At 53.9% G+C, this 284,075-nt stretch overlaps 1 protein-coding gene across 1 annotated transcript; it reads right to left on the bottom strand.

Moving 5' to 3' along the window:
• Window positions 1-72,713: 72,713 nt before the first annotated feature.
• On the bottom strand, window positions 72,714-193,386 carry LOC309684175 (acrosin-like; the record flags this gene model as incomplete). Its single annotated transcript, XM_082500121.1, has 4 exons — window positions 72,714-73,070; window positions 73,544-73,689; window positions 73,956-74,153; window positions 193,377-193,386. 4 exons carry the CDS (start codon window positions 193,384-193,386, stop codon window positions 72,714-72,716), a joined length of 711 nt encoding a protein of 236 aa, XP_082356247.1.
• Window positions 193,387-284,075: the final 90,689 nt, after the last annotated feature.

Below are 284,075 nucleotides of genomic sequence, written 5' to 3' on the forward strand. Positions count from 1 at the left end.
AGCGCCCTGTGATCCCGGGTAGCAACCCCAGACTCCTCCAGGGAAGATACCCGAGATGATTTTTCTCTTTGGACAGTGCTCCATCCTCTGGGATGCATCTGAGATTCCTCCCAGGCGTCTCCCGCAGACATTTTTCCTGTGGTTTGGTTCCCTGTAATCCCGGGTAGCAACCCCAGACTCCTCCAGGGAAGATACCCGAGATGATTTTTCTCCTTGGACAATGCTCCATCTTCTGGGATACATCTGAGATTCCTCCCAGGCGTCTCCCGCAGACATTTTTCCTGTGGTTTGGGTCCCTGTAATCCCGGGTAGCAACCCCAGATTCCTCCAGGGAAGATACCCGAGATGATTTTTCTCCTTGGACAATGCTCCATCTTCTGGGATGCATCTGAGATTCCTCCCAGGCGTCTCCCGCAAACATTTTTCCTGTGGTTTGGGTCCTGTAATCCCGGGTAGCAACCCCAGACTCCTCCAGGGAAGATACCCAAGATGATTTTTCTCCTTGGACAAAGCTCCATCCTCTGGGATGCATCCGAGACTTGTGGCAGCTATGTCCCTGAGTCTTTTTCTCACGGTTTATGTTTCTGTCATCCCAGGTAGCAACCCCAGACTCCTCCAGGGAAGACACCCAAGATGATTTTTCTCTCTTGACAGTGGTCCATCCTGCGGGATCTACCCAGAATTCCTCCCAGGCGTTTCCCGCAGAGTTTTCTCCAGTGCTTTAGGGCCCTGTGATCCCGGGTAGCAACCCCAGACTACTCTAGGGAAGATACCCGAGATAATTTTTCTCCTTGGACAATGCTCCATCCTCTGGGAAGCATCCGAAACTCCTTGCAGGTATGTCCCTGAGTTTTTATTCCGGTGTTTTGGGGCCCTGTGATCCCGGGTAGCAACCCCAGACTCCTCCAGGGAAGATACCCGAGATGATTTTTCTCCTTGGACAATGCTCCATCTTCTGGGATGCATCTGAGATTCCTCCCAGGCGTCTCCCGCAGACATTTTTCCTGTGGTTTGGTTCCCTGTAATCCCGGGTAGCAACCCCAGACTCCTCCAGGGAAGATACCCGAGATGAATTTTCTCCTTGGACAAAGCTCCATCCTCTGGGAAGCATCCGAGACTCCTTGCACGTATGTCCCTGAGTATTTATTCTGGTGTTTTGGGGCCCTGTGATCCCGGGTAGCAACACCAGACTCCTCCAGGGAAGATACCCGAGATGATTTTTCTCCTGGGACAAAGCTCCATCTTCTGGGATGCATCTGAGATTCCTCCCAGGCATCTCCCAGACATTTTTCCTGTGTTTTGGGTCCCTGTAATCCCGGGTAGCAACCCCAGACTCCTCCAGGGAAGATACCCGAGATGATTTTTCTCCTTGGACAAAGCTCCATCCTCTGGGAAGCGTCCGAGACTTGTGGCAGCTATGTCCCTGAGTCTTTTTCTCACGGTTTATGGTTCTGTCATCCCAGGTAGCAACCCCAGACTCCTCCAGGGAAGACACCCAATATGATTTTTCTCTCTTGACAGTGGTCCATCCTGCGGGATCTACCCAGAATTCCTCCCAGGCGTCTCCCGCAGAGTTTTCTCCAGTGCTTTAGGGCCCTGTAATCCCGGGTAGCAACCCCAGACTCCTCCAGGGAAGATACCCGAGATGATTTTTCTCCTTGGACAATGCTCCATCCTCTGGGAAGCATCCGAGACTCCTTGCAGGTATGTCCCTGATTGTTTATTCCGGTGTTCTGGGGCCCTGTGATCCCGGGTAGCAACCCCAGACTCTTCCAGGGTAGATACCCGAGATGATTTTTCTCCTTGGACAATGCTCCATCTTCTGGGATGCATCTGAGATTCCTCCCAGGCGTCTCCCGCAAGCATTTTTCCTGTGGTTTGGGTCCCTGTAATCCCGGGTAGCAACCCCAAACTCCTCCAGGAAAGATATCCGGGATCATTTTTCTCCTTGGACAATGCTCCATCCTCTGGGATGCATCCGAGACTTGTCGCAGCTATGTCCCTGAGTCTTTTTCTCACGGTTTATGGTTCTGTCATTCCAGGTAGCAACCCCAGACTCCTCCAGGGAAGACACCCAATATGATTTTTCTCCATTACAATGCTCCATTCTCTGGGAAGCATCCGAGACTCCTTGCCGGTATGTCCTTGAGTGTTTATTCCGGTGCTTTTGGGCCCTGTCATCCCGGGTAGCAACCCCAGACTCCTCCGTGGAAGATACCCGAGATGATTTTTCTCCTTGGACAATGATCCATCCTGCGGGATGCACCCGAGACTCCTCCCAGCTCTGTTTCTGAGTGTTTTCTTCCTGGGGTTTAGGGCCCTGTGATCCCGGGTAGCAACCCCAGACTCCTCCAGGGAAGATACCCGAGATGATTTTTCTCTTTGGACAATGCTCCATCCTCTGGGATGCATCTGAGATTCCTCCCAGGCGTCTCCCGCAGACATTTTTCCTGTGGTTTGGTTCCCTGTAACCCCGGGTAGCAACCCCAGACTCCTCCAGGGAAGATACCCGAGATGATTTTTCTCCTTAGACAATGCTCCATTCTCTGGGAAGCATCCGAGACTCATTGCAGGTATGTCCCTGAGTGTTTATTCTGGTGTTTTGGGGCCCTGTGATCCCGGGTAGAAACCCCAGACTCCTCCAGGGAAGATACCCGAGATGATTTTTCTCCTTGGACAATGCTCCAACTTCTGGGATGCATCTGAGATTCCTCCCAGGCGTCTCCCGCAAACATTTTTCCTGTGATTTTGTCCCTGTAATCCCGGGTAGAAACCCCAGACTCCTCCAGGGAAGATACCCGAGATGATTTTTCTCCTTGGACAAAGCTCCATCCTCTGGGAAGCATCCGAGACTCCTTGCAGGTATGTCCCTAAGTATTTATTCTGGTGTTTTGGGGCCCTGTGTTCCCGGGTAGCAACACCAGACTCCTCCGGGGAAGATACCCGAGATGATTTTTCTCCTGGGACAAAGCTCCATCTTCTGGGATGCATCTGAGATTCCTCCCAGGCATCTCCCAGACATTTTTCCTGTGTTTTGGGTCCCTGTAATCCCGGGTAGCAACCCCAGACTCCTCCAGGGAAGATACCCGAGATGATTTTTCTCCTTGGACAAAGCTCCATCCTCTGGGAAGCGTCCGAGACTTGTGGCAGCTATGTCCCTGAGTCTTTTTCTCACGGTTTATGGTTCTGTCATCCCAGGTAGCAACCCCAGACTCCTCCAGGGAAGACACCCAATATGATTTTTCTCTCTTGACAGTGGTCCATCCTGCGGGATCTACCCAGAATTCCTCCCAGGCGTCTCCCGCAGAGTTTTCTCCAGTGCTTTAGGGCCCTGTGATCCCGGGTAGCAACCCCAGACTCCTCCAGGGAAGATACCCGAGATGATTTTTCTCCTTGGACAATGCTCCATCCTCTGGGAAGCATCCGAGACTCCTTGCAGGTATGTCCCTTAGTGTTTATTCCGGTGTTTTGGGGCCCTGTGATCCCGGGTAGCAACCCCAGACTCCTCCAGGGTAGATACCCGAGATGATTTTTCTCCTTGGACAATGCTCCATCTTCTGGGATGCATCTGAGATTCCTCCCAGGCGTGTCCCGCAAACATTTTTCCTGTGGCTTGGGTCCCTGTAATCCCGGGTAGCAACCCCAGACTCCTCCAGGGAAGATACCCGAGATGATTTTTCTCCTTGGACAATGCTCCATTTTCTGGGATGCATCTGAGATTCCTCCCAGGCGTCTCCCGCAGATATTTTTCCTGTGGTTTGGGTCCCTGTAAACCCGGGTAGCAACCCCAGGCTCCTCCAGGAAAGATATCCGGGATGATTTTTCTCCTTAGACAATGCTCCATTCTCTGGGAAGCATCCGAGACTCCTTGCAGGTATGTCCCTGAGTGTTTATTCCGGTGTTTTGGGGCCCTGTGATCCCGGGTAGCAACCCCAGACTCCTCCGTGGAAGATACCCAAGTTGATTTTTCTCCTTGGAATATTGTCCATCCTGCGGGATGCACCCGAGACTCCTCCCAGCTCTGTTTCTGAGTGTTTTCTTCCTGGGGTTTAGGGCCCTGTGATCCCGGGTAGCAACCCCAGACTCCTCCAGGGAAGATACCCGAGATGATTTTTCTCCTTGGACAAAGCTCCATCCTCTGGGAAGCATCCGAAACTCCTTGCAGGTATGTCCCTGAGTGTTTATTCCGGTGTTTTGGGGCCCTGTGATCCCGGGTAGCAACCCCAGACTCCTCCAGGGAAGATACCCGAGATGATTTTTCTCCTTGGACAATGCTCCATCTTCTGGGATGCATCTGAGATTCCTCCCAGGTGTCTCCCGCAAACATTTTTCCTGTGGTTTGGGTCCCTGTAATCCCGGGTAGCAACCCCAGACTCCTCCAGGGAAGATACCCGAGATGATTTTTCTCCTTGGACAAAGCTCCATCCTCTGGGAAGCATCCGAGACTCCTTGCAGGTATGTCCCTGAGTCTTTATTCCGGTGGTTTAGCGCCCTGTCATCCTGGGTAGCAATCCCAGACTCCTCCAGGGAAGATACCCGAGATGAATTTTCTCCTTGGACAAAGCTCCATCCTCTGGGAAGCATCCGAGACTCCTTGCAGGTATGTCCCTGAGTGTTTATTCCGGTGTTTTGGGGCCCTGTGATCCCGGGTAGCAACCCCAGACTCCTCCAGGGAAGATACCCGAGATGATTTTTCTCCTTGGACAATGCTCCATCCTCTGGGAAGCATCCGGGACTCCTTGCAGCTTTTTCCCTGAGTGTTTATTCCGGTGCTTTTGGGCCCTGTCATCCCGGGTAGCAACCCCCGACTCCTCCGTGGAAGATACCCAAATTGATTTTTCTCCTTGGAGTATTGTCCATCCTGCGGGATGCACCCGAGACTCCTCCCAGCTCTGTTTCTGAGTGTTTTCTTCCTGGGGTTTAGGGCCCTGTGATCCGGGTAGCAACCCCAGACTCCTCCAGGGAAGATACCCGAGATGATTTTTCTCTTTGGACAATGCTCCATCCTCTGGGATGCATCTGAGATTCCTCCCAGGCGTCTCCTGCAGACATTTTTCCTGTGGTTTGGTTCCCTGTAATCCCGGGTAGCAACCCCAGACTCCTCCAGGAAAGATACCCGAGATGATTTTTGTCCTTGGACAATGCTCCATGTTCTGGGATGCATCTGAGATTCCTCCCAGGCGTCTCCCGCAGACATTTTTCCAGTGTTTTGGGTCCCTGTGATCCCGGGTAGCAACCCCAGACTCCTCCAGGGAAGATACCCGAGATGATTTTTCTCCTTGGACAAAGCTCCATCCTCTGAGAAGCATCCGAGACTCCTTGCAGGTTATGTCCCTGATAGTTTATTCCGGTGTTTTGGGGCCCTGTGATCCCGGGTAGCAACCCCAGACTCCTCCAGGGAAGATACCCGAGATGATTTTTCTCCTTGGACAATGCTCCATCTTCTGGGATGCATCTGAGATTCCTCCCAGGCGTCTCCCGCAAACATTTTTCCTGTGGTTTGGGTCCCTGTAATCCCGGGTAGCAACCCCAGACTCCTCCAGGGAAGATACCCGAGATGATTTTTCTCCTTGGACAAAGCTCCATCCTCTGGGAAGCATCCGAGACTCCTTGCAGGTATGTCCCTGAGTCTTTATTCCGGTGGTTTAGCGCCCTGTCATCCTGGGTAGCAATCCCAGACTCCTCCAGGGAAGATACCCGAGATGATTTTTCTCCTTGGACAAAGCTCCATCCTCTGGGAAGCATCCGAGACTCCTTGCAGGTATGTCCCTGAGTCTTTATTCCTGTGTTTTGGGGCCCTGTGATCCCGGGTAGCAACCCCAGACTCCTCCAGGGAAGATACCCGAGATGATTTTTCTCCTGGGACAAAGCTCCATCTTCTGGGATGCATATGAGATTCCTCCCAAGCATTTCCCAGACATTTTTCCTGTGGTTTGGTTCCCTGTAATCCCGGGTAGCAACCCCAGACTCCTCCAGGGAAGATACCCGAGATGATTTTTCTCCTTGGACAAAGCTCCATCCGCTGGGATGCATCCGAGACTTGTGGCAGCTATGTCCCTGAGTCTTTTTTCTCACGGTTTAGGGTTCTGTCATCCCAGGTAGCAACCCCAGACTCCTCCAGGGAAGACACCCAATATGATTTTTCTCTCTTGACAGTGGTCCATCCTGCGGGATCTACCCAGAATTCCTCCCAGGCGTCTCCCGCAGAGTTTTCTCCAGTGCTTTAGGGCCCTGTGATCCCGGGTAGCAACCCCAGACTCCTCCAGGGAAGATACCCGAGATGATTTTTCTCCTTGGACAATGCTCCATCTTCTGGGATGCATCTGAGATTCCTCCCAGGCGTCTCCCGCAGACATTTTTCCTGTGGTTTGGGTCCCTGTAAACCCGGGTAGCAACCCCAGACTCCTCCAGGAAAGATATCCGGGATGATTTTTCTCCTTGGACAATGCTCCATCCTCTGGGAAGCATCCGAAACTCCTTGCAGGTATGTCCCTGAGTCTTTATTCCGGTGTTTTGGGGCCCTGTGATCCCGGGTAGCAACCCCAGACTCCTCCAGGGAAGATACCCGAGATGATTTTTCTCCTTGGACAAAGCTCCATCCGCTGGGATGCATCCGAGACTTGTGGCAGCTATGTCCCTGAGTCTTTTTTCTCACGGTTTAGGGTTCTGTCATCCCAGGTAGCAACCCCAGACTCCTCCAGGGAAGACACCCAATATGATTTTTCTCTCTTGACAGTGGTCCATCCTGCGGGATCTACCCAGAATTCCTGCCTGGCCTCTCCCGCAGAGTTTTCTCCAGTGCTTTAGGGCCCTGTGATCCCGGGTAGCAACCCCAGACTCCTCCAGGGAAGATACCCGAGATGATTTTTCTCCTTGGACAATGCTCCATCTTCTGGGATACATCTGAGATTCCTCCCAGGCGTCTCCCGCAGACATTTTTCCTGTGGTTTGGGTCCTTGTGATCCCGGGTAGCAACCCCAGACTCCTCCAGGGAAGATACCCGAGATGGTTTTTCTCCTTGGACAATGCTCCATCTTCTGGGATGCATCTGAGATTCCTCCCAGGTGTCTCCCGCAAACATTTTTCCTGTGGTTTGGGTCCCTGTAATCCCAGGTAGCAACCCCAGACTCCTCCAGGGAAGATACCCGAGATGATTTTTCTCCTTGGACAAAGCTCCATCCTCTGGGAAGCATCCGAAACTCCTTGCAGGTATGTCCCTGAGTGTTTATTCCGGTGTTTTGGGGCCCTGTGATCCCGGGTAGCAACCCCAGACTCCTCCAGGGAAGATACCCGAGATGATTTTTCTCCTTGGACAATGCTCCATCTTCTGGGATGCATCTGAGATTCCTCCCAGGTGTCTCCCGCAAACATTTTTCCTGTGGTTTGGGTCCCTGTAATCCCGGGTAGCAACCCCAGACTCCTCCAGGGAAGATACCCGAGATGATTTTTCTCCTTGGACAAAGCTCCATCCTCTGGGAAGCATCCGAGACTCCTTGCAGGTATGTCCCTGAGTCTTTATTCCGGTGGTTTAGCGCCCTGTCATCCTGGGTAGCAATCCCAGACTCCTCCAGGGAAGATACCCGAGATGAATTTTCTCCTTGGACAAAGCTCCATCCTCTGGGAAGCATCCGAGACTCCTTGCAGGTATGTCCCTGAGTGTTTATTCCGGTGTTTTGGGGCCCTGTGATCCCGGGTAGCAACCCCAGACTCCTCCAGGGAAGATACCCGAGATGATTTTTCTCCTTGGACAATGCTCCATCCTCTGGGAAGCATCCGGGACTCCTTGCAGCTTTTTCCCTGAGTGTTTATTCCGGTGCTTTTGGGCCCTGTCATCCCGGGTAGCAACCCCCGACTCCTCCGTGGAAGATACCCAAATTGATTTTTCTCCTTGGAGTATTGTCCATCCTGCGGGATGCACCCGAGACTCCTCCCAGCTCTGTTTCTGAGTGTTTTCTTCCTGGGGTTTAGGGCCCTGTGATCCGGGTAGCAACCCCAGACTCCTCCAGGGAAGATACCCGAGATGATTTTTCTCTTTGGACAATGCTCCATCCTCTGGGATGCATCTGAGATTCCTCCCAGGCGTCTCCTGCAGACATTTTTCCTGTGGTTTGGTTCCCTGTAATCCCGGGTAGCAACCCCAGACTCCTCCAGGAAAGATACCCGAGATGATTTTTGTCCTTGGACAATGCTCCATGTTCTGGGATGCATCTGAGATTCCTCCCAGGCGTCTCCCGCAGACATTTTTCCAGTGTTTTGGGTCCCTGTGATCCCGGGTAGCAACCCCAGACTCCTCCAGGGAAGATACCCGAGATGATTTTTCTCCTTGGACAAAGCTCCATCCTCTGAGAAGCATCCGAGACTCCTTGCAGGTATGTCCCTGATTGTTTATTCCGGTGTTTTGGGGCCCTGTGATCCCGGGTAGCAACCCCAGACTCCTCCAGGGAAGATACCCGAGATGATTTTTCTCCTTGGACAATGCTCCATCTTCTGGGATGCATCTGAGATTCCTCCCAGGCGTCTCCCGCAAACATTTTTCCTGTGGTTTGGGTCCCTGTAATCCCGGGTAGCAACCCCAGACTCCTCCAGGGAAGATACCCGAGATGATTTTTCTCCTTGTACAAAGCTCCATCCTCTGGGAAGCATCCGAGACTCCTTGCAGGTATGTCCCTGAGTCTTTATTCCGGTGGTTTAGCGCCCTGTCATCCTGGGTAGCAATCCCAGACTCCTCCAGGGAAGATACCCGAGATGAATTTTCTCCTTGGACAAAGCTCCATCCTCTGGGAAGCATCCGAGACTCCTTGCAGGTATGTCCCTGAGTCTTTATTCCTGTGTTTTGGGGCCCTGTGATCCCGGGTAGCAACCCCAGACTCCTCCAGGGAAGATACCCGAGATGATTTTTCTCCTGGGACAAAGCTCCATCTTCTGGGATGCATATGAGATTCCTCCCAAGCATTTCCCAGACATTTTTCCTGTGGTTTGGTTCCCTGTAATCCCGGGTAGCAACCCCAGACTCCTCCAGGGAAGATACCCGAGATGATTTTTCTCCTTGGACAAAGCTCCATCCGCTGGGATGCATCCGAGACTTGTGGCAGCTATGTCCCTGAGTCTTTTTTCTCACGGTTTAGGGTTCTGTCATCCCAGGTAGCAACCCCAGACTCCTCCAGGGAAGACACCCAATATGATTTTTCTCTCTTGACAGTGGTCCATCCTGCGGGATCTACCCAGAATTCCTCCCAGGCGTCTCCCGCAGAGTTTTCTCCAGTGCTTTAGGGCCCTGTGATCCCGGGTAGCAACCCCAGACTCCTCCAGGGAAGATACCCGAGATGATTTTTCTCCTTGGACAATGCTCCATCTTCTGGGATGCATCTGAGATTCCTCCCAGGCGTCTCCCGCAGACATTTTTCCTGTGGTTTGGGTCCCTGTAAACCCGGGTAGCAACCCCAGACTCCTCCAGGAAAGATATCCGGGATGATTTTTCTCCTTGGACAATGCTCCATCCTCTGGGAAGCATCCGAAACTCCTTGCAGGTATGTCCCTGAGTCTTTATTCCGGTGTTTTGGGGCCCTGTGATCCCGGGTAGCAACCCCAGACTCCTCCAGGGAAGATACCCGAGATGATTTTTCTCCTTGGACAAAGCTCCATCCGCTGGGATGCATCCGAGACTTGTGGCAGCTATGTCCCTGAGTCTTTTTTCTCACGGTTTAGGGTTCTGTCATCCCAGGTAGCAACCCCAGACTCCTCCAGGGAAGACACCCAATATGATTTTTCTCTCTTGACAGTGGTCCATCCTGCGGGATCTACCCAGAATTCCTGCCTGGCCTCTCCCGCAGAGTTTTCTCCAGTGCTTTAGGGCCCTGTGATCCCGGGTAGCAACCCCAGACTCCTCCAGGGAAGATACCCGAGATGATTTTTCTCCTTGGACAATGCTCCATCTTCTGGGATACATCTGAGATTCCTCCCAGGCGTCTCCCGCAGACATTTTTCCTGTGGTTTGGGTCCTTGTGATCCCGGGTAGCAACCCCAGACTCCTCCAGGGAAGATACCCGAGATGGTTTTTCTCCTTGGACAATGCTCCATCTTCTGGGATGCATCTGAGATTCCTCCCAGGTGTCTCCCGCAAACATTTTTCCTGTGGTTTGGGTCCCTGTAATCCCAGGTAGCAACCCCAGACTCCTCCAGGGAAGATACCCGAGATGATTTTTCTCCTTGGACAAAGCTCCATCCTCTGGGAAGCATCCGAGACTCCTTGCAGGTATGTCCCTGAGTCTTTATTCCGGTGGTTTAGCGCCCTGTCATCCTGGGTAGCAATCCCAGACTCCTCCAGGGAAGATACCCGAGATGATTTTTCTCCTTGGACAAAGCTCCATCCTCTGGGAAGCATCCGAGACTCCTTGCAGGTATGTCCCTGAGTGTTTATTCCGGTGTTTTGGGGCCCTGTGATCCCGGGTAGCAACCCCAGACTCCTCCAGGGAAGATACCCGAGATGATTTTTCTCCTGGGACAAAGCTCCATCTTCTGGGATGCATATGAGATTCCTCCCAGGCATCTCCCGCAGACATTTTTCCTGTGGTTTGGGTCCCTGTAATCCCGGGTAGCAACCCCAGACTCCTCCAGGGAAGATACCCGAGATGATTTTTCTCCTTGGACAAAGCTCCATCCTCTGGGAAGCATCCGAGACTTGTGGCATCTATGTCCCTGAGTCTTTTTCTCACGGTTTATGGTTCTGTCATCCCAGGTAGCAACCCCAGACTCCTCCAGGGAAGACACCCAATATGATTTTTCTCTCTTGACAGTGGTCCATCCTGCGGGATCTACCCAGAATTCCTCCCAGGCGTCTCCCGCAGAGTTTTCTCCAGCGCTTTAGGGCCCTGTGATCCCGGGTAGCAACCCCAGACTCCTCCAGGGAAGACACCCGAGATGATTTTTCTCCTTGGACAATGCTCCATCTTCTGGGATGCATCTGATATTCCTCCCAGGCGTCTCCCGCAGACATTTTTCCCGTGGTTTGGGTCCCTTTAATCCTGGGTAGCAACCCCAGACTCCTCCAGGAAAGATATCCGGGATCATTTTTCTCCTTGGACAATGCTCCATCCTCTGGGATGCATCCGAGACTTGTCGCAGCTATGTCCCTGAGTCTTTTTCTCACGGTTTATGGTTCTGTCATCCCAGGTAGCAACACCAGACTCCTCCAGGGAAGACACCCAATATGATTTTTCTCTCTTGACAGTGGTCCATCCTGCGGGATCTACCCAGAATTCCTCCCAGGCGTCTCCCGCAGAGTTTTCTCCAGTGCTTTAGGGCCCTGTGATCCCGGGTAGCAACCCCAGACACCTCTAGGGAAGATACCCGAGATAATTTTTCTCCTTGGACAATGCTCCATCTTCTGGGAAGCATCCGAGACTCCTTGCAGCTTTTTCCCTGAGTGTTTATTCCGGTGCTTTTGGGCCCTGTGATCCCGGGCAGCAACCCCAGACTCCTCCGTGGAAGATACCCAAGTTGATTCTTCTCCTTGGACTATTCTCCATCCTGCGGGATGCACCCGAGACTCCTCCCAGCTCTGTTTCTGAGTGTTTTCTTCCTGGGGTTTAGGGCCCTGTGATCCCGGGTAGCAACCCCAGACTCCTCCAGGGAAGATACCCGAGATGATTTTTCTCCTTGGACAAAGCTCCATCCTCTGGGATGCATCCGAGACTTGTCGCAGCTATGTCCCTGAGTCTTTTTTCTCACGGTTTATGGTTCTGTCATCCCAGGTAGCAACCCCAGACTCCTCCAGGGAAGACACCCAATATGATTTTTCTCCATTACAATGCTCCATTCTCTGGGAAGCATCCGAGACTCCTTGCAGGTATGTCCCTGAGTCTTTATTCCGGTGCTTTTGGGCCCTGTCATCCCGGGTAGCAACCCCAGACTCCTCCGTGGAAGATACCCGAGATGATTTTTCTCCTTGGACAATGCTCCATCCTGCGGGATCTACCCAGAATTCCTCCCAGGCGTCTCCCGCAGAGTTTTCTCCAGTGCTTTAGGGCCCTGTGATCCCGGGTAGCAACCCCAGACTCCTCCAGGGAAGATAGCCGAGATGATTTTTTTCCTTGGACAAAGCTCCATCCTCTGGGAAGCATCCGAGACTCCTTGCAGCTTTGTCCCTGAGTGTTTATTCCAGTGCTTTAGGGCCCTGTGATCACGGGTAGCAACCCCAGCCTCCTCCAGGGAAGATACCCGAGATGATTTTTCTCCTTGGACAAAGCTCCATCTTCTGGGATGCATATGAGATTCCTCCCAGGCATCTCCCACAGACATTTTTCCTGTGGGTAGGGTCCCTGTTATCCCGGGTAGCAACCCCAGACTCCTCCAGGGAAGATACCCGAGATGATTTTTCTCCTTGGACAAAGCTCCATCCTCTGGGAAGCATCCGAGACTCCTTGCAGGTATGTCCCTGACTGTTTATTCCGGTGTTTTGGGGCCCTGTGATCCCGGGTAGCAACCCCAGACTCCTCCAGGGAAGATACCCGAGATGATTTTTCTCCTTGGACAAAGCTCCATCCTCTGGGAAGCATCCGAGACTCCTTGCAGGTATGTCCCTGAGTCTTTATTCCGGTGGTTTAGCGCCCTGTCATCCTGGGTAGCAATCCCAGACTCCTCCAGGGAAGATACCCGAGACGATTTTTCTCCTTGGACAAAGCTCCATCCTCTGGGAAGCATCCGAGACTCCTTGCAGGTATGTCCCTGAGTGTTTATTCCGGTGTTTTGGGGCCCTGTGATCCCGGGTAGCAACCCCAGACTCCTCCGTGGAAGATACCCAAGTTGATTTTTCTCCTTGGACTATTGTCCATCCTGAGGGATGCACCCGAGACTCCTCCCAGCTCTGTTTCTGAGTGTTTTCTTCCTGGGGTTTAGGGCCCTGTGATCCCGGGTAGCAACCCCAGACTCCTCCAGGGAAGATACCCGAGATGATTTTTCTCCTTGGACAATGCTCCATCTTCTGGGATGCATCTGAGATTCCTCCCAGGCGTCTCCCGCAAACATTTTTCCTGTGGTTTGGTTCCCTGTATTCCCGGGTAGCAACCCCAGACTCCTCCAGGAAAGATACCCGAGATGATTTTTCTCCTTGGACAATGCTCCATCTTCGGGGATGCATCTGAGATTCCTCCCAGGCGTCTCCCGCAGACATTTTTCCTGTGGTTTGGGTCCCTGTAATCCCGGGTAGCAACCCCAGACTCCTCCAGGAAAGATACCCGGGATGATTTTTCTCCTTAGACAATGCTCCATTCTCTGGGAAGCATCCGAGACTCCTTGCAGGTATGTCCCTGAGTGTTTATTCCGGTGTTTTGGGGCCCTGTGATCCCGGGTAACAACCCCAGACTCCTCCAGGGAAGATACCCGAGATGATTTTTCTCCTTGGACAAAGCTCCATCCTCTGCGAAGCATCCGAGACTTGTCGCAGCTATGTCCCTGAGTCTTTTTCTCACGGTTTATGGTTCTGTCATCCCAGGTAGCAACCCCAGACTCCTCCAGGGAAGACACCCAATATGATTTTTCTCTCTTGACAGTGGTCCATCCTGCGGGATCTACCCAGAATTCCTCCCAGGCGTCTCCCGCAGAGTTTTCTCCAGTGCTTTAGGGCCCTGTGATCCCGGGTAGCAACCCCAGACTCCTCCAGGGAAGATACCCGAGATGATTTTTTTCCTTGGACAAAGCTCCATCCTCTGGGAAGCATCCGAGACTCCTTGCAGCTTTGTCCCTGAGTGTTTATTCCAGTGCTTTAGGGCCCTGTGATCCCGGGTAGCAACCCCAGACTCCTCCAGGGAAGATACCCGAGATGATTTTTCTCCTTGGACAAAGCTCCATCTTCTGGGATGCATATGAGATTCCTCCCAGGCATCTCCCACAGACATTTTTCCTGTGGGTAGGGTCCCTGTTATCCCGGGTAGCAACCCCAGACTCCTCCAGGGAAGATACCCGAGATGATTTTTCTCCTTGGACAAAGCTCCATCCTCTGGGAAGCATCCAAGACTCCTTGCAGGTATGTCCCTGAGTGTTTATTCTGGTGTTTTGGGGCCCTGTCATCCCGGGTAGCAACCCCAGACTCCTCCAGGGAAGATACCGAAGTTGATTTTTCTCCTTGGACTATTGTCCATCCAGCGGGATGCACCCGAGACTCCTCCCAGCTCTGTTTCTGAGTGTTTTCCTCCTGGGGTTTACGGCCCTGTGATCCCGGGTAGCAACCCCAGACTCCTCCAGGGAAGACACCCAATATGGTTTTTCTCTCTTGACAGTGGTCCATCCTGCGGGATCTACCCAGAACTCCTCCCAGGCGTCTCCCGCAGAGTTTTCTCCAGTGCTTTAGGGCCCTGTGATCCCGGGTAGCAACCCCAGACTCCTCCAGGGAAGATACCCGAGATGATTTTTCTCCTTGGACAATGCTCCATCCTGCGGGATGCATCAGAGATTCCTCCCAGGCGTCTCCCGCAAACATTTTTCCTGTGGTTTGGGTCCCTGTAATCCCGGGTAGCAACCCCAGACTCCTCCAGGGAAGATACCCGAGATGATTTTTCTGCTTGGACGAAGCTCCATTCTCTGGGAATCATCCGAGACTCCTTGCAGGTATGTCCCTGAGTGTTTATTCCGGTGTTTTGGGGCCCTGTGATCCCGGGTAGCAACCCCAGACTCCTCCAGGGAAGATACCCGAGATGATTTTTCTCCTTGGACAAAGCTCCATCCTCTGGGAAGCATCCGAGACTCCTTGCAGGTATGTCCCTGAGTCTTTATTCCGGTGGTTTAGCGCCCTGTCATCCTGGGTAGCAATCCCAGACTCCTCCAGGGAAGATACCCGAGATGAATTTTCTCCTTGGACAAAGCTCCATCCTCTGGGAAGCATCCGAGACTCCTTGCAGGTATGTCCCTGAGTGTTTATTCCGGTGTTTTGGGGCCCTGTGATCCCGGGTAGCAACCCCAGACTCCTCCAGGGAAGATACCCGAGATGATTTTTCTCCTTGGACAATGCTCCATCCTCTGGGAAGCATCCGGGACTCCTTGCAGCTTTTTCCCTGAGTGTTTATTCCGGTGCTTTTGGGCCCTGTCATCCCGGGTAGCAACCCCCGACTCCTCCGTGGAAGATACCCAAATTGATTTTTCTCCTTGGAGTATTGTCCATCCTGCGGGATGCACCCGAGACTCCTCCCAGCTCTGTTTCTGAGTGTTTTCTTCCTGGGGTTTAGGGCCCTGTGATCCGGGTAGCAACCCCAGACTCCTCCAGGGAAGATACCCGAGATGATTTTTCTCTTTGGACAATGCTCCATCCTCTGGGATGCATCTGAGATTCCTCCCAGGCGTCTCCTGCAGACATTTTTCCTGTGGTTTGGTTCCCTGTAATCCCGGGTAGCAACCCCAGACTCCTCCAGGAAAGATACCCGAGATGATTTTTGTCCTTGGACAATGCTCCATGTTCTGGGATGCATCTGAGATTCCTCCCAGGCGTCTCCCGCAGACATTTTTCCAGTGTTTTGGGTCCCTGTGATCCCGGGTAGCAACCCCAGACTCCTCCAGGGAAGATACCCGAGATGATTTTTCTCCTTGGACAAAGCTCCATCCTCTGAGAAGCATCCGAGACTCCTTGCAGCTTTGTCCCTGATTGTTTATTCCGGTGTTTTGGGGCCCTGTGATCCCGGGTAGCAACCCCAGACTCCTCCAGGGAAGATACCCGAGATGATTTTTCTCCTTGGACAATGCTCCATCTTCTGGGATGCATCTGAGATTCCTCCCAGGCGTCTCCCGCAAACATTTTTCCTGTGGTTTGGGTCCCTGTAATCCCGGGTAGCAACCCCAGACTCCTCCAGGGAAGATACCCGAGATGATTTTTCTCCTTGGACAAAGCTCCATCCTCTGGGAAGCATCCGAGACTCCTTGCAGGTATGTCCCTGAGTCTTTATTCCTGTGGTTTAGCGCCCTGTCATCCTGGGTAGCAATCCCAGACTCCTCCAGGGAAGATACCTGAGATGAATTTTCTCCTTGGACAAAGCTCCATCCTCTGGGAAGCATCCGAGACTCCTTGCAGGTATGTCCCTGAGTCTTTATTCCGGTGTTTTGGGGCCCTGTGATCCCGGGTAGCAACCCCAGACTCCTCCAGGGAAGATACCCGAGATGATTTTTCTCCTGGGACAAAGCTCCATCTTCTGGGATGCATATGAGATTCCTCCCAGGCATTTCCCAGACATTTTTCCTGTGGTTTGGTTCCCTGTAATCCCGGGTAGCAACCCCAGACTCCTCCAGGGAAGATACCCGAGATGATTTTTCTCCTTGGACAAAGCTCCATCCGCTGGGATGCATCCGAGACTTGTGGCAGCTATGTCCCTGAGTCTTTTTTCTCACGGTTTAGGGTTCTGTCATCCCAGGTAGCAACCCCAGACTCCTCCAGGGAAGACACCCAATATGATTTTTCTCTCTTGACAGTGGTCCATCCTGCGGGATCTACCCAGAATTCCTCCCAGGCGTCTCCCGCAGAGTTTTCTCCAGTGCTTTAGGGCCCTGTGATCCCGGGTAGCAACCCCAGACTCCTCCAGGGAAGATACCCGAGATGATTTTTCTCCTTGGACAATGCTCCATCTTCTGGGATGCATCTGAGATTCCTCCCAGGCGTCTCCCGCAGACATTTTTCCTGTGGTTTGGGTCCCTGTAAACCCGGGTAGCAACCCCAGACTCCTCCAGGAAAGATATCCGGGATGATTTTTCTCCTTGGACAATGCTCCATCCTCTGGGAAGCATCCGAAACTCCTTGCAGGTATGTCCCTGAGTCTTTATTCCGGTGTTTTGGGGCCCTGTGATCCCGGGTAGCAACCCCAGACTCCTCCAGGGAAGATACCCGAGATGATTTTTCTCCTTGGACAAAGCTCCATCCGCTGGGATGCATCCGAGACTTGTGGCAGCTATGTCCCTGAGTCTTTTTTCTCACGGTTTAGGGTTCTGTCATCCCAGGTAGCAACCCCAGACTCCTCCAGGGAAGACACCCAATATGATTTTTCTCTCTTGACAGTGGTCCATCCTGCGGGATCTACCCAGAATTCCTGCCTGGCCTCTCCCGCAGAGTTTTCTCCAGTGCTTTAGGGCCCTGTGATCCCGGGTAGCAACCCCAGACTCCTCCAGGGAAGATACCCGAGATGATTTTTCTCCTTGGACAATGCTCCATCTTCTGGGATACATCTGAGATTCCTCCCAGGCGTCTCCCGCAGACATTTTTCCTGTGGTTTGGGTCCTTGTGATCCCGGGTAGCAACCCCAGACTCCTCCAGGGAAGATACCCGAGATGGTTTTTCTCCTTGGACAATGCTCCATCTTCTGGGATGCATCTGAGATTCCTCCCAGGTGTCTCCCGCAAACATTTTTCCTGTGGTTTGGGTCCCTGTAATCCCAGGTAGCAACCCCAGACTCCTCCAGGGAAGATACCCGAGATGATTTTTCTCCTTGGACAAAGCTCCATCCTCTGGGAAGCATCCGAGACTCCTTGCAGGTATGTCCCTGAGTCTTTATTCCGGTGGTTTAGCGCCCTGTCATCCTGGGTAGCAACCCCAGACTCCTCCAGGGAAGATACCCGAGATGATTTTTCTCCTGGGACAAAGCTCCATCTTTTGGGATGCATATGAGATTCCTCCCAGGCATCTCCCGCAGACATTTTTCCTGTGGTTTGGGTCCCTGTAATCCCGGGTAGCAACCCCAGACTCCTCCAGGGAAGATACCCGAGATGATTTTTCTCCTTGGACAAAGCTCCATCCTCTGGGAAGCATCCGAGACTTGTGGCATCTATGTCCCTGAGTCTTTTTCTCACGGTTTATGGTTCTGTCATCCCAGGTAGCAACCCCAGACTCCTCCAGGGAAGACACCCAATATGATTTTTCTCTCTTGACAGTGGTCCATCCTGCGGGATCTACCCAGAATTCCTCCCAGGCGTCTCCCGCATAGTTTTCTCCAGTGCTTTAGGGCCCTGTGATCCCGGGTAGCAACCCCAGACTCCTCCATGGAAGACACCCGAGATGATTTTTCTCCTTGGACAATGCTCCATCTTCTGGGATGCATCTGATATTCCTCCCAGGCGTCTCCCGCAGACATTTTTCCCGTGGTTTGGGTCCCTTTAATCCTGGGTAGCAACCCCAGACTCCTCCAGGAAAGATATCCGGGATCATTTTTCTCCTTGGACAATGCTCCATCCTCTGGGATGCATCCGAGACTTGTCGCAGCTATGTCCCTGAGTCTTTTTCTCACGGTTTATGGTTCTGTCATCCCAGGTAGCAACACCAGACTCCTCCAGGGAAGACACCCAATATGATTTTTCTCTCTTGACAGTGGTCCATCCTGCGGGATCTACCCAGAATTCCTCCCAGGCGTCTCCCGCAGAGTTTTCTCCAGTGCTTTAGGGCCCTGTGATCCCGGGTAGCAACCCCAGACACCTCTAGGGAAGATACCCGAGATAATTTTTCTCCTTGGACAATGCTCCATCTTCTGGGAAGCATCCGAGACTCCTTGCAGCTTTTTCCCTGAGTGTTTATTCCGGTGCTTTTGGGCCCTGTGATCCCGGGCAGCAACCCCAGACTCCTCCGTGGAAGATACCCAAGTTGATTCTTCTCCTTGGACTATTGTCCATCCTGCGGGATGCACCCGAGACTCCTCCCAGCTCTGTTTCTGAGTGTTTTCTTCCTGGGGTTTAGGGCCCTGTGATCCCGGGTAGCAACCCCAGACTCCTCCAGGGAAGATACCCGAGATGATTTTTCTCCTTGGACAAAGCTCCATCCTCTGGGATGCATCCGAGACTTGTCGCAGCTATGTCCCTGAGTCTTTTTTCTCACGGTTTATGGTTCTGTCATCCCAGGTAGCAACCCCAGACTCCTCCAGGGAAGACACCCAATATGATTTTTCTCCTTTACAATGCTCCATTCTCTGGGAAGCATCCGAGACTCCTTGCAGGTATGTCCCTGAGTCTTTATTCCGGTGCTTTTGGGCCCTGTCATCCCGGGTAGCAACCCCAGACTCCTCCGTGGAAGATACCCGAGATGATTTTTCTCCTTGGACAATGCTCCATCCTGCGGGATCTACCCAGAATTCCTCCCAGGCGTCTCCCGCAGAGTTTTCTCCAGTGCTTTAGGGCCCTGTGATCCCGGGTAGCAACCCCAGACTCCTCCAGGGAAGATACCCGAGATGATTTTTCTCCTTGGACAAAGCTCCATCCTCTGGGAAGCATCCGAGACTCCTTGCAGGTATGTCCCTGAGTGTTTATTCCGGTGTTTTGGGGCCCTGTGATCCCGGGTAGCAACCCCAGACTCCTCCAGGGAAGATACCCGAGATGATTTTTCTCCTTGGACAAAGCTCCATCCTCTGGGAAGCATCCGAGACTCCTTGCAGGTATGTCCCTGAGTCTTTATTCCGGTGGTTTAGCGCCCTGTCATCCTGGGTAGCAATCCCAGACTCCTCCAGGGAAGATACCCGAGACGATTTTTCTCCTTGGACAAAGCTCCATCCTCTGGGAAGCATCCGAGACTCCTTGCAGGTATGTCCCTGAGTGTTTATTCCGGTGTTTTGGGGCCCTGTGATCCCGGGTAGCAACCCCAGACTCCTCCAGGGAAGATACCCGAGATGATTTTTCTCCTTGGACAATGCTCCGTCCTCTGGGATGCATCCGAGACTCCTTGCAGCTTTTTCCCTGAGTGTTTATTCCGGTGCTTTTGGGCCCTGTCATCCCGGGTAGCAACCCCAGACTCCTCCGTGGAAGATACCCAAGTTGATTTTTCTCCTTGGACTATTGTCCATCCTGAGGGATGCACCCGAGACTCCTCCCAGCTCTGTTTCTGAGTGTTTTCTTCCTGGGGTTTAGGGCCCTGTGATCCCGGGTAGCAACCCCAGACTCCTCCAGGGAAGATACCCGAGATGATTTTTCTCCTTGGACAATGCTCCATCTTCTGGGATGCATCTGAGATTCCTCCCAGGCGTCTCCCGCAAACATTTTTCCTGTGGTTTGGTTCCCTGTAATCCCGGGTAGCAACCCCAGACTCCTCCAGGAAAGATACCCGAGATGATTTTTCTCCTTGGACAATGCTCCATCTTCGGGGATGCATCTGAGATTCCTCCCAGGCGTCTCCCGCAGACATTTTTCCTGTGGTTTGGGTCCCTGTAATCCCGGGTAGCAACCCCAGACTCCTCCAGGAAAGATACCCGGGATGATTTTTCTCCTTAGACAATGCTCCATTCTCTGGGAAGCATCCGAGACTCCTTGCAGGTATGTCCCTGAGTGTTTATTCCGGTGTTTTGGGGCCCTGTGATCCCGGGTAACAACCCCAGACTCCTCCAGGGAAGATACCCGAGATGATTTTTCTCCTTGGACAAATCTCCATCCTCTGCGAAGCATCCGAGACTTGTCGCAGCTATGTCCCTGAGTCTTTTTCTCACGGTTTATGGTTCTGTCATCCCAGGTAGCAACCCCAGACTCCTCCAGGGAAGACACCCAATATGATTTTTCTCTCTTGACAGTGGTCCATCCTGCGGGATCTACCCAGAATTCCTCCCAGGCGTCTCCCGCAGAGTTTTCTCCAGTGCTTTAGGGCCCTGTGATCCCGGGTAGCAACCCCAGACTCCTCCAGGGAAGATACCCGAGATGATTTTTTTCCTTGGACAAAGCTCCATCCTCTGGGAAGCATCCGAGACTCCTTGCAGCTTTGTCCCTGAGTGTTTATTCCAGTGCTTTAGGGCCCTGTGATCCCGGGTAGCAACCCCAGACTCCTCCAGGGAAGATACCCGAGATGATTTTTCTCCTTGGACAAAGCTCCATCTTCTGGGATGCATATGAGATTCCTCCCAGGCATCTCCCACAGACATTTTTCCTGTGGGTAGGGTCCCTGTTATCCCGGGTAGCAACCCCAGACTCCTCCAGGGAAGATACCCGAGATGATTTTTCTCCTTGGACAAAGCTCCATCCTCTGGGAAGCATCCAAGACTCCTTGCAGGTATGTCCCTGAGTGTTTATTCTGGTGTTTTGGGGCCCTGTCATCCCGGGTAGCAACCCCAGACTCCTCCAGGGAAGATACCGAAGTTGATTTTTCTCCTTGGACTATTGTCCATCCAGCGGGATGCACCCGAGACTCCTCCCAGCTCTGTTTCTGAGTGTTTTCCTCCTGGGGTTTACGGCCCTGTGATCCCGGGTAGCAACCCCAGACTCCTCCAGGGAAGACACCCAATATGGTTTTTCTCTCTTGACAGTGGTCCATCCTGCGGGATCTACCCAGAACTCCTCCCAGGCGTCTCCCGCAGAGTTTTCTCCAGTGCTTTAGGGCCCTGTGATCCCGGGTAGCAACCCCAGACTCCTCCAGGGAAGATACCCGAGATGATTTTTCTCCTTGGACAATGCTCCATCCTGCGGGATGCATCAGAGATTCCTCCCAGGCGTCTCCCGCAAACATTTTTCCTGTGGTTTGGGTCCCTGTAATCCCGGGTAGCAACCCCAGACTCCTCCAGGGAAGATACCCGAGATGATTTTTCTGCTTGGAGGAAGCTCCATTCTCTGGGAATCATCCGAGACTCCTTGCAGGTATGTCCCTGAGTGTTTATTCCGGTGTTTTGGGGCCCTGTGATCCCGGGTAGCAACCCCAGACTCCTCCAGGGAAGATACCCGAGATGATTTTTCTCCTGGGACAAAGCTCCATCTTCTGGGATGCATATGAGATTCCTCCCAGGCATCTCCCAGACATTTTTCCTGTGGTTTGGTTCCCTGTAATCCCGGGTAGCAACCCCAGACTCCTCCAGGGAAGATACCCGAGATGATTTTTCTCCTTGGACAATGCTCCATCCTCTGGGAAGCATCCGAGACTCCTTGCAGGTATGTCCCTGGGTATTTATTCCGGTGTTTTGGGGCCCTGTGATCCCCAGTAGCAACCCCAGACTCCTCCAGGGAAGATACCCGAGATGATTTTTCTCCTTGGACAATGCTCCATCCTCTGGGAAGCATCCGAGACTCCTTGCAGCTTTGTCCCTGAGTGTTTATTCCGGTGCTTTTGGGGCCCTTTCATCCCAGGTAGCAACCCCAGACTCCTCCAGGGAAGACACCCAATATGATTTTTCTCTCTTGACAGTGGTCCATCCTGCGGGATCTATCCAGAATTCCTCCCAGGCGTCTCCCGCAGAGTTTTCTCCAGTGCTTTAGGGCCCTGTGATTCCGGGTAGCAACCCCAGACTCCTCCAGGGAAGATACCCGAGATGATTTTTTTCCTTGGACAAAGCTCCATCCTCTGGGAACCATCCGAGACTCCTTGCAGCTTTGTCCCTGAGTGTTTATTCCAGTGCTTTAGGGCCCTGTGATCCCGGGTAGCAACCCAAGACTCCTCCAGGGAAGATAACCCGAAATGATTTTTCTCCTTGGACAATGCTCCATCCTCTGGGAAGCATCCGAGACTCCTTGCAGCTTTTTCCCTGAGTGTTTATTCCGGTGCTTTTGGGCCCTGTGATCCCGGGTAGCAACCCCAGACTCCTCCGTGGAAGATACCGAAGTTGATTTTTCTCCTTGGACTATTCTCCATCCTGCGGGATGCACCCGAGACTCCTCCCAGCTCTGTTTCTGAGTGTTTTCTTCCTGGGGTTTAGGGCCCTGTGATCCCTGGTAGCAACCCCAGACTCCTCCAGGGAAGATACCCGAGATGATTTTTCTCTTTGGACAATGCTCCATCCTCTGGGATGCATCTGAGATTCCTCCCAGGCGTCTCCCGCAGACATTTTTCCTGTAGTTTCGGTCCCTGTAAACCTGGGTAGCAACCCCAGACTCCTCCAGGGAAGATACCCGAGATGATTTTTCTCCTGGGAACAATGCTACATCCTCTGGGAAGCATCCGAGACTCCTTGCAGCTTTGTCCCTGAGTGTTTATTCCGGTGTTTTGGGGCCCTGTGATCCCGGGTAGAAACCCCAGACTCCTCCAGGGAAGATACCCCAGATGATTTTTCTCCTTGGACAATGCTCCATCTTCTGGGATGCATCTGAGATTCCTCCCAGGCGTCTCCCGCAGACATTTTTCCTGTGGTTTGGGTCTCTTTAATCCCGGGTAGCAACCCCAGACTCCTCCAGGAAAGATATCCGGGATCATTTTTCTCCTTGGACAATGCTCCATCCTCTGGGATGCATCCGAGACTTGTCGCAGCTATGTCCCTGAGTCTTTTTTCTCACGGTTTATGGTTCTGTCATCCCAGGTAGCAACCCCAGACTCCTCCAGGGAAGACACCCAATATGATTTTTCTCTCTTGACAGTGGTCCATCCTGCGGGATCTACCCAGAATTCCTCCCAGGCGTCTCCCGCAGATTTTTCTCCAGTGCTTTAGGGCCCTGTGATCCCGGGTAGCAACCCCAGACTCCTCTAGGGAAGATACCCGAGATAATTTTTCTCCTTGGACAATGCTCCATCCTCTGGGAAGCATCTGAAACTCCTTGCAGGTATGTCCCTTAGGTTTTATTCCGGTGTTTTGGGGCCCTGTGATCCCGGGTAGCAACCCCAGACTCCTCCAGGGAAGATACCCGAGATGATTTTTCTCCTTGGGAAGAGCTCCATCCTCTGGGAAGCATCCGAGACTCCTTGCAGCTTTTTCCCTGAGTGTTTATTCCGGTGCTTTTGGGCCCTGTCATGCCGGATAGCAACCCCAGACTCCTCCGTGAAAGATACCCAAGTTGATTTTTCTCCTTGGACTATTGTCCATCCTGCGGGATGCACCCGAGACTCCTCCCAGCTCTGTTTCTGAGTGTTTTCTTCCTGGGGTTTAGCGCCCTGTGATCCCGGGTAGCAACCCCAGACTCCTCCAGGGAAGATACCCGAGATGATTTTTCTCTTTGGACAATGCTCCATCCTCTGGGATGCATCTGAGATTCCTCCCAGGCGTCTCCCGCAGACATTTTTCCTGTGGTTTGGTTCCCTGTAATCCCGGGTAGCAACCCCAGACTCCTCCAGGGAAGATACCCGAGATGATTTTTCTCCTTGGACAATGCTCCATCTTCTGGGATACATCTGAGATTCCTCCCAGGCGTCTCCCGCAGACATTTTTCCTGTGGTTTGGGTCCCTGTAATCCCGGGTAGCAACCCCAGATTCCTCCAGGGAAGATACCCGAGATGATTTTTCTCCTTGGACAATGCTCCATGTTCTGGGATGCATCTGAGATTCCTCCCAGGCGTCTCCCGCAAACATTTTTCCTGTGGTTTGGGTCCTGTAATCCCGGGTAGCAACCCCAGACTCCTCCAGGGAAGATACCCAAGATGATTTTTCTCCTTGGACAAAGCTCCATCCTCTGGGATGCATCCGAGACTTGTGGCAGCTATGTCCCTGAGTCTTTTTCTCACGGTTTATGTTTCTGTCATCCCAGGTAGCAACCCCAGACTCCTCCAGGGAAGACACCCAAGATGATTTTTCTCTCTTGACAGTGGTCCATCCTGCGGGATCTACCCAGAATTCCTCCCAGGCGTTTCCCGCAGAGTTTTCTCCAGTGTTTTGGGGCCCTGTGATCCCGGGTAGCAACCCCAGACTCCTCCAGGGAAGATACCCGAGATGATTTTTCTCCTTGGACAATGCTCCATCTTCTGGGATGCATCTGAGATTCCTCCCAGGCGTCTCCCGCAGACATTTTTCCTGTGGTTTGGTTCCCTGTAATCCCGGGTAGCAACCCCAGACTCCTCCAGGGAAGATACCCGAGATGAATTTTCTCCTTGGACAAAGCTCCATCCTCTGGGAAGCATCCGAGACTCCTTGCACGTATGTCCCTGAGTATTTATTCTGGTGTTTTGGGGCCCTGTGATCCCGGGTAGCAACACCAGACTCCTCCAGGGAAGATACCCGAGATGATTTTTCTCCTGGGACAAAGCTCCATCTTCTGGGATGCATCTGAGATTCCTCCCAGGCATCTCCCAGACATTTTTCCTGTGTTTTGGGTCCCTGTAATCCCGGGTAGCAACCCCAGACTCCTCCAGGGAAGATATCCGGGATGATTTTTCTCCTTGGACAAAGCTCCATCCTCTGGGAAGCGTCCGAGACTTGTGGCAGCTATGTCCCTGAGTCTTTTTCTCACGGTTTATGGTTCTGTCATCCCAGGTAGCAACCCCAGACTCCTCCAGGGAAGACACCCAATATGATTTTTCTCTCTTGACAGTGGTCCATCCTGCGGGATCTACCCAGAATTCCTCCCAGGCGTCTCCCGCAGAGTTTTCTCCAGTGCTTTAGGGCCCTGTAATCCCGGGTAGCAACCCCAGACTCCTCCAGGGAAGATACCCGAGATGATTTTTCTCCTTGGACAATGCTCCATCCTCTGGGAAGCATCCGAGACTCCTTGCAGGTATGTCCCTGATTGTTTATTCCGGTGTTCTGGGGCCCTGTGATCCCGGGTAGCAACCCCAGACTCTTCCAGGGTAGATACCCGAGATGATTTTTCTCCTTGGACAATGCTCCATCTTCTGGGATGCATCTGAGATTCCTCCCAGGCGTCTCCCGCAAGCATTTTTCCTGTGGTTTGGGTCCCTGTAATCCCGGGTAGCAACCCCAAACTCCTCCAGGAAAGATATCCGGGATCATTTTTCTCCTTGGACAATGCTCCATCCTCTGGGATGCATCCAAGACTTGTCGCAGCTATGTCCCTGAGTCTTTTTCTCACGGTTTATGGTTCTGTCATTCCAGGTAGCAACCCCAGACTCCTCCAGGGAAGACACCCAATATGATTTTTCTCCATTACAATGCTCCATTCTCTGGGAAGCATCCGAGACTCCTTGCCGGTATGTCCTTGAGTGTTTATTCCGGTGCTTTTGGGCCCTGTCATCCCGGGTAGCAACCCCAGACTCCTCCGTGGAAGATACCCGAGATGATTTTTCTCCTTGGACAATGCTCCATACTGCGGGATCTACCCAGAATTCCTCCCAGGCGTCTCCCGCAGAGTTTTCTCCAGTGCTTTAGGGCCCTGTGATCCCGGGTAGCAACCCCAGACTCCTCCAGGGAAGATACCCGAGATGATTTTTCTCCTTGGACAATGCTCCATCCTCTGGGAAGCATCCGAGACTCCTTGCAGCTTTGTCCCTGAGTGTTTATTCCAGTGCTTTAGGGCCCTGTGATCCCGGGTAGCAACCCCAGACTCCTCCAGGGAAGACACCCGAGATGATTTTTCTCCTTGGACAATGCTCCAACTTCTGGGATGCATCTGAGATTCCTCCCAGGCGTCTCCCGCAAGCATTTTTCCTGTGGTTTGGGTCCCGGTAATCCCGGGTAGCAACCCCAGACTCCTCCAGGGAAGATACCCGAGATGATTTTTCTCCTTGGACAAAGCTCCATCCTCTGGGATGCATCCGAGACTTGTCGCAGCTATGTCCCTGAGTCTTTTTCTCACGGTTTATGGTTCTGTCATCCCAGGTAGCAACCCCAGACTCCTCCAGGGAAGACACCCAATATGATTTTTCTCTCTTGACAGTGGTCCATCCTGCGGGATCTACCCAGAATTCCTCCCAGGCGTCTCCCGCAGAGTTTTCTCCAGTGCTTTAGGGCCCTGTGATCCCGGGTAGCAACCCCAGACTCCTCCAGGGAAGATACCCGAGATGATTTTTCTCCTTGGACAATGCTCCATCTTCTGGGATGCATCTGAGATTCCTCCCAGGCGTCTCCCGCAAACATTTTTCCTGTGGTTTGGGTCCCTGTAATCCCGGGTAGCAACCCCAGACTCCTCCAGGGAAGATACCCGAGATGATTTTTCTCCTTGGACAAAGCTCCATCCTCTGGGAAGCATCCGAGACTCCTTCCAGGTATGTCCCTGAGTCTTCATTCCGGTAGTTTAGCGCCCTGTCATCCTGGGTAGCAATCCCAGACTCCTCCAGGGAAGATACCCGAGATGATTTTTCTCCTTGGACAAAGCTCCATCCTCTGGGAAGCATCCGAGACTCCTTGCAGGTATGTCCCTGAGTGTTTATTCCGGTGTTTTGGGGCCCTGTGATCCCGGGTAGCAACCCCAGACTCCTCCAGGGAAGATACCCGAGATGATTTTTCTCCTTGGACAATGCTCCATCCTCCGGGATGCACCCGAGACTCCTCCCAGCTCTGTTTCTGAGTGTTTTCTTCCTGGGGTTTAGGGCCCTGTCATCCCGGGTAGCAACCCCAGACTCCTCCGTGGAAGATACCCGAGATGATTTTTCTCCTTGGACAATGCTCCATACTGCGGGATCTACCCAGAATTCCTCCCAGGCGTCTCCCGCAGAGTTTTCTCCAGTGCTTTAGGGCCCTGTGATCCCGGGTAGCAACCCCAGACTCCTCCAGGGAAGATACCCGAGATGATTTTTCTCCTTGGACAATGCTCCATCCTCTGGGAAGCATCCGAGACTCCTTGCAGCTTTGTCCCTGAGTGTTTATTCCAGTGCTTTAGGGCCCTGTGATCCCGGGTAGCAACCCCAGACTCCTCCAGGGAAGACACCCGAGATGATTTTTCTCCTTGGACAATGCTCCAACTTCTGGGATGCATCTGAGATTCCTCCCAGGCGTCTCCCGCAAGCATTTTTCCTGTGGTTTGGGTCCCGGTAATCCCGGGTAGCAACCCCAGACTCCTCCAGGGAAGATACCCGAGATGATTTTTCTCCTTGGACAAAGCTCCATCCTCTGGGATGCATCCGAGACTTGTCGCAGCTATGTCCCTGAGTCTTTTTCTCACGGTTTATGGTTCTGTCATCCCAGGTAGCAACCCCAGACTCCTCCAGGGAAGACACCCAATATGATTTTTCTCTCTTGACAGTGGTCCATCCTGCGGGATCTACCCAGAATTCCTCCCAGGCGTCTCCCGCAGAGTTTTCTCCAGTGCTTTAGGGCCCTGTGATCCCGGGTAGCAACCCCAGACTCCTCCAGGGAAGATACCCGAGATGATTTTTCTCCTTGGACAATGCTCCATCTTCTGGGATGCATCTGAGATTCCTCCCAGGCGTCTCCCGCAAACATTTTTCCTGTGGTTTGGGTCCCTGTAATCCCGGGTAGCAACCCCAGACTCCTCCAGGGAAGATACCCGAGATGATTTTTCTCCTTGGACAAAGCTCCATCCTCTGGGAAGCATCCGAGACTCCTTGCAGGTATGTCCCTGAGTGTTTATTCCGGTGTTTTGGGGCCCTGTGATCCCGGGTAGCAACCCCAGACTCCTCCAGGGAAGATACCCGAGATGATTTTTCTCCTTGGACAATGCTCCATCCTCCGGGATGCACCCGAGACTCCTCCCAGCTCTGTTTCTGAGTGTTTTCTTCCTGGGGTTTAGGGCCCTGTGATCCCGGGTAGCAACCCCAGACTCCTCCAGGGAAGATACCCGAGATGATTTTTCTCCTTGGACAATGCTCCATCTTCTGGGAGGCATCTGAGATTCCTCCCAGGCGTCTCCCGCAAACATTTTTCCTGTGGCTTGGATCCCTGTAATCCCGGGTAGCAACCCCAGACTCCTCCAGGGAAGATACCCGAGATGATTTTTCTCCTTGGACAAAGCTCCATCCTCTGGGAAGCATCCGAGACTCCTTGCAGGTATGTCCCTGAGTGTTTATTCCGGTGTTTTGGGTCCCTGTGATCCCGGGTAGCAACCCCAGACTCCTCCAGGGAAGATACCCGAGATGATTTTTCTCCTTGGACAAAGCTCCATCCTCTGGGATGCATCCGAGACTTGTGGCAGCTATGTCCCTGACTCTTTTTCTCACGGTTTATGATTCTGTCATCCCAGGTAGCAACCCCAGACTCCTCCAGGGAAGACACCCAATATGATTTTTCTCTCTTGACAGTGGTCCATCCTGCGGGATCTACCCAGAATTCCTCCCAGGCGTCTCCCGCAGAGTTTTCTCCGGTGTTTTGGGGCCCTGTGATCCCGGGTAGCAACCCCAGACTCCTCCAGGGTAGATACCCGAGATGATTTTTCTCCTTGGACAATGCTCCATCTTCTGGGATGCATCTGAGATTCCTCCCAGGCGTGTCCCGCAGACATTTTTCCTGTGGTTTGGGTCCCTGTAAACCCGGGTAGCAACCCCAGACTCCTCCAGGAAAGATATCCGGGATGATTTTTCTCCTTGGACAATGCTCCATCCTCTGGGAAGCATCTTAGACTCCTTGCAGGTATGTCCCTGAGTATTTATTCCGGTGTTTTGGGGCCCTGTGATCCCGGGTAGCAACCCCAGACTCCTCCAGGGAAGATACCCGAGACGATTTTTCTCTTTGGACAATGCTCCATCCTCTGGGATGCATCTGAGATTCCTCCCAGGCGTCTCCCGCAGACATTTTTCCTGTGGTTTGGTTCCCTGTAATCCCGGGTAGCAACCCTAGACTCCTCCAGGGAAGATACCCGAGATGATTTTTCTTCTTAGACAATGCTCCATTCTCTGGGAAGCATCCAAGACTCCTTGCAGGTATGTCCCTGAGTGTTTATTCCGGTGTTTTGGGGCCCTGTGATCCCGGGTAGCAACCCCAGACTCCTCCGTGGAAGATACCCAAGTTGATTTTTCTCCTTGGAATATTGTCCATCCTGCGGGATGCACCCGAGACTCCTCCCAGCTCTGTTTCTGAGTGTTTTCTTCCTGGGGTTTAGGGCCCTGTGATCCCGGGTAGCAACCCCAGACTCCTCCAGGGAAGATACCCGAGATGATTTTTCTCCTTGGACAAAGCTCCATCCTCTGGGAAGCATCCGAGACTCCTTGCAGGTATGTCACTGAGTGTTTATTCCGGTGCTTTTGGGCCCTGTCATCCTGGGTAGCCACCCCATACTCCTCCAGGGAAGATACCCGAGATGATTTTTCTCCTTGGACAATGTTCCATCCTCTGGGTTTCACCCGAGACTCCTTCCAGGCTTCTGTTGTTGTCTTTTGTCATGTATTTTAGGGACCTCAGATCCCTGTAGGACCTCCAGACTCTCCAATGGGAGATAACTGTGATGGTTTTTTCTCACTGGGAAGTAACCTATCATGTTTTTTCTCTTTTAGGCAAAGCTTTTTACCCCGCAATAAACCCATGGCTCCTTCCAGGCATCTCCCAGAGACTTTTGATCTCTAGTTGAGGGACCTGATATCACAGGTAGCTACCAAGACTCCTCCAAGGAAGCTTCCTTCTGTTTTGCCAATAGGTCTCTGTTCCTGGATCCATCCAACCCTCCCATTAGGGTTAGGTTAGGGTGTGCGTTCTGTATGAGAATCCCACAGCTCCAGGGACACGTGGCTGGAAAAGGTATGTCGAGGAGGGAACGGCATTGCACCAACATCACTCCCTTGACACTCTGATGGTGTGCTCCCCCTCCCCGCCTTCCAACCTGACCTTTATCTCCCGTGACCCTGCCCAAGCACTAACACCCGTGGTGGTCACAATGGGCACGTGTACATGTGATGGCTGTCCCCGGCTCGATGTGGTTTCGGGGAAACACATAACACCACAGTAGCCAAGGGCTAACTTGAGCAGTGCTGGTACTGTGGCCAATATGCAGATATGACTATAGGTCAATCATCTCACCCACATCAATAGTGAACAGCCCAAGAGCCCTTTGAGCTCCCCTGCACGCCAGGATCTCCCCATGAGCGGGGACGCCTCTCAAGGTTACTCCTCGAGCTTCACAGATTCTTTGCCGCAACAGATCCTCGGTCAGTGACTAATAGCACGCGAAACTGTGAAATCTTAGCTAAGTGATAGAAAGGATTGATTGCACATATATAATCCCTTAGACATAAACCGTTGACCCAGTCCGGGACCAGGATTGGATCCAGCCGCACCCAGACTCCTCTCTGAGAAGGAGGTTAGAAAGCAAGGGGCTCCTTTCCGAACCTCAGCCCAACAGGAGGGTCTCCCTGGCAGTTCTGCCTGACCCTGTCCTCCATGCAGGAAATAACCAAGTGTACCTTGCCATCGAATCCTGCTAAAGCACTGTCGCATTTACTCTCAAACTTTGTTAAATCCCTGTTTTGTATCAATAAACGTGTCGCTGCTTCTCTCTACGAGTGAAGTGCATCACTCCATCCGCAACAGACACCTCTCTCCTCTGGGCCACCCGTGCTGCTGGGGACCTCAGCCTCAGCCCACGCTGCCATTAGCTGCCTGTCAGAGCGCTGCTACGGGATGGTGAAGGCAGGAACAGCTTTCCATCCTTGCTCCTTTTGTGTAGGAGCAGTCGCTGGATGTTTCCCATTTTGGAGTGGGGCTCTGGCGAGTGTGGGAGAGAGTGTTGGGAGTGTTACGGTGCAAGGAAAGCGCAGAGCCCCAGTGTTGGTCGGGCTGTGAAAGTGCTGCCAAGGGATAGTGAGGGCAAGCAGTCTAATATGACCGAATTGAATGAAACAATCCAGGAATTCTTTACTTACAGAATCTCACTTGGCTACAGCCCACGCTAAGGGATGCTGGACTAAAGTCACACTCCTTTTCTTTGGAGGAATTCTGAAAGGAAAAGGAACCAAAGAACTGTTACACAATGTAAAATTCTATTGTACAGGAGAAGTTTATTTGTTTGCTTGCTTTAAGAACTAAAGGTGGTTTCAAACCCTAAAAATGCAAGATAACCAAAGTACAGAACGAGATACCCGAGCTAAACAAAAGACATCTCTCTCGTCTGTGCTATCGCCTAGCAGCCAACTACTCCCCTCGATAAATATCACCGTCAGGAGGAGCCCAATTTGACCTCTCCCTGAATGGCAGCTGGACTGCACGCCAGGCGACTCTCCCCGTGGGCAGGGGCGACTCTCAAGGTTAGAGATTCCTTACCTGAGACTGAGAGCCTTCCTCACCCAAGGGGAGAGATGCCTTAGCTGCGGCAGATCCTCAGTAAGTGACTGAGAGCATGCTGAATTAGTACTAATGAGATGTTACTAATCCATGCAGCTACTCAATATTATTGCAAACATTGTATAGATAATTCCGTTAGACATAAGCTGTTCTCCAAGTCTGAGACCTGGGCTCCATAAGGAGTTTAAAAGGCAAGGGGATCCACTCTGAACCTCGTGACTCAATGGGAGGGTCTTCCTTACTCTTTGCGTCTCCAGTCCCCGTGTGAATCAGCCTAACTTGATTCTAACTCAGTTTTCCTTTGTATGTTTCTTCCAAGCGGTAATTAATCATAGAATGGTCTGGGTCATCTTCAATTGGATCTGGTTGCTCAGAGCCCCATCCAACCTGACCTGGAATGTTTCCAGGTATGGGCCATCTCCCACCTCTTTGGGCAACCTGGGCCAGTGTCTCCCCACCCTCATCATCAAAAAACATAATCTTCCCAGATGCCCCATCCCTGCTCATTGCAGGGGGTTGGACTCAACAACCTCTAAAGGTCCCTTCCAACCCAAATGATTCTATGACACTGTGATTTCACTGATGTTTCCCTGTTGGCTTCTGTTCCGTCAGAAGCCCCTGGCTCATCTCCATAAGACTCCGAGTATGCTGCACCCAGCACGTCTCAGACCAACAGGCTGAGGGTCCTCGCTGGCGCCCCGTCCCCCTGACCTTAGCATGTTCCCGCAGCTTGTCATGGGCAAGCCTGATCCTGTCCCTGACCCCTTCAAGCCTGATCCTATCCCTGACCCCTTCAAGTCTAGTTTAAAGCTCTGCCAATGAGCCCCACTGGCTCCTGAGCAAAGACCCTCTTCCCCCTTTCAGAAAGCTCAATCCCATCTGACCCCAGCAGGCCTGGCACCATGGAGGCCACCCTATTTGTGAAAAAGAAAAAAAAAAAAACCAAAAAACAAAAAACCACCCCCCCCCAAAAAAAAAAAAAAAAAAAAACAAACCCCAAAAACCAAAAAAACCCCAAAAAACCCCACCCAACAAAATTGTGGTGGTGACAGCAGCCACAGAACCATGTATTAAAAGACCGGGTCCGTCTGTTCCTTCCAGTGTCGCTGCGCATAACTGGAAGGAGAGAGGAAAAATAGCCGGCGCTCCAGATTCCCTTACCACCCATCCCAAGGCCCTGAAGTCTCTCCGGATCGCCCTCGGACTACGCATTGTGGCTTCGTGGCCACCCACAGGGAAGAGCAGCGCTGGGCAATAGTCCGAGGGCCGCACCAGGCCGGGAAGTTTCCTAGTGACACCCTTAACCCGGGCCCAGGGGGGCAGCAGACTTCCCCAAGAGGAGGGTCTGCCCGGCAGATCGGGTCCTCTGTTCCCGTCCCCGTCTCCGGGAGGGCAGAGCGTGGCTCCAGCGGCCCCTCTCTCTCTCGCTCCCACTCCCGGCTGCTCCTCAGCCTTTCTCCTTCCTCCCGCGGCTCTGCCGCCAGGCCGAGCGCACCGTCCCCCTGCTCCCCCCTCACGGCTGCTCTCCCCGCTGCCGCCCCTCAGCAGGGACAGGCCCCGCCTCGCCCTGCGGCCTGGCCGGCTGCGGGTTCTCCTGGGAGCTCCGCCTGGGCCGCCACATCCATCCTGCCGAGCGCAGCGGACACGGCTTTCTGCCGGCGGATGCCACAGCCGAGCTCCTTCCCGGAGGGCGACGGCCACCGACCGAGCTCACCTCTTGAGCCGGCAGGGCGGCTACGCTGCCCTGGCTCCGCTCTGGCTGCCCGCTCCGCTGGCGGCGCTGCTGCTCGCTGGCGCTCCCCAGGCTGCTCGGTACAGGGCCGGGGGTGGCCGCGGCCCCGCGGGACGACACCCGCCGCTGCGCTGCGCTGCTCTCCGCCGCGGAGCGGGCCGGCCCCGGAGCGGCTCCCTCAGCCACCGGCCGCTCCCTCCGCTGCGGCGCGTTTGAGCCTCCCGCCGTTGCCCGGGCAACGCCCAGGTCTCGCCAGCGGCTGTGGCGAGAGGTACCGGCTGCCGCTCGGCTCCGCTCGGCAACACTCGGCCCCGCTCGGATCGGCTCGTCATCTCGCGGCCCCTCTCGGCCGGTCAGGGCCGTCCCCGAGCGCGGCGGCGGGGCCGGGCTGGCGCAGGGCGGGCAGAGGAGCGGCGGGCGGAGGGGCCGAGCCGCCCCGGGAGGCGGCCGCGGGGCGCTCCCCTCCTGCGCTGCCCCGAGGTCCCGGCCGGTCCGGGGCAGCCGCTCGGTGTCCCTCGGGTCCCCGCTGTCCGGGCGTCGGGGCAGCCCCGGGGCTGGGCTGGGCTGGGGCCGGCTCCGTCCCGGCGGCCATCCCCCCCTCCTGCCTGCCCCGGGCCCCGCCGCACGGGCTCTGTGCCGCACACACCGTCCCGTCCGTACCCGCCCTCTCCCCCGCTGGGAGGGCGGTGGGGCCACCGCGGGGCGGGCAGAGCCCTGTGGGGCTGCGCCCGGGAGTCACCGAGCGCCGCAGGTTGCCCGATGCGGAGCGAAAGGAGCCCGAGGGGCCGCCCAGAGCAGCCCCCGCAGCGCAGCGCAGCGGCACAGGCAGCGGCAGGAGGGGCAGCCCCCGGCCGGGGGAGCCCCCGTCGGGGCGGGTAAGTAGCACAGCCACGTCTGCGCAAGAGGAGCAACGCAGAAGCCTTTTCCCGCCCCGACTGCTCCCGCCAGCGAGCTCGGGGCCGGTGGCACTGACGGCGGCAGCCAGGAGCATCGGGCCCCGAGTCACCGGTGCCGACAGCACAGGCGCCGCTGGAGGCGTCCGCCTCTTCCCGCCCCGACGGGATGCCGAGGGCAAGAGCGGGAAGAGGCCCCCAGGCGCAGCCCCGCTGCCTTGCTGCGGCTCCTCTGCTTCCACTACCTTTCCCTTTCCTTCCACAAGGCCGCCGTATCTTCACCAATCTTGACTTTTTTCATGCTGGGAAGCAGAGGCCCGGCTCATACTAGAAACCTCTGCTGCTTCTTGGAGGGAATGAGTGTTTTCTGCCGGGGTAAGACTGATTAAAGACTGATTAAAATAACACCAAGTTCCAAGTTGCTGCTTCTTTTATTAGAGTCCCATAGAACAGTTTTTCAAAGGCACATTGCCACTTTGTGACAAGCAAGGATCAAAATCTTAAAGCTTGTTGCTCTTTTCCCCAAAACTCTAGGTTGTGCAGAAAAACACATTCCAACCCAACACCTTCAGTACATCAATTTGGAAACATAAACAAAGTAGCATTTCACTTAAAGCATTCACTAGCTGAGACAAGCCATGTGAAAAGCAGAGTTACACAAGAAACAATACCACCAAACAGTCACACTACAAGTTTACCTTTCCACAACAATCAGTGCTTCCAGGTCAGTTCTTTCCACCAAAAAGATGCTGGAGTGGCAAAAAGATGATGCTGGGGAAACAACAACAAGCACGTTACACTGCCAGTCCTTCTCTGAGAATTGTAATGACAAGGCCATTTCTGGCCACCAGAAAGACAAAACCCCAGCACAAAACAGACAGGGAAAGACTGAAAAAATAGAGACAACATAAAGAATAACTGGTGCACGGTGATGTTAATTTCAGTTTGCAATGGTGTCTTCAGGAGTGTTATGGTTTGAGAGACCCATAACAATTTGTTGTCATTTAGACAATCATTCTATCACCCGATGACCCCTCCCCACCTGGGAAAGGGAAATTGGGAAAAACAAGAAAACCCGAGAGGTGAAGTATAAACAGATTTAATAGAATAAGATTAGATAATTAACATTAACAGCACTAAAGAACTGATATTGATCCCGACACCAACACAGAATATGCAAAGATTATACTCGGCCAATTCTATCAGTAGGAAGCTGTGCACTCCCAGCAGTGGACAGCAAATGTGGGACACTGCGAGCGCTACGGCTTCAGGAGGAAGGGAAGGCCTCAGGGCTCCGGCACCAGGGCACGAAGTTCTCAGGATGGCAGCCATCAAGGGAGAGAGAGCACTTCGCAGCAAACTTTCTAATTTATAATGAGTGTGACGCTGATGGTATGAAATAATCCTGTTGGCAGCTTGGGTCAAGTGCCCGCGTCTCGCTCCTCCTCATCCCTGCACCTGGCGAGCTCGAAAACACTGAGACCTTGAGACCCACACACCATAGCTGGCTGTAAAGTAAATATTTTCACAAATTCAGACACTGGAGTCTTCTGAAAGTGCAGTTTTCCCAAGTGTTAGAAGAGAAATTAGTCCTGTGTCTCTCAAACCAGGACACCCGCCTACTTGTTTTTCGGCACATGGGAACAGCCTGCTCCTGTGCCTTTAAGACTTCTTTCTTGAAGTATGTCCATCCTTCCTGGACTCCTGTATCCATCAGGGCATCCTCCCAAGGGATTCTGTCTAGCAGTCTTCTGAATAGATTAAAATTTGCCCTCCAGAAATCTAAGGTGGCAGTTTTGTTAACCTTTCTCCTATATAATAGAGTAGATATTTTTTTTAGAGTAGGTTTTTATTTTGAACTCCTTCGATATACATAAATGAATGCTCATTTATCAACATAGATTAAAATAAAGGCTTTTTCTCCATTTCAGTGCCTCACACCCACATTCACAGGTTTTAATGGTATTTAATCCCCCCATGAACTTCCAGACATTTGGGGGCTGTGACCCACCTCTTTTGGAGCGACCCCCGCGTGACCCTCCCCATCCCCCACTCACCTGCTCCTCCACCGCAGCACTGCCCCCCACCCCCCACCCCCGGTGGCCTTGGGCTGCCCCAAATGACACCATCGCCCACTCTGACACACACAGAGCCCCACTCGCAGCCTCGAGTGCGGTTTCGGCCGGCTGGCGGCGCGGGGCACGCGGGAGTTGTAGTCCCCGTGCCATTCCCTTGGGGTGCGCATCCGCACAACGCCTCACGCCGTCCCCGCTGTAACGCGCTGCCCGGGGCAGAGCCGCTAGGGCTCGGGAGCGGAACGGGCGGAGTGTGGTGCTGGTGCGTGTTCGTGCGGTGTCTGTGGACGCAGAAACTCCCCCGTGCACCAGGGACCATTGTGCAACAGAAGCATTGGTGCTCACGGAACCCCCACCCTGCACCAGGGGCGATTGTGCAACACAACGGCGGGTGTGCACAGAGGCGCCCCGTGTACCAGGAACACTCGTGTGAGCCTGACTCCGGCACCGCTGCACGGGACAACGCGGATCCACCGTGCAACTCGCACGTGCACAGAGCCCCGTGCTGGGCAGGGGGCAGATCTGGAGTAGGTTCCCCCCCAAAAAAAACATGCAGAGGAAGGGTGGGGATCTGCAGAAACACCTTTTTTTTTTTTTTAAAATAGGGAGAATACACCTCCCCACATGCTTCCAACCCCCCTGCCACCACAGAGGCACTGGGGACAAGGATGCTTTGGGGGTCACCAGCCACCCAGGGGGGGCCACTCATCCTGTAGCAGCGGGTCAGGGTGTCCCCATGACCCTTTTCCGGTCCGTCAGGGGGGTGACACCCATCGCAGGACCCCATCACAGCTCACGGGTGGTGTCGGCATCAGCTTGTCCGGCAGTGCAGAGCTCAGCATTGTGGCAGCTGAGGGCAAAGAGGCGGCCAACAGCCAGCAGTGCGACAGCTGCGCAGACACCGAACATGCTCCTGGTGCCTGTCTGATGGTTGCTGTCATGGAGAGCCAGTAGATCCAGACAGGCCAGTAAGTTCAAGGGGAGGCAAAACCAGTTCATCACCCCCAGGTCATCCTTCTCAGGCACCACTTTCCATCAGAGCAAACCAATGGCCGGGAAGTAGAGCCCACATTAGAGTTCAATAAGGAGGAAGTTGAGGAAGGACTCAGCAGGGCTCCTGGCTGGGCTTGGTGGAGAAGGCAAGCATGAAAAGGCAGAAGACCAGGAGGCTGGCAAGGGAGAGGAGGTGGACAGGCTGGAGGTGGTACCTCTGGGAGATGGCCAGGTGATACAGTGGGAAGCTGATGCCCAAGGGAGTGCCATGGGGATCCAGGACAGGGGTCCAGAGGAAGATGAAGATGTAGATAACACTTTCAAAAGGAGTCTGGATGGCACCCAGGAGAAGGATGCGCCAGTTGGAGAGGAGGCACTTCAAACCATTGCCACAGGTTTTGGAGATAGCTCATTAATTCCCATAGCTTTCATCCCAATTTTTCATGGCAAAGACCCTTGACAGCACCGGGAGAGGGATGGAGACCATGAATAGAGCCACCAGGCTCAACCTACATGTCCTGCAGGAACGCTGGCACACCTCCAGGAGCCGGACAGGAGCAATGCTGGGGGACAAGGCCCAGGGTGGTGGCACCCCGAGCTGCTGAAGGCACCCAGGTCTGAGCTCTGCAGAGGCCGCTGGCACCGAGCTGTGCAGGAGGCGTTGGTTCAGGCCTCCCAGGGCCTCTCTGAGGGCAGAGCAGGGGCTGACCCATGCCGGGCATGGCCACCTCGGAGCCATGGCACAACCAGTCCCAGCTGGTCCCAGCCGGTCACGGGCATGGGCATCACCACGGCGACTGCCAGCGCTTTGTGACGGGGTCACCGCATCATGCCCAGCGGCCATTGTAACACGGGTGGCCACGGTGACCGTGGGGTATAGAAGGGGCCAGAGCCCTGGGGTGCCCACTCCCAGGAGAGCACCTGCCTCAGGAGGCAGCATCTTCCCTGGGTGCCCACAGCGGCTCTACGGCACAGGACGCCGAAGACGCCCATGGACAGAGAGGCGAACACGCCATCTCAGCCCAACAAGGGGCTGCCGAGCCTGCAGAAGAGGCACCAGGTGAGGGATAGGGCAGGAGGGAGAGGCTGCTGGTGGGACGGGGCCGCACCGAGCTGCCTTGGTGCCGAGGCCGGGCTGGATGGCACTCTGGGGGCCACTGTGCCAAGGCAGCCACCTCCATCCCATGCCTTCTTCTTCTTCTGCCCGCAGGTGGGCCAGAGGCCACCAATGCCAGCGCCACAGGGCAGGCAGAGCCCGGCCTTGTCCCTCCACGGGGTCAGGCTGCCAGACCTGCACTGCCCAGAGAGCTTGCAGGCTGCTGGGAGTCGCCACGCACAGGTAGGGAACCTGCGAGAGACGGGGCTGAATGTTTTCCCGACCCTGGGGAGCTGCCAACGGGCAGGTGGGAGGTGCAGGAGAGGACAGGCGGGCTCGGCCCCTGTAGCAAGCTGGACCCCCTGTGCCATGCCCAGCAGGCTGCCTGGGCATGCCGGGGATGCTCCTGCAGGGACCATCCCTCTCCCAGCCGGCTGTGGGAACAGGGCGGCAGCTGCCTGTGGGGCTGAGCGCTGCCCTGGGGGCTGGCGGGGGAGCCCGGCCACAGGAGCTCTTCCAGCTGTTACAAGGGGGGCAAGGGCCACCGTCTCACAGCCTCTCTCCTCAGCTTCTTTTGCAGACAGACAGCGTAGCACACATGGAGGCACTGCCCTGCAACCAGATGGTACTGCCCAGCATCGTGGAGAAACTGGAGACTCTGCCCGGGCGGGCAGCGGCACCCAGATACGCACCCGCAGCTCGGCTACCAGCAGCTGACAGCACCCGCTGCAGGCTGCCTGCTCTGCCAGCAGCACCCGCTGCACCTTCTGCCGGGGCATGGGACACGGCCAGCAGCAGTGCAGCCATCAGACACCGACAGCCAGTCCCACCTCCTTGGGGCACCTGCGGTGAGCAGGGCAGACCTGCGAGGGTCAGGAGATTCAGGCCTGCCACGCAGAGCCCTGCGGCCTATACACCAGCTGTGAAGGGGACAGCTCCGTGCCTCACCAGTGAGGTCCCAGGCAAGGCTTTCCGTGGGAGCTGGAGTCACAGCCAGCAGGCAGTGGCACCGTGGGACTGGGCACGTAACAGGGCCCTGTCAATAACAGCAAGAACAGACGAGGTCCAGGTGTCAATGGGAGCAAGGCTCCTGCAGCTCAGCTCTCGCCTGATCCCCATGCATGGGGGGGACACTGATGCTGCCCTCAGGGGCCCTGCACCAGCTGCCCGGGGACAGCATATGAGGCCGGGGTGCTGGGGACACGCAGCGGAGCACAACCCAGCAATGTGGGCGATGTGGATCAGGTGCGACCTCTACAAGAGATCACCGGGGGTGCACCACCAGGCTTCCGCAGAGCATGTGGACATCCTATCCATCAAGATGCAGGCTCCGGAGGAGCTGGGGAGGAGCTTCCTGGCCCGCACCGGGCACAGTCTGGCCCAGCTCAGGAATGCCAGCCTGCAGTGTCAGCGGGACTGCCCAGAGGAAAAGGCCTTGGCCGAGGAGGAGTGTCAGAACGACAGTGACAAAGAGCTGACCCAGGGGGAAGACATCAACATCCCCAGCATCTGTGTCAACAACTCCTTGGTCCAGGAGCTCTTCCAGGATGCCCACTCTAGTCCCCAGGAGGGGCCTGGCTGGCCCAGCAGCATGGACACAGAGGGGACCGGAGACAGAGCTGGGGATCTGCAAAGTCCCAGCTATGGTCCCAGGGACATTGAACCAACAGCTTCTGGCTTGGCCGGAGCTCATGAGGAAGAGGGGCAGCGCACACCACTCGCTCCTGTGGCACAAGAGGAGGCAGAGGAGCCAGCTTCTGCTTTTGGCGAGCAGGCCCCAGCAGCAGAGGCAAAGAGCCGGGCAGCTGCCCCACACAACCCCACAGGCTATGAGGCAGCACTGCAGGACACAGCCTGGTGCATTGTGAGGGAGGTTGTGGCCAGCGCTGTGCTTGTATTCCAACAAGAACAGGCAGCAAGAACACCGGCAGTACCTCAGGGCACCGAGGGTCCGGTGATCGCAGAGGCTCATGGAGAGGACAGCACAGCTGTTGTCTCCCCGGCAGCGCAGGAGGATGAAGTGGCTGCTTCAGTGCTCCAAAACGCTCTGGCAGATGCTGGTGCACCTCACTTTGCCCCAGCAGAAGAGGCAGAGAGCCAGGCACCTGCCCCGCACAGCCCCACAGCATATGAGGAGGCTCTGCAGGACGTTGCCTGGCACACTGTGCAGGAGGCCGTGGCCGGTGCTGTGCTTGTGATCCAGCAGGAGCAGGCACAGAGCGCGGATGCAGAGATGGCTGCGAGAACACCTGCAGCACACCAAGACACCGAGCGTCTCTTGGCTGCAGAGCCTCACATAGAGGCCAGCACAACCCCTCTCGCCCCAGCTGCAGACGACCAGGGAGGTGCAGCAGCTTCTCCCGTGGCTCGGGAACCTCAGCACCAGGTGAGCCAGGCGCACGTGGCCAGCACCGGGCATCCTGAGTTGCCGAAGGCAGGTGCAGCGCCCGGGCTGTGTGTAGCAGGGAGATGCCTGGTGTCCTCCAGGTCTCCCGCTGACATCCCCTCCCTCCCCTACCTCTGCTCTTGCTCTTCCCCTGCAGGCGCTCTCCGAGCATCCAGGCAGCGCACAGCCCTCCTGCGGCTGCAGGGACGTGCCGGAGGATGTCCCAGGTAGGTCCCTGAGTCGAGGGCAGGCCTGGCTGGGTGCTGCTCATCCCGGCGAGCGGCACCCAGGGCAGGTCGGCAGCACTGCACACACGGGGACTGGCCGTGCTGTGGCCACCCCTCCCTGGGGAACCGCCTCGGTGGCAGGGGGCTGGCAGCGGCTTGCCCGTTGCCTGCCCAGCCCCTCACCTACAGCTCTCTGTTCCCCGCAGGCATCGTGGCCCTGCCACACACCCCGGCTCGACAGCGACGGCCCTCCTTCTTCAGGAGGGCGCTCAGGGCTCTGCGCAGGGCTTTCCGCTGTACCTGCATAGCGGGACAGAAAGAACAGTAGTGTCCTGCTGCCAGTGCCAGGAGGGTCCCCAGAGATGGCATCTGGCCCTGAGCCTGCACAGCATCCAGGCAACCGAAGGATGGGTGCATGGACAGCGCCCCAGACATTCATCTGCCCTGAGGACATCGTGCTGCCAGCCTCCGCTCGGCTATGGAGGCTTTCTGAGGCCAATAAAAGATGACAATTTTCCCCCAATGCTTGTCTGTGCCTGGCCCATCTCAGGAGAAAGATGGCTATTGACCAACACACCCAGGTCCCTTTCTGCCAGGCAGCTTTCCAGCCACACTTCCCCAAGCCCGTAGCACTGCACGGGGTTGTCACCCAAGTGCAAGACCTGACACTTGGCCTTGTTGAAACTCATACCATTGTCTGCAGCCCAGCCAGCCAGCCTGTCCAGATCCCTCTGTAGAGCCTTCCTACCCACCACTAGATCAACATTCTCACCCAACTTGGTGTCCTCTACAAACTTAGCGAGGCTGCACTCGATCCCCTCCTCCACATCGTTGATAAAGACATTAAACAGAACCGGCCCCAGCACCGAGCCCTGGGGAGCTAGGAGAGCACCCACCCGCCTTATGCCCGCGCAGCCTTACTTTGCCAATAACGAAGATGTTGGAGAGCCTGGTAGCAAAGCTATTGCCATTGGCATCCTTCACGTGACCCACGTCGAATGACCCGGGGTGTCTCTCCCGGTTGGTGATCACTCCAGTATGGCCCAAGTTGGCACGGAATACAGGTGTGAGAAGAGCTGGCACCAGGAGCCGTGGTGAAGGCCTTCCGCTTGGCTCCTTGAGGAGCACCACTGGAGAAGGGCAGCGACAGGGCCACACTGGCCCACGGAGCGGCCACCAGAGCACCTGGGGACACCTGCATGTCCCACAGGAACACTGGCACACTTCGAGGAGCCAAAGAGCTCTCTGGTCCCAAGACTCAAGCAACTCCTCCACCAGCTCATTGCTTTTACCTGGTGCCTGCTTGCTTTTGGAATCCCTCCAAGTCCCTATGCCAAGCGCCTCCTACACGGGAGGAAACCCTGCTCCAGGTGGTTTCTTGGGAAACCACCCCTTTCCCAAGACTGCCACCACTGCTTCTTTATTTTAGAGAAAAGCTGTTTGGCATTTGTACTTAACTCCTGTACTGCTCTCCACAGTGGGGAACTGCCACATGGGGTGCAAGACCCACCTGTGTCAAACTTGATGAAATCTGTGATCTTGCCTGTCTCCAGGTCAGTCTGGACCGTATCATTCACCTTGATGAGGGGGTCTGGATAGCGGATGGTGCGGGCATTGTGGGTGACCAGATGAGGGATTCCTTTGGTGCCCACGAAGATCTTCCTCACTTTGCAAAGATTGTACTGCAAACAGAACCCAACGCTGCTTAGCTGAGGCAGTGCAGCACCATGGACCAGGGGACTCTTGTCCCCTGTGGGAAACCTCGGCTGGTCCGAGGGATCAGAATGCGAGTTTAACATTGACCTTGAGCAGATATCCGTGTACCCTTGAAGAGACTGGGGAGTCCTGAGAAGAGCTGAGTAAAAAGATAAGGGTTGGCAAACATCCTGGCTCTGACCAGAGCATGAACACGTGTGATGTGAGAGCGTATCGGGCAAAAGTAGAATGCTGAATATATGCATAGATAAGCACCTGGGTAAAACAATATAAAAAAGCACTGCTTGTTAAGTAAAGAAATTGGATTGCTGCAACTTGATGTCCAGTGTCGTGTCCGTCCCAACAACGACACCCCCTCATTTTGGGGAGGGCTGGGCTGGTTTCTTCGGCCTCGCAGTGCCCGGGGCGGAGGGAAGCGGTGGCGCGGGGCTGAGGGGCCCTCGTTCTCCTCGGCGCGGCCCCACCCCCCGCTGGGGGGCGTGGCCCGGGTCTGGCCCTCGGCGCATGCGCGGGTGGGCGGACGCGAAGGAGAACGTTTCCGGTGTGCGGCGGCGGTCGGTACCGGGGGAGACGGGGGGGCGGCGCGGAGGTGTCCAGGGCAGGTTCAGGGGGTTTGTGGGGTGGCGGGACCGGGCTGGGGGACTCGGGGGGTGGCCTGGGCCTGCTTGGGGCGGGCAGAGCCGAGCGGGGGGTCCCCGGGGAGAACAGGGCCGATTCAGGCTCCCCCGTCCCCCGCTGCCGCCCCCTCACCCCCCGCTCGCTCCCCTCAGGTGGCGGCAGCCCCGGCCGCAGCGCAGGGTGCCCGGGGCCGGCCTGGCCGGGCGCTTGGCTCCGCTCTGGGCTCCGCTCTCACCCCCCCCCGGCAGGTCAGCCCGGCCGTGCCCCCTTCGCCCGCCTCCAGCCCACGGCCGAGCCCCCCCAGGTACCCCCGAGATGGGTCGGGGGGTGTCAGCGCTGGGCCCCCTGAAGCGGGGGTGGGTGGTGGGCACGGGCATTGCTGGGAGCCCGTGGGCAGCCCTGGGACCCCCTTAAAGCCCACGGAGACCCCCCGGGGCCCCCTTGTCTCCCCCAGAGCCCACGGGGAGCCGTAGCTGTGGAGTCAGCTTAAGGAGTCTGCCCTAAGGACTGCTGCTTTTTGGAGCGTTGGGGGAGGGGGAGGGTTGTCGGTGTGGGGAGTGGAGGTGTGTGGGAGGAGTCCCGCGTCTTGAGGGAGCTTTGGGGATGTTGGGCAGATTTGGGGGAGTGGGGGAGGGGTCCCCTCCTTTGGAGCTCCCTGGTTCATTTCTTCTAAACTGTGGGAGGCAGCGGGCGAAGGGGGAAGGCAATTGAGTTGCTGTATTTCAGTCCTTGGTTGAGAGTCAGCGACTCTGCTCCCTTGCTGCTCAGCAGACTATTAGCTCCGTGGGGCTGTTTCTCCAGGCAGGCTACGACTACAGAAACGGCCCCACTTCCTCGGAAGAGTTGTTAGCAGTGACATCTGGGAACGTACTGCCTGACATTGGATAGACCTGGCACCACGCAGCAGCTCAGAGCCCCACAGCGTATGCTTCCACACTCAGTTCCGTCCCCTGCCTGGGAACCCACTCTTTCTCAGTCCCTGCTGGCAGCTCCTGTGGAGGCTCCTGGCTGAGGACCAGCCCCGGTTTCCCCACTGCCCCACCAGCAGCCATGGGAGAGTGGGGGTGTCCTGAGTGTGTGAGCACCACTGGCTCTGTTGCTGCACTGGGCCAGGGCTCCAGGAAGTGGTAGAAGGAGCTCTGGGAAGAGGAGCTGCTCCTCAACAGGCTGCTGCAGTCCTCCGAGTTGGCCAGCGAGCACAGGCTGCAGGGGCTCTTGCGGTGGCCCTCGGGGGGCCCAGGAGCCCGGGGGGTACCTGGACCAGAAGGAGCTGTCCCCACTGATAGGACCTATAGGTGGCAGAGGAGGGCAGGGGGACCTGTGGGCTTGGGGTGGGCAGGGGGTAGAGAGAAGCATCACTGCTCAGATGGTATATGGTTGGCAGGGAGCCCAGTGGGTCCTGCGGGGCCCAGTGCTCCCTCCTCACTGCCTCCTCGGTTGCCCTGCAGAAGAGGAGAGTGAAGAGAGCCCGCTGCACCCCGTCTCCTCCGTCGGGGCCTGCAGGCAGCACCCCTTCCTCAGCAGGCGGGCAGGGCTGCCCAGCACAGGCAGGGCAGGGCATGGGCTGAGGGTCTGGGGCAGGATCTGGGGGTCTCCCCCACACTCCCTGCTTCTCCTGTGTCGACTCTAGCTCCCATCCTTCATCCGCTAGCTGAGAAGCTGCTGAGGGAGGGGACGGAGTGAGCGGCCAGCAGCCCTGGGCACAGCCCCATCCCTTGTTTTGGCTTTTTCCAGTCCCTCTCCTGGACCCCGGGAGCTGGGTGAGTGGGAGCAGCTCCCCACCCCATGCCACAGCCCCCCACCCCACCCCACGCTGCGGCACTGTACGGTGCAGCAGTCGCCTACCTGGAGCCGCTTGGTCCGTAGCACAGAAGAGACCGCACTGAGCCCCATCAAAAGCATCATGAGCGGAGCCAGGTCAGCTGTGGGGGGGACGTTGGAGTCCCTCCTGGCACCAGCTGCGGTGCAGCCGCGCAACCCTGGGGTGCCCCCCATGGGAGACGTTAAAGAAATAAAATGTTGGTCTCTATCCCTGGTGCTGTGGTTCATCCTCCCATCCCGAGCTGGGGCTGTGCCCCCCTCAGTGCCCGACCCAGTGGTTGGCACTGCTGGCACCCAACAACCTGGGGGGTGGTAGTGCTGGGGGAGCTGGGTGGGCTGGAGAAAGGGAGGAAGCACCTCTTGAAACCAACTGGGCCCTCTCCAGCCACAAAACCCTCCCCAGAGGCACCAGAGGGGACCCCCAGATCCTTGAAGGGCTGCCCCAGACTCCCTCTGGCCTGCAAGACTCCCCCCCCCCTCCCCCAGGACCCCATAAGGGCCGCCCAGGACCCCTTACGGACACCCCAGTGGTATCCCAAATCTGAGTTCTTTACCTGCTGGGCAAGCCAGTAACACACTGTGTGGGAGCAGCCAGCCAAGCCGGTTTCAGAGCACCAGAGGTGAGAGGCAGGGAGCTGCCATCCCACTCAGCTCCATCCCCGCCGTGCCTTGGCTGTGCAGAGAGAACTTGGGGGGAGCTGCAAAACAGCTCAGCCCGGGCTTATCTCCAGATGGCACAGAACAACCAAAACCAAATGGCCCTTAACAATCAAAATGCCCCGAGTCCCATCCCACCACTCTTCCCGTGACGTTGAGCGCCGGACATCACAAATTGGCAACAGAGACTTCGCTATGGCACCACCAGAGGGAAATATCCCAGACAGTGTAATCCACTCGGGCATAATCCTGCACCCTCACCGAGTCAGGAAATATAAACCGCAGGGTCTGGGGAGACAAATGGGGAATCCTCCAAGGATACAGCTGGCCCCTAGGAGATCCGTTCCCCCCATCCAGGACGCTGTACAGGGTAACTTCCCCGGGATGGAGCGACCTCACCTGAGAGAGAGAGGGTAAGTGACTAAGAAACATCCGTACGGTATAGGGCATGCGATTGAGTTTGTGACTGGTGCACTCTTCTAAGGCATTAATATCTAGCGCCCTTGTGGTTTGTGTTGCTACTTGTCGGGGGCATTTGTAGCTCGCAATAGTGGATCCCGCTAATTGCTTCTGAACCGCAATAGTGTAATCGCCATCGCACACACAGAATTTGCAATAGTGACGTATTGGACCTGTAAGTGAAGTCCAAATCAATTGTTAATTTGAACCTCTCAGTGAAGTCCTTTTTCCCGTTTCGTCACGCTCCCCGAGCCACTGGGTAAAGCGACACCTGGCAAAAAACCCCACACCACCCTCAAAAACCCCACACCACATCCCCCACTCCCCACCCACCCCTTCTCCCCCCATCACAGCCATGGGGCAAACTCCCACCACCACCACCCCCCCACTCTCAGCTCGGCTACGACCCCCCCCCCCCGAGTCACTGGAGAGAAAGCAACGGAGAGCAAGCTCAGGCTCTTGTGAGCTGGAGAGATTTCTCTTTGTTTTTTGATGTTGTTGTCGTTGGGTGGGTTTTGGTTGTTTTTTTTCACAGAACACTTTGCAGTGTGGTGTCACAGCCCCTGGGGCCGGTGCCGCTGGCTCTCGTCCCTCCTCTTGCCGGACGGCTTTCACCACTTACCTTGCTTGGTTTTGTTAGGGTTTTTTTTCCTTTCTACCTTTCTTTTTTTATATTTGGGGTTGTTGTTTTTTTTTTTCCCCTTTTTTTTTTTCTTTTCCCCCCCTTTTTTCCTTTTCCCTTTTTTCTTCTTTCCCCTCGTTTTTTCTTTTATGTTTCTTTCTGTTTCTCTTTTTAAACATTTCTCAAGCTTTCTCTGAAGGAACGGCCCCTGGCTCTCAGCCAGCAGAAGGTGACTATGGAAGAGCTCTGGCACCCGTGGGATTGCTTTCCTTCTCCCGCCTCGCACTCAGTAGAGCGTGTTTTCCAATTCATTTTTTTTTTTATTAAGAAAATAAACAAAAATAATGCTCCAGCTATCAGTTTTGTAAGGCACACAAAATCTCTAAAAGGGAAACAGAAGCGCACGGTGCTGAGGTATGAAAACCTGAGATAGTTTCTGTGTGTGGTTGTGTGTGTGTCATCGGGGGTTGAGGGTTGTATGCGTTTTATTTTTGAAATTAAAAAAAAAAAATTATTTTGCTAGTGTTTTTTTTTTTTTTTTTTCCCCAGCCCTGGGCTGACAACCTCTTGGAAATCTGGCTTTCCCCCCCTGCCCCTCTTTCCCCCTTCTCTCCTTGCAACCGGGATCTTTCCCCAAAGGGTTTACAGCCGAGCATGGCCTTTCCTTTAACCTCTAGAAAAGCCGGCTTGTGCTAAAAAACAAACATCTCCCTCCCGCCCCCACCCCCTCTGAAATGAAATAAATAAATAAAGAATTAAAATCCTTACAAAACTTAAAAATCGCCGTTAGTTTCGTTATCATTACATTAATGCTAAAAACTGATGAGCCACTGCGCTGCGTGACGCAGCCCAACCTCCCCCCCTCAATGCTGGGTGAGCTCCTCTGGCCATGCCTGGGATGAAAACCGGGTGGCTTTTAGGAAATAAAAAATTAAAAAAAAAAGAATAATAAAAACTCTCTTTTTCTCTCTCTGCCTATGTTAGTCCAACTAAAGGGATAGCATCGGGAGGTGATGGAGAGAGCCCTCCCCGTACCCCTCAGCTGTGCATCCTCGCAGCGCCGCGGGGAATGGGGGGGGTGGGGGGGTCTTTGGTTTGCTCCCCTGACCTGCTGGGGGTGGGGGAGGAGGGTTTGGGAGGGGGGGGATGTCCGGCATTGGGGTTACATTCATCGGGCGGTGCTGGGCGGCACGGCGGGAGCCTCCCTTGCTGTGCTGCGAGGCCGGGGCTCCCGGAGCGTGTTTCTGCTCCTGCTGCTTCACCTGCTGGAGCATTTCCCTCATCTTGCGCTGTGCAGTCCTGGGGAGGAGAGGGGAAAAGCAAGAGGTGGGGGTCAGGGCACTGCTTCTCCCCCCACCAACCACTCCCGAGCCCCCACTGAGCATCTCGCCGCTCCCAACTTGTCACTGCAGACAAGCTGTAAGTAATTTTAAGGGTTTTTTGTTTTTGTTTTTTTTTTTTTTAAAAAACTTGTGCTTCCTCCATCGCTCCTCAAGAGCACCTGAATTTTTTGGGGGGTCGCCATGCCACCTAAGTGTACAGGAGACAAGGTTATGGAAGATGCACCCAGCTGCGATGCGCGTGGCTTTGCCCGCACCAAGGAGTCCATTCACACCCTGGGTGCCGCTCTGCACGGCATCCAAAACACCCATTTTTAGCTCAGTCGAGCCAATCTTCAATTTCAGCACTCCCACAGCCGGGGGAGCTACCGATACACCTTCAGTGCCTCTTGAGGGCACAGGGACCTCCCAAAAGAAGAGCGGCAGGACGCTTGGGTGGTGCTGGGCTCAGCACACACTGTGCCTTTCCTCGGTGGACGAAAGCAGCCGGGGAAGATCGGGTAAAGCCACGGCCAAACGGTACCTGACTGGCAAAGAAATGCCCAATGATTTTAATGATGACCTCCTCGTTCTCGTCCGGGGTTTGGTCTTGTGGCACAAGGATTTCCACACTGGTTAAGATTGGCAGTTCATTCACCTGGAGCGAACCACAAGAGGGTTTTGTTGTGGAAGAGCCAAAATCCTCCACTGCAGGTGTCACCACGGCACCAGGTACCCTGTGTGTCTCCCCCTTCCTTGGGACCAACGAGAACCACCACCAGGACATGGGTGCTGAGGGTCAAGACATCGCTGAAACCACTGTGCACCCGGGATTTGTCCCCCTGGGGTGGGCAGGGGTGATGGGTGATGCCCAACTCTGCGTCCCCGGGGCACCACCACCTACCATCTTGCCACCTTTGCCTATCACACGGCTAGCAGTGAAGGAAGGCACCTTGATGTGGGCTTCAAGCTTCACGTCTTTCGCGTTTTCCTCTTTCATCTCCCCAACATATTCACCCCTGGGCCTGGGGAGGAGACAGACGGGAAGGAAAACCATCAGGCAGCGCCCACTGTGCCTCTCCATCCCCAAAGCTGATGATGTCCCCATGTCCAGCAGCATCAAAACCACTGTACCCAGCAAAGAGCTCCCCTGGTGCTGAGGGAGGCCAAGGCAGGCTGGCAGCACAGTGGTGACCACAGGGACGCCCGCGACTTGGCCCTTACTGTCCCCCCCACCCACAACCCCCACCCAGCGCACCTTGAACTGAGCCTCGGGAAGCCCCGTGATGACCATCCGCTCGCTGGCCTCGGGACCTTCTGCCGGGGCGATCTGAGGAGGGATGAGGGAGAGGGAGCATGAGCGCAGCCCCAACTTCAGCAAGACCTTCCCTTGGTGGGATGTACCTCCCCAACGCAGGGCAACCCCCCCATGCAGGAGCATCCCCTCCCACCTGAGCTGGGCTGATAACCAGGGTGCTGCAGGCCTGGCCTTCTACTAATGACAGGCTGGAGAGGTGGGCACATGCCAACCTCATGAAGTTCAAGGAGGCCAAGTGCAAGGTCCTACACATGGGTCGGGGCAATCCCCAGCAAAAATCCAGGCTGGGCGGAGAATGGATGGAGAGCAACCCTGAGGAGAAGGACCTGGGGGTGCTGATTGATGAGAAGCTCAACATGAGATGGCAAGAGAAGCTGTAGCTGCCCCATTCCTGGAGGTGTTCAAGGCCAGGTTGGTCAGGGTTTGGAGCAACCTGGGCGGGTGGGAGGTGTCCCTGACCAGGGCAGCAGGGTGGACTGGATGGTCTTCAAGGTCTCTGTCAACCGAAACGATTCTATGATAATTTGGGGAGCAACACTGTAACCCGCAGACTCCCATTCCCTGCACTCGGCAGTGGGGAGGGGAAACTGAGGCACAAAACGCAGGACCAGCCCCGCGGCCCCTTCCTCACCTTGATGGAGGCACCCAAAAACCGCACCAGCTGCTTGATGTGCTGCCCCTTCTTCCCGATGATGGCCCCCACCGCCTGTGTCCCGATGAACAGGTTCACAAACTCTTTCTCCGGCAGCTGAAGGGGCACAGAAGAGCGAGAGGGTCAGGGGACCGGCCAGACAAGGGACAAGGGAGGTGGCTGTCCCTTGGCATCCCATGGTAGTAGCTGCTCACCCTCCCAAGGTGCCCAAGCGAAGATCTCCTGGAAAGGGGTACCAGGCACTTACTGGGTGCTGATGGCGGAAGGCACCGGCCGGGGGGGGCTCCATACACACCCAAGAGGTACATCGAGGAGCCCTATGGTTGGAGAGAAAACGATGCTCAGTGACAGCCCCAGCGTGCCAGACCCTTCCCGGCCACTCCCAGTCCCACGCAGAGCAGTGTGCCACCACCGTGAGCCCAGCAGGGACACGGGGACAACCCTTCAGGCCCTGAAACCCCCCCTCACAGAGCGTGGGTGCACCCGAGGGTGCATTGGGGTGAACTGCAGCCCCGACCCAGCGCGATGGGGCTGGGAGGCGCATGGGGGCTCCCAGTTACCCCATTCCCTCCCCGCTGCCACGTTTCCACCTGTGTCCTGCCTTTGTCGGGGAAAACCAGGACACAACTCTCTCCTGCTCTGCGTTCCAGCAACTGCAACCAGATGCTACCTGCAAGCCACCATTTCTCAGGGGGAGGAGGAGCAGACCCAGCTCCCCTGCCCAGGCTGGACGCCGCTCTCGCTCACAGCCCTCCATTTAAGAGCATCACATTGAAAAGCCCCCCTTGGAGCAAGGGCAGGGCGAGGCAGCGCCCCAAGAGCCAGCCAACCCCCCGCACACAGCTCAGCACTCACCACACGCTCGCCGGCCCCCGCAGCAGCGGCTCGAGCGGGGCTGCCCGCGGCCGACGGTTGGGCGCCGCTCCATCGCAGCCGCTCACCATGGTGGAACGCCGAACGCAGTCCGCGTCCTTCCAGTCGCGCCGCAGCCATGGCGCAGCCGGATGCGGCCACCGGAGCTCCGCGCCAGAGGGGCGCAAAGCGCCGTGCGAGCGCGCAGGAAAGGGCTCGGTAAGCCCGGGACTGGCATTCCCTCACCCACCGCGGGCAGAGGAGGCAGGAGGGGGCGCGCAAGAGCCCGCGCCGCCGGGCGGTGCCGCTCGCCTCAGTCCTGCGGGACGCCGAAAGGCTTCTCCGCTCTCGGGGGGGCCCCTCCGTCTCTGGAGGGCTTCTGGGGGGCCCCCTCCGGCCTCTGTGGGGGCCTCTCCCTGAGGGCCTCTTCCGCGCCTCCGGGCACCCCCCGCCTCCCGGCGCCCAGCTGCCAGCCGGGGCCCGGCTCGGGGCTTTCGGAGAAGGGCCAGCACCTGCCCCAGACACAGGAGGGCAGGGCGAGGCGGGACGGCGCCGGCCCGGCCCGGCCCCACCGCAGGGCAGGGCAGGGCAGGGCAGAAGCGGGCCGGGCGGCCCTTAACGGCCCCCTCAGGCAGAGCACAGACGCGGCGCGCCTGCGCGCACCCATCGCCCCGCCCCTCTCTCCCCCCTCAGCCGCCCCTGTACCGATGGCTGCGGGGGGCCCTCGGCGCCCTCCTCGCCGCCCTCGGCCCCGCCGCCGCGCAAGAGGCCGCCCCCCAGGGCAGCGAGCCGCCCCGCCGCCTCAGGGCCGCCCCCGGGCATCGCCCCGGCGCCCACTCCCCCCTCCGCCTGGGGCCTGCGGGACCCCCGGGGCTCCTTGGCGGGAGCCCGCCCGGCGCCTCGGCCGGGAGCGGCGTTAGTCGCTCTGTGGGCTCGGGTGCAGGGCGGGGTCTTGCTCTGGGGCTCCCCTGGCTCTGGCTGCCCTCCCCTGGGCTGGGCTCGGCCCCTCTGCCCGCCCAGAGCCCCCCCTCCGGGGCGGTGGGGCTCGTGGTGGGCCCCGGCAGCCCCGTGCCCCCCCCGCCCTCTCCCAGCCCGGCAGCCCCGTCCTTCCGGCCCTGTGCGGCGGCTGTGGCTCCTGCCGCTGTGGGCTCGCCCCGGGCCGCAGTCAGAGTCGTTCCCCTGTGATGCTGAGATGACTGTGGCTTCCAGATGTTCCCCCCAAATCCGTGGGCAAAGCCACCCCCTCGTTGGCTTTCCGTCTGCACAGCGGGGGCTTGAAAAGGGAAAAAGAGGGGGTGGAGACTTGGAGTGGTGAAGGAGCGGGGAGCAGCTTAGTACAACTTCCCAGGAGAGAATTCCTCTTTTCTCGCCCTCAAACTGATCCTAAACCTCCAAGTGGCTGGTAAAGTAAAAAAGGACAAAACAAGGCTCTCCCAGGTGCCGGGTGCTCTGGTAAAGCTGGAGAAAGCGGCATTTCTGTTCACAGGCAGTTGCCGTAAGTGCCGTCAGGTATTGAAACTGCGCTTCTCTCAGGACGTAGCCCTGAGCCTGGAGAGCAGCTCAGAAGGAGTTAGCTCCTGCGAACAATTGAGCAGGAGGATACAAAGATTTTGCCTTCTTTACTTTTGCCTTCTGAAGTATGAAATACGCTGAGTAAGAGTGCATCTTTATGGGAGGGTATTTGCCTCTAATGCCTACCCCACAATATTTTCTGCCTGACTTTAATAGCATAGGAATACCCAATACTTTTGACGTTGTATGAAAGGTGCTGTTAGGGACTTCTTTGTGCTCCTGATACAGAGAGAAGATAGTCCAGAAGCAATGATATCAGCAGGGTTCAGGGGCATAACAGTTTAAAAGAAATTCTTTTGTGTAAGAAAGACCAAAGAATTCTTCAAAGAATCCTTGCCGTCTGTCATGACATTTGGGGGGGCAAACAGAGGCAAAACCCCACCTAGGACCAACCTTTGTGCTCCATTCCCAAAGGAAAAAGTGATTGAAGTGGGTGTATGCACGAGTTGCTTTCCCACCTTTTATTTCCTGTCCTCCTTAGACTTTTCTTTGCAACTCAGTGTAGTGATTTACGAAATGAGATGGCGTAGTAATCTCTGGTGTGCTGCTTTCCCCGAGGAAAGAGGAGAGCTTTACATATGAACTTAAGTTTTTGGCGATAGGAACAAATGTAAAAAGTTAGGAAGCATTAACCGAATGAGAAAAAGAGGCCTAATATGCTCCAGCGGGATAATTAGCTCTCTGAGAGCGGTCGTTGGCTGGGAGAGGTTGGGGGGTGTTGAGGAGGGGTGCAGTTAGGTGTGTGTGTGCCTGAGATGATCCCAGGGGCACTTGGAGGGGGAGACCTTCGGGATAGGAAAGGTAACTTTGGAAGTTTGGGCACTGTGAAGGGAAGTCAGCCTGCTGGGAGCTTCCCTAGGGCTGCAAAACACTGTTGTGTGTGTTCTTTCCTCAGCGTTTGGATACCTGTGGACGATGGTGACGAGAGTCCGCCGAAAAAGAAAACATCAGGTATTGCACATTACAGAAGCATTGAATATGCCTGATTTTTCTGAGGTTTCGTGTCCCTTGGAAAAGTCTGGCTTTTGTGCTCTGGCATTGTTCCTGAAACTGTGGCTTTTCAAGCTGTTCTTTCCTTGTGGCTATCTATCCCTATAGCCAATGGCTTGAGGGTGTACGGTAGGGCTTAGCCCTCTGTATGACGTTATCTGCGGTGACTGTGGCAGGGCACAGTACTTTTACTGCCAGCAGGAGATAGCCCAGGTCTCTGGCGGTGAGCCCGCGCGTGTCAGCAGAAAGAGTATTTTAAATCAAAGCTGTGTGCTCCCTCCTGGCTGTATTCGTAATGTACCTCTGTTGGTTTTCTATCATGTTCTTACATGGCCTGTCTTTGTTTTTTAGATTATGCCATCTCTGAACAGAAAGAGAAACTTTCTGCTGTGGTGCAGTTGCCGACCAAGGCAACCAAACGCCCGGCGGCTTCTTTCAGCGAAGATGTTCCATTCCCAGAGTCTGCAGAAGAGGTTAGCGAGGGGTTTGAAATATTAGGATCTGTGCAAGGTGCGAGAGCAAGCGGCTCTCCCTAATGCATCTTGAGGTTGAGCCTGATCTGAGCCTGTACAGCTGTAAGTGGTTCTTTTCCATTTCTAGCAGGCAGCTCTAATGTGGGCTGGGTTTGCCTTACTCAAGTCTGCGTTATTCTCTTTCTCGAGTTTGTGGTTAAGGAATCAAAATACACTACCTTACAAGAAAAACTGCATACTTTCTGTGGATAAACCTATTTCTGCTCATTATCCAACAGTTCAGGAGAGGATTCCTGTAGGACTTTGGCTCTGTAAAAATGAGCCACCTACTGCTTGACTCCCTAGTTTGGTTCAAAGGTGTAGTGCTATTTTTCTTATTACCCCATGGGATTAGAGGGCTAAGAGACTGTCGGGCTCTAATTCTTCATTCCTGAGAGAGTCGTTAACTCTTATTTGTACAAAATATATTTTTCAAGGGCTGAATTATCACACTTTGGAATGTTTAGGAGCTGACTGCACGTATGAGAGCCTGTATTCAAAAATTAAAGCGTACCTGTCAAAGGTCCTGCAAAGATTGGCATTCTTCTGCAATCTGACCCAGCAAGTCATGGTCCCCAAGTCATAGCAGAGCTGACTAAGTCTCAGGAAGTGTGTTTGCTTGGTTTCTCATTCAGGTTATACTCACATTGGTACTTTTTTTTGTTTTCTTTTAAGACTCGGTCCACTTCTTTTGAGACTTCATCTAAAAGACCAAGATTTTCATCGCTCGATGTAGCAATGCTGCAAATTGGTAAGGCTGACATCAAGTTATACGACTTGTTTCATTTTCACCCTACCTTGTGTACCGTCCAAGCCTACCCCTGGGGTTCTGTACAGATTATTGCAGGCACAGGACGAGGCAGCATCTGGGAAGACTTGAGCGTGACCTCTGTTTCTTACCTGCATCCTTGCATTGCTTCTGGAGTGGGGCCGGGCATTTATCTTGTCATCTCAGTGCCAGAGCTGCCTTGGATGCAGTCCTTCCATTCTGATCCGTCCACTGTTAGCTTGCCAGAAGTAAATTGTTTTCAATACTCCTTTTATGTAGTAGATCCCGAGAAGCCTTTTGTATTTCAGGTTTCGGCTGGCAATACCTTGTGCGCACAACTTGCTGTAGTTGCCGGTGTGTGCTCGTTACTGTAAACTCATGAACCTCTTCAGTTCCCTTTCATAGTTCCTGATGCCTTACGCTCTTCTCTCGTAGGTCAAATGCCGTGTGGAACCCATGCTTACTTGACTAAGGAAACACTATCTCGTCCTCACAAGACAATTCCACGTCTGAGGTAAAAATCCTTCTGTTTTCTTCGACTTCTTCCCCAAAAGGTTTACTGCCTATGGTAAGGGAGGTCTCCAGCTGCTTCCCCCCAGAAGAACCAATTTTCAACATTTTCTTTAAACCCAGCTACTTAATTGACACAGGAGATTAGCTAGAGATTAAAGGTCTGCGGTAAGAGGAAGTGTTGAACTTGAGAGGAGGCTGAGGACACAATCAACAGCGTATCTTCAAGGCAGTTGTTGTGATTTTCACTTTCACTTCTCTGTAATTCCCCATTAGCCAGTTGAAGACATCAGGTCTTCATCTGAAAGTCATGAACATCTCGTGTCTGTCTCCATCGTCATCGGTGTACGTGCTTGACAAAGTAGTTGGTGGTGGAGGTGCATATTGGAATGTTCTCTGGATACCATTTCTTTTGCCGTTGATGTTTTCAGCACAAGCCGGAACGGCAAACAGAGCATCAAAGCTGCTCCAGACAGCTTCTTACCACTGAGGCCACCCATGAAGGAGCGCGCTGTGCCAGAATCCGCCACTTCAGATGAAAATCCATATCATGAAAATGATACAGAAAACAGTTTCTCATGTAATCTTAAGTGCGCTGGCAATAGCATTTGAGAGCGGGTCAAGACTCTGCTTTCGGCGTCTAATCTGCCAGTCGTTGCTTATTGTGGTTTGGCTCATATTTTGGAGCAGATCTGGAGCATGAGAAAGAGATTCCTTTCAGAGGAAGGTAAACCAGAGAAGGTTCCTGGGGAATGTGTCTAATGCACTCCAACTGCTACTGAGCATATAGTCCCTGAGGTCAGAGCAGGGCAGGTCTGAAGTAAAATGTCCCAGCAGTGTGGATGTTGTGGACATTGCCATTCTCACTGTCAGCATAATCTTTAACAAATAGATTGAGCAGAATTGGTCAAGGCTGGTTGAAATGAACGCTGTCTCGTCCCACAGAGTAAAGTGGCCTCCTCAGGTTGATGCAGATATTTGTCAGATGTGCAAAGAATATTTTTTTCTTTTCAAAGAAAAACCCCAAAAGCCACTGTGAATTGGTATACACTGATAACAAATGCCCCACATATAAAAATTGTGATTCTCCTCTGTTGTTTGTTTCCTGCCCCAAAGTGTTCAAGCCTCCTCCAAGGAACCAGTGGCGACTGTGAGTCACCTGGAAGAACCAAAATACGGAGGAGAGGTCTATCCACGTCCAACACTAAGGACCGGTGAGTATCCCCCTGATTCCAATCCGTTCCACTTTGTAGGTAGACTTCAAATCGGAATAGGGCATTTCTTATACACTGGCAGATGATGTTCAAAGCGCTTGCCAGAATTCAAACTTCGTGACCATACAGTCAGCATTCAAAGTTTTTCTTTTTTTTTTATTTATCACTCAGAAATGGAGAGCTATGTACATCCAATGGTGATTGAAAATCAACTTCTTGTTTTCTTACTACTTCTTTTCTGTGCAGGTGTCGAATGTATAGATGTTTGCTGCCCGCAGCGGTCGCAGAGAGGTGATACGATCAGGTAGAGTCTCTTTTACTGTAGTAATGAGTAGCTACCTTGCGGCTCCGGAATTGCTCGCAAGCCAGTTGCATCTCCAACACAGCTGCCGTGCGAGAGCCGTGCTGCGTGACAAAGAGGGTTGTGCTGGTGTGGTGTTTGCTGTGGGAAGAAAGCCAGTAAGGGTGCGAGTGGTGGCCGTCCCAAGTTGTCCTTGGATGTGCAGAATCCGTTTTTGTTTGTGAGTCATTCTGCCGAGCCATCAAGGAGCTGACATTTCATTTCTTTCACTTGGAAACTCGCATCCTGAGCATAAGGATGAGAGAGCTTGTAAAGCCTGGTGGGACTTGGGGCAGTTTTTGGGACTTAGAGGATGTGTGGGGTTTGCCTAGGAGGGGGAAAAAAGCAGCGTGCGGTTGGGTTTGAGAGGCCAGGAGCCTCTCTCAAAGGGGTCTTTTGGTGACAATGCGAATTCTTGTTTTTGAAGCAGGGACATATATCTGGACAACTTTAATGTCTGTGTATTTGTTTGCTCTTCAGAGTCTGCGTGGTTTGAATGACAATCCTCTCCAAATGGGGATAGTCACTCTCTTGACTGGCCTGTAGAAGGCAAGTAAACATCCTGTCGCTGTCCCATTTGGAATTCAATGTACTGGTCTTAGTTTCCCGAAGCTCACTCTGTTTGGATGCAAGTCTAGTTACAGATGTTCCTGTTACACCTTGCAGTAGAACACCCAGCGTGCAGTGTTTATCAGCAGTAGATCACAAAGCAGTCGATAGAGGAAGTGCTGGTTGCTTCTCTGTTTTCTAAATAATGCAACTGATGAAGAGAAGGAAAAGGAGTCTTGTACAAGTAAATGGGAAAAAAAAAATTGCAAAGCTCCCAGCTCTTCATTCTATCCCAGTCCTGCTGCTAAGAAAGAATGGTGCTGGACGTTGAGGCGATATTGTCATGTGTTGATGTGTGCAACCGGGGCTGTAGTCAGAATAAGCCTTGAAAAAGCCTTTCTTGTCCAGAAGGTGAATTCCTGAGAATTCCATGGGAGAGGACAGACACAAAGCTCACTTCTCTCTCTCCCTCTCCTGGCAGGTACTGCACACCAGAGGAAAACTCTGAGGAAGAGGAAGGAGCAGCAAAACAAACCATCGCAGGGGTAAGATTGTGTTATTCACAAGGAAAATAGAGCTATTTGTGATCAGAAACTTCAGCACTCTTCACATGACTTACTCAACAATATCTGTATTTGCCCAGGTTGTTTTTCCCCGGGAAAGCGGGAGCGTTATTTGATGAGTAGCGCTATGGCAAAGTGTTTTCCGCTACCGTTAATTTTGTTTCTGGACTATTAGGAGCACGCTACACTATAGCATTTTGATTCTTCCCCTTTCATGTGTTGGGTATAGCCTCAAAATCTTTACTGCACAGCCTTAGTTGACCTGCAAAGCTGGACTGGGGTGTCTTTAGTCTTATCTTGTTTGCTGGGATGGGAAGTACATCCCTGACTTCCATCTCTGGTCAGGATTGAGGTCAAAAATAAAATTTTAATCATGGAAATCATAAATAGTAGTCTCACTCTCAACTTAATACCTACACGTGGAGGCTTTGCTGGGGTTCTTAACGCTAGCCCAAGCCAAACGAGCTCTCTGCCTCTCTTGCCTCCAAGTGCAGCACTCCATGGGTGCACAGTTGGAATGCAGTCGTCAATAAAAAGTCACTTTGGGGTTTGCTGTTTGGATGTGTGTACAAAAACCCTTCCAGTTTCCTATATAAGCAAGATTTTCTGTCCTATTCCCAAGCAAACAAATCTGTGCTTGATTGCTAGCTTAACGTCCGTTTGTCTAACAGAGGCAGCGTGGCACTGAAATCTCAGAAGATGCAATATTCCGAGGACACCCAACACGTGTTCAGTCCAAAAAGTCAGCCAGCCTCAATGTGGAAGGAAAGAAAGTGCCAGGCTTGGGAAAAACAGCGGAACGCTTTCCTCCGCTCACAGAGGTACCACAGCCGACAGTCTGTTAGACAAAAGAGAAGGTTGTGACAGAGCTGCAGGGAACTCCTCTTCTTCTCGGTGGTTCTTAAGGCTCTTTGAAATCTGAAGAACTTGCATTGAACCTGTTAGCGAGTGTCTGCAGCTGTGACTTTGCAGTGCGAGGGTCAGCACTAAAGCTGGTTTGAAGGATTTCGTGTGCTCCCCGCGCTCCTTCAGTTGTGCTGACCTGAGGGTTTGTGGGCCTTCTGTTAGCAGGACAAAAAATGAGTCCAGGTTGAACACCAGTCTCCAGAGCAGTGCTAACCCGACTCATCCAGTTATATTGGATGTGCCTCTTGTCCTACAGTGGTGATAGAACCTGAAAGATCAGCTTGTGCTGGTCCGTGGTGCCGTCCACCGGGGAGTGGGAGTTCAGTTTCCCCTGCTTGTATGAATTTTGGCTGCTTTTATTCTTCGGAGTTGCAGTCTAATTGAGCTCCCCCCGCCTTTTCCTGCCTGTTGAGGATGGACTTGGAAAGGGCGAGCAAATGCAGAGTTTACAAAGTCTGCAGCGTTGATGCTGGGTACAAGGGAAACCGGGTGGTTTTCTTATTTTGCTCGCCCAGATTCAAGCAAGAAGATGCTATTGCAGATCAGAGTATTTTATACCACCATCCGTAGTGGTTTCTTTGCATTCCCTAGGCAGACTTAGATGGGAACGTGCAAATTGGGACCAGTTGCGTGCACAAGCTGGACTCCCCGTTGCCTGACTCCAGAGTAGCTGCCTCAGTTTCCCCCTTTGCCGTTCCCTTTGAAGTCCCCCACGTTCACACTCTTTCAGGCTCCTGACTTAGCTGCCTCGGTACGGAGGATGCCCGCTGGGGTTGGCTTAAACCTGGGTATTGCGAGGGCCGCAGGAGCACGTGGAAAAGGGGTTTGCCAGAGTTGTGTTCCATTTTCAGCTGCTTTAGCGCGTTTGCTGAGTTTACGGGTTTTATCCCAACGTCCTTGGTGAAAAGAAATGGCAGCAAGCCTGGGCTCTAAAGTCCAAAGTGCAGATGCTGAAACCAACCAAGCAAGGCAAAAGCGCTACCGCTCACTGAGCCAAGAAACCGTCGGAGGCAGTTGCTTTGTCACCTGCGCTGAATTTACAGGCCGTGTTTCAGTGGAAAGCTGCCCCCAGGTCAGTGTGCTCCATGCTCTGTTTCACAAGTCCTTCCCCATTGAATTGTTCCTTTCAGGCCATGGAGAGAGAGGTCAGTGCCGCATTTGGCAGAGGTGAGCCAGATGAGATCATGAGCAGTGCCTTCAAACTAAAGGTCACTCGTGAGGACATCCGCACGCTCAGGAACCTTTGCTGGCTAAACGATGAGGTAAAACCAGCTGCAGCACAGGGCTAGTCTCATTCGGCCTTTATTGAAAAATACCCCTCCACCGTGTACAGAAGTCGCGTCAACGTTCTTTGACGACCTCCGCGGCAGAGCCTAGAAATCTCTGTACAGGTCTTATTTGAGGTATTGAAGGGTCGATCGTTTCTGGAAGTTCCGTTACTTCTTGTATGACGCAGCTTCCCGGAGTTCGTCCGGGTTATTGGCGTGGGGGGCAGGTGTTTTGATCAAACTGCCGATGTAACCCCGTGTGAAATTCTGGGAACAAAAGCCTCCAGCTGAGGCTGGAGTTCTCTCCGCTGCATGCTTGAGGGTGGCCAGAACAGAGGTGGTGCTGTATTTTTGGTTGGGGAAGGCAGCGTCTTATTTTTACACCTCACGTTTCCTCTTTATGGTACAGGTCGTTAATTTCTACATGGGTCTGCTGACGGAAAGAGGCAAGAAGGAAGGCTATCCAGCGGTCCACGCGTTCAGTACTTTCTTTTATGCCAAACTAAGATCTGGGGGCTACGATGCAGTAAGAAGATGGACCAGAAGTGTGGATGTCTTCAAGCAGGACATCCTCTTCGTGCCTGTGAACTCGCGAGCACACTGGACACTAGCCGTGAGTCCCACGGGCTTTTTCTTTAGAATTGGACAGGGAGCAAAAACTGGCAAGAGAAGTCATTTAGGTGTTGGGGGTTGTGTGGCAGAAGGTTGTGCTTTGTCTAATGGTCACCTTTTAATAACAGGTCATAGATCTCAGGAAGAATACGATCACGTACTTGGACTCGCTGGGCCAGAAAGGGGACAAGATTTGTCAGACTTTGCTGTAAGTAACCGCTCCGTCACTGCTTTTATGGTGTGAATGAGGAGAGGGATTTTAGATTTAGTCCCTGTAAGGCGACTGCAAGTTTTCACATGGCTTGTAGATAACCAACCCGGAATCTTGGCGTTGCTTGCTGCGAGTTGTCTGGCATCGGCTGCTTATCTGGTGTCACAGCGACCCCTCCGCCCAGGGTCTGGGGTGCCTGGATTCTGCCACCTTCCCGTGATAGGCACAGCCAAATACGCCATAGCCCCGTGGCACACGTCTACCGGCTTTGTTAGTTGGATCCCAGGATGTGGGATGAAGGCACCCGGTGGAATTACGGCATTACAGTTCCTTGCTTGGTTTGTCTCTTGGTCCTCTGATAACATGTGATTTGGGGTTTTTTGACCTCTCCGAAGCAATGAACTTAGGTTTGTGTGGAAGCCTCTGTTGGAATTGTTGGTCTCATTCTTGACCATTAGCTCACAGCCTCTCAGCGTGTTTATAAATTGAAGATTGGGATTTTTCCTCCCAAATCAGCCTTAAATCAGCTGCTGTGAGGATCCTCTGACGTTTTCCCGTCCTGCCGTTCATCTTCCTGTGATCCTTCAGCCACTTTATTTTGTTGTTGGCCTAAATTACAGAGACGAAAAGGGATTTTTTTTTCCCCTTTTGTTTTAACCAGCCAATACCTGCAAAAAGAAAGCCGGGAAAAAAGAAACCTGGAGCTGAATGTTTCGGAGTGGACTCTTCACAGCATGGAGCCACGTGTACGTGAGCACCACTTGGGTTTGAAATGGGAACTGTCAGTGCTTCTTTGGGGCCCAGATCCTGGCACGTGACAAAGCAAAGGGTTGAGCTGATGTTTCTCGAGGAGTTGATAGTAAAAAGCAGTCCCTAAAGACTGGATTTAAGAAAGGTCACTTGAGAAAGATGCCGTGCGAACCTCGAGACACCTTGCAGGGAGGAGGGCTGCTGCCCCTTCTGGGCCTGCGAAGAATTTGGATTGTAGTGTCCGAGTCCAGGAGGCAGAGGGGAGGGATGGTGAGCAGTGAACTGGGTCTGTTCCTCATGGGCGGGAGTGGGTATTGGGGATTACGCAAGTAGGGTCAGGAGTGTGCGGTGAGCGCAGTGTCGGTGTGGGTAATGTGCGCTACTTCCGAGTTGCTTTTCTTTTGAGACAGAGGGAAATCCTCCATCTTCTTTGCATTCCTTAGGAGATCCCTCAGCAGCTGAACGGAAGCGACTGCGGTGTCTTTATGTGCAAATACGCAGATTACATCGCCAGAGAGAAACCGTTCAACTTTAGCCAGGTGAGTGAAGGTCATAAACCCCTCCAGCCCCTTTCGCGCAGGGACAGGAGCCAGGGAGGTTAGGCAGCAGCTCTTCATTGTGTCCGGGGCAGGGGCTGAGGTTTCGTGCCCCGTTTCGGTGCGTAGTTGCTGGGGTCAGAACTTCCAAGTGGCCTGGGCAGGGCAGAGCTGTGGTTCTCCATCCCCGCCTTTGGGAGCTGCTGCCGGTGAGATTCCTCTTGGGCAAGGTACTGCCGCCAGCGGGTTTGGCATATCTGGGCTCGGTATCTTTTGGAGAAATGGCTTCTACCCTTTGACCAGTCAAGACACTGCTTATTTTTATTGATTTTGTTTTATAGCATTTTGTTTGTTAGCGTGCTTGTAAGCTGTCGCGCAGTCAAGCCAATCTGGTTTTGTCGGGTTGTTGTGTCACCCTCTTAGGAACCACATGGGGTGTTGTACCCAAACGGTTGACAGTTCTTAAAAGGAACTTCCTATTAAGGACTCCGCTGGGCGTTTATGCCGCTTTGCCGCCTCTTTCTACCGTGATGTCATTATTTAATGGATTTCTCTTCTCTTTTCAGACTCACATGCCATAGTTCCGCAAGAAGATGGTGTGGGAGATAATCCACCAACAGCTGCTGTGACACGTGGACTATTAGAGTTCTTATTTTAATTACGTTTCTTAGACCTTAGTTACATTTCTTAGACCTTTAGTTACTTTTCTTAGACCTTTAGTTACATTTCTCAGACAAATTTTCCTCTTTAGGTTATGAAGTAGAAGTTAAGATGGTTTATTCCCCCCACCTCCCTTATTTTGGAGACAGTAACTCTGGGGTTTTGGGGTTTTTTTTTGCCAACACCACCAACAGCTGCTGTGAGATGTGCACTATTAGAACAACGCTGTGATCACCTCCAGGTGACTATTTGTTATTGTAGTTACATTTCTTAGACCTTATTTGGAACAGCAGCAGGCACACAAATTTTCCTCTTCAAGTTATGAAGTAGTGGGTTAAGACAGTTTATTTCCCCGCTCCCCCCCCCCCCCCCCTTATTTTGGAGACAGTAACTCTCTTTGAAATTAGCTAACGCACCTTAAGCGAGAGCCAGAAAGGTGGGTGTGACCTCGTTAAGGGCAGAGTGAAGAAGGAACGTCATCAACTTCCATGGCTGAGCCGCACGCTCGCGCCTCGCAGCGCACGCGACCACGTTACAGACAAATGGGAAACATCCGTGGTGGTGGTTACAGTCGTGTTTGCCCAACTTACCTTCCCAAGGACAACGTGCTGAACTACCGTCTCCTCAAAGAGAGTTTTCCTCTGTTTCTGGAATATCTACCGTCTACTTGATTCCTAAAACTGGATTTGTCATGACCACGGAAAGAAAGCGTTTACCATCTCTTGATTTCTCACCAAAGCCCCTGTCATTTGGGCTGGTTTGGGGTTGTTTGTTTTTTGCTGTCTCCTGGGAGTTATCCAATGTGAAAGGATAGGTATTTATTTCTTTATATAATTTAAATATTTATTTTAATAAAAAGAGCCTTAATGGAACGAAACTCTACCTCTGTCCTGGTTTGAGGTAAAACAGAACCAATTTTGTTCAGTAACTTCGCTTCTTAGCGGGGCCTCTTCTAACTACTGAAGTTAACTGCATATTGTGCAGACAGTGTTCACTCTCTCAGAGAGGTCAGACCAATGGTTACAGCTGATGCCCGGGCGTGGGATGCAGAGAGGCTCTGCTTATACTCATTGCTATAACCCCCACGGCCAAACAACTTTGTGATTTGCCCCGTTGGAGGGTCGGAAGCGGAAAAGCATAGTGGGGTCCCACCTGCAGAGAAGAGCAGACAGGACAGGTGACCCCAAACTGACCAACAGGGTATTCCACCCCATCTGCCTCATGCTCAGTATAAAAGCTGAGGGATCAAAGGTCAGCGCTCTTCCTTCAATGGCCGATGTCTGAGGAGGACTCTGTTTGTCTGCCTGTGATCCCCATCCTGAATGCAGATCCGGAATCCAGTCCCCGTCCGTCACTGAGTCCAGCCTGGGACTGCCCCAGTGCCAGCCGGTGACGTGATTGTCATCTCGGGAGCTTGAAACGGTTTTGTATATATTTTTCATTATTTCCTTTTATTTTATTATTAATATTTCATTAAAGTAGTTTAGTTCCTTCTAAACTCCTAAGTCTCTTTTTCCTCCTCTGCCTCTCTCTTTGAAGAGGGGTAGAGGGGAGCATCTGTCGGTCCCGTTTGGGGTCCCCCAGGTCCCCAGTGGTGGATTTGGCCTAAACCATGACAGATTAATTGGCGCCCAACGTGGGGCCCGAGCAGTGCTCCACCAGAGCTGTGATAAGTTGCCCGAATAGTTTGAATTCCAGTTTGCTCAGAGATTAGAACAGACAGCTTGCATCATGTCGTTCTTAGAGGAAATATTGTATCATGCCTTTAAACAGCTGTGTTGGACCTTAATGCAGTGAAGTTGGTCTAACCTGCCAAATGTGTTACAAAGTTCATTTATTCTCTGTCTTTTTATGCGAAGGTTTAAAGGTGCTGTTTTGGTGTGGTTCGCAATTCAGATGTATACCACGATGAGTTGGGTAACAGCTCTACCTGTATATCTCGGGCATCAGGTGATGGATTCTGTTATTAGTTACACTTTGGGTTCTACCTGGGGAATGTTTACTTCGCCCTTTGATAATTATGCTGATGTGACACCCTCAGAGCTGGGGCATGGCAACCTCCTGGGCTCTGAGGATAAGGACTGGTACCTTCTCAAGATCGTGATTTTGTTGTTGGGGCTCCTGAATGTGGTGCAGAGGTGGTTTCTTGTGAAACATCTGTGCAGGGGGAGCCGTAGGGTACCGTGCGCTGCCGCCACTCAGACCCGCGCAGCCGCTCGGCGATCTGCAGCGGCGCGAACCGCGGCCCCGCCCGGCCCGGCCGCAGCTGTCCCCCCCGGAGCAACGGCACCACCGGCAGCCGCCTCCCCCACGGCACCCCCGCCACCGGCAGCCGCCCCCCCCACCGCCACGGCACAGGCGCCTCCGCCGCCGCCTGCACCGGCACCGGCACCCGCACCACCGGCAGCCGCCCCCCCCACCGCAACAACACCGGCCCCTCCGCCGCCCGTCCCGGCACAAGCCGCGCCCCCCCCCGCAGCGGCACAAGCCACGCCGCCGCCTCTCCCGGCACAACCTACTGCAGCCACTACAACCAGTACCAAAACTACTCCAACTCCATCAAAATCGGTACAAGCCGCCCCGGGAACCAGGAGCAGGAAGAGGAGGTCAACTCCTTCCCCTGCCCCTTACCACAAAGACCACCTCAAGTCACATAGCTTGGGGGAGAGTTCTGAACAAGATCCAGGGGAGGGTCCTTCAAGACCACAGAAGGGAAAGAGACCTTTGAAAACAGACAAAGGCCAGAGTCCTTCTAGAGCAGATGCTGGAGAGGCCCCTTCTGGGGCAGCCTCACCACAGGAGGACTCAGATGTAGAGGGAGTTGTTCAATCCTTCTCCGTGAAAGATCTGAGAAGTATCAGGAAGGACTTTAGTCGTCATGAAGGCGAAACACTTGTCTCCTGGTTGCTCCGATGCTGGGATAGCGGGGCAGATACCGTAGATTGAGATGGCAGAGAAGCTAGGCAATTGGGAAACCTGGCCAAGGATGGAGGGATTGATAAAGAAATTGGGAGAAAGACAAGCACTCTCAGTCTCTGGAGGCGACTGGTGTCAGCCATAAAGCGCAGGTACCCCTTCAAGGACGATATCGAATGCCGTCCAAGTAAATGGACCAACATGGGAAAAGGTATGAAGTACCTGAGAGAACTGCCTGTGTGAGAGGTGATTTATAGTGATGGGCAAGCGACAGTAGACCCTGATGAAATGCCATGCAAACGATCTCTGCTCAAAAAGTTTGTACAAAGTGCACCATCAACATATTCCCACACATTGTCAACAATGGTCTGGGGAGGATCCGATACTGACACACCAACTGTAAATGAAGGGGTTAATAAGGTACGACAGTATGAAGACAGTCTCTCTCGTCCCTTCTCTGTGGCAGCTATGGAAAAGCTGACTGTGACCACCAAGAAAATGACTGAGAAAATAGAGCAAATGACCCAGAAACTAGTTGAGCAAACCGATAAACTGTTTGATAAACTAATCAAGGTGGAGGAAAAACTCCATTCTTTCCCTGCACAGACCCATGTTGCAGCTGCTAAGAAGAAACACCCTCCTGCTCAAGAGAAAAAAACCCCTCCTACTCTGGAGAAAAACCATGCTCCAACTCAAGACCAATCCAACCCGTTCCGAGATTTCCTGTGTCTTTGCCCCTGCAACTTTGGAGAGGACGTGAGGAAGCGGGATGGAGAACCTACCTCAGCCCTACAGGCACAGGTGCTTGAGTTGCTAAGTAAAGCAGAGAGAAGAAAGGGTTCTTAGAGGAGGAAGGCTGCTCTGACCTGCTGTGAGCAATCCTACAGAGCAGGTAGGAACCGATCTGCTAATTGCAGGTGCTGTGGTCAACAGTAGAGGTACCCTGCCTCCAGCCAGGAGGAGGAGAGGGACAACCGAATTTATTGGACTGTGTGGATTCGACGGCCTGGCACATGAGAGCCACAAAAGTATAAAGCCCTGGTGGACACTGGTGCACAGTGGTGTTGGTTTTTTTTTGCTGTCTCCAGGGAGTTATCTAATGTGAAAAGAGAAGTATTTATTTCTTTATATAATTTAAATATTTATTTTAATAAAAAGAGCCTTAATGGAATGAAACTCTACCTGGTAATGAGAGAGGGTGATTTATTCTTTTTTTTTATTTAACTGAAAAAAAGTTGGATGTAGCGATGTGGTTTTTCGCTCCCTCACAATCCCCCAGGAAGAGGATTGGAGCCAGGATGAGTATCGGAGCACAAAAGCCACGAAGCGATGGTCACAACGTGCTGAAGGGACAATCGGGGTGTCGTTCAGCGGCGAGATGAGCAAGCAGCATCCCGAAAATCCGCCCCTGGAGAGGGGTTAGTGGTGTACGGACGCTCTCTGTGTTCTGTAAACCCCCCGTGGGGAGCCCCTGCTGCCCCCTTGGCAGCGCCCGGGTGGCTGTGACTGCTGAAAGCTGGTTTGGTGCGTTGAGGTGTTAGGTGGGGTGGCACAGCCCCTGCCCGCCCCGGGAGGGGGGACACCACCTCTCCGGTGGCACTGGATGGGTGGGAGGGAGGGAGGGAGGGAGCACAGCTCTGGAAGCCATGGAGAAAGGCATGGGGGTGTCCCTCATCGTGGCAGCCCCCAGCAGCCCTACCCCGCCACCCGGCCACCCCAAGGACACCCAAGCCCCATCTTGGTCCTCTCCCCGTTGGGTGATGCCCTTCCACCCACCCCGGAGGTGCGCTCCTCTCCTGCAGGGGGGGACGCCCAGCGCTCGCCTGGCTAGAGAAGCACCGGGGGGGGGGGGGGGTGTGTGGGGGGGGTGTGACTGGGGGCATCTGAGCTTCCCAGTTACAAGGGCGTAATTAGTGCACCATTAATAACCACTTTGGTTCTGCTAACCAACTGCGGCGAGGCCCCCACCCCGCTTTAGCACAGGCTTCCTGATGCCAACACCTCCCCGAGCCACTGGGTAAAGCGACACCTGGCAAAAAACCACCACCACCCCAAAAAAACCCCCACCACATCCCCCACTCCCCACCCACCCCTTCTCCCCCCATCACAGCCATGGGGCAAACTCCCACCACCACCCCAATCTCAGCTCGGCCGTGACCCCCCCGAGACACTGGAAAGAGAGCAACGGAGAGCGAGCTCAGGCTCGTGTGAGCTGGAGAGATTTCTCTTTTTCTTGTGATGATGTTGTCGTTGGGTGGGGTTTGGTTGTTTTTTTTCACGGAACACTTTGCAGTAGAGGACAAAAATATGGTGTCACAGCCCCTGGGGCCACACTGGCACCGCCACCTCACACCCCCCACACCTCCCCCAGCTCCTGTCCCTCCTCTTCCCAGTGGCTTTCACCACTTTCCTTGCTTGGTTTTGTTTTGTGTTTTTTTGTTTTTTTTTTTTTTCCTTACAACCTTTTTTTATATTTGGGTTGGGTTTTTTTTCCCCTTTTTTTTCCGCCTTTCTTCCCCCCCTTTTTTCTCTTTATCCTTTTTTTTTCCTTTCTCCTTTTTTCTTTTGCTTTTTTTTCTTTTCTCCCTTTCTTTTTCTTTCCACCACTTTTTTTTCACCTTTTTTTTTTCTCCTTTTTAACATTTCTCAAGCTTTCTCCAAAGGAACAGCCCCTGGCTCTCAGCTAGCCAAAGGAGACTACGGAAGAGCATTGGCACCCGTGGGAGTGGTTTCCTTCTCCTGCTTCACACTCGGTCGAGATAGTTTTTTCCAACTCGTCTTTTTTTTTTTTTAACAAATTAAACAACAAAAAAAGCTCCAAGTATCAGTTTTACAAGGCACACAAAATCTCTAGAAGGGAAACACAAACACAAGGTGCTGAGGTATGAAAACCTGAGGTGTTTTTTTCTATGTGGATGTGTGTGTGTCATCTGGGGTTGGGGGTTGTGTGTGCTTTATTTTTTAAATTTAAAAAAAAATAATAATTTTGCTAGTTTTTGGTTTTTTTTTTCCCCAGCCCTGGGCTGACAACCTCTTGGAAATCCGGTGTTTCCCCCGTCGTGGTTTGGCCTCAGCCGGCAACAAAGAACCACGCGGCCGCTCGCTCCACTCCCGCAGCCGGGGGCAAAATCGGAAGAAAAAGGCAAAAAACTCGCGGGTTGAGATAAAGGCAGTTTAAGAGAAGAGCAACGGGAAGGGCAAACAATCCCAATAACAGCGGTAAAGGAATAGACGGACGCGATGACAGCGCCTCCGCGCACCGACCGGCCCCGCACCGCCGCAGCCCGCTCCCAGCCGCGACTTCCCGCCCCCTCCCCCGGCGAGCTCCCCCCAGCCCCGGGCATGGCTCACAGGGGATGGGATACCTGTGTCCCTGCCGGCTCCTCGGGGAAATTAACCCCATCCCTGCCGGAACCAGGACAGCCCCCGCCCCTCTTTCCCCCCTTCTCTCCTGCAACCCGCATCTTTCAGCCGCGTCGGGGCGGTGATGGAGAGCGAAGGGACAGAGGGACAGCCGGGACGGGGGGACGCAGCAGATGCCAACCCCAGTTTGGGACTCAGGGAAGCAAAGAGGAAAGGGCGCGTGAAAGAGAAATGCCTCTTTGAGGAGACGGGATCCCTTCTCTTGGCTCATACAGGCACTGCTCTTCTCAAAGCCCTTAAGAAATCGCTTTTTAACGCTCCTTTAATTATTATGGGGGGTTTCACCCGCTGCTGGCAATCCTACATCCCTGCTCTACTGGGCATTAGAGAACCACTGGACTAGTTCCTGTCCTTGAACCTCGAGAAAAGGCGGCTTTTGCTAAAAACCAAACATCCTCCTCCTTCCCCCACCCCCTCTGAAAAAAAAAAAAAATTAAAATCCTCACAAAACTGAAAAATCCTCCGGCTCCTCCGGCTGTGCCTGAGGTGAAAAACAGGTGGCTTTTAGTAAATTAAAAATAATAATAAAAAAAAATACTAAAAACTCTCTCTCTCTCTGCCTGTGTTAGTCCAACTAAAGGGATAGCGTCGGGAGGCGAGGGAGGAGGAAGGGGGAGGCTGTGGGATGGAGAGAGCCCTCCCCGTACCCCTCGGCTGTGCATCCTCGCAGCGCCGAGGGGAATGGGGGGCTGTGTGTTTGGGGGGTCTTTGGTTTGCTCCCCTGACTTGCTGGGGGTGGGGGAGGAGGGTTTGGGGAGGGGAGGGGTGGGATATCCGGCAGTGGGGTTACAGTCATCAGGCAGTGCTGTGCGGCATGGTGGGAGCCTCCCTTGCTGTGCTGCGAGGCCGGGGCTCCCGGAGCGTGTTTCTGCTCCTGCTGCTTCACCTGCTGGAGCATTTCCCTCATCTTGTGCTGTGCAGTCTTGGGGAGGAGAAGGGAAAAGCAAGAGGTGGGGGTCAGGGCACCGCTTCTCCCCCCACCACCCACTCCCGAGCCCCCACCGAGCATCTTGCTGCTCCCAACTTGTCACTCTGGACAATAATTAATTCGGGGGGTGGTTTTGGGTGTTGTTTTTTGTTTTGTTTTGTTTTTTTTTTTTAACTTGTGCTTCCTCCATCGCTCCTCGAGAGCACCTGAATTTTTCTGGGGGGCTGCGATCCTGCTCGAGTGGACAGGAGACAAGGTTATGGAAAACGCACCCAGGTGGGATGCGCGTGGCTTTGCCTGCACAGAGGAGTCCATTCACACCCTGGGTGCTGCTCTGCACGGCATTCAAAACACCCATTTTTAGCTCAATCGAGCCAATCTTCAATTTCAGTTCTCGCACAGCCAGGGGGAGCTACCGAAACACCTTCAGTGCATCTTGGGGACACAGGGACCTCCCAAAAGAAGAGTGGCAGGACGCTCGGGTGCTGCTGGGCTCAGCAAGCCCCGTGCCTTTCCTCGGTGGATGAAAGCGGCCGGGGAGGATCGGGTAAAGCCGCGGCCAAACCGTACCTGACTGGCAAAGAAATGCCCAATGATTTTAATGATGACCTCCTCGTTCTCGTCCGGGGTTTGGTCTCGTGGCACAAGGACTTCCGCGCTGGTTAAGTTTTACAGTTCGTTCACCTGGAGCGAACCACAAGAGGCTTCTGTTGTGGAAGAGCCAAAATCCTCCACTGCCGGTGTCACGACAGCACCAGGCACCCTGTGTGTCTCCCCCTTCCTTGAGACCAACGAGAACCACCACCAGAACATGGGGGCTGAGGAAGTAAGGTATTTAGAGCATTTAATTAGTGGAGGAAAAAGAGAAATCAATCCAGAACGAATTTCTGGGATTACAGCTTTAAGTGTCCCAAGAACAAAAAGAGAAATAAGGAAGATTTTTAGGGTTACTAGGGTACTGTAGACTATGGGTTGAGGGATACACTCAATTAGTAAAATTTCTGTATGACAAACTAGTAAAAGAAGGTCCACTACAGTGGACAGAAGACAAACAGGAGCCATTACAAAAACTGAAACAGAAGCTAATAAAAGCCCTGGTTTTAGCCCTCCCCTCCCTAGAAAAAAAAAAAAAAGAAACCAAAACCATTTCACCTTCTTGTAAACGTGGAAGAAGGGATAGCGCATGGAGTCCTAATGGAGGGATGGGGCGGAGAAAGGAAACCAGTGGCATACCTGTCCAAATTAATGGACCCAGTACGTGGGGGTGGCCCACATGCATGCAGGCAGTGGCGGGGACCGAGGCAGTCCCAGGCGACCGAGCTACCAGCACCTGAAACACCCCATCTCTTCAGCGATGGAGCAAACCTTCTTCTGTGGGTACTCTGCTATTCCAGCACCACGTTTGGCAGGTGGTCGAGGAGGAACGATGAGAGTGGCCACACTGCACAGACAACTGGAGGAATGGTTGGGGTCAGTGTGGGCAGAGGCATCTAGCAGGGCCAGCAGTGCCCAGGAAGCCGCATCAGTAATGCCATGGCGGTCCCAGGCGACCGAGCTACCAGCACCTGAAACGCCAAATCTCTTCAGCGATGGAGCAAACCTGGGAGGAGAGGAAGTGACCTGGGGTGGGTCCCTTGTTTGGGAGGAGAGACAAGGGAGGAGAAAGGGAGGAGTCAAGGAAGATGAGGGGGATGTTCAAGCAGGGAAAATGGAGACAAGGGGGGATCAATCCCCCATTAACTACCCCTGAAATCCGGCTCTTCCTTCTGGGACTGAGAGCCCTGTTGGCTTCTCACTCTTTGCTGTGGTCAGCAATTTCTCTTGTCACGCTCAGCAGTTTCACACCGTCTGTTCAATTAGCTACGGCTTACACTGGGCCCTAATCTCCAGCTGTGTGCCTTAATGCATACCCCCAAAGTCATCTGCAGGTCACATCACTGTTTCCTATCCTCCATATGCCAGTCTTCTCCGTCCCATGGTGGCTCTGAGCACCCTCCTCTCTGACCAGGCACCGTTTCAGCCCTTGGGAGTCACACTTTCCCTTCGTGCCCTGCTGTCTGCCTGCAGCCTCATTGGCAGGCGCCGGGCACGCAAGTCCTTGCCTTGCACCGGAGACTGAATTGGACTCAAGCACGCTCAGCTGTGAAAATCAGGAACTTTATTTCTACAACCGAGTCAACATCAGCCCTTCTGCGCTCAGAGGAGCGCGGGCAGGACAGAGCAGGCCTTGGCACTGAGGCTGCCTTTGGCTCAGCAGGCATTGCCCCAGAAGGAAATGGTCGTGGAACAGCGCAGCCTGCTCTGGAGCCTCTTCGTCACGCTGCTCGAGTCTTTTTCCCCCACAGGACCTGCAGCAGCTCCTGCAGCAGCTTAAAAAATTCCACCAGCTTCTGGCGTGGAAATGGACATGGTGCAAACCCGCCCGACTGTGTGGGTATTGGCCTTGGCCTCTGATAGGGGGTTGAAGTAAAGACTGGCTGTGGTGTTGTAGTAGCCGATGGTGCTGGGCGCAGTCCCATCTGGACCAGGATCCAGTCATAGAAGTGCTGGGTGGAGGTGTAGACTCCGGGCCGTTTGGCTCTGGCACAGCCTCTCCCCCAGCTGGTCACCCCAACAAGCCAGAAGTAGTCCGCGTTGTTGTCTTTGCACACCAGAGGACCACCGCTGTCACCCTGCAGGGGAGGAGAGAGGGTTGAGGTGGTGTTGGGTGGCTGCTGTCAGCGCTCTGGCCGGCTCCTTCTCTCTCCCAGCACCTGCCAGAGCTCTGCTCACTGCACACAACGGCGCTGCTCCGGCGCTGGAGCCTACAGAGCCTCATCTGGGAGGGGGTGGAGGGCCTGTAAGGTCGGGCGCTCTCTCATCTCTGCACAGTGCTCCCGGCTGTGTGGAAGGGGGATGCTTTGGGATCTGGACCTATGGGCTGCCGGGAGCACAGGATGGGCTTTCTGGGCAGCGTCCCCGGGCTCTGGGACAAGGCGGGCACTGGGCAAGGACCTGCAGCTGGGGAAGGGGAGGTGAGCACCAGCAGCGGTGGAGACCCAGCGGTGGCAGGGTGACTTGCCAGGCCAAGCACGTGCCGGGCGATGTTTGGGCGTTGCGAGAGGGCTGCCGGTGCTGCCGGGGCTTGACTTGCAGCATGTCCTACCTGGCAGGTGTCGATGCCACCCTGTGGATAGCCAGCACACAGGTTGTGGCTGTGGATGGCCCCTCTGTACCACCCGCTGCTGTTGCAGAGGTTGACATCAATGAGCTGGACCTTGGCCTCCTGCAGGACATCCGTTGACCCTGCAGCTGTGAGCACAGAAAGCAATGAAGCCCCAGCAGCTCCCCCCCTGCCTGGGTGAACCCCTTCCCTAGGGCTTGGCTTTGCGTCCTGAAGGCACTGTGCCCGTGTTTCCCCTCTGTCTGGCTTTGGGCGGTGGGTCAGCCCATTCTCCCCGGAGGCGTACGTCCCCGCAGCCTGACTCTGGCTTTCGCCTCCGCTCTTGGGAAGCCCAACCCCTCTCCCCAGTGTGCCGAGCTTGCACTCAGGACACCAGCACTTTTGGGGAACTCACATCTTGCAGTGGTGGCGCCCCAACCGCTGACGTAGCAGGTGTGCAGCTCTGACACTCTCAGTGAGGCGTTGGGCACACAGGCAAGCTGGGTGTAGTAGTTGCACTGGACAGGCTGGTCCAGCTCCAGCAGGGCGATGTCGTTCCTCTGCGTGATATTCCTGTAGTGCTCGTGAACCAGCAGCCGCTTAATATGGCGCACTTGGGCCTCGGGGCCCAGCCGAGTCAACTGGGTGGTCCCAATCACCACGCGCCACATGCTGATGTTCCTGGAAGGCAGATGGAGAGGGGGGTCAGAGGGAGCGGAGCCACGCGCTGCAGCAGCCCCGCCGTTCCCTGCCTTCTGCTTCCCAGGGCAGAGAGGAGAGCAGTGCCACGCAGGCTGCCACTGCCCTGGCTGGCCTTAGGCACGAGCCATGTGGCGCTGGAGGCTGCTAGGAAGCAGTGGCCCGAGCCCAGCCTTCTCCTCAGCAGTCTCTGGGCTGGGCTTGGCAGTGCCCAGGCACTGGGCGTACTGGCAGGAACGGGGATGGGAGTAGCAGGCGGTGCTGCACGCAGGGCACCCGCGAGGGTGGTGGGGACAGCCCCCTTCCCTGGCCCTCCTTACCTGGCCTCGATGAAGCAGTGTGCCGCCGTGAGGACCCACTGTGGGCTGATGAGGGACCCTCCGCAGATGTGCCCCGTGCCTGCTTCCCAGGGGTCCTGGATGCTGACGATCCAGGGCCAGGCTCCTGGACGGGCATCGGTGCCACCCACCACGCGCGACATGCCGTACTGGTAAGCCATGGGCCGGAGCCCGCAGGTCCCTCTGTAACCAGAAACTCATGACTGTCCTGCTCCACGGCGTGCTGCAGTTCAGGCTGAAGGTCAGCCCTCTTCCCTCCCCACAAGGCGCTGCACGGACAGCAGGGCCAGGGAACCCCCTGGGGCGGGCGTGCGTGCGCCCCTGTTTCTGCCTGAGCCCCGTAGAGGAGCTGTGCCAGCAGCCGGGGTGCTGGCCAGGATCTGAGGCTCCCAGGCGGGGTTGGGGAAGCTGTGGCCACGGGGGACAAGCGGGCTCCCTCCAGTGAACCCCATCAGGGTTGCCCAAGCTCCCCCCCAGAGCCTGGGGCCACTTACCCACAGCTGTCCCACGCGCCTTGCACAGGCCAGCACAGGGCCAGCAGGACGACGACGAGGAGCAGTTTCATTGCTGCCAGTGGCGGCACGTGGCACCTGCAAGAAGCGAACCGAGGGCCTGTCGCCACCAGTGCCGCAGCCGACGTAGTGCCCGCAGTGCTCACGCTGCCCACGGTGCTCTTGTTCCCGGGGCTGATGTCACAGAGTCGCTGGTTCCGGGCACCGGGCCCGGTGGCCTCTTGGCAGAAGGGGGGGCACCATGGGGGGTTCCCGGCAGGAGGAGAGGCAGAAGCCGGCATGGGACACCCCCGACAGACCCCCGCTGAACGCTCTGCCTGCGGGACGAGGCTGTGCAGGCCCCGCGGCAGGCAGCAGCGCCTGGCTGCGAGCGCTGCCTGCTGACAGCTGGCAGCAAAAAACCCCGTGTGGCATCGCGGCCTCTTGGGGAAGTTCACTGCCACCCCGCTCTCTGCAGCCCTTTGCCACCAGGGCCTTCCCAAAACACATACACCAGAGAACAGAACAGAACTGCTACAGGCAGCATGCACGGTTTTGGGTGTTGAGGGGCCCATCTGGCTACAGCCGCAGCAGGCAAGCAGTGATGTGCGAGCGGGACGAGTCCAGCACACCCACATGCTGCACTCCGTACCTATGCGCACGCCTGGGCGCACACACAGAATCACAGAATGGTTTAGGTTGGAAGGGACCTTGAACACCATCAAGTTCCAACCCCCCCAGCCTGGGCAGGGACACCTCCCACCAGCCCAGGTTGCCCAGAGCCCCGTCCAACCTGGCCTTGAACACTTCCAGGGATGGGGCAGCCACAGCTTCTCTGGGCAACCTGTGCTGGGGTCCAACACCCTCACAGTCAAGAATTTCTTCCTAAGATCTATTCTAAACCTCCCCTCTTCCAGTTTGAAGCCCTTCCCCCTCACCCTGTCACTACACGCCCTTGTAAAAAGTCCCTCCCCAGCTCTCCCGTCGGCCCTTCAGGGACTGGGAAATGCCGGCACGTCAGTTTGTGTGCTGCACTCTGTGTGTGCACGCATCGTGTGTGCCCTGTGTGTGGGTGCACTCGGTGTCTGGGTGCACTCCGTGTCCCGGTACCCACACGGTGGGTGCACACTGTTTACGTGCAGTGTGGTGTAGATGAGCGTGTGAGCGTGCGCACTGCAGGTATGCGTTCACTGGGTCGAGCGCGTGCCGTGTGTGCGGGCATTTTGTGCGTATGCTGGCAGGCTGTGTGCGCCCGCACTGTGTGTGTGTGTGCGTGCTGCGTGTGCATGCCTTCCACGCTCTGTGCATGACGTGCACGAGCACTGTGTGCATTACGTGGGGTGTTCCATGTGTGGTGGGGGCGTGTGTGGGGTGTTAGTGTGTCTTGGTCTGTAGTCAGTGTGTGTGTTCCTATGCAGTCGGGGGGTGTGTCAGTGTGTGTTGCTGTTGTAATAAGTAATTTAGCAAAAGAATTTTGCTTCAGCTAAAATAGATGTGTGCTCACTATGGCTTCAGCTAAGATGGGTCTGTGCTCGCTGTGTGTTTGGGAAAGGGATAGTGTTAGACAGGATACCAGACGAAAGCAACAGTTGGAAGGACAGAAACTTGCAGGGCAAAGGGTGGTGTCGTTAGCTAAGATAACCACAGGAGTGTAAAGAATGAAGAAGCCACAAGAAGGACATGGTGGTAAAGACTTCGAGCCTCCCTCCAATGACTATTAGGAAGACTCGTGAGGAAGCACAGCGCCTGCGCTGCTGGAAGGGAGGGGGCATGTTCAGGGGTGGGCTGCATTCCAAGAACTCATTGATTATGTATTTGGGGGTGGGTTGTGTTCCAAGAACTCAAAGAGGAATCGCCGATGGAACAGTTGAAGAGGCTCTGAAGGAATATTCAGCAGTTTTCTGGGACTGATCCAGAGACTTTTGCTGGCCAGGAATTATTAAAAAATAAATTTTGTCACCCATGCCTGGCCAGCTATTAGGAAAAAAATGGAAAAGATGGAAGACTGGCATGAGAGAGGAATCAATGAGCTGTTACGAGAAGCACAAAGAGTATATGTGAGGCGCGATGAGGAGAAGCAGAGGGCAAAAGCAAAACTAATGGTGGCGACTGTAAAAGAAATAACAAAGACTAAAGATAAAGGGCCCCAGAATCCGGGGCCAGGGATGAGAGCACACAAGATACAGGGAGCCCATCTGCTGCCGCTCAAAAAGCCCATGTGAATGAAATCAGGAGCCCCAGAGGGCGGAAAGTGCTACCATTGTGGGTAGGAAGAACATTTTAAAAGAGAGTGTCCCAGGCAAAAGAGAGATCAACGAGTGTTTAAAATCTGTCAACAGGAAGAATAAGGGTGTCAAGGGCTCTACCTCCTGGGGGAAGAAAGAATTAGTGAGCCCTTGATAAATTTAAAATCAGGCCCCCAGGAGGAAATTTACACCTTTTTAGTAGACTCAGGAGCTGAGAAGTCTTGTATTATGAAATTGCCTTTGAATGGGAAGATCCGGACACCGGGAAGAAGCAGCAACTCCGCTGGACCTCCCTGCCTCAAGGATTCACAAAATCCCCAAATCTATTTGAACAGACACTAGAGAAAATTTTAGAGGAGTTCCAGGCAGAACCCGGAGTAAGAATCTTGCAATATGGAAATGACCTGTTGGTATCAGGAGAGAGGGAGCAAAAAGTCAGAAGGAGACATCGATACGTTTGCTGAATGGTTTTTTTTGGAGAACAAGTGTTAAGAGTCTCAACGACACAACTGCAGTTGTACAAAAAGAAGTATTTAAGGCATCTAATTATCAATAGAAAAAGAAAAATCAATCCAGAACGAATTACAGCATTAAGTGTCCCAAGAACGAAATGAGAAATAAAGAAGATTTTAAGGTTACTAGAGTACTGTAAATTATGGGCTAAAGGATACACTCAATCAATAAAATTTCTGTATGACAAACTTGTAAAAGACAGTCCAATACAGCAGACAGAAGACAAACAAGAGCAATTTAATAATTAAAGCAGAAATTAATAGAAGCCCCGGGTTTAGCCCTCCCCTCCCTAGAAAAAAAAAAATCACCTTTTTATAAACACGGAAGAAGGGATAGCGCATGGAGTCATAATGCAGGAACGGGGCGGAGAAAGGAAACCGGTGGCATACCTATCCAAAATTAATGGACCCGGTATGTTGGAGGTGGCCCACATGCATACAGGCAGTAGTGGCCACAGCAATATTAGTAGAAAAAAGCCCCAAATTAACCTCTAGAAGAACCCTAATCGTACATACCCGCCCCCACTGTAAGAACTATATTATCTCAAAAGTCTGGCCAGTGGTTAACAGATTCCAGAACTTTGAAGTACGAAAACATTTTAATAGAAAAGAATGATTTGACCCTCGTAGTAGACGGAAACCTGAATCCTTCACAACTCCTGTAGGAACAGGCAAGTGGGGAGCCGCATCATGATTGATTAGATTTTATAAATTACCAAACCAGGGTAAGAGAAGAGCTAATAAACACACCAATGCCCTATGTAAAAAAAAAACCAAAAACCAAAACCAAAACCAAAACCAAAAAACTATCCAACAACTTTTTATAGACAGTTCCTCCTGATGTATAGATGAAAAGAGAGCAAGTAGTTATGTCATCATTTTGGGGGAAGAAAAAGCAGTAATTGAAGAAGGAGGATTACCAGCAAATTAGTCAGCCCAGAGTTGTGAACTATACGCTCTGAAGAGAGCTTTAGATTATCTCCAGGGAAAAGAAGGCATTATCTATACAGATTCAAAGTACGCATGTGGAAATTAACCATGAGAAGGAAGTCTCGTGTTTTTGCTTTGACAGGAAAAAGCCCTGGAGAGCCTTCAGAAGGCGCATAAGAGTCAGTGCTGCTGCATGAGAGCAACAGACAGCAAAAGCCTCGAAAGTGCCTTCGGAGTGGGGCAGCACCAAACCCCTTCGACCCTACTTTGCTTTGATTGTAATTGTTGCGTGTATCTACGGGTTAAGTGTAAGAATTGTAATAAGGTCATTTTAGGTCCCCGTGGCAGACGGGAGCAGTACCTCTCCCAAGTCTTTGATCTTTAGTGTATCCGATGTGAGTATACAACCCCAATAGATAAGTGTAAGTGGATTAGACATTATTGTCGCAGAACCCACAGAGAATTACGTAATGTGGACCGACCCAACCAGAATGTTCACATATCCTCGAAATATCAACTCCAATACGAGTTCTGGGACCGAAGAAAGGACCCTATTGTGCCACAAGAATCAGAGATACCGGACTAAAGAGGGTGGAGGGCAAGACCAGGTTGGCCTCTGGACTCGCTGCCAAGAAGAACTATTTCTCGGCTGTTGGAGGCACCCCAATAGGCACGAGAGGTAGGAGTATAAGCCATGCTGGACCTCAACTGCCAGTGGTATTATCACTAGTGGTATCTCTAGTATCTGGTGACGAATGCCGGAAGTGCTCTCAGACCTTCTCCTGGGGTAGGTTTTATACTATGACTGTGCACACGCATATCAATCACCAGTGTTATACCCGTGAGAGTTTAAAAGTGTGCAAATACGGCGGACAAGAATATTGGGTTGGACAGAATTTAGGAATAGGCGGAACAAGATTAGGAGTAGGGTGTCCTAAAAGGAAAAAATGGCTCTGCTTCACTAAGGCAGGTCACTGGGATATTCCAGACGGAGGGGGAGTACAAGAGATGGTGAAGGAAGAACTAGTGAAGAGCATGACAAAGGTCACAAAAGAGAGAGGAAAAAAATTAGAAGTACAAAACGAGAGCATATACCAGAAGCTGCAAAAACAGTTACAAAAAGAGTTAGGATTCCCCACTCTTGGGCAAAACTTGTTTTTAAATCTAGCAACAGACATAGCTAAAGAATTAAATGTGACTGACTGCTGAGTCTGTGGGGGAGCTTGAATGACTGAAGAGTGGCCGTGGAGAAGTGCAAGTTTGAGTCCGATTGAAATCCTGGAATGGAATTATACCCTCACCATGAGAAAAAAAAAAAAAAAAAGGAGGCCTAACAAGTGAGTGATAAGTTCCACAGTAATTGGAAAAGTCAGTTTGACCTGGGAGGAAGGGAACTTTTCAGATCAAATGGGGGAGACCCCATGTAAAAAAAAAAAAAAAAAAAAAAGTCTTAAAAATAGATTCAAATTTCACCCAAACTTGGTTTCCTTGAAAACCAAGGTCATACCTAACGTTTCAAAACGAAACCAAAAATTGTACCCGGTGTCCTGGTTTGGGGTAAACCAGAACCAATTTGGTTCAGTAACTTTGTTTCTTAATTAATGAAAACATTCTGTCGGTCCCATCTGGGGTCCGCCAGGTCCCCAGTAGCGGATTTTGGCCTAAACCACAACACCCGGGTACCAAAAAATAGTCTCTTTAAACGTAAGAAGGAGGGTATGAATCCATTCTCAGGAATGAAAAACAGCTCACAATATTAAGAAAATGTAGAAGATACAATGAAAGAGTTTTGGCAGGCACCGGATGAGTTGTTCTGGATATGTAAAAACTGGGCATTCCCAGAATTACCACCTCACTGAAGAAAGACCTGCACCTTGAGAGTAATTCAACCAGGACACACAAACCAGCCACATGGGCCCAAGACGGTAGCTGGGGATATAAACCCCCACCTATATGCTGAATCAAATTATAAGACTACAAGCAGTAGTTGAGCTGATCACTAACAAAACGGCTTCAGGACTAAAACTGTTAACCCACCAACAAACTCAGACAACGGCGGCAGTCAACCAGAATCGGCTCGCACTAGACTATCTGCGAGCAGTAAAAGGAGAGATGTGTAGAAAATTTAACATATCTGATTGTTGTTTAAAAATTGATGATAATGAAAAAGCAGTACGAGAAATCGCTGCTGATATAAAAAAAAAATAACATGTGCTGGTGCAAAAAAGAAATTAAATGGTAAACGCCAGTTGATGAAATGAATTACTGAAAATCGCTTGGTGGAAGAAATTAAGACTGATTCTGCTGTGTGCCTTTTGAAAGTTTCTTATTTCTGCCTTGTTTAAATACCCCGTTTCATAAGATTAATTCACAGTGTAGTCCAAAGACTGCAAGTGGCAGCCGCTCCTCAGAAAATCACGATCTTGAGAAAAGCCAAAAAAGAAGAAAACCTCGAAGAAGCCACTCAAATTCTTGCCAAAATAGAAGAATCCTGCGAGATAAATGTAAAACGCTTCAGCAAAATTAGATGATAAAAAGAAAAAGGGTGGAATTGTAATAAGTAATTTGGCAAAAGTTTTGCTTCAGCTAAAAATGAATGTGTGCTCGCTATGGCTTCAGCTAAGATGGGTCTGTGCTTGCTATGCCTTTGGAAAAGGGATAGTTTTAAATAGGATATCAGACAAAAGCAACAGTTAGAACTACCAAAAATTTGCAGAACAAAGGTTGGTGTCGTTAGCTAAGATAACCACAGGAGTGTAAAGAATGAAGAAGCCACAAGAAGGACATGGTGATAAAGACTTTGGCCCTCCCTCCATGGACTATCAGGAAGATCCCTGAAGAAGCATAGCGCCTGGGAGGGGGGCATGTTGCATTCCCAGAACTCATTGATTATGTATTTGGGGGTGGGTTGCATTCCCAGAACTCATTGTTTATGTATTTGGGGGTGGGTCGCGTTCCAAAAACTCATTGATTATGCAAACTATGTTCCAAGAAGAAACATAAATAATTATAAGGAATATGAAATAAAAACAAGCGGTTGTAAAGGGAAAAATGAGGCACAGGAGGATAAACCCCCTGTGTAACTCCCAGCGTTGTAATAAATATTCTTTGCTCCACCGAATTTGCCCCGGACTAAAATTCAATACAGTGAGCGCGTTTCTCACAAAGGGAGAAAAGGCAAAAAAAAAGGGAAAAAGAAGAAAAGGGGAAAAAGGGAAAAAAGGAGGGGGAAGCAAAAAACAAAAGGGAGAAAGAAGAAAACCCCCACATATTAAAAAAGAATGGTAGAAAGGAAAAACCAAACCAAACCAAGGAAGGAAAGTGGGAACAGCCGCCGGGCAGGAGGAGGGACAGGAGCCGGGGGAGGGGGGAGGGGGGGGGAGGGGGGGGGAGGTGGCGGTGCCAGCGCCGGCCCCGGGGACTGCGACACCACGTTTTTGTCCTCTGCTGCAAAGTGTTCTGTGAAAAACAACCAACCAAATCCCACCCACCGACAACATCAAAACCCAAAGAGAAATCTCTGCAGCTCACACGAGCCTGAGCTCGCTCTCCGTTGCTCTCTTTCCAGTGTCTCGGGGGGGTCATGGCCGAGCTGAGATTGGGGGGTGGTGGTGGGAGTTTGCCCCATGGCTGTGATGGGGGGAGAAGGGGTGGGTGGGGAGTGGGGGATGTGCTGTGGGGTTTTTTTGGGGTGGTGGTGGTTTTTTGCCAGGTGTCGCTTTACCCAGTGGCTCAGGGAGGCGTTGGCATCACAAAGCCTGTGCTAAAGCAGGGTGGGGGCCTCGCCGCAGTTGGTTAGCAGAGCCAAAGTGGTTACTAATGGTTATTAATGGTGCACTAATTACGCCCGTGTAACTGGGAAGCTCAGATGCCCCCTAACCACCCCCCCCCCCCCAGTGCTTCTCTAGCCAGGCGAGCGCTGGGCGTCCCCCCCGCAGGAGAGGAGCGCACCTCCAGGATGGGTAGAAGGGCGTCACCCAAGAGGGAGAGGACCAAGATGGGGCTTGGGTGTCCCTTGGGGTGGCCAGGTGGCGGGGTAGGGCTGCTGGAGGCTGCCACGATGAGGGACACCCCCACGCCTTTCTCCATGGCTTCCAGAGCTGTGCTCCCTCCCTCCCTCCCACCCATCCAGTGCCACCGGAGAGGTGGTGTCCCCCCTCCCGGGGTGGGCAGGGGCTGGTGCCACCCCATCTAACACCTCAACGGACCAAAGCACCTCACTGGGGGAGGGACCCTGTGCCTGGTAGCCCCGTGCTCCCCAGCACTGTAAGGATGGGGCTGAGCCCCCACCATGGCCACCCTGTGCAAACCAAAGACCCCCCCACCCCCATTCCCCGCGGCGCTGCGAGGATGCACAGCCGAGGGGTACGGGGAGGGCTCTCTCCATCCCACAGCCTCCCCCTTCCTCCTCCCTCGCCTCCCGACGCTATCCCTTTCGTTGGACTAACACAGGCAGAGAGAGAGAGAAAGAGAGGTTTTATTATTTTTTTTTTTTAATTTTTTATTTTTTATTTCCTAAAAGCCACCGGTTTTCATCCCAGGCATGGCCAGAGGAGCTCGCCCAGCGTTGAGGGGAGGAGGTTGGGCTGCGGCGCACAGCGCAGCGGCTCATCAGTTTTTAGAATTAACGATAACAAAACTAACGGCGATTTTTAAGTTTTGTAAGGATTTTATTTATTTATTTATTTATTTCATTTCAAAGGGGGTGGGGGCGGGAGGGGGATGTTTGTTTTTTAGCACAAGCCGGCTTTTCTAGAGGTTAAAGAAAGGCCGTGCTCGGCCGTAAACGCTTTGGGGAAAGATCCCAGTTGCAAGGAGAGAAGGTGGGAAAAGAGGGGCAGGGGGGAAAACAGATTTCCAAGAGGTTGTCAGCCCAGGGCTGGGGGAAAAAAAAAAAAAACAAAACACTAGCAAAATTATTTTTTTTTTTTTAATTTCAAAAATAAAACACACACAACCCCCAACCCCAAATGACACACACACATCCACACACAAAAACTACCTCAGGGTTTCATACCTCAGCACATTGCGCTTCTGTTCCTTTTAGAGATTTTGTGTGACTTGTAAAACTGATAGCTGGAGCATTATTTTTGTTTATTTTCTTAATAAAAAAAAAAATGAGTTGGAAAACACACTCTTACTGAGTGCGAGGCGGGAGAAGGAAAGCAATCCCACGGGTGCCAGAGCTCTTCCATAGTCTCCTTCCGCTGGCTGAGAGCCAGGGGCTGTTCCTTCGGAGAAAGCTTGAGAGATGTTTTAAAAGAGAAAAAGAAAAAAAACAAAAGAAAAAAATGGGGGGAGAAAAAAAAAGAGGGGAAAGAAGAACAAAGAGAAAAAGAGATAAAAGGGGGGAAGAAAAAAGGGGGAAACGGAAAAAAAGGGAAAAGGAAAAAAGGGGGGGGGAAGAGAAAAAAAAAGGAAAAGGAAACAAAACCCCCAAATATAAAAAAAAAAAGAAAGGTAGAAAGGAAAAAACAACCAACCAAACCAAGCAAGGAACGGGGTGAAAGCCGTCGGGCAAGAGTAGGGACGAGAGCCGGGGGTGAGGTGGCGGTGCCAGCGCCGGCCCCGGGGGCTGTGACACCACACTGCAAAGTGTTCTGTGAAAAAAACCCAACCAAACCCCACCCAACGACAACATCAAAAAACAAAGAAAAATCTCTCCAGCTCACAAGAGCCTGAGCTCGCTCTCCGTTGCTTTCGTGTGTGTCTCGGGGGGGTCACGGCCAACCTGAGATTGGGGGGGGGGGGGTGAGAGTTTGCCCCATGGCTGTGATGGGGGGAGAAGGGGTGGGTGGGGAGTGGGGGATGTGGTGTGGGTTTTTTTTTGGGGTGGTGGTGTTTTTTTTGCCAGGTGTGGCTTTACCCAGTGGCTCGGGGAGTGGGACGAAACAGGAAAAAGGGCTTCACTGAGAGGTTCAAATTAACAATTCCTTTGGACTTCGCTCACGGGTCCAATACGTCACTATTGCAAGTTCTGTGTGCGCGATGGCGATTACACTATTGCAGTTTAAAAGCAATTAGCGGGATGCACTATTGCGAGCTACAAATGCCCCCGACAAGTAGCAACACAAACCACGAGGGCGCTAGATATTAATGCCTTAGAAGAGTGCACCAGTCACAAACTCAATCGCATGCCCTATACCGTACGGATGTTTCTTAGTCACTTACCCTCTCTCTCTCAGGTGAGGTCGCTCCGTCCCTGGGAAGTTACCCTGTACAGCGTCCTGGATGGGGGGGACGGATCTCCTAGGGGCCAGCTGTATCCTTGGAGGATTCCCCATTTGTCTCCCCAGACCCTGCGGTTTATATTTCCTGACTCGGTGAGGGTGCAGGATTATGCCCGAGTGGATTACACTGTCTGGGATATTTCCCTCTGGTGGTGCCATAGCGAAGTCTCTGTTGCCAGTTTGTGATGTCCAGCGCTCAACGTCACGGGAAGAGTGGTGGGATGGGACTCGGGGCATTTTGATTGTTAAGGGCCATTTGGTTTTGGTTGTTCTGTGCCATCTGGAGATAAGCCCGGGCTGAGCTGTTTTGCAGCTCCCCCCAAGTTCTCTCTGCACAGCCAAGGCACGGCGGGGATGGAGCTGAGTGGGATGGCAGCTCCCTGCCTCTCACCTCTGGTGCTCTGAAACCGGCTTGGCTGGCTGCTCCCACACAGTGTGTTACTGGCTTGCCCAGCAGGTAAAGAACCCAGATTTGGGACGCCACTGGGGTGTCCATAAGGGGTCCTGGGCTGCCCTTATGGGGTCCTGGGTGGGGGAGTCTTGCAGGCCAGAGGGAGTCTGGGGCAGCCCTTCAAGGATCTGGGGGTCCCCTCTGGTGCCTCTGGGGAGGGTTTTGTGGCTGGAGAGGGCCGAGCTGGTTGCAAGAGGTGCTTCCTCCCTTTCTCCAGCCCACCCAGCTCCCCCGACACCACCACCCCCCCAGGTTGGTGGGTGCCCGCAGTGCCAGCCTGTCCCACTGGGTCGGGCACTGAGGGGGGCACAGCCCCAGCCGCGGGATGGGAGGATGAACCACAGCACCAGGGATAGAGACCAACATTTTATTTCTTTAACATTTCCCATGGGGGGCACCCCAGGGTTGTACGGCTGCACCGCAGCTGGTGCCAGGAGGGACTCCAACGTCCCCCCCACAGCTCACCTGGCTCCACTCGTGATGCTTTTGATGGGGCTCAGCGCGGTCACTTCTGTGCTACGGACCAAGCGGCTCCAGGTAGGCGACTGCTGCACCGCACTGTGCCGCAGCGTGGGGTGGTGTGGGGGGCTGCAGCGCGGGGCTGGGAGCTGCTCCCGTCTCACCCAGCTCCCGGGGTCCTGCAGAGGGACTGGAAGAAGCCAAAGCAAGGGACGACGGACGCGAGAGACCGCAAGGAGGAGCAGAGCAGTGAGTGGCTCCAGCACCGAGCACCGGGCAAACAGCACACACCCCACGGCAGCCCTGAGCTGGGGCTGTGCCGGGGGCTGCCGGCCGCTCACTCCGTCCCCTCCCTCAGCAGCTTCTCGGCTAGCGGATGAAGGATGGGAGCTCAAGTTGACACAGGAGAAGCAGGGAGTGTGGGGGAGACCCCCAGATCCTGCCCCAGACCCTCAGCCCGTGCCCTGCCCTGCCTGCGCTGGGCAGCCCTGCCCGCCTGCTGAGGAGGGGGTGCTGCCCGCGGGCCCCGATGGAGGAGACGGGGTGCAGCGGGTCTCTTCTCTCTCCTCCTCTGCAGGGCAACCGAGGAGGCAGCACCGGGCCCCGCAGGATCCACTGGGCTCCCTGCCAACCATATACCATCTGAGCAGTGATGCCTCTCTCTACCCCCTGACCCCCCCAAGCCCCCACATCCCCCTGCCCTCCTCTGCCGCCTATAGGTCCTATCAGTGGGGACAGCTCCTTCTGGTCCAGGGAACCCCCCGGGCTCCTGGGCCCCCCAAGGGCCACCGCAAGAGCCCCTGCAGCCTGTGCTCGCTGGCCAACTCGGAGGACTGCAGCAGCCTGTTGAGGAGCAGCTCCTCTTCCCAGAGCTCCCTCTACCACTTCCTGGAGCCCTGGCCCAGTGCAGCAACAGAGCCAGTGGTGCTCACACACTCAGGACACCCCCGCTCTCCCATGGCTGCTAGTGGAGCAGTGGGGAAACCGGGGCCGATCCTCGGCCAAGAGCCTCCACAGGAGCTGCCAGCAGGGACCGAGAAAGAGTGGGTTCCCAGGTAGGGGACGGAACTGAGTGTGGAAGCATACGCTGTGGGGCTCTGAGCTGCTGCGTGGTGCCAGGTCTATCCAACGTCAGGCAGTACGTTCCCAGGAGACGTCACTGCTAACAACTCTTCCGAGGAAGTGGGGCCGTTTCTGTAGTCGTAGCCTGCCTGGAGAAACAGCCCCACGGAGCTAATAGTCTGCTGAGCAGCAAGGGAGCAGAGTCGCTGACTCTCAACCCAGGACTGAAATACAGCAACTCACTCTATTGCCTTCCCCCTTCGCCCGCTGCCTCCCACAGTTTAGAAAAGAACCAGGGAGCTCCAAAGGAGGGGACCCCTCCCCCACATCTGCCCAACATCCCCAAAGCTCCCCAAACATACGGGACTCCTCCCACACACCTCCACTCCCCACACCGACAACCCTCCCCCTCCCCCAACGCTCCAAAAAGCAGCAGTCCTTAGGGCAGACTCCTTAAGCTGACTCCACAGCTACGGCTCCCCGTCGGCTCTGGGGGACACATGGGGGCCCCGGGGCTCTCCGTGGGCTTTAAGGGGGTCCCAGGGCTGCCCACGGGCTCCCAGCAATGCCCGTGCCCACCACCCACCCCCGCTTCAGGGGGCCCAGTGCTGACATCCCCCGACCCATCTCGGGGGTACCTGGGGGGGCTCGGCCGTGGGCTGGAGGCGGGCGAAGGGGGCACGGCCGGGCTGACCTGCCGGGGGGTGCTGAGAGCGGAGCCCAGAGCGGAGCCAAGCGCCCGGCCAGGCCGGCCCCGGGCACCCTGCGCTGCGGCCGGGGCTGCCGCCACCTGCGGGGAGCGAGCGGGGGGTGAGGGGGCGGCAGCGGGGGACGGGGGAGCCTGAATCGGCCCTGTCCTCCCCGGGGACCCCCCACTCGGCTCTGCCCCCCCCAAAAAGGCCCAGGCCGCCCCCCGCGCCCCCCAGCCCGGTCCCGACACCCCACAATCCCCCGAACTGTCCCTGGACACCTCCGCACCACCGCTCCTGCCGCCGCCGCCGCCCCGCCCGCCCACTCTCCTTCTCCCGCTCCTACTCTCCTTCTCCCGCTCCTGCTCTCCTCGGCCCCGGTCCCCCCCTCTCCCCCGGTACCGACCGCCGCAGCTCCCGACCGCCGACGCACACCGGAAACGTTCTCCTTCGCGTCCGCCCGACCGCCGACGCACACCGGAAACGTTCTCCTTCGCGTCCGCCCAACCGCGCACGCGCCGAAGGGCAAACCCGGGCCACGCCCCCCAGCGTCGCCGCGGCGAAAGCGGGCGAGAGGGGCGGGGCCGCGCCGAGGAGAACGAGGGGGCCGGGCCCCACCGCAGCCCCGCACCGGGCACTGCGAGTTCGAAACCATCCCTGCCCTCCCCAAAATCAGCCGGGACCGCCCGAAACCAGCCCAGCCTTCTCCAAAATGAGACGGACGTCCGCCTGCAGAGCTCCGCCAGCCCCCCCGACGGACATCACGGGGATGGGGGCAAAGAAAACAACCAGAAAGGTACTGAAAATAACGTGGAGACGGTGCTTAGAGATCCTTCCGAGAGGCAAAACACGGCCTTTGTTCTCATTTTTGAACACGGGGGTTCGCAGTGCTTCGCGGGCAGTGGTTATCCAGGGGCATCAGCTATCCCGGGAAGCGAACGTTCCCATCCCGTGTAGCAAAAGTCCACTCGCATGAATAACTTAGACAGAACCAGCCCACAAAAGGACAAGAGGCACCTTTGGTCACCCTTTGCTTGAAGCTTCGCTAAAACTGTATCCTCAGATTGGCCCTGTCCTGCAGTTTCTTTCCCAGAGTTTTGCCCCAAACCCACGCTTCTAGCCCCGCTCCCCAAGCCCTCCCTCGGGGCCCACCACCTTTCCCCAGCCCGGCCTGTCCTTAAAGCTTTTCTTTCCACACACAGCCCTTTCCACTCACCTCCCTCCGGGGCCTCCTCTCTCACAGGCACCTCACAGCCCTGCAAACCTCCCTCTCACGAAAAGCCATTCCCCCCTCGCTCCCCCCTCACGCAACACCTATTCCCCTCACACACTCGCTCCCACACCCCCCACCATCCTCTCTTCCTCTCTCCTCCCCCTCCCCCCATCTTTCGCCCCCCCTTCCCCTCTCCTCCCATTCAAAATGCCGCCGCCCTCCCCTTCCCTTCCCCTCTCGCCTTTTCCTGCCTCAGCCCCCGCCCCCCGCTCAGGTGACACCGCACACAGCCGCCATGAGGCGCGGCGGGGAGGGCCGGGGCTGTGAGAGGCGATGGCGGTGAGGGAATTTTCCTCTTTTTTCCTCTTCTTTTCATCTCCTCAGGCTTCGGGCAGCCCCGCGTGGGCGGCTGGAGATCCCCCCCTCCTCTTCCAGGAGTGGCCCCGGCCCTGGGGCGGCCCCCGCCTCCCTCCTCCCCACAGGCTCTCCTCAGGGAGAGCCCCCAAATCTGTCCCCTGGGCGGCTCCACAGCCTCCTGTGTGTCCGGGAATGGGGTTTCCCTCAGGGAGAGCCCCCAAATCCATCTCTGTCATTGCCCTACAGCCTCCTGCATGGCTGGGAGCAGTGATTCCCTCAGGGATAGATCCCCCCTCATCCCCAAACCTATCCCCAGGGTGGTCCCACAGCCTCCTGCATGGCTGGGAGCAGTGTTTCCCTCAGGGAGAGCCCCCAAATCCATCCCCAGGGTGGTCCCACAGCCGCCTGTGTGGCCAGGAACGGCGTTTCCCCCATGGATGGAGCCCTCTCCTTCCCCCTACCCCACTCCTGGGCAGCCTTTTCCTCCCTCCCACCTTCTCCCCACAGCTCTTCCAGGGCTGGGAAAACACTCCTGCCCTTTCTCTTCCTGCGGGTTTTGAGAAGAGCCCCCTGTCTTCCCAGCCCACACGTGGGGTGTGGGCAGCTCCACGCCTTGTGTTTGAAGCGGGAATTGGGATATTTCAGTTTTCTTCTGCGATCAATCATGGTTGTGAAAGGGCCAGTTGTAGTGGTTAGGGTTTGGTGGGTGAGTAACAGCAAATCTTATTGAACTTTTCCTTTTTTTCAGATTTTGTGTAGGGGGCTCGTTGTCCTCACGCCCGCGAGTTCTGCTCCAGGTCAAGCGAAGCCCCATGGAACTGGCCCTAAGGGCGGCGGCGGCCATGGACCAGCGCCCCTTTGGCGTCGAGAACGTGGTTTATTTTGAGGTGAATCTCCCTGTTTTTCTTGAAAAGCGGGGGGCTGGTTTGTAGTGAGGCTTAAAACCCCGGGTTGTGCCTAAGTGTGGGGCTGATTTCAACCTCAGGGGCTGCGACTCCGTCCTCAGGGGCTCCGACTCACAGCCCTGGCAGCACCGTCAGCGCGCTGGGCTCAGCGTTCTCTTGTATTTTGAAGGGTTTCTTACGGATCGGCAGCAGCCAGGGATATTTAGCAGCTGTGTATTGGTGGTGGAATCCGTGTGGTGAAAAGATCTTTGGGGTAAAGAGGTGAATAGGTGGTTTGTTTTTTTTTTTCACCTCGAGAATGTTTCTTGTTGCCTTGTACCTGTAAAAAGATGTTCAAATCGTTAAGGTGTTCAAATCGTTTCATAAAATTACCCCCTAGACAGGAATATGTTTTGTGGTTGGTTTGAGGTTTTTTTATGAGTCCTTTCAGCCTGCTCTCCAGGTGGAAATGGGCAATGCAAAGGCATTACAATGATAGATTTGCTAAATCTGTTGCCAAGGTGTATATTACTGGCTTTCCCTGAAGCGGGGAAAAGACGTCCTGTTTAATTCTTGTTTGCATTTCAAATTCTCTGTGAAATGGATTAAGCAGAGAGGGCTTCTTTTTGTGGGTCTGCCCTTGGGAGGAGAACGCCTTTAGGAAAAGGCTTTTCTGGAGGGGACAGAGAACTTAATTGCTGATGTCTCTAAAAGCACGCCCTGTTTGGGTGCTTTGAATTTTCCAGTGTGGGAAAAGCAGCAGAAGTGTGTATTTCTGTCCAGCTGCAGAGAAATGGGTAATACTGAGCCCTACAATAGCTTGGTTGTTTTTTTTCCCCTGTGTGATGACTGGTGTGGAGGGAGTTTGTACCAAAGAGTCAACTTCTGATTGTGGGCAGCCCCTGTTTTAGGAACTGTTGCGCAGATTGCTTATCGATGCAACTGCTGCCGCGACTCCCGCACTCCCTGCTGCTGTCAAGCTTTTATTACTTGTTCTGAAAAGCTCTCGAAATACGTGCTGAGCTGCGCGGCTCCCCCGAGCCAGGTGGCCACGGCCACTGCCTCCTCGGCTCCTGTTGGCCATGGCTGACTATTTTCAGTAGGATTCGAGTATGTCTGTGTGCTCCTCCTTCCTTTTTAGCCATCTGTTATTTGAGTTTGGGACTCGGAGGCCTTACTGTCTTCCTGCGCTCTGTTTTTTATCACTGTTGACAGTTCTGGATTCACCAATAACAGTACTCAGCACTTACATCTGGAACTCCCTGAAAACAATGAACTCATTGATCCAGGGCCAAAGGTTTAGAAATAAATGGAACAAGGTCAAGCCTTGGGATCTTTAGTAACGTGATTCAGAGCCTCTCACCTGGCTTCTTGGTGGAGCTGGCACAGAGGTCGGTGATAATCCAAAACTGCAGAGCGAGCTGGGTGCCCGTGGAAGGGGAACCGCACTCTCAAGTGGAAATACTTGGGGTCTCGTTGCCTGTGGGAGGGAAAGGGACGTCAAGAGTCAACCTAAAGGAACTTCTCACCTTCAGAGGTCGCGCTCTGGAGGTGATGGTTAATTGAGGGGAGTCGTGGAAGTGTGCCTTACTGAGCAACATGCTGCTGCTGGCCCGAGACTAAATGTCTCCAAAGTTTGGGATTGGTTTAAGTGCTTTTTGGTTATTAGCTGGATGTCACTCTTAGAAGCACCTCTTGCCCTGTCTGGAGGGGTTTGCTGCTGCCTCCTGCATTGGGCCAAGGGGACCGGCAGCCCTCAGGACAGGGACTTTCTCAGGCGTGGAGGTTAAACCTGGTGCGTGCTGCTTAAAAACTGCTCTGGGTGTTAGTGCAGCGGTCACGGTGAGAAATGTGTTGGCTTAGGGGAGCCTGAGATTTGCATTCCTCTTAACTGCGGGGGATTTTGGGGAGCCTGTGTGGTACAATCCCCTTCCTGCTCCCAGATTCCTGTCACTGACCCGTCAGCGGGGTGTTAGCAGAGCTGATGCCCGCAGCGGCTGAGGGTTGGCATGATCCCGGCATCGACAGAGCTCTGGAGCTGAGGAATGGGAGCGTGGCCCATTTCCATCACAGCTTGTGAGGGAAATAGTGCGGTTTGATATAGCCGGGGTGCGTAAACGGGGATTCCTCTTTGCACATGTGCTTACAGGGTGCACGCAGGTGTGTTACTTGGAGTGTTTCTTAATGCCTGCGAAGCTTTACGAGATTGGTTAATGAGCGTTGCTTTGCTGTGCAAGTGCAAAGTGTTATTTTCATGGAGAAACCAGCTCGGATGTTCCGTTTAGGCATTCTGCCTTTAAAAAAAGAAAAATATTTTAAAGCTTTCCTTGCAGGCAGAATAACATCTGCTTTTGAGGATTGTTTCTTTCCCTGCAGGGTGGGAAAATCTACAGCCTCGCTAAGGCCGCAGAGGAAGAAAACTTGTCAGTTTCCTGGAGCAAACTGCAGTTTGGAGAGGGGGGTGTTTTGCCAGAGCGCCTTTTAGCACCTCGTCGGGCACATTTCTTTTCCCTGGGGGCTGAGGTTTAACACGGCCTTTTCATTTGCCTAGCTTTTGGTTGTATGAATTAATGGGTGTTTCAATGGGAACCACAAGACCTAATTTCTCAGTCGCCATCTTAAAAATTGTGCAGGGACGGAAGTGGGACAGGGAGGTGACCGGAGTGAAACGCTGAAGGCTGTTAAGGCTGGAATAAGGAATGGCGGGGCTTGTTCTGGTCACACACTATGACAATAAAAGGCCACGAGTTCCTCGTGGAGGTAAAGAACCGACAATCTGGGAGGGCGTTCAGGGATTTGCCTCATCGAAGGGTTTCCAGGGGAATATGGGGGTCACTCTCCATCTCATTCCTGGTGAGCTGCCTGCCTGTTAAGACCATTATTACTTTATAATCACGGAGGGAGGCCCTGAATTCAGGTTTGGGAAGCCATTAGCTAATTTTGTGGTTAATGCTTTTTTTTTTTTCAGAGTGAGTCTGTGAATCGGTTCTCTGTGCTGAAGGTGAGACACGTCCTTCCCTCTGCTTTGGCAATGGCCGCTTTCCTTGGGCACAGGGACCACACAGCCCTCTGCACGTTTCTCGGTAAGTAAATTGTGGCTGTGCCGCCTTCCTGCCCGGCCTGGGGAGCTTGTCCTTTACTGAGTGAGAAAGCAAGTTTTTCCCTGGAAGAAATAAAGAGATTTAAAAATCTCTATCCTTCTGTGCAGCAGTGCCGTCCCAATGCGGCCTCGGGAGAGGCACCTTTCCTGCAGCGCTGGAACCATGGCAGGGAAGGGACCTGCTATATCGTTAGGTGGACGAATTTCATCGTTCTTTGGCAACAAACGAATGTGGTGACAATGGTGACCTGGTCCAGCCAGCCTTGGTGATCAGTCCGCTCCTCCCTTTCCCTGTGGGAAGGCTCCGAGGATCTCCTGGGCTGTAGGAAAGGGGAGGCAGTAAGGATGCTGTGCTGGGGAGCTTTGACTGCCTTTGCTGTCTTCCAGATGGAGAGATGGATCCGCAGCACTTGGGAGCTCCCCTTCCCCAAACGCTGAGTTTGCCATTTGTTATCCACAAACGACGTGTTTTTCCGTGCAGGAAATGGATTTTTCAGAAATTCCAGTACGTTATGGAAAGAAAACGCTCCTGGAGTTTTTAATGCAGGTCATTCTTTTTTGGTGTAGCGGTTAAAACGTGATGTCTGTAACTTTGAAATGAATATTTGTATGCATCTGTCAACGGGTACAATTCACATAGCCGCTCACAGGAGAAGGGATCTTAACCGCATTTCTGATTTTAGGCTGTATCGTGATAATGCCGGGGATTGATGTCGCGCTGGAGATTTTTCTCCAGTTTCCACCTTTTGCCACTAAATGAGCGGCAGAGATTTCCCAGCTAGACAGGCAGTGAGCTCTACGCAGGAATGTGAGCGCGGATCCAACGTTGACGGTAATTAAATTACGTTGTTCAGAGGTTCCTCCTTTTAATGAAAGTCTGGAAAAGTGAAAAAGGAGGTGCCTTTCTCCTTTGGGATTGCTGTTGTGGCAGAGGGGATGGAAACAACCCACGGGGGTTTTGCTCCGCTCCTGGCTTTGGCTTGGAAAAAGCCCTGAACGGTTTGATCCCTGTGGGGCCAACTCTGAGCAGGGTGAGGGGCAGCTGTGCCAGGAGATCCAGAGGGTCCATCTCCACAGCTTCCGTGTCCAGTGAGCAGTTTCCCCGAAAGGAGGGAAATTCTGGGAGAATGGGGAGCGGTGTGTGATGATGAGGGCGGTGAGGAAGGCTAAAGGATGATCTCAATGATTTTAACTTGTGCTGTTTTTTCTATACATCTTTTGGGCAGAATGGATGGGGACTTTGGGTTTAGCCGAAGAAGGATAACCCTAAAATCAGCGTTGGGCCGTGAGTTCCGGCCCAGCGGTCAGAATAACTGCAAACCCTGGGGAAAGGGGGCTGAGGAGCGAGTGCACGGTTGGTTCGGCACCGGGGCTCTGCCAGTCCTTGCTGTTGCTGTTGACCTGCTCCCCATGGCTTGGCCAGTTCTCCCACTGCCCCGCAGCGCTGCAGAGGGTAACAGAGGGGTTATTTTGGCTGGAGTATACCCCCGTGCTTGCCAGAAATGGCCAGTGCTAGCCCAGGCTGGGCTTGCCACTCAGGCTGACCTCATGATGCCGGTTGCCGGCCTCCCGCGTTCTACACAACATTCCAACGGTGGTCTTGGCCCACCGTCGCAGCTCTTCTGCTGCTGGCTGTCGGTCTCAGAGTGAACCTCGCCAGTTTGCTCAGGGTTTGAGGAAGGAAGTGGCAATTTTCTTGCCCGATGGGGCGCAAAAGGGCTCACGTGGTGGAACGGTAATGCTGTTGGTGGCAAGAAGGGGCTGTGGGAGTTGTTAGAGGGCAGTTGGTGACACTGTGCTGGGAAATAACTGCCGTACCTGACACGTCCCCTCCTTCGAAGCGGGTGCGTGCTAGCGTGCTGTTCCCAGCTCTCCTTCCTCACCTCCTCTGCCTTAACAATTTCAGACACGTCAACGTCGGCAGTGAATTTCAGGCCGAGATCCCAGACCTCCAGGACAGATCCCGTTTGGAAGAGGAGGAGGAGGGAGCGTCGCTAGTGTGGAAGCCTTGGGGAGACATCGCAACGAACCCGGAAACACAGGACAGAGGTTTCTCTTAACGCTTTTCTTCCCAGGTCCCCCCCGAGATACTAAGGGTCGAAAACTGCACGTTTTCACAGCAGCTGTTTGTCCGTTGGGACCCTCTCCCTCTTTTCCTTGACAGCATTCGTGGCTGGTAGCACCTGAGGGTGGCTCAGATCTGGTGGGACAGTGAACAGATAACAACCGGTGGTGCTCTGAGTCGCGTCCTCTGGGAGAGACGGTCAGGGGCGTTTGTAGCTGTCCCACGTCAGCTGCAGCGACCCCGGGAGAGGGGAGATCTGTCTCTGGAGCTACCGGTCCCAAAGCTGCTCTGAAGGGAGAGAGAGCGATACCGGATAACCTGCCTTTTTTTCGGTGCCTTTTCTGGGTCTCCAGTCTGTCTGCTCTGTTTGCCCTCTGCCTTGTATCACACTTTTTCTCCTTTCTTGATGAAAACTGACTTTCTGTTGGTTTTTGTTGCATTTCTAGTGACAAATCTGCTCAACTTCGCCTGCTCCAATGTCATGCCGGGGGGAAGAGCCAACCTGGAGCACGCCTTGCACCGCCTGCATGAAGCTCTGGTAAGAAGCAGCTCTTTTTGAATTCCTACTGGACTAGGAAATATTCTCATCAACTGCCGTGGGCGGAGGTGACCCCGATGCGCTGTTGCTGAGTGTCGACTGAGTACCATCTTCCCACAGTGGGCTGAAGAGTTGATCTTTTGGCCCCTGCTGAGGGGGAATCTAAGTCTTGTTCTCTGAACTCCCGCAGGAGGGTCTGGAGATGTTGCAGTCTGGGGCACCCCAGCGACCTGAATCCCATCCCCTGGCTGATTATCATTACGCAGGTAAAGTGGAAGCAGAGCTTGTTGCTTCTCCGGGAATGCGAGCGGGTACTGCCGTTCCCTTTGTTCTGATTGAAAGAAGTGATTTTTAGAAACGTGCGAGCAGTGGCTCTTGTTCTTTGGGGCAGGGAAGTAGTCTTTTTAATCTGTTCTGGGGGCCTTTTGGCACGGGGAATGCCTCGTCCCTGTGTTCTAGCCTGCTGCTGTCCCTTGCGGTGACACCCCACGCCGCCCAACGCTCCTCCTTTCCCTCGCGCCCCGGCTTTACTGCGTGCAGGGCTTGCTCTGCTGGCAGCCGTAACTGCTCGTGCTAACAAACTGCCTGCGGTGTTGGCTAACTGCTTTCCAAAGGAGGAGACATGTGGACGCGTGACGAATACATCGTGCGCGTTTCCGTGAGGTTGCAAGGGATCTAATCATTTGCACGTGGCTGTTTCTTCCCAGGCTCAGACACTTGGACGCCCCTCGAGGAGCAGTTGTTTAAAGAGGCTTTTTATGTGCATAAGAAGAATTTCCACCTGATCCAGAAGAAGGTAAAGCCGTTAGACCGAGGCGGGTCACTTGTTGGTAGCGTGGAGGGGAGTTTTAACCCAGAAAAGTCGTCTTTTGAATGGTGCGTTGGAATCCTGTCCTTGGGATGCTGCTTCATGCTAAAAAGATACCGGTACAAGACATAATTGGCTCTAATGTCTACCGAATTTGCCCGAATATCAAGCGAATATTTAATCTCTCCAGTACAAAATACAGGAAATACTAGAAGAAAATTGACACGTTCCTCTGACCATCGGCACGAAACGTACAGTTCTGCCCTCCCAAGGCTTCTTTACGGCCCTTTCAGAAGAAGGGGGCTCGTTTTCGGCCTGATCTCACCTGTGCGTTGCGCTGTGGGAACCGCAGACACAGGGGAGGACAAACAGTGCTGGATAGATCCGTCCTGGGTCTGTGCCTTCAGCGTTTTCCTGCGGTATTTCCCTCATCGATCGCTTCTGGTTTTCTCCCGACAGATTCAGACGAAGACCGTGGCCCAGTGCGTGGAATATTACTACACCTGGAAAAAACACGTCAGGTTTGGCGCCACCCGACCAGGATGGACAGCCAAAAGGCTGCAGCGAGGCACGGATGAGGTGGAGGAGGCTGAAGAGAAGGTAGGAAAACTGCCGGGGTGGGTGCGAGATGCTGCTCCTCCATGGACGCATTGTCCCGGGCTCTGGGAAACGATCCCCTTTGCGTTAAACTTGCTGCTGCTGATTTTTGGGGATGTTCTGTAACGTCCCAGTACTCCGTCAAAGGAACTGTTGGTGACCCACCTCTGCGCGGGTGTTGCCAAAACCTTCCTTGCCAGGAAATGGGACTTTGGCTCACAGAAACACATATTATTTAGGGTTTTTTTTGGTGGTAGACACCGGGTAACCATGTCCCTTCAGTGCTCAGTAATTCTACGTTTTAAACCCATTTTACAGACTTTTGTGGAGGAAAGTGCTGTTCCGCTGAGGACGGTAGAAATAATACGGTTTTTCTTTCACCATCTGTCTTTGCACCCCATCCTCCCTGTTGAGTTTCAGCATTTTTTGGGCTGTTTTAGTGTTCGGAGGAGCTCACTGGGGCAGGCTGGGGCAGATAGAACGCGTTCCACCCGGCACACAAATAGACCCCTCACTGCCTGGGCCGTCTGGGGATGTTTCCAGCCAGTTTTTCACTTTAGCTGTCCCCCTTGCTGAGGAGAAGGAGAAATGAGCACAGGCTGTCTGCTTTACAGGCTGGTTGCAGCCCGAAGAAGAGGCGCCGGCTCGGGCCCAATGAAAAGCTCACCAAGAAGCAGAAGAGCAGCGAAAAGACGCCCCGTGGCACAGGCAGTCCCTCCCGCCATCCCGGGGACGCTCCGTGCGGGGCTGGAGGCGCAGGCGATGTGGCTGGGTTTCCCTGCAGGCAGTGTGGAAGGTGAGCCGCTCGTTTTTTCTTCTCAAAACCCGCTGCTTTGGGCTCAAACCGATGGAGACTCGGCATTTCCATCCTCTTCCCATCTCCTCCGCACTCGGGGCTCCTCCGTCTCCCGCTGACTGCAGCCACAAGGGTCTCTCTCTCTCTCTCTCCCTTTGAAGGCCCTTTCCTCCCATTACAGGCCTGGGGCGGTTCATCTCCTCGGGCGAGAATCCCAGCGTTTCTCGTTTTTTTTGGCTGAGAAAAAGGTTCCACTGAAGTTCCTTCTTGTGGTTTGCGGCCCGAGGGCTCCCGCGCTGCAGTCGCTCGTGCCACGCAGAGCCACTTGAGTTTCAGTCTGACCCGATTTTAAGCCGTCTCGCCGTTACTTCTCTTATTTTAATCCCTAATGATCTGCCGTGTTTAACCACCGAGGTCCCACCCACCCGGGGGTACTGGCACAAGCTGTATGGCACCACGCAGCAAAACAGACCAGAAGCTCACAAAAGTAGAAATAATGAAATGTCATCTAATGATTTTTATTTTTTTTTTTTTTAAAAAAAAAAAAGGAATTCAAAATCCCTGTTTGTTTTCTCCCTTCCAGGGTGTTTGGGACAGTCAACGGGAGGAATGCGCACGTGAAATACCATCGCCTGCAGGAGGATCGGAAGGCCCCAGAGGAGTCTTTAAAGGGCGGCGAAGCCGGCAGAAGCCCAGAGGGTGACCGCCTCTAGTTGGCAACTGGGCAACTGCCGGTTCAGCCCGGCAACCAGGTCCCTTTCCTCCACTGGGAAAACCCACCCACCATCTCTCGCCTCCGGCAGCACCTGAGCTCTGCGGAGGGTCCACCACCACGAGGTCGCCCCCACTCACGAAAGACCCACAAGATGAGAATGGCAGAGAAAGAGTTATCATATTTAATAGTGTTTCCCCCTTAGGTAATAGTCCCGTGTAGGTTTTAGGTCTTAGCTAGCCATCCTTTAGGTCTTAGTTTTAGGCTTTAGTGTTCTTCTGATAGGAGTGAGGTTTGTTGTTCTGGTACGAGTCAGGATGTTTATCTTGTTATAGGAGTAAGTGGGGGGGGTTATGTGTTGTTCTCCTTAATTTATTACATTGGGTTGTTGAACGTTCCAGTCCTGGGGCTGCTCTTGCTGGGTTTGTGCTGTAAATAACTGAAGCCGTCAAAACCCGTTCCACACGGTTGATGGTGCAAAGTGAAGGAGAACCCGGGCCCGTGCCGTGTTGTGCTGTTCCTTGGTCGGTTTTCCCACCGGAGAGCGCCACGGCACCGCCGTGACAGAGCCGGCAGCAGGATTGGGGCCGGTAAAGGCATTGGATGGTCGTGAGGCCTCTGGGTTATCTGCCAGAGTCGGTGTTGGCCTTTCGTGCTGCGCTGTAGCGCCCATCGGTGTTTGATTGCACAAATAACGCGGCTTTCGGCAGTGAAAATGGCAGTTGGATTAGTCCAGGGAATGACATTGGAGTTTGCCCTGACCGGATGGCTGCAAAGGTTTTTGTCATCATAGTGAGTTTTGTTCGAATGTCTTAAGAGTCTCGTTATCAAGCAATTATCTCAATCTTATGTATTAGTGATACGGGATAGAAAATGAGGCTCATCCAAGTACAGAAAGACTTGGATAAGTCTCAAAGGGGGGAATTGTTGTAGTAAAACGGACATCAACTAGGAAAATTAAATGTCATTGAAGCAACAAAGGAAACCTGCTGCTGCTCAAGTCCTCTCTACTGCCCCAACGCCATTTCTTGACCTCATCTTCACATAGAGAAATAGTTACTGGACACGATTTATCTATGGTTCAGTTAAGGAACTGCCCAGCAGGCAATGGAGCACTGTTGAGAAGCAGGGGGTTCCTGTCGAGAGAGCCATGAACTGTAGGCCTGGTCAGCAAACCCCGAAAACCACTCGGAAGTGCCAAGATGAGAGGAAAAGCAGGTAAAAGGGAGTTCCGGCAGGGGGAGATGGTGACCACCCACTCATTGACCACCTCCCCAAACGGTACCACCTACTCAAAAGAAGGAAAAAAAAGACAGAGTCTGCGCACTCCTTTACATGGGAAGCAAAGAAATCTCGACCAGTCATTAGAGGGAATGACAGGGAATATGTATTAATTGTTCGAATATGTAATAATCAATGAATAAAAGTGGAGATTTTTGGAACTAAGGTGTGAGCGCTCCTGTTTTGGGACAAGCAGCCCATTTCTGCGCATTAACGGCATAAACTTAGAAATACCTCTGCTCTGTGTGTGTGACAAAACGGGAAAAAGGGCTTCACTGAGAGGTTCAAATTAATAATTTATTTGGACTTCACTCACAGGTCCAATACATCACTATTGCAAGTTCTGTGTGTGCGATGGCGATTACACTATTGCAGTTTAGAAGCAATTAGCGGGATCCACTATTGTGAGCTACAAATGCCCCCGACAAGTAGCAACACAAACCACAAGGGCGCTAGATATTAATGCCTTAGAAGAGTGCACCAGCCACAAACTCAATCGCATGCCCTATACCGTACGGATGTTTCTTAGTCACTTACCCTCTCTCTCTCAGGTGAGGTCGCTCCATCCCTGGGAAGTTACCCTGTACAGCGTCCTGGATGGGGGGGACGGATCTCCGAGGGGCCAGCTGTATCCTTGGGGGATTCCCCATTTGTCTCCCCAGACCCCGCGGTTTATATTTCCTGACTCGGTGAGGGTGCAGGATTATGCCCGAGTGGATTACACTGTCTGGGATATTTCCCTCTGGTGGTGCCATAGCGAAGTCTCTGTTGCCAGTTTGTGATGTCCGGCGCTCAAGGTCACGGGAAGAGTGGTGGGATGGGACTCGGGGCATTTTGATTGTTAAGGGCCATTTGGTTTTGGTTGTTCTGTGCCATCTGGAGATAAGCCCGGGCTGAGCTGTTTTGCAGCTCCCCCCAAGTTCTCTCTGCACAGCCAAGGCACGGCGGGGATGGAGCTGAGTGGGATGGCAGCTCCCTGCCTCTCACCTCTGGTGCTCTGCAACCGGCTTGGCTGGCTGCTCCCACACAGTGTGCTACTGGCTTGCCCAGCAGGTAAAGAACCCAGATTTGGGACACCACTGGGGTGTCCGTAAGGGGTCCTGGGCGGCCCTTATGGGGTCCTGGGTGGGGGAGTCTTGCAGGCCAGAGGGTGTCTGGGGCAGCCCTTCAAGGATCTGGGGGTCCCCTCTGGTGCCTCTGGGGAGGCTTTTGTGTCAGGAGAGAGCAGAGCTGGTTTCAAGAGGTGCTTCCTCCCTTTCTCCAGCCCACCCAGCTCCCCCGACACCACCACCCCCCCAGGTTGGTGGGTGCCCGCAGTGCCAGCCTGTCCCACTGGGTCGGGCACTGAGGGGGGCACAGCCCCAGCCGCGGGATGGCAGGATGAACCACAGCACCAGGGATAGAGACCAACATTTTATTTCTTTAACATTTCCCACGGCGGGCACCCCAGGGTTGCACGGCTGCACCCTGCAGCCTGTGCTTGCTGGCCAACTCAGAGGACTGCAGCAGCCTGTTGAGGAGCAGCTTCTCTTCTCAGAGCTCCCTCTACGACATCCTGGAGGCCTGGCCCAGTGCAGCAACAGAGCCAGTGGTGCTCACACACTCAGCACAACCCCGCTCTCCCATGGCTGCTAGTGGAGCAGTGGGGAAACCGGGGCCGGTCCTGGGCCAGGAGCCTCCACAGGAGCTGCCAGCAGGGACGGAGAAAGAGCGGGTTCCCAGGCAGGGGACGGGACTGAGTGTGGAAGCATACGCTGTGGAGCTCTGAGCTGCTGCGTGGTGCCAGGTCTATCCAACGTCAGGCAGTATGTTCCCAGGAGACGTCACCGCTGACAACTCTTCCGAGGAAGTGGGGCCGTTTCTGTAGTCGTAGCCTGCCTGGAGAAACAGCCCCACGGAGCCAATAGTCTGCTGAGCAGCAAGGGAGCAGAGTCGCTGACTCTCAACCCAGGACTGAAACACAGCAACCCACTCTATTGCCTTCCCCCTTCGCCCGCTGCCTCCCACAGTTTGGAAGAAACCAACCAGGGAGCTCCAAAGGAGGGGACCCCTCCCCCACTCCCCCAAATCTGCCCAACATCCCCAAAGCTCCCCAAACATACGGGACTCCTCCCACACACCTCCACTCCCCACACCGACAACCCCCCCCCTCCCCCAACGCTCCAAAAAGCAGCAGTCCTTAGGGCAGACTCCTTAAGCTGACTCCACAGCTACGGCTCCCCGTCGGCTCCGGGGGAGACAAGGGGGCCCCGGGGCTCTCCGTGGGCTTTAAGGGGGTCCCAGGGCTGCCCACGGGCTCCCAGCAATGCCCGTGCCCACCACCCACCCCTGCTTCAGGGGGCCCAGCGCTGACACCCCCCGACCCATCTCGGGGGTACCTGGGGGGACTCGGCCGTGGGCTGGAGGCGGGCCAAGGGGGCACGGCCGGGCTGACCTGCCGGGGGGAGGCTGAGAGCGGAGCCAAGCGCCCGGCCAGGCCGGCCCCGGGCACCCTGCGCTGCGGCCGGGGCTGCCGCCACCTGCGGGGAGCGAGCGGGGGGTGAGGGGGCGGCAGCGGGGGACGGGGGAGCCTGAATCGGCCCTGTCCTCCCCGGGGACCCCCCACTCGGCTCTGTCCCCCCCAAAGAGGCCCAGGCCGCCCCCCGAGCCCCCCAGCCCGGTCCCGCCACCCCACAATCCCCCGAACTGGCCCTGGACACCTCCGCACCACCGCTCCTGCCGCCGCCGCCGCGCCGCCCCGCCTGCCCGCCCACTCTCCCGCTCCCGCTCCCGCTCCCGCTCCCGCTCTCCTCGGCCCCGGTCCCCCCCGTCTCTCCCGGTACCGACCGTCGCAGCTCCCGACCGCCGACGCACACCGGAAACGTTCTCCTTCGCGTCCGCCCAACCGCGCATGCGCCGAAGGGCAAACCCGGGCCACGCCCCCCAGCGTCGCCGCGGCGAAAGTGGGCGAGAGGGGCGGGGCCGCGCCGAGGAGAACGAGGGGGCCGGGCCCCACCGCAGCCCCGCACCGGGCACTGCGAGTTCGAAACCATCCCTGCCCTCCCCAAAATCAGCCGGGACCGCCCGAAACCAGCCCAGCCTTCTCCAAAATGAGACGGACGTCCGCCTGCAGAGCTCCGCCAGCCCCCCCGACGGACATCACGGGGATTGGGGGAAAGAAAACAACCAGAAAGGTACTGAAAATAACGTGGAGACGGTGCTTAGAGATCCTTCCGAGAGGCAAAACCCGGCCTTTGTTCTCTTTTTTGAACACGGGGTTTCGCAGTGCTTCGCGGGCAGTGGTTATCCACGGGCATCAGCTATCCCGGGAAGCGAACGTTCCCATCCCGTGTGGCAAAAGTCCACTCGCATGAATAACTTAGACAGAACCCGCCCACAAAAGGACAAGAGGCACCTTTGGTCACCCTTTGCTTGAAGCTTCGCTAAAACTGTATCCTCAGATTGGCCCTGTCCTGCAGTTTCTTTCCCAGAGTTTTGCCCCAAACCCACGCTTCTAGCCCCGCTCCCCAAGCCCTCCCTCAGGGCCCACCACCTTTCCCCAGCCCAGCCTGTCCTTAAAGCTTTTCTTTCCACACACAGCCCTTTCCACTCACCTCCCTCCGGGGCCTCCTCTCTCACAGACACCTCACAGCCCTGCAAACCTCCCTCTCACGAAAAGCCATTCCCCCCTCACTCCCCCCTCACGCAACACCTCTTCCCCTCACACACTCGCTCCCACACCCCCCACCATCCTCTCTTCCTCTCTCCTCCCCCTCCCCCCATCTTTCGCCCCCCCTTCCCCTCTCCTCCCATTCAAAATGGCCCTTCCCTTCCCCTCTCGCCTTTTCCTGCCTCAGCCCCCGCCCCCCGCTCAGGTGACACCGCACACAGCCGCCATGAGGCGCGGCGGGGAGGGCCGGGGCTGTGAGAGGCGATGGCGGTGAGGGAATTTTTTTTCCTCTTCTTTTCATCTCCTCAGGCTTCGGGCAGCCCCGTGTGGGCGGCTGGAGATCCCCCCCTCCCCTTCCAGGAGTGGCCCCGGCCCTGGGGCGGCCCCCGCCTCCCTCCTCCCCACAGGCTCTCCTCAGGGAGAGCCCCCAAATCTGTCCCCTGGGCGGCCCCACAGCCTCCTGTGTGTCCGGGAATGGGGTTTCCCTCAGGGAGAGCCCCCAAATCCATCTCTGTCGTTGCCCTACAGCCTCCTGCATGGCTGGGAGCAGTGATTCCCTCAGTGATAGATCCCCCCTCATCCCCAAACCTATCCCCAGGGTGGTCCCACAGCCTCCTGCATGGCTGGGAGCAGTGATTCCCTCAGGCAGAGCCCCCAAATCCATCCCCAGGGTGGTCCCACAGCCGCCTGTGTGGCCAGGAACGGCGTTTCCCCCATGGATGGAGCCCTCTCCTTCCCCCTACCCCACTCCTGGGCAGCCTTTTCCTCCCTCCCACCTTCTCCCCACAGCTCTTCCAGGGCTGGGAAAACACTCCTGCCCTTTCTCTTCCTGCGGGTTTTGAGAAGAGCCCCCTGTCTTCCCAACCCACACGTGGGGTCTGGGCAGCTCCACGCCTTGTGTTTGAAGCGGGAATTGGGATATTTCAGTTTTCTTCTGCGATCAGGCCTGGTTGTGAAAGGGCCAGTTGTAGTGGTTAGGCTTTGGTGGGTGAGTAACAGCAAATCTTATTGAACTTTTCCTTTTTTTCAGATTTTGTGTAGGGGGCTCGTTGTCCTCACGCCCGCGAGTTCTGCTCCAGGTCAAGCGAAGCCCCATGGAACTGGCCCTAAGGGCGGCGGCGGCCATGGACCAGCGCCCCTTCGGCGTCGAGAACGTGGTTTATTTTGAGGTGAATCTCCCTGTTTTTCTTGAAAAGCGGGGGGCTGGTTTGTAGCGAGGCTTAAAACCCCGGGTTGTGCCTAAGTGTGGGGCTGATTTCAACCTCAGGGGCTGCGACTCCGTCCTCAGGGGCTCCGACTCACAGCCCTGGCAGCACCGTCAGCGCGCTGGGCTCAGCGTTCTCTTGTATTTTGAAGGGTTTCTTACGGATCGGCAGCAGCCGGGGATATTTAGCAGCTGTGTATTGGTGGTGGAATCTGTGTGGTGAAAAGATCTTTGGGGTAAAGAGGTGAATAGGTGGTTTGTTTTTTTTTCACCTCGAGAATGTTTCTTGTTGCCTTGTACCTGTAAAAAGATGTTCAAATCGTTAAGGTGTTCAAATCGTTTCATAAAATTACCCCCTAGACAGGAATATGTTTTTTGGTTGGTTTGAGGTTTTTTTATGAGTCCTTTCAGCCTGCTCTCCAGGTGGAAATGGGCAATGCAAAGGCATTACAATGATAGATTTGCTAAATATGTTGCCAAGGTCTATATTAGTGGCTTTCCCTGAAGCGGGGAAAAGACGTCCTGTTTAATTCTTGTTTGCATTTCAAATTCTCTGTGAAATGGATTAAGCAGAGAGGGCTTCTTTTTGTGGGTCTGCCCTTGGGAGGAGAACGCCTTTAGGAAAAGGCTTTTCTGGAGGGGACAGAGAACTTAATTGCTGATGTCTCTAAAAGCGTGCCCTGTTTGGGTGCTTTGAATTTTCCAGTGTGGGAAAAGCCGCAGAAGTGTGTATTTCTGTCCAGCTGCAGAGAAATGGGTAATACTGAGCCCTACAATAGCTTGGTTGTTTTTTTTTCCCCTGTGTGATGACTGGTGTGGAGGGAGTTTGTACCAAAGAGTCAACTTCTGATTGTGGGCAGCCCCTGTTTTAGGAACTGTTGCGCAGATTGCTTATCGATGCAACTGCTGCCGCGACTCCCGCACTCCCTGCTGCTGTCAAGCTTTTATTACTTGTTCTGAAAAGCTCTCGAAATACGTGCTGAGCTGCGCGGCTCCCCCGAGCCAGGTGTCCGTGGCCACTGCCTCCTCAGCTCCTGTTGGCCATGGCTGACTATTTTCAGCAGGATTCGAATATGTCTGTGTGCTCCTCCTTCCCTTTTAGCCATCTGTTATTTGAGTTTGGGACTCGGAGGCCTTACTGTCTTCCTGCGCTCTGTTTTTTATCACTGTTGACAGTTCTGGATTCACCAATAACAGTACTCAGCGCTTACATCTGGAACTCCCTGAAAACAATGAACTCATTAATCCAGGGCCAAAGGTTTAGAAATAAATGGAACAAGGTCAAGCCTTGGGATCTTTAGTAACGTGATTCGGAGCCTCTCACCTGGCTTCTTGGTGGAGCTGGCACAGAGGTCGGTGATAATCCAAAACTGCAGAGCGAGCTGGGTGCCCGTGGAAGGGGAACTGCACTCTCAAGTGGAAATACTTGGGGTCTCGTTGCCTGCGGGAGGGAAAGGGACGTCAAGAGTCAACCTAAAGGAACTTCTCACCTTCAGAGGTCGCGCTCTGGAGGTGATGGTTAATTGAGGGGAGTCGTGGAAGTGTGCCTTACTGAGCAACATGCTGCTGCTGGCCCGAGACTAAATGTCTCCAAAGTTTGGGGTTGGTTTAAGTGCTTTTTGGTTATTAGCTGGATGTCACTCTTAGAAGCACCTCTTGCCCTGTCTGGAGGGGTTTGCTGCTGCCTCCTGCATTGGGCCAAGGGGACCGGCAGCCCTCAGGACAGGGACTTTCTCAGGCGTGGAGGTTAAACCTGGTGCGTGCTGCTTAAAAACTGCTCTGGGTGTTAGTGCGGCGGTCACGGTGAGAAATGTGTTGGCTTAGGGGAGCCCGAGATTTGCATTCCTCTTAACTGCGGGGGATTTTGGGGAGCCTGTGTGGTACAATCCCCTTCCTGCTCCCAGATTCCTGTCACTGACCCGTCAGCGGGGTGTTAGCAGAGCTGATGCCCGCAGCGGCTGAGGGTTGGCATGATCCCGGCATCGCCGGAGCTCTGGAGCCAAGGAATGGGAGCGTGGCCCATTTCCATCACAGCTTGTGAGGGAAATAGTGCGGTTTGATATAGCCGGGGTGCGTAAACGGGGATTCCTCTTTGCACATGTGCTTACAGGGTGCACGCATGTGTGTTACGTGGAGTGTTTCTTAATGCCTGCGAAGCTTTACGAGATTGGTTAATGAGCGTTGCTTTGCTGTGCAAGTGCAAAGTGTTATTTTCATGGAGAAACCAGCTCGGATGTTCCGTTTAGGCATTCTGCCTTTAAAAAAATAAAAATATTTTAAAGCTTTCCTTGCAGGCAGAATGACATCTGCTTTTGAGGATTGTTTCTTTCCCTGCAGGGTGGGAAAATCTACAGCCTCGCTAAGGCCGCAGAGGAAGAAAACTTGTCAGTTTCCTGGAGCAAACTGCAGTTTGGAGAGGGGGGTGGTTTGCCAGAGCGCCTTTTAGCACCTCGTCGGGCACATTTCTTTTCCCTGGGGGCTGAGGTTTAACACGGCCTTTTCATTTGCCTAGCTTTTGGTTGTATGAATTAATGGGTGTTTCAATGGGAACCACAAGACCTAATTTCTCAGTCGCCATCCCAAAAATTGTGCAGGGACGGAAGTGGGACAGGGAGGTGACCGGAGTGAAACGCTGAAGGCTGTTAAGGCTGGAATAAGGAATGGCGGGGCTTGTTCTGGTCACACACTATGACAATAAAAGGCCACGAGTTCCTCGTGGAGGTAAAGAACCGACAATCTGGGAGGGCGTTCAGGGATTTGCCTCATCGAAGGGTTTCCAGGGGAATATGGGGGTCACTCTCCATCTCATTCCTGGTGAGCTGCCTGCCTGTTAAGACCATTATTACTTTATAACCACAGAGACAGGCCCTGAATTCAGGTTTGGGAAGCCATTAGCTAATTTTGTGGTTAATGCTTTTTTTTTTTTCAGAGTGAGTCTGTGAATCGGTTCTCTGTGCTGAAGGTGAGACACGTCCTTCCCTCTGCTTTGGCAATGGCCGCTTTCCTTGGGCACAGGGACCACACAGCCCTCTGCACGTTTCTCGGTAAGTAAATTGTGGCTGTGCCGCCTTCCTGCCCGGCCTGGGGAGCTTGTCCTTTACTGAGTGAGAAAGCAAGTTTTTCCCTGGAAGAAATAAAGAGATTTAAAAATCTCTGTCCTTCTGTGCAGCACTGCCGTCCCAATGCGGCCTCGGGAGAGGCACCTTTCCTCCAGCGCTGGAACCATGGCAGGGAAGGGACCTGCTATATCGTTAGGTGGACGAATTTCATCGTTCTTTGGCAACAAACGAATGTGGTGACAATGGTGACCTGGTCCAGCCAGCCTTGGTGATCAGTCCGCTCCTCCCTTTCCCTGTGGGAAGGCTCCGAGGATCTCCTGGGCTGTAGGAAAGGGGAGGCAGTAAGGATGCTGTGCTGGGGAGCTTTGACTGCCTTTGCTGTCTTCCAGATGGAGAGATGGATCCGCAGCACTTGGGAGCTCACCTTCCCCAAACGCTGAGTTTGCCATTTGTTATCCACAAACAACATGTTTTTCCGTGCAGGAAATGGATTTTTCAGAAATTCCAGCATGTTATGGAAAGAAAACGCTCCTGGAGTTTTTAATGCAGGTCATTCTTTTTTGGTGTAGCGGTTAAAACGTGATGTCTGTAACTTTGAAATGAATATTTGTATGCATCTGTCAACGGGTACAATTCACATAGCCGCTCACAGGAGAAGGGATCTTAACCGCATTTCTGATTTTAGGCTGTATCGTGATAATGCCGGGGATTGATGTCGCGCTGGAGATTTTTCTCCAGTTTCCACCTTTTGCCACTAAATGAGCGGCAGAGATTTCCCAGCTAGACAGGCAGTGAGCTCTACGCAGGAATGTGAGCGCGGATCCAACGTTGACGGTAATTAAATTACGTTGTTCAGAGGTTCCTCCTCTTAATGAAAGTCTGAAAAAGTGAAAAAGGAGGTGCCTTTCTCCTTTGGGATTGCTGATGGAAAAATGGCAGATTGTTTCCATCCCCTCTGCCTTTCTCCTTTGGGATTGTGGCAGAGGGGATGGAAACAACCCACGGGGGTTTTGCTCCGCTCCTGGCTTTGGCTTGGAAAAAGCCCTGAACGGTTTGATCCCTGTGGGGCCAACTCTGAGCAGGGTGAGGGGCAGCTGTGCCAGGAGATCCAGAGGGTCCATCTCCACAGCTTCCATGTCCAGTGAGCAGTTTCCCCGAAAGGAGGGAAATTCTGGGAGAATGGGGAGCGGTGTGTGATGATGAGGGCGGTGAGGAAGGCTAAAGGATGATCTCAATGATTTTAACTTGTGCTGTTTTTTCTATACATCTTTTGGGCAGAATGGATGGGGACTTTGGGTTTAGCCGAAGAAGGATAACCCTAAAATCAGTGTTGGGCCGTGAGCTCCGGCCCAGCGGTCAGAATAACTGCAAACCCTGGGGAAAGGGGGCTGAGGAGCGGGTGCACGGTTGGTTCGGCACCGGGGCTCTGCCAGTCCTTGCTGTTGCTGTTGACCTGCTCCCCATGGCTTGGCCAGTTCTCCCACTGCCCCGCAGCGCTGCAGAGGGTAACAGAGGGGTTATTTTGGCTGGAGTATACCCCCGTGCTTGCCAGAAATGGCCAGTGCTAGCCCAAGCTGGGCTTGCCACTCAGGCTGACCTCATGATGCCGGTTGCCGGCCTCCCGCGTTCTACACAACATTCCAACGGTGGTCTTGGCCCACCGTCGCAGCTCTTCTGCTGCTGGCTGTCGGTCTCAGAGTGAACCTCGCCAGTTTGCTCAGCGTTTGAGGAAGGAAGTGGCAATTTTCTTGCCTGATGGGGCGCAAAAGGGCTCACGTGGTGGAACGGTAATGCTGTTGGTGGCGAGAAGGGGCTGTGGGAGTTGTTAGAGGGCAGTTGGTGACGCTGTGCTGGGAAATAACTGCCGTACCTGACACGTCCCCTCCTTCGAAGCGGGTGCGTGCTAGCGTGCTGTTCCCAGCTCTCCTTCCTCACCTCCTCTGCCTTAACAATTTCAGACACGTCAACGTCGGCAGTGAATTTCAGGCCGAGATCCCAGACCTCCAGGACAGATCCCGGTTGGAGGAGGAGGAGGAGGGAGCGTCGCTAGTGTGGAAGCCCTGGGGAGACATCGCAACGAACCCGGAAACACAGGACAGAGGTTTCTCTTAACGCTTTTCTTCCCAGGTCCCCCCCGAGATACTAAGGGTTGAAAACTGCACGTTTTCACAGCAGCTGTTTGTCCGTTGGGACCATCTCCCTCTTTTCCTTGACAGCATTCGTGGCTGGTAGCACCCGAGGGTGGCTCAGATCTGGTGGGACAGTGAACAGATAACAACCGGTGGTGCTCTGAGTCGCGTCCTCTGGGAGAGACGGTCAGGGGCGTTTGTAGCTGTCCCACGTCAGCTGCAGCGACCTCGGGAGAGGGGAGATCTGTCTCTGGAGCTACCGGTCCCAAAGCTGCTCTGAAGGCAGAGAGAGCGATACCGGATAACCTGCCTTTTTTTTGGTGCCTTTTCTGGGTCTCCAGTCTGTCTGCTCTGTTTGCCCTCTGCCTTGTATCGCACTTTTTCTCCTTTCTTGACGAAAACTGACTTTCTGTTGGTTTTTGTTGCATTTCTAGTGACAAAGCTGCTCAACTTCGCCTGCTCCAATGTCATGCCGGGGGGAAGAGCCAACCTGGAGCACGCCTTGCACCGCCTGCATGAAGCTCTGGTAAGAAGCAGCTCTTTTCGAATTCCTACTGGACTAGGAAATATTCTCATCAACTGCCGTGGGCGGAGGTGACCCCGACACGCTGTTGCTGAGCGTCGACTGAGTACCATCTTCCCACAGTGGGCTGAAGAGTTGATCTTTTGGCCCCTGCTGAGGGGGAATCTAAGTCTTGTTCTCTGAACTCCCGCAGGAGGGTCTGGAGATGTTGCAGTCTGGGGCACCCCAGCGACCTGAATCCCATCCCCTGGCTGATTATCATTACGCAGGTAAAGTGGAAGCAGAGCTTGTTGCTTCTCCGGGAATGCGAGCGGGTACTGCCGTTCCCTTGGTTCTGATTGAAAGAAGTGATTTTTAGAAACGTGCGAGCAGCGGTTCGTGTTCTTTGGGGCAGGGAAGTAGTCTTTTTAATCTGTTCTGGGGGCCTTTTGGCGCGGGGAATGCCTCATCCCTGTGTTCTAGCCTGCTGCTGTCCCTTGCGGTGACACCCCACGCCGCCCAACGCTCCTCCTTTCCCTCGCACCCCGGCTTTACTGCGTGCAGGGCTTGCTCTGCTGGCAGCCATAACTGCTCGTGCTAACAAACTGCCTGCGGTGTTGGCTAATTGCTTTCCGAAGGAGGAGACATGTGGACGCGTGACGAATACTTCGTGCGCGTTTCCGTGAGGTTGCAAGGGGTCTAATCGTTTGCACGTGGCTGTTTCTTCCCAGGCTCAGACACTTGGACGCCCCTGGAGGAGCAGTTGTTTAAAGAGGCTTTTTATGTGCATAAGAAGAATTTCCACCTGATCCAGAAGAAGGTAAAGCCGTTAGACCGAGGCGGGTCACGGGTTGGTAGCGTGGAGGGGAGTTTTAACCCAGAAAAGTTGTCTTTTGAATGGTGCGTTGGAATCCTGTCCCTGGGATGCCGCTTCATGCTAAAAAGATACCGGTACAAGACATAATTGGCTCTAATGTTTACCGAATTTGCCCAAATATCAAGCGAATATTTAATCTCTCCAGTACAAAATACAGGAAATACTAGAAGAATACTGACACGTTCCGCTGACCATCGGCACGAAACGTACAGTTCTGCCCTCCCAAGGCTTCTTTACGGCCCTTTCAGAAGAAGGGGGCTCGTTTTCAGCCTGATCTCACCCGTGCGTTGCGCTGTGGGAACCGCAGACACAGGGGAGGACAAACAGCGCTGGATAGATCCGTCCTGGGTCTGTGCCTTCATTCTTTTCCTGCGGTATTTCCCTCATCAATCGCTTCTGGTTTTCTCCCGACAGATTCAGACGAAGACTGTGGCCCAGTGTGTGGAATATTACTACACCTGGAAAAAACACGTCAGGTTTGGCGCCACCCGACCAGGATGGACAGCCAAAAGGCTCCAGCGAGGCACGGATGAGGTGGAGGAGGCTGAAGAGAAGGTAGGAAAACCGCTGGGGGTGGGTGCGAGATGCCGCTCCTCCATGATCGCCTTCTCCCAGGCTCTGGGAAACGATCCACTTCGCGTTAAACTTGCTGCTGATGATTTTTGGGGATGTTCCGTAACGTCCCAGTGCTCCGTCAAAGGAACTGTTGGTGACCCACCTCTGCGCGGGTGTTGCCAAAACCTTCCTTGCCAGGAAATGGGACTTTGGCTCACAGAAACACATATTATTTAGGGGTTTTTTTGGTGGTAGACACCGGGTAACCATGTCCCTTCAGTGCTCAGTAATTCTATGTTTTAAACCCATTTTACAGACTTTTGTGGAGGAAAGTGCTGTTCTGCTGAGGACGGTAGAAATAATACGGTTTTTCTTTCACCATCTGTCTTTGCACCCCATCCTCCCCGTCGAGTTTCAGCATTTTTTGGGCTGTTTTAGCGTTCGGAGGAGCTCACCGGGGCAGGCTGGGGCTGATAGAATGTGTTCCACCTGGCACACAAATAGACCCCTCAGTGTCTGGGCCGTCTGGGGATGTTTCCAGCCAGTTTTTCGCTTTAGCTGTCCCCCTTGCTGAGGAGCAGGAGAAATGAGCACAGGCTGTCTGCTTTACAGGCTGGTTGCAGCCCGAAGAAGAGGCGCCGGCTCGGGCCCAATGAAAAGCTCACCAAGAAGCAGAAGAGCAGCGAAAAGACGCCCCGTGGAACAGGCAGTCCCTCCCGCCATTCCGGGGACGCTCCGTGCGGGGCTGGAGGCGCAGGCGATGTGGCTGGGTTTCCCTGCGGGCAGTGTGGAAGGTGAGCCGCTCGTTTTTTCTTCTCAAAACCCGCTGCTTTGGGCTCAAACCGATGGAGACTCGGCAGTTCCATCCTCCTCCCATCTTCTCCACACTCGGGGCTCCTCCGTCTCCCGCTGACTGCAGCCACAAGGGTCTCTCTCTCCCTTTGAAGGCCCTTTCCTCCCATTACAGGCCTGGGGCGGTTCATCTCCTCGGGCGAGAATCCCAGCGTTTCTCGGTTTTTTTGGCTGAGAAAAAGGTTCCACTGAAGTTCCTTCTTGCGGTTTGCGGCCCGAGGGCTCCTGTGCTGCAGTCGCTCGTGCCAAGCGACATCGCTCGTGCCACGCAGAGCCACTCGAGTTTCAGTGCGACCCGATTTTAAGCCGTCGCGCCATTAATTCTACTATTTTAATCCCTAATGATCTGCCATATTTAACCACCGAGGTCCCACACGGGGTGCTGGCAGAGACTCTGTGGCACCACGCAGCAAAACAGACCAGAAACTCACAAAATTAGAAATAATGAAGTGTCGTCTAACGAACTTTTTGGAAAAAAAAAAAAATCCCCCTTTCTTTTCTCCTGTCCAGGGTGTTTGTGACAGTCAACGGGAGGAATGCACATGTGAAATACCATCGCCCGTAGGAGGATTGGAAGGCCTCAGAGGAGTCTTTAAAGGGCGACGAAGCCGGCAGAAGCCCAGAGGGTGACCGCCTCTAGTTGGCAACTGGGCAACTGCCGGTTCAGCCCGGCAACCAGGTCCCTTTCCTCCACTGGGAAAACCCCACCCACCATCTCTCGCCTCCAGCAGCGCCTGAGCTCTGCGGAGGGTCCACCACCATGAGGTCGCCCCCACTCACGAAGGACCCACAAGATGAGAGTGGCAGAGTTATCATATTTAATAGTGTTTCCCCCCCAGGTGATAGTGACGTGTAGGTTTTAGGTCTTAGTTAGGCATCTTTTAGCTCTTAGTTTTAGGCTTTAGTGTTCTTCTGATAGGAGTAAGGTTTGTTGTTCTTTTGATAGGAGTAAGGGTTGGTTTATGTGTTTTTCTCCTTAATTTATTACATTGGGTTGTTGAACGTTCCATTCCTGGGGCTGCTCTTGCTGGGTTTGTGCTGTAAATAACTGAAGCCGTCAAAACCTGTTCCGCACAGCTGGTGGTGCGAAGCGAAGGAGAACCCGGGCCCACGCCGCGTTTTCCCACCAGAGAGCACTGTGGCACCACCGTGGCAGAGCCGGCAGCAGGATTGGGGCAGGTGAAGGCGTTGTATGGCCGCGAGGCCTCTCGGTTATTTGCCAGAGTCGGCGTTGGCCTTTCGTGCTGCGCTGTAGCGCCCATTGGTGTTTGCACAAATAATACGGCGTTTGGCAGTGACAATGGCAGTCAGGTTAGTTCAGGGAATGACATTGGAGTTTGCCCTGACCGGATGGCTGCAAAGGTTTTTGTCATCATAGTGAGTTTTGTTCGAATGTCTTAAGAGTCTCGTTATCAAGCAATTATCTCAATCTTATGTATTAGTGATACGGGATAGAAAATGAGGCTCATCCAAGTACAGAAAGACTTGGATAAGTCTCAAAGGGGGGAATTGTTGTAGTAAAACGGACATCAACTAGGAAAATTAAATGTCATTGAAGCAACAAAGGAAACCTGCTGCTGCTCAAGTCCTCTCTACTGCCCCAACGCCATTTCTTGACCTCATCTTCACATAGAGAAATAGTTACTGGACACGATTTATCTATGGTTCAGTTAAGGAACTGCCCAGCAGGCGATGGAGCACTGTTGAGAAGCAGGGGGTTCCTGTCGAGAGAGCCATGAACTGTAGGCCTGGTCAGCAAACCCCGAAAACCACTCGGAAGTGCCAAGATGAGAGGAAAAGCAGGTAAAAGGGAGTTCCGGCAGGGGGAGATGGTGACCACCCACTCATTGACCACCTCCCCAAACGGTACCACCTACTCAAAAGAAGGAAAAAAAAGACAGAGTCTGCGCACTCCTTTACGTGGGAAGCAAAGAAATCTTGACCAGTCATTAGAGGGAATGACAGGGAATATGTATTAATTGTTCGGATATGTAATAATCAATGAATAAAAGTGGAGATTTTTGGAACTAAGGTGTGAGCGCTCCTGTTTTGGGACAAGCAGCCCATTTCTGCACATTAATAGCATAAACTTAGAAATACCTCTGCTCTGTGTGTGTGACAAAACGGGAAAAAGGGCTTCACTGAGAGGTTCAAATTAATAATTTATTTGGACTTCACTCACAGGTCCAATACATCACTATTGCAAGTTCTGTGTGTGCGATGGCGATTACACTATTGCGGTTTAGAAGCAATTAGTGGGATCCACTATTGCGAGCTACAAATGCCCCCGACAAGTAGCAACACAAACCACAAGGGCGCTAGATATTAATGCCTTAGAAGAGTGCACCAGTCACAAACTCAATCGTATGCCCTATACCGTACGGATGTTTCTTAGTCACTTACCCTCTCTCTCTCAGGTGAGGTCGCTCCATCCCGGGGAAGTTACCCTGTACAGCGTCCTGGATGGGGGGGACGGATCTCCTAGGGGCCAGCTGTATCCTTGGAGGATTCCCCATTTGTCTCCCCAGACCCTGCGGTTTATATTTCCTGACTCGGTGAGGGTGCAGGATTATGCCTGAGTGGATTACACTGTCTGGGATATTTCCCTCTGGTGGTGCCATAGCGAAGTCTCTGTTGCCAATTTGTGATGTCCGGCGCTCAACGTCACGGGAAGAGTGGTGGGATGGGACTCGGGGCATTTTGATTGTTAAGGGCCATTTGGTTTTGGTTGTTCTGTGCCATCTGGAGATAAGCCCGGGCTGAGCTGTTTTGCAGCTCCCCCCAAGTTCTCTCTGCACAGCCAAGGCACGGCGGGGATGGAGCTGAGTGGGATGGCAGCTCCCTGCCTCTCACCTCTGGTGCTCTGAAACCGGCTTGGCTGGCTGCTCCCACACAGTGTGTTACTGGCTTGCCCAGCAGGTAAAGAACCCAGATTTGGGACACCACTGGGGTGTCCGTAAGGGGTCCTGGGCGGCCCTTATGGGGTCCTGGGGGGGGGGGGGAGTCTTGCAGGCCAGAGGGTGTCTGGGGCAGCCCTTCAAGGATCTGGGGGTCCCCTCTGGTGCCTCTGGGGAGGCTTTTGTGGCTTGAGAGGGCTGAGATGGTTTCAAGAGGTGCTTCCTCCCTTTCTCCAGCCCACCCAGCTCCCCCGACACCACCCCCCCCCCAGGTTGGTGGGTGCCCGCAGTGCCAGCCTGTCCCACTGGGTCGGGCACTGAGGGGGGCACAGCCCCAGCCGCGGGATGGCAGGATGAACCACAGCACCAGGGATAGAGACCAACATTTTATTTCTTTAACATTTCCCACGGCGGGCACCCCAGGGTTGCACGGCTGCACCCTGCAGCCTGTGCTTGCTGGCCAACTCGGAGGACTGCAGCAGCCTGTTGAGGAGCAGCTTCTCTTCTCAGAGCTCCCTCTACGACATCCTGGAGGCCTGGCCCAGTGCAGCAACAGAGCCAGTGGTGCTCACACACTCAGGACAACCCCACTCTCCCATGGCTGCTAGTGGAGCAGTGGGGAAACCGGGGCCGGTCCTGGGCCAGGAGCCTCCACAGGAGCTGCCAGCAGGGACGGAGAAAGAGTGGGTTCCCAGGCAGGGGACGGGACTGAGTGTGGAAGCATACGCTGTGGAGCTCTGAGCTGCTGCGTGGTGCCAGGTCTCTCCAACGTCAGGCAGTATGTTCCCAGGAGACGTCACCGCTGACAACTCTTCCGAGGAAGTGGGGCCGTTTCTGTAGTCGTAGCCTGCCTGGAGAAAGAGCCCCACGGAGCCAATAGTCTGCTGAGCAGCAAGGGAGCAGAGTCGCTGACTCTCAACCCAGGACTGAAATACAGCAACTCACTCTATTGCCTTCCCCCTTCGCCCGCTGCCTCCCACAGTTTAGAAAAGAACCAGGGAGCTCCAAAGGAGGGGACCCCTCCCCCACTCCCCCAAATCTGCCCAACACCCCCAAACCTCCCTCAAGACACGGGACTCCTCCCACACACCTCCACTCCCCACACCGACAACCCTCCCCCTCCCCCAACGCTCCAAAAAGCAGCAGTCCTTAGGGCAGACTCCTTAAGCTGACTCCACAGCTACGGCTCCCCGTCGGCTCTGGGGGACACAAGGGGGCCCCGGGGCTCTCCGTGGGCTTTAAGGGGGTCCCAGGGCTGCCCACGGGCTCCCAGCAATGCCCGTGCCCACCACCCACCCCCGCTTCAGGGGGCCCAGCGCTGACACCCCCCGACCCATCTCGGGGGTACCCGGGGGGACTCGGCCGTGGGCTGGAGGCGGGCGAAGGGGGCACGGCCGGGCTGACCTGCCGGGGGGGGCTGAGAGCGGAGCCAAGCGCCCGGACAGGCCGGCCCCGGGCACCCTGCGCTGCGGCCGGGGCTGCCGCCACCTACGGGGAGCGAGCGGGGGGTGAGGGGGCGGCAGCGGGGGACGGGGGAGCCTGAATCGGCCCTGTCCTCCCCGGGGACCCCCCACTCGGCTCTGCCCCCCCCAAAAAGGCCCAGGCCGCCCCCCGAGCCCCCCAGCCCGGTCCCGCCACCCCACAATCCCCCGAAATGGCCCTGGACACCTCCGCACCACCGCTCCTACCGCCGCCGCCCCGCCCCCCCGCCCACTCTCCCTCTCCCGCTCCCGCTCCCGCTCCCGCTCCCGCTCTCCTCGGCCCCGGTCTCCCCCGTCTCTCCCGGTACCGACCGTCACAGCTCCCGACCGCCGACGCACACCGGAAACGTTCTCCTTCGCGTCCGCCCAACCGCGCACGCGCCGAAGGGCAAACCCGGGCCACGCCCCCCAGCGTCGCCGCGGCGAAAGCGGGCGAGAGGGGCGGGGCCGCGCCGAGGAGAACGAGGGGGCCGGGCCCCACCGCAGCCCCGCACCGGGCACTGCGAGTTCGAAACCATCCCTGCCCTCCCCAAAATCAGCCGGGACCGCCCGAAACCAGCCCAGCCTTCTCCAAAAGGAGACGGACGTCCGCCTGCAGAGCTCCGCCAGCCCCCCCGACGGACATCGCGGGGATGGGGGGAAAGAAAACAACCAGAAAGGTACTGAAAATAACGTGGAGACGGTGCTTAGAGATCCTTCCGAGAGGCAAAACACGGCCTTTGTTCTCATTTTTGAACACGGGGTTTCGCAGTGCTTCGCGGGCAGTGCTTATCCAGGGGCATCAGCTATCCCGGGAAGCGAACGTTCCCAGTCCATGTGGCAAAATCCACTCGCATGAATAACTCAGACAAAACCAGCCCACAAAAGGACAAGAGGCACCTTTGGTCACCCTTTGCTTGAAGCTTCGCTAAAACTGTATACTCAGATTGGCCCTGTCCTGCAGTTTCTTTCCCAGAGTTTTGCCCCAAACCCACGCTTCTAGCCCCGCTCCCCAAGCCCTCCCTCGGGGCCCACCACCTTTCCCCAGCCCAGCCTGTCCTTAAAGCTTTTCTTTCCACACACAGCCCTTTCCACTCACCTCCCTCCGGGGCCTCCTCTCTCACAGGCACCTCACAGCCCTGCAAACCTCCTCTCCTTCGCCTCTCCCACTCACGAAAACCCATTCCCCCCTCACAAACACCCATTCCCCTCACTCCCCCCTCACACAGTCACTCCCACACCCCCCACCATCCTCTCTTCCTCTCTCGCCCCCCACTTTCCCTCTCCTCCCATTCAAAATGGCCCTTCCCTCCCCCTCCCCCTCCCCCTCCCGCCTTTTGTTGCTTCAATGACATAACTACTTACTCTCTTTCCATCTATACATCAGGAGGAACCGTCTATAAAAAGTTGTTGGATAGTTTTTTGGGTTTGGGTTTTTTGTTTTATTTTGGTTTGTTGTTTTTTTTTTTTTACATAGGGCATTGGTGTGTTTATTAGGTCTTCTCTTACCCTGGTTTGGTAATTTATAAAACCTAATCAATCATGGTGCGGCTCCCCACTTGCCTGTTCCTACAGGAGTTGTGAAGGATTCAGGTTTCTGTCTACTACGAGGGTCAAATCATTCTTTTCTATTAAAATGTTTTCGTACTTCAAAGTTCTGGAATCTGTTAACCACCGGCCAGACTTTTGAGATAATATAGTTCTTACAGTGTGGGGGGGGTATGTATGATTAGGGTTGGTGGTGTATCAGGTGGTGTATCACCAGAGCAAAGCAGAGTGACAGAACCCCATCCTTCGCCCTGCTGGCCACACTTCTGATGCAGGCTGGGATATGTGTGGTTTTCTGGGCTGTGATCACGCATTGCCATCTCATGTTGAGCTTCTCATCAGTCAGCACCCCCAGGTCCTTCTCCTCAGGGCTGTTCTCTATCCATTCTCCGCCCAGCCTGGATTTGTGCTTGGATTGCCCCGACCCAGGTGCAGGACCTTGCACTGGGCCTGGTTGAACTTCATGAGGTTGGCATGTGCCCACCTCTCCGGCCTGTTGTTAGTAGAAGGCCAGGCCTGCAGCACCCCGATTATCAACCCGGTTTGGGTGGGAGGGGATGCTCCTGTATGGGGGATTGCCCTGCGCTGAGGGGGGACATCCCACCAAGGGAAGGTCTTGCCGAAGTGGGGGCTGCGCTCATGCTCCCTCTCCCCCATCCCTCCCCAGATCGCCCCGTCAGAAGGTCCCGAGGGCAGTGAGCGGATGGTCATCATCATGGGGCCGCCCGAGGCTCAGCTCAAGGTGCGCTGGGTGGGGGCTGTGGGTGGGGGGGACAGTAAGGGACAAGTCGAGAGTATCCCTGTGGTCACCACTGTGCTGGCAGCCTGGCTTGGCCTCCCTCAGCACCAGGGGAGCTCTTTGCTGGGTACCGTGGTTTTGATGCTGCTGGACGTGGGGACATCATCAGCTTTGGGGATGGAGGGGCACAGCCGGCGCTGCCTGATGGTTTTCCTTCCTGTCCGTCTCCTCCCCAGGCCCAGGGGTGAATATTTGGGAAGCTGAAAGAGGATAACTTCTTTAACCTGAAAGAAGAAGTGAAGCTGAAGCCCACATCAAGGTGCCTTCCTTCGCCGCCGGCCACGTGACAGGCAAAGGTGGCAAAACGGTGGGGGGTGGTGCCCCGGGGATGCAAAGTTGGGCATCAGCCGTCACCCCTGCCCACCCCAGGGGGACAAATCCCGGGTGCTCAGTGGCCTCAGCGATGTCTTGACCCTCAGCCCCCATGTCCTGGTGGTGGTTCTTGTTGGTCCCAAGGAAAGGGGAGACACACAGGGTGCCTGGTGCCGTCGTGACACCGGCAGTGGAGGATTTTGGCTCTGCCACAACAGAAGCCTCTTGTGGTTCGCTCCAGGTGAACGAACTGTAAAACTTAACCAGCGCGGAAGTCCTTGTGCCACGAGACCAAACCCCGGACAAGAACGAGGAGGTCATCGTTAAAGTCATTGGGCATTTCTTTGCCAGTCAGGTACAGTTTGGCCGCGGCTTTACCAATCCTCCCCGGCCGCTTTCATCCACGGAGGAAAGGCGTGGGGCTTGCTGAGCCCAGCAGCACCCGAGCGTCCTGCCACTCTTCTTTTGGGAGGTCCCTGTGTCCCCAAGAGGCACTGAAGGTGTTTCGGTAGCTCCCCCGGCTGTGCGAGAACTGAAATTGAAGATTGGCTCGATTGAGCTAAAAATGGGTGTTTTGAATGCCGTGCAGAGCAGCACCCAGGGTGTGAATGGACTCCTCTGTGCAGGCAAAGCCATGCGCATCCAACCTGGGTGCATCTTCCATAACCTTGTCTCCTGTCCACTCGAGCAGGATCGCAGCCCCCCAGAAAAATTCAGGTGCTCTCCAGGAGTGATGGAGGAAGCACAATTTAAAAACAACTCTCTGGAGTGAAAAGTTGGGAGTGGCGAGATGCTCGGTGGTTGCTCAGGGGTGGGTGGTGGGGGGAGAAGCGGTGCCCTGACCCCCACCTCTTGCTTTTCCCCTCTCCTCCCCAAGACTGCACAGAGCAAGATGAGGGAACTGCTCCAGCAGGTGAAGCAGCAGGAGCAGAAACACGCTCCGGGAGCCCCGGCCTCGCAGCACAGCAAGGGAGGCTCCCGCCGTGCCGCCCAGCACCGCCCGATGAATGTAACCCCACTGCCGGATATCCCACCCCTCCCCTCCCCAAACCCTCCTCCCCCACCCCCAGCAGGTCAGGGGAGCAAACCAAAGACCCCCCCAAACACACAGCCCCCCATTCCCCGCGGCGCTGCGAGGATGCACAGCCGAGGGGTACGGGGAGGGCTCTCTCCATCCCACAGCCTCCCCCTTCCTCCTCCCTCGCCTCCCGACGCTCTCCCTTTAGTTGGACTAACAGAGGTGGAGAGAGAGAGAGTTTTTAGTATTTTTTTATTATTATTTTTAATTTACTAAAAGCCACCTGTTTTTCACCTCAGGCACAGCCGGAGGAGCCGGAGGATTTTTCACTTTTGTAAGGATTTTAATTTTTTTTTTTTTTTCAGAGGGGGTGGGTGCGGGAGGAGGATGTTTGGTTTTTAGCCAAAGCCGGCTTTTCTCGAGGTTCAAGGACAGGAACTAGTCCAGTGGTTCTCTAATGCCCGGTAGAGCAGGGATGTAGGATTGCCAGCAGGGGGTGAAACCCCCCATAATAATTAAAGGAGCGTTAAAAAGCGATTTCTTAAGGGCTTTGAGAAGAGCAGTGCCTGTATGAGCCAAGAGAAGGGATCCCGTCTCCTCAAAGAGGCATTTCTCTTTCACGCGCCCTTTCCTCTTTGCTTCCCTGAGTCCCAAACTGGGGTTGGCATCTGCTGTGTCCCCCTGTCCCGGCTGTCCCTCTGTCCCTTCGCTCTCCATCACCGCCCCGACGCGGCTGAAAGATGCGGGTTGCAGGAGAGAAGGGGGGAAAGAGGGGCGGGGGGTGTCCTGGTTCCGGCGGGGATGGGGTTAATTTCCCCGAGGAGCCGGCAGGGACACAGGTATCCCATCCCCTGTGAGCCATGCCCGGGGCTGGGGGGAGCTCGCCGGGGGAGGGGGCGGGAAGTCGCGGCTGGGAGCGGGCTGCGGCGGTGCGGGGCCGGTCGGTGCGCGGAGGCGCTGTCATCGCGTCCGTCTATTCCTTTACCGCTGTTATTGGGATTGTTTGCCCTTCCCGTTGCTCTTCTCTTAAACTGCCTTTATCTCAACCCGCGAGTTTTTTGCCTTTTTCTTCCGATTTTGCCCCCGGCTGCGGGAGTGGAGCGAGCGGCCGCGTGGTTCTTTGTTGCCGGCTGAGGCCAAACCACGACGGGGGAAACACCGGATTTCCAAGAGGTTGTCAGCCCAGGGCTGGGGAAAAAAAAAAAAAAAAAAAACCAACAAAAAACCTAGCAAAATTATTATTTTTTTTAAATTTCAAAAATAAAGCACACACAACCCCCAACCCCAGATGACACACACACATCCACACAGAAAAAAACACCTCAGGTTTTCATACCTCAGCACCTTGCGTTTGTGTTTCCCTTCTAGAGATTTTGTGTGCCTTGTAAAACTGATACTTGGAGCTTTTTTTTTTGTTTAATTTGTTAAAAAAAAAAAAAAGACGAGTTGGAAAAAACGATCTCGACCGAGTGTGAAGCAGGAGAAGGAAACCACTCCCACGGGTGCCAATGCTCTTCCGTAGTCTCCTTTGGCTAGCTGAGAGCCAGGGGCTGTTCCTTTGGAGAAAGCTTGAGAAATGTTAAAAAGGAGAAAAAAAAAAGGTGAAAAAAAAAAGTGGTGGAAAGAAAAAGAAAGGGGGAAAAGAAAAAAAAGCAAAAGAAAAAAGGAGAAAGGAAAAAAAAAGGATAAAGAGAAAAAAGGGGGGGAAGAAAGGCGGAAAAAAAAGGGAAAAAAAAACCCAACCCAAATATAAAAAAAGGTTGTAAGGAAAAAAAAAAAAAAAACAAACACAAAACAAAACCAAGCAAGGAAAGTGGTGAAAGCCGCTGGGAAGAGGAGGGACAGGAGCTGGGGGAGGTGTGGGGGGTGTGAGGTGGCGGTGCCAGTGTGGCCCCAGGGGCTGTGACACCATATTTTTGTCCTCTACTGCAAAGTGTTCCGTGAAAAAAAACAACCAAACCCCACCCAACGACAACATCATCACAAGAAAAAGAGAAATCTCTCCAGCTCACACGAGCCTGAGCTCGCTCTCCGTTGCTCTCTTTCCAGTGTCTCGGGGGGGTCATGGCTGAGCTGAGATTGGGGGGGAGTGGTGGTGGGAGTTTGCCCCATGGCTGTGATGGGGGGAGAAGGGGTGGGTGGGGAGTGGGGGATGTGGTGGGGTTTTTTTTGGGGTGGTGGTGGTTTTTTGCCAGGTGTCGCTTTACCCAGTGGCTCAGGGAGGTGTTGGCATCAGGAAGCCTGTGCTAAAGCGGGGTGGGGGCCTCGCCGCAGTTGGTTAGCAGAACCAAAGTGGTTATTAATGGTGCACTAATTACGCCCTTGTAACTGGGAAGTTCAGATGCCCCCAGTCACACACACCCCCCACCCCCATCCCCCCCCCCCCCAGTGCTTCTCTAGCCAGGCGAGCGCTGGGCGTCCCCCCCCGCAGGAGAGGAGCGCACCTCTGAGGTGGGTGGAAGGGCATCACCCAACGGGGAGAGGACCAAGATGGGGCTTGGGTGTCCCTTGGGGTGGCCGGGTGGCGGGGTAGGGCTGCTGGGGGCTGCCACGATGAGGGACACCCCCACACCTTTCTCCATGGCTCCCACAGCTCTGCTCCCTTCCTCCCTCCCACCCATCCAGTGCCACCAGAGAGGTGGTGTCCCCCCTCCCGGGGCGGGCAGGGGCTGTGCCACCCCATCTAACACCTCAACACACCAAACCAGCTTTCAGCAGTCACAGCCACCCGGGCACTGCCAAGGGGGCAGCAGGGGCTCCCCACAGGGGATTTACAGAACACAGAGAGTGTCCGTACACCACTAACCCCTCTCCAGGGGCGGATTTTCGGGATGCTGCTTGCTCATCTCATCACTGAACGACACCCCGATTGCCCCTGCAGCACTGTGTGACCATCGCTTCGCGGCTTCTGTGCTCCGATGCTCCTCCTGGCTCCAATCCTCTTCCTGGGGGATTGTGAGGGAGCGAAAAACCACATCGCTACATCCAACTTTTTTTCAGTTAAATAAAAAAAAAGAATAAATCACCCTCTCTCATTACCAGGTAGAGGTTCGTTCCCTTAAGGCTCTTTTTATGAAAATAAATATTTAAATTATATAAAGAAATAAATACTTCTCTTTTCACATTAGATAACTCCCTGGAGACAGCAAAAAAAAACCAACACCACTGTGCACAAGTGTCCACCAGGGCTTTATACTTTTGTGGCTCTCATGTGCCAGGCCGTCGAATCCACACAGTCCAATAAAGTCGGTTGTCCCTCTCCTCCTCCTGGCTGGAGGCAGGGCACCTCTAATGTTGACCACAGCACCTGCGATTAGCAGATCGGTTCCTACCTGCTCTGTAGGATTGCTCACAGCAGGTCAGAGCAGCCTTCCTCCTCTAAGAACCCTTTCTTCTCTCTGCTTTACTTAGCAACCCAAGCACCCATGCCTGTAGAGCTGAGGTAGGTTCTCCATCCCGCTTCCTCACGTCCTCTCCAAAGTTGCAGGGGCAAAGACACAGGAAATCTCGGAACGGGTTGGATTGGTCTTGAGTTGGAGCATGGTTTTTCTCCAGAGTAGGAGGGTTTTTTTTCTCTTGAGCAGGAGGGTGTTTCTTCTTAGCAGCTGCAACATGGGTCTGTGCAGGGAAAGAATGGAGTTTTTCCTCCACCTTGGTTAGTTTATCAAACAGTTTATCGGTTTGCTCAACTAGTTTCTGGGTCATTTGCTCTATTTTCTCAGTCATTTTCTTGGTGGTCACAGTCAGCTTTTCCATAGCTGCCACAGAGAAGGGACGAGAGAGACTGTCTTCATACTGCCGTACCTTATTAACCCCTTCATTTACAGTTGGTGTGTCAGTATCGGATCCTCCCCAGACCATTGTTGACAATGGGTGGGAATATGTCGATGGTGCACTTTGTACAAACTTTTTCAGCATAGACCGTTTGCACGACATTTCCTCAGGGTCTACTATCACTTGCCCATCACTATAAATCACCTCTCGCACAGCCAATTCTCTCAGGTACTTAATACCTTTTCCCATGTTGGTCCATTTACTTGGACGGCATTCGATATCGTCCTTAAAGGGATACCTGCGCTTTATGGCTGACACCAGTCGCCTCCAGAGACTGAGAGTGCTTGTCTTTCTCCCAATCTCTTTATCAATCCCTCCATCCTTGGCCAGGTTTCCCAATTGCCTAGCTTCTCTGCCATCTCAATCTACGGTATCTGCCCCACCATCCCAGCATCGGAGCAACCAGGAGACAAGTGCTTCACCTTCATGACGACTAAAGTCCTTCCTGATATTTCTCAGATCTTTCCTAGAGAAGGATTGAACAACTCCCTCTACATCTGAGTCCTCCTGTGGTGAGGCTGCCCCAGAAGGGGCCTCTCCAGCATCTGCTCTAGAAGGACTCTCACCTCTGTCTGTTTTCAAAGGTCTCTTTCCCTTCTGTGGTCTTCAAGGACCCTCCCCTGGATCTTCTTCAGAACTCTCCCCCAAGCTATGTGACTTGAGGTGGTCTTTGTGGTAAGGGGCAGGGGAAGGAGTTGACCTCCTCTTCTTCCTCCTGGTTACCGGGGCGGCTTGTACCGATTTTGATGGAGTTTGAGTAGTTTTGGTACTGGTTGTAGTGGCTGCAGTAGGTTGTGCCGGGAGAGGCGGCGGCGTGGCTTGTGCCGCTGCAGGGGGGGGCGCGGCTTGTGCCGGGACGGGCGGCGGAGGGGCCGGTGTTGTTGCGGTGGGGGGGGCGGCTGCCGGTGGTGCCGGTGCCGGTGCCGGTGCCGGTGCAGGCGGCGGCGGAGGCGCCTGTGCCGTTGCGGTGGGGGGGGGCGGCTGCCGGTGGCGCCGGTGCCGTGGGGGAGGCGGCTGCCGGTGGTGCCGTCGCTCCGGGGGGGGGGAGCTGCCGGTGGTGCCGTTGCTCCGGGGGGGACAGCTGCGGCCGGGCCGGGCGGGGCCGCGGTTCGCGCCGCTGCAGATCGCCGAGCGGCTGCGCGGGTCTGAGTGGCGGCAGCGCACGGTCCCCTCCAGCTCCCCCTGCACAGATGTTTCACATGAAACCACCTCTGCACCACATTCAGGAGCCCCAACAACAAAATCACGATCTTGAGAAGGTACCAGTCCTTATCCTCAGAGCCCAAAAGGCTTCCATGCCCCAGCTCTGATGGGGTCACATCAGCATAATTATCAAAGGGCGAAGTAAACATTCCCCAGGTAGAACCGAAAGTATAACTAATAACAGAACCCATCACCTGATGCCCGAGATATACAGGTAGAGCTGTTACCCAACTCATCGTTATACATCTGAATTGCGAACCACACCAAAACAGCACCTTTAAACCTTCGCATAAAAAGACAAAGAATAAATGAAATTTGCAACACCTTTGGCAGGTTAGACCAACTTCACTGCATTAAGGTCCAACACAGCTGTTTAAAGGCATGATACAATATTTCCTCTAAGAACGACATGATGCAAGCTGTCTGTTCTAATCTCTGAGCAAACTGGAATTCAAACTATTTGGACAATTTATCACAGCTCTGGTGGAGCACTGCTCGGGCCCCACGTTGGGCGCCAATTAATCTGTCCTGGTTTAGGCCAAATCCACCACTGGGGACCTGGGGGACCCCAAACGGGACTGACAGATGCTCCCCTCTACCCCTCTTCAAAGAGAGAGGCAGAGGAGGAAAAAGAGACTTAGAAGTTTAGAAGGAACTAAACTACTTTAATGAAATATTAATAATAAAATAAAAAGAAATAATGAAAAATATATACAAAACCGTATCAAGCTCCCGAGATGACAATCACGTCACCGGCTGGCACTGGGGCAGTCCCAGGCTGGACTCAGTGACGGATGGGAACTGGATTCCGGGTCTGGATTCAGGATTGGGATCACAGGCAGACAAACAGAGTCCCCCTCAGACATCGGCCATTGAAGGAAGAGCCCATGACCCTTTGATCCCTCAGCTTTTATACTGAGCATGAGGCAGATGGGATGGAATACCCTGTTGGTCAGTTTTGGGTCACCTGTCCTGTCCGCTCCTCCCTACAGGTGGGACCCCACTATGCTTTTCCGCTTCCGACCCTCCAACGGGGCAAATAACAAAGTCGTTTGGCCGTGGGGGTTATAGCAATGAGTATAAGCAGAGCCTCTCTGCATCCCACGCCCGGGCATCAGCTGTAAACATTGGTCTGACCTCTCTGAGAGAGTGAACACTGTCTGCACAATATGCAGTTAACTTCAGTAGTTAGAAGAGGCCCCGCTAAGAAGCAAAGTTACTGAACAAAATTGGTTCTGTTTTACCTCAAACCAGGACACAGGTAGAGTTTCGTTCCATTAAGGCTCTTTTTATTAAAATAAATATTTAAATTATATAAAGAAATAAATACCTATCCTTTCACATTGGATAACTCCCAGGAGGCAGCAAAAAAAGCCAACCCCAAACCAGCCCAAAGGACAGGGGCTTTGGTGAGAAATCAAGAGATGGTAAACGCTTTCTTTCCGTGGTCATGACAAATCCAGTTTTAGGAATCAAGTAGACGGTAGATATTCCAGAAACAGAGGAAAACTCTCTTTGAGGAGACGGTAGTTCAGCACGTTGTCCTTGGGAAGGTAAGTTGGGCAAACACGACTGTAACCACCACCACAGATGTTTCCCATTTGTCTGTAATGTGGTCGCGTGCGCTGCGAGGCGCGAGCGTGCGGCTCAGCCATGGAAGTTGACGACGTTCCTTCTTCACTCTGCCCTTAACGAGGTCACACCCACCTTTCTGGCTCTCGCTTAAGGTGCGTTAGCTAATTTCAAAGAGAGTTACTGTCTCCAAAATAAGGGGGGGGGAGGGGGAGCGGGGAAATAAACTGTCTTAACCCACTACTTCATAACTTGAAGAGGAAAATTTGTGTGCCTGCTGCTGTTCCAAATAAGGTCTAAGAAATGTAACTACAATAACAAATAGTCACCTGGAGGTGATCACAGCGTTGTTCTAATAGTGCACATCTCACAGCAGCTGTTGGTGGTGTTGGCAAAAAAAAACCCCAAAACCCCAGAGTTACTGTCTCCAAAATAAGGGAGGTGGGGGGAATAAACCATCTTAACTTCTACTTCATAACCTAAAGAGGAAAATTTGTCTGAGAAATGTAACTAAAGGTCTAAGAAAAGTAACTAAAGGTCTAAGAAATGTAACTAAGGTCTAAGAAACGTAATTAAAATAAGAACTCTAATAGTCCACGTGTCACAGCAGCTGTTGGTGGATTATCTCCCACACCATCTTCTTGCGGAAGTATGGCATGTGAGTCTGAAAAGAGAAGAGAAATCCATTAAATAATGACATCACGGTAGAAAGAGGCGGCAAAGCGGCATAAACGCCCAGCGGAGTCCTTAATAGGAAGTTCCTTTTAAGAACTGTCAACCGTTTGGGTACAACACCCCATGTGGTTCCTAAGAGGGTGACACAACAACCTGACAAAACCAGATTGGCTTGACTGCGCGACAGCTTACAAGCACGCTAACAAACAAAATGCTATAAAACAAAATCAATAAGCAGTGTCTTGACTGGTCAAAGGGTAGAAGCCATTTCTCCAAAAGATACCGAGCCCAGATATGCCAAACCCGCTGGCGGCAGTACCTTGCCCAAGAGGAATCTCACCGGCAGCAGCTCCCAAAGGCGGGGATGGAGAACCACAGCTCTGCCCTGCCCAGGCCACTTGGAAGTTCTGACCCCAGCAACTACGCACCAAAACGGGGCACGAAACCTCAGCCCCTGCCCCGGACACAATTAAGAGCTGCTGCGTAACCTCCCCGGCTCCTGTCCCTGCGCGAAAGGGGCTGGAGGGGTTTATGACCTTCACTCACCTGGCTAAAGTTGAACGGTTTCTCTCTGGCGATGTACTCGGCGTATTTGCACATAAAGACGCCGCAGTCGCTTCCGTTCAGCTGCTGAGGGATCTCCTAAGGAATGCAAAGAAGATGGAGGATTTCCCTCTGTCTCAAAAGAAAAGCAACTTGGAAGTAGCGCACATTCCCCACACCGCCACTGCGCTCACCGCACACTCCTGACCCTACTTGCGTAATCCCGAATACCCACTCCCGCCCACGAGGAACAGACCCAGTTCACTGTGCACCATCCCTCCCCTCTGCCTCCCGGACTCGGACACTACAATCCAAATTCTTGGCAGGCCCAGAAGGGGCAGCAGCCCTCCTCCCTGCGAGGCCTCTCGAGGTTCGCACCGCCTTTTTCTTAAGTGACCTTTCTTAAATCCAGTCTGTAGGGACTGCTTTTTACTATTAACTCCTTGAGAAACATCAGCTCAACCCTTTGCTTTGTCACGTGCCAGGATCTGGGCCCCAAAGAAGCACTGACAGTTCCCATTTCAAACCCAAGTGGTGCTCACGTACACGTGGCTCCATGCTGTGAAGAGACCACTCCGAAACATTCAGCTCCAGGTTTCTTTTTTCCCGGCTTTCTTTTTGCAGGTATTGGCTGGTTAAAACAAAAGGGAACAAAAAATCCCTTTTCATCTCTGTAATTTAGGCCAACAACAAAATAAAGCAGCTGAAGGATCACAGGAAGACGAACGGCAGGATGGGAAAACGTTAGAGGATCCTCACAGCAGCGGATTTAAGGCTGATTTGGGAGGAAAAATCCCAATCTGAAACTTACAAACACGGGGAGAGGCTGTGAGCTAATGGTCAAGAACGAGGCCAACGATTCCATTGCTTCGGAGAGGTCAAAAAGCCCCAAATCACATGTTATCAGAGGACAAAGAGACAAACCAAGCAAGGAACTGTAATGCCATAATTCCACCGTGTGCCTTCATCCCACATACTGGGATCCAACTAACAAAGCCGGCAGACGTGTGCCACGGGGCTATGGTGGATTTGGCTGTGCCTATCACGGGAAGGCGGCAGAATCCAGGCACCCCAGACCCTGGGCGGAGGGGACGCTGTGACACCAGATAAGCAGCCGATGCCAGACAAGTCGCAGCAAGCAACGCCAAGATTCCGGGTTGGTTATCTACAAGCCATGTGAAAACTTGCAGTCGCCCTACAGGGACTAAATCTAAAAACCCTCTCCTCATTCACACCATAAAAGCAGTGACGGAGTGGTTACTTACAGCAAAGTCTGACAAATCTTGTCCCCTTTCTGGCCCAGCGAGTCCAAGTACGTGATCGTATTCTTCCTGAGATCTATGACCTGTTATTAAAAGGTGACCATTAGACAAAGCATAACCTTGTGCCGCACACCCCCCAACACCTAAATGACTTCTCTTGCCAGTTTTTGCTCCCTGTCCAATTCTAAAGAAAAAGCCCGTGGGACTCACGGCTAGTGTCCAGTGCGCTTTCAAGTTTACAGGCACGAAGATGATGTCCTGCTTGAAGACATCCACACTTCTGGTCCATCTTCTTACTGCATCGTAGCCCCCAGATCTTAGTTTGGCATAAAAGAAAGTACTGAACGCGTGGACCACTGGATAGCCTTCCTTCTTCCCTCTTTCCATCAGCAGACCCATGTAGAAATTAACCACCTGTACCATAAAGAGGAAACGTGAGGTGTCAAAATAAGACGCTGCCTTCCCCAACCAAAAATATAGCACCACCTCTTTTCTGGCCACCCTTAAGCACGCAGCGGAGAGAACTCCAGCCTCAGCTGGAGGCTTTTGTTCCCAGAATTTCACATGGGGCTACATCATCAGTTTGATCAAAACACCTGCCCCCCACACCAAAAACCCGGACGAACTCCGGGAAGCTGCGTCATACAAGAAGTAACGGAACTTCCAGAAACGCTCGACCTTTCAATACCTCAAATAAGACTTGTACAGAGGTTTTTAGGCTCTGCCGCGGAGGTCGTCAGAGAACGTTGACGGGAATTCTGTACAGGGCGGAGGGGTATTTTTCAATAAAGGCTGAGTGAGACTGTCCCTGTGCTGCAGCTGGTTTTACCTCATCATTTAGCCAGCAAAGGTTCCTGAGCGTGCGGATGTCTTCGCGAGTGACCTTTAGTTTGAAGGCACTGCTCATGATCTCATCTGGCTCACCTTTGCCAAATGCGGCACTGACCTCTCTCTCCATGGCCTGAAAGGAACAATTAAATGGGGAAGGACTTGTGAAACAGAGCATGGAGCACGCTGACCTGGGGGCAGCTTTCCACTGAAACACGGCCTGTAAATTCAGCTCAGGTGACAGAGCAACTGCCTCCGACGGTTTCTTGGCTAAGTAAGCGATAGCGCTTTTGCCTTGCTTGGTTGGCTTCAGCATCCCAACTTTGAACTTTAGAGCCCAGGCTTGCTGCCATTTCTTTTCACCAAGGACGTTGGGATAAAACCTGTAAACTCAGCAGACACGCTAAAGCAGCTGAAGATGGAACACAACTCTCGCAAACCCCTTTCCCAGGTGCTGCTGCGGCCCTCGCAATACCCAGGTTTAAGCCAACCCCAGCGGGCATCCTCCGTACCGAGGCAGCTAAGTCAGGAGCCTGAAAGAGTGTGAAGGTGGGGGACTTCCAAGGGAACGGCAAAGGGGGAAACTGAGGCAGCTACACTGGAGTCAGGCAATGGGGAGTCCAGCTTGTGCACGCAACTGGTCCCAATTTGCACGTTCCCATCTAAGTCTGCCTAGGGAATGCAAAGAAACCACTACAAATGGTGGTATAAAATACTCTGATCTGCAAGAGCATCTCCTTCTTGCTTGAATCTGGGTGAGCAAAATAAGAAAACCACCCGGTTTCCCTTGTACCCAGCATCAACGCTGCAGACTTTGTAAACTCTGCATTTGCTCGCCCTTTCCGAGTCCATCCTCAACAGGCAGGAAAAGGTGGGGGGAGCTCAATTAGACTGCAACTCCAAAGAATAAAAGCAGCCAAAATTCATACAAGCAGGGGAAACTGAACTCCCACTCCCCGGTGGATGGCACCACGGACCAGCACAAGCTGATCTTTCAGGTTCTATCACCACAGTAGGACAAGAGGCACATCCAATATAACTGGATGAGTCGGGTTAGCACTGCTCTGGAGACTGGTGTTCAACCTGGACTCATTTTTTGTCCTGCTAACAGAAGGCCCACAAACCCTCAGGGCAGCACAACTGAAGGAGCGCTGGAGCACACGAAATCCTTCAAACCAGCTTTAGTGCTGACCCTCGCACTGTGAAGTCACAGCCGCAGACAGTCGCTAACAGGTTCAATGCAAGTTCTTCAGATTTCAAAAAGCCTCAAGAACCACCGAGAATAAGAGGAGTTCCTTGCAGCTCTGTCACAACCTTCTCTTTTGTCTAACAGACTGTCGGCTGTGGTACCTCTGTGAGCGGAGGAAAGCGTTCCGCTGTTTTTCCCAGGCTTGGCACTTTCTTTTCTTCCACATCGAGGCTGGCTGACTTTTTGGACCAAACACGTGCAGGATGTCCTCGGAATAACGCATCTTCTGAGATTTCAGTGCCACGCTGCCTCTGTTAGACAAACGGACATTAAGCTAGCAATCAAGCACAGATTTGTTTGCTCGGGGACAGGACAGAAAATCTTGCTTATATAGAAAACTGGAAGGGTTTATGCACACCCATCCAACCAGCAAACTCCAAAGTTACTTATTATTGACGACTGCGTTCCAACTGTGCACCCATGGAGTGCTGCACTCGGAGGCAAGAGAGGCAGAAAGCTCATTTGGCTTGGGCTAGCGTTAAGAACCCCAGCAAAGGGAAGAATCAAAATGCTATAGTGTAGTGTGCTCCTAATAGTCCAGAAACAAAATTAACGGCAGTGGAAAACACTTTGCCATAGCACTACTCATCTAATAATGCTCCCGCTTTCCCGGGGAAAAACACCCTGAGGAAATACAGATATTGTTGAGTAAGTCATGTGAAGTGAAGAGTGCTGAAGTTTCTGATCACAAATAGCTCTATTTTCCTTGTGAATAACACAAGCTTACCCCTGCGATGGTTTGTTTTGCTGCTCCTTCCTCTTCCTCAGAGTTTTCTTCTGGTGTGCAGTACCTGCCAGGAGAGGGAGAGAGAGAAGTGAGCTTTGTATCCGTCCTCTCCCATGGAATTCTCAGGAATTCACCTTCTGGACAAGAAAGGCTTTTTCAAGGCTTATGCTGACTACAGACCCGGTTGCACACATCAACATGTGACAATATCATCTCAACTTCCAGCACCGTTCTTTCTTAGCAGCAAGACTGGGATAGAATGAAGAGCTGGGAGCTTTGGAATTTATTTTTTTTTTCCCCAATAGCTTGTACAAGACTTCTTTTGTTTCTCTTCATCAGTTGCATTATTTAGAAAACAGAGAAGCAACCAGCACTTCCTCTATCGAGTGCTTTGTGATCTACTGCTGATAAACACTGCACGCTGGGTGTTCTACTGCAAGGTGTAACAGGAACATCTGCAACTAGACTTGCATCCAAACAGAGTGAGCTTCGGGAAACTAAGACCAGCACACTGAATTCCAAATGGGACAGCGACAGGATGTTTACTTGCCTTCTACAGGCTAGTCAAGAGAGTGACTATCCCCATTTGGAGAGGATTGTCATTCAAACCACGCAGACTCTGAAGAGCAAACAGATACACAGACATTAAAGTTGTCCAGATATATGTCCCTGCTTCAAAAACAAGAATTCGCATTGTCACCAAAAGACCCCTTTGAGAGAGGCTGCTGGCCTCTCAAACCCAACCGCACGCTGCTTTTTTCCCCCTCCTAGTCAAACCCCACGCATCCTCTAAGTCCCAAAAACTGCCTCAAGTCCCACCAGGCTTTACAAGCTGTCTAATCCTTCTGGTCAGGATGTGAGTTTCCAAGTGAAAGAAATGAAATGTCAGCTCCTTGATGGCTCGGCAGAACGACTCACAAACCAAAACGGATTCTGCACATCCAAGGACAACTTGGGACGGCCACCACTCGCACCCTTACTGGCTTTCTTCCCACAGCAAACACCACACCAGCACAACCCTCTTTGTCACACAGCACGGCTCTCGCATGGCAGCTGTGTTGGAGATGCAACTGGCTTGCGAGCAATTCCGGAGCCGCAAGGTAGCTACTCATTACTACATTAAAAGAGACTCTACCTGATCTTATCACCTCTCTGCGACCACTGCGGGCAGCAAACATCTATACATTCGACACCTGCACAGGAAAGCAGTAGTAAGAAAACAAGAAGTCAAATTTGAATCACCATCAGATATACAGAGCTCTCAATTTCAGGCTGATAAATAAAGAACCCCAAAACTTTTAATGATGACTGTATGGTCAGGAAGTTCGAATTCTGGCAAGCACTTTGAACTTTGAACATCATCTGTGAGTGTATAGGAAATGCCCTCTTCCGATTTGAAGTCTACCTACAAAGTGGAACGGATTGGAATCAGGGGGATACTCACCGGTCCTTAGTGTTGGACGTGGACAGACATCTCCTCTGTGTTTTGGTTCTTCTACGTGACTCACAGTCATCACTGGTTCCTTGGAGGAGGCTTGAACGCTTTGGGGCAGGAAAAAAACAACAGAGAAGAATCACAATTTTTATATGTGGGGCATTTGTTATCAGTGCGTACCAATTCATGGTGGCTTTTGGGGTTTTTCTTTAAAAAGAAAAAAATATTCTTTGCACATCCGACAAATATCTGCATCAACCTGAGGAGGCCACTTTACTCTGTGGGACAAGACAGCGTTCATTTCAACCAGCCTTGACCAATTCTTCTCCATCTATCAAGATTATGCTGACAGTGAGAATGGCAATGTCCACAACATCCACACTGCTGGGACATTTTACTTCAGACCTGCCCTGCTCTGACCTCAGGGACTATATGCTCTGTAGCAGTTGGAGTGCATTAGACACATTCCCCAGGAACCTTCTCTGGTTTACCTTCCTCTGAAAGGAATCTCTTTCTCATGCTCCAGATCTGCTCCAAAATATGAGCCAAACCACAATAAGCAACGACTGGCAGATTAGACGCCCAAAGCAGAGTCTTGACCCGCTCTCAAATGCTATTGCCAGCGCACTTAAGATTACATGAGATACTGTTTTCTGTATCATTTTCATGATATGGATTTTCATCTGAAGTGGCGGATTCTGGAGCAGCGCGCTCCTTCATGGGTGGCCTCAGTGGTAAGAAGCTGTCTGGAGCAGCTTTGATGCTCTGTTTGCCATTCCGGCTTGTGCTGAAAACATCAACGGCAAAAGAAATGGTATCCAGAGAACATTCCAATATGCACCTCCACCACCAACTACTTTGCCAAGCATGTACACCAATGACGAAGAAGACAGACACGAGATGTTCATGACTTTCAGATGAAGACCTGCTGTCTTCAACTGGCTAATGGGGAAGTACAGGGAAGTATAGGCAGTAAATCTCTCGGGGAAGAAGTCAAAGAAAACAGAAGGATTTTTACCTCAGACATGGAATTGTCTTGTGAGGATGGGATAGTGTTTGCTTAGTCAAGTGAGCACGGGTTCCACACGGCATTTGACCTACGAGAGAAGAGCATAAGGCATCAGGAACTCTAAAAGGAAACTGAAGAGGTTCATGAGTTTACAGTAACGAGCTTCACCAAAGATAACTTTTCATTTTCTCTCTCACATCATCAGGTTTCCACACCGGCAACTACAGCAAGTTGTGCGCACAAGGTATTGCCAGCCAAAACCTGAATACAAAAGTCTTCTTGGGATCTACTACCTAAAAGGAGCATTGAAAACAATTTACTTCTGGCAAGCTAACAGTGGACCTATCAGAACGGAAGGACTGCATCCAAGGCAGCTCTGGTACTGAGATGACAAGATAAACGCCCGGCTCCACTCCAGAAGCAATGCAAGGATGCAGGTAAGAAACAGAGGTACCGCTCAAGTCTTCCCAGATGCTGCCTCGTCCTGTGCCTGCAATAATCCGTACAGAACCCCAGGGGTAGGCTTGGACGGTACACAAGGTAGGGTGAAAATGAAACAAGTCGTATAACTTGATGTCAGCCTTACCAATTTGCAGCATTGCTACATCGAGCGATGAAAATCTTGGTCTTTTACTTGAAGGCTCAAAAGTGGACCAAGGCTTAAAAGAAAACAAAAAAAAGTACCAGTGTGAGTATAACCTGAATGTGAATCCAAGCAAACACACTTCCTGAGACTTAGTCAGCTCTACTGTGAATTGGGGACCATGACTTGCTGGGTCAGATTGCAGAAGAATGCAAATCTTTGCAGGATCTCTGACAGGTACGCTTTAATTTTTGAATACAGGCTCTCATACGTGCAGCAATTAAAAGAATACAAGCTTGTCACTCAGTAATCACTCAGTCAGCTCCTAAACATTCCGAAGTGTGATAGTTCAGCCCTTGAAAAATACATCTTGTACAAATAAGAGTTAACGACTCTCTCAGGAATGAAGAATTAGAGCCCGACAGTCTCTTAGCCCTCTTACCCCATGGGGCAATAAGAAAAAGAGCACTACACCTTTGAACCAAACTAGGCAGTCAAGCAGTCAGTGGCTCATTTTTACAGAGCCAAAGTCCTACAGGAATCCTCTCCTGGGCTGGTGGCTAATGAGCAGAAAGAGGTTTATCCACAGGAAGTATACAGTTTTTCTTGTAAGGTAGTGTATTTTGATTCCTTAACCACAAACTCGAGAAAGAGAATAACGCAGACTTGAGTAAGGCAAACCCAGCCCACATTATAGCTGCCTGCTAGAAATGGAAAAGAACCACCTACAGCTGTACAGGCTCAGAGCAGGCTCAACCTCAAGATGCAGTAGGGAGAGCTGCTTGCTCTCGCACCTTGCACAGATCCTAATATTTCAAACCCCTCGCTAACCTCTTCCGCACACTCTGTGAATGGAGCATCTTCACTGACGGAGGCCGCCGGGCGTTTGGTTGCCTTGGTCGGCAACTGCACCACAGCAGAAACTTTCTCTTTCTGCTCGGAGATGGAACAATCTAAAAAACAAAGACAGGCCATATAAGAACATGATAGAAAACCAACAGAGGTACATTGCGAATACAGCCAGGAGGGAGCACACAGCTTTGATTTAAAATACTCTTTCTGCTGACACGCTTGGGCTCACCGCCAGAGACCTGGGCTATCTCCTGCTGGCAGTAAAAGTACTGTGCCCTGCCACAGTCACCGCAGATAACGTCATACAGAGGGCTAAGCCCTATCGTACACCCTCAAGCCATTGGCTATAGGGATAGATAGCCACAAGGAAAGAACAGCTTGAAAAGCCACAGTTTCAGGAACAATGCCAGCACACAAAAGCCAGACTTTTCCAAGGGACACGAAACCTCAGGAAAATCAGGCATATTCAATACTTCTGTAATGTGCAATACCTGATGTTTTCTTTTTCGGCGGACTCTCGTCACCATCGTCCACAGGTATCCAAACGCTGAGGAAAGAACACACACAACAGTGTTTTGCAACCCTAGGGAAGCTCCCGACAGGCTGACTTCCCTTCACAGGGCCCAAACTTCCAAAGTTACTTTTCGTATCCCGAAGGTCTCCCCCTCCAAGTGCCCCTGGGATCATCTCAGGCACATACACCTAACTGCACCCCTCCTCAACACCCCCAACCTCTCCCAGCCAACGACCACTCTCAGAGAGCTAATTATCCCGCTGCAGCACATTAGGCCTCTTTTTCTCATTCTGTTAATGCTTCCCAACATTTTACATTTGTTCCTATCGCCAAAAAATTGAGTTTATATGTAATGTTTTCCTCTTTCATCAGGGAAAGCAGCACACCAGAGATTACTACGCCATCTCATTTCGTAAATCACTACACTGAGTTGCAAAGAAAGGTCTAAGGAGGACAGGAAATAAAAGGTGGGAAAGCAACTCGTGCATACACCCACTTCAATCACTTTTTCCTTTGGGAATGGAGCACAAAGGTTGGTCCTAGGTGGGTTTTTGCCTCTATTTGCCCCCCCAAATGTCATGACAGACAGCAAGGATTCCTTGAAGAATTCTATGGTCTTTCTTACACAAAGGAATTTCTTTTAAACTGTTATGCCCCGAAACCCTGATGATAGCATTGCTTCTGGACTATCTTCTCTCTGTATCAGGAGCACAAAGAAGTCCCTAACGGCACCTTTCATACAATGTCAAGAGTATTGGCTATTACTATGCTATTAAAGTCAGGCAGAAAATATTGGGGGGTAGGCATTAGAGGCAAATACCCTCCCATAAAGATGCACTCTTACTCAGCATATTTGATACTTCAGAAGGCAAAAGTAGAGAAGGCAAAATCTTTGTATCCTCCTGCTCAATTGTTCGCAGGAGCTAACTCCTTCTGAGCTGCTCTCCAGGCTCAAGGCTACGTCCTGAGAGAAGCGCAGTTTCAATACCTGACGGCACTTACGGCAACTGCCTGTGAACAGAAATGCCGCTTTCTCCAGCTTTACCAGAGCACCCGGCACCTGGGAGAGCCTCGTTTTGTCCTTTTTTACTTTACCAGCCGCTTGGAGGTTTAGGATCAGTTTGAGGGCGAGAAAAGAGGAATTCTCTCCTGGGAAGTTGTACTAAGCTGCTCCCCGCTCCTTCACCACTCCAAGTCTCCACCCCCTCTTTTTCCCTTTTCAAGCCCCCGCTGTGCAGACGGAAAGCCAACGAGGGGGTGGCTTTGCCCACGGATTTGGGGGGAACATCTGGAAGCCACAGTCATCTCAGCATCACAGGGGAACGACTCTGACTGCGGCCCGGGGCGAGCCCACAGCGGCAGGAGCCACAGCCGCCGCACAGGGCCGGAAGGACGGGGCTGCCGGGCTGGGAGAGGGCGGGGGGGGCACGGGGCTGCCGGGGCCCACCACGAGCCCCACCGCCCCGGAGGGGGGGCTCTGGGCGGGCAGAGGGGCCGAGGCCAGAGCCAGGGGAGCCCCAGAGCAAGACCCCGCCCTGCACCCGAGCCCACAGAGCGACTAACGCCGCTCCCGGCCGAGGCGCCGGGCGGGCTCCCGCCAAGGAGCCCCGGGGGTCCCGCAGGCCCCAGGCGGAGGGGGCGCCGGGGCGATGCCCGGGGGCGGCCCTGAGGCGGCGGGGCGGCTCGCTGCCCTGGGGGGCGGCCTCTTGCGCGGCGGCGGGGCCGGGGGCGGCGAGGAGGGCGCCGAGGGCCCCCCGCAGCCATCGGTACAGGGGCGGCTGAGGGGGGAGAGAGGGGCGGGGCGGTGGGTGCGCGCAGGCGCCGCCGTCTGTGCTCTGCCTGAGAGGGCCGTTAAGGGCCGCCCGGCCCGCTTCTGCCCTGCCCTGCGGTGGGGCCGGGCCGGCGCCGTCCCGCTTCGCCCTCCTGTGTCTGGGGGAGGCGCTGGCCCTTCTCCGGAAGCCCCGAGCCGGGCCCCGGCTGGCAGCTGGGCGCCGGGAGGCCGGGGAGTGCCCGGAGGAGGGGAAGAGGCCTGTCTGCCCTCGGGGAGAGGCCCCCCCAGAGGCCGGAGGGGGCCCCCCAGAAGCCCTCCAGAGGCGGAGGGGCCCCCCAGAAGCCCTCCAGAGGCGGAGGGGCCCCCCAGAAGCCTCCCAGAGAGCGGAGGGCCCCCCCCGAGAGCGGAGAAGCCTTTCGGCGTCCCGCAGGACTGAGGCGAGCGGCACCGCCCGGCGGCGCGGGCTCTTGCGCGCCCCCTCCTGCCTCCTCTGCCCGCGGTGGGTGAGGGAATGCCAATCCCGGGCTTACCGAGCCCTTTCCTCCGCGCTCGCACGGCGCTTTGCGCCCCTCTGGCGCGGAGCTCCGGTGGCCGCATCCGGCTGCGCCATGGCTGCGGCGCGACTGGAAGGACGCGGACTGCGTTCGGCGTTCCACCATGGTGAGCGGCTGCGATGGAGCGGCGCCCGACCGCCGGCCGCGGGCAGCCCCGCTCGAGCCGCTGCTGCGGGGGCCGGCGAGCGTGTGGTGAGCGCTGAGCTGTGTGCGGGGGGTTGGCTGGCTCTTGGGGCGCTGCCTCGCCCTGCCCTTGCTCCTAAGGGGGCTCTTCAATGTGATGCTCTTAAATGGAGGGCTGGGAGCGAGAGCGGCGTCCAGCCTGGGCAGGGGAGCTGGGTCTGCTCCTCCTCCCCCAGAGCAATGGTGGTTTGCAGGTAGCATCTGGTTGCAGTTGCTGGAACGCAGAGCAGGAGAGAGTTGTGTCCTGGTTTTCCCCTACAAATGCAGGACTCAGACGAAAACATGACAGTGGGGAGGGTGTGGGGGTAACTGGGAGCCCCTGTCTGCCTCCCAGCCCCATCGCGCTGGGTCGGGGCTGCAGCTCACCCCAATGCACCCTCGGGTGCACCCACGCTCTGTGAGGGGGGGTTTCAGGGCCTGAAGGGTTGTCCCCGTGTCCCTGCTGGGCTCACGGTGGTGGCACACTGGTCTGCGTGGGACTGGGAGTGGCCGGGAAGGGTCTGGCACGCTGGGGCTGTCACTGAGCATTGTTTTCTCTCCAACCATAGGGCTCCTCGATGTACCTCTTGGGTGTGTATGGAGCCCCCCCGGCCGGTGCCTTCCGCCATCAGCACCCAGTAAGTGCCTGGTACCCCTTTCCAGGAGATCTTCGCTTGGGCACCTTGGGAGGGTGAGCAGCTACTACCATGGGATGGTAGCATGGGGACAGCCACCTCCCTTGTCCCTTGTCCGGCCAGTCCCCTGACCCTCTCGCTCTTCTGTGCCCCTTCAGCTGCCGGAGCAAGAGTTTGTGAACCTGTTCATCGGGACGCAGGCGGGGGGGGCCATCATTGGGAAGAAGGGGCAGCACATCAAGCAGCTGGTGCGGTTTTTGGGTGCCTCCATCAAGGTGAGGAAGGGGCCGCGGGGCTGGTCCTGCGTTTTGTGCCTCAGTTTCCCCTCCCGAGTGCAGGGAATGGGAGTCTGCGGGTTACAGTGTTGCTCCCCAAATTATCATAGAATCGTTTCGGTTGACAGAGACCTTGAACACCATCCAGTCCACCCTGCTGCCCTGGTCAGGGACACCTCCCACCCGCCCAGGTTGCTCCAAACCCTGACCAACCTGGCCTTGAACACCTCCAGGAATGGGGCAGCTACAGCTTCTCTTGCCATCTCATGTTGAGCTTCTCATCAATCAGCACCCCCAGGTCCTTCTCCTCAGGGCTGCTCTCCATCCATTCTCCGCCCAGCCTGGATTTTTGCTAAGGATTTCCCCGACCCGTGTGTAGGACCTTGCACTTGGCCTCCTTGAACTTGATGAGGTTGGCATGTGCCCACCTCTCCAGCCTGTCATTAGTAGAAGGCCAGGCCTGCAGCACCCTGGTTATCAGCCCGGCTCGGGTGGGAGGGGATGCTCCTGCATGGGGGGGTTGCCCTGCGTTGGGGAGGTACATCCCACCAAGGGAAGGTCTTGCTGAAGTGGGGGCTGCGCTCATGCTCCCTCTCCCTCATCCCTCCTCAGATCGCCCTGGCAGAAGGTCCCGAGGCCAGCGAGCGGATGATCATCATCATGGGGCCGCCCGAGGCTCAGTTCAAGGTGCGCTGGGTGGGGGTTGTGGGTGGGGGGGACAGTAAGGGACAAGTCAAGGGCGTCCCTGTGGTCACCACTGTGCTGCCAGCCTGCCTTGGCCTCCCTCAGCACCAGGGGAGCTCTTTGCTGGGTACAGTGGTTTTGATGCTGCTGGACATGGGGACATCATCAGCTTTGGGGATGGAGAGGCACAGTGGGCGCTGCCTGATGGTTTTCCTTTCTGTCCATCTCCTCCCCAGGCCCAGGGGTGAATATGTTGGGGAGATGAAAGAGGAAAACGCGAAAGACGTGAAGCTTGAAGCCCACATCAAGGTGCCTTCCTTCGCTGCTAGCCGTGTGATAGGCAAAGGTGGCAAGATGGTAGGTGGTGGTGCCCCGGGGACGCAGAGTTGGGCATCAGCTGTCACCCCTGCCCACCCCAGGGGGACAAATCCCGGGTGCACAGTGGTTTCAGCGATGTCTTGACCCTCAGCACTCATGTCCTGGTGGTGGTTCTTGTTGGTCCCAAGGAAGGGGGAGACACACAGGGTGCCTGGTGCCGTGGTGACACTGGCAGTGGAGGATTTTGGTTCTTCCACAACAAAACCCTTTTGTGGTTCGCTCCAGGTGAATGAACTGCAAATCTTAACCAGTGTGGAAATCCTTGTGCCACGCGACCAAACCCCGGACGAGAACGAGGAGGTCATCATTAAAATCATTGGGCATTTCTTTGCCAGTCAGGTACAGTTTGGCCGTGGCTTTACCCAATCTTCCCCGGCTGCTTTCGTCCACCGAGGAAAGGCACAGTGTGTGCTGAGCCCAGCACCACCCAAGCGTCCTGCCGCTCTTCTTTTGGGAGGTCCCTGTGCCCTCAAGAGGCACTGAAGGTGTATCGGTAGCTCCCCCGGCTGTGCGAGTGCTGAAATTGAAGATTGGCTTGATTGAGCTAAAAACGGGTGCTTTGGATGCCGTGCAGAGCGGCACCCAGGGTGTGAATGGACTCCTCGGTGCGGGCAAAGCCACGTGCATCGCAGCTGGGTGCATCTTCCATAACTTTGTCTCCTGTACACTTAGGTGGCATGGCGACCCCCCAAAAAATTCAGGTGCTCTTGAGGAGCGATGGAGGAAGCACAAGTTTTTAAAAAAAAAAAAACAAACAAACAAACAAAAAAAAACAAACAAAAAAAACCACCAAAACAAAACCCTTGAAATTACTTACAGCTTGTCTGCAGTGACAAGTTGGGAGCGGCGAGATGCTCGGTGGGGGCTTGGTGGTGGGTGGTGGGGGGAGAAGCAGTGCCCTGACCCCCACCTCTTGCTTTTCCCCTCTCCTCCCCAGGACTGCACAGCGCAAGGTGAGGGAAATGCTCCAGCAGGTGAAGCAGCAGGAGCAGAAACACGCTCCGGGAGCCCCGGCCTCGCAGCACAGCAAGGGAGGCTCCCGCCGTGCCGCCCAGCACCGCCCAATGAATGTAACCCCACTGCCGGATATCCCACCCCCCCCCTCCCCAAACCCTCCTCCCCCACCCCCAGCAGGTCAGGGGAGCAAACCAAAGACCCCTCCCAAACACCCTCCACCGCCCCCATTCCCCGCGGCGCTGTGAGGATGCACAGCCGAGGGGTACGGGGAGGGCTCTCTCCATCACCTCCCGACGCTATCCCTTTAGTTGGACTAACATAGGCAGAGAGAGAGAAAGAGAGTTTTTATTATTCTTTTTTTTTTTTTAATTTTTTATTTCCTAAAAGCCACTTGGTTTTCATCCCAGGCATGGCCAGAGGAGCTCGCCCAGCGTTGAGGGGGGGAGATTGGGCTGCGTCACGCAGCGCAGTGGCTCATCAGTTTTTAGCATTAATGTAATGATAATGAAACTAACGGCAATTTTTAAGTTTTGTAAGGATTTTAATTCTTTATTTATTTATTTCATTTCAGAGGCGGTGGGGGCGGGAGGGGGATGTTTGTTTTTTAGCACAAGCCGGCTTTTCTAGAGGTTAAAGGAAAGGCCATGCTCTGCTGTAAACCCTTTGGGGAAAGATCCCGGTTGCAAGGAGAGAAGGGGGAAAGAGGGGCAGGGGGGGAAAGCCAGATTTCCAAGAGGTTGTCAGCCCAGGGCTGGGGGAAAAAAAAACACTAGCAAAATAATTTTTTTTTTTTTTTAATTTCAAAAATAAAACGCATACAACCCTCAACCCCCAATGACACACACACAACCACACACAAAAACTACCTCAGGTTTTCATACCTCAGCACCGTGCGCTTCTGTTTCCCTTTTAGAGATTTTGTGTGCCTTACAAAACCGATAGCTGGAGCATTATTTTTGTTTATTTTCTTAATTAAAAAAAAAAAATGAATTGGAAAACACGCTCTACTGAGTGCGAGGCGGGAGAAGGAAAGCGATCCCACGGGTGCCAGAGCTCTTCCATAGTCTCCTTCTGCTGGCTGAGAGCCAGGGGCCGTTCCTTCGGAGAAAGCTTGAGAAATGTTTAAAAAGAGAAAAAGAAAGAAACATAAAAGAAAAAACGAGGGGAAAGAAGAAAAAAGGGAAAAAGGGGGGAAAAGGAAAAAAAAACCAACAACCCCAAATATAAAAAAAGAAAGGTAGAAAGGAAAAAAAAACCCTAACAAAACCAAGCAAGGTAAGTGGTGAAAGCCGTCCGGCAAGAGGAGGGACGAGAGCCAGCGGCGCCGGCCCTGGTGGCTGTGACACCACACTGCCAAAGTGTTCTGTGAAAAAAACCAACCAAAACCCACCCAACGACAACAACATCAAAAAACAAAGAGAAATCTCTCCAGCTCACACGAGCCTGAGCTTGCTCTCCGTTGCTTTCTCTCCAGTGACTCGGGGGGGGGGGGGGGTCATAGCCGAGCTGAGAGTGGGGGGGGGGGTGGTGGTGGGAGTTTGCCCCATGGCTGTGATGGGGGGAGAAGGGGTGGGTGGGGAGTGGGGGATGTGGTGTGGGGTTTTTGAGGGTGGTGTGGGTTTTTTTGCCAGGTGTCGCTTTACCCAGTGGCTCGGGGAGCATGACAAAACGGGAAAAAGGACTTCACTGAGAGGTTCAAATTAACAATTTCTTTGGACTTCACTCACAGGTCCAATACATCACTATCACAAGTTCTGTGTGTGCGATGGCGATTGCACTATTGCAGTTTAGAAGCAATTAGCGGGATCCACTATTGCGAGCTACAAATGCCCCCGACAAGTAGCAACGCAAACCACAAGGGCGCTAGATATTAATGCCTTAGAAGAGCGCACCAGTCACAAACTCAATCGCATGCCCTATACCGTACGGATGTTTCTTAGTCACTTACCCTCTCTCTCTCAGGTGAGGTCGCTCCATCCCGGGGAAGTTACCCTGTACAGCGTCCTGGATGGGGGGGACGGATCTCCTAGGGGCCAGCTGTATCCTTGGAGGATTCCCCATTTGTCTCCCCAGACCCTGCGGTTTATATTTCCTGACTCGGTGAGGGTGCAGGATTATGCCCGAGTGGATTACACTGTCTGGGATATTTCCCTCTGGTGGTGCCATAGCGAAGTCTCTTTTGCCAGTTTGTGATGTCCGGCGCTCAGCGTCACGGGAAGAGTGGTGGGATGGGACTCGGGGCATTTTGTTTGTTAAGGGCCATTTGGTTTTGGTTGTTCTGTGCCATCTGGAGATAAGCCCGGGCTGAGCTGTTTTGCAGCTCCCCCCAAGTTCTCTCTGCACAGCCAAGGCACGGTGGAGATGGAGCTGAGTGGGATGGCAGCTCCCTGCCTCTCACCTCTGGTGCTCCGAAACCGGCTTGGCTGGCTGCTCCCACACAGGGAGGCGTGTGCATCAGGAAGCCTGCGCTAAAGCGGGGTGGGGGCAGTTGGTTAGCAAAGCCAAAGTGGTTATTCATGGTTGTGATAAGCTCAGCGCTGTTTGTTCACCAAACCTAGAAACTCGCATTGTCACATTGTTTTACAAAAAGGCAATTGCTGAACCGGATGTTGCAAGATAGCCAGCACAGCATCCTGTGAGCGGGCAAGGCTAAAACTGCAAAGGTCAGGTTATGCAAACAAAGTAGGATGTGAAAAAGACTTGGAGGAGGGGAGGGGGGCTCATGAAGACGAAGAGTACATGATGTGAGGAAGACATGAATCTTTCATTCCTGCGACAACCAGGAGGAAAAGGAAAGCAGAAAACAACCCCCTAGCAACAAGTCGTGTCGTGCAGATGCAGAGTACCTCTCTACTGGGAAAAGAAGAGTATAAAACCAGGGACTTTCGGGAAACGGGTGCGAGCCGTCGGCGGAGTGAGACTCCCGGGCCGCCCAGCGCTGTTTTGCTTGCTGCCGCTTGCTAAATAAATATTCCAAATTTTTAATTGACTCTGTCTTGCATCAATTTGTGGGATCAACTTATAACAATTTTGGTGCCGTGACTCGGATAGAGGCAATCTGGTGAGAAGCCCCATACGGGGAGGCGCCCCGCTGAAATTCAGCGGCCCTGGCTGGGTACTATCGCATCACATCCTCTACCGATGAACCCTAAATTCGGCAACAAGCAAAAGAAAGCCGGCAAACCCTGTAATCTTTGTGCACGAAGCCCCGAACGAAGACGCAGGAACGCGTGAGTATAGGCCGGTTATCCGTTCGGTTGGGGTTGGGTATCCCGGAGTGTGATAATGTGAGACGTCCACCGGACTTAGTAGTCCACCGGATGAAGCGAGTGCGGACCCCTTAGTAGTGCGGTTCCCATCTCCCGCGAGGGACTGGGCCACGAATAGGGGGAGCGTGTGTGTGTGTGTAAGAAGGCACTCCGGAAGATGGGACAGAGGAAGAGCAAGCCCTCTGATCCCATGGGTGGATTGGGACCTCATGTGAGACTTCCCCAAATACCACCAGACAGTCCGTTGAGTTTAATGATCAAATATTAGGATGATTACCCCTTCTAGGCGGGGTAAGGACAAAGTGAAATTGATTCACTATTGTATGGAAATATGGAGAGAAAGAAACAAATAAGAAAATGTTTATATTGGCCAATTTAGATTTGTGATCAGTCTGACTATCTTGGTGCAGATTAGTGGTAAACGGCAAATAGTTTAAGATTTAAGTTACACGTAACTAGCTATTGTTTTAATTAGAAAATCTTTTGGTGTGAGTGAGAAGTGTAATAGGCTCTTTTATATGACTGAGTGAGTGTTTGAGTGAGTGAGGTGCAGAGTTTGTGTGTTCGCCCTAAGCAAAAAAGAATTTTTATAATAGAGGAGAGTGAACATCGACATAGTCCAGGTGCAGACATTAAATGGCTACTACAGCGGCCAAACTGGACTAATCAAGACACTGAACATAAAACTCATATGGTGGATCTGCTCACCAGAGTTGATCAAAAAATTAAAGAATCTGTTCCTCAAAGACAGAATATAAATAAAACTCTTAGTGAATATCAAAGGAAAGATAACCCCCCCGACATTTATAAAAACATTGTTGAAAAGGAATATAAGACAAAAAGATTTTAATGAAGATTAGAGGGGTCAAAGTTTCTATTTACTGGGGACTCGTAAAGTCACCGAGCCCTAAATGAAGTTAAAATTGAGTCCCCAACACGAAGTGTCCGAGTTCCTTGTGAACTTGGGCGCCAAAAGATCAACCGTCCAAAGGTTACCATCTGGATGTGTTGAATCAAAGGAAAAACTCCGAGTAATTGGTGCAAAGAGGAAAACTTTTAAAGTGCCCCTGATAAAAAGTGTAACAATAGAAACTCCAAATAAATATGGAGTGAGAACATTTTTATTAGTTCCAGAAGCTGAATATAACTTTTTGAGACGAGACCTGATAGTAAAATAAGGAATTAATTTGAGAGTAGATCAGGAGAAACTAAAAGTAAAATTATGCTTATTAACTGCGGAACATGAAGCCAGAATTAATCCAGAAACCTGGTATAGCCCAGGATCGGTGAAAAAAAAAAAAAAAATTTAAAAAAAATATTAAACCGATCACAGTCTCCATAAGAGACCCAGACCAACCAATTAAGATAAAACAATATCCCATCTCCAGAGAAGGGAGAGAAGAGTTGCAACCAACAATCTAGAGATTTTTGACCCAAAGACTTTTAAAACCCTGTATGTCTCCTCACAATACTCCCATCCTGCCCGTAAAGCAGCCAGATGGGTCCTATCGTCTGGTCCAACACTATACTTAATCAATTAAGCCCAGATTACAAATGGTATAGTGTCATAAATTTAAAAGATGCCTTTTGGGCCTCCTCCTTAGAGGAAGATTGCAGGGATTATTTCGCCTTCAAATGGGAAAATCCCAAAACACATAGAAAACAGCAATTACGGTGGACCGTCTTGCCCCAGGGGTTTACAGAATCCCCAAATATGTTTGGACAAGCTTTAGAGCAATTATTAGAATCCTATGAATTAAATCAAGAGTTGATTCTGATACAATATGTAGATAACTTACTAATTGCTGGAAAAACTCAAGAAAATGTTAGAACTGAAAGCATTAAGTTGCTAAATTTTCTAAGTCTCCAAAGACTAAAAGTTTCAAGATCTAAATTACAGTTTACAGAAGAAGTAGTAAAATATCTAGAGCACTGGCTTACAAAGGGGCATTAGAAATTAAATCCCGAAAGAGTAAAAGGAATCTTGCCTCTAACAATACCTACTAATAAAAGGCAAATAAGACAATTAGAATTGTTAGAGTACTGTCGACAATGGATAAAAGATTATAGTAATAAAGTAAAATATTTATATGAATGAAATTAACTAAAAATGAACTAGTAAAGTAGACCTCTGAGGACAAGAGGCGTTGGAAAGAGATAAAAAGAAAATTGATAGAAGCACCTGTCCTCAACTTACCTGATATCCGTAAACCCTTTCAAATTTTCATCAATGTGGATAATAGAACAACATATGTGGATTTGACCCAGGGAGGGGCAGGGCAGAGAAAACCTGTAGGATATTATTCTAAAATCTTAGATCCTGTAAGCCAGGGGTGGACCACTTGCCTGCAAGTGGTAGTGACAACCGCATTATTAATAAAGGAGGTTGGAAAAGTCACCTTAGGAGGTGAACTGAAAGTATATACCCCCCATAACATCCGGGGAGTGTTGCTGCAACAACGAGCTGATAAATGGCTTACTGACAGTCGGTTGTTGAAGTATGAGAGAATTCTGATTAACTCCCCTAGATTAGAAATGGAAATGACTTCCATTCAAAATCCAGCCCAATTTTTATACGGAGAGCCCAAAGAAAGACTACTGTCTCCAGCTAATAAATCTACAGACCAAAATAAGAGAAGATTTAGAAGAAGAAGAATTAGATGAAAGAGAAAAATTCTTTGTGGACGGCTCCTCATGAGTAGTGGAAGGGAAACAAAAATCGGGATATGCCATCGTGGATAAGTACACTTTTCGAATAAGAGAATCGGGGCCATTGAATACGGCTGGGTCTGCAAAAGCCTGTGAATCATATGCTATGTTGAAAGCACCAAAAACTTTTAGAAAATAAAATTGGGACTATTTATATGGATTCCAAGTATGCCTTTGAGGTGGTACATACCTTTGGAAATCCTACCAAAAGAATTAGCCCGGGGCATACTTAACAAATTACACAGCAGAACCCATTGAGGAATTCAAGCCCTTGTAGATCAATTTGAAACTAACTATGCCTGTGTCGGGATATACGGTTTAGCAAAAAGGATCTTAGAAAGATGTTTAACCTGTCACAAACTGAATAAGAGACAACTTAAAGAAAAAGTACAAGAAGGGCGTGAATTGGCTAAAAGACCATTTGAAAAAAAAAAAAAAAACCAAAAAAAAACCAAGTAGATTTTACTGAATTACCGAAGGTTGAGAGATATCAGTATCTATTAGTCTTGGTTGATGATCTTTGTAGAAGCCTTCTCGGTGGTAAGAACTACGGCGAAAACAGTTATTAAAGTCCTCTTGGAAGAGAGGCCCACATTTTACCTCCAAAATAATCAAGAAGCAACTAAATTATTTGGAACAAAATGGGAATACCACCCTCCCTGGTATCCTCAAAGTTCTGGGAAAGTAGAAAGAATGAATGAGGAGATAAAGAAACATCTAACCAAACTAAAGGTAGAGACGAGAATGAATTGGGTTAAATGTTTGCCATTAGCCTTACTACATATTAGAACTCAACCAAGAACAGATACTGGTATATCCCCCTTTAAATTGTTGTATGGGATGCCTTACAATTTCAGAATATTAGTAAAACACCTGAAAGTCGAAGATGAAATCTTAACGGAGTATATTTTAGAACTCACTAAAAGAAGAGACCTCCCTTGAACATTTCCATACACCGAATCCAACCTGGAGATCAGGTGTTGACCAAAACCAGAAAAGAAACATCTTTAACGCCCCGCTGGGAGGGACCTTTTTGTTGTTTTACTTAACACAGATACAGCAGTACGGACAGCGGAGAAAGGATAGACCCACACTAGCAGAATAAAAGGACCTATCTTCCCAGAAAGGTGGACTATGACGTCGGAACCGAGAGACCTTTGAGTAAGATTAAGGAACGAGACTGGTAAATACACTTTTCCAGAAGAGAAGTAACGGATAGTTTAACCATGTATAAAGCACCATACTTCTGGATACCTATGTTACGTTGTTTGCAAGTGTGCAGTTTGGTAAGAAGTGGTCATGTGTCTCGTTTAACATGCAATCTTGCTGTATGAATTGTCGCAAAAATCTGACATATCAAGAATCAGAAAGTCAAGCAAAAATCTGTAAATTATTTTGGGGATGAGAACTATCAATATCTGAACCCTGGGAGGTATATGAAATGAACTGGTATTGAGCCTTAAGACAGTGTGCTGTAAGATTCCTCTGGAAACAGGTCCAGCAACAAAACAGGTGGAAATATATTTAAGAATTATTGATAAATTAACAGCAGAGTTACTAAAGTGAGAAAGGCGTGGTAAAAGAAAAGCCAGAAAATTCCCCTGAAGACTACCTGCTGCTGCCGAGAAGATGTTGATATCCCGTTGCTCTCTGCACGAGAGTAGACGAGGACAGGCAGAGAGGTATTAAACAGTGGGGCAATGAAAGCTGGTATCCTTTCACTACCACGGCCTCAAGAAATGAGCACCAACCCTTCAATTGGCACCACAGTTAACTACCTTAATTTCCACCCTGGCGGGGCCCCTCATAATACTGTGGTTAATTCTAACCTTCGGGCCTTGTTATTGTTAATAAATTTGTAGCTTTTGTTAAGAACAAGTTAAAAACAGTGCAACTAATGGTAATAAAGCAATCAAAACTAGAAATGAAGATTATACCAGATGAAAACTCTGAGTTAAATGCAGCTTGTGAAGTACTGTCCAGGTTTGATCAGCAAATTTCTTGTAAATAAAAGAAAAAGAGGGGAAGGATTGTAATAAGTAACAGAAGATCATTTGCTGATCCAACCAGTCGCTCAAGGACCGTCTGGACAGTAGGTTATCTCAAGCACAATAAAAGCTCAAGCACAAGCGCTTAAGCGGTTTGATGAACAAAATAATAAAAAGTAAAAGGGGGGAATTGTGATAAGCTCAGCGCTGTTTGTTCACCAAACCTAGAAACTCGCGTTGTCACATTGTTTTACAAAAAGGCAATTGCTGAACCTGCTGTTGCAAGATAGCCAGCATCCTGTGAGCGGGCAAGGCTAAAACTGCAAAGGTCAGGTTATGCAAACAAAGTAGGATGTGAAAAGACTTGGAGGAGGGGAGGGGGGCTCATGAAGACGAAGAGTACATGATGTGAGGAAGACATGAATCTTTCATCCCTGCGACAACCAAGAGGAAAAGGAAAGCAGAAAACGACCCCCTAGCAACAAGTCGTGTCGTGCAGATGCAGAGTACCTCTCTACCGGAAAAAGAAGAGTATAAAACCAAGGACTTTCGGGAAACGGGTGCGAGCCGTCGGCGGAGTGAGACTCCCGGGCCGCCCAGCGCTGTTTTGCTTGCTGCCGCTTGCTAAATAAATATTCCAAATTTTTAATTGACTCTGTCTTGCATCAATTTGTGGGATCAACTTATAACAATGGTTATTAATGGCACACTAATTACGCCCCTGTAATGCGGAAGCTCAGATGCCCCCTAACCACCCCACCCCCCTGGTGCTTCTCTAGCCACGCGAGCGCTGGGCGTCCCCCCCGCAGGAGAGGAGCGCACCTCCGGGGTGGGTGGAAGGGCGTCACCCTCTTGTTCGCTCCAGGTAAACGAACTGCAAAACTTAACCAGCGCGGCAGTCACTGTGCCACGAGACCAAACCCCAGACGAGAACGAGGAGGTCATCGTTAAAATCATTGGGCATTTCTTTGCCAGTCAGGTACGGTTTGGCCGTGGCGTTACCCGATATTCCCCGGCCGCTTTCATCCACCGAGGAAAGGCGTGGGGCTTGCTGAGCCCAGCACCACCCGAGCACCCTGCCACTCTTCTTTTGGGAGGTCCCTGTGTCCCCAAGAGGCACTGAAGGTGTTTCGGTAGCTCCCCCCGGCTGTGCGAGAACTGAAATTGAAGATTGGCTTGATTGAGCTAAAAATGTGTGTTTTGGATGCTGTGCAGAGCAGCACCCAGGGTGTGAATGGACTCCTTGGTGCGGGCAAATCCATGCGCATCCCACCTGGGTGCATCTTCCATAACCTTGTCTCCTGTCCACTTCGGCGGGATGGCGACCCCCCCAAAAATTCAGGCTCTCTCGAGGAGTGAAGCACAAGTTAAAAAAAAAAAAGAACAAAACAAAACAAAAAATTAACAAAAAAAAAACCAAACACACACCAGCACCACTCCCACGAAATTAATTACAGCTTGTCCAGAGTGAAAAGTTGGGAGTGGTGAGATGCTCAGTGGGGGCTCGGGAGTGGTTGGTGGGGGGAGAAGAGGTGCCCTGACCCCCACCTCTTGCTTTTCCCCTCTCCTCCCCAGGACTGCACAGCACAAGATGAGGGAAATGCTCCAGCAGGTGAAGCAGCAGGAGCAGAAACACGCTCCGGGAGCCCCGGCCTCGCAGCACAGCAAGGGAGGCTCCCGCCGTGCCGCCCAGCATCGCCCGATGAATGTAACCCTGCCGCCAGACATCCCCCCCCCTCTCCCACCCCTAGCAGGTCAGGGGAGCAAACCAAAGACCCCCCCAAACACACAGCCCCCCATTGCCCGCGGCGCTGCGAGGATGCACAGCCGAGGGGTACGGGGAGGGCTCTCTCCATCCCACAGCCTCCCCCTTCCTCCTCCGTCGCCTCCCGACGCTCTCGCTTTAGTTGGACTAACGTGGGCAGGTTTGGGTACCTCAGCACCTCACGCTTGTGTCTCCCTTTTAGAGATTTTGTGTGCCTTGGAAACCTGAGAGTTGGAGGGTTTTTTTATTAATTTTCTAATAAAAAAAGAACCGTGTTGGAAAAGCGATGGGGATAGGCAGCACTGTGGTCATTCTCTCCGGGGCGTTGTGGAGGAAGGCTGCCAGTCTTCCTCCCAGTGTACTTTTCCCCGTTGGCTCCAGACTGCTGCTGGGGCTGAGCTCTGAGCCGCCAGAGCGGTTCTCAGCAGACGGTCACTCGGCGCAGACAATGAGGCCCTGAATAGCCCTTCCTGTGCTCTTGATGGCTCCGGACGGCTCTGCTCCTCTGCTGCTTCTAAGGTGGGGCTGCCCCAGTGCCCTCACTCAGGAGCCCTTTGTCTGTGCAGGTCTCACTTGTGACAGGGGGTGGGGGTGTTGCCAAACTAACTGCTGTGTTGCGATGTGTGAGTGGGTGTTCCTGCCCGTGTCAGTGCCAGAGCTCTTCCGTAGGCTCCTTCTGCCAGCGGAGAGCCAGGGGCCGCTCCTTCGGGAGAGAGCTTGTTTAAAAAGAGAAGAAATAAAAAAAAAAAAGGGAGGGGGGGAAAGGGAAAAAAAAAAGTGGAAAAAAAAAGGGGGGGGAAAGAAAAAAGGGGAGAAAAGTAAAAAAAGAGAAAAGTGAAAACGGGGGAAAAGGGGGAAACAGAGAAAAAAGGGGGAAAAGGCAAAAAAAAAAGGGAAAAAACAAAGGGGAAAAAGAGGAAAACAGTAAAAAAAGAGAAAAAGTAAAACGGGGGGAACGGGAAACAGAAAAAGGGGGGAAAAGAAAAAAAAAAGGGAAAAAGGAAAAAGGGGAAAAGAGAAAAGGGGGAAAAGAAGTGAAAAAAAGGAGAAAAAAAATATGGGGAAAAGGGGAAACAGAAAAAAGGGGGAAAAAGCAAAAAAAAAGGGAAAAAGAAAAAAAGGGGAAAAAGAGAATAAAGGAGGGGGAAGCAAAAAACAAAAGGGAGAAAGAAGAAAACCCCCACATATTAAAAAAGAATGGTAGAAAGGAAAAACCAAACAAACCAAGGAAGGAAAGTGAGAACAGCCGCCGGGCAGGAGGAGGGACAGGAGCCGGGGGGTCGGGGCGTGGGGGGAGGTGGCGGTGCCAGCGCCGGCCCCGGGGGCTGCGACACCACGTTTTTGTCCTCTACTGCAAAGTGTTCTGTGAAAAACAACCAACCAAATCCCACCCAACGACAACATCAAAACCCAAAGAGAAATCTCTCCAGCTCACACGAGCCTGAGCTCGCTCTCCGTTGCTCTCTTTCCAGTGTCTCGGGGGGGTCATGGCCGAGCTGAGATTGGGGGGGTGGGGGTGGGAGTTTGCCCCATGGCTGTGATGGGGGGAGAAGGGGTGGGTGGGGAGTGGGGGATGTGGTGTGGGGGTTTTTTTGGGGGGTGGTGGTTTTTTGCCAGGCGTCGCTTTACCCAGTGGCTGTGGGAGGTGTTGGCATCAGGAAGCCTGTGCTAAAGCGGGGTGGGGGCCTCACCGCAGTTGGTTAGCAGAGCCAAAGTGGTTATTAATGGTTATTAACAGCACAGTAATTAGGCCCGTGTAATGGGGAAGCTCAGATGCCCCCTAACCAACCCCCCCCCGGTGCTTCTCTAGCCAGGCGAGCGCTGGGCGTCCCCCCCGCAGGAGAGGAGCGCACCTCCGGGGTGGGTGGAAGGGCGTCACCCAACGGGGAAAGGACCAAGATGGGGCTTGGGTGTCCCTTGGGGTGGCGGGTTAGGGCTGTTGGGGGCTGCCATGACGAGGGACACCCCCACGCCTTTCTCCATGGCTCCCACAGCTCTGATCCCTCCCACCCATCCAGTGCCACCAGAGAGGCGGTGTCCCCCCTCCCGGGGCGGGCAGGGGCTGTGCCACCCCATCTAACACCTCAATGCACCAAAGCACCTCACTGGGGGAGGGACCCTGTGCCTGGTAGCCCCGTGCGCCCCAGCACTGTAAGGATGGGGCTGAGCCCCCACCACGGCCACCCTGTGCAAACCAAAGACCCCCCAAACACACAGCCCCCCATTCCCCGCGGCGCTGCGAGGATGCACAGCCGAGGGGTACGGGGAGGGCTCTCTCCATCCCACAGCCTCCCCCTTCCTCCTCCCTCGCCTCCCGACGCTATCCCTTTCGTTGGACTAACACAGGCAGAGAGAGAGAGAAAGAGAGGTTTTATTATTCTTTTTTTTTTAATTTTTTATTTTTTATTTCCAAAAAGCCACCGGGTTTTCATCCCAGGCATGGCCAGAGGAGCTCGCCCAGCGTTGAGGGGGGGAGGTTGGGCTGCGGCGCACAGCGCAGCGGCTCATCAGTTTTTAGAATTAATATAACACTAACAAAACTAAGGGTGATTTTTAAGTTTTGTAAGGATTTTAATTATTTATTTATTTATTTCATTTCAGAGGGGGCCGGGGCGGGAGGGGAACATTTGTTTTTTAGCAAAAGCCGGCTTTTCTAGAGGTTAAAGGAAAGGCCGTGCTCAGATGTAAATGCTCCCCTCCAGCGTCCTGGATGGGGGGGACAGATCTCCGAGGGGCCAGCTGTATCCTTGGAGGATTCCCCGTTTGTCTCCCCAGACCCTGCGGTTTATATTTCCTGACTCGGTGAGGGTGCAGGATTATGCCCGAGTGGATTACACTGTCTGGGATATTTCCCTCTGGTGGTGCCATAGCGAAGTCTCTGTTGCCAATTTGTGACGTCCGGTGCTCAACGTCACGGGAAGAGTGGTGGGATGGGACTCGGGGCATTTTGATTGTTAAGGGCCATTTGGTTTTGGTTGTTCTGTGCCATCTGGAGACAAGCCCGGGCTGAGCTGTTTTGCAGCTCCCCCCAAGTTCTCTCTGCACAGCCAAGGCACGGCGGAGATGGAGCTGAGTGGGATGGCAGCTCCCTGCCTCTCACCTCTGGTGCTCTGAAACCGGCTTGGCTGGCTGCTCCCACACAGTGTGTTACTGGCTTGCCCAGCAGGTAAAGAACCCAGATTTGGGACGCCACTGGGGTGTCCATAAGGGGTCCTGGGGGGGGGGGGGGGGGGAGTCTTGCAGGCCAGAGGGAGTCTGGGGCAGCCCTTCAAGGATCTGGGGGTCCCCTCTGGTGCCTCTGGGGAGGGTTTTGTGGCTGGGGAGGGCCCAGCTGGTTTCAAGAGGTGCTTCCTCCCTTTCTCCAGCCCACCCAGCTCCCCCGACACCACCACCCCCCCAGGTTCTGTGCTACGGACCAAGCGGCTCCAGGTAGGCGACTGCTGCACCGCACTGTGCCGCAGCGTAGGGTGGTGTGGGGGGCTGCGGCACGGGGCTGGGAGCTGCTCCTGTCTCACCCAGCTCCCGGGGTCCTGCAGAGGGACTGGAAGAAGCCGAATCAAGGGATAACGGATGCAAGAGCCCACGCGCAGGAGCAGAGAGGTGAGTGGCCCTGGCACCGAGCACCGTGCAAACAGCCCACACCCCACGGCAGCCCTGAGCTGGGGCTGTGCTGGGGGCTGCCGGCCGCTCACTCCGTCCCCTCCCTCAGCAGCTTCTCGGCTAGCGGATGAAGGATGGGAGCTCAAGTCGACACAGGAGAAGCAGGGAGTGTGGGGGAGACCCCCAGATCCTGCCCCAGACCCTCAGCCCATGCCCTGCCCTGCCTGCGCTGGGCAGCCCTGCCCGCCTGCTGAGGAGGGGGTGCTGCCCACGGGCTCCAGCGGAGGAGACGGTGTGCAGCGGGTCTCTTCTCTCTCCTCCTCTGCAGGGCAACCGAGGAGGCAGCGAGGAGGGAGCACCAGGCCCCACAGGACCCACTGGGCTCCCTGCCAACCATATACCATCTGAGCAGTGATGCCTCTCTCTACCCCCTGCCCCCCCCCCCCAAGCCCCCAGGTCCCCCTGCCCTCCTCTGCCGCCTATAGGTCCTATCAGTGGGGACAGCTCCTTCTGGTCCAGGCACCCCCCGGGCTCCTGGGCCCCCCGAGGGCCACCGCAAGAGCCCCTGCAGCCTGTGCTCGCTGGCCAACTCGGAGGACTGCAGCAGCCTGTTGAGGAGCAGCTCCTCTTCCCACAGCTCCCTCTACCACTTCCTGGAGCCCTGGCCCAGTGCAGCAACAGAGCCAGTGGTGCTCACACACTCAGGACAACCCCGCTCTCCCATGGCTGCTGGTGGGGCAGTGGGGAAACGGGCTGGTCCTCAGCCAGGAGCTGCCAGCAGGGACCAAGAAAGAGTGGGTTCCCAGGTAGGGGATGGACAGGACACAGAGACCCATGGACAAGCACCTGTCCCCCGGAAGGCCCCCAGCCATGGACATGGACCAGGTGGAGCGGGTGCTGGAGATCACCCGCACTTTCCAGGCCTTGAAGGCAAAGACGGAGGAGTCCTGCAAGACCACGGGCAGGGAGTGTGGCCAGGCAGACCCAGGGCTGTGCAGGACAGGAAGGTGCCCGCGGCAGGGCTGCGCCTGGCTGTGGGGCTACTTGAAGGGCTGGTGGAGATGCCACTAGCCGTGTCTGCTTCTGCCAGCCCTGCAAGCGGTGACAGCGCCAGGCCCAGAAGACCAACAGTGCCCCGAATACTGAGCAGCTGTGGGGTGTGGGGCCAGGAACCCCTCTGGGGTACCCCCTATGTGAAACGTTAAAGAAATAAAATGTTTGTCTCTAGCCCTCGTGCTGTCCTTCCTCCTCCCGTCCCACGGCTGCGGGTGCTCCCCCGAGGGAGCAGGCTGCAATCAGCAAGCACTCTGTGTTGAGCTCCCCTGCTCACAGCCATGCTCCGCCTGAAGGCGGCGAGGCAGAAGCAGTCTCCAGCCAACTTGGGCGCAAAAAGGTTCATCTGACTCAGCGGGTGAGGAAGGGCCCGTTTCAACTCTGTACCTTTGGCATTCTCAGGTCGGAGGATTTGATGGAGCCAACTGAGAGCGGCAGCATACGCTGTGGGGCTCTGAGCTGCTGCGTGGTGCCAGGTCTATCCAACGTCAGGCAGTACGTTCCCAGGAGACTTCACTGCTAACAACTCTTCCGAGGAAGTGGGGCCGTTTCTGTTGTCGTAGCCTGCCTGGAGAAACAGCCCCACGGAGCTAAGAGTCTGCTGAGCAGCAAGGGAGCAGAGTCGCTGACTCTCAACCAAGGACTGAAGTACAGCAACTCACTCTATTGCCTTCCCCCTTCGCCCGCTGCCTCCCACAGTCTAGAAGAAAAGAACCAGGGAGCTCCAAAGGAGGGGACCCCTCCCCCACTCCCCCAAATCTGCCCAACATCCCCAAACCTCCCTCAAGACACGGGACTCCTCCCACACACCTCCACTCCCCACACCGCAACCCTCCCCCTCCCCCAACGCTCCAAAAAGCAGCAGTCCTTAGGGCAGACTCCTTAAGCTGACTCCACAGCTACAGCTCCCCGTCGGCTCCGGGGGAGACAAGGGGGCCCCGGGGCTCTCCGTGGGCTTTAAGGGGGTCCCAGGGCTGCCCACGGGCTCCCAGCAATGCCCGTGCCCACCACCCACCCCCGCTTCAGGGGGCCCAGCGCTTGACACCCCCCGACCCATCTCGGGGGTACCTGGGGGGACTCGGCCGTGGGCTGGAGGCGGGCGAAGGGGGCACGGCCGGGCTGACCTGCCGGGGGGGGCTGAGAGCGGAGCCCAGAGCGGAGCCAAGCGCCCGGCCAGGCCGGCCCCGGGCACCCTGCGCTGCGGCCGGGGCTGCCGCCACCTGCGGGGAGCGAGCGGGGGGTGAGGGGGCGGCAGCGGAGGACGGGGGGGGGGAGCTAAATCGGCCCTGTTCCCCCCGGGGACCCCCCACTCGGCTCTGCTCCCCCCCAAAAAGGCCCAGGCCGCCCCCCGAGCCCCCCAGCCCGGTCCCGACACCCCACAATCCCCCGAACTGGCCCTGGACACCTCCGCACCACCGCTCCTGCCGCTGCCGCCGCCCCGCCCGCCCACTCTCCTTCCCCCGCTCCTACTCTCCCGCTCCCGCTCCCGCTCCCGCTCCCGCTCCCGCTCTCCTCGGCCCCGGTCCCCCCGTCTCTCCCGGTACCGACCGCCGCAGCTCCCGACCGCCGACGCACACCGGAAACGTTCTCCTTCGCGTCCGCCCAACCGCGCATGCGCCGAAGGGCAAACCCAGGCTACGCCCCCCAGCGTCGCCGCGGCGAAAGCGGGCGAGAGGGGCGGGGCCGCGCCGAGGAGAACGAGGGGGCCGGGCCCCACCGCAGCCCCGCACCGGGCACTGCGAGTTCGAAACCATCCCTGCCCTCCCCAAAATCAGCCGGGACCGCCCGAAACCAGCCCAGCCTTCTCCAAAATGAGACGGACGTCCGCCTGCAGAGCTCCGCCAGCCCCCCCGACGGACATCGCGGGGATGGGGGCAAAGAAAACAACCAGAAAGGTACTGAAAATAACGTGGAGACGGTGCTTAGAGATCCTTCCGAGAGGCAAAACCCGGCCTTTGTTCTCATTTTTGAACACGGGGTTTCGCAGTGCTTCGCGGGCAGTGGTTATCCAGGGGCATCAGCTATCCCGGGAAGCGAACGTTCCCATCCCGTGTGGCAAAAGTCCACTCGCATGAATAACTTAGACAAAACCAGCCCACAAAAGGACAAGAGGCACCTTTGGTCACCCTTTGCTTGAAGCTTCGCTAAAACTGTATCCTCAGATTGGCCCTGTCCTGCAGTTTCTTTCCCAGAGTTTTGCCCCAAACCCACGCTTCTAGCCCCGGTCCCCAAGCCCTCCCTCGGGGCCCACCACCTTTCCCCAGCCCGGCCTGTCCTTAAAGCTTTTCTTTCCACACACAGCCCTTTCCACTCACCTCCCTCCGGGGCCTCCTCTCTCACAGGCACCTCACAGCCCTGCAAACCTCCCTCTCACGAAAACCCATTCCCCCCTCGCTCCCCCCTCACGCAACACCTCTTCCCCTCACACACTCGCTCCCACCCCCCCCACCATCCTCTCTTCCTCTCTCCTCCCCCTCCCCCCATCTTTCGCCCCCCCTTCCCCTCTCCTCCCATTCAAAATGGCCCTTCCCTCCCCCTCTCGCCTTTTCCTGCCTCAGCCCCCGCCCCCCGCTCAGGTGACACCGCACACAGCCGCCGTGAGGCGCGGCGGGGAGGGCCGGGGCTGTGAGAGGCGATGGCGGTGAGGGAATTTTTTTTTCTCTTCTTTTCATCTCCTCAGGCTTCGGGCAGCCCCGCGTGGGCGGCTGGAGATCCCCCCCTCCCCTTCCAGGAGTGGCCCCGGCCCTGGGGCGGCCCCCGCCTCCCTCCTCCCCACAGGCTCTCCTCAGGGAGAGCCCCCAAATCTGTCCCCCGGGCGGCCCCACAGCCTCCTGTGTGTCCGGGAATGGGGTTTCCTTCAGGGAGAGCCCCCAAATCCATCTCTGTCATTGCCCTACAGCCTCCTGCATGGCTGGGAGCAGTGATTCCCTCAGGGATAGATCCCCCCTCATCCCCAAACCTATCCCCAGGGTGGTCCCACAGCCTCCTGCATGGCTGGGAGCAGTGTTTCCCTCAGGGAGAGCCCCCAAATCCATCCCCAGGGTGTTCCCACAGCCGCCTGTGTGGCCAGGAACGGCGTTTCCCCCATGGATGGAGCCCTCTCCTTCCCCCAGCCCCACTCCTGGGCAGCCTTTTCCTCCCTCCCACCTTCTCCCCACAGCTCTTCCAGGGCTGGGAAAACACTCCTGCCCTTTCTCTTCCTGCGGGTTTTGAGAAGAGCCCCCTGTCTTCCCAGCCCACACGTGGGGTGTGGGCAGCTCCACGCCTTGTGTGTGAACCGGGAATTGGGATATTTCAGTTTTCTTCTGCGATCAGGAATGGTTGTGAAAGGGCCAGTTGTAGTGGTTAGGCTTTGGTGGGTGAGTAACAGCAAATCTTATTGAACTTTTCCTTTTTTTCAGATTTTGTGTAGGGGGCTCGTTGTCCTCACGCCCGCGAGTTCTGCTCCAGGTCAAGCGAAGCCCCATGGAACTGGCCCTAAGGGCGGCGGCGGCCATGGACCAGCGCCCCTTTGGCGTCGAGAACGTGGTTTATTTTGAGGTGAATCTCCCTGTTTTTCTTGAAAAGCGGGGGGCTGGTTTGTAGTGAGGCTTAAAACCCCGGGTTGTGCCTAAGTGTGGGGCTGATTTCAACCTCAGGGGCTGCGACTCCGTCCTCAGGGGCTCCGACTCACAGCCCTGGCAGCACCGTCAGCGCGCTGGGCTCAGCGTTCTCTTGTATTTTGAAGGGTTTCTTACGGATCGGCAGCAGCCGGGGATATTTAGCAGCTGTGTATTGGTGGTGGAATCCGTGTGGTGAAAAGATCTTTGGGGTAAAGAGGTGAATAGGTGGTTTGTTTTTTTTTCACCTCGAGAATGTTTCTTGTTGCCTTGTACCTGTAAAAAGATGTTCAAATCGTTAAGGTGTTCAAATCGTTTCATAAAATTACCCCCTAGACAGGAATATGTTTTGTGGTTGGTTTGAGGTTTTTTTATGAGTCCTTTCAGCCTGCTCTCCAGGTGGAAATGGGCAATGCAAAGGCATTACAATGATAGATTTGCTAAATCTGTTGCCAAGGTCTATATTAGTGGCTTTCCCTGAAGCGGGGAAAAGACGTCCTGTTTAATTCTTGTTTGCATTTCAAATTCTCTGTGAAATGGATTAAGCAGAGAGGGCTTCTTTTTGTGGGTCTGCCCTTGGGAGGAGAACGCCTTTAGGAAAAGGCTTTTCTGGAGGGGATGGAGAACTTAATTGCTGATGTCTCTAAAAGCGCGCCCTGTTTGGGTGCTTTGAATTTTCCAGTGTGGGAAAAGCCGCAGAAGTGTGTATTTCTGTCCAGCTGCAGAGAAATGGGTAATACTGAGCCCTACAATAGCTTGGTTGGTTTTTTTCCCCTGTGTGATGACTGGTGTGGAGGGAGTTTGTACCAAAGAGTCAACTTCTGATTGTGGGCAGCCCCTGTTTTAGGAACTGTTGCGCAGATTGCTTATCGATGCAACTGCTGCCGCAACTCCCGCACTCCCTGCTGCTGTCAAGCTTTTATTACTTGTTCTGAAAAGCTCTCGAAATACGTGCAGAGCTGCGCGGCTCCCCCGAGCCAGGTGTCCACGGCCACTGCCTCCTCGGCTCCTGTTGGCCATGGCTGACTATTTTCAGCAGGATTCGAATATGTCTGTGTGCTCCTCCTTCCTTTTTAGCCATCTGTTATTTGAGTTTGGGACTCGGAGGCCTTACTGTCTTCCTGCGCTCTGTTTTTTATCACTGTTGACAGTTCTGGATTCACCAATAACAGTACTCAGCGCTTACATCTGGAACTCCCTGAAAACAATGAACTCATTGATCCAGGGCCAAAGGTTTAGAAATAAATGGAACAAGGTCAAGCCTTGGGATCTTTAGTAACGTGATTCGGAGCCTCTCACCTGGCTTCTTGGTGGAGCTGGCACAGAGGTCGGTGATAATCCAAAACTGCAGAGCGAGCTGGGTGCCCGTGGAAGGGGAACCGCACTCTCAAGTGGAAATACTTGGGGTCTCGTTGCCTGTGGGAGGGAAAGGGACGTCAAGAGTCAACCTAAAGGAACTTCTCACCTTCAGAGGTCGCGCTCTGGAGGTGATGGTTAATTGAGGGGAGTCGTGGAAGTGTGCCTTACTGAGCAACATGCTGCTGCTGGCCCGAGACTAAATGTCTCCAAAGTTTGGGATTGGTTTAAGTGCTTTTTGGTTATTAGCTGGATGTCACTCTTAGAAGCACCTCTTGCCCTGTCTGGAGGGGTTTGCTGCTGCCTCCTGCATTGGGCCAAGGGGACCGGCAGCCCTCAGGACAGGGACTTTCTCAGGCGCGGAGGTTAAACCTGGTGCGTGCTGCTTAAAAACTGCTCTGGGTGTTAGTGCGGCGGTCACGGTGAGAAATGTGTTGGCTTAGGGGAGCCTGAGATTTGCATTCCTCTTAAGTGCGGGGGATTTTGGGGAGCCTGTGTGGTACAATCCCCTTCCTGCTCCCAGATTCCTGTCACTGACCCGTCAGCGGGGTGTTAGCAGAGCTGATGCCCGCAGCGGCTGAGGGTCGGCATGATCCCGGCATCGCCGGAGCTCTGGAGCCAAGGAATGGGAGCGTGGCCCATTTGCATCACAGCTTGTGAGGGAAATAGTGCGGTTTGATATAGCCGGGGTGCGTAAACGGGGATTCCTCTTTGCACATGTGCATGTGTGTTACGTGGAGTGTTTCTTAATGCCTGCGAAGATTTACGAGATTGGTTAATGAGCGTTGCTTTGCTGTGCAAGTGCAAAGTGTTATTTTCATGGAGAAACCAGCTCGGATGTTCCGTTTAGGCATTCTGCCTTTAAAAAAAGAAAAATATTTTAAAGCTTTCCTTGCAGGCAGAATAACATCTGCTTTTGAGGATTGTTTCTTTCCCTGCAGGGTGGGAAAATCTACAGCCTCGCTAAGGCCGCAGAGGAAGAAAACTTGTCAGTTTCCTGGAGCAAACTGCAGTTTGGAGAGGGGGGTGGTTTGCCAGAGCGCCTTTTAGCACCTCGTCGGGCACATTTCTTTTCCCTGGGGGCTGAGGTTTAACATGGCCTTTTCATTTGCCTAGCTTTTGGTTGTATGAATTAATGGGTGTTTCAATGGGAACCACAAGACCTAATTTCTCAGTCGCCATCCCAAAAATTGTGCAGGGACGGAAGTGGGACAGGGAGGTGACCGGAGTGAAACGCTGAAGGCTGTTAAGGCTGGAATAAGGAATGGCGGGGCTTGTTCTGGTCACACACTATGACAATAAAAGGCCACGAGTTCCCCGTGGAGGTAAAGAACCGACAATCTGGGAGGGCGTTCAGGGATTTGCCTCATCGAAGGGTTTCCAGGGGAATATGGGGGTCACTCTCCATCTCATTCCTGGTGAGCTGCCTGCCTGTTAAGACCATTATTACTTTATAATCACGGAGGGAGGCCCTGAATTCAGGTTTGGGAAGCCATTAGCTAATTTTGTGGTTAATGCTTTTTTTTTTTAGAGTGAGTCTGTGAATCGGTTCTCTGTGCTGAAGGTGAGACACGTCCTTCCCTCTGCTTTGGCAATGGCTGCTTTCCTTGGGCACAGGGACCGCACACCCCTCTGGTCCTTTCTCTGTAAGTAAATCGTGGCTGTGCCGCCTTCCTGCCCGGCCTGGGGACCTTGTCCTTTACTGAGTGAGAAAGCAAGTTTTTCCCTGGAAGAAATAAAGAGATTTAAAAATCTCTATCCTTCTGTGCAGCAGTGCCGTCCCAATGCGGCCTTGGGAGAGGCACCTTTCCTCCAGCGCTGGAACCATGGCAGGGAAGGGACCTGCTATATCGTTAGGTGGACGAATTTCATCGTTCTTTGGCAACAAACGAATGTGGTGACAATGGTGACCTGGTCCAGCCAGCCTTGGTGATCAGTCCGCTCCTCCCTTTCCCTGTGGGAAGGCTCCGAGGATCTCCTGGGCTGTAGGAAAGGGGAGGCAGTAAGGATGCTGTGCTGGGGAGCTTTGACTGCCTTTGCTGTCTTCCAGATGGAGAGATGGATCCGCAGCACTTGGGAGCTCACCTTCCCCAAACGCTGAGTTTGCCATTTGTTATCCACAAACGACGTGTTTTTCCGTGCAGGAAATGGATTTTTCAGAAATTCCAGCGTGTTATGGAAAGAAAACGCTCCTGGAGTTTTTAATGCAGGTCATTCTTTTTTGGTGTCGCGGTTAAAACGTGATGTCTGTAACTTTGAAACGAATATTTGTATGCATCTGTCAATGGGTACAATTCACGTAGCCGCTCAAAGGAGAAGGGATCTTAACCGCATTTCTGATTTTAGGCTGTATCCTGATAACGCCGGGGATTGATGTCGCGCTGGAGATTTTTCTCCAGTTTCCACCTTTTGCCACTAAATGAGCGGCAGAGATTTCCCAGCTAGACAGGCAGTGAGCTCTACGCAGGAATGTGAGCGCGGATCCAACGTTGACGGTAATTAAACTACGTTGTTCAGAGGTTCCTACCTTTTAATGAAAGTCTGGAAAAGTGAAAAAGGATGTGCCTTTCTCCTTTGGGATTGCTGTTGTGGCAGAGGGGATGGAAACAACCCACGGGGGTTTTGCTCCGCTCCTGGCTTTGGCTTGGAAAAAGCCCTGAACGGTTTGATCCCTGTGGGGCCAACTCTGAGCAGGGTGAGGGGCAGCTGTGCCAGGAGATCCAGAGGGTCCATCTCCACAGCTTCCGTGTCCAGTGAGCAGTTTCCCCGAAAGGAGGGAAATTCTGGGAGAATGGGGAGCGGTGTGTGATGATGAGGGCGGCGAGGAAGGCTAAAGGATGATCTCGATGATTTTAACTTGTGCTGTTTTTTCTATACATCTTTTGGGCAGAATGGATGGGGACTTTGGGTTTAGCCGAAGAAGGATAACCCTAAAATCAGCGTTGGGCCGTGAGTTCCGGCCCAGCGGTCAGAATAACCGCAAACCCTGGGGAAAGGGGGCTGAGGAGCGGGTGCACGGTTGGTTCGGCACCGGGGCTCTGCCAGTCCTTGCTGTTGCTGTTGACCTGCTCCCCATGGCTTGGCCAGTTCTCCCACTGCCCCGCAGCGCTGCAGAGGGTAACAGAGGGGTTATTTTGGCTGGAGTATACCCCCGTGCTTGCCAGAAATGGCCAGTGCTAGCCCAGGCTGGGCTTGCCACTCAGGCTGACCTCATGATGCCGGTTGCCGGCCTCCCGCGTTCTACACAACATTCCAACGGTGGTCTTGGCCCACCGTCGCAGCTCTTCTGCTGCTGGCTGTCGGTCTCAGAGTGAACCTCGCCAGTTTGCTCAGCGTTTGAGGAAGGAAGTGGCAATTTTCTTGCCCGATGGGGCGCAAAAGGGCTCACGTGGTGGAACGGTAATGCTGTTGGTGGCAAGAAGGGGCTGTGGGAGTTGTTAGAGGGCAGTTGGTGACGCTGTGCTGGGAAATAACTGCCGTACCTGACACGTCCCCTCCTTCGAAGCCGGTGCGTGCTATCGTGCTGTTCCCAGCTCTCCTTCCTCACCTCCTCTGCCTTAACAATTTCAGACACGTCAACATTGGCAGCGACTTTCAGGCAGAGATCCCAGACCTGCAGGAGAGATCCCGTTTGGAAGAGGAGGAAGAGGGAGCGTCGCTAGTGTGGAAGCCCTGGGGAGACATCGCAACAAACCCGGAAACACAGGACAGAGGTTTCTCTTAACGCTTTTCTTGTCAGTTCCCCCCCGAGATACTAAGGGTCGAAAACTGCACGTTTTCACAGCAGCTGTTTGTCCGTTGGGACCCTCTCCCTCTTTTGCTTGACCGCCTTCATGGCTGGTAGCACCCGAGGGTGGCTCAGATCTGGTGGGACAGTGAACAGATAACAACCGGTGGTGCTCTGAGTCGCGTCCTCTGGGAGAGACGGTCAGGGGCGTTTGTAGCTGTCCCACGTCAGCTGCAGCGACCTCGGGAGAGGGGAGATCTGTCTCTGGAGCTACCGGTCCCAAAGCTGCTCTGAAGGCAGAGAGAGCGATACCGGATAACCTGCCTTTTTTTCAGTGCCTTTTCTGGGTCTCCAGTCTGTCTGCTCTGTTTGCCCTCTGCCTTGTATCGCACTTTTTCTCCTTTCTTGACGAAAACTGACTTTCTGTTGGTTTTTGTTGCATTTCTAGTGACAAATCTGCTCAACTTCGCCTGCTCCAATGTCATGCCGGGGGGAAGAGCCAACCTGGAGCACGCCTTGCACCGCCTGCATGAAGCTCTGGTAAGAAGCAGCTCTTTTCGAATTCCTACTGGACTAGGAAATATTCTCATCAACTGCCGTGGGCGGAGGTGACCCCGACACGCTGTTGCTGAGCGTCGACTGAGTACCATCTTCCCACAGTGGGCTGAAGAGTTGATCTTTTGGCCCCTGCTGAGGGGGAATCTAAGTCTTGTTCTCTGAACTCCTGCAGGAGGGTCTGGAGATGTTGCAGTCTGGGGCACCCCAGCGACCTGAATCCCATCCCCTGGCTGATTATCATTACGCAGGTAAAGTGGAAGCAGAGCTTGTTGCTTCTCCGGGAATGCGAGCGGGTACTGCCGTTCCCTTTGTTCTGATTGAAAGAAGTGATTTTTAGAAACGTGCGAGCAGCGGTTTGTGTTCTTCGGGGCAGGGAAGTAGTCTTTTTAATCTGTTCTGGGGGCCTTTTGGCACGGGGAATGCCTCGTCCCTGTGTTCTAGCCTGCTGCTGTCCCTTGCGGTGACACCCCACGCCGCCCAACGCTCCTCCTTTCCCTCGCGCCCCGGCTTTACTGCGTGCAGGGCTTGCTCTGCTGGCAGCCATAACTGCTCGTGCTAACAAACTCCCTGCGGTGTTGGCTAATTGCTTTGCGAAGGAGGAGACATGTGGACGCGTGACAAATACATCGTGCGCGTTTCCGTGAGGTTGCAAGGGGTCTAATCGTTTGCACGTGGCTGTTTCTTCCCAGGCTCAGACACTTGGACGCCCCTGGAGGAGCAGTTGTTTAAAGAGGCTTTTTATGTGCATAAGAAGAATTTCCACCTGATCCAGAAGAAGGTAAAGCCGTTAGACCGAGGCGGGTCACGGGTTGGTAGCGTGGAGGGGAGTTTTAACCCAGAAAAGTCATCTTTTGAATGGTGCATTGTAATCCTGTCCTTGGGATGCCGCTTCATTCCAAAAAGGTACCGGTACAAGACATAATTGGCTCTAATGTCTACCGAATTTGCCCGAATATCAAGCGAATATTTAATCTCTCCAGTACAAAATACAGGAAATACTAGAAGAATACTGACACGTTCCGCTGACCATCGGCACGAAACGTACAGTTCTGCCCTCCCAAGGCTTCTTTACGGCCCTTTCAGAAGAAGGGGGCTCGTTTTCAGCCTGATCTCACCCGTGCGTTGCGCTGTGGGAACTGCAGACACAGGGGAGGACAAACAGTGCTGGATAGATCTGTCCTGGGTCTGTGCCTTCATTGTTTTCCTGTGGTATTTCCCTCATCGATCGCTTCTGGTTTTCTCCCGACAGATTCAGACGAAGACCGTGGCCCAGTGCGTGGAATATTACTACACCTGGAAAAAACACGTCAGGTTTGGCGCCACCCGACCAGGATGGACAGCCAAAAGGCTGCAGCGAGGCACGGATGAGGTGGAGGAGGCCGAAGAGAAGGTAGGAAAACTGCCGGGGGTGGGTGCGAGATGCCGCTCCTCCATGAACCCTTCGTCCCAGGCTCTGGGAAACGATCCACTTCGTGTTAAACCTGCTGATGATGATTTTTGGGGATGTTTCGTAACGTCCCAGTGCTCCGTCAAAGGAACTGTTGGTGACCCACCTCTGCGCGGGTGTTGCCAAAACCTTCCTTGCCAGGAAATGGGACTTTGGCTCACAGAAACACATATTATTTAGGTTTTTTTTTGGTGGTAGACACCGGGTAACCATGTCCCTTCAGTGCTCAGTAATTCTACGTTTTAAACCCATTTTACAGACTTTTGTGGAGGAAAGTGCTGTTCCGCTGAGGACGGTAGAAATAATACAGTTTTTCTTTCACCATCTGTCTTCGCACCCCATCCTCCCCGCCGAGTTTCAGCATTGTTTGGGCTGTTTTAGCGTTCGGAGGAGCTCACCGGGGCAGGCTGGGGCTGATAGAACACGTTCCACCCGGCACACAAATAGACCCCTCACTGCCTGGGCCATTTGGGGATGTTTCCAGCCAGTTTTTCGCTTTAGCTGTCCCCCTTGCTGAGGAGAAGGAGAAATGAGCACAGGCTGTCTGCTTTGCAGGCTGGTTGCAGCCCGAAGAAGAGGCGCCGGCTCGGGCCCAATGAAAAGCTCACCAAGAAGCAGAAGAGCAGCGAAAAGACGCCCCGTGGCACAGGTAGTCCCTCCCACCATTCTGGGGACGCTCCGTGCGGGGCTGGAGGCGCAGGCGATGTGGCTGGGTTTCCCTGCGGGCAGTGTGGAAGGTGAGCCGCTCGTTTTTTCTTCTCAAAACCCACTGCTTTGGGCTCAAACCGATGGAGACTCGGCATTTCCATCCTCTTCCCATCTCCTCCGCACTCGGGGCTCCTCCGTCTCCCGCTGACTGCAGCCACAAGGGTCTCTCTCTCCCTTTGAAGGCCCTTTCCTCCCATTACAGGCCTGGGGCGGTTCATCTCCTCGGGCGAGAATCCCAGCGTTTCTCGTTTTTTTTTTGGCTGAGAAAAAGGTTCCACTGAAGTTCCTTCTTGCGGTTTGCAGCCCGAGGGCTCCCGCACTACAGTCGCTTGTGCCACGCAGAGCCACTTGAGTTTGTCTGACCCGATTTTAAGCCGTCTCGCCGTTACTTCTCTTATTTTAATCCCTAATGATCTGCCGTGTTTAACCACCGAGGTCCCACCCACCCGGGGGTACTGGCACAAGCTGTATGGCACCACGCAGCAAAACAGACCAGAAGCTCACAAAAGTAGAAATAATGAAATGTCATCTAATGATTTTTTTTTTTTTTTTTTAAAAAAAAAGGAATTCAAAATCCCTGTTTGTTTTCTCCCTTCCAGGGTGTTTGGGACAGTCAACGGGAGGAATGCGCACGTGAAATACCATCGCCTGCAGGAGGATCGGAAGGCCCCAGAGGAGTCTTTAAAGGGCGGCGAAGCCGGCAGAAGCCCAGAGGGTGACCGCCTCTAGTTGGCAACTGGGCAACTGCCGGTTCAGCCCAGCAACCAGGTCCCTTTCCTCCACTGGGAAAACCCACCCACCATCTCTCGCCTCTGGCAGCACCTGAGCTCTGCGGAGGGTCCACCACCACGAGGTCGCCCCCACTCACGAAAGACCCACAAGATGAGAATGGCAGAGAAAGAGTTATATTTAATAGTGTTTCCCCCTTAGGTAATAGTCCCGTGTAGGTTTTAGGTCTTAGCTAGCCATCCTTTAGGTCTTAGTTTTAGGCTTTAGTGTTCTTCTGATAGGAGTGAGGTTTGTTGTTCTGGTACGAGTCAGGATGTTTATCTTGTTATAGGAGTAAGTGGGGGGGGTTATGTGTTGTTCTCCTTAATTTATTACATTGGGTTGTTGAACGTTCCAGTCCTGGGGCTGCTCTTGCTGGGTTTGTGCTGTAAATAACTGAAGCCGTCAAAACCCGTTCCACACGGTTGATGGTGCAAAGTGAAGGAGAACCTGGGTCCGCGCCGTGTGGTGCTGTTCCCTGGTTGGTTTTCCCACTGGAGAGCACCGTTGCACCACCGTGGCAGAGCCGGCAGCAGGATTGGGGCGGGTGAAGGCGTTGGATGGCTGCGAGGCCTCTCGGTTATCCGCCAGAGTCGGCGTTGGCCTTTCGTGCTGCACTGTAGCGCCCATCAGTGTTTGATTGCACAAATAACGCGGCTTTCGGCAGTGAAAATGGCAGTTGGATTAGTCCAGGGAATGACATTGGAGTTTTCCCTGACTGGATGGCTGCAAAGGTTTTTGTCATCATAGTGAGTTTTGTTCGAATGTCTTAAGAGTCTCGTTATCAAGCAATTATCTCAACCTTATGTATTAGTGATACGGGATAGAAAATGAGGCTCATCCAAGTACAGAAAGACTTGGATAAGTCTCAAAGGGGGGAATTGTTGTAGTAAAACGGACATCAACTAGGAAAATTAAATGTCATTGAAGCAACAAAGGAAACCTGCTGCTGCTCAAGTCCTCTCTACTGCCCCAACGCTATTTCTTGACCTCATCTTCACATAGAGAAATAGTTACTGGACACGATTTATCTATGGTTCAGTTAAGGAACTACCCAGCAGGCGATGGAGCACTGTTGAGAAGCAGGGGGTTCCTGTCGAGAGAGCCATGAACTGTAGGCTTGGTCAGCAAACCCCGAAAACCACTCGGAAGTGCCAAGATGAGAGGAAAAGCAGGTAAAAGGGAGTTCCGGCAGGGGGAGATGGTGACCACCCACTCATTGACCACCTCCCCAAACGGTACCACCTACTCAAAAGAAGGAAAAAAAAGACAGAGTCTGCGCACTCCTTTACGTGGGAAGCAAAGAAATCTCGACCAGTCATTAGAGGGAATGACAGGGAATATGTATTAATTGTTTGAATATGTAATAATCAATGAATAAAAGGGGAGATTTTTGGAACTAAGGTGTGAGCGCTCCTGTTTTGGGACAAGCAGCCCATTTCTGTGCATTAATGGCATAAACTTAGAAATACCTCTGCTCTGTGTGTGTGACAAAACGGGAAAAAGGGCTTCACTGAGAGGTTCAAATTGACAATTTCTTTGGACTTCCCTCACAGGCCCAATACGTCACTATTGCAAGTTCTGTGTGTGCGATGGCGATTACACTATTGCGGTTTAGAAGCAATTAGCGGGATCCACTATTGCGAGCTACAAATGCCCCCGACAAGTAGCAACGCAAACCACAAGGGCGCTAGATATTAATGCCTTAGAAGAGTGCACCAGTCACAAACTCAATCGCATGCCCTATACCGTACGGATGTTTCTTAGTCACTTACCCTCTCTCTCTCAGGTGAGGTCGCTCCATCCCTGGGAAGTTACCCTGTACAGCGTCCTGGATGGGGGGGACAGATCTCCGAGGGGCCAGCTGTATCCTTGGAGGATTCCCCATTTGTCTCCCCAGACCCGGCGGTTTATATTTCCTGACTCGGTGAGGGTGCAGGATTATGCCCGAGTGGATTACACTGTCTGGGATATTTCCCTCTGGTGGTGCCATAGCGAAGTCTCTGTCGCCAATTTGTGATGTCCAGCGCTCAACATCACAGGAAGAGTGGTGGGATGGGACTCGGGGCATTTTGTTTGTTAAGGGCCATTTGGTTTTGGTTGTTCTGTGCCATCTGGAGATAAGCCCGGGCTGAGCTGTTTTGCAGCTCCCCCAAGTTCTCTCTGCACAGCCAAGGCACGGCGGAGATGGAGCTGAGTGGGATGGCAGCTCCCTGCCTCTCACCTCTGGTGCTCTGAAACCGGCTTGGCTGGCTGCTCCCACACAGGGAGGCGTGTGCATCAGGAAGCCTGTGCTAAAGCGGGGTGGGGGCAGTTGGTTAGCAAAGCCAAAGTGGTTATTAATGGTGGTTAATGGCACACTAATTACGCCCGTGTAACGCGGAAGCTCAGATGCCCCCTAACCACCCCACCCCCCCGGTGCTTCTCTAGCCAGGGGAGCGCTGGGCGTCCCCCCCGCAGGAGAGGAGCCCACCTCCGGGGTGGGTGGAAGGGCATCACCCTCTTGTGGTTCGCTCCAGGTAAACGAACTGCAAAACTTAACCAGCGCGGCAGTCATTGTGCCACGAGACCAAATCCCAGATGAGAACGAGGAGGTCATCGTTAAAATCATTGGGCATTTCTTTGCCAGGCAGGTACGGTTTGGCCGTGGCGTTACCCGATATTCCCCGGCCGCTTTCATCCACCGAGGAAAGGCGTGGGGCTTGCTGAGCCCAGCACCACCCGAGCACCCTGCCACTCTTCTTTTGGGTGGTCCCTATGCCCCCAAGAGGCACTGAAGGTGTTTCGGTAGCTTCCCCCCGGCTGTGCAAGTGCTGAAATGGAAGATTGGCTCGATTGAGCTAAAAATGTGTGTTCTGGAGGCCGTGCAGAGCAGCGCCCAGGGTGTGAATGGACTCCTCTGTGCAGGCAAAGCCACCCGCATCCCACCTGGGTGCATCTTCCATAACTGCAGAGCGCAAGATGAGGGAAATGCTCCAGCAGGTGAAGCAGCAGGAGCAGAAACACGCTCCGGGAGCCCCGGCCTCGCAGCACAGCAAGGGAGGCTCCCGCCGTGCCGCCCAGCACCGCCCGATGACTGTAACCCCACCGCCAGACATCCCCCCCCCCCTCCCCCCCCCCCAGCAGGTCAGGGGAGCAAACCAAAGACCCCCCCAAACACACAGCCCCCCATTCCCCGCGGCGCTGCGAGGATGCACAGCTGAGGGGTACGGGGAGGGCTCTCTCCATCCCACAGCCTCCCCCTTCCTCCTCCCTCGCCTCCCGACGCTATCCCTTTCGTTGGACTAACGTGGGCAGGTTTGGGTACCTCAGCACCTCACGCTTGTGTCTCCCTTTTAGAGATTTTGTGTGCCTTGGAAACCTGAGAGTTGGAGGGTTTTTTATTAATTTTCTAATAAAAAAAGAACCGAGTTGGAAAAGCGATGGGGATAGGCAGCACTGTGGTCATTCTCTCTGGGGCGTTGTGGAGGAAGGCTGCCAGTCTTCCTCCCAGTGTACTTTTCCCCGTTGGCTCCAGACTGCTGCTGGGGCTGAGCTCTGAGCCGCCAGAGCGGTTCTCAGCAGACGGTCACTCGGCGCAGACAATGAGGCCCTGAATAGCCCTTCCTGTGCTCTTGATGGCTCCGGACGGCTCTGCTCCTCTGCTGCTTCTAAGGTGGGGCTGCCCCAGTGCCCTCACTCAGGAGCCTTTTGTCTGTGCAGGTCTCACTTGTGACAGGGGGTGGGGGTGTTGCCAAACTAACTGCTGTGTTGCGATGTGTGAGTGGGTGTTCCTGCCCGTGTCAGTGCCAGAGCTCTTCCGTAGGCTCCTTCTGCCAGCGGAGAGCCAGGGGCCGCTCCTTCGGGAGAGAGCTTGTTTAAAAAGAGAAAAAAAAAATGGGAGGGGGGGGGGGGAGAAAAAAAAAAGTGGGAAAAGAAAAAAGGGGAAATAGAAAAAAAGGGGGAAAAATGAAAAAGAAAAACAGGGGAAAAGGCGGGGGGAGAGAAAAAAACGGGGGGGGGGAAGGGGAAACAGAAAAAAGGGGGAAAAAGCAAAAAGGGGAACAAGAGGAAAAAGGAGGGGGAAGCAAAAAACAAAAGGGAGAAAAAAGAAAAAGGGAAAACGGAAAAAAAACCCCACATATTAAAAAACAAAGGTAGAAAAGGAAAAAAAAAAAAAAAAAAAAAACAAGGAAGGAAAGTGGGAACAGCCGCCGGGCAGGAGGAGGGACAGGAGCCGGGGGAGGGGGGGCCGTGGGGGGAGGTGGCGGTGCCAGCGCCGGCCCCGGGGGCTGCGACACCACGTTTTTGTCCTCTACTGCAAAGTGTTCTGTGAAAAACAACCAACCAAATCCCACCCACCGACAACATCAAAACCCAAAGAGAAATCTCTCCAGCTCACACGAGCCTGAGCTCGCTCTCCGTTGCTCTCTTTCCAGTGTCTCGGGGGGGTCACGGCCGAGCTGAGATTGGGGGGGGGTGGTGGTGGGAGTTTGCCCCATGGCTGTGATGGGGGGAGAAGGGTTGGGTGGGGAGTGGGGGATGTGCTGTGGGGTTTTTTTGGGGTGGTGGTGGTTTTTTGCCAGGTGTCGCTTTACCCAGTGGCTCGGGGAGGCGTTGGCATCAGGAAGCCTGTGCTAAAGCGGGGTGGGGGCCTCACCGCAGTTGGTTAGCAGAGCCAAAGTGGTTACTAATGGTTATTAATGGTGCACTAATTACGCCCGTGTAACTGGGAAGCTCAGATGCCCCCTAACCACCCCCCCCCGGTGCTTCTCTAGCCAGGCGAGCGCTGGGCGTCCCCCCCGCAGGAGAGGAGCGCACCTCCCGGGTGGGTGGAAGGGCGTCACCCAACGGGGAGAGGACCAAGATGGGGCTTGGGTGTCCCTTGGGGTGGCCGGGTGGCGGGGTAGGGCTGCCACGATGAGGGACACCCCCACGCCTTTCTCCATGGCTCCCACAGCTCTGCTCCCTCCCTCCCTCCCTCCCACCCATCCAGTGCCACCGGAGAGGTGGTGTCCCCCCTCCCAGGGTGGGCATGGGCTGGTGCCACCCCATCTAACACCTCAACGCACCAAAGCACCTCACTGGGGGAGGGACCCTGTGCCTGGTAGCCCCGTGCGCCCCAGCACTGTAAGGATGGGGCTGAGCCCCCACCACGGCCACCCTGTGCAAACCAAAGACCCCCACACAGACCCCCCCACCCCCATTCCCCGTGGCGCTGCGAGGATGCACAGCCGAGGGGTACGGGGAGGGCTCTCTCCATCCCACAGCCTCCCCCTTCCTCCTCCCTCGCCTCCCGACGCTATCCCTTCCGTTGGACTAACACAGGCAGAGAGAGAGAGAAAGAGAGGTTTTATTCTTCTTCTTTTTTTTTTAATTTTTTATTTCCTAAAAGCCACCGGTTTTTCATCCCAGGCATGGCCAGAGGAGCTCGCCCAGCATTGAGGGGGGGAGGTTGGGCTGCGGCACACAGCGCAGCGGCTCGTCAGTTTTTAGAATTAATGTAACGCTAACGAAACTAACGGCGATTTTTAAGTTTTGCAAGGATTTTAATTCTTTCTTTATTTATTTCTTTTCAGAGGGGGCCGGGGCAGGAGGGGAACATTTGTTTTTTAGCAAAAGCCGGCTTTTCTAGAGGTTAAAGGAAACGCCGTGCTCGGCTGTAAATGCTCCCCTCCAGCGTCCTGGATGGGGGGGACAGATCTCCGAGGGGCCAGCTGTATCCTTGGAGGATTCCCCATTTGTCTCCCCAGACCCCGCGGTTTATATTTCCTGACTCGGTGAGGGTGCAGGATTATGCCCAAGTGGATTACACTGTCTGGGATATTTCCCTCTGGTGGTGCCATAGAGAAGTCTCTGTTGCCAGTTTGTGATGTCCGGCGCTCAACGTCACGGGAAGAGTGGTGGGATGGGACTCGGGGCATTTTGTTTGTTAAGGGCCATTTGGTTTTGGTTGTTCTGTGCCATCTGGAGATAAGCCCGGGCTGAGCTGTTTTGCAGCTCCCCCCAAGTTCTCTCTGCACAGCCAAGGCACGGCGGGGATGGAGCTGAGTGGGATGGCAGCTCCCTGCCTCTCACCTCTTGTGCTCCGAAACCGGCTTGGCTGGCTGCTCCCACACAGTGTGTTACTGGCTTGCCCAGCAGGTAAAGAACCCAGATTTGGGACGCCACTGGGATGTCCGTAAGGGGTCCTGGGGGGGACTCTTGCAGGCCAGAGGGAGTCTGGGGCAGCCCTTCAAGGATCTGGGGGTCCCCTCTGGTGCCTCTGGGGAGGCTTTTGTGTCTGGAGAGGGCCGAGCTGGTTGCAAGAGGTGCTTCCTCCCTTTCTCCAGCCCACCCAGCTCCCCCGACACCACCACCCCCCCAGGTTGGTGGGTGCCAGCAGTGCCAGCCTGTCCCACTGGGTCGGGCACTGAGGGGGGCACAGCCCCAGCCGCGGGATGGGAGGATGAACCACAGCACCAGGGATAGAGACCAACATTTTATTTCTTTAACATTTCCCATGGGGGGCACCCCAGGGTTGCGCGGCTGCACCGCAGCTGGTGCCAGGAGGGACTCCAACGTCCCCCCCACAGCTCACCTGGCTCCGCGCGTGATGCTTTTGATGGGGCTCAGCGCGGTCTCTTCTGTGCTACGGACCAAGCGGCTCCAGGTAGGCGACTGCTGCACCGCACTGTGCCGCAGCGTGGGGTTGTGTGGGGGGCTGCGGCGCGGGGCTGGGAGCTGTTCCCGTCTCACCCAGCTCCCAGGGTCCTGCAGAGGGACTGGAAGAAGCCAAAGCAAGGGACGACGGACGCGAGAGCCCGCCCAGAGGAGCAGAGCAGTGAGTGGCCCCGGCACCGAGCACCGTGCAAACAGCCCACACCCCACGGCAGCCCTGAGCCGGGGCTGTGCCGGGGGCTGCCGGCCGCTCACTCCGTCCCCTCCCTCAGCAGCTTCTCGGCTAGCGGATGAAGGATGGGAGCTCAAGCAGACACAGGAGAAGCAGGGAGTGTGGGGGAGATCCCCAGATCCTGCCCCAGACCCTCAGCCCATGCCCTGCCCTGCCTGCGCTGGGCAGCCCTGCCCGCCTGCTGAGGAGGGGGTGCTGCCCGCGGGCTCCAGCAGAGGAGACGGTGTGCAGCGGGTCTCTTCTCTCTCCTCCCCTGCAGGGCAACCAAGGAGGCAGCGAGGAGGGAGGACTGGGCCCCGCAGGACCCACTGGGCTCCCTGCCAACCATATACCATCTGAGCAGTGATGCCTCTCTCTACCCCCTGCCCCCCCCCCCCAAGCCCCCAGGTCCCCCTGCCCTCCTCTGCCGCCTATAGGTCCTATCAGTGGGGACAGCTCCTTCTGGTCCAGGCACGCCCCGGGCTCCTGGGCCCCCCGAGGGCCACCGCAAGAGCCCCTGCAGCCTGTGCTCGCTGGCCAACTGGGAGGACTGCAGCAGCCTGTTGAGGAGCAGCTCCTCTTCCCACAGCTCCCTCTACCACTTCCTGGAGCCCTGGCCCAGTGCAGCAACAGAGCCAGTGGTGCTCACACACTCAGGACACCGCCGCTCTCCCACGGCTGCTGGTGGGGCAGTGGGGAAACCAGGGCTGGTCCTCAGCCAGGAGCTGCCAGCAGGGACCGAGAAAGAGTGGGTTCCCAGGTAGGGGATGGACAGGACACAGAGGCCCACGGACGAGCACCTGTCCCCCGGAAGGCCCCCAGCCATGGACATGGACAAGGTGGAGCGGGTGCAGGAGATCACCTGCACTTTCCAGGACTTGAAGGCAAAGACGGAGGAGTCCTGCAAGACCACGGGCAGGGAGTGTGGCCAGGCAGACCCAGGGCTGTGCAGGGCAGGAAGGTGCCCGCGGCAGGGCTGCGCCTGGCTGTGGGACTACCTGAAGGGCTGGTGGAGATGCCACTAGCCGTGTCTGCTTCTGCCAGCCCTGCAAGTGGTGACAGCGCCAGGCCCAGAAGACCAACAGTGCCCCAAATACCGAGCGGCTGTGGGGTGTGGGGCCAGGAACCCCTCTGGGGTACCCCCTATGTGAAACGTTAAAGAAATAAAATGTTTGTCTCTAGCCCTCGTGCTGTCCTTCCTCCTCCCATCCCACGGCTGCGGGTGCTCCCCCGAGGGAGCAGGCTGCAATCAGCAAGCACTCTGTGTTGAGCTCCCCTGCTCACAGCCATGCTCCGCCTGAAGGCGGTGAGTCAGGAGCAGCCCCCAGCTGACTTGGGCGCAAAAAGGTTCATCTGACTCAGCAGGTGAGGAACTGCCCGTTTCAACTCTGTACCTTTGGCATTCTCAGGTCGGAGGATTTGATGGAGCCAACTGAGAGCAGCAGCATACGCTGTGGGGCTCTGAGCTGCTGCATGGTGCCAGGTCTATCCAATGTCAGGCAGTACGTTCACAGGAGACATCACTGCTAAGAACTCTTCTGAGGAAGTGGGGCCGTTTCTGTAGTCGTAGCCTGCCTGGAGAAACAGCCCCACGGAGCTAAGAGTCTGCTGAGCAGCAAGGGAGCAGAGTCGCTGACTCTCAACCAAGGACTGAAATACAGCAACTCACTCTATTGCCTTCCCCCTTCGCCCGCTGCCTCCCACAGTTTGGAAGAAAACAACCAGGGAGCTCCAAAGGAAGGGACCCCTCCCCCACTCCCCCAAATCTGCCCAACATCCCCAAAGCTCCCCAAACATACGGGACTCCTCCCACACACCTCCACTCCCCACACCGACAACCCTCCCCCTCCCCCAACGCTCCAAAAAGCAGCAGTCCTTAGGGCAGACTCCTTAAGCTGACTCCACAGCTACGGCTCCCCGTCGGCTCTGGGGGAGACAAGGGGGCCCCGGGGGTCTCCGTGGGCTTTAAGGGGGTCCCAGGGCTGCCCACGGGCTCCCAGCAATGCCCGTGCCCAACACCCACCCCCGCTTCAGGGGGCCCAGCGCTGACACCCCCCGACCCATCTCGGGGGTACCTGGGGGGACTCGGCCGTGGGCTGGAGGCGGGCGAAGGGGGCACGGCCGGGCTGACCTGCCGGGGGGGGCTGAGAGCGGAGCCCAGAGCGGAGCCAAGCGCCCGGCCAGGCCGGCCCCGGGCACCCTGCGCTGCGGCCGGGGCTGCCGCCACCTGCGGGGAGCGAGCGGGGGGTGAGGGGGCGGCAGCGGGGGACGGGGGAGCCTGAATCGGCCCTGTTCTCCCCGGGGACCCCCCACTCGGCTCTGTCCCCCCCAAAGAGGCCCAGGCCGCCCCCCGAGCCCCCCAGCCCGGTCCCGCCACCCCACAATCCCCCGAACTGGCCCTGGACACCTCCGCACCACCGCTCCTGCCGCCGCCGCGCCGCCCGCCCGCCCGCCCACTCTCCCGCTCCCGCTCCCGCTCTCGCCCTCCTCGGCCCCGGTCCCCCCCGTCTCTCCCGGTACCGACCGTCGCAGCTCCCGACCGCCGACGCACATCGGAAACGTTCTCCTTCGCGTCCGCCCAACCGCGCACGCGCCGAAGGGCAAACCCGGGCCACGCCCCCCAGCGTCGCCGCGGCGAAAGCGGGCGAGAGGGGCGGGGCCGCGCCGAGGAGAACGAGGGGGCCGGGCCCCACCGCAGCCCCGCACCGGGCACTGCGAGTTCGAAACCGTCCCTGCCCTCCCCAAAATCAGCCGGGACCGACCGAAACCAGCCCAGCCTTCTCCAAAATGAGACGGACGTCCGCCTGCAGAGCTCCGCCAGCCCCCCCGACGGACATCACGGGGATGGGGGGAAAGAAAACAACCAGAAAGGTACTGAAAATAACGTGGAGACGGTGCTTAGAGATCCTTCCGAGAGGCAAAACACGGCCTTTGTTCTCATTTTTGAACACGGGGTTTCGCAGTGCTTCGCGGGCAGTGGTTATCCAGGGGCATCAGCTATCCCGGGAAGCGAACGTTCCCATCCCGTGTGGCAAAAATCCACTCGCATGAATAACTTAGACAAAACCCGCCCACAAAAGGGCAAGAGGCACCTTTGGTCACCTTTTGCTTGAAGCTTCGCTAAAACTGTATACTCAGATTAGCCCTGTCCTGCAGTTTCTTTCCCAGAGTTTTGCCCCAAACCCACGCTTCTAGCCCCGCTCCCCAAGCCCTCCCTCGGGGCCCACCACCTTTCCCCAGCCCGGCCTGTCCTTAAAGCTTTTCTTTCCACACACAGCCCTTTCCACTCACCTCCCTCCGGGGCCTCCTCTCTCACAGGCACCTCACAGCCCTGCAAACCTCCCTCTCCCGGAAACCCATTCCCCCCTCACTCCCCCCTCACGCAACACCTATTCCCCTCACACACTCGCTCCCACCCCCCCCACCATCCTCTCTTCCTCTCTCCTCCCCCTCCCCCCATCTTTCGCCCCCCCTTCCCCTCTCCTCCCATTCAAAATGCCGCCGCCCTCCCCTTCCCTTCCTCTCTCGCCTTTTCCTGCCTCAGCCCCCGCCCCCCGCTCAGGTGACACCGCACACAGCCGCCATGAGGCGCGGCGGGGAGGGCCGGGGCTGTGAGAGGCGATGGCGGGGAGGGAATTTTCCTCTTTTTTCCTCTTCTTTTCATCTCCTCAGGCTTCGGGCAGCCCCGCGTGGGCGGCTGGAGATCCCCCCCTCCCCTTCCAGGAGTGGCCCCGGCCCTGGGGCGGCCCCCGCCTCCCTCCTCCCCACAGGCTCTCCTCAGGGAGAGCCCCCAAATCTGTCCCCTGGGCGGCTCCACAGCCTCCTGTGTGTCCGGGAATGGGGTTTCCCTCAGGGAGAGCCCCCAAATCCATCTCTGTCATTGCCCTACAGCCTCCTGCATGGCTGGGAGCAGTGATTCCCTCAGGGATAGATCCCCCCTCATCCCCAAACCTATCCCCAGGGTGGTCCCACAGCCTTCTGCATGGCTGGGAGCAGTGTTTCCCTCAGGGAGAGCCCTCAAATCCATCCCCAGGGTGGTCCCACAGCCGCCTGTGTGGCCAGGAACGGCGTTTCCCCCATGGATGGAGCCCTCTCCTTCCCCCTACCCCACTCCTGGGCAGCCTTTTCCTCCCTCCCACCTTCTCCCCACAGCTCTTCCAGGGCTGGGAAAACACTCCTGCCCTTTCTCTTCCTGCGGGTTTTGAGAAGAGCCCCCTGTCTTCCCAGCCCACACGTGGGGTGTGGGCAGCTCCACGCCTTGTGTTTGAAGCGGGAATTGGGATATTTCAGTTTTCTTCTGCGATCAGGCATGGTTGTGAAAGGGCCAGTTGTAGTGGTTAGGCTTTGGTGGGTGAGTAACAGCAAATCTTATTGAACTTTTCCTTTTTTTCAGATTTTGTGTAGGGGGCTCGTTGTCCTCACGCCCGCGAGTTCTGCTCCAGGTCAAGCGAAGCCCCATGGAACTGGCCCTAAGGGCGGCGGCAGCCATGGACCAGCGCCCCTTTGGCGTCGAGAACGTGGTTTATTTTGAGGTGAATCTCCCTGTTTTTCTTGAAAAGCGGGGGGCTGGTTTGTAGTGAGGCTTAAAACCCCGGGTTGTGCCTAAGTGTGGGGCTGATTTCAACCTCAGGGGCTGCGACTCCGTCCTCAGGGGCTCCGACTCACAGCCCTGGCAGCACCGTCAGCGCGCTGGGCTCAGCGTTCTCTTGTATTTTGAAGGGTTTCTTACGGATCGGCAACAGCCGGGGATATTTAGCAGCTGTGTATTGGTGGTGGAATCCGTGTGGTGAAAAGATCTTTGGGGTAAAGAGGTGAATAGGTGGTTTGTTTTTTTTTCACCTCGAGAATGTTTCTTGTTGCCTTGTACCTGTAAAAAGATGTTCAAATCGTTAAGGTGTTCAAATCGTTTCATAAAATTACCCCCTAGACAGGAATATGTTTTGTGGTTGGTTTGAGGTTTTTTTATGAGTCCTTTCAGCCTGCTCTCCAGGTGGAAATGGGCAATGCAAAGGCATTACAATGACAGATTTGCTAAATCTGTTGCCAAGGTCTATATTAGTGGCTTTCCCTGAAGCGGGGAAAAGACGTCCTGTTTAATTCTTGTTTGCATTTCAAATTCTCTGTGAAATGGATTAAGCAGAGAGGGCTTCTTTTTGTGGGTCTGCCCTTGGGAGGAGAGCGCCTTTAGGAAAAGGCTTTTCTGGAGGGGACGGAGAACTTAATTGCTGATGGCTCTAAAAGCGCGCCCTGTTTGGGTGGCCTGAAAACAAAACCCGTGAAAATCCATGACTGAAAAATGAGACTTTCTCCTAATGATTGGGGCTGCTGTTTCTACTGATTCGCCAGTTAGTAACGGCTCGTTCCTTACTCGTGGCTGGGGACCCTTGAATTGTTTCCCAAAGCCTAATCCAGCGGGAAGTGCTGGGGTTGTCAAATTGCTGCAGATCAAATAAAACAGCGGTTTGGAGTTGTCTCGCTCCCTCTGTCTTTTCCCAAGAAAGAGGAGTGGAAAAATGGTAAAATGTTTTGCAGCAAAGTTCAAAATGGCAAAGGATGTACCGTGGGGGGGGTCGGATGTGGGTTTAGGTGTTGGTGGGGACCCCAGCAATAAACTGTAAGAGGTAGAGCAGCTTTGTGGGACTTTTGGGGCTTGTTTTTGTGTGGATATTTGCTCGTTGCAGACCACGGGCCGGAGCCCTCCAACAGAGGCGTTAGAAAAAGAAGTCTTTTTATTAGTACTAATGCTTTGAATTTTCCAGTGTGGGAAAAGCCTCAGAAGTGTGTATTTCTGTCCAGCTGCAGAGAAATGGGTAATACTGAGCCCTACAATAGCTTGGTTGTTTTTTTTCCCCTGTGTGATGACTGGTGTGGAGGGAGTTTGTATCAAAGAGTCAACTTCTGATTGTGGGCAGCCCCTGTTTTAGGAACTGTTGCACAGATTGCTTATCGATGCAACTGCTGCCGCGACTCCCGCACTCCCTGCTGCTGTCAAGCTTTTATTACTTGTTCTGAAAAGCTCTCGAAATACGTGCTGAGCTGCGCGGCTCCCCCGAGCCAGGTGGCCACGGCCACTGCCTCCTCGGCTCCTGTTGGCCATGGCTGACTATTTTCAGCAGGATTCGAGTATGTCTGTGTGCTCCTCCTTCCCTTTTAGCCATTTGTTATTTGAGTTTGGGACTCGGAGGCCTTACTGTCTTCCTGCACTCTGTTTTTTATCACTGTTGACAGTTCTGGATTCACCAATAACAGTACTCAGCGCTTACATCTGGAACTCCCTGAAAACAATGAACTCATTGATCCAGGGCCAAAGGTTTAGAAATAAATGGAACAAGGTCAAGCCTTGGGATCTTTAGTAACGTGATTCGGAGCCTCTCACCTGGCTTCTTGGTGGAGCTGGCACAGAGGTCGGTGATAATCCAAAACTGCAGAGCGAGCTGGGTGCCCGTGGAAGGGGAACCGCACTCTCAAGTGGAAATACTTGGGGTCTCGTTGCCTGTGGGAGGGAAAGGGACGTCAAGAGTCAACCTAAAGGAACTTCTCACCTTCAGAGATGGGGCTCTGGAGGTGACGGTTAATTGAGGGGAGTCGTGGAAGCGTGCCTTACTGAGCAACATGCTGCTGCTGGCCCGAGACTAAATGTCTCCAAAGTTTGGGGTTGGTTTAAGTGCTCTTTGGTTATTAGCTGGATGTCACTCTTACAAGCACCTCTTGCCCTGTCTGGAGGGGTTTGCTGCTGCCTCCTGCGTTGGGCCGAGGGGACCGGCAGCCCTCAGGACAGGGACTTTCTCAGGCGTGGAGGTTAAACCTGGTGCGTGCTGCTTAAAAACTGCTCTGGGTGTTAGTGCAGCGGTCACGGTGAGAAATGTGTTGGCTTAGGGGAGCCTGAGATTTGCATTCCTTTTAACTGCGGGGGATTTGGGGGAGCCTGGGTGGTACAATCCCCTTCCTGCTCTCAGATTCCTGTCACTGACCCGGCAGCGGGGTGTTAGCAGAGCTGATGCCCGTAGCAGCTGAGGGTCGGCATGATCCCGGCATCGCCGGAGCTCTGGAGCCGAGGAATGGGAGCGTGGCCCATTTCCATCACAGCTTGTGAGGGAAATAGTGCGGTTTGATATAGCCGGGGTGCGTAAACGGGGATTCCTCTTTGCACGTGTGCTTACAGGGTGCATGCAGGTGTGTTACTTGGAGTGTTTCTTAATGCCTGCGAAGCTTTACGAGATTGGTTAATGAGCGTTGCTTTGCTGTGCAAGTGCAAAGTGTTATTTTCATGGAGAAACCAGCTCGGATGTTCCGTTTTTTTTTCTTTTGTTAAAGGCAGAATGCCTATTTTAAAGCTTTCCTTGCAGGCAGAATGACATCTGCTTTTGAGGATTGTTTCTTTCCCTGCAGGGTGGAAAAATCTACAGCCTCGCTAAGGCCGCAGAGGAAGAAAACTTGTCAGTTTCCTGGAGCAAACTGCAGTTTGGAGAGGGGGGTGGTTTGCCAGAGCGCCTTTTAGCACCTCGTCGGGCACATTTCTTTTCCCTGGGGGCTGAGGTTTAACATCGCCTTTTCATTTGCCTAGCTTTTGGTTGTATGAATTAATGGGTGTTTCAATGGGAACCACAAGACCTAATTTCTGAGTCACTGTCTTAAAAATTGTGCAGGGACGGAAGTGGGACAGGGAGGTGACCGGAGTGAAACGCTGAAGGCTGTTAAGGATGGAATAAAGAATGGCGGGGCTTGTTCTGGTCACCCAATATGACAATAAAAGGCCACGAGTTCCCCGTGGAGGTAAAGAACCGACAATCTGGGAGGGCGTTCAGGGATTTGCCTCATTGGAAGGGTTTCCAAGGATACGGGGATCACTCTCCATCTCATTCCTGGTGAGCTGCCTGCCTGTAAAGACCATTATTGCATTATAATCACAGAGGCAGGCCCTGAATTGAGGTTTGGGAAGTCATTAGATAATTTTATGTTTGATTCTTTTTTTTTTCAGAGTGAGTCTCTGACTCGGATCTCTCTGCTGAAGATGAGACACGTCCTTCCCTCTGCTTTGGCAATGGCCGCTTTCCTTGGGCGCAGGGACCGCACACCCCTCTGGTCCTTTATCTGTAAGTAAATCGTGGCTGTGCCGCCTTCCTGCCCGCCCTGGGGAGCTTGTCCTTTACTGAGTGAGAAAGCAAGTTTTTCCCGGGAAGAAAACAAAAGAGATTTAAAAATCTCTGTCCTTCTGTGCAGCACTGCCATCCCAATGCGGCCTCGGGAGAGGCACCTTTCCTCTAGCGCTGGAACCATGGCAGGGAAGGGACCTGCTGTCTTGTTCAGATGGACGAATTTCATCATTCTTTGGCAAGAAATGAAAGTGGTGACAATCGTTACCTGGTCCAACCGGCCTTGGTGGTCTGCCCCCTCCTCCCTTTCCCTGTGGGAAGGCTCCGAGGATCTCCCGGGCTGTAGGAAAGGGGAGGCAGTAAGGATGCTGTGCTGGGAAGCTTTGACTGCCTTTGCTATCTTCCTCCTGCGGATGGAGAGATGGATCTGCAGCACTTTGGAGCTCACTTTGTCCAAACGCTGAGGTCGCCATTTGTTATACACAAACATTTTTCCATGCAGGAAATAAAATTTTTCTGAAATTCCAGCGCAGTACGGAAAGAAAACGCTTTTGGAGTTTTAATGCAGGTCATTCTTTTTTGGTGTCGTGGTTAAAAATTGACATCTGTAACTTTGAAACTAATATTGATTTCTATCTTAAGTGTTGTTTTATATATCTTTCAGGCAGAATGGACAGGGACTTTGGGTTTTGGGTTATGAAGGAAAACCCTAAAATCCGCATTGGGCCGTGAGTTCCGGCCCAGCGGTCAGAATAAACGCAACCCCTGGGGAAAGGGGGCTGAGGGGTGGGTGCGTGGTTGGTTTGGGGCTGGGGCTCTGCCGGTCCTTGATGTTGCTGTTGAGTTTCTCCCCATGGCTTGGCCAGTTCTCCCACTGCCCCGCAGCGCTGCTGAAGGTAATAAAGGGTTTTTTTTGGCCAAAGGATCCCCCCGTGCTGGCCAGAAATGGCCTGTGCTAGCCCAGGCTGGGCTTGCCACTCAGGCTGACCTCATAAAGAGAGTTGCCGGCCTCCCACGTTCTACAAAACATTCCGACACTCTTCTTGGCCTGCGGTCGCAGCTCTTCTGCTGCTGGCTGTCGGTCTTGGAGTGAACCTTGCCAATTTGATCGGGTTTTGAGGAAGAAATATCCAATTTTCTTGCCTGATGGGGCGCAAAAGGGCTCGAAGGGCAGCACGGTAATGCTGTTGGTGGCAAGAAGGGGCTGTGGGAGTTGTTAGAGGGCAGTTGGTGATGCTGTGCTGGGAAATAACTGCCGTACCTGACACGTCCCCTCCTTTGAAGCGGGTGCGTGCTATCGTGCTGTTCCCAGCTCTCCTTCCTCACCTCCTCTGCCTTAACGATTTCAGACACGTCAACATTGGCAGCGACTTTCAGGCAGAGATCCCAGACCTCCAGGACAGATCCCAGTTGGAAGAGGAGGAGGAGGAGGGAGCATCGCTAGTGTGGAAGCCCTGGGGAGATATCGCAACGAACCCGGAAACACAGGACAGAGGTTTCTCTTATTTCTTTGCTTCCCAGGTCCCCCCCGAGATACTAAGGGTCGAAAACTCTGCATTTTCACAGCAGCCTTTTTTCCGTTGGGATCCTCTCCCTCCTTTTCTTTACTGCCTTCACGCCTGGTAGTGCCCGAGGGTGCTCAGATGTGGTGGGACAGTGAAGAGATAACAACTGGTGGCGCAGTCAGTCGCGTACTCCGGGACAGACGGTCAGGGGCATTTGTAGCTGTCCCACCTCAACTGCGAGATCTGTCTCTGGAGCTACCGGTGCCAAAGCTGCTCTTAAGGCAGAGAGCGATACGGGATAACCTGCCCTTTTTTTGGTGCCTTTTCTGGGTCTCCAGTCTGTCTGCTCTGTTTGCATGCTGCCTTGGATTGCACCTTTTCTCCTTTCTTGATGGAAACTGACTTTCTGTTGGGTTTTGTTGCATTTCTAGTGACAAATCTGCTCAACTTCGCCTGCTCCGACATCGTGCAAGAGGAAAGACCCAACCTGGAGCACGCCTTGCACTGCCTGCATGACGCTCTGGTAAGAAGCAGTTATTTTTGAATTCCTACCAGACTAGGACAGCCTTTAGCGCTGGGGTGAGCTGAGAGTCGCTCCCAAGTTTTCTTTTCCGCAGGCTCGAATCCCTTTGCTAAAGGGGCAGAGTTCTTGTGTGCTGCCTGTTGGCCACCGTCTGCGTTAAGGTCTCGTGGGGTGACAGACCCTGTGTATCAATAAGAGCTTGTTTTGTCTCTTGTCATTTCTGTAACAATTTGGAGAAGTCCTCCTACCCCCAGTGCTGGGAATGAAGGAATATTAGCTAAAACCCGAGGTCTGCCCCGGAGAAACGTCCTGTGCTTGACAACTGCACCGTCCCTGGGCGCTCCTTGCTGAGCAAACGCCTCCAGCCCGACCCCGGTGAACCCCCGAGCGGGTCTGCTTTGTTCCCTCTTCTTTGAAGAAGGGCTTTCACACCGCTGACGTGCGGCAGAGGACTCGGCGTCTGCTGCGTCTGCACGAGGAGGCTCTGCCTGCAGCAGGGACGAGCCCAAAAGGACTCCAGCAGTGAGCAGTCTTCTCCCAGAGGTGGTGGCTGGTGGGGTGCCACAGCTTGGTTCCCAGAGATGTCCACAGGTTCTGGTTTCTTAAAACACATCAGTGTGGATTGAGGAAATATTCCCATCAGCTGCCGTGGGCGGAGGTGACCCCGACACGCTGTTGCTGAGCATCGACTGAGCGCCATCTTCCTCCAGTGGGCTGAAGAGTTGACCTTTTGACCCCTCCTGAGGGGGAATCTAAGTCTTGTTCTCTGAACTCCCACAGGAGGGTCTGGAGATGCTGCAGTCTGGGGCACCCCAGCGACCTGAATCCCATCCCCTGGCTGATTATCATTACGCAGGTAAAGTGGAAGCAGAGCTTGTTGCTTCTCCGGGAAAGAAGTGATTTTTAAAAACGTGTGAGCAATGGTTCGTGTTCGTTGGGGCAGGGAAAATAGTAATTTTAATCTGTTCTGGGGGTCTTTTGGCACAGGGAATGCCTCGACCCTGTGTTCCAGCCTGCCGCTGTCCCGTGCGGTGATGCCCCACGCCGCCCAATGCTCCTCCTTTCCCCCATATGCCAGTGTTACTGCGTGCAGGGCTTGCTCTGCTAGCAGCCATAACTGCTCGTGCTTACCAACTCCGTGCGGCGTTGGCTAATTGCTGTCTGAAAGAGGAGACATTTTAACGCGTGACGAAAAAATTGTGTGGGTTTCTGTGAGGCTGCAAGTGGTCTAATCGTTTCCATGTCTCTGTTTCTTCCCAGGCACAGACACTTGGACGCCTCTCGAGGAAGAGTTGTTTAAAGAGGCCTTTTCTGTACACCAGAAGAATTTTCACCTGATACAGAAGAAGGTAAAGCCGTTAGACTGAGGCGGGTCTCGGGTTGTTAGCGTGGAGGGGAGTTTTAACCCAGAAAAGTCATCTTTTGAATGGTGTGTTGGAATCCTGTTCTTGGGATGCCGCTTCACGCTAAAAAGACACCAGTACAAGACATAATTGGCCCTAATGTGTAATGACCACAGAATATTTCATCTCTCTGGTGCAAAATACCAGAAATACTAAAAGAATACTGACACGTTCCGCTGACCACTGGTGTGAAATGTACAATTCTGCCCTCCCAAGGCTTCTTTACAGCCCTTTCAGAAGAAGGAGGCTTGTTTTCTGCCTGATCTCTCCCATACGTTGTGCTGTGAGAACCAGAGACAAGGGGGGACAGACAAACAGCACTCGACAGATTTGTTGTGGGTCTGTGCCCTAAATGTTTTCCTGCAGTCTTTCCCTCATCAATCGCTTCTGTTTTTCTCCCAATAGATTCAGACGAAGACTGTGTCCCAGTGTGTAGAATACTACTACACCTGGAAAAAACGTGTCACATTTGCCAAAGGTCAAGCTGAAAGGACCAAAGAAAAGATGAAGGGAAACAAGGAGGAGGTGGAAGAGGCTGAAGAGAAGGTAGAAAAACTGCTGGGGGTTGGTGCGAGATGTCGCTCCTCGATGAACCTATCGTCCCGGGCTCTGGGAAATAATCCCCTTCGTGTTAAACTTGCTGCTGATGATTTTCAGGGATGTTCCGTAACATCCCAATGCTTCATAAAAGGAATTGCTGGTAACCCGGCTCTGCACGGGGGTTGCCGAAACGTTCCTTGCCGGGAAAAAGGAATTAGGTTCACAGAATTTATTTGTTTTCTGGTGGTAGAAATTGGGTAACCACGTCACTTCAGTGCTCTGTAATTCTGCACTTTAAACCCATTGTACAGACTTTTGTGGAGGAAAATGCTGTTCCACTGAGGACAGTAGGAATTATACGGTTTTTCTTTCAAGGTCTGTCTTTGCACCCCCTCCTCCCCATCGAATTTCAGTGTTTTTTTAACTGTTTAGTGTTCAGAGGAGTACAGCAGGGCAGGCTGATGCTGATAGAACACGTTACACCCAGCACAAAAAGAAACCCCTCACTGCCTGGGCCATTTGGGGATGTTTCCAGCTATTTTTTCGCTTTAGCTGTCCTCCTTGCTGAGGAGAAGGAGAAATGAGTAAAGGCTGTCTGCTTTACAGGCTGCTTGCAGCCCGAAGAAGAGGCGCCGGCTCGGGCCGAAGGAAAACACCAAGAAAAAGCAGAGTTGTGAAAAGACGCCCCGCAGCACAGGCAGTCCCTCCCGCCGTCCCCGTGAGTCTCCGTGCTGGGGTGGAGGCGCTGGCGATGTGGCTGTGTTTCCCTGCAGAGAGTGTGGAAGGTTAGCTGGTCGTTTTTCTTCTTGAAACCTGCTGCTTTGGGCTTAAACTGATTTTGAATTTATTTTTGAATTTGTTTAATATCCGCTTTTCCTCTGTGCTGATTGGAGCGACAATGCAATGGGGATTGTTTCTACTCATGCAGTTTCACCCTCCTCCCATCTAATCCACACTTGGGTCTCCTCTGTCTCCTGCTGACTTCAGCTGGAACAGTTTCTCTCTCTCTTTGAAGGCCCTTTCCTCGAATTACAGGCTTGCTCCGCTTCATCTGGTTGTGGAAGAATCCCAGTGTTTCTCTTTTTTCACTAAGAAGAGGTTCCACTAAAGTTCTTTTGTGCGGTTTGCAGCCCGAGGGCTTCCACGCTGCAGTCACTCGTGCCAAGCAACATCACTCATTCCCAGCAAAGCTGCTCAAGTTTCGATCCACCTTAAATTTAAGCAATCACACCGTTAATTCTCCTATTTTAATCCCCAACAATCTCTCTTGTTTAACCAGCAAGGCCCCACCCAGCCAGGGGTACCGGCAGAAACTCTGTAGTGCCACACAGCAAAACATAGCAGAAACTCACAAAATAAAACTAATGACATGTGATCTAAGAAATAAATAATAAAAAAAAAGTTATTAAAAATCCCCGTTTGTTTTCTCCCTTCCAGGGTGTTTGGGAAGGTCAATGGGAGGAACTCTCACATGAAATGCCATCGCCCGCGGGACGATCGGAAGATCCCGGCAGCATTGGCAGCTGGGCAACTCTCATGTCAGACCACCAACGAGGTCAATTTATTCTGTTTAGAAAACCCCACCGACCTCTAGCAGGGGGCAGCGCCTGAGCTCTGCAGAGGATCCACCACCACGAGGTCGCCCCCACTCCAGAAAGACCAAGAGGAAGAGAACAGCAGAGAAATAGTTATTGTATTTAATAGCGTTTCCCCCTTAGGTGATAGTTCCATGTAGGTTTTAGGTCTTCGTTAGCCATCTTTTAGGTCTTAGTTTTAGGCTTTAGTGTTCTTCTGATAGGAGTAAGGTGTGGTTTTATGTGTTTACTCTTTAACTTATTAAATTGGGTTGGTGAATGTAAAAGTTCTGGGACTGCTCTTGCTGTTTGTGCCGTAAATAATTTAAGCAATTAAAACTCGTTCCGCTTGGTTGGTGGTGCTGTGATGGTTGGAGAGACCCATAACAATTTATTGTCATTTAGGCAATCTTTCTATCACCCAATGAGCCCTCCCCACCCGGGAAACGGAATCGGGTAAAACAAGGAAACCCGGGAGCTGAAGTATAAACAGGTTTAGTAGAGTAAGATTAGGTAATTAACATTAACAGCACATTCTCCTTTTGCTCCTCATCACTTGTACGTAAAAAAAAATGAAAATCAAAGAAGCAGCGGTGTGTTCACACCTCCTCCCTAAGCCCGCTCCTCGTTGCGGGTGCTGCCAAAGGTGATGCCCAGAGGTGAGAGTTTGGGGAAAATACCCGGCACGGTATGGAAATGCAGGTCCAAAAGCCCCGCGGGTGGATTTAAACCACTGCTGCCCCACAGAAGGGTTCCACCTGCGGGTTCCTGCTGCGAGTCTTGCTGCTGTTCCGCACCGCTTCCAAAAAATCCAATTTCTGATGGAAGAAGAGAATGTGGTGCAGGTTCTCTGGCACCAGGACGGCGCGCCGATTCTCCAGGGCGCTTTCCCCGGCAGCAAAGGCCTGGTCTGGCAGGAGGGCAGTGGCGGGGATGGCGAGGTACTGCCGGCTCAGCCGCCCCGCAGCCGGGAAGCGATGCTCATTGCTCTGCCACCAGTGCAGGGGCTGGTGCTGCGCTTGCAGAGGGGCTCCAGGATGTAGTTTTCCAGTTGCTGGTGGATCTCGGGGTTCTCTCCATGGGGTCCTTCCCCAAAAGGATGTCATAGCTGCTCTGAGACGCGGAGCTGGCGCATGGGTCCTTGCGAGCAGGCAGCTGGCTGCTGGCATCTGCGCCTGTGGCTTTGGAATCCGAGTTTGGCACCCCAGACTGGGTGGCAGATGGGGACTGGTGGTTGCAAACCCGCAACAGCGTGGTTCTCACTGGCTGGTGCAGCTCACTTCTCAGGCTGGGGCTGAGAAACTGCATCTCCTGTAAGCGCGGTCCAAAAAAGAGGTGATAACTTCTGGGCTTTCGAGCACTTTCTCATCCTCTGCTAACCCCCAGCGCTCCCTCAGCTCTGATCTGACGTTGCCTACAAACATCTTGATGGCGGCACCGCCCTGGAGGCACTTACGGGGTCAAGGGGGGCCTCTTCGGGTCTGGGGTTCCCCTGATGGTGTCCTGGTTTGTGCTGGACGGGCCCTTGAGGACACTGCGTGTCCACTGCGGTGTCCTGCTGCTGTAGTAAAATCCCCAACATGGGTTCAATTACAGCATGTCTGCCTTTACCAAAGACAGCAAACTCTCCTTTGGAGCAGGGAATTTGAACCCTCGCTTTGAATTGGACCTTTGATACCTTCTTCATGAATGGAACTGGAAGATTAAGATTTAATTTGAAAAAGGAAAGGGGATTTGGATTAGGGAAATGGAAGGTTCTGGGGAATTGTAGGAAGTAACTTGAGATATGTATCTAGCATAACGCGCCTGACAGAAGCGGACAAGATGGAACTCGACCACAGGCCTTGGAAAAGTGCAAAAGAGCTGACCTGAGTTGTTAATCACCAATCAGAAACAAGGACAGCATGTCCTTGTTGGGACAGTTAGACAAAAACGGGATGCTTGTGATAAAGAAGAATGAGGGAGAAGCAGAGAAAAAGAGAAGAGTAAGCGTAACTGTTTGCCTGGCGACTAACCAATCGTGAGCCTAGCTTTTGCAATATGCATAAGGTAATTATGTGTTTAGACCAATCAGTAAAAGACACGACTAAGTATGACTGTATAAAAAACTATTGCTAAGAGCAATAAATCGGAACCTTGCTTGCATCAAGCTGTCTCCCCGTCTCTCAATCGCGGCAAATTGGTCACCCCGACGTGATTCCAGGGTGCAAGAACCACCTATCTGCGTGGCATGCTGCGAGTCCCACAGAATTTTGAATGAGCTGCTGAAAGGAAGCAGGAAGAGGCCTGAAATCCCTCCGGAGTAGAGAGGTGAGCTGTGGGCAATATGGGGAACCAGATGTCTCCCCCAGAGAGAGACGTATATGAGCTAATGAAAGCTCTTTTTAAGAAACATGGGAAAAATCTCTCGGGGCATAAGTGGGTGCAAGTGAAAATTCCCACTGTTACTGCCTCTACTATCTTTACGCGGGAGTTATGGGATAATGTTGGAGTGAAATTGTGGGATGCAGCGACTCGGGGGAATGCTGAAGCCCAACGCATGCTCCCGTGGAGGAGGAGTATATTTGAGACTTTAAAAGCACAAGAGAAAGGGAATAAAGAAGAGCCAGAGCAAGGAAAAATTCGCCCAAGTGACGACGATGTTCTAGCACCCCCACAAGCGGCTGCAGCCGGGTATCCCCCAGAGGACGATCCTTTTGATCCAGGACCAGTGGACCCTGACGCGGAACCACAGCTTTATCCCCCCGATCCCCACGATGTGTGGGCTAACATAAGACATCAAGCCCTAAAGGAGGGGGAGTTGGAGATTGCAAAAACAATAGTGGCCCCTGTTATCTATCAAGGATGGGGAGCTCAGTGGGAAGCATTATCTTTCCCAGTAGTAAAAGAATTGTGCCGTACCGTTACTGAACACGGTCTTTCTTCTCCGTATTTTGCAAGTTTGTTATCCTCTGTTTTTGATACTTATGTAATGACTCCACATGACTTAAAATCTCTCGCGCAGCTGTTGTTAACTCCAACACAATATACTCTGTGGGAATCGCATTGGAGGGGGGGCTCCAGCAGGAGCCCCGGGAGCCCTACATGCAGTTTATTGATCGGTTGAAACAAGCCTTGGAGCGACAGATAGATAACCCTGAAGCACGAGAGATTTTGTTGTTAAAATTGGCGGTTGAAAATGCTAATGCAGATTGCAAAAAACTTCTAAAATCTCTTCCAAATCAGAATCCCACGCTAGTAGAGATGATAGAGGCTTGTAATAGGATCGGCACGGTGGACCATAAGTTTGAAGCCATGGCTTCTGCCTTCGCTGCCATGCGTGGCCTCGCGGGGCCTGGAAATTGTTTCGGTTGTGGTAAACCCGGTCATCTGAAAAAGAATTGCTTAACCACTAATGCCGGAACCAGACCCCCAGCGCCTGGAATCTGTCCCAGATGCCGAAAAGGGCGTCATTATGCTAACCGATGTCGATCTAAGTATGACTTCCAGGGACAGCCGCTACAGGGAAACCGGTCGCGAAGCGCGGGACTGCGGCGCGCGCAGACACAAGTTCCGCAACCAACATTTCAACCCCCGCGGAGGGAAGCGGCAATGCCTCAAGTCTCTGCCCAGCAACAGCGGGGAGCGCCGGATTGGACTTGGCAACCGCCCACACAGTAACGTTACTTGATTCCTCTGTTCATTTATTGTCTACTGATATTTCGGGTCCCTTGCCCCCTAAGACGCAGGCATTATTATTAGGGAGATCATCTACAACCTTGACGGGACTTTTTGTGTTACCAGGTGTCATTGACGCTGATAGTATTGATGAAATTAAAATCATGGCATGGACCCCGTTTCCCCCCTGCACTGTGCCGAAAGGCAGCCGCATTGCACAATTAATATTGATTCCCAAGGAAATGAGTCCCTCTACCCTTCAACAGAGGCAAGGGAGTTTTGGATCTACCGGGAACCCACAAATTTTATAGGTACAATCTATCTCACAAAAACGACCTATATGTCAATGTACCCTTATTCGCGGGGCCAGCAAGTGGTATTAAGTGGAATTATTGACACAGGAGCCGATGTTACGGTTATGTCTCAGGCCAAATGGCCCCCACAGTGGCCCTTAGCTAAAGTCTCTCAAACATTAGCAGGGATCGGAGGAACCGGGACCAGTCACCAAAGCTTGGAGCTAATTCAGATACAGGGCCCAGAAGGCCATACAGCCTCCATTAAGCCCTTTGTGCTACCCGTTCCTATGATCTTGTGGGGGCGTGATGTGCTGTCCCAGTGGGGAATGTCTATTCAAACACATTTTTAGGTGGGGTCATTGAAGCGCACGACACCCTGAAATTAACCTGGAAAATCGATACCCCTGTTTGGGTTGATCAATGGCCCCTACCGCTAGAAAAGCTTCGCGCCCTCCAAGAATTAGTTATGGAACAGTTGTCAAAAGGACATATTGTACCCTCTGTTAGTCCCTGGAATTCACCTATCTTTGTAATTAAAAAACAATCTGGCAAGTGGCGCTTGCTCCATGACCTTAGAAAAATTAACGACGCTATGGAAGACATGGGGGCCCTACAACCAGGGCTCCCATCCCCTACTATGATCCCTCGAGATTGGCATTTGACTGTTATTGATCTCAAAGACTGTTTTTTTTAACGTTCCATTGCATCCAGACGATGCTCCTAAGTTTGCCTTTTCAGTTCCAAGCGTCAATATGCAAGCTCCATTGCAAAGATATCAGTGGGTTGTGCTGCCACAAGGAATGAAGAATAGCCCTACAATATGTCAATGGTATGTGGCTAAAGTACTTAGCCCGGTCAGAGTTGCGATGCCCGATGTCTTAGTGTGTCATTATATGGATGATATCTTAGTGGCTGCACAACAACACGAGATTATGGAGGAAGCTGTGGCCCTTGTCATGGCTGCTGTTAAATCGGCAGACCTCTGTATTGCACCAGAGAAAATTCAAAAAACACCACCATGGAAATATCTGGGATGGCGTATAAGGGCTCAAACCGTTGTTCCTCAGCCCCTGCAGATACAGGCGGATGTAAAAAACCTGCATGATGTACAAAAACTGCTAGGAACAATCAATTGGGTCCGCCCCTTGTTGGGGATTTCCAACGCGGACCTTAGTCCTTTGTTCGACCTACTTAAGGGAAGCTCTGACTTGTGTGCCCCTCGGAGCCTTACTCCAGAAGCTATCGACTCCTTACAAAAGGTTGCTACAGCGATCACTCACAGGCAAGCACATCGCTGGGCGCCTGAGTTACCCTTTCACTTAATCATTTTAAATCCTGTCCGACAACCTCATGCATTGATATTTCAGTGGGACTATCAAAAGTCAGACCCACTGTTAATTATTGAATGGGTCTTCTTGCCAAACCAACCTACAAAGACCATCTTAACACAACATGAAATGTTTGCCTCTTTAATTATTCGAGCTCGGCAGCGTTTGCTGACATTATCAGGAATGGATTTTTCCTGCATTTGTTTACCCATAGCCAGAATTTACTTACAGTGGCTCTACCAGCAGTCAGATGCCTTTAATATCGCAATAGCTGGATATGCAGGTCAGCTAATCTCTCATTCGCCTCCACATAAATTATTTAATGTTAACTTTCAAGTGATACCTAAGCCAAAAAAGAGTGATCAGCCGTTACAAGCCCTTACTGTGTTTACAGATGGGTCTGGAAAATCACACAAATCAGTCATCTTATGGTGGGATGATCAACGTAAACAATGGGACTCAGATATAGAAACTGTGCCAGGCTCTCCTCAAATAGTAGAACTAGCTGCAGTTGTTCGAGCTTTTCGAAAATGGTCTACACCTCTTAACATAATCACTGACTCAGCTTATGTTACAGGAATTCTTGAACGAGCTGAAGCCTCTGTATTGCGTGATGTTTCGCATTTTGAACTGTTTAACTTATTGCAGGAACTTATCTCTCTTTTAGATTCTCGCTCTCATCCTTATTTTATTATGCATGTTCGGTCTCACACTTCTTTACCTGGTTTTATTGCAGAAGGAAATCGACAGGCCGATATTCTTACATTACCAGTGCAAGTATTACCGGATCGCGTAGCACAAGCTAAACTCAGCCATTCCTTTTTTCACCAGAATGCCGGAGGCCTGAAACGACAATTTGGCCTCACCACTCAACAAGCAGCCAACATTATTGCCGTATGCCCCGATTGCCAAAAACACTCCTTTCCGACTGTAGCGGGAGGGGTCAATCCCAGAGGATTGCAAAGTTTGCAACTCTGGCAAACCGATGTTACCCATTTTTCAGAATTTGGCCACCTAAGATATATTCACTCTTCAATTGACACCTTTTCTGGTGCATTATTTGCCTCCTGCCATGCAGGAGAAAAGGCGCGCGATGTTCAAAAACACCTAATGCGTGCCTTTACCACTTTAGGCATCCCATTTCAAATTAAGACAGACAACGGCCCTGCTTATATCTCGGCTGTCATTAAAAAATTTTTTGATTCCTGGGGAATTAGTCATATCACTGGTATTCCTCATTCCCCTACAGGTCAGTCTCTAATTGGACGCTCTCATCAGTCTTTAAAACGTCTACTACAACAACAAAAAGGGGGAGTAGGAACCGCCACCCCCGAGGAACGCTTACAGAAAGCTCTATATGTTTTTAATTTTTTGAACTGTTCTTTGTTGGATGACAATCCTGCGATAGTCCGTCATTTTAATATGAATGCTTCACTCGAAATGCGAATTAAGCCACCAGTACTGGTCCGCGACCCAGAAACAGGTAAAGTTGTAGGACCCTATCCTCTTGTTACATGGGGCAGAGGCTATGCTTGTGTTTCCACAGAAAAAGGCCCTAGATGGATCCCGGCAAAGAACGTACGACCTTTCCGTGAATCCCTCCCACAACCACCTGGCGAAAACCCTGCCCACCCTTCAAACCAGCCCTTGGATCAGTCCCTCGACCAGACCCCTGGACAACAAACGGACCACGAGGAGATAAACACCTTAAGCGGAATAGACTTACATGAATAAGTATCAAGAACTGCTTGTTAAACAGATTACTTGTGTCTTATGCAAACATTGTGACCCTTGGGTTTTGTGTATGTGCTATGCTTGTGAAAAAGAGTGGTGGCGTCGGGCAACTCTTGCAGGACGCTGGTGCGATAGTTGTTTGGAAAGGGAGTTTGAGATAATCAGACTCTTGCTTGTTACGGAGCACAAGGCACAAGATTCTGATCGATATTTTTATTGCCGTACCGATTGGGTCAAGACTGTGACCGAACAGGCAAGAAAAATATTGGTTTGCAGCTTGGAATGTAGCAGGTCCAATTTAGTACCTGCCATCTGGTCAGTCCTTAACAAAGACTGGAACCAGACTAAAGAAAAGTGTAAGAAGCGGTTTGCTTGGAAATTAAGAAAGGGCCGATGAAAGTTGCTCTCAGAATAGTAATTGTCGCCTTAATTGTGTTGAATCATTAAGCATAATGTTGAAGCTTATTGTTATAATCAGCCTTATTGCTATAACCGTAGCCTTTATACCTGCATCACTTTTTGATCCTAGAGAAAATGTATGGGTAACCTTGAGTAGGTCTGTTAACACCACCACATTTTGTGCCAGTTTGTCAACCCCTAGTGCACCCTTTTTAACCTGTTTAGTAGGGGTACCGCTAAATGATACCGACTGGGACGCACTGAAGGCTTTTAACCAGTCTCTGCCACACTCGCGTTGTTCAGTAAACAGTACCAGGACCTTGTTTGAAAAATTAGAAACCTGTGCTGGCAGTCTCCCTATTAACCCTGGCATGCAAGAAATAGAACTCGTAGATTCTCTGAACGCCTCTTATTGCCTACACCTGAATACTAGCGAGTGTCGTAATCCTCTTTGTAATGCAACCGCTGATCTCTTTGTGTATCCAATTGGAAATCGATCTAGCTGGAAAAGGTGGTGTAACTACACACTTACAAATCAAACTCACCCTACAGAAGGAATAGTAACCCCTAGAAAACTACCTTCTGGTTTGGTTTTTATCTGTGGCAATAGAGCATGGAACGGAATTCCTCCTAAACCCACAGGTGGCCCATGTACGATTGGTCGCCTGAGTTTAGCCTTGCCACATCATCACCCCAAAAAAGCTAACCCAGTGAGATGGAAAAGAGACCTTACCCAAGTTCTTGGTAACAGCTGTGATGATAATGTTCAACTCTGGAACAAATGGGAAGTAGTCTTTGCCTCCTTTTTTACCCCAGGTGTTGCTGCTGCCCGAGCTCACAGAAACATAGAAACGCTTTCTTGCTGGATTGTCAAACAAGCTAACCTCACCAGTAGAGTCTTATCAGACTTAGCCGATAGTCTAAGCTCTGTTCAACATGCCGTATTGCAAAATCGTATGGCCATTGATTTTTTATTGTTAGCTCATGGGCATGGTTGTGAAGATTTTGACGGCATGTGTTCATGGATTTAGAAGATAACTCAAGTTCAATACACAAAGAAATACAGCAACTCATGGAGCATTCCCAGAAGATACAGAAAGATGTTGGGTTTTTTGGCCTGGAAGGCTTAGCAAACTGGCTTGGTATAGGAGGCTGGTTAAAAGGGTTGTTACAAAGTGCTTTGCTTGTATTAATTATTGTTATCATTGGATTAGTAGTTTTGGGTTGTGTTCTCTCTTGTATTAGAAAGCTGCTTACACGTGTAGCTGGTCAAGTTTTGTTAGTGCAAAAAGAAAAAGGGGGAGATGTAGGAAGTGACTTGAGATATGTATCTAGCATAACGCGCCTGACAGAAGCGGACAAGATGGAACTCGACCACAGGCCTTGGAAAAGTGCAAAAGAGCTGACCTGAGTTGTTAATCACCAATCAGAAACAAGGACAGCATGTCCTTGTTGGGACAGTTAGACAAAAACGGGATGCTTGTGATAAAGAAGAATGAGGGAGAAGCAGAGAAAAAGAGAAGAGTAAGCGTAACTGTTTGCCTGGCGACTAACCAATCGTGAGCCTAGCTTTTGCAATATGCATAAGGTAATTATGTGTTTAGACCAATCAGTAAAAGACACGACTAAGTATGACTGTATAAAAACTATCGCTAAGAGCAATAAATCGGAACCTTGCTTGCATCAAGCTGTCTCCCCGTCTCTCAATTGCGGCAGAGGTGCACGTCACAGTCAGTGGGAGTTTGGTGGTGTTCCGCCTCCGTGTGTTCGTGTGTGGGTTGTTGCCGCTTTGTAGCGGTAGAGGGACTGCTGCCGCTTCATCGTTCAGTGCTATTTTTTTAATATCTCACTCCTCCTCTTCTGTTTCTCTTTTTTTTTTTGTTCCCCCAAAATAAACTCTGAATGTTTCTGTTGTATGTGACACATTCTCCACTTTCTTCTTCATCGCGACCAGGTTCTCGGGTCTGGTTTGGGGTCCTGCCTTCAGTTCGCCCTCCTGTCTCTCCCTGGCAGGAGAGGGATGCCCTCCGTGGCGGGGCAGCGCGGAGCGCCCGAGCGGTTGGGCCGAGGCGAAGGAAAAGCATTTGCTCCCTGCGCTCCAGTTTTACATTGGAGTTTTATGGGAATTTTTGTTTGTTTGTTTGTTTGTTTTATGATAATTATTTTTCTTGTTTCGGCTCTGCCGTCAGCCTGGAAGCTGCAAAAGGCAGAAATGGCGCCTTCTCCTCCCCCGGCTGTTAAATTAATATAAGGCAGCGCTTCAGATCAAACCCCTCCAATCCGCCGGGTGGTGGCGGGAGCGGCCAGGCGAGACCTGGGGCTCTGTGTCCCCGGGCTGCCCCTCCGCTGTCCCTCTGCTTTCCTTCCTTTCCCTCCCTGGCTCTCTCTCTGTGGTGTTTTTTCCTCCTCCCCTCTCCTCACAAAGCCACGTCTCTCTCGCAGGGTGGGATGAGCCCGGAGGCAAGTGGGAAGGTGCCTTTTCCTCCTCCTTTTTCCTGCCCCTTTGCAGGAAGAAGCTGTTGAGCAGAGATGGTTCTCGTGCTCTCTTCCCATCTCGGGGGGGTCGTTGGGCTGCGGCGTGGGGCCGCGGAGCCCGGGAGGAGAGGACAACCCCGAAGAAAAGGTCCCCTTGCCACCCTCCACCAGCAGCGGTGGGATGGGTGCAGGGACCCTCCTGCCATCGGCTTATCCCGTCCCCCGCAGGAGCCTTTTTCTGCAGCAAACCGACCCAAAACGACAACGGCACGTTGGTGCTTCTTGCTAAATGGGGACGGGGGAGAAAAACAAATCATCTATCAGTTTGCTCTGTAAGGATGGAAGCGGCGCATCCCCAAACAGGGCCAAAATCAGGCGGCTTTTACGGGATGGGGTTTTGCAAAGCGGCTGGTGCCAGTGCCCCACGGTGACGGTCAGAGGGGGAAGAAACTGGTTGAGCCCTTAAAAAGAGGAAAAGAAAAAGGTTCGGAGGAAGGGAAAGGTGCAGCACCGGGGTTTCCTTGCTGCTGTTCCTCCGGGATGCCCGTGCGCGTCCCCTCCACGCTGCCCGCCGGGCAGAACCGTGCTCGCTGCTCCGGCTCTGCCTCCCCAGAGGGGAAAGGTCCCGGTGCAGGAGAGTCCCCGTCTCTCCCCCCTTCCCAAAAGAAACTTTAATTTAATCGTTACGCTGGTGACCCACAGTGGCTGTGGGGCTGGGGGGCTGTGGTACCAGCCCTGTTGCTGCCCTGCCCTTAAAATGGAATTATACACTTCTAATATAGGGCAATTTGGGTTTTTTTTTCCATTTTGTTTTCCTCCCTGTAAAAGGAGGGAGCGGGGCTGAGCTTCACTTCCTCCTGGCCGGGACCGGGGCCAGAGCCTGGGATGGTTTTCAGCATGTGCCAGGCATCACTCCAGCGGAGATGGAAAAGAAGAAAGTCACCCTGGAGGGAAAACGCGGCCGGTTTTGGGGCAGAGCGGGCTGAGTCCGGCTCTGCATCTCCCCCCTCCCCAGGGGCCACAAAACCTTGGCGGCTGCCTCCAAAAGTCCTTACTTAAAATCAAAGCAGATTCCCCCAGCGCGGCCCTCTCCTGCATTTGAAGCTCAGGGGTTTTTGCTGCTTACAGGGTGAGATTTTTTATTTATTTATATATTTATGTATTTATTTTTAATTAAATGAAAGCTGAGGTCTTGGTTAACAACGTGACTCTGAGCCACCTAAAAGGTGGCTGTGACCCCCCGGGCTGACTGTGGGACACAGTGCTGCGCCTGTCCCCCCCTTCGGGCCCCGTGATCCCACGGCCGGCTCCGTATTTTGGGAGGATTTAATATTTCCCTGTGCAGAGGGGAATTTTATGGGGAGGAGTCGGGAGGAAAAATCCCCCTCAAAGCTGCTGCTGTAGTTGCTTTAGGAATCAAATCCCACTGGACCCAAGCCTGGTTTCATCCCCCAAGGTCAGATCTGAAACTGGGGCCGTTCCCCACCAAGTGTCAAGGACCGGCGCAGGAAGTGCAATTCCTGGGGCTCTGGTGGATTAAAGAAGCTGCTTCAGTCCCTCAAGATACCCTAAAAAAAAACAGAACAGGGGCAGAATCCACCCAGTGTGAAGGAGTTACAGCAAGTTCTAGGAACTTTAAGCTGTTGGCATAAACACACCCCTGGCTTTTCCATCATTGCTCGCCCCTTGATGATTTGCTCAGGAAGGGAAAATCCTGGGAATGGACTGACCAACATACCAATGCCTTGGAATTGCTAATAAAGGAGCTGAGGTTATTCCAACAACTTGGTCCTATACATCCAACTGACCCTGTCCATGTAGAATGGGGGTTCAGTGAACGTGGTTCTCGCTGCACTTTGGCAGAAGGGACCCATACACCTCCACTCCCCACACCGCAACCCTCCCCCTCCCCCAACGCTCCAAAAAGCAGCAGTCCTTAGGGCAGACTCCTTAAGCTGACTCCACAGCTACGGCTCCCCGTGGGCTTTGGGGGAGACAAGGGGGCCCCGGGGCTCTCCGTGGGCTTTAAGGGGGTCCCAGGGCTGCCCACGGGCAGAGAGAGGGGTAGGAGAAGAAAAAAGTAGAAGAGGTGGGTCGAGGAGGGAGGGGAGAATGGTGGGGCGAATGGTTGGGGGTGTGGGAGTGAGCGTGTGAGGGGGGAGTGAGGGGAATGGGTGTTTGTGAGGGGGGAATGGGTTTTCGTGAGTGGGAGAGGCGAAGGAGAGGAGGTTTGCAGGGCTGTGAGGTGCCTGTGAGAGAGGAGGCCCCGGAGGGAGGTGAGTGGAAAGGGCTGTGTGTGGAAAGAAAAGCTTTAAGGACAGGCTGGGCTGGGGAAAGGTGGTGGGCCCCGAGGGAGGGCTTGGGGAGCGGGGCTAGAAGCGTGGGTTTGGGGCAAAACTCTGGGAAAGAAACTGCAGGACAGGGCCAATCTGAGTATACAGTTTTAGCGAAGCTTCAAGCAAAGGGTGACCAAAGGTGCCTCTTGCCCTTTTGTGGGCGGGTTTTGTCTAAGTTATTCATGCGAGTGGATTTTTGCCACACGGGATGGGAACGTTCGCTTCCCGGGATAGCTGATGCCCCTGGATAACCACTGCCCGCGAAGCACTGCGAAACCCCGTGTTCAAAAATGAGAACAAAGGCCGTGTTTTGCCTCTCGGAAGGATCTCTAAGCACCGTCTCCACGTTATTTTCAGTACCTTTCTGGTTGTTTTCTTTCCCCCCATCCCCGCGATGTCCGTCGGGGGGGCTGGCGGAGCTCTGCAGGCGGATGTGGGGCTCATTTTGGTGAGGGCTGAGCTGATTTCAGGGAGTCCCGGCTCATTTTGCGGAGGATTGGGCTGGTTTAGGGGGGTCCCGGCGCATTTGGGGGAGGGCTGCGCTGGTTTCGGCCTCGCAGTGCCCGGGGCGGAAAGAAGCGGTGGTGCGGGGCTGAGGAGGCCTCGTCGTCCTCGGCGCGGCCCCGCCCCTCTCGTCCGCCGTTGCCGCGGCGACGCTGGGGGGCGTGGCCCGGATCTGCCCCTCGGCGCATGCGCGGGTGGGCGGACGCAAAGGAGAACGTTTCCGTTGTGCGGCGGTGGTCGGGAGCTGCGGCGTTCGGTACCGGGAGAGATGGCGGGAGCGGGAGCGGGGTGGGGTGGGGTGGGGTGGGGTGGCGGCGGCAGCGGCAGGAGCGGTACGGAGGTCTCCGGGGCCAGTTCGGGGGATTGTGGGGTGGCGGGACCGGGCTGGGGGCCTCGGGGGGCGGCCTGGGCCTTTTTGGGGGGGGCAGAGCCGAGTGGGGGGTCCCCGGGGAGAACAGGGCCGATTCAGGCTCCCCCCGTTACCCACTGCCGCCCCCTCATCCCCCGCTCGCTCCCCGCAGGTGGCGGCAGCCCCGGCCGCAGCGCAGGGTGCCCGGGGCCGGCCTGGCCGGGCGCTTGGCTCCACTCTGGGCTCCGCTCTCAGCCCCCCCCGGCAGGTCAGCCCGGCCGTGCCCCCTTCGCCCGCCTCCAGCCCACGGCCGAGCCCCCCCAGGTACCCCCGAGATGGGTCGGGGGGTGTCAGCGCTGGGCCCCCTGAAGCGGGGGTGGGTGGTGGGCACGGGCATTGCTGGGAGCCCGTGGGCAGCCCTGGGACCCCCTTAAAGCCCACGGAGAGCCCCGGGGCCCCCTTGTGTCCCCCAGAGCCGACGGGGAGCCGTAGCTGTGGAGTCAGCTTAAGGAGTCTGCCCTAAGGACTGCTGCTTTTGGAGCGTTGGGGGAGGGGGAGGGTTGTCGGTGTGAGGAGTGGAGGTGTGTGGGAGGAGTCCCGTGTCTTTGGGGAGCTTTGGGGGTGTTGGGCAGATTTGGGGGAATGGGGGAGGGGTCCCCTCACTTGGAGCGCCCTGGTTGGTTTCTTCTAAACTTTGTGAGGCAGCGGGCGAAGTCAATAGAGTGAGTTGCTGTACTTCAGTCCTGGGTTGAGAGTCAGCGACTCTGCTCCCTTGCTGCTCAGCAGACTATTAGCTCCGTGGGGCTGTTTCTCCAGGCAGGCTACGACTACAGAAACGGACCGACTTCCTCGGAAGAGTTGTTAGCGGTGACATCTCCTGGGAACGTACTGCCTGACGTTGGATAGACCTGGCACCACACAGCAGCTCAGAGCCCCACAGCATATGCTTCCACACTCAGTTCCGTCTCCTGCCTGGGAACCCACTCTTTCTTGGTCCCTGCTGGCAGCTCCTGTGGAGGCTCCTGGCCGAGGACCGGCCCCAGTTTCCCCACTGGTCCACTAGCAGCCATGGAAGAGCGGGGTTGTCCTGAGTGTGTGAGCACCACTGGCTCTGTTGCTGCACTGGGCCAGGGCTCCAGGAAGTGGTAGAGGGAGCTCTGGGAAGAGGAGCTGCTCCTCAACAGGCTGCTGCAGTCCTCCCAGTTGGCCAGTGAGCACAGGCTGCAGGGGCTCTTGCGGTGGCCCTCGGGGGGCCCAGGAGCCCGGGGGGTGCCTGGACCAGAAGGAGCTGTCCCCACTGATAGGACCTATAGGCGGCAGAGGAGGGCAGGGGGACCTGTGGGCTTGGGGGGGACAGGGGGTAGAGAGAGGCATCTCTGCTCGGATGGTATATGGTTGGCAGGGAGCCCAGTGGGTCCTGTGGGGCCCGGTGCTCCCTCCTCGCTGCCTCCTCGGTTGCCCTGCAGAGGAGGAGAGAGAAGAGACCCGCTGCACACCGTCTCCTCCGCTGGAGCCTGCGGGCAGCACCCCCTCCTCAGCAGGCGGGCAGGGCTGCCCAGCGCAGGCAGGGCAGAGCACGGGCTGAGGGTCTGGGGCAGGATCTGGGGGTCTCCCCCACACTCCCTGCTTCTGTGTCGACTTGAGCTCCCATCCTTCATCCGCTAGCCGAGAAGCTGCTGAGGGAAGGGACGGAGTGAGCGGCCGGCAGCCCCTGGCACAGCCCCGGCTCAGGGCTGCCGTGGGGTGTGGGCTGTTTGCATGGTGCTCGGTGCCAGGGCCACTCACCACTCTGCTCCTCCGGGCGGGCTCTCGCGTCTGTCGTCCCTTGCTTTGGCTTCTTCCAGTCCCTCTGCAGGACCCCGGGAGCTGGGTGAGATGGGAGCAGCTCCCAGCCCCGCGCCGCAGCCCCCCACCCCTCCCCACGCTGCGGCACAGTGCGGTGCAGCAGTCGCCTACCTGGAGCCGCTTGGTCCGTAGCACAGAAGAGACCGCGCTGAGCCCCATCAAAAGCATCACGAGCGGAGCCAGGTGAGCTGCTGGGGGATGTTGGAGTCCCTCCTGGCACCAGCTGCGGTGCAGCCGTGCAACCCTGGGGTGCCCCCCATGGGAAATGTTAAAGAAATAAAATGTTGGTCTCTATCCCTGGTGCTGTGGTTCCTCCTCCCATCCCGCGGCTGGGGCTGTGCCCCCCTCAGTGCCCGACCCAGTGGGACAGGCTGGCACTGCGGGCACCCACCAACCTGGGGGGGTGGTGGTGTCGGGGGAGCTGGGTGGCCTGGAGAAAGGGAGGAAGCACCTCTTGAAACCATCTCCGCCCTCCCCAGCCACAAAACCCTCCCCAGAGGCACCAGAGGGGACCCCCAGATCCTTGAAGGGCTGCCCCAGACACCCTCTGGCCTGCAAGAGTTCCCCCCCAGGACCCCATAAGGGCTGTCCAGGACCCCTTACGGACACCCCAGTGGCGTCCCAAATCTGGGTTCTTTACCTGCTGGGCAAGCCAGTAACACACTGTGTGGGAGCAGCCAGCCAAGCCGGTTTCAGAGCACCAGAGGTGAGAGGCAGGGAGCTGCCATCCCACTCAGCTCCATCCCCGCCGTGCCTTGGCTGTGCAGAGAGAACTTGGGGGGAGCTGCAAAACAGCTCAGCCCGGGCTTATCTCCAGATGGCACAGAACAACCAAAACCAAATGGCCCTTAACAAACAAAATGCCCCGAGTCCCGTCCCACCACTATTCCCGTGACAGTGAGCGCCGGACATCACAAATTGGCAACAGAGACTTCGCTATGGCACCACCAGAGGGAAATATCCCAGACAGTGTAATCCACTCGGGCATAATCCTGCACCCTCACCGAGTCAGGAAATATAAACCGCAGGGTCTGGGGAGACAAATGGGGAATCCTCCAAGGATACAGCTGGCCCCTAGGAGATCTGCCCCCCCATCCAGGACGCTGTACAGGGTAACTTCCCCGGGATGGAGCGACCTCACCTGAGAGAGAGAGGTTAAGTGACTAAGAAACATCCGTACGGTATAGGGCATGCGATTGAGTTTGTGACTGGTGCACTCTTTTAAGGTATTGATATCTAGCGCCCTTGTGGTTTGTGTTGCTACTTGTCGGGGGCATTTGTAGCTCGCAATAGTGGATCCCGCTAATTGCTTCTAAACTGCAATAGTGTTATCACCATCGCACACACAGAACTTGTAATAGTGACGTATTGGGCCCGTGAGTGAAGTCCAAAGAAATTGTTAATTTGAACCTCTCAGTGAAGCCTTTTTTCCCGTTTCGTCACACTCCCCGAGCCACTGGGTAAAGCGACACCTGGCAAAAAAACACCACCACCCCAAAAAAACCCCACACCACATCCCCCACTCCCCACCCACCCCTTCTCCCCCCATCACAGCCATGGGGCAAACTCCCACCACCACCACCCCCCAATCTCAGCTCGGCTGTGACCCCCCCGAGACACTGGAAAGAGAGCAACAGAGAGCGAGCTCAGGCTCTTGTGAGCTGGAGAAATTTCTCTTTGTTTTTTGATGTTGTTGTCGTTGGGTGGGTTTTGGTTGGTTTTTTTTACAGAACACTTTGCAGTGTGGTGTCACAGCCCCCGGGGCCGGCGCTGGGGCCGCCACCTCACCCCCTGGCTCTCGTCCTTCCTCTTGCCCGGTGGCTTTCACCCCGTTCCTTGCTTGGTTTGGTTGTTTGCTTTTTCCTTTCTACCTTTCTTTTTTTATATTTGGCGGTTTTGTTTCCTTTTCCTTTTTTTTTCTCTTCCCCCCCTTTTTTTCCTTTTCCCTTTTTTTCCGTTTCCCCCTTTTTTCTTCCCCCCTTTTATCTCTTTTTCTCTTTGTTCTTCTTTCCCCTCTTTTTTTTTCTCCCCCCATTTTTTTCTTTTGTTTTTTTTTCTTTTTCTCTTTTTAAACATCTCTCAAGCTTTCTCCGAAGGAACGGCCCCTGGCTCTCAGCCAGCAGAAGGAGACTATGGAAGAGCTCTGGCACCCGTGGGATTGCTTTCCTTCTCCCGCCTCGCACTCAGTAGAGAGTGTGTTTTCCAACTCGTTTTTTTTTTCTTTTATTAAGAAAATAAACAAAAATAATGCTCCAGCTATCAGATTTACAAGGCACACAAAATTTCTAAAAGGGAAACAGAAGCGCCATGTGCTGAGGTACGAAAACCTGAGGTAGTTTTTGTGTGTGGATGTGTGTGTGTCACCTGGGGTTGGGGTTATGTGTGTGTTACTTCTGAAATTAAAAAAAAAAAAAATAATTTTGCTAGTGTGTTGTTTGTTTTTTTTTCCCCCAGCCCTGAGCTGACAACCTGTTGGAAATCTGGCTCTTCCCCCCTTCTCTCTTTGCAACCGGGATCTTTCCCCAAAGCATTTATATCCAAGCATGGCCTTTCCTTTAACCTCTAGAAAAGCCGGCTTCTGCTAAAAAACAAACACCCCCTCCGCCCCTGCCCCCTCTGAAATGAAATAAATAAATAAAGAATTAAAATCCTTACAAAACTTAAAAATCGCCATTAGTTTCGTTATCATTGCATTAATTCTAAAAACTGATGAGCCGCTGCGCTGCGCGACACAGCCCAACCTCCCCCCCTCAACGCTGGGCGAGCTCCTCTGGCCGTGCCTGGGATGAAAAACAGGTGGCTTTTAGGAAATAAAAAATAAAAAAATAATAATAAAAACTCTCTTTCTCTGTCTCTCTGCCTCTGTTAGTCCAACTAAAGGCATAGCGTCGGGAGGCGAGGGAGGAGGAAGGGGGAGGCTGTGGGATGGAGAGAGCCCTCCCCGTACCCCTCGGCTGTGCATCCTCGCAGCGCCGCGGGGAATGGGGGTGGGGGGGTCTTTGGTTTGCACAGGGTGGCCGTGGTGGGGGCTCAGCCCCATCCTTACAGTGCTGGGGCGCAGGGGGCTACCAGGCACAGGGTCCCTCCCCCAGTGAGGTGCTTTGGTGCGTTGAGGTGTTAGATGGGGTGGCACAGCCCCTGCCCACCCCGGGAGGGGGGACACCACCTCTCCGGCGGCACTGGATGGGTGGGAGGGAGGGAGGGAGCAGAGCTGTGGGAGCCATGGAGAAAGGCGTGGGGGTGTCCCTCATCGTGGCAGCCCCCAGCAGCCCTACCCCGCCACCCCAAGGGACACCCAAGCCCCATCTTGGTCCTCTCCCCGTTGGGTGACGCCCTTCTACCCATCCTGGAGGTGCGCTCCTCTCCTGTGGGGGGGATGCCCAGCGCTCGCCTGGCTAGAGAAGCACCGGTGGGGGGGGTGGTTAGGGGTCATCTGAGCTTCCCAGTTACACGGGCGTAATTAGTGCACCATTAATAACCATAAGTAACCACTTTGGCTCTGCTAACCAACTGTGGTGAGGCCCCCACCCCGCTTTAGCACAGGCTTCCTGATGCCAACGCCTCCCCGAGCCACTGGGTAAAGCGACACCTGGCAAAAAACCACCACCCCCCAAAAAACCCCCACACCACATCCCCCACTCCCCACCCACCCCTTCTCCCCCCATCACAGCCATGGGGCAAACTCCCACCACCACCACCCCCCAATCTCAGCTCGGCCGTGACCCCCCCGAGACACTGGAAAGAGAGCAACGGAGAGCGAGCTCAGGCTCGTGTGAGCTGGAGAGATTTCTCTTTGGGTTTTGATGTTGTCGTTGGGTGGGATTTGGTTGGTTGTTTTTCACAGAACACTTTGCAGTAGAGCACAAAGACGTGGTGTCGCAGCCCCCGGGGCCGGCGCTGGCAGCGCCACCTCCCCCCACGGCCCCCCCCCCTCCCCCGGCTCCTGTCCCTTCTCCCGCCCGGCGGCTGTTCCCACTTTCCTTCCTTGGTTTGTTTGGGTTTTTTTTTTTGTTTTTTTTTTGTTTTTTTCCCTTTCTACCTTTGTTTTTTAATATGTGGGGTTTTTTTCCGTTTTCCCTTTTTCTTTTTTCTCCCTTTTGTTTTTCGCTTCCCCCTCCTTTTTTCCCTTTTTCCCCTTTTTGCTTTTTCCCCCTTTTTTCTGTTTCCCCTTTCCCCCCCGTTTTTTTTTCTCTTTCCCCCCTTTTTTCCCGTTTTTCTTTTTCCCCTTTTTTCTTTTCCCCCATTTTTTTTTCTCCTTCCCCCCACCCCCCACTCCCTTTTTTTTTCCTCTTTTTAAACAAGCTCTCTCCCGAAGGAGCGGCCCCTGGCTCTCCGCTGGCAGAAGGAGCCTACGGAAGAGCTCTGGCACTGACACGGGCGGGAACACCCACTCACACATCGCAACACAGCAGTTAGTTTGGCAACACCCCCACCCCCTGTCACAAGTGAGACCCGCACAGACAAAAGGCTCCTGAGTGAGGGCACTGGGGCAGCCCCACCTTAGAAGCAGCAGAGGAGCAGAGCCATCCGGAGCCATCAAGAGCACAGGAAGGGCTATTCAGGGCCTCATTGTCTGCGCCGAGTGACCGTCTGCTGAGAACCGCTCTGGCGGCTCAGAGCTCAGCCCCAGCAGCAGTCTGGAGCCAACGGGGAAAAGTACACTGGGAGGAAGACTGGCAGCCTTCCTCCACAACGCCCCGGAGAGAATGACCACAGTGCTGCCTATCCCCATCGTTTTGTCCAACTCGTTTCTTTTTTTATTAGAAAATTAATAAAAAAACCCTGCAACTCTCAGGTTTCCAAGGCATACAAAATCTCTAAAAGGGAGACACAAGCGTGAGGTGCTGAGGTACCCAAACCTGCCCACGTTAGTCCAACGAAAGGGAGAGCGTCGGGAGGCGAGGGAGGAGGAAGGGGGAGGCTGTGGGATGGAGAGAGCCCTCCCCGTACCCCTCGGCTGTGCATCCTCGCAGCGCCGCGGGGAATGGGGGGCTGTGTGTTTGGGGGGGTCTTTGGTTTGCTCCCCTGACCTGCTGGGGGTGGGGGAGGAGGATTTGGGAGGGGGGGATGTCCGGCGGCGGGGTTACATTCATCGGGCGGTGCTGGGCGGCACGGTGGGAGCCTCCCTTGCTGTGCTGCGAGGCCGGGGCTCCCGGAGCGTGTTTCTGCTCCTGCTGCTTCACCTGCTGGAGCATTTCCCTCATCTTGCGCTGTGCAGTTATGGAAGATGCACCCAGGTGGGATGCGGGTGGCTTTGCCTGCACAGAGGAGTCCATTCACACCCTGGGCGCTGCTCTGCACGGCCTCCAGAACACACATTTTTAGCTCAATCGAGCCAATCTTCAATTTCAGCACTTGCACAGCTGGGGGGAAGCTACCGAAACACCTTCAGTGCCTCTTGGGGGCACAGAGACCACCCAAAAGAAGAGCAGCAGGTCGCTCGGGTGCTGCTGGGCTCAGCAAGCCCCACGCCTTTCCTCGGTGGATGAAAGCGGCCGGGGAATATCGGGTAACACCACGGCCAAACCGTACCTGACTGGCAAAGAAATGCCCAATGATTTTAACGATGACCTCCTCGTTCTCGTCTGGGGTTTGGTCTCGTGGCACAATGACTGCCGCGCTGGTTAAGTTTTGCAGTTCGTTTACCTGGAGCGAACCACAAGAGGGTGATGCCCTTCCACCCACCCCGGAGGTGCGCTCCTCTCCTGCGGGGGGGACGCCCAGCGCTCGCCTGGCTAGAGAAGCACCGGGGGGGTGGGGTGGTTAGGGGGCATCTGAGCTTCCGCATTACACGGGCGTAATTAGTGTGCCATTAACCACCATTAATAACCACTTTGGCTTTGCTAACCAACTGCCCCCACCCCGCTTTAGTGCGGGCTTCGTGATGCACACGCCTCCCTGTGTGGGAGCAGCCAGCCAAGCCGGTTTCGGAGCACAACAGGTGAGAGGCAGGGAGCTGCCATCCCACTCAGCTCCATCTCCGCCGTGCCTTGGCTGTGCAGAGAGAACTTGGGGGGAGCTGCAAAACAGCTCAGCCCGGGCTTATCTCAAGATGGCGCAGAACAACCAAAACCAAATGGCCCTTAACAATCAAAATGCCCCGAGTCCCATCCCACCACTCTTCCCGTGACGTTGAGCGCCGGACATCACAAACTGGCAACAGAGACTTCGCTATGGCACCACCAGAGGGAAATATCCCAGACAGTGTAATCCACTCGGGCATAATCCTGCACCCTCACCGAGTCAGGAAATATAAACCACGGGGTCTGGGGAGACAAATGGGGAATCCTCCAAGGATACAGCTGGCCCCTCGGAGATCCGTCCCCCCCATCCAGGACGCTGTGCAGGGTAACTTCCCCGGGATGGAGCGACCTCACCTGAGAGAGAGAGGGTAAGTGACTAAGAAACATCCGTACGGTATAGGGCATGCGATTGAGTTTGTGACTGGTGCACTCTTCTAAGGCATTAATATCTAGCGCCCTTGTGGTTTGTGTTGCTACTTGTCGGGGGCATTTGTAGCTCGCAATAGTGGATCCCGCTAGTTGCTTCTAAACCGCAATAGTGTAATCGCCATCGCACACACAGAACTTGCAATAGTGACGTATTGGACCTGTGAGAGAAGTCCAAAGAAATTGTTAATTTGAACCTCTCAGTGAAGCCCTTTTTCCCGTTTTGTCACACACACAGAGCAGAGGTATTTCTAAGTTTATGCCATTAATGCGCAGAAATGGGCTGCTTGTCCCAAAACAGGAGTGCTCACACCTTAGTTCCAAAAATCTCCACTTTCATTCATTGATTATTACATATTCGAACAATTAATACATATTCCCTGTCATTCCCTCTAATGACTGGTCGAGATTTCTTTGCTTCCCACGTAAAGGAGTGCGCAGACTCTGTCTTTTTTTTCCTTCTTTTGAGTAGGTGGTACCGTTTGGGGAGGTGGTCAATGAGTGGGTGGTCACCATCTCCCCCTGCCGGAACTCCCTTTTACCTGCTTTTCCTCTCATCTTGGCACTTCCGAGTGGTTTTCGGGGTTTGCTGACCAGGCCTACAGTTCATGGCTCTCTCGACAGGAACCCCCTGCTTCTCAACAGTGCTCCATCGCCTGCTGGGTAGTTCCTTAACTGAACCATAGATAAATCGTGTCCAGTAACTATTTCTCTATGTGAAGATGAGGTCAAGAAATAGCGTTGGGGCAGTAGAGAGGACTTGAGCAGCAGCAGGTTTCCTTTGTTGCTTCCATGACATTTAATTTTCCTAGTTGATGTCCGTTTTACTACAACAATTCCCCCCTTTGAGACTTATCCAAGTCTTTCTGTACTTGGATGAGCCTCATTTTCTATCCCGTATCACTAATACATAAGATTGAGATAATTGCTTGATAGCGAGACTCTTAAGACATTCGAACAAAACTCACTATGATGACAAAAACCTTTGCAGCCATCCGGTCAGGGAAAACTCAAATGTCGTTCCCTGAACTAACCCGACTGCCATTTTCACTGCCGAAAGCCGCGTTATTTGTGCAATCAAACACCGATGGGCGCTACAGTGCAGCACGAAAGGCCAACGCCGACTCTGACGGATAACCGAGAGGCCTCGCGGCCATCCAACGCCTTCACCCACCCCAATCCTGCTGCCAGCTCTGCCACGGTGGTGCAACGGTGCTCTCCAGTGGGAAAACCAACCAGGGAACAGCACCACGCGGCGCGGACCCAGGTTCTCCTTCACTTTGCACCACCAACCGTGTGGAACGGGTTTTGACGGCTTCAGTTATTTACAGCACAAACCCAGCAAGAGCAGCCCCAGGACTGGAACGTTCAACAACCCAATGTAATAAATTAAGGAGAACAACACATAACCCCCCCCCCACTTACTCCTATAACAAGATAAACATCCTGACTCGTACCAGAACAACAAACCTCACTCCTATCAGAAGAACACTAAAGCCTAAAACTAAGACCTAAAGGATGGCTAGCTAAGACCTAAAACCTACACGGGACTATTACCTAAGGGGGAAACACTACACTATTAAATATGATAACTCTTTCTCTGCCGTTCTCAACTTGTGGGTCTTTCGTGAGTGGGGGCGACCTCGTGGTGGTGGACCCTCCGCAGAGCTCAGGTGCTGCCGGAGGCGAGAGATGGTGGGTGGGTTTTCCCAGAGCAGGAAAGGGACCTGGTTGCTGGGCTGAACCGGCAGTTGCCCAGTTGCCAACTAGAGGCGGTCACCCTCTGGGCTTCTGCCGGCTTCGCCGCCCTTTAAAGACTCCTCTGGGGCCTTCCGATCCTCCTGCAGGCGATGGTATTTCACATGCGCATTCCTCCCGTTGACTGTCCCAAACACCCTGGAAGGGAGAAAACAAACAGGGATTTTGAATTCCTTTTTTTTTTTTTTTAAAAAAAAAATAATCATTAGATGACATTTCATTATTTCTACTTTTGTGAGCTTCTGGTCTGTTTTGCTGCGTGGTGCCATACAGCTTGTGCCAGTACCCCCGGGTGGGTGGGACCTCGGTGGTTAAACACGGCAGATCATTAGGGATTAAAATAAGAGAAGTAACGGCGAGACGGCTTAAAATCGGGTCAGACTGAAACTCAAGTGGCTCTGCGTGGCACAAGCGACTGTAGCGCGGGAGCCCTCGGGCCGCAAACCGCAAGAAGGAACTTCAGTGGAACCTTTTTCTCAGCCAAAAAAAACGAGAAACGCTGGGATTCTCGCCCGAGGAGATGAACCGCCCCAGGCCTGTAATGGGAGGAAAGGGCCTTCAAAGGGAGAGAGAGAGAGAGAGACCCTTGTGGCTGCAGTCAGCGGGAGACGGAGGAGCCCCGAGTGCGGAGGAGATGGGAAGAGGATGGAAATGCCGAGTCTCCATCGGTTTGAGCCCAAAGCAGCGGGTTTTGAGAAGAAAAAACGAGCGGCTCACCTTCCACACTGCCCGCAGGGAAACCCAGCCACATCGCCTGCGCCTCCAGCCCCGCACGGAGCGTCCCCGGAATGGCGGGAGGGACTGCCTGTGCCACGGGGTGTCTTTTCGCTGCTCTTCTGCTTCTTGGTGAGCTTTTCATTGGGCCCGAGCCGGCGCCTCTTCTTCGGGCTGCAACCAGCCTGTAAAGCAGACAGCCTGTGCTCATTTCTCCTTCTCCTCAGCAAGGGGGACAGCTAAAGCGAAAAACTGGCTGGAAACATCCCCAAATGGCCCAGGCAGTGAGGGGTTTATTTGTGTGCCGGGTGGAACGTGTTCTATCAGCCCCAGCCTGCCCCGGTGAGCTCCTCCGAACACTAAAACAGCCCAAAAAATGCTGAAACTCGGCGGGGAGGATGGGGTGCAAAGACAGATGGTGAAAGAAAAACTGTATTATTTCTACCGTCCTCAGCGGAACAGCACTTTCCTCCACAAAAGTCTGTAAAATGGGTTTAAAACGTAGAATTACTGAGCACTGAAGGGACATGGTTACCCGGTGTCTACCACCAAAAAAAACCCTAAATAATATGTGTTTCTGTGAGCCAAAGTCCCATTTCCTGGCAAGGAAGGTTTTGGCAACACCCGCGCAGAGGTGGGTCACCAACAGTTCCTTTGACGGAGCACTGGGACGTTACGAAACATCCCCAAAAATCATCATCAGCAGGTTTAACACGAAGTGGATCGTTTCCCAGAGCCTGGGACGAAGGGTTCATGGAGGAGCGGCATCTCGCACCCACCCCCGGCAGTTTTCCTACCTTCTCTTCGGCCTCCTCCACCTCATCCGTGCCTCGCTGCAGCCTTTTGGCTGTCCATCCTGGTCGGGTGGCGCCAAACCTGACGTGTTTTTTCCAGGTGTAGTAATATTCCACGCACTGGGCCACGGTCTTCGTCTGAATCTGTCGGGAGAAAACCAGAAGCGATCGATGAGGGAAATACCACAGGAAAACGCTGAAGGCACAGACCCAGGACGGATCTATCCAGCACTGTTTGTCCTCCCCTGTGTCTGCGGTTCCCACAGCGCAACGCACGGGTGAGATCAGGCTGAAAACGAGCCCCCTTCTTCTGAAAGGGCCGTAAAGAAGCCTTGGGAGGGCAGAACTGTACGTTTCGTGCCGATGGTCAGCGGAACGTGTCAGTATTCTTCTAGTATTTCCTGTATTTTGTACTGGAGAGATTAAATATTCGCTTGATATTCGGGCAAATTCGGTAGACATTAGAGCCAATTATGTCTTGTACCGGTATCTTTTTGGAATGAAGCGGCATCCCAAGGACAGGATTACAATGCACCATTCAAAAGACTACTTTTCTGGATTAAAACTCCCCTCCACGCTACCAACCCGTGACCCGCCTCGGTCTAACGGCTTTACCTTCTTCTGGATCAGGTGGAAATTCTTCTTATGCACATAAAAAGCCTCTTTAAACAACTGCTCCTCCAGGGGCGTCCAAGTGTCTGAGCCTGGGAAGAAACAGCCACGTGCAAACGATTAGACCCCTTGCAACCTCACGGAAACGCGCACGATGTATTTGTCACGCGTCCACATGTCTCCTCCTTCGCAAAGCAATTAGCCAACACCGCAGGCAGTTTTTAGCACGAGCAGTTATGGCTGCCAGCAGAGCAAGCCCTGCACGCAGTAAAGCCGGGGCGCGAGGGAAAGGAGGAGCGTTGGGCGGCGTGGGGTGTCACCGCAAGGGACAGCAGCAGGCTAGAACACAGGGACGAGGCATTCCCCGTGCCAAAAGGCCCCCAGAACAGATTAAAAAGACTACTTCCCTGCCCCAAAGAACACGAGCCACTGCTCGCACGTTTCTAAAAATCACTTCTTTCAATCAGAACAAAGGGAACGGCAGTACCCGCTCGCATTCCCGGAGAAGGAACAAGCTCTGCTTCCACTTTACCTGCATAATGATAATCAGCCAGGGGATGGGATTCAGGTCGCTGGGGTGCCCCAGACTGCAACATCTCCAGACCCTCCTGCGGGAGTTCAGAGAACAAGACTTAGATTCCCCCTCAGCAGGGGCCAAAAGATCAACTCTTCAGCCCACTGTGGGAAGATGGTACTCAGTCGACGCTCAGCAACAGCGTGTCGGGGTCACCTCCACCCACGGCAGTTGATGAGAATATTTCCTAGTCCAGTAGGAATTCGAAAAGAGCTGCTTCTTACCAGAGCTTCATGCAGGCGGTGCAAGGCGTGCTCCAGGTTGGCTCTTCCCCCCGGCATGACATTGGAGCAGGCGAAGTTGAGCAGATTTGTCACTAGAAATGCAACAAAAACCAACAGAAAGTCAGTTTTCGTCAAGAAAGGAGAAAAAGTGCGATACAAGGCAGAGGGCAAACAGAGCAGACAGACTGGAGACCCAGAAAAGGCACCGAAAAAAAGGCAGGTTATCCGGTATCACGCTCTCTCCCTTCAGAGCAGCTTTGGGACCGGTAGCTCCAGAGACAGATCTCCCCTCTCCCGAGGTCGCTGCAGCTGACGTGGGACAGCTACAAACGCCCCTGACCGTCTCTCCCAGAGGACGCGACTCAGAGCACCACCGGTTGTTATCTGTTCACTGTCCCACCAGATCTGAGCCACCCTCGGGTGCTACCAGCCACGAATGCTGTCAAGGAAAAGAGGGAGAGGGTCCCAACGGACAAACAGCTGCTGTGAAAACGTGCAGTTTTCGACCCTTAGTATCTCGGGGGGGACCTGGGAAGAAAAGCGTTAAGAGAAACCTCTGTCCTGTGTTTCCGGGTTCGTTGCGATGTCTCCCCAGGGCTTCCACACTAGCGATGCTCCCTCCTCCTCCTCCTCCAACCGGGATCTGTCCTGGAGGTCTGGGATCTCGGCCTGAAATTCACTGCCGACGTTGACGTGTCTGAAATTGTTAAGGCAGAGGAGGTGAGGAAGGAGAGCTGGGAACAGCACGATAGCACGCACCCGCTTCGAAGGAGGGGACGTGTCAGGTACGGCAGTTATTTCCCAGCACAGCGTCACCAACTGCCCTCTAACAACTCCCACAGCCCCTTCTCGCCACCAACAGCATTACCGTTCCACCACGTGAGCCCTTTTGCGCCCCATCGGGCAAGAAAATTGCCACTTCCTTCCTCAAACGCTGAGCAAACTGGCGAGGTTCACTCTGAGACCGACAGCCAGCAGCAGAAGAGCTGCGACGGTGGGCCAAGACCACCGTTGGAATGTTGTGTAGAACGTGGGAGGCCGGCAACCGGCATCATGAGGTCAGCCTGAGTGGCAAGCCCAGCCTGGGCTAGCACTGGCCATTTCTGGCAAGCACGGGGGTATACTCCAGCCAAAATAACCCCTCTGTTACCCTCTGCAGCGCTGCGGGGCAGTGGGAGAACTGGCCAAGCCACGGGGAGCAGGTCAACAGCAACAGCAAGGACTGGCAGAGCCCCGGTGCCGAACCAACCGTGCACCCGCTCCTCAGCCCCCTTTCCCCAGGGTTTGCGGTTATTCTGACCGCTGGGCCGGAACTCACGGCCCAACGCTGATTTTAGGGTTATCCTTCTTCGGCTAAACCCAAAGTCCCCATCCATTCTGCCCAAAAGATGTATAGAAAAAACAGCACAAGTTAAAATCATCGAGATCATCCTTTAGCCTTCCTCGCCGCCCTCATCATCACACACCGCTCCCCATTCTCCCAGAATTTCCCTCCTTTCGGGGAAACTGCTCACTGGACACGGAAGCTGTAGAGATGGACCCTCTGGATCTCCTGGCACAGCTGCCCCTCACCCTGCTCAGAGTTGGCCCCACAGGGATCAAACCGTTCAGGGCTTTTTCCAAGCCAAAGCCAGGAGCGGAGCAAAACCCCCGTGGGTTGTTTCCATCCCCTCTGCCACAACAGCAATCCCAAAGGAGAAAGGCACCTCCTTTTTCACTTTTCCAGGCTTTCATTAAAAGGAGGAACCTCTGAACAACGTAGTTTAATTCCCGTCAACGTTGGATCCGCGCTCACATTCCTGCGTAGAGCTCACTGCCTGTCTAGCTGGGAAATCTCTGCCGCTCATTTAGTGGCAAAAGGTGGGAACTGGAGAAAAATCTCCAGCGCGACATCAATCCCCGGCATTATCACGATACAGCCTAAAATCAGAAATGCGGTTAAGATCCCTTCTCCTGTGAGCGGCTACGTGAATTGTACCCATTGACAGATGCATACAAATATTCGTTTCAAAGTTACAGACGTCACATTTTAACCGCGACACCAAAAAAGAATGACCTGCATTAAAAACTCCAGGAGCGTTTTCTTTCCATAACGCACTGGAATTTCTGAAAAGTCCATTTCCTGCACGGAAAAACACGTCGTTTGTGGATAACAAATGGCAAACTCAGCGTTTGGGGAAGGTGAGCTCCCAAGTGCTGCGGATCCATCTCTCCATCTGGAAGACAGCAAAGGCAGTCAAAGCTCCCCAGCACAGCATCCTTACTGCCTCCCCTTTCCTACAGCCCAGGAGATCCTCGGAGCCTTGCCACAGGGAAAGGGAGGAGCGGACTGATCACCAAGGCTGGCTGGACCAGGTCACCATTGTCACCACATTCGTTTCTTGCCAAAGAACGATGAAATTCGTCCACCTAACGATATAGCAGGTCCCTTCCCTGCCATGGTTCCAGCGCTGGAGGAAAGGTGCCTCTCCCGAGGCCGCATTGGGACGGCACTGCTGCACAGAAGGATAGAGATTTTTAAATCTCTTTATTTCTTCCAGGGAAAAACTTGCTTTCTCACTCAGTAAAGGACAAGCTCCCCAGGCCGGGCAGGAAGGCGGCACAGCCACAATTTACTTACCGAGAAACGTGCAGAGGGCTGTGTGGTCCCTGTGCCCAAGGAAAGCGGCCATTGCCAAAGCAGAGGGAAGGACGTGTCTCACCTTCAGCACAGAGAACCGATTCACAGACTCACTCTGAAAAAAAAAAAAAGCATTAACCACAAAATTAGCTAATGGCTTCCCAAACCTGAATTCAGGGCCTCCCTCCGTGATTATAAAGTAATAATGGTCTTAACAGGCAGGCAGCTCACCAGGAATGAGATGGAGAGTGACCCCCATATTCCCCTGGAAACCCTTCGATGAGGCAAATCCCTGAACGCCCTCCCAGATTGTCGGTTCTTTACCTCCACGAGGAACTCGTGGCCTTTTATTGTCATAGTGTGTGACCAGAACAAGCCCCGCCATTCCTTATTCCAGCCTTAACAGCCTTCAGCGTTTCACTCCGGTCACCTCCCTGTCCCACTTCCGTCCCTGCACAATTTTTGGGATGGCGACTGAGAAATTAGGTCTTGTGGTTCCCATTGAAACACCCATTAATTCATACAACCAAAAGCTAGGCAAATGAAAAGGCCGTGTTAAACCTCAGCCCCCAGGGAAAAGAAATGTGCCCGACGAGGTGCTAAAAGGCGCTCTGGCAAACCACCCCCCTCTCCAAACTGCAGTTTGCTCCAGGAAACTGACAAGTTTTCTTCCTCTGCGGCCTTAGCGAGGCTGTAGATTTTCCCACCCTGCAGGGAAAGAAACAATCCTCAAAAGCAGATGTTATTCTGCCTGCAAGGAAAGCTTTAAAATATTTTTCTTTTTTTAAAGGCAGAATGCCTAAACGGAACATCCGAGCTGGTTTCTCCATGAAAATAACACTTTGCACTTGCACAGCAAAGCAACGCTCATTAACCAATCTCGTAAAGCTTCGCAGGCATTAAGAAACACTCCACGTAACACACATGCGTGCACCCTGTAAGCACACGTGCACAGAGGAATCCCCGTTTACGCACCCCGGCTATATCAAACCGCACTATTTCCCTCACAAGCTGTGATGGAAATGGGCCACGCTCCCATTCCTTGGCTCCAGAGCTCCGGCGATGCCGGGATCATGCCGACCCTCAGCCGCTGCGGGCATCAGCTCTGCTAACACCCCGCTGATGGGTCAGTGACAGGAATCTGGGAGCAGGAAGGGGATTGTACCACACAGGCTCCCCAAAATCCCCCGCAGTTAAGAGGAATGCAAATCTCAGGCTCCCCTAAGCCAACACATTTCTCACCGTGACCGCCGCACTAACACCCAGAGCAGTTTTTAAGCAGCACCCACCAGGTTTAACCTCCACGCCTGAGAAAGTCCCTGTCCTGAAGGCTGCCGGTCCCCTCGGCCCAACGCAGGAGGCAGCAGCAAACCCCTCCAGACAGGACAAGAGGTGCTTCTAAGAGTGACATCCAGCTAATAACCAAAGAGCACTTAAACCAACCCCAAACTTTGGAGACATTTAGTCTCGGGCCGGCAGCAGCATGTTGCTCAGTAAGGCACGCTTCCACGACTCCCCTCAATTAACCGTCACCTCCAGAGTGCGACCTCTGAAGGTGAGAAGTTCCTTTAGGTTGACTCTTGACGTCCCTTTCCCTCCCACAGGCAACGAGACCCCAAGTATTTCCACTTGAGAGTGCAGTTCCCCTTCCACGGGCACCCAGCTCGCTCTGCAGTTTTGGATTATCACCGACCTCTGTGCCAGCTCCACCAAGAAGCCAGGTGAGAGGCTCCGAATCACGTTACTAAAGATCCCAAGGCTTGACCTTGTTCCATTTATTTCTAAACCTTTGGCCCTGGACTAATGAGTTCATTGTTTTCAGGGAGTTCCAGATGTAAGCGCTGAGTACTGTTATTGGTGAATCCAGAACTGTCAACAGTGCTAAAAAACAGAGTGCAGGAAGACAGTAAGGCCTCCGAGTCCCAAACTCAAATAACAGATGGCTAAAAGGGAAGGAGGAGCACACAGACATACTCAAATCCTGCTGAAAATAGTCAGCCATGGCCAACAGGAGCCGAGGAGGCAGTGGCCATGGCCACCTGGCTCGGGGGAGCCGCGCAGCTCAGCACGTATTTCGAGAGCTTTTCAGAACAAGTAATAAAAGCTTGACAGCAGCAGGGAGTGCGGGAGTCACGGCAGCAGTTGCATCGATAAGCAATCTGTGCAACACTTCCTAAAACAGGGGCTGCCCACAATCAGAAGTTGACTCTTTGGTACAAACTCCCTCCACACCAGTCATCACACAGGGGAAAAAAAACCAACCAAGCTATTGTAGGGCTCAGTATTACCCATTTCTCTGCAGCTGGACAGAAATACACACTTCTGCGGCTTTTCCCACACTGGAAAATTCAAAGCACCCAAACAGGGCGCGCTTTTAGAGACATCAGCAATTAAGTTCTCTGTCCCCTCCAGAAAAGCCTTTTCCTAAAGGCGCTCTCCTCCCAAGGGCAGACCCACAAAAAGAAGCCCTCTCTGCTTAATCCATTTCACAGAGAATTTGAAATGCAAACAAGAATTAAACAGGACGTCTTTTCCCCGCTTCAGGAAAAGCCACTAATATAGACCTCGGCAACATATTTAGCAAATCTGTCATTGTAATGCCTTTGCATTGCCCATTTCCACCTGGAGAGCAGGCTGAAAGGACTCTTATAAAAAAACCCAAACCAACCACAAAACATATTCCTGTCTAGGGGGTAATTTTATGAAACGATTTGAACACCTTAACGATTTGAACATCTTTTTACAGGTACAAGGCAACAAGAAACATTCTCGAGGTGAAAAAAAAAACAAACCACCTATTCACCTCTTTACCCCAAAGATCTTTTCACCACACGGATTCCACCACCAATACACAGCTGCTAAATATCCCCGGCTGCTGCCGATCCGTAAGAAACCCTTCAAAATACAAGAGAACGCTGAGCCCAGCACGCTGACGGTGCTGCCAGGGCTGTGAGTCGGAGCCCCTGAGGACGGAGTCGCAGCCCCTGAGGTTGAAATCAGCCCCACACTCAGGCACAACCCGGGGTTTTAAGCCTCGCTACAAACCAGCCCCCCGCTTTTCAAGAAAAACAGGGAGATTCACCTCAAAATAAACCACGTTCTCGACGCCAAAGGGGCGCTGGTCCATGGCCGCCGCCGCCCTTAGGGCCAGTTCCATGGGGCTTCGCTTGACCTGGAGCAGAACTCGCGGGCGTGAGGACAACGAGCCCCCTACACAAAATCTGAAAAAAAGGAAAAGTTAAATAAGATTTGCTGTTACTCACCCACCAAAGCCTAACCACTACAACTGGCCCTTTCACAACCATGCCTGATGGCAGAAGAAAACTGAAATATCCCAATTCCTGCTTCAAACACAAGGCGTGGAGCTGCCCAGACCCTACGTGTGGGCTGGGCAGACAGGGGGCTCTACTCAAAACCCGCAGGAAGAGAAAGGGCAGGAGTGTTTTCCCAGCCCTGGAAGAGCTGTGGGGAGAAGGTGGGAGGGAGGAAAAGGCTGCCCAGGAGTGGGGTAGGGGGAAGGAGAGGGCTCCATCCATGGGGGAAACGCCCTTCCTGGCCACACAGGCGGCTGTGGGACCACCCTGGGGATGGATTTGGGGGCTCTCCCTGAGGGAAACACTGCTCCCAGCCATGCAGGAGGCTGTGGGACCACCCTGGGGATAGGTTTGGGGATGAGGGGGGATCTATCCCTGAGGGAATCACTGCTCCCAGCCATGCAGGAGGCTGTAGGGCAATGACAGAGATGGATTTGGGGGCTCTCCCTGAGGGAAACCCCATTCCCGGACACACAGGAGGCTGTGGGGCCGCCCGGGGGACAGATCTGAGGGCTCTCCCTGAGGAGAGCCTGTGGGGAGGAGGGAGGCGGGGGCCGCCCCAGGGCCGGGGCCACTCCTGGAAGGGGAGGGGGGGATCTCCAGCCGCCCACGCGGGGCTGCCCGAAGCCTGAGGAGATGAAAAGAAGAGGAAAAAAAATTCCCTCACCGCCATCGCCTCTCACAGCCCCGGCCCTCCCCGCCGCGCCTCATGGCGGCTGTGTGCGGTGTCACCTGAGCGGGGGGCGGGGGCTGAGGCAGGAAAAGGCGGGAGGGGGAGGGAAGGGCCATTTTGAATGGGAGGAGAGGGGAAGGGGGGGTGAAAGATGGGGGGAGGGGAGGAGAGAGGAAGAGAGGATGGTGGGGGGGGTGGGAGCGAGTGTGTGAGGGGAAGAGGTGTTGCGTGAGGGGGGAGTGAGGGGGGAATGGGTTTTCGGGAGAGGGAGGTTTGCAGGGCTGTGAGGTGCCTGTGAGAGAGGAGGCCCCGGAGGGAGGTGAGTGGAAAGGGCTGTGTGTGGAAAGAAAAGCTTTAAGGACAGGCTGGGCTGGGGAAAGGTGGTGGCCCTGAGGGAGGGCTTGGGGAGCGGGGCTAGAAGCGTGGGTTTGGGGCAAAACTCTGGGAAAGAAACTGCAGGACAGGGCCAATCTGAGGATACAGTTTTAGCGAAGCTTCAAGCAAAGGGTGACCAAAGGTGCCTCTTGTCCTTTTGTGGGCTGGTTTTGTCTGAGTTATTCATGCGAGTGGATTTTTGCCACACGGGATGGGAACGTTCGCTTCCCGGGATAGCTGATGCCCCTGGATAACCACTGCCCGCGAAGCACTGCGAAACCCCGTGTTCAAAAATGAGAACAAAGGCCGGGTTTTGCCTCTCGGAAGGATCTCTAAGCACTGTCTCCACGTTATTTTCAGTACCTTTCTGGTTGTTTTCTTTCCCCCCATCCCCGTGATGTCCGTCGCGGGGGCTGGCGGAGCTCTGCAGACGGCTGTCCGGCTCATTCTGGGGAAGGCTGGGCTGGTTTCGGGCGGTCCTGGCGCATTTGGGGAAGCGCTGGGCTGGTTTCGGCCTCGCACTGCCCGGGGCGGAAAGAAGCGGTGGTGCGGTGATGAGGGCGGGGGCGGTGCTGGGGTGCGTGGCCCGGGTTTGCCCTTCGGCGCATGCGCGGGTGGGCGGACGCAAAGGGGAGCACTTCCGGTGTGCGTCGGCGGTCGGGAGCTGCGATGGTCGGTACCGGGCGAGACGGTACCCGGTCGGACCGGGGCCGAGGGGAGCGGGAGCGGGAGCGGGAGCGGGAGCGGGAGCGGGAGCGGGAGCGAGCGCGGGCGGGGCGGCGGCGGCGGCGGCGGCCTCAGCGGCAGCGGCAAGAGCGGAGGTGTCCAGGGCCAGTTCGGGGGATTTGTGGGGTGGCGGGACCGGGCTGGGGGGCTCGGGGGGTGGGCTGGGCCTTTTGGGGGGGGCAGAGCTGACTGGGGGGTCCCCGGAGGGAACAGGGCCGATTCAGGCCCCCCGTCCCTCGCTGCCCCCCCTCACCCCCCGCTCGCTCCTCACAGGTGGCGGCAGCCCCGGCCGCAGCGCAGGGTGCCCGGGGCCGGCCTGGCCGGGCGCTTGGCTCCGCTCTGGGCTCCGCTCTCAGCTCCCCCCGGCAGGTCAGCCCGGCCGTGCCCCCTTCGCCCGCCTCCAGCCCACGGCCGAGTCCCCCCAGGTACCCCCGAGATGGGGTGGGGGGTGTCAGCGCTGGGCCCCCTGAAGCGGGGGTGGGTGGTGGGCACGGGCATTGCTGGGAGCCCGTGGGCAGCCCTGGGACCCCCTTAAAGCCCACGGAGAGCCCCGGGGCCCCGTTGTCTCCCCCAGAGCCGACGGGGAGCCGTAGCTGTGGAGTCAGCTTAAGGAGTCTGACCTAAGGACTGCTGCTTTTTGGAGCGTTGGGGGAGGGGGAGGGTTGTCGGTGTGGGGAGTGGAGATGTGTGGGAGGAGTCCCGTGTCTTTGGGGAGCTTTGGGGGTGTTGGGCAGATTTGGGGGAGTGGGGGAGGGGTCCCCTCACTTGGAGCTCCCTGGTGACTGTGGGAGGCAGCGGGCGAAGGGGGAAGGCAATAGAGTGGGTTGCTGTATTTCAGTCCTTGGTTGAGAGTCAGCGACTCTGCTCCCTTGCTGCTCAGCAGACTATTGGCTCCGTGGGGCTCTTTCTCCAGGCAGGCTACGACTACAGAAACGGCCCCACTTCCTCGGAAGAGTTGTTAGCGGTGACATCTCCTGGGAACATACTGCCTGACGTTGGATAGACCTGGCACCACGCAGCAGCTCAGAGCTCCACAGCGTATGCTTGCACGCTCAGTTCCGTTCCCTGCCTGGGAACCCACTCTTTCTCGGTCCCTGCTGGCAGCTCCTGTGGAGGCTCCTGGCTGAGGACCAGCCCCAGTTTCCCCACTGCCCCACCAGCAGCCATGGGAGAGCGGGGGTGTCCTGAGTGTGTGAGCACCACTGGCTCTGTTGCTGCACTGGGCCAGGGCTCCAGGAAGTGGTAGAGGGATCTCTGGGAAGAGAAGCTGCTCCTCAACAGGCTGCTGCAGTCCTCCGAGTTGGCCAGCGAGCACAGGCTGCAGGGGCTCTTGCGGTGGCCCTCGGGGGGCCCAGGAGCCCGGGGGGTGCCTGGACCAGAAGGAGCTGTCCCCACTGATAGGACCTATAGGTGGCAGAGGAGGGCAGGGGGACCTGGGGGCTTGGGGGGGGGGCAGGGGGTAGAGAGAGGCATCACTGCTTCGATGGTATATGGTTGGCAGGGAGCCCAGTGGGTCCTGCGGGGCCCGGTGCTGCCTCCTCGGTTGCCCTGCAGAGGAGGAGAGAGAAGAGAGCCCGCTATACCCTGTCTCCTCTATCGGGGCCCATGGGCAGCACCCCCTCCTCAGCAGGCGGGCAGGGCTGCCCAGCGCAGGCAGGGCAGGGCACAGGCTGAGGGTCTGGGGCAGGATCTGGGGGTCTCCCCCACACTCCCTGCTTCTCCTGTGTTGACTTGAGTTCCGTTCCTTCATCCGCTAGCCGAGAAGCTGCTGAGGGAGGGGACGGAGTCCTCCTCCCATCCCGCGGCTGGGGCTGTGCCCCCCTCAGTGCCCGACCCAGTGGGACAGGCTGGCACTGCTGGCACCCACCAACCTGGGGGGGTGGTGGTGTCGGGGGAGCTGGGTGGGCTGGAGAAAGGGAGGAAGCACCTCTTGAAACCAGCTCGGCCCTCTCCAGCCACAAAAGCCTCCCCAGAGGCACCAGAGGGGACCCCCAGATCCTTGAAGGGCTGCCCCAGACTCCCTCTGGCCTGCAAGAGTCCCCCCCAGGACCCCTTACGGACACCCCAGTGGTGTCCCAAATCTGGGTTCTTTACCTGCTGGGCAAGCCAGTAACACACTGTGTGGGAGCAGCCAGCCAAGCCGGTTTCAGAGCACAAGAGGTGAGAGGCAGGGAGCTGCCATCCCACTCAGCTCCATCTCCGCCATGCCTTGGCTGTGCAGAGAGAACGTGGGGGGAGCTGCAAAACAGCTCAGCCCGGGCTTATCTCAAGATGGCACAGAACAACCAAAACCAAATGGCCCTTAACAAACAAAATGCCCCGAGTCCCATCCCACCACTCTTCCCGTGACGTTGAGCACCGGACATCACAAATTGGCAACAGAGACTTCGCTATGGCACCACCAGAGGGAAATATCCCAGACAGTGTAATCCACTCGGGCATAATCCTGCACCCTCACCGAGTCAGGAAATATAAACCGCGGGGTCTGGGGAGACAAATGGGGAATCCTCCAAGGATACAGCTGGGCCCTAGGAGATCCACCCCCCCCATCCAGGACGCTGTACAGGGTAACTTCCCCGGGATGGAGCGACCTCACCTGAGAGAGAGAGGGTAAGTGACTAAGAAACATCCGAACGGTATAGGGCATGCGATTGAGTTTGTGACTGGTGCACTCTTCTAAGGTATTAATATCTAGCGCCCTTGTGGTTTGTGTTGCTACTTGTCGGGGGCATTTGTAGCTCGCAATAGTGGATCCCGCTAATTGCTTCTAAACCGCAATAGTGTAATCGCCATCGCGCACACAGAACTTGCAATAGTGACGTATTGGGCCCGTGACCGAAGTCCAAAGAAATTGTTAATTTGAACCTCTCAGTGAAGCCCTTTTTCCCGTTTCGTCACACTCCCCGAGCCACTGGGTAAAGCAACACCTGGCAAAAAAAACACCACCACCTCAAAAAAACCACCACCACCCCAAAAAAACCCCACACGACACCACCCACTCCCACCTACCCCTTCTCCCCCCATCACAGCCATGGGGCAAACTCCCACCACCACCACCCCCCAATCTCAGCTCGGCTGTGACCCCCCGAAGACACTGGAACGAGAGCAACGGAGAGCAAGCTCAGGCTCTTGTGAGTTTGGGTTTTGATGTTGTCGTTGGGTGGGTTTTGGTTGTTTTTTTTCACAGAACACTTTGCAGTGTGGTGTCACAGCCCCCGGGGCCGGCGCTGGCACCGCCACCTCACCCCCGGTTCTCGTCCCTCGTCTTGCCCGAGGGCTTTCACCCCTTTCCTTGCTTGGTTTGGTTGTTTTTTTTTTCCTTTCTACCTTTCCTTTTTTTTATATTTGGGGTTTTTGTTTCCTTTTCCTTTTTTTTTCTCTTCCCCCCCCTTTTTTCCTTTTCCCTTTTTTCTTTTTCCCCCTTTTTTCTTCCCCCCCTTTTATCTCTTTTTCTCTTTGTTCTTCTTTCCCCTCTTTTTTTTTCGCCCCCATTTTTTTCTTTTGGTTTTTTTCTTTTTCTCTCTTTAAGCATCTCTCAAGCTTTCTCCGAAGGAACGGCCCCTGGCTCTCAGCCAGCAGAAGGAGACTATGGAAGAGCTCTGGCACCCGTGGGATTGCTTTCCTTCTCCCGCCTCGCACTCAGTAGAGAGCGTGTTTTCCAACTCTTTTTTTTTTTTTATTATTAAGAAAATAAACAAAAATAATGCTCCAGCTATCAGTTTTGTAAGGCACAAAAAATCTCTAAAAGGAACAGAAGCGCAATGTGCTGAGGTATGAAAGCCTGAGGTAGTTTTTGTGTGTGGATGTGTGTGTGTCATCGGGGGTTGGGGGTTGTGTGTGTGTTACTTTTGAAACTAAAAAAAAAATTAATATTTTTGCTAGTGTTGGGTTTTTTTTTCCCCCAGCCCTGGGCTGACAACCTCTTGGAAATCTGTTTTTCCCCCCCTGCCCCTCTTTCCCCCCTTCTCTCCTTGCAACCGGGATCTTTCCGCAAAGCGTTTACGGCCGAGCACAGCCTTTCCTTTAACCTCTAGAAAAGCCGGCTTGTGCTAAAAAACAAACATCCCCCTCCCGCCCCCACCCCCTCTGAAATGAAATAAATAAATAAATAAAATAAAGTCCTTACAAAACTTAAAAATCACCATTTGTTTCGTTATCGTTACATTAATTCTAAAAACTGATGAGCCGCTGTGCTGTGCGCTGCAGCCCAACCTCCCCCCCTCAACGCTGGGCGAGCTCCTCTGGCCATGCCTGGGATGAAAACCGGTGGCTTTTAGGAAATAAAAAATTAAAAAAAAAAAAAAAGAATAATAAAACCTCTCTCTCTCTCTCTCTGCCTGTGTTAGTCCAACTAAAGGGATAGCGTCGGGAGGCGAGGGAGGAGGAAGGGGGAGGCTGTGGGATGGAGAGAGCCCTCCCCGTACCCCTCGGCTGTGCATCCTCGCAGTGCCACGGGGAATGGGGGTGGGGGGGTCTGTGGGGGGGTCTTTGGTTTGCACAGGGTGGCCGTGGTGGGGGCTCAGCCCCACCCTTACAGTGCTGGGGAGCACGGGGCTACCAGGCACAGGGTCCCTCCCCCAGTGAGGTGGTTTGGTGCGTTGAGGTGTTAGATGGGGTGGCACCAGCCCCTGCCCACCCCGGGAGGGGGGACACCGCCTCTCCGGTGGCACTGGATGGGTGGGAGGGAGGGAGGGAGCACAGCTCTGGGAGCCATGGAGAAAGGCGTGGGGGTGTCCCTCATCGTGGCAGCCCCCAGCAGCCCTACCCCGCGACCCGGCCACCCCAAGGGACACCCAAGCCCCATCTTGGTCCTCTCCCCGTTGGGTGACGCCCTTCCACCCACCCCGGAGGTGCGCTCCTCTCCTGCGGGGGGGACGCCCAGCGCTCGCCTGGCTAGAGAAGCACCGGGGGGGTGGGGTGGTTAGGGGGCATCTGAGCTTCCCCATTACACGGGCCTAATTACTGTGCTGTTGAAACCCCCACACCACATCCCCCACTCCCCACCCACCCCTTCTCCCCCCATCACAGCCATGGGGCAAACTCCCACCACCCCCCCCCCCAATCTCAGCTCGGCCGTGACCCCCCCGAGACACTGGAAAGAGAGCAACGGAGAGCGAGCTCAGGCTCGTGTGAGCTGGAGAGATTTCTCTTTGGGTTTTGATGTTGTCGTTGGGTGGGATTTGGTTGGGGTTTTTTCACAGAACACTTTGCAGTAGAGGACAAAAACGTGGTGTCGCAGCCCCCGGGGCCGGCGCTGGCACCGCCACCTCCCCCCACGGCCCCCCCCCCCCTCCCCCGGCTCCTGTCCCTCCTCCTGCCCCGCGGCTGTTCCCACTTTCCTTCCTTGGTTTGTTTGTTTTTTTTTCTTTTCTACCTTTGTTTTTTAATATGTGGGGGTTTTCTTCTTTCTCCCTTTTGTTTTTCGCTTCCCCCTCCTTTTTTCTCTTTTTTCCCTTTTTTTCTTTTTCCCTTTTTTTTGCCTTTTCCCCCTTTTTTCTGTTTCTCCTTTTCCCCGTTTTACTTTTTCTCTTTTTTTACTTTTTTCCTCTTTTTCCTCTTTGTTCTTTTTCCCTTTGTTTTTTTCCTTATCTCCCTTTTTTCTCTGTTTCTCCCTTTTCCCCCGTTTTCACTTTTCTTATTTTTTCACTTTTTTCCCCTTTTTTTCTCTTTTTTCCCCTTTTTTCTTTTCCCACTTCCCCCCCCCCCCCCCCCGCTTTTTTTTTTTCCTCTCTTTAAACAAGCTCTCTCCCGAAGGAGCAGCCCCTGGCTCTCCGCTGGCAGAAGGAGCCTACGGAAGAGCTCTGGCACTGACACGGGCAGGAACACCCACTCACACATCGCAACACAGCAGTTAGTTTGGCAACACCCCCACACCCTGTCACAAGTGAGACCTGCACAGACAAAAGGCTCCTGAGTGAGGGCACTGGGGCAGCCCCACCTTAGAAGCAGCAGAGGAGCAGAGCCATCCGGAGCCATCAAGAGCACAGGAAGGGCTATTCAGGGCCTCATTGTCTGCGCCGAGTGACCGTCTGCTGAGAACCGCTCTGGCGGCTCAGAGCTCAGCCCCAGCAGCAGTCTGGAGCCAACGGGGAAAAGTACACTGGGAGGAAGACTGGCAGCCTTCCTCCACAACGCCCCAGAGAGAATGACCACAGTGCTGCCTATTCCCATCGTTTTGTCCAACTCGTTTCTTTTTTTATTAGAAAATTAATAAAAAACCCTGCAACTCTCAGGTTTCCAAGGCATACAGAATCTCTAAAAGGGAGACACAAGCGTGAGGTGCTGAGGTACCCAAACCTGCCCACGTTAGTCCAACGAAAGGGATAGCGTCGGGAGGCGAGGGAGGAGGAAGGGGGAGGCTGTGGGATGGAGAGAGCCCTCCCCGTACCCCTCGGCTGTGCATCCTCGCAGCGCCGCGGGGAATGGGGGGCTGTGTGTTTGGGGGGGTCTTTGGTTTGCTCCCCTGACCTGCTGGGGGTGTGGGAGGGGGGCTGGGGAGGGGGGGAGGGAGATGTCCGGCGGCGGGGTTACATTCATCGGGCGGTGCTGGGCGGCACGACAGGAGCATCACTTGCTGTGCTGCGAGGCCGGGGCTCCCGGAGCGTGTTTCTGCTCCTGCTGCTTCACCTGCTGGAGCATTTCCCTCATCTTGCGCTGTGCAGTCTTGGGGAGGAGAAGGGAAAAGCAAGAGGTGGGGGTCAGGGCACCGCTTCTCCCCCCAACAACCACTCCCGAGCCCCCACTGAGCATCTTGCTGCTCCCAACTTGTCACTCTGGACAAGCTGTAATTAATTTCCGGTTGTTTGTTTTGTTTTTTTTTTTTTTAACTTGTGCTTCACTCCTCGAGAGAGCCTGAATTTTTGGGGGGGTCGCCATCCCGCCGAAGTGGACAGGAGACAAGGTTATGGAAGATGCACCCAGGTGGGATGCGCATGGATTTGCCCGCACCGGGGAGTCCATTCACACCCTGGGCGCTGCTCTGCACAGCATCCAAAACACACATTTTTAGCTCAATCAAGCCAATCTTCAATTTCAGTTCTCGCACAGCCAGGGGGAGCTACCGAAACACCTTCAGTGCCTCTTGGGGACACAGGGACCTCCCAAAAGAAGAGCAGCAGGTCGCTCGGGTGGTGCTGGGCTCAGCAAGCCCCACACCTTTCCTCGGTGGATGAAAGCGGCCGGGGAATATCGGGTAAAGCCACAGCCAAACAGTACCTGACTGGCAAAGAAATGCCCAATGATTTTAACGATGACCTCCTCGTTCTCGTCTGGGGTTTGGTCTCGTGGCACAATGACTTCTGCACTGGTTAAGTTTTGCAGTTCGTTCACCTGGAGGAACCACAAGAGGCTTCTGTTGTGGAAGAGCCAAAAACCTCCACTACCGGTGTCACGACGGCACCAGGCACCCTGTGTGTCTCCCCCTTCCTTGGGACCAACGAGAACCACCACCAGGACATGGGGGCTGAGGGTCAAGATGTCACTGAAACCACTGTGCACCCGGGATTTGTCCCCCTGGGGTGGGCAGGGGTGATGGGTGATGCCCAACTCTGCGTCCCCGGGGCACCACCACCTACCGTTTTGCCACCTTTGCCTATCACACGGCCAGCAGCGAAGGAAGGCACCTTGATGTGGGCTTCAAGCTTCACTTCTTTCGCGTTAAAGAAGTTTGCCTCTTTCAGCTTCCCAAATATTCACCCCTGGGCCTGGGGAGCAGACGGACGGGAAGGAAAACCATCAGGCAACGCCCGCTGTGCCTCTCCATCCCCAAAGCTGATAATGTCCCCACGTCCAGCAGCATCAAAACCACTGTACCCAGCAAAGAGCATCCCCTGGCGCTGAGGGAGGCCAAGCCAGGCTGGCAGCACAGTGGTGACCACAGGGACGCCCGCGACTTGTCCCTTACTGTCCCCCCCACCCACAGCCCCCACCCAGCGCACCCTGAACTGAGCCTCGGGCGGCCCTGTGATGATCACCATCCGCTCGCTGGCCTCGGGACCTTCTGCCGGGGCGATCTGGGGAGGGATGGGGGAGAGGGAGCATGAGCGCGGCCCCCACTTTGGCGAGACCTTCCCTCTGTGGCATTTCCCCCCCAGTGCAGGGCAACCCCCCCATGCAGGAGCATCCCCTCCCACCCAAGCCGGGCTGATAACCGGGGTGCTGCAGGCCTGGCCTTCTACTAATGACAGGCCGGAGAGGTGGGCACATGCCAACCTCATGAAGGTCAATGAGGCCCAGTGCAAGGTTCTGCACGTGGGTCGGGGCAATCCCAAGCCCAAATCCAGGCTGGGTGGAGAATGGACGGAGCGCAGCCCTGAGGAGAAGGACCTGGGGGTGCTGATTGATGAGAAGCTCAACATGAGCCGGCAACACATGATCGCAGCCCAGAAAGCCATCCATATCCCAGCCTGCATCAGAAGAAGTGGGCCAGCAGGGCAAGGGATGTGGTTCTGCCCCTCTGCTGCGTTCTGGTGAGACCCCACCTGGAGTACTGCGTCCAGCTCTGGAGCCCCCAACATAGGAAAGACATGGACCTGCTGGAGCGGGGCCAGAGGAGGCCATGGAGATGCTGGAAGGGCTGGAGCCCCTCTGCTGGGAGGACAGGCTGAGCGTTGGGGTTGTTCAGCCTGGAGCAGGCACCGGCCAGGGGGGCTCCATACAGACCCGAGAGGTACGCCCAGGAGCTCTATGGTGGGAGAGAAAACGAGGGTCAGTGACGGCCACAGCGTGCCAGACCTTTCTCCGCCACCCCCAGCCCGACGCAGAGCAGCGTGCCACCACCATGAGCCCGGCAGGGACACAGGGACAACCCTTCAGGCCCTGAAACCCCCCCTCACAGAGCACGGGGGCACCCGAGGGTGCATTGGGGTGAGCTGCGGCCCCGACCCAGCACAACGGGGCTGGGATGCGGATGGGGACACCCAGGTACCCCCAGTTCCTCCCCACTGCCATGTTTCTGCCTGTGTCCTGCCTTTGTAGGGGAAAACCGGCCCCAATGGCCTTTCAGAGCAGCCGTAACCCCGCAAAGCTGAAACCGTGCTGTGACCACCATCGGTCCCCTGCGCAGAAAGGAGGGGGTTGGCGAGAACTGAGGACCATGTCTGGTTTGGCTCTGATTTCCATCATCGTTTCACTTTTCCAGGTCCAAGAGAAGAGAAAGCCAAGGCTGAGGAAGATGTTCCCCCAAGACCTGGGCTGGGGACAGGGGGGAAGGCAGCAAGGGGTGCGTGCCAACACTCCAACCCAAGTCAACCCAACCCAAAGCCTCGTCAACTCTTCCATGTCTCAAATCCATCAGAAACTTCCCCTGGCAGTAGACACAACTCTCTCCTGCTCTGCGTTCCAGCAAGTGCAACCAGATGCTACCTGCAAACCACCATTTCTCACGTGGAGAAGGAGCAGACCCAACTCTTGCTCCCAGCCCTCTAGTTAAACCCGCTGCACCGAGGTTGTGCTCCCTCTCACACTGAGCCCACGCTCCCCGTGTCCACCCTCTGCTTCTGGCCACGGGCTGCTCCATGGCTCCTACACCAACATGTCCTCTCCTGCCCAGCCAGTCCTCAAGGCCAGCGTGGACACTGCACCTCCTCACTTCCCTCCCTTCACCAGGAGCCTCATTCCTTCTCCTCCATCCTTGCCAGGTCTCTCGAGCTCCACAGTTGAAGCTACAGCCACTGGCCCCAGGTCCTGCTGAGGATGCAGTCAGAAATGACCACTCCATGGTGTGAAACATAAATTACTTGGGTGGAAGGAGCAGAGGCCTCACCAGGGTGGCTTCAAAAAGGTCCCACAAAGCTTTGGGCTGAAGGGGGTCCCACCAAAGGCTGCCCTTTGGGACACCTGCCCAGCTCTTCTCCAGCACACCAACACTCAACCAGATGCTTCCCCAAGGCCGCGCTTGCTCGGGTGGTCGCCGCGGGCAGAGCATCCTCCCGCACAGCCGGACCAACTGACCCTTCTCAGTGCCCTCCGGGGCCACCGCGCACATCACACACACACGCCCCTCCGCACTACCAGCCTGGCACTCACCCTTCTCCTCCGACTGCTCTGCTGCTGTCGTTGCCAGGAGAAGAAAACAGCACACGTAAACTTCTGACAACAGCACAAGTGAACTTCAGAACTCAGCTTGGCCACTGCAGTTAAAGACAATAAGAGATTCTTTCAGTATATCAATAGAAGAAGGAAGACTAGGGAAAATGTAGGCCCACTGGTGAATGAGACAGGTGCCCTAGTGGTGGAAGACACAGAGAAGGCAGAGTTCCTGAATGCCGCCTTTTCTTCGGTCTTCACTGCTAAAGCTGTCCCTCACAAATCCCATACTCTGAAGGCAAAGGAGAAGGTCTGGAGAGAGGAAGATTTTCCCTCAGTTGAGGAGGACTGGGTCAGAGACCACTTGGCCAAGTTGGACATTCATAAGTCCATGGGCCCTGACGGGATGCACCCGCGAGTGCTGAGAGAGCTGGCAGATGTTATTGCTAGACCACTCTCCATCGTCTTTGAAAGGTCATGGAGAACAGGAGAGATGTCTGAGGACTGGAGGAAGGCTGACATCACTCCAATCTTCAAAAAAGGCAAGAAGGAGGACCCAGGGAACTACAGACCAGTTAGTCTCACCTCTGTCCCTGGGAAGGTAATGGAGCGACTCATTCTGGATGTCATCTCCAAACACGTTGAGGAACAGCAAGTTATTGGAAGTGGTCAACATGGATTTACCAAGGGTAAATCATGCTTGACCAATCTGATAGCTTTCTATGATGTTATGACTGGTTGGCTGGATGAGGGGAGAGTCGTAGATGTCATCTACCTTGACTTTAGCAAGGCTTTTGACACTGTCTCCCACAACATCCTCATTAGGAAGCTGAGGAAGTATGGGCTAGATGAGGTGACGTCGAGGTGGATTGAGAGTTGGCTGTGGGACAGAACTCAGAGGGTTGTGATCAGCGGCACAGAGTCTAGTTGGAGGCCTGTAATCAGTGGTGTCCTCCAAGGGTCAAGACTTGGTCCAATTTTGTTTAATATATTCATTAATGACCTGGATGAGGGGACAGAGTGTATCCTCAGCAAGTTTGCTGATGATACCAAACTGGGTGGGGTGGCTGACACCCCAGAGGGCCGTGCTGCCATCCAGCGTGACCTGGACAGGCTGGAGAGCTGGGCAGAGAAGAACCTAATGAGGTTCAACAAAAGCAAGTGCAAGGTCCTGCACCTGGGGAGGAAGAATGTAAAGTACCAGTATAGGTTAGGGGCAGACCTGCTGGGAAGTAGCTCTGAGGAGAAGGATCTGGGGGTCCTGGTAGACAGTAAATTATCCATGACCCAGCAATGTGCCCTTGTTGCCAAAAAGGCCAATGTAATCCTGGGCTGCATAGGGAAGAGTGTGGCCAGTAGGTCGAGGGAGGTCATTCTCCCCCTCTACTCTGCACTGGTGAGGCCACAACTGGAATACTGTGTCTAGTTTTGGGCTCCCCAGTTCAAGAGGGACAGAGAACTGCTGGAGCGAGTCCAGCGAAGGGCAACTAAGATGATGAAGGGATTGGAGCATCTCCCGTATGAGGAAAGGCTGAGAGAGCTGGGACTCTTTGGCGTGGAGAAGAGAAGGCTGAGGGGAGACCTTATTATGGCATATGAGTATCTAAAGGGTGGGTTGAAGGAGGATGGAGCCAGGCTCTTTTCAATGGTTCCCAGTGAAAGGACGAGGGGCAATGGGCTCAAGTTAGAACACACAAAGTTCCGTTCAAATACATGGAAACACTTCTTTACGGTGAGGGTGTCAGAGCACTGGAACAGGCTGCCCAGGGAGGTGGTGGAGACCCCTTCTCTGGAGATCTTCAAGACCCACCTGGATGCAGTCCTGAGTAATGTGCTCTGGGAAATCCTGCTTTGGCAGGGGAGTTGGGCTAGATGATCTCTAGAGGTCCCTTCCAACTCTGAAAACTCCATGATTCTGTGATTCCATAGTGGAAACTGCTAAAACAGCATTAACTGCACGAGAGTCCAGGAGATCGGGCATCTCAGACTGAGTTTGTGGTTAAGGAAAGTTCAGAGTTACGAGATTGCCCTGATCCAACAAAATCTAACGCAGATGCTTTAAAACTTAAGCGACAGCCTCACTCTGATTTGCCAGGATTTTATGAATCACCTACGAAGTCTAATACTGCAAGTTTCACAGGGGAAGGTACTATGTTAGCAGACTTTAATGAAGATGTCCCTTTTTGATATGATCCACTTGAAAAATGGAGGCAAATAAAGCAAAAGGCACTGGACAGTGGAGATACAGCATGTGGAAATGCAATAGCGTGTCCCGTCTGACGACGAACGGATCAGCCTAATGAGCACTCGCCTTTTCCTTATGGAGTAATTAAAGACTTGAGACAAACTGTTATGCAAAATGGGTTAAGTGCACCACATACTCAAAGTTTGCTACAAGGAATATTTGGGGGGAATGAGTTAACACCCTATGATATTTGGCAAATTACACGTTTAATACTTACTCCTACGCAAATGGTATTATTTGAGTCAACGTGGAAATCTGCTTGCCAAGTGGCAGCCCTTGCAAGCAGCGAATGCTGCTGCGAAAGAGTCTTTGTTAACGCAGCTTGTTGTGGGAAATGCTAATTATGAATGTCAGTGTATTTTGCGTTCGTTACAAAATCCGACGATAGTCCAAATGATTGAGGCATGTCAAAGAATCGGTTCTAACTCTCATAACATGGAGATGTTGGCGACAACTTTTGCTGCAGCGGTGAAAGTACGAGGAAGTTGGTTTTTGTGTGGGTCGGCTACAGCCCAGCGGTTACTTCGGTCTTTCACAAGTGTGTCGCGTGAATCTGTCAGATCATTCAGAATCTGTGCATAAAAGCATTCAAATGTTAAAGGAGGGGGTCAGAAAGTTGCAAGTAGACAATGAATGGAATTGGTTGAACGATTTGTTATCTGGTTGGGGAATTACAGGATGGATAGCTGCAATCATTAAGACAGGATTAATGATATTGATCATAATTTTTTTTATAGCATTAATTGTTCCATGTTTATACTCTTGTCTGCAAAGGGCCCTGCAGAAGATGATAAACTCGGCGTTTCTAATTGAAAAACAAAAAAGGGGGAGATGTGGGGACTGAGGCAAAAGAAGGGTTAAGTGGGGTAGAACTAATAGGGAGGAATAAGCAGCTGCAGCACTGTTCTGGCAGACGACGAAGTTGTGTGAAGCTCCTCCCGAGATAAGGAGGTGCTGCTCACAGGGAAGAGAGATTCCCTTTTCGGTGGGAACGTGGAGAACTCCACGTTTCGGTGGGAACTCCAATCTTTTGGAGTACGCGATGGTATAAACAAGCAAAGTAGGCAATTACTGGCCTTAGTAGGAGGTAGGAAAGTATGTAAAGAGCACGCTTGCTTAATACAGCGGATTCCGGTTTCGATCCTGCATATCGCAGTCCGCGCATTCCCACCGCCACACGCCCCCTCCCCCGCGGGCCGCCCCCCGGCCCCGGCAGCGCCCCGCTCCGCCCGCCCGCCCCCGCCCTGGGCAGGAGCTCCCCGAGCCCGCGCCGCCCCGCCGGAGCGCAGCGGGACGAGCAGCTGCAGCGCCCGGTGCCGCGGGGCCGGTTCCTGCGCGCCGTCACCCGCGGCGGGAGGAGCCGCACCGCGCCCGCAGGCACCGGCGGGGCTCGGCTCCGCTCGGATGGGGTGGGCTCCGCTCGGATGGGGTCGGCTCCGCTCGGATGGGGTCGGATGGGTTCGGCCCATCCATCCCCCAGTGGTGGGAGGGGAGAAGGGAACCCCCCCTCTTTGCCAGCACCGCCTCCTCCCCACAGTGTCCCCCAGAGAAGGCTCTGAACTCGGGACGATGCCAACGCGGGGGGGGACTGCAGTCTCTGCCCTCCCGCACCCACTCCGAGGGGATCTTCCGCTCTCTGACCATCTCCTGCTCCCGCTGCGGGGAGTTCCTGCTCTGGATGGATCCAGCCGGTTATGGAGGTACCGAGGGAAGTTGGACTCTCGCGTCCGCTACGGGGAGGTCAGAGCTGGGAAGCGCTCCGTACCCCGGCAGCAGCGGGGGGGGTTGAGCTGAGCAGGGAGGTGTTGGCCGGGCAGGAGGAACTGCTGCGCCGTCCCTGTCTCCCTCCAGAAGGACAGCGGCAAGAGAGGAGTGTGGGAGGAGGAGGTGGCGGGGGCAGAAGAGGAGGGGGAAGGGGAGCCGAACGCGGAGGAGCTGCGGGAGAAGAGCTGGACCATGGGGCTGTCCTGCCCCCCGCTGCCGGGCACGGGGGTCTGGGGGCACCGAGGGCTGGAGCTGTGCTCCGCAGGGCTGTGCTGGCCCCCAGGTGTGGTTTTAGTGTTGAATTTCTGTAAATGACTGGCTTGTAGAAGGCAGGTGTAGATTTGGGGAGGGGGGAAGCAGGAGCTGTGGCCGTGGGGGGGTGCATGCAGCTGAGGGGGTGGAGCTGTGACCTTGCTGGGCAGGAAGGACCACGGACCCGTCCGTGTCTGACCCCTGCAGCCCCCCCGGCTGTCCCCCTGCAGCTCTAGGGGAAGGGGCTGCCAGCGTCGGACAGGCGGGTCCTGCTCCTGCCCCCCTCCGGGGGAAACGGGTCACCGGGGCTGCGGGCAGAGCCCCTCCTGTGCTCCCCGGGGGCTCTCGGGACAACGCCAAGGTGCCGTCAGGGGCGACCTCCTCTTGCAGTAGCAGCGGGGGGGGGCAATGCCGCCCGAACCAAGGTGCCTGCCTGTGTCAGGTTCTGCAGGCAGCCTGTGGGCAGGGACGGTGCCCGGAGGGGGCTGGGGGCACCCCGCGCTCTTCCCACATGCCCGCAGCAGGGCAAGCAGCCCCAGGACCCTCCAGCTCCCCACGAGCGCTGGGGGATGTGCCTGTCCCCACCATGGCCCCGCTACGGGGAAACAACATCCAGTGAGACATTGCAACATGGCAAAATGCATAGCAAGAGTCGTAGCTGAGAGGCTCCTGAATGGTGACCCTGGGGCAGCTCTACCTTGGAAGTGGCAGAGAGCAGAGCCATCTGGAGCCATAGAGCAGCGGCTTTGGCAACCAGATAAGGACAGTTGACCAAAACAATACAGTGATTAAAAAGGAGTCAACGACTCCCAGAGGATTCTGAAGGACCACCGAGAGACTATAATGCGCATACCGGGGTGGGTAGTAGCTTATGGTAATGAGTTCCCGGAAAAGTAATGAACATGTTAATCATTTCCCCGAAACCTTGTGAATGTGTATATATGGCATGTCTATAAGGTGTATAACTAACCCTTTAGGGTGTGCGAGTTTGGAGGAGGGATCCCCCTTGCACCCAGCGCTGCAATAGACATAGCTGCTTTGTAACTCTGCGTGAGTTGTGGAGTTTGTTTCCGCACGTCAGCACTGCAGGGCTCAAGGATGGGGACAACCCCCCCCCCGTCCCCCATCCCCCGTCCCCTGTCCCCTCCATTCTGCCCGCAGGGAGCAGCCCCAGGCAGGGATGCTGAGCACGGGGGTTTCTTGACAGGCCTGGGGCTGGCAGCGGTGACATGTGGCTGTAGGACATGTCCCACCCAGGCAGGGGTGCAACTCCTTCTGGGGGCAGCATGTCACTGAGAGCTGGGGGGGACTTGGATGGTCTCGGGCAGAGCGAGTGTTACCCCAGCCTGCCACCATGGCCCTTTGCAGCTCCGGCGGTACCCGGGCAGGGACGGGACGGGCTGGCCTGAGGCTGGAGCACCCCAGGGTGATGCCCCCCCACCACAGAGCATCCTCAGACCAATGGGCGCTGTGGGGATGGTGGGGCAGGGCTGGATGAGGGATGCAGGGCAGCGGGGCCAGGGCAGGGCCAGGGCCATCACCTGTAGCTGTAGCCAAGGGGAAGCCGAAGTCCTTTTGGGGTGGAGGTGGTGGAAGGAGTAGCGAGGGCGGCACTCGCTGTCGGACAGGTCCAGGTTGCAGTTCCAGCTGATGGTCACACTGATCACCCAGTCCTGCAGCAGGGACCAGCAGACCTCGCACAGTGCCAGCACACTGCGCACACAGCATCCCAACGGGAACGGCACTACCAAGGTCACAGCATCTCCAGGGGCACGGCATCCCCATGGGTACAGCACCTACGTCCCTGCAGGCACAGAATCTCCACAGACATGGCAATCCCCCAGGCACAGCACCCCAATGGGCATGGCAACCCCCATGGGCATGGCATCCCTGCGGGCACAGCATGTCCACGGGTATGGCATCCCTGGGGGCATGCAGCATCCCCCCAACCCACACTGCTCCCGCCCGGCCATGAGCACAGCCCCATCCTCGCCTTCCCCAGCAGGACGGGGCTGGGTTGCCACAGGCGTTGGGCCACAGGCCCTTGCCAGGGACGCCGTTGGCACTGCCTGCTGGCCCAAGAGTGCCCGGGAAGGGGCTTCCCAGAGGAGCTGGCCGGGCAGCAAGGAGCAGGTCCCAAAGGACGGGAAGACGCTGGGGACGGGCAGGGGGGCAGAGAGCGGGGGAAGGATGGAACAGCGTGGAGTGCCTCTCCTGGGGGGGACTTGTCTGCTCCCGCAGGTGCAGAGGGCAGGGAGGGCCCTGCGGGGACGCTGCGCTGCTCGGCCACCCGCCCCCCATCCCCGGCAGAGGCGGGAGGGAGTCCCGGGGAGGCGGCACTGCCTCGCTCCGGCCGCGCCTGCCGCCTGCTCCCCCCGCCCGGCTCGGCCCGGCTCTGCCCGCACGGCTGGCTGGATCGGCTCGGCTCGTCTGGGCTCGGCTCGAGTGGGCTGCGGCCCTGCGGGCCCGGGCCGGGCCGTGCGGCGGGAGCCCCGGCGGAGCGGCGGGGCAGGTGTGGGCGCGGAGGGGGCCGGGGGTCCCGGTGGGTGCGTGCGGGGGCTGCGGGCAGGGGGCGTGTGGGCCTCGCTCCGCGGAGGCTGCGGAGGCCGCGGCGGGGCCCGAGGGCAGAAGCGCGGGGCCGGCGGGCCCGGGAGCGGGTCCCCGCGGGAGCGGGCAGCGGCGCAGCCGTCGGGCGTCCCCCGGGCGCGGCCCCGCCCCTGCCCGCTGCTGCCGGGGGTCTGGCGGGGCGGCCGTCGGCGGGCAGCGGGGGTGCGGAGAGGGGCCGGGCTGCGGCCGCTGGCTGCGCTCCCCCCGGTGCCGGCGGGGTCGGGGACGGGGACGGGGACGGGGACGGGGACGGGGACGGGGAGAGGCGGGCTGGCGGCGGGGCAGAGGCTGCGGGGCTCCCCCGGGGCACAGGGTCGGGCCCGGGCCGGTGGAGACGCTCTCGGGCTGCGGCCGGGACAGACGAGGCACAGCCGGCGGCTCTGGCAGAGGAGACGGAGGCTCCGCTTCGGTTGCCCGCTCCGTCCTGAGGCAGCATGGCGCCTGCAGCCTGTGCAAGCAGGCCGTGCCCGGCCCAGGGCAGAAGACCCCCGGGGGGCTCGTGCAGGGAGGTCCCGGAGGTGCCCCTGCCAAGCTGGCACAGGGAGGAGAGGCGGAGGGATGGAGGGCACTGCTGGACTCCCGCTCCTGCCAGGACAGGGAACCGCTGGCCACAACTGGCCCCGAGGAGCCCTGGCAAGGGGCCGTGCTCGGGGCTGCAGAGGAAGGTGAAAAACCCCCGGGGGGCCGTGCCAGTGTGCCCCGGGGGAAAAATTCCTTCCTGACCCCAAAACTGCGATCGCCTGTTCCCTGAGCACTCGAGCAAGACATTTTGCGTGACCTCCAGGGCAGCGGTGGCTCCAGGGGACACGTGCACTGCCCAACCCCTCCTCTACTTCCACTGGGGGCACCTCAGGGCCATCCCAGCATGGAAACCTGACATGGTATTCTCTACCAAAACACTCTTTTACTATGAAAATGTATCTTCCAGGGTCCACCCAAGACTCCTCCCAGGCAACTCCTGGAGCCATTTGATCATTGCTTTAGGGACCTGAGATCCCAGGAAGCAAGCCCAGACTCATACAGGGAAGATACCCAAGATGATTTTTCTCCTTGTACAATGCCCCATTCTCTGGGATGCACCCGACACCCCACCCAGGTATGGCCCTGAGTCTTTTTTTCCAGTGTTTTGGTGACCTGTCATCCCGGGTAGCAACCACAGACTCCTCCAGGAAAGATACCCCACATGCATTTTCTCCTTGGAAAATGCTCCTTCCTCTGGGATGCATCCGAGACTCCTCGCAATTATGTGTCTGAGAGTTTTTTCCGGTTGTTTAGGGCCCTGTCATCCCAGGTAGCAACCCCAGACTCCTCAAGGGAAGACACCCAAGATGATTTTACTCTCTTGACAGTACTCCATCCTGCAAGATCTACCCAGAACTCCTCCCAGGCGTCTCCCGCAAGTTTTCTCCAATGCTTTAGGACCCTGTGATCCCGGGTAGCAACCCCAGACTCCTCCAGGGAAGATACCAAAGATGATTTTCCTCCTTGGACTATTGTCTATCCTGTGGGATGCACCTGAGACTCCTCCAAGCTCTGTTTCTGAGTGTTTTCTTCCTGGGGTTTAGGGCCCTGTGATCCCAGGTAGCAACCCCAGACTCCTCCAGGGAAGATACCCGAGATGATTTTTCTCCTTGGACAATGCTCCATCTTCTGGGATGCATCTGAGATTCCTCCCAGGCGTCTCCCGCAGACATTTTTCCGGTGGTTTGGGTCCCTTTCATCCCGGGTAGCAACTCCAGACTCCTCCAGGGAAGACACCCAAGATGATTTTTCTCTCTTGACAGTGGTCCATCATGCGGGATCTATCCAGAACTCCTCCCAGGCGTCTCCCGCAGAGTTTTCTCCAGTGCTTTAGGGCCCTGCAATCCCGGGTAGCAACCGCAGACTCCTCCAGTGAAGATACCCGAGATGAATTTTCTCCTTGGACAATGCTCCATCCTCTGGGAAGCATCCGAGACTCCTTGCAGCTTTGTCCCTGAGTGTTTATTCCGGTGGTTTTGGGCCCTGTGATCCCAGGTAGAAACCCCAGACTCCTCCGTGGAAAATACCCAAGTTGATTTTTCACCTTGGACTATTGTCCATCCTGCGGGATGCACCTGAGACTCCTCCCAGCTCTGTTTCTGAGTGTTTTCTTCCGGGGGTTTAGGGCCCTGTGATCCCGGGTAGCAACCCCAGACTCCTCCGTGGAAGATGCCCGAGATGATTTTTCTCTTTGGACAATTCTTCAACCTCCGGGAAGCATCTGAGACTCCTTGCAGGTATGTCCCTGAGTCTTTATTCCGGTGGTTTAGCGCCCTGTCATCCTGGGTAGCAACCCCAGACTCCTCCAGGGAAGATACCCGAGATGATTTTTCTCCTTGGACAATGCTCCATCTTCTCGGATGCATCTGAGATTCCTCCCAGGTGTCTCCAGCAGACATTTTTCCGGTGGTTTGGGTCCCTGTAATCCCGGGTAGCAACTCCAGACTCCTCCAGGAAAGATACCCGAGATGATTTTTCTCCTTGGACAAAGCTCCATCCACTGGGATGCATCCAAGACTATCGCAGCTATGTCCCTGAGTCTTTTTTCTCGCGGTTTAGGGTTCTGTCATCCCAGGTAGCAACCCCAGACTCCTCCAGGGAAGACACCCAAGGTGATTTTTCTCTCTTGACAGTGGTCCATCCTGCGGGATCTACCCAGAACTCCTCCCAGGCGTCTCCCGCAGAGTTTTCTCCAGTGCTTTATGGCCATGTGATCCCGGGTAGCAACCCCAGACTCCTCCAGGGAAGATACCCGAGATGATTTTTCTTCTTGGACAATGCTCCATGTTCTGGGATGCATCTGAGATTCCTCCCAGGCGTCTCCGGCAGACATTTTTCCGGTGGTTTGGGTCCCTGTAATCCCGGGTAGCAACCCCAGACTCCTCCAGGGAAGATACGCGAGATGATTTTTCTCCTTGGACAAAGCTCCATCCTCTGGGATGCATCCGAGACTTGTCGCAGCTATGTCCCCGAGTCTTTTTTCTCGCCGTTTAGGGTTCTGTCATCCCAGGTAGCAACCCCAGACTCCTCCAGGGAAGACAGCCAAGATGATTTTTCTCTCTTGACAGTGGTCCATCATGCGGGATCTATCCAGAACTCCTCCCAGGCGTCTCCCGCAGAGTTTTCTCCAGTGCTTTAGGGCCCTGTGATCCCGGGTAGCAACCCCAGACTCCTCCAGGGAAGGTACCCGAGATGATTTTCCTCCTTGGACAATGCTCCATCTTCTGGGATGCATCTGAGATTCCTCCCAGGCGTCTCCCGCAGACATTTTTCCGGTGGTTTGGGTCCCTGTAATCCCGGGTAGCAACCCCAGACTCCTCCAGGGAAGATACCCGAGATGATTTTTCTCGTTGGACAAAGCTCCATCCTCTGGGATGCATCCGAGACTTGTCGCAGCTATGTCCCCGAGTCTTTTTTCTCGCCTTTTAGGGTTCTGTCATCCCAGGTAGCAACCCCAGACTCCTCCAGGGAAGACACCCAATATGATTTTTCTCTCTTGACAGTGGTCCATCATGCGGGATCTATCCAGAACTCCTCCCAGGCGTCTCCCGCAGAGTTTTCTCCAGTGCTTTAGGGCCCTGCAATCCCGGGTAGCAACCCCAGACTCCTCCAGGGAAGATACCCGAGATGATTTTTCTCCTTGGACAATGCTCCATCCTCTGGGAAGCATCCGAGACTCCTTGCAGCTTTGTCCCTGAGTGTTTATTCCGGTGGTTTTGGGCCCTGTGATCCCAGGTAGAAACCCCAGACTCCTCCGTGGAAAATACCCAAGTTGATTTTTCACCTTGGACTATTGTCCATCCTGCGGGATGCACCTGAGACTCCTCCCAGCTCTGTTTCTGAGTGTTTTCTTCCGGGGGTTTAGGGCCCTGTGATCCCGGGTAGCAACACTAGACTCCTCTGTGGAAGATGCCCGAGATGATTTTTCTCTTTGGACAATTCTTCATCCTCCGGGAAGCATCTGAGACTCCTTGCAGGTATGTCCCTGAGTCTTTATTCCGGTGGTTTAGGGCCCTGTCATCCTGGGTAGCAACCCCAGACTCCTCCAGGGAAGATACCCGAGATGATTTTTCTCCTTGGACAATGCTCCATCTTCTCGGATGCATCTGAGATTCCTCCCAGGTGTCTCCCGCAGACATTTTTCCGGTGGTTTGGGTCCCTGTAAACCCGGGTAGCAACGCCAGACTCCTCCAGGGAAGATACCCGAGATGATTTTGCTCCTTGGACAATGCTCCATCCTCTGGGATGCATCCGAGACTTGTCGCACTTATGTCCCTGAGTCTTTTTTCCTGGGGTTTATGGTTCTGTCAACCCCGGTAGCAACCCCAGACTCCTCCAGGGAAGACACCCAATATGATTTTTCTCTCTTGACAGTGGTCCATCCTGCAGGATCTACCCAGAATTCCTCCCAGGCGTCTCCCGCAGAGTTTTCTTCAGTGCTTTAGGGCCCTGTGATCCCGGGTAGCAACCCCAGACTCCTCTAGGGAAGATACCCGAGATGATTTTTCTCTTTGGAAAATGCTCCATCCTCTGGGAAGCATCCGAGACTCCTTGCAGGTATGTCCCTGAGTCTTCATTCCGGTGGTTTGGGTCCCTGTCATCCCGGGTAGCAACCCCAGACTCCTCCGTGGAAGATACCCAAGTTGATTTTTCTCGTTGGACTATTGTCCATCCTGCGGGATGCACCCGAGACTCCTCCCAGCTCTGTTTCTGAGTGTTTTCTTCCTGGTGTTTAGGGCCCTGTGATCCCCGGGTAGCAACCCCAGACTCCTCCAGGGAAGATACTCGAGATGATTTTTCTCCTTGGACAATGCTCCATCCTCTGGGAAACATCCGAGACTCCTTGCAGGTATGTCCCTGAGTGTTTATTCCGGTGTTTTGGGGCCCTGTGATCCCGGGTAGCAACCCCAGACTCCTCCAGGGAAGGTACCCGAGATGATTGTTCTTCTTGGACAATGCTCCATGTTCTGGGATGCATCTGAGATTCCTCCCAGGCGTCTCCCGCAGACATTTTTCCGGTGATTTTGGTCCCTGTAATCCCGGGTAGCAACCCCAGACTCCTCCAGGGAAGATACCCGAGATGATTTTTCTCGTTGGACAAAGCTCCATCCTCTGGGATGCATCCGAGACTTGTCGCAGCTATGTCCCCGAGTCTTTTTTCTCGCCTTTTAGGGTTCTGTCATCCCAGGTAGCAACCCCAGACTCCTCCAGGGAAGACACCCAATATGATTTTTCTCTCTTGACAGTGGTCCATCCTGCGGGATCTACCCAGAACTCCTCCCAGGCGTCTCCCGCAGAGTTTTCTCCAGTGCTTTAGGGCCCTGCAATCCCGGGTAGCAACCGCAGACTCCTCCAGTGAAGATACCCGAGATGAATTTCCTCCTTGGACAATGCTCCATCCTCTGGGAAGCATCCGAGACTCCTTGCAGCTTTGTCCCTGAGTGTTTATTCCGGTGTTTTGGGGCCCTGTGATCCCGGGTAGCAACCCCAGACTCCTCCAGGGAAGATACCCGAGATGATTTTTCTCCTTGGACAATGCTCCATCTTCTGGGATGCATCTGAGATTCCTCCCAGGCATCTCCCACAGACATTTTTCCTGTGGTTTGGGTCCCTGTAATCCCGGGTAGCAACCCCAGACTCCTCCAGGGAAGATACCCGAGATGATTTTTCTACTTGGACAAAGCTCCATCCTCTGGGAAGCATCCGAGACTCCTTGCAGGTATGTCCCTGAGTCTTTATTCCGGTGGTTTAGCGCCCTGTCATCCTGGGTAGCAATCCCAGACTCCTCCAGGGAAGATACCCGAGATGATTTTTCTCCTTGGACAAAGCTCCATCCTCTGGGAAGCATCCGAGACTCCTTGCAGGTATGTCCCTGAGTGTTTATTCCGGTGTTTTGGGGCCCTGTGATCCCGGGTAGCAACCCCAGACTCCTCCAGGGAAGATACCCGAGATGATTTTTCTCCTTGGACAAAGCTCCATCCTCTGGGCTGCATCCGAGACTTGTCGCAGGTATGTCCCTGAGTCTTTTTCTCACGGTTTATGGTTCTGTCATCCCAGGTAGCAACCCCAGACTCCTCCAGGGAAGACACCCAATATGATTTTTCTCTCTTGACAGTGGTCAGTCCTGCGGGATCTACCCAGAACTCCTCCCAGGCGTCTCCCGCAGAGTTTTCTCCAGTGCTTTAGGGCCCTGTGATCCCGGGTAGCAACCCCAGACTCCTCTAGGGAAGATACCCGAGATGATTTTTCTCGTTGGATAATGCTCCATCCTCTGGGAAACATCCGAGACTCCTTGCAGCTTTGTCCCTTAGTGTTTATTCCAGTGCTTTAGGGCCCTGAGATCCCAGGTAGCAACCGCAGACTCCTCCAGGGAAGATATCCGAGATGATTTTTCTCCTTGGACAATGCTCCATCCTCTGGGAAGCATCCGAGTCTCCTTGCAGCTTTGTCCCTGAGTGTTTATTCCAGTGCTTTAGGGCCCTGTAATCCCGGGTAGCAACCCCAGACTCCTCCAGGGAAGATACCCGAGATGATTTTTCTCCTTGGACAATGCTCCATCTTCTGGGATGCATCTGAGATTCCTCCCAGGCGTCTCCCGCAGAGTTTTCTCCAGTGCTTTAGGGCCCTGTGATCCCAGGTAGCAACCCCAGACTCCTCCAGGGAAGATACCCGAGATGATTTTTCTCCTTGGACAATGCTCCATCTTCTGGGATGCATCTGAGATTCCTCCCAGGCGTCTCCCGCAAACATTTTTCCTGTGGTTTGGGTCCCTGTAATCCCGGGTAGCAACCCCAGACTCCTCCAGGGAAGATACCCGAGACGATTTTTCTCCTTGGACAAAGCTCCATCCTCTGGGAAGCATCCGAGACTCCTTGCAGCTTTTTCCCTGAGTGTTTATTCTGGTGCTTTTGGGGCCCTGTGATCCCGGGTAGCAACCCCAGACTCCTCCAGGGAAGATACCCGAGATGATTTTTCTCCTTGGACAATGCTCCATCCTCTGGGAAGCATCCGAGACTCCTTGCAGCTTTGTCCCTGAGTGTTTATTCCAGTGCTTTAGGGCCCTGTAATCCCGGGTAGCAACCCGAGACTCCTCCAGGAAAGATACCCGAGATGATTTTTCTCCTTGGACAATGCTCCATCTTCTGGGATGCATCTGAGATTTCTCCCAGGCGTCTCCCGCAGACATTTTTCCTGTGGTTTGGGTCCCTGTAATCCCGGGTAGCAACCCCAGACTCCTCCAGGGAAGATTCCCGAGATGATTTTTCTCCTTAGACAATGCTCCATTCTCTGGGAAGCATCCGAGACTCCTTGCAGGTATGTCCCTGAGTCTTTTTTCTCGCGGTTTAGGGTTCTGTCATCCCAGGTAGCAACCCCAGACTCCTCCAGGGAAGACACCCAATATGATTTTTCTCTCTTGACAGTGGTCCATCCTGCGGGATCTACCCAGAATTCCTCCCAGGCGTCTCCCGCAGAGTTTTCTCCAGTGCTTTAGGGCCCTGTGATCCCGGGTAGCAACCCCAGACTCCTCCAGGGAAGATACCCGAGATGATTTTTCTCCTTGGACAATGCTCCATCCTCTGGGAAACATCCGAGACTCCTTGCAGCTTTGTCCCTGTGTGTTTATTCCAGTGCTTTAGGGCCCTGTAATCCCGGGTAGCAACCGCAGACTCCTCCAGTGAAGATACCCGAGATGAATTTCCTCCTTGGACAATGCTCCATCCTCTGGGAAGCATCCGAGACTCCTTGCAGCTTTGTCCCTGAGTGTTTATTCCGGTGTTTTGGGGCCCTGTGATCCCGGGTAGCAACCCCAGACTCCTCCAGGGAAGATACCCGAGATGATTTTTCTCCTTGGACAATGCTCCATCTTCTGGGATGCATCTGAGATTCCTCCCAGGCATCTCCCACAGACATTTTTCCTGTGGTTTGGGTCCCTGTAATCCCGGGTAGCAACCCCAGACTCCTCCAGGGAAGATACCCGAGATGATTTTTCTACTTGGACAAAGCTCCATCCTCTGGGAAGCATCCGAGACTCCTTGCAGGTATGTCCCTGAGTCTTTATTCCGGTGGTTTAGCGCCCTGTCATCCTGGGTAGCAATCCCAGACTCCTCCAGGGAAGATACCCGAGATGATTTTTCTCCTTGGACAAAGCTCCATCCTCTGGGAAGCATCCGAGACTCCTTGCAGGTATGTCCCTGAGTGTTTATTCCGGTGTTTTGGGGCCCTGTGATCCCGGGTAGCAACCCCAGACTCCTCCAGGGAAGATACCCGAGATGATTTTTCTCCTTGGACAAAGCTCCATCCTCTGGGCTGCATCCGAGACTTGTCGCAGGTATGTCCCTGAGTCTTTTTCTCACGGTTTATGGTTCTGTCATCCCAGGTAGCAACCCCAGACTCCTCCAGGGAAGACACCCAATATGATTTTTCTCTCTTGACAGTGGTCAGTCCTGCGGGATCTACCCAGAACTCCTCCCAGGCGTCTCCCGCAGAGTTTTCTCCAGTGCTTTAGGGCCCTGTGATCCCGGGTAGCAACCCCAGACTCCTCTAGGGAAGATACCCGAGATGATTTTTCTCGTTGGATAATGCTCCATCCTCTGGGAAACATCCGAGACTCCTTGCAGCTTTGTCCCTTAGTGTTTATTCCAGTGCTTTAGGGCCCTGAGATCCCAGGTAGCAACCGCAGACTCCTCCAGGGAAGATATCCGAGATGATTTTTCTCCTTGGACAATGCTCCATCCTCTGGGAAGCATCCGAGTCTCCTTGCAGCTTTGTCCCTGAGTGTTTATTCCAGTGCTTTAGGGCCCTGTAATCCCGGGTAGCAACCCCAGACTCCTCCAGGGAAGATACCCGAGATGATTTTTCTCCTTGGACAATGCTCCATCTTCTGGGATGCATCTGAGATTCCTCCCAGGCGTCTCCCGCAGAGTTTTCTCCAGTGCTTTAGGGCCCTGTGATCCCAGGTAGCAACCCCAGACTCCTCCAGGGAAGATACCCGAGATGATTTTTCTCCTTGGACAATGCTCCATCTTCTGGGATGCATCTGAGATTCCTCCCAGGCGTCTCCCGCAAACATTTTTCCTGTGGTTTGGGTCCCTGTAATCCCGGGTAGCAACCCCAGACTCCTCCAGGGAAGATACCCGAGACGATTTTTCTCCTTGGACAAAGCTCCATCCTCTGGGAAGCATCCGAGACTCCTTGCAGCTTTTTCCCTGAGTGTTTATTCTGGTGCTTTTGGGGCCCTGTGATCCCGGGTAGCAACCCCAGACTCCTCCAGGGAAGATACCCGAGATGATTTTTCTCCTTGGACAATGCTCCATCCTCTGGGAAGCATCCGAGACTCCTTGCAGCTTTGTCCCTGAGTGTTTATTCCAGTGCTTTAGGGCCCTGTAATCCCGGGTAGCAACCCGAGACTCCTCCAGGAAAGATACCCGAGATGATTTTTCTCCTTGGACAATGCTCCATCTTCTGGGATGCATCTGAGATTTCTCCCAGGCGTCTCCCGCAGACATTTTTCCTGTGGTTTGGGTCCCTGTAATCCCGGGTAGCAACCCCAGACTCCTCCAGGGAAGATTCCCGAGATGATTTTTCTCCTTAGACAATGCTCCATTCTCTGGGAAGCATCCGAGACTCCTTGCAGGTATGTCCCTGAGTCTTTTTTCTCGCGGTTTAGGGTTCTGTCATCCCAGGTAGCAACCCCAGACTCCTCCAGGGAAGACACCCAATATGATTTTTCTCTCTTGACAGTGGTCCATCCTGCGGGATCTACCCAGAATTCCTCCCAGGCGTCTCCCGCAGAGTTTTCTCCAGTGCTTTAGGGCCCTGTGATCCCGGGTAGCAACCCCAGACTCCTCCAGGGAAGATACCCGAGATGATTTTTCTCCTTGGACAATGCTCCATCCTCTGGGAAACATCCGAGACTCCTTGCAGCTTTGTCCCTGTGTGTTTATTCCAGTGCTTTAGGGCCCTGTAATCCCGGGTAGCAACCCCAGACTCCTCCAGGGAAGATACCCGAGATGATTTTTCTCCTTGGACAATGCTCCATCTTCTGGGATGCATCTGAGATTCCTCCCAGGCGTCTCCTGCAGAGTTTTCTCCAGTGCTTTAGGGCCCTGTGATCCCGGGTAGCAACCCCAGACTCCTCCAGGGAAGATACCCGAGATGATTTTTCTCTTTGGACAATGATCCATCCTCTGGGATGCATCTGAGATTCCTCCCAGGCGTCTCCCGCAGACATTTTTCCTGTGGTTTTGTTCCCTGTAATCCCGGGTAGCAACCCCAGACTCCTCCAGGGAAGATACCCGAGATGATTTTTCTCCTTGGACAAAGCTCCATCCTCTGGGAAGCATCCGAGACTCCTTCCAGGTATGTCCCTGAGTCTTTATTCCGGTGGTTGAGCGCCCTGTCATCCTGGGTAGCAATCCCAGACTCCTCCAGGGAAGATACCTGAGATGATTTTTCTCCTTGGACAAAGCTCCATCCTCTGGGAAGCATCCGAAACTCCTTGCAGGTATGTCCCTGAGTGTTTATTCCGGTGTTTTGGGGCCCTGTGATCCCGGGTAGCAACCCCAGACTCCTCCAGGGAAGATACCCGAGATGATTTTTCTCCTGGGACAAAGCTCCATCTTCTGGGATGCATATGAGATTCCTCGAAGGCATCTCCCAGACATTTTTCCTGTGGTTTGGGTCCCTGTCATCCCGGGTAGCAACCCCAGACTCCTCCAGGGAAGATACCCGAGATGATTTTTCTCCTTGGACAAAGCTCCATCCTCTGGGAAGCATCTTAGACTCCTTGCAGGTATGTACCTGAGTCTTTATTCCGGTGGTTTAGCGCCCTGTCATCCTGGGTAGCAACCCCAGACTCCTCCAGGGAAGATACCCGAGATGATTTTTCTCGTTGGACAATGCTCCATCCTCCTGGATGCATCCGAGACTTGTGGCAGCTATGTCCCTGAGTCTTTTTTCTCGCGGTTTAGGGTTCTGTCATCCCAGGTAGCAACCCCAGACTCCTCCAGGGAAGACACCCAATATGATTTTTCTCTCTTGACAGTGGACCATCCTGCGAGATCTACCCAGAATTCCTCCCAGGCGTCTCCCGCAGAGTTTTCTCCAGTGCTTTAGGGCCCTGTGATCCCGGGTAGCAACCCCAGACTCCTCCAGGGAAGATATCCGAGAAAATTTTTCTCCTTGGACAATGCTCCATCTTCTGGGAAGCATCCGAAACTCCTTCCAGGTATGTCCCTGAGTCTTTATTCCGGTGGTTTAGCGCCCTGTCATCCTGGGTAGCACTCCCAGACTCCTCCAGGGAAGATACCCGAGATGATTTTTCTCCTGGGAGAAAGCTCCATCTTCTGGGATGCATATGAGATTCCTCCCAGGCATCTCCCGCAGAGTTTTCTCCAGTGCTTTAGGGCCCTGTGATCCCGGGTAGCAACCCCAGACTCCTCCAGGGAAGATACCCGAGATGATTTTTCTCCTTGGATAATGCTCCATCTTCTGGGATGCATCTGAGATTCCTCCCAGGCGTCTCCTGCAGACATTTTTCCTGTGGTTTGGGTCCCTGTAATCCCGGGTAGCAACCCCAGACTCCTCCAGGGAAGATACCCGAGATGATTTTTCTCCTTAGACAATGCTCCATTCTCTGGGAAGCATCCGAGACTCCTTGCAGGTATGTCCCTGAGTGTTTATTCCGGTGTTTTGGGGCCCTGTGATCCCGGGTAGCAACCCCAGACTCCTCCAGGGAAGATACCCGAGATGATTTTTCTCCTTGGACAAAGCTCCATCCTCTGGGATGCATCCGAGACTTGTGGCAGCTATGTCCCTGAGTCTTTTTTCTCACGGTTTAGGGTTCTGTCATCCCAGGTAGCAACCCCAGACTCCTCCAGGGAAGACACCCAATATGATTTTTCTCTCTTGACAGTGGTCCATCCTGCGGGATCTACCCAGAATTCCTCCCAGGCGTCTCCCGCAGAGTTTTCTCCAGTGCTTTAGGGCCCTGTGATCCAGGGTAGCAACCCCAGACTCCTCCAGGGAAGATACCCGAGATGATTTTTCTCCTTGGACAATGCTCCATCCTCTTGGAAGCATCCGAGACTCCTTGCAGGTATGTCCCTGAGTATTTATTCCGGTGTTTTGGGGCCCTGTGATCCCGGGTAGCAACCCCAGACTCCTCCAGGGAAGATACCCAAGATGATTTTTCTCCTTGGATAATGCTCCATCTTCTGGGATGCATCTGAGATTCCTCCCAGGCGTCTCCCGCAGACATTTCTCCTGTGGTTTGGGTCCCTGTAAACCCGGGTAGCAACCCCAGACTCCTCCAGGGAAGATACCCGAGATGATTTTTCTCCTTGGACAATGCTCCATCTTCTGGGATGCATCTGAGATTCCTCCCAGGCGTCTCCCGCAGACATTTTTCCTGTGGTTTGGGTCCCTGTAATCCCGGGTAACAACCCCAGACTCCTCCAGGGAAGATACCCGAGATGATTTTTCTCCTTAGACAATGCTCCATTCTCTGGGAAGCATCCGAGACTCCTTGCAGGTATGTCCCTGAGTGTTTATTCCGGTGTTTTGGGGCCCTGTGATCCCGGGTAGCAACCCCAGACTCCTCCAGTGAAGATACCCGAGATGATTTTTCTCCTTGGACAAAGCTCCTTCCTCTGGGAAGCATCCGAGACTCCTTGCAGGTATGTCCCTGAGTCTTTATTTCGGTGGTTTAGCGCCCTGTCATCCTGGGTAGCAATCCCAGACTCCTCCAGGGAAGATACCCGAGATGAATTTTCTCCTTGGACAAAGCTCCATCCTCTGGGAAGCATCCGAGACTCCTTGCAGGTATGTCCCTGAGTGTTTATTCCGGTGTTTTGGGGCCCTGTGCTCCCGGGTAGCAACCCCAGACTCCTCCAGGGAAGATACCCGAGATGATTTTTCTCCTGGGACAAAGCTCCATCTTCTGGGATGCATATGAGATTCGTCCCAGGCATTTCCCAGACATTTTTCCTGTGGTTTGGTTCCCTGTAATCCCGGGTAGCAATCCCAGACTCCTCCAGGGAAGATACCCGAGATGATTTTTCTCCTTAGACAATGCTCCATTTTCTGGGAAGCATCCGAGACTCCTTGCAGGTATATCCCTGAGTGTTTATTCCGGTGTTTTGGGGCCCTGTGATCCCGGGTAGCAACCCCAGACTCCTCCAGGAAAGATATCCGGGATCATTTTTCTCCTTGGACAATGCTCCATCCTCTGGGATGTATCCGAGACTTGTCACAGCTATGTCCCTGAGTCTTTTTTTCTCACGGTTTAGGGTTCTGTCATCCCAGGTAGCAACCCCAGACTCCTCCAGGGAAGACACCCAATATGATTTTTCTCTCTTGACAGTGGTCCATCCTGCGGGATCTACCCAGAATTCCTCCCAGGCGTCTCCCGCAGAGTTTTCTCCAGTGCTTTAGGGCCCTGTGATCCCGGGTAGCAACCCCAGACTCCTCCAGGGAAGATACCCGAGATAATTTTTCTCCTTGGACAATGCTCCATCTTCTGGGATGCATCTGAGATTCCTCCCAGGCGTCTCCCGCAGACATTTTTCCTGTGGTTTGGGTCCCTGTAATCCCGGGTAGCAACCCCAGACTCCTCCAGGGAAGATACCCGAGATGATTTTTCTCCTTGGACAATTCTCCATCCTCTGGGAAGCATCCGAGACACCTTGCAGGTATGTCCCTGATTGTTTATTCCGGTGTTTTGGGGCCCTGTGATCCCGGGTAGCAACCCCAGACTCCTCCAGGGAAGATACCCGAGATAATTTTTCTCCTTGGACAATGCTCCATCCTCTGGGAAGCATCCGAAACTCCTTCCAGGTATGTCCCTGAGTCTTTATTCCGGTGGTGTAGCGCCCTGTCATCCTGGGTAGCAACCCCAGACTCCTCCAGGGAATATACCCGAGATGATTTTTCTCCTGGGACAAAGCTCAATCTTCTGGGATGCATATGAGATTCCTCCCAGGCATCTCCCAGACATTTTTCCTGTGGTTTGGGTCCCTGTAATCCCGGGTAGCAACCCCAGACTCCTCCAGGGAAGATACCCGAGATGATTTTTCTCCTTGGACAAAGCTCCATCCTCTGGGAAGCATCCGAGACTTGTGGCAGCTATGTCCCTGAGTCTTTTTCTCACGGTTTATGGTTCTGTCATCCCAGGTAGCAACCCCAGACTCCTCCAGGGAAGACACCCAATATGATTTTTCTCTCTTGACAGTGGTCCATCCTGCGAGATCTACCCAGAATTCCTCCCAGGCGTCTCCCGCAGAGTTTTCTCCAGTGCTTTAGGGCCCTGTGATCCCGCGTAGCAACCCCAGACTCCTCCGTGGAAGATACCCAAGTTGATTTTTCTCGTTGGACTATTGTCCATCCTGCGGGATGCACCCGAGACTCCTCCCAGCTCTGTTTCTGAGTGTTTTCTTCCAGGGGTTTACGGCCCTGTGATCCCGGGTAGCAACCCCAGACTCCTCCAGGGAAGATACCCGAGATGATTTTTCTCCTGGGACAAAGCTCCATCCTCTGGGAAGCATCCGAGACTCCTTGCAGGTATGTCCCTGAGTGTTTATTCCGGTGTTTTGGGGCCCTGTGATCCTGGGTAGCAACCCCAGACTCCTCCAGGGAAGATACCCGAGATGATTTTTCTCCTGGGACAAAGCTCCATCTTCTGGGATGCATATGAGATTCCTCCCAGGCATTTCCCAGACATTTTTCCTGTGGTTTGGTTCCCTGTAATCCCGGGTAGCAACCCCAGACTCCTCCAGGGAAGACACCCAATATGATTTTTCTCTCTTGACAGTGGTCCATCCTGCGGGATCTACCCAGAATTCCTCCCAGGCGTCTCCCGCAGAGTTTTCTCCAGTGCTTTAGGGCCCTGTGATCCCGGGTAGCAACCCCAGACTCCTCCAGGGAAGACACCCGAGATGATTTTTCTCCTTGGACAATGCTCCATCTTCTGGGATGCATCTGAGATTCCTCCCAGGCGTCTCCCGCAGACATTTTTCCCGTGGTTTGGGTCCCTTTAATTCCGGGTAGCAACCCCAGACTCCTCTAGGGAAGATACCCGAGATAATTTTTCTCCTTGGACAATGCTCCATCCTCTGGGAAGCATCCGAAACTCCTTGCAGGTATGTCCCTGAGTTTTTATTCCGGTGTTTTGGGGCCCTGTGATCCCGGGTAGCAACCCCAGACTCCTCCAGGGAAGATACCCGAGATGATTTTTCTCCTTGGACAAAGCTCCATCCTCTGGGAAGCATCCGAGACTTGTGGCAGCTATGTCCCTGAGTCTTTTTCTCACGGTTTATGGTTCTGTCATCCCAGGTAGCAACCCCAGACTCCTCCAGGGAAGACACCCAATATGATTTTTCTCTCTTGACAGTGGTCCATCCTGCGGGATCTACCCAGAATTCCTCCCAGGCGTCTCCCGCAGAGTTTTCTCCAGTGCTTTAGGGCCCTGTGATCCCGGGTAGCAACCCCAGACTCCTCTAGGGAAGATACCCGAGATAATTTTTCTCCTTGGACAATGCTCCATCCTCTGGGAAGCATCCGAAACTCCTTGCAGGTATGTCCCTGAGTTTTTATTCCGGTGTTTTGGGGCCCTGTGATCCCAGGTAGCAACCCCAGACTCCTCCAGGGAAGATACCCGAGATGATTTTTCTCCTTGGACAAAGCTCCATCCTCTGGGAAGCATCCGAGACTTGTGGCAGCTATGTCCCTGAGTCTTTTTCTCACGGTTTATGGTATCCCAGGTAGCAACCCCAGACTCCTCCAGGGAAGACACCCAGTATGATTTTTCTCTCTTGACAGTGGTCCATCCTGCGGGATCTACCCAGAATTCCTCCCAGGCGTCTCCCGCAGAGTTTTCTCCAGTGCTTTAGGGCCCTGTGATCCCGGGTAGCAACCCCAGACTCCTCCAGGGAAGATAGCCGAGATGATTTTTCTCTTTGGACAATGCTCCATCCTCTGGGATGCATCTGAGATTCCTCCCAGGCGTCTCCCGCAGACATTTTTCCTGTGGTTTTGTTCCCTGTAATCCCGGGTAGCAACCCCAGACTCCTCCAGGAAAGATACCCGAGATGATTTTTCTCCTTGGACAATGCTCCATCTTCTGGGATGCATCTGAGATTCCTCCCAGGCGTCTCCCGCAGACATTTTTCCTATGTTTTGGGTCCCTGTAATCCCGGGTAGCAACCCCAGACTCCTCCAGGGAAGATACCCGAGATGATTTTTCTCCTTGGACAAAGCTCCATCCTCTGGGAAGCATCCGAGACACCTTGCAGGTATGTCCCTGATTGTTTATTCCGGTGTTTTGGGGCCCTGTGATCCCGGGTAGCAACCCCAGACTCCTCCAGGGAAGATACCCGAGATAATTTTTCTCCTTGGACAATGCTCCATCCTCTGGGAACCATCCGAAACTCCTTCCAGGTATGTCCCTGAGTCTTTATTCCGGTGGTTTAGCGCCCTGTCATCCTGGGTAGCAATCCCAGACTCCTCCAGGGAAGATACCCGAGATGATTTTTCTCCTTGGACAAAGCTCCATCCTCTGGGAAGCATCCGAGACTCCTTGCAGGTATGTCCCTGAGTGTTTATTCCGGTGTTTTGGGGCCCTGTGATCCCGGGTAGCAACCCCAGACTCCTCCAGGGAAGATACCGAGATGATTTTTCTCCTTGGACAATGCTCCATCTTCTGGGATGCATCTGAGATTCCTCCCAGGCGTCTCCCGCAAACATTTTTCCTGTGGTTTGGGTCCCTGTAATCCCGGGTAGCAACCCCAGACTCCTCCAGGGAAGATACCCGAGATGATTTTTCTCCTTGGACAAAGCTCCATCCTCTGGGAAGCATCCGAGACTTGTGGCAGCTATGTCCCTGAGTCTTTTTCTCACGGTTTATGGTTCTGTCATCCCAGGTAGCAACCCCAGACTCCTCCAGGGAAGACACCCAATATGATTTTTCTCTCTTGACAGTGGTCCATCCTGCGGGATCTACCCAGAATTCCTCCCAGGCGTCTCCCGCAGAGTTTTCTCCAGTGCTTTAGGGCCCTGTGATCCCGGGTAGCAACCCCAGACTCCTCCAGGGAAGATAGCCGAGATGATTTTTCTCTTTGGACAATGCTCCATCCTCTGGGATGCATCTGAGATTCCTCCCAGGCGTCTCCCGCAGACATTTTTCCTGTGGTTTTGTTCCCTGTAATCCCGGGTAGCAACCCCAGACTCCTCCAGGAAAGATACCCGAGATGATTTTTCTCCTTGGACAATGCTCCATCTTCTGGGATGCATCTGAGATTCCTCCCAGGCGTCTCCCGCAGACATTTTTCCTGTGTTTTGGGTCCCTGTAATCCCGGGTAGCAACCCCAGACTCCTCCAGGGAAGATACCCGAGATGATTTTTCTCCTTGGACAAAGCTCCATCCTCTGGGAAGCATCCGAGACACCTTGCAGGTATGTCCCTGATTGTTTATTCCGGTGTTTTGGGGCCCTGTGATCCCGGGTAGCAACCCCAGACTCCTCCAGGGAAGATACCCGAGATAATTTTTCTCCTTGGACAATGCTCCATCCTCTGGGAAGCATCCGAAACTCCTTCCAGGTATGTCCCTGAGTCTTTATTCCGGTGGTTTAGCGCCCTGTCATCCTGGGTAGCAATCCCAGACTCCTCCAGGGAAGATACGCGAGATGATTTTTCTCCTTGGACAAAGCTCCATCCTCTGGGAAGCATCCGAGACTCCTTGCAGGTATGTCCCTGAGTGTTTATTCCGGTGTTTTGGGGCCCTGTGATCCCGGGTAGCAACCCCAGACTCCTCCAGGGAAGATACCCGAGATGATTTTTCTCCTGGGACAAAGCTCCATCTTCTGGGATGCATATGAGATTCCTCCCAGGCATCTCCCAGACATTTTTCCTGTGGTTTGGGTCCCTGTAATCCCGGGTAGCAACCCCAGACTCCTCCAGGGAAGATACCCGAGATGATTTTTCTCCTTGGACAAAGCTCCATCCTCTGGGAAGCATCCGAGACTTGTGGCAGCTATGTCCCTGAGTCTTTTTCTCACGGTTTATGGTTCTGTCATCCCAGGTAGCAACCCCAGACTCCTCCAGGGAAGACACCCAATATGATTTTTCTCTCTTGACAGTGGTCCATCCTGCGGGATCTACCCAGAATTCCTCCCAGGCGTCTCCCGCAGAGTTTTCTCCAGTGCTTTAGGGCCCTGTGATCCCGGGTAGCAACCCCAGACTCCTCCAGGAAAGATACCCGAGATGATTTTTCTCCTTGGACAATGCTCCATCTTCTGGGATGCATCTGAGATTCCTCCCAGGCGTCTCCCGCAGACATTTTTCCTGTGTTTTGGGTCCCTGTAATCCCGGGTAGCAACCCCAGACTCCTCCAGGGAAGATACCCGAGATGATTTTTCTCCTTGGACAATTCTCCATCCTCTGGGAAGCATCCGAGACACCTTGCAGGTATGTCCCTGATTGTTTATTCCGGTGTTTTGGGGCCCTGTGATCCCGGGTAGCAACCCCAGACTCCTCCAGGGAAGATACCCGAGATAATTTTTCTCCTTGGACAATGCTCCATCCTCTGGGAAGCATCCGAAACTCCTTCCAGGTATGTCCCTGAGTCTTTATTCCGGTGGTTTAGCGCCCTGTCATCCTGGGTAGCAATCCCAGACTCCTCCAGGGAAGATACCCGAGATGATTTTTCTCCTTGGACAAAGCTCCATCCTCTGGGAAGCATCCGAGACTCCTTGCAGGTATGTCCCTGAGTGTTTATTCCGGTGTTTTGGGGCCCTGTGATCCCGGGTAGCAACCCCAGACTCCTCCAGGGAAGATACCCGAGATGATTTTTCTCCTTGGACAATGCTCCATCTTCTGGGATGCATCCGAGACTTGTGGCAGCTATGTCCCTGAGTCTTTTTCTCACGGTTTATGGTTCTGTCATCCCAGGTAGCAACCCCAGACTCCTCCAGGGAAGACACCCAATATGATTTTTCTCTCTTGACAGTGGTCCATCCTGCGGGATCTACCCAGAATTCCTCCCAGGCGTCTCCCGCAGAGTTTTCTCCAGTGCTTTAGGGCCCTGTGATCCCGGGTAGCAACCCCAGACTCCTCCAGGGAAGATAGCCGAGATGATTTTTCTCTTTGGACAATGCTCCATCCTCTGGGATGCATCTGAGATTCCTCCCAGGCGTCTCCCGCAGACATTTTTCCTGTGGTTTTGTTCCCTGTAATCCCGGGTAGCAACCCCAGACTCCTCCAGGAAAGATACCCGAGATGATTTTTCTCCTTGGACAATGCTCCATCTTCTGGGATGCATCTGAGATTCCTCCCAGGCGTCTCCCGCAGACATTTTTCCTGTGTTTTGGGTCCCTGTAATCCCGGGTAGCAACCCCAGACTCCTCCAGGGAAGATACCCGAGATGATTTTTCTCCTTGGACAAAGCTCCATCCTCTGGGAAGCATCCGAGACACCTTGCAGGTATGTCCCTGATTGTTTATTCCGGTGTTTTGGGGCCTTGTGATCCCGGGTAGCAACCCCAGACTCCTCCAGGGAAGATACCCGAGATAATTTTTCTCCTTGGACAATGCTCCATCCTCTGGGAAGCATCCGAAACTCCTTCCAGGTATGTCCCTGAGTCTTTATTCCGGTGGTTTAGCGCCCTGTCATCCTGGGTAGCAATCCCAGACTCCTCCAGGGAAGATACCCGAGATGATTTTTCTCCTTGGACAAAGCTCCATCCTCTGGGAAGCATCCGAGACTCCTTGCAGGTATGTCCCTGAGTGTTTATTCCGGTGTTTTGGGGCCCTGTGATCCCGGGTAGCAACCCCAGACTCCTCCAGGGAAGATACCGAGATGATTTTTCTCCTTGGACAATGCTCCATCTTCTGGGATGCATCTGAGATTCCTCCCAGGCGTCTCCCGCAAACATTTTTCCTGTGGTTTGGGTCCCTGTAATCCCGGGTAGGAACCCCAGACTCCTCCAGGGAAGATACCCGAGATGATTTTTCTCCTTGGACAAAGCTCCATCCTCTGGGAAGCATCCGAGACTTGTGGCAGCTATGTCCCTGAGTCTTTTTCTCACGGTTTATGGTTCTGTCATCCCAGGTAGCAACCCCAGACTCCTCCAGGGAAGACACCCAATATGATTTTTCTCTCTTGACAGTGGTCCATCCTGCGGGATCTACCCAGAATTCCTCCCAGGCGTCTCCCGCAGAGTTTTCTCCAGTGCTTTAGGGCCCTGTGATCCCGGGTAGCAACCCCAGACTCCTCCAGGGAAGATAGCCGAGATGATTTTTCTCTTTGGACAATGCTCCATCCTCTGGGATGCATCTGAGATTCCTCCCAGGCGTCTCCCGCAGACATTTTTCCTGTGGTTTTGTTCCCTGTAATCCCGGGTAGCAACCCCAGACTCCTCCAGGAAAGATACCCGAGATGATTTTTCTCCTTGGACAATGCTCCATCTTCTGGGATGCATCTGAGATTCCTCCCAGGCGTCTCCCGCAGACATTTTTCCTGTGTTTTGGGTCCCTGTAATCCCGGGTAGCAACCCCAGACTCCTCCAGGGAAGATACCCGAGATGATTTTTCTCCTTGGACAAAGCTCCATCCTCTGGGAAGCATCCGAGACACCTTGCAGGTATGTCCCTGATTGTTTATTCCGGTGTTTTGGGGCCCTGTGATCCCGGGTAGCAACCCCAGACTCCTCCAGGGAAGATACCCGAGATAATTTTTCTCCTTGGACAATGCTCCATCCTCTGGGAAGCATCCGAAACTCCTTCCAGGTATGTCCCTGAGTCTTTATTCCGGTGGTTTAGCGCCCTGTCATCCTGGGTAGCAATCCCAGACTCCTCCAGGGAAGATACGCGAGATGATTTTTCTCCTTGGACAAAGCTCCATCCTCTGGGAAGCATCCGAGACTCCTTGCAGGTATGTCCCTGAGTGTTTATTCCGGTGTTTTGGGGCCCTGTGATCCCGGGTAGCAACCCCAGACTCCTCCAGGGAAGATACCCGAGATGATTTTTCTCCTGGGACAAAGCTCCATCTTCTGGGATGCATATGAGATTCCTCCCAGGCATCTCCCAGACATTTTTCCTGTGGTTTGGGTCCCTGTAATCCCGGGTAGCAACCCCAGACTCCTCCAGGGAAGATACCCGAGATGATTTTTCTCCTTGGACAAAGCTCCATCCTCTGGGAAGCATCCGAGACTTGTGGCAGCTATGTCCCTGAGTCTTTTTCTCACGGTTTATGGTTCTGTCATCCCAGGTAGCAACCCCAGACTCCTCCAGGGAAGACACCCAATATGATTTTTCTCTCTTGACAGTGGTCCATCCTGCGGGATCTACCCAGAATTCCTCCCAGGCGTCTCCCGCAGAGTTTTCTCCAGTGCTTTAGGGCCCTGTGATCCCGGGTAGCAACCCCAGACTCCTCCAGGAAAGATACCCGAGATGATTTTTCTCCTTGGACAATGCTCCATCTTCTGGGATGCATCTGAGATTCCTCCCAGGCGTCTCCCGCAGACATTTTTCCTGTGTTTTGGGTCCCTGTAATCCCGGGTAGCAACCCCAGACTCCTCCAGGGAAGATACCCGAGATGATTTTTCTCCTTGGACAAAGCTCCATCCTCTGGGAAGCATCCGAGACACCTTGCAGGTATGTCCCTGATTGTTTATTCCGGTGTTTTGGGGCCCTGTGATCCCGGGTAGCAACCCCAGACTCCTCCAGGGAAGATACCCGAGATAATTTTTCTCCTTGGACAATGCTCCATCCTCTGGGAACCATCCGAAACTCCTTCCAGGTATGTCCCTGAGTCTTTATTCCGGTGGTTTAGCGCCCTGTCATCCTGGGTAGCAATCCCAGACTCCTCCAGGGAAGATACCCGAGATGATTTTTCTCCTTGGACAAAGCTCCATCCTCTGGGAAGCATCCGAGACTCCTTGCAGGTATGTCCCTGAGTGTTTATTCCGGTGTTTTGGGGCCCTGTGATCCCGGGTAGCAACCCCAGACTCCTCCAGGGAAGATACCCGAGATGATTTTTCTCCTTGGACAATGCTCCATCTTCTGGGATGCATCCGAGACTTGTGGCAGCTATGTCCCTGAGTCTTTTTCTCACGGTTTATGGTTCTGTCATCCCAGGTAGCAACCCCAGACTCCTCCAGGGAAGACACCCAATATGATTTTTCTCTCTTGACAGTGGTCCATCCTGCGGGATCTACCCAGAATTCCTCCCAGGCGTCTCCCGCAGAGTTTTCTCCAGTGCTTTTGGGCCCTGTGATCCCGGGTAGCAACCCCAGACTCCTCCGTGGAAGATACCCAAGTTGATTTTTCTCGTTGGACTATTGTCCATCCTGCGGGATGCACCCGAGACTCCTCCCAGCTCTGTTTCTGAGTGTTTTCTTCCAGGGGTTTAGGGCCCTGTGATCCCGGGTAGCAACCCCAGACTCCTCCAGGGAAGATAACCAAGATGATTTTTCTCCTTGGGCAAAGCTCCATCCTCTGGGAAGCATCCGAGACTCCTTGCAGCTTTGTCCCTGAGTGTTTATTCCAGGGCTTTAGGGCCCTGTAATCCCGGGTAGCAACCCCAGACTCCTCCAGGGAAGATACCCGAGATGATTTTTCTCCTTAGACAATGCTCCATTCTCTGGGAAGCATCCGAGACTCCTTGCAGGTATGTCCCTGAGTGTTTATTCCGGTGTTTTGGGGCCCTGTGATCCCGGGTAGCAACCCCAGACTCCTCCAGGGAAGATACCCGAGATGATTTTTCTCCTTGGACAATGCTCCATCTTCTGGGATGCATCTGAGATTCCTCCCAGGTGTCTCCCGCTAACATTTTTCCTGTGGTTTGGTTCCCTGTAATCCCGGGTAGCAACCCCAGACTCCTCCAGGGAAGATACCCGAGATGAATTTTCTCCTTGGACAAAGCTCCATCCTCTGGGAAGCATCCGAGACTCCTTGCAGGTATGTCCCTGAGTGTTTATTCCGGTGTTTTGGGGCCCTGTGATCCTGGGTAGCAACCCCAGACTCCTCCAGGGAAGATACCCGAGATGATTTTTCTCCTGGGACAAAGCTCCATCTTCTGGGATGCATATGAGATTCCTCCCAGGCATTTCCCAGACATTTTTCCTGTGGTTTGGTTCCCTGTAATCCCGGGTAGCAACCCCAGACTCCTCCAGGGAAGACACCCAATATGATTTTTCTCTCTTGACAGTGGTCCATCCTGCGGGATCCACCCAGAATTCCTCCCAGGCGTCTCCCGCAGAGTTTTCTCCAGTGCTTTAGGGCCCTGTGATCCTGGGTAGCAACCCCAGACTCCTCCAGGGAAGATACCCGAGATGATTTTTCTCCTTGGACAATGCTCCATCTTCTGGGATGCATCTGAGATTCCTCCCAGGCGTCTCCCGCAGACATTTTTCCTGTGGTTTGGGTCCCTGTAATCCCGGGTAGCAACCCCAGACTCCTCCAGGGAAGATACCCGAGATGATTTTTCTCCTTAGACAATGCTCCATTCTCTGGGAAGCATCCGAGACTCCTTGCAGGTATGTCCCTGAGTGTTTATTCCGGTGTTTTGGGGCCCTGTGATCCCGGGTAGCAACCCCAGACTCCTCCAGGGAAGATACCCGAGATGATTTTTCTCCTTGGACAAAGCTCCATCCTCTGGGATGCATCCGAGACTTGTCGCAGCTATGTCCCTGAGTCTTTTTCTCACGGTTTATGGTTCTGTCATCCCAGGTAGCAACCCCAGACTCCTCCAGGGAAGACACCCAATATGATTTTTCTCTCTTGACAGTGGTCCATCCTGCGGGATCTACCCAGAATTCCTCCCAGGCGTCTCCCGCAGAGTTTTCTCCAGTGCTTTAGGGCCCTGTGATCCCGGGTAGCAACCCCAGACTCCTCTAGGGAAGATACCCGAGATAATTTTTCTCCTTGGACAATGCTCCATCCTCTGGGAAGCATCCGAAACTCCTTGCAGGTATGTCCCTGAGTTTTTATTCCGGTGTTTTGGGGCCCTGTGATCCCAGGTAGCAACCCCAGACTCCTCCAGTGAAGATACCCGAGATGATTTTTCTCCTGGGACAAAGCTCCATCTTCTGGGATGTATATAAGATTCCTCCCAGGCATCTCCCAGACATTTTTCCTGTGGTTTGGGTCCCTGTAATCCCGGGTAGCAACCCCAGACTCCTCCAGGGAAGATACCCGAGATGATTTTTCTCCTTGGACAAAGCTCCATCCTCTGGGAAGCATCCGAGACTTGTGGCAGCTATGTCCCTGAGTCTTTTTCTCACGGTTTATGTTTCTGTCATCCCAGGTAGCAACCCCAGACTCCTCCAGGGAAGACACCCAATATGATTTTTCTCTCTTGACAGTGGTCCATCCTGCGGGATCTACCCAGAATTCCTCCCAGGCGTCTCCCGCAGAGTTTTCTCCAGTGCTTTAGGGCCCTGTGATCCCGGGTAGCAACCCCAGACTCCTCCAGGGAAGATACCCGAGATGATTTTTCTCTTTGGACAATGCTCCATCCTCTGGGATGCATCTGAGATTCCTCCCAGGCGTCTCCCGCAGACATTTTTCCTGTGGTTTTGTTCCCTGTAATCCCGGGTAGCAACCCCAGACTCCTCCAGGAAAGATACCCGAGATGATTTTTCTCCTTGGACAATGCTCCATCTTCTGGGATGCATCTGAGATTCCTCCCAGGCGTCTCCCGCAGACATTTTTCCTGTGTTTTGGGTCCCTGTAATCCCGGGTAGCAACCCCAGACTCCTCCAGGGAAGATACCCGAGATGATTTTTCTCCTTGGACAAAGCTCCATCCTCTGGGAAGCATCCGAGACACCTTGCAGGTATGTCCCTGATTGTTTATTCCGGTGTTTTGGGGCCCTGTCATCCCGGGTAGCAACCCCAGACTCCTCCGTGGAAGATACCCAAGTTGATTTTTCTCGTTGGACTATTGTCCATCCTGCGGGATGCACCCGAGACTCCTCCCAGCTCTGTTTCTGAGTGTTTTCTTCCAGGGGTTTAGGGCCCTGTGATCCCGGGTAGCAACCCCAGACTCCTCCAGGGAAGATAACCAAGATGATTTTTCTCCTTGGGCAAAGCTCCATCCTCTGGGAAGCATCCGAGACTCCTTGCAGGTATGTCCCTGAGTGTTTATTCCAGTGTTTTGGGGCCCTGTGATCCTGGGTAGCAACCCCAGACTCCTCCAGGGAAGACACCCAATATGATTTTTCTCTCTTGACAGTGGTCCATCCTGCGGGATCTACCCAGAATTCCTCCCAGGCGTCTCCCGCAGAGTTTTCTCCAGTGCTTTAGGGCCCTGTGATCCCGGGTAGCAACCCCAGACTCCTCCAGGGAAGATACCCGAGATGATTTTTCTCCTTGGACAATGCTCCATCCTCTGGGAAGCATCTGAGACTCCTTACAGCTTTGTCCCTGAGTGTTTATTCCGGTGTTTTGGGGCCCTGTGATCCCGGGTAGCAACCCCAGACTCCTCCAGGGAAGACACCCGAGATGATTTTTCTCCTGGGACAATGCTCCATCTTCTGGGATGCATCTGAGATTCCTCCCAGGCGTCTCCCGCAGACATTTTTCCTGTGTTTTGGGTCCCTGTAATCCCGGGTAGCAACCCCAGACTCCTCCAGGGAAGATACCCGAGATGATTTTTCTCCTTAGACAATGCTCCATTCTCTGGGAAGCATCCGAGACTCCTTGCAGGTATGTCCCTGAGTGTTTATTCCGGTGTTTTGGGGCCCTGTGATCCCGGGTAGCAACCCCAGACTCCTCCAGGGAAGATACCCGAGATGATTTTTCTCCTTGGACAATGCTCCATCTTCTGGGATGCATCTGAGATTCCTCCCAGGTGTCTCCCGCTAACATTTTTCCTGTGGTTTGGGTCCCTGTAATCCCGGGTAGCAACCCCAGACTCCTCCAGGGAAGATACCCGAGATGAATTTTCTCCTTGGACAAAGCTCCATCCTCTGGGAAGCATCCGAGACTCCTTGCAGGTATGTCCCTGAGTGTTTATTCCGGTGTTTTGGGGCCCTGTGATCCTGGGTAGCAACCCCAGACTCCTCCAGGGAAGATACCCGAGATGATTTTTCTCCTGGGACAAAGCTCCATCTTCTGGGATGCATATGAGATTCCTCCCAGGCATTTCCCAGACATTTTTCCTGTGGTTTGGTTCCCTGTAATCCCGGGTAGCAACCCCAGACTCCTCCAGGGAAGACACCCAATATGATTTTTCTCTCTTGACAGTGGTCCATCCTGCGGGATCTACCCAGAATTCCTCCCAGGCGTCTCCCGCAGAGTTTTCTCCAGTGCTTTAGGGCCCTGTGATCCCGGGTAGCAACCCCAGACTCCTCCAGGGAAGACACCCGAGATGATTTTTCTCCTTGGACAATGCTCCAACTTCTGGGATGCATCTGAGATTCCTCCCAGGCGTCTCCCGCAGACATTTTTCCCGTGGTTTGGGTCCCTGTAATCCCGGGTAGCAACCCCAGACTCCTCTAGGGAAGATACCCGAGATAATTTTTCTCCTTGGACAATGCTCCATCCTCTGGGAAGCATCCGAAACTCCTTCCAGGTATGTCCCTGAGTTTTTATTCCGGTGTTTTGGGGCCCTGTGATCCCGGGTAGCAACCCCAGACTGCTCCAGGGAAGATACCCGAGATGATTTTTCTCCTTGGACAAAGCTCCATCCTCTGGGCTGCATCCGAGACTTGTGCCAGCTATGTCCCTGAGTCTTTTTCTCACGGTTTATGGTTCTGTCATCCCAGGTAGCAACCCCAGAATCCTCCAGGGAAGACACCCAATATGATTTTTCTCTCTTGACAGTGGTCCATCCTGCGGGATCCACCCAGAATTCCTCCCAGGCGTCTCCCGCAGAGTTTTCTCCAGTGCTTTAGGGCCCTGTGATCCCGGGTAGCAACCCCAGACTCCTCCAGGGAAGATACCCGAGATGATTTTTCTCTTTGGACAATGCTCCATCCTCTGGGATGCATCTGAGATTCCTCCCAGGCGTCTCCCGCAGACATTTTTCCTGTGGTTTTGTTCCCTGTAATCCCGGGTAGCAACCCCAGACTCCTCCAGGAAAGATACCCGAGATGATTTTTCTCCTTGGACAATGCTCCATCTTCTGGGATGCATCTGAGATTCCTCCCAGGCGTCTCCCGCAGACATTTTTCCTGTGTTTTGGGTCCCTGTAATCCCGGGTAGCAACCCCAGACTCCTCCAGGGAAGATACCCGAGATGATTTTTCTCCTTGGACAAAGCTCCATCCTCTGGGAAGCATCCGAGACACCTTGCAGGTATGTCCCTGATTGTTTATTCCGGTGTTTTGGGGCCCTGTCATCCCGGGTAGCAACCCCAGACTCCTCCGTGGAAGATACCCAAGTTGATTTTTCTCGTTGGACTATTGTCCATCCTGCGGGATGCACCCGAGACTCCTCCCAGCTCTGTTTCTGAGTGTTTTCTTCCAGGGGTTTAGGGCCCTGTGATCCCGGGTAGCAACCCCAGACTCCTCCAGGGAAGATAACCAAGATGATTTTTCTCCTTGGGCAAAGCTCCATCCTCTGGGAAGCATCCGAGACTCCTTGCAGGTATGTCCCTGAGTGTTTATTCCGGTGTTTTGGGGCCCTGTGATCCTGGGTAGCAACCCCAGACTCCTCCAGGGAAGACACCCAATATGATTTTTCTCTCTTGACAGTGGTCCATCCTGCGGGATCTACCCAGAATTCCTCCCAGGCGTCTCCCGCAGAGTTTTCTCCAGTGCTTTAGGGCCCTGTGATCCCGGGTAGCAACCCCAGACTCCTCCAGGGAAGATACCCGAGATGATTTTTCTCCTTGGACAATGCTCCATCCTCTGGGAAGCATCTGAGACTCCTTACAGCTTTGTCCCTGAGTGTTTATTCCGGTGTTTTGGGGCCCTGTGATCCCGGGTAGCAACCCCAGACTCCTCCAGGGAAGACACCCGAGATGATTTTTCTCCTTGGACAATGCTCCATCTTCTGGGATGCATCTGAGATTCCTCCCAGGCGTCTCCCGCAGACATTTTTCCTGTGTTTTGGGTCCCTGTAATCCCGGGTAGCAACCCCAGACTCCTCCAGGGAAGATACCCGAGATGATTTTTCTCCTTAGACAATGCTCCATTCTCTGGGAAGCATCCGAGACTCCTTGCAGGTATGTCCCTGAGTGTTTATTCCGGTGTTTTGGGGCCCTGTGATCCCGGGTAGCAACCCCAGACTCCTCCAGGGAAGATACCCGAGATGATTTTTCTCCTTGGACAATGCTCCATCTTCTGGGATGCATCTGAGATTCCTCCCAGGTGTCTCCCGCTAACATTTTTCCTGTGGTTTGGGTCCCTGTAATCCCGGGTAGCAACCCCAGACTCCTCCAGGGAAGATACCCGAGATGAATTTTCTCCTTGGACAAAGCTCCATCCTCTGGGAAGCATCCGAGACTCCTTGCAGGTATGTCCCTGAGTGTTTATTCCGGTGTTTTGGGGCCCTGTGATCCTGGGTAGCAACCCCAGACTCCTCCAGGGAAGATACCCGAGATGATTTTTCTCCTGGGACAAAGCTCCATCTTCTGGGATGCATATGAGATTCCTCCCAGGCATTTCCCAGACATTTTTCCTGTGGTTTGGTTCCCTGTAATCCCGGGTAGCAACCCCAGACTCCTCCAGGGAAGACACCCAATATGATTTTTCTCTCTTGACAGTGGTCCATCCTGCGGGATCTACCCAGAATTCCTCCCAGGCGTCTCCCGCAGAGTTTTCTCCAGTGCTTTAGGGCCCTGTGATCCCGGGTAGCAACCCCAGACTCCTCCAGGGAAGACACCCGAGATGATTTTTCTCCTTGGACAATGCTCCATCTTCTGGGATGCATCTGAGATTCCTCCCAGGCGTCTCCCGCAGACATTTTTCCTGTGGTTTGGGTCCCTGTAATCCTGGGTAGCAACCCCAGACTCCTCCAGGGAAGATACCCAAGATGATTTTTCTCCTTGGACAAAGCTCCATCCTCTGGGAAGCATCCGAGACTCCTTCCAGGTATGTCCCTGATTGTTTATTCCGGTGTTTTGGGGCCCTGTGATCCCAGGTAGCAACCCCAGACTGCTCCAGGGAAGATACCCGAGATGATTTTTCTCCTTGGACAATGCTCCATCTTCTGGGATGCATCTGAGATTCCTCCCAGGCGTCTCCCGCAGACATTTTTCCTGTGGTTTGGGTCCCTGTAATCCCGGGTAGCAACCCCAGACTCCTCCAGGGAAGATACCCGAGATGATTTTTCTCCTTGGACAATGCTCCATCTTCTGGGATGCATCTGAGATTCCTCCCAGGCGTCTCCCGCAAACATTTTTCCTGTGGTTTGGGTCCCTGTAATCCCGGGTAGCAACCCCAGACTCCTCCAGGGAAGATACCCGAGACGATTTTTCTCCTTGGACAAAGCTCCATCCTCTGGGATGCATCCGAGACTTGTCGCAGCTATGTCCCTGAGTCTTTTTCTCACGGTTTATGGTTCTGTCATCCCAGGTAGCAACCCCAGACTCCTCCAGGGAAGACACCCAATATGATTTTTCTCTCTTGACAGTGGTCCATCCTGCGGGATCCACCCAGAATTCCTCCCAGGCGTCTCCCGCAGAGTTTTCTCCAGTGCTTTAGGGCCCTGTGATCCCGGGTAGCAACCCCAGACTCCTCCAGGGAAGATACCCGAGATGATTTTTCTCTTTGGACAATGCTCCATCCTCTGGGAAGCATCCGAGACTCCTTGCAGGTATGTCCCTGATTGTTTATTCCGGTGTTTTGGGGCCCTGTGATCCCGGGTAGCAACCCCAGACTCCTCCAGGGAAGATACCCGAGATGATTTTTCTCTTTGGACAATGCTCCATCCTCTGGGATGCATCTGAGATTCCTCCCAGGCGTCTCCCGCAGACATTTTTCCTGTGGTTTGGTTCCCTGTAATCCCGGGTAGCAACCCCATACTCCTCCAGGGAAGACACCCAATATGATTTTTCTCTCTTGACAGTGGTCCATCCTGCGGGATCTACCCAGAATTCCTCCCAGGCGTCTCCCGCAGAGTTTTCTCCAGTGCTTTAGGGCCCTGTGATCCCGGGTAGCAACCCCAGACTCCTCCAGGGAAGATACCCGAGATGATTTTTCTCCTTGGACAATGCTCCATCCTCTGGGAAACATCCGAGACTCCTTGCAGCTTTTTCCCTGAGTGTTTATTCCGGTGCTTTTGCGCCCTGTCATACCGGGTAGCAACCCCAGACTCCTCCGTGGAAGATACCCAAGTTGATTTTTCTCCTTGGACTATTGTCCATCCTGAGGGATGCACCCGAGACTCCTCCCAGCTCTGTTTCTGAGTGTTTTCTTCCTGGGGTTTAGGGCCCTGTGATCCCGGGTAGCAACCCCAGACTCCTCCAGGGAAGATACCCGAGATGATTTTTCTCCTTGGACAATGCTCCATCTTCTGGGATGCATCTGAGATTCCTCCCAGGCGTCTCCCGCAGACATTTTTCCTGTGGTTTGGGTCCCTGTAATCCCGGGTAGCAACCCCAGACTCCTCCACGGAAGATACCCGAGATGAATTTTCTCCTTAGACAATGCTCCATTCTCTGGGAAGCATCCGAGACTCCTTGCAGGTATATCCCTGAGTGTTTATTCCGGTGTTTTGGGGCCCTGTGATCCCGGGTAGCAACCCCAGACTCCTCCAGGGAAGATACCCGAGATGAATTTTCTCCTTGGACAAAGCTCCATCCTCTGGGAAGCATCCGAGACTACTTGCAGGTATGTTCCTGAGTCTTTTTTCCGGTATTTTGGGGCCCTGTGATCCCGGGTAGCAACCCCAGACTCCTCCAGGAAAGATATCCGGGATCATTTTTCTCCTTGGACAATGCTCCATCCTCTGGGATGTATCCGAGACTTGTCGCAGCTATGTCCCTGAGTCTTTTTTCTCACGGTTTAGGGTTCTGTCATCCCAGCTAGCAACCCCAGACTCCTCCAGGGAAGACACCCAATATGATTTTTCTCTCTTGACAGTGGTCCATCCTGCGGGATCTACCCAGAATTCCTCCCAGGCGTTTCCCGCAGAGTTTTCTCCAGTGCTTTAGGGCCCTGTGATCCCGGGTAGCAACCCCAGACTCCTCCAGGGAAGATACCCGAGATAATTTTTCTCCTTGGACAATGCTCCATCCTCTGGGAAGCATCCGAAACTCCTTCCAGGTATGTCCCTGAGTCTTTATTCCGGTGGTTTAGCGCCCTGTCATCCTGGGTAGCAATCCCAGACTCCTCCAGGGAAGACACCCGAGATGATTTTTCTCCTTGGACAAAGCTCCATCCTCTGGGAAGCATCCGAGACTCCTTGCAGGTATGTCCCTGAGTGTTTATTCCGGTGTTTTGGGGCCCTGTGATCCCAGGTAGCAACCCCAGACTCCTCCAGGGAAGATACCCGAGATGATTTTTCTCCTGGGACAAAGCTCCATCTTCTGGGATGCATATGAGATTCCTCCCAGGCATCTCCCAGACATTTTTCCTGTGGTTTGGGTCCCTGTAATCCCGGGTAGCAACCCCAGACTCCTCCAGGGAAGATACCCGAGATGATTTTTCTCCTTGGACAATGCTCCATCTTCTTGGATGCATCTGAGATTCCTCCCAGGTGTCTCCCGCTAACATTTTTCCTGTGGTTTGGGTCCCTGTAATCCCAGGTAGCAACCCCAGACTCCTCCAGGGAAGATACCCGAGATGAATTTTCTCCTTGGACAAAGCTCCATCCTCTGGGAAGCATCCGAGACTCCTTGCAGGTATGTCCCTGAGTGTTTATTCCGGTGTTTTGGGGCCCTGTGATCCTGGGTAGCAACCCCAGACTCCTCCAGGGAAGATACCCGAGATGATTTTTCTCCTGGGACAAAGCTCCATCTTCTGGGATGCATATGAGATTCCTCCCAGGCATTTCCCAGACATTTTTCCTGTGGTTTGGTTCCCTGTAATCCCGGGTAGCAACCCTAGACTCCTCCAGGGAAGACACCCAATATGATTTTTCTCTCTTGACAGTGGTCCATCCTGCGGGATCTACCCAGAATTCCTCCCAGGCGTCTCCCGCAGAGTTTTCTCCAGTGCTTTAGGGCCCTGTGATCCCGGGTAGCAACCCCAGACTCCTCCAGGGAAGACACCCGAGATGATTTTTCTCCTTGGACAATGCTCCATCTTCTGGGATGCATCTGAGATTCCTCCCAGGCGTCTCCCGCAGACATTTTTTCCGTGGTTTGGGTCCCTTTAATCCCAGGTAGCAACCCCAGACTCCTCCAGGGAAGACACCCAATATGATTTTTCTCTCTTGACAGTGGTCCATCCTGCGGGATCTACCCAGAATTCCTCCCAGGCGTCTCCCGCAGAGTTTTCTCCAGTGCTTTAGGGCCCTGTGATCCCGGGTAGCAACCCCAGACTCCTCCAGGGAAGATACCCGAGATAATTTTTCTCCTTGGACAATGCTCCATCCTCTGGGAAGCATCCGAAACTCCTTGCAGGTATGTCCCTGAGTTTTTATTCCGGTGTTTTGGGGCCCTGTGATCCCGGGTAGCAACCCCAGACTCCTCCAGGGAAGATACCCGAGATGATTTTTCTCCTGGGACAAAGCTCCATGTTCTGGGATGCATATGAGATTCCTCCCAGGCATCTCCCAGACATTTTTCCTGTGGTTTGGGTCCCTGTAATCCCGGGTAGCAACCCCAGACTCCTCCAGGGAAGACACCCGAGATGATTTTTCTCTCTTGACAGTGGTCCATCCTGCGGGATCTACCCAGAATTCCTCCCAGGCGTCTCCCGCAGAGTTTTCTCCAGTGCTTTAGGGCCCTGTGATCCCGGGTAGCAACCCCAGACTCCTCTAGGGAAGATACCCGAGATAATTTTTCTCCTTGGACAATGCTCCATCCTCTGGGAAGCATCCGAAACTCCTTGCAGGTATGTCCCTGAGTTTTTATTCCGGTGTTTTGGGGCCCTGTGATCCCAGGTAGCAACCCCAGACTCCTCCAGGGAAGATACTCGAGATGATTTTTCTCCTGGGACAAAGCTCCATCTTCTGGGATGTATATGAGATTCCTCCCAGGCATCTCCCAGACATTTTTCCTGTGGTTTGGGTCCCTGTAATCCCGGGTAGCAACCCCAGACTCCTCCAGGGAAGATACCCGAGATGATTTTTCTCCTTGGACAAAGCTCCATCCTCTGGGAAGCATCCGAGACTTGTGGCAGCTATGTCCCTGAGTCTTTTTCTCACGGTTTATGGTTCTGTCATCCCAGGTAGCAACCCCAGACTCCTCCAGGGAAGACACCCAATATGATTTTTCTCTCTTGACAGTGGTCCATCCTGCGGGATCTACCCAGAATTCCTCCCAGGCGTCTCCCGCAGAGTTTTCTCCAGTGCTTTAGGGCCCTGTGATCCCGGGTAGCAACCCCAGACTCCTCCAGGGAAGATAGCCGAGATGATTTTTCTCTTTGGACAATGCTCCATCCTCTGGGATGCATCTGAGATTCCTCCCAGGCGTCTCCCGCAGACATTTTTCCTGTGGTTTGGGTCCCTGTAATCCCGGGTAGCAACCCCAGACTCCTCCAGGGAAGATACCCGAGATGATTTTTCTCCTTAGACAATGCTCCATTCTCTGGGAAGCATCCGAGACTCCTTGCAGGTATGTCCCTGAGTGTTTATTCCGGTGTTTTGGGGCCCTGTGATCCCGGGTAGCAACCCCAGACTCCTCCAGGGAAGATACCCGAGATGATTTTTCTCCTTGGACAATGCTCCATCTTCTGGGATGCATCTGAGATTCCTCCCAGGTGTCTCCCGCTAACATTTTTCCTGTGGTTTGGGTCCCTGTTATCCCGGGTAGCAACCCCAGACTCCTCCAGGGAAGATACCCGAGATGAATTTTCTCCTTGGACAAAGCTCCATCCTCTGGGAAGCATCCGAGACTCCTTGCAGGTATGTCCCTGAGTGTTTATTCCGGTGTTTTGGGGCCCTGTGATCCTGGGTAGCAACCCCAGACTCCTCCAGGGAAGATACCCGAGATGATTTTTCTCCTGGGACAAAGCTCCATCTTCTGGGATGCATATGAGATTCCTCCCAGGCATTTCCCAGACATTTTTCCGGTGGTTTGGTTCCCTGTAATCCCGGGTAGCAACCCCAGACTCCTCCAGGGAAGACACCCAATATGATTTTTCTCTCTTGACAGTGGTCCATCCTGCGGGATCTACCCAGAATTCCTCCCAGGCGTCTCCCGCAGAGTTTTCTCCAGTGCTTTAGGGCCCTGTGATCCCGGGTAGCAACCCCAGACTCCTCCAGGGAAGACACCCGAGATGATTTTTCTCCTTGGACAAAGCTCCATCCTCTGGGAAGCATCCGAGACTTGTGGCAGCTATGTCCCTGAGTCTTTTTCTCACGGTTTATGGTTCTGTCATCCCAGGTAGCAACCCCAGACTCCTCCAGGGAAGACACCCAATATGATTTTTCTCTCTTGACAGTGGTCCATCCTGCGGGATCTACCCAGAATTCCTCCCAGGCGTCTCCCGCAGAGTTTTCTCCAGTGCTTTAGGGCCCTGTGATCCCGGGTAGCAACCCCAGACTCCTCCAGGGAAGATAGCCGAGATGATTTTTCTCTTTGGACAATGCTCCATCCTCTGGGATGCATCTGAGATTCCTCCCAGGCGTCTCCCGCAGACATTTTTCGTGTGGTTTTGTTCCCTGTAATCCCGGGTAGCAACCCCAGACTCCTCCAGGGAAGATACCCGAGATGATTTTTCTCCTTGGACAAAGCTCCATCCTCTGGGAAGCATCCGAGACACCTTGCAGGTATGTCCCTGATTGTTTATTCCGGTGTTTTGGGGCCCTGTGATCCCGGGTAGCAACCCCAGACTCCTCCAGGGAAGATACCCGAGATAATTTTTCTCCTTGGACAATGCTCCATCCTCGGGGAAGCATCCGAAACTCCTTCCAGGTATGTCCCTGAGTCTTTATTCCGGTGGTTTAGCGCCCTGTCATCCTGGGTAGCAATCCCAGACTCCTCCAGGGAAGATACCCGAGATGATTTTTCTCCTTGGACAAAGCTCCATCCTCTGGGAAGCATCCGAGACTCCTTGCAGGTATGTCCCTGAGTGTTTATTCCGCTGTTTTGGGGCCCTGTGATCCCGGGTAGCAACCCCAGACTCCTCTAGGGAAGATACCCGAGATGATTTTACTCCTGGGACAAAGCTCCATCTTCTGGGATGCATATGAGATTCCTCCCAGGCATCTCCCAGACATTTTTCCTGTGGTTTGGGTCCCTGTAATCCCGGGTAGCAACCCCAGACTCCTCCAGGGAAGATACCCGAGATGATTTTTCTCCTTGGACAATGCTCCATCTTCTGGGATGCATCTGAGATTCCTCCCAGGTGTCTCCCGCTAACATTTTTCCTGTGGTTTGGGTCCCTGTAATCCCGGGTAGCAACCCCAGACTCCTCCAGGGAAGATACCCGAGATGATTTTTCTCCTGGGACAAAGCTCCATCTTCTGGGATGCATATGAGATTCCTCCCAGGCATTTCCCAGACATTTTTCCTGTGGTTTGGTTCCCTGTAATCCCGGGTAGCAACCCCAGACTCCTCCAGGGAAGACACCCAATATGATTTTTCTCTCTTGACAGTGGTCCATCCTGCGGGATCTACCCAGAATTCCTCCCAGGCGTCTCCCGCAGAGTTTTCTCCAGTGCTTTAGGGCCCTGTGATCCCGGGTAGCAACCCCAGACTCCTCCAGGGAAGATACCCGAGATGATTTTTCTCCTTGGACAATGCTCCATCCTCTGGGAAGCATCCGAGACTCCTTACAGCTTTGTCCCTGAGTGTTTATTCCAGTGCTTTAGGGCCCTGTGATCCCGGGTAGCAACCCCAGACTCCTCCAGGGAAGACACCCAAGATGATTTTTCTCCTTGGACAATGCTCCATCTTCTGGGATGCATCTGAGATTCCTCCCAGGCGTCTCCCGCAGACATTTTTCCCGTGGTTTGGGTCCCTTTAATCCCGGGTAGCAACCCCAGACTCCTCCAGGAAAGATATCCGGGATCATTTTTCTCCTTGGACAATGCTCCATCCTCTGGGATGCATCCGAGACTTTTCGCAGCTATGTCCCTGAGTCTTTTTTCTCACGGTTTAGGGTTCTGTCATCCCAGGTAGCAACCCCAGACTCCTCCAGGGAAGACACCCAATATGATTTTTCTCTCTTGACAGTGGTCTATCCTGCGGGATCTACCCAGAATTCCTCCCAGGCGTCTCCCGCAGAGTTTTCTCCAGTGCTTTAGGGCCCTGTGATCCCGGGTAGCAACCCCAGACTCCTCCAGGGAAGATACCCGAGATGATTTTTCTCCTTGGACAATGCTCCATCTTCTGGGATGCATCTGAGATTCCTCCCAGGCGTCTCCCGCAGACATTTTTCCTGTGGTTTGGGTCCCTGTAATCCCGGGTAGCAACCCCAGACTCCTCCAGGGAAGATACCCGAGATGATTTTTCTCCTTAGACAATGCTCCATTCTCTGGGAAGCATCCGAGACTCCTTGCAGGTATGTCCCTGAGTGTTTATTCCGGTGTTTTGGGGCCCTGTGATCCCGGGTAGCAACCCCAGACTCCTCCAGGGAAGATACCCGAGATGATTTTTCTCCTTGGACAAAGCTCCATCCTCTGGGATTTATCCGAGACTTGTCGCAGCTATGTCCGTGAGTCTTTTTTCTCACGGTTTAGGGTTCTGTCATCCCAGGTAGCAACCCCAGACTCCTCCAGGGAAGACACCCAATATGATTTTTCTCTCTTGACAGTGGTCCATCCTGCGGGATCTACCCAGAATTCCTCCCAGGCGTCTCCCGCAGAGTTTTCTCCAGTGCTTTAGGGCCCTGTGATCCCGGGTAGCAACCCCAGACTCCTCCAGGGAAGATACCCGAGATGATTTTTCTCTTTGGACAATGCTCCATCCTCTGGGAAGCATCCGAAACTCCTTGCAGGTATGTCCCTGAGTTTTTATTCCGGTGTTTTGGGGCCCTGTGATCCCAGGTAGCAACCCCAGACTCCTCCAGGGAAGATACCTGAGATGATTTTTCTCCTGGGACAAAGCTCCATCTTCTGGGATGTATATGAGATTCCTCCCAGGCATCTCCCAGACATTTTTCCTGTGGTTTGGGTCCCTGTAATCCCGGGTAGCAACCCCAGACTCCTCCAGGGAAGATACCCGAGATGATTTTTCTCCTTGGACAAAGCTCCATCCTCTGGGAAGCATCCGAGACTTGTCGCAGCTATGTCCCTGAGTCTTTTTCTCACGGTTTATGGTTCTGTCATCCCAGGTAGCAACCCCAGACTCCTCCAGGGAAGACACCCAATATGATTTTTCTCTCTTGACAGTGGTCCATCCTGCGGGATCTACCCAGAATTCCTCCCAGGCGTCTCCCGCAGAGTTTTCTCCAGTGCTTTAGGGCCCTGTGATCCCGGGTAGCAACCCCAGACTCCTCCAGGGAAGATAGCCGAGATGATTTTTCTCTTTGGACAATGCTCCATCCTCTGGGATGCATCTGAGATTCCTCCCAGGCGTCTCCCGCAGACATTTTTCGTGTGGTTTTGTTCCCTGTAATCCCGGGTAGCAACCCCAGACTCCTCCAGGAAAGATACCCGAGATGATTTTTCTCCTTGGACAATGCTCCATCTTCTGGGATGCATCTGAGATTCCTCCCAGGCGTCTCCCGCAGACATTTTTCCTGTGTTTTGGGTCCCTGTAATCCCGGGTAGCAACCCCAGACTCCTCCAGGGAAGATACCCGAGATGATTTTTCTCCTTGGACAAAGCTCCATCCTCTGGGAAGCATCCGAGACACCTTGCAGGTATGTCCCTGATTGTTTATTCCGGTGTTTTGGGGCCCTGTGATCCCGGGTAGCAACCCCAGACTCCTCCAGGGAAGATACCCGAGATAATTTTTCTCCTTGGACAATGCTCCATCCTCGGGGAAGCATCCGAAACTCCTTCCAGGTATGTCCCTGAGTCTTTATTCCGGTGGTTTAGCGCCCTGTCATCCTGGGTAGCAATCCCAGACTCCTCCAGGGAAGATACCCGAGATGATTTTTCTCCTTGGACAAAGCTCCATCCTCTGGGAAGCATCCGAGACTCCTTGCAGGTATGTCCCTGAGTGTTTATTCCGCTGTTTTGGGGCCCTGTGATCCCGGGTAGCAACCCCAGACTCCTCTAGGGAAGATACCCGAGATGATTTTACTCCTGGGACAAAGCTCCATCTTCTGGGATGCATATGAGATTCCTCCCAGGCATCTCCCAGACATTTTTCCTGTGGTTTGGGTCCCTGTAATCCCGGGTAGCAACCCCAGACTCCTCCAGGGAAGATACCCGAGATGATTTTTCTCCTTGGACAATGCTCCATCTTCTGGGATGCATCTGAGATTCCTCCCAGGTGTCTCCCGCTAACATTTTTCCTGTGGTTTGGGTCCCTGTAATCCCGGGTAGCAACCCCAGACTCCTCCAGGGAAGATACCCGAGATGATTTTTCTCCTTAGATAATGCTCCATTCTCTGGGAAGCATCCGAGACTCCTTGCAGGTATGTCCCTGAGTGTTTATTCTGGTGTTTTGGGGCCCTGTGATCCCGGGTAGCAACCCCAGACTCCTCCAGGGAAGATACCCGAGATGATTTTTCTCCTTGGACAAAGCTCCATCCTCTGGGAAGCATCCGAGACTTGTGGCAGCTATGTCCCTGAGTCTTTTTCTCACGGTTTATGTTTCTGTCATCCCAGGTAGCAACCCCAGACTCCTCCAGGGAAGACACCCAATATGATTTTTCTCTCTTGACAGTGGTCCATCCTGCGGGATCTACCCAGAATTCCTCCCAGGCGTCTCCCGCAGAGTTTTCTCCAGTGCTTTAGGGCCCTGTGATCCCGGGCAGCAACCCCAGACTCCTCCAGGGAAGATAGCCGAGATGATTTTTCTCTTTGGACAATGCTCCATCCTCTGGGATGCATCTGAGATTCCTCCCAGGCGTCTCCCGCAGACATTTTTCCTGTGGTTTGGGTCCCTGTAATCCCGGGTAGCAACCCCAGACTCCTCCAGGGAAGATACCCGAGATGATTTTTCTCCTTAGACAATGCTCCATTCTCTGGGAAGCATCCGAGACTCCTTGCAGGTATGTCCCTGAGTGTTTATTCCGGTGTTTTGGGGCCCTGTGATCCCGGGTAGCAACCCCAGACTCCTCCAGGGAAGATACCCGAGATGATTTTTCTCCTTGGACAATGCTCCATCTTCTGGGATGCATCTGAGATTCCTCCCAGGTGTCTCCCGCTAACATTTTTCCTGTGGTTTGGGTCCCTGTTATCCCGGGTAGCAACCCCAGACTCCTCCAGGGAAGATACCCGAGATGAATTTTCTCCTTGGACAAAGCTCCATCCTCTGGGAAGCATCCGAGACTCCTTGCAGGTATGTCCCTGAGTGTTTATTCCGGTGTTTTGGGGCCCTGTGATCCTGGGTAGCAACCCCAGACTCCTCCAGGGAAGATACCCGAGATGATTTTTCTCCTGGGACAAAGCTCCATCTTCTGGGATGCATATGAGATTCCTCCCAGGCATTTCCCAGACATTTTTCCGGTGGTTTGGTTCCCTGTAATCCCGGGTAGCAACCCCAGACTCCTCCAGGGAAGACACCCAATATGATTTTTCTCTCTTGACAGTGGTCCATCCTGCGGGATCTACCCAGAATTCCTCCCAGGCGTCTCCCGCAGAGTTTTCTCCAGTGCTTTAGGGCCCTGTGATCCCGGGTAGCAACCCCAGACTCCTCCAGGGAAGATACCCGAGATAATTTTTCTCCTTGGACAATGCTCCATCCTCTGGGAAGCATCCGAAACTCCTTGCAGGTATGTCCCTGAGTTTTTATTCCGGTGTTTTGGGGCCCTGTGATCCCGGGTAGCAACCCCAGACTCCTCCAGGGAAGATACCCGAGATGATTTTTCTCCTTGGACAAAGCTCCATCCTCTGGGATGTATCCGAGACTTGTCGCAGCTATGTCCGTGAGTCTTTTTTCTCACGGTTTAGGGTTCTGTCATCCCAGGTAGCAACCCCAGACTCCTCCAGGGAAGACACCCAATATGATTTTTCTCTCTTGACAGTGGTCCATCCTGCGGGATCTACCCAGAATTCCTCCCAGGCGTCTCCCGCAGAGTTTTCTCCAGTGCTTTAGGGCCCTGTGATCCCGGGTAGCAACCCCAGACTCCTCTAGGGAAGATACCCGAGATAATTTTTCTCCTTGGACAATGCTCCATCCTCTGGCAAGCATCCGAAACTCCTTGCAGGTATGTCCCTGAGTTTTTATTCCGGTGTTTTGGGGCCCTGTGATCCCAGGTAGCAACCCCAGACTCCTCCAGGGAAGATACCCGAGATGATTTTTCTCCTGGGACAAAGCTCCATCTTCTGGGATGTATATGAGATTCCTCCCAGGCATCTCCCAGACATTTTTCCTGTGGTTTGGGTCCCTGTAATCCCGGGTAGCAACCCCAGACTCCTCCAGGGAAGATACCCGAGATGATTTTTCTCCTTGGACAAAGCTCCATCCTCTGGGAAGCATCCGAGACTTGTGGCAGCTATGTCCCTGAGTCTTTTTCTCACGGTTTATGGTTCTGTCATCCCAGGTAGCAACCCCAGACTCCTCCAGGGAAGACACCCAATATGATTTTTCTCTCTTGACAGTGGTCCATCCTGCGGGATCTACCCAGAATTCCTCCCAGGCGTCTCCCGCAGAGTTTTCTCCAGTGCTTTAGGGCCCTGTGATCCCGGGTAGCAACCCCAGACTCCTCCAGGGAAGATAGCCGAGATGATTTTTCTCTTTGGACAATGCTCCATCCTCTGGGATGCATCTGAGATTCCTCCCAGGCGTCTCCCGCAGACATTTTTCGTGTGGTTTTGTTCCCTGTAATCCCGGGTAGCAACCCCAGACTCCTCCAGGGAAGATACCCGAGATGATTTTTCTCCTTGGACAAAGCTCCATCCTCTGGGAAGCATCCGAGACACCTTGCAGGTATGTCCCTGATTGTTTATTCCGGTGTTTTGGGGCCCTGTGATCCCGGGTAGCAACCCCAGACTCCTCCAGGGAAGATACCCGAGATAATTTTTCTCCTTGGACAATGCTCCATCCTCGGGGAAGCATCCGAAACTCCTTCCAGGTATGTCCCTGAGTCTTTATTCCGGTGGTTTAGCGCCCTGTCATCCTGGGTAGCAATCCCAGACTCCTCCAGGGAAGATACCCGAGATGATTTTTCTCCTTGGACAAAGCTCCATCCTCTGGGAAGCATCCGTGACTCCTTGCAGGTATGTCCCTGAGTGTTTATTCCGCTGTTTTGGGGCCCTGTGATCCCGGGTAGCAACCCCAGACTCCTCTAGGGAAGATACCCGAGATGATTTTACTCCTGGGACAAAGCTCCATCTTCTGGGATGCATATGAGATTTCTCCCAGGCATCTCCCAGACATTTTTCCTGTGGTTTGGGTCCCTGTAATCCCGGGTAGCAACCCCAGACTCCTCCAGGGAAGATACCCGAGATGATTTTTCTCCTTGGACAATGCTCCATCTTCTGGGATGCATCTGAGATTCCTCCCAGGTGTCTCCCGCTAACATTTTTCCTGTGGTTTGGGTCCCTGTAATCCCGGGTAGCAACCCCAGACTCCTCCAGGGAAGATACCCGAGATGATTTTTCTCCTGGGACAAAGCTCCATCTTCTGGGATGCATATGAGATTCCTCCCAGGCATTTCCCAGACATTTTTCCTGTGGTTTGGTTCCCTGTAATCCCGGGTAGCAACCCCAGACTCCTCCAGGGAAGACACCCAATATGATTTTTCTCTCTTGACAGTGGTCCATCCTGCGGGATCTACCCAGAATTCCTGCCAGGCGTCTCCCGCAGAGTTTTCTCCAGTGCTTTAGGGCCCTGTGATCCCGGGTAGCAACCCCAGACTCCTCCAGGGAAGATACCCGAGATGATTTTTCTCCTTGGACAATGCTCCATCTTCTGGGATACATCTGAGATTCCTCCCAGGCGTCTCCCGCAGACATTTTTCCTGTGGTTTGGGTCCCTGTAATCCCGGGTAGCAACCCCAGACTCCTCCAGGGAAGATACCCGAGACGATTTTTCTCCTTGGACAAAGCTCCATCCTCTGGGATGCATCCGAGACTTGTCGCAGCTATGTCCGTGAGTCTTTTTCTCACGGTTTATGTTTCTGTCATCCCAGGTAGCAACCCCAGAATCCTCCAGGGAAGACACCCAATATGATTTTTCTCTCTTGACAGTGGTCCATCCTGCGGGATCCACCCAGAATTCCTCCCAGGCGTCTCCCGCAGAGTTTTCTCCAGTGCTTTAGGGCCATGTGATCCCGGGTAGCAACCCAAGACTCCTCCAGGGAAGATACCCGAGATGATTTTTCTCCTTGGACAATGCTCCATCTTCTGGGATACATCTGAGATTCCTCCCAGGCGTCTCCCGCAGACATTTTTCCTGTGGTTTGGGTCCCTGTAATCCCGGGTAGCAACCCCAGACTCCTCCAGGGAAGATACCCGAGACGATTTTTCTCCTTGGACAAAGCTCCATCCTCTGGGATGCATCCGAGACTTGTCGCAGCTATGTCCCTGAGTCTTTTTCTCACGGTTTATGTTTCTGTCATCCCAGGTAGCAACCCCAGAATCCTCCAGGGAAGACACCCAATATGATTTTTCTCTCTTGACAGTGGTCCATCCTGCGGGATCCACCCAGAATTCCTCTCAGGCGTCTCCCGCAGAGTTTTCTCCAGTGCTTTAGGGCCCTGTGATCCCGGGTAGCAACCCCAGACTCCTCCAGGGAAGATACCCGAGATAATTTTTCTCCTTGGACAATGCTCCATCCTCTGGGAAGCATCCGAAACTCCTTCCAGGTATGTCCCTGAGTCTTTATTCCGGTGTTTTGGGGCCCTGTGATCCCAGGTAGCAACCCCAGACTCCTCCAGGGAAGATACCCGAGATGATTTTTCTCCTTGGACAAAGCTCCATCCTATGGGAAGCATCCGAGACTCCTTGCAGGTATGTCCCTGAGTGTTTATTCCGGTGTTTTGGGGCCCTGTGATCCCGGGTAGCAACCCCAGACTCCTCCAGGGAAGATACCCGAGATGATTTTTCTCCTTGGACAATGCTCCATCCTCTGGGAAGCATCCGAGACTTGTGGCAGCTATGTCCCTGAGTCTTTTTCTCACGGTTTATGGTTCTGTCATCCCAGGTAGCAACCCCAGACTCCTCCAGGGAAGACACCCAATATGATTTTTCTCTCTTGACAGTGGTCCATCCTGCGGGATCTACCCAGAATTCCTCCCAGGCGTCTCCCGCAGAGTTTTCTCCAGTGCTTTAGGGCCCTGTGATCCCGGGTAGCAACCCCAGACTCCTCCAGGGAAGATACCCGAGATGATTTTTCTCCTTGGACAATGCTCCATCCTCTGGGAAGCATCCGAGACTCCTTACAGCTTTGTCCCTGAGTGTTTATTCCAGTGCTTTAGGGCCCTGTGATCCCGGGTAGCAACCCCAGACTCCTCCAGGGAAGACACCCAAGATGATTTTTCTCCTTGGACAATGCTCCATCTTCTGGGATGCATCTGAGATTCCTCCCAGGCGTCTCCCGCAGACATTTTTCCCGTGGTTTGGGTCCCTTTAATCCCGGGTAGCAACCCCAGACTCCTCCAGGAAAGATATCCGGGATCATTTTTCTCCTTGGACAATGCTCCATCCTCTGGGATGCATCCGAGACTTTTCGCAGCTATGTCCCTGAGTCTTTTTTCT

This window comes from Vanellus vanellus (genome assembly GCF_965231255.1).
Source record: "Vanellus vanellus genome assembly, contig: HAP1_SCAFFOLD_74, whole genome shotgun sequence".
NCBI lineage: Eukaryota > Metazoa > Chordata > Aves > Charadriiformes > Charadriidae > Vanellus > Vanellus vanellus.